Source organism: Necator americanus, chromosome III (genome assembly GCF_031761385.1).
Source record: "Necator americanus strain Aroian chromosome III, whole genome shotgun sequence".
In the NCBI taxonomy this organism is placed as follows: Eukaryota; Metazoa; Nematoda; class Chromadorea; order Rhabditida; family Ancylostomatidae; genus Necator; species Necator americanus.
The window spans coordinates 39,635,343-39,900,049 of NC_087373.1; the positions used below are offsets into that span (position 1 = coordinate 39,635,343).

Genomic DNA, 264,707 nt, shown 5'->3' on the forward strand with positions numbered 1-264,707 from the left:
TGGGACGTGGACAAATATGTACGTTCAATAAAACGCACATCAACAGCAACTGTTTAAATAATCGAATCGTAGGCGCGTTCAGCACTTCTGTTCATTCTACACTTCCAGAAATGATGAATGGATAACGTCTCATTTCTGTGAAATAAAACAAATAGAAATTGTGTACGTGATTAATTGTGCCTAGATTTTCAACCACGAATATCAAGAAAAAAGAATTTTCCAGAAAGAAATTAGATTCCAGAGAATAGCAGTAGGTGACGAGCAACGAATTTTCGCGAAAAATATTGGACCATATCGACACTTTCACAGTACACAAGAAACCTGTAGTGTTGTTCTTTGTAGTCGTCGAGATGTGCGTCTCTGCTTCAGAATTTCAATACTTCAGGATTTTAGGATTTGGAACGCTATACGCTTAGACGGACGTGATGCGCTTAGAACATCCAGGATTATCGAAATAATACAATAATATCGTCATTAGTACGATATAATACAGTATACTGTAGTAATATCTATTAATATCATAATAATGTATGGACAAACTCATAATTATGGAACAGTGTGCATGTACGAGTTTCCAAAAAAGGATCAGTTACGAATCCAACTATGAACAACCGTAAATATTCAGCGAAAGCGTGCTCTAAACAAACAAAACAGGAAAATTAAGGAGTCTACTACAATCAGGATTATTTCCGACGTAGAGACTTATCTAGTAATTCATAATTATCTAATGGCCTCCCACGTCTTTCAGTTCATCGAGAAAAACCGTGACATGAAAAAAGAAATTTCATTAATCTGAAAGACTTCAAAGAATACCTAATAATGTTAGCCATTGAGAGAAATCCACAAATATTTTCTATCCGTTTCACCAAAGAAAAATTCTAACTGAAATTTTAGGGAAAATCTCAGCTATACAAAGCACTAGCACTAGTACAATAGATAACAATTCGTTCGATTTTACTCAGAGCTGTTGATGAACATCGTAAACAGAAAGTGCAACAGATTTACGCATGCGAATCGTTCCCTGGGGAAGATATAAATATGTTATTTTACACTAAAATGTCCTCATAAAAAAACCAGGTGAAAAACGCAAATCATTTTGACCGGTCGGTCGGTCGGTCCCAAGAAGCGCACCACCACCACCATCGTCATCGTCTAAACTGAGCCAGTCGCTCAGTGTAAACAACACGAGCTATACTCGTCTCTTCTAAGCGCACTCACTGAGTCCGCTTCTAGGATTTACTTGCAGCGTATTGTTGAAAAACAATTATCCGTAAAGCGCACCGTGACTCGAAGACAGGATAACCGCGCGAAAAACAGCTCGGTGAACACAGGAGGACAGCAGAGACGAAGTTGTCAACTGGCAGCTCGTCATGAGCAATTGTTGACAGTAATTGAAAAAAAAACAAGACACTCTGCTGGATGCATACCGTAAACGGATACCGGTTAACGAAAAAATGAATCACTCCCACGTCAAAAAACATCAAAGAAAGACTTAGTATAATCGAAAAGAGTGACGTCATCGAAAAGAAACAAACAAAGATCATTGCAAAATTCCTCGTTCCCGAGAGTTCACAGTTAGCTAAAGAGGAAATAAGATAAACAAATTTACAAATTAAAAGATAAAACAAGATGCATAGATAAAAGATTCTATCTGAGCTTCGTTTCCCATGCGACAGACTCCTTGGATACTAAAATTGCTCTGAGCTTCAAAATTAATCGGATGACCGTTCCTTTCCGGACTATGTGATCTCCAATGTGACCATGCCATTAACGAAAGCAGAAAAATGTTCGTCCGACTATACTGAACTAAAAAGCTGATGGGTTACTGTTAGGTGGTCCGCGGTCGGTGGTTTTTGCCGGCCACGAACTCGGGCCACGAAGTTTTGCCTCATCCTTCATATTCACGCGACCGGACCAACTACGACTTCTTCAAACATTTCCAGAACTTTTTACGAGGAACTACAGCTTTTACAATGATTTGAAATTTACAATCCAAATCCAGAACATTATTTTCGCACCAATTTAATAAACTAAAGTGCATTATAACGTGCTTGCAACTCACACGCTGCGAACTTGTTTCGTGTACAGCGACAGCGAAATGGCGAGATAGAATTTGCAGTTAAAAAACACGAACGAGAATTTTAGAATCAGAGAGTACTATAATCTTGGTCAAGTTACTTTAGAAATGGGGACATTGTTCACCAATGAGGGCTCGGGTAAATGGTCCGGTTTACGGTATATCTCAACAATTTGTTGAACATACTTCTCTGACGTACATAGTGCTGCAGAACTGCCCAGAGTGAAGAGAGGACCAATGAGAGGTCACCATAAGCTTGGATACTGAACTTAACCCAATCCAATAACGCAATGTCTTCCATGGATAGCCTCACTACCTCCTAAGAACAGCTGAGGCGACAAAGAAAGTTTTCCGAAAAATTCCCAAAGTTAGGACCTCTCCTTAGGTAAAGTTAGAGACGTAGTTTTCAAAAATGGCAAAGTAAACGTAAAGCGCTCACGAACAATCCAAAAATCAGAGGTCTCAAGAGTATCAGAGAGATCAATCTCATGGATCTATGATTCCTGGATTGTATGGCTAAGGACACAACTACTTGCTCGCTAGGGATTGACGAAATTAAACCGCGTAAAGTGGATTATTGGTAAGATTACTGGATAAAGCAATTTCTTACGCTACGACGCGTAATAAAATCCCTTGACACCGTTTCACTTCTTCAAATCCTATGAGTGTAAGGAGTTGCAGTGCTGTTGGGGTAATGGGAGTCAGCACAGCACTTTCTCAAACCTCTAAATTCTGGATTTTTTCTCCTAGTGAATGTTCACAGTGTGGATATTTGCAAATTTTACATGTATGGGACCCTATCCGTTACTGAAGAGGGCCTCGCATCAAAAATCCCCCCGGAATGCAGTCCTCAACGATCAGGCAAGAATTCGTAAGATCGGATAGATACGATGAAGTTTTTTTTTGTCAGAATGCTGAAAAGCTCTTAAATTCCTACGGTACTGCTTCAATAATCAATGAATTTCTTCTCTGATTCCATAGTAAAACGCTTTTTTAGTCATTGATTATAATTTACGGCAAATTCAGCCGCTCGCGGTGGTAGAAAACGACGAGCCAAGTTTCCACAAAATAATTACACTGCGCTTTTGAAGATGTAGTAAGAAAAAAGTTGCTTAAAGTTAAAATAACGATAAAAATAATAGAGAATAGTAAATAATATAAATAAATATATAATAGAATAATATATAGATAATAATAAAAATAAAATAAATAATGAAAACCAATTCTATGGAAGCAAAAATCCCTTTCAGTAATAAATTTTACAGTGTAAAATAGTATAAAAGAGACTAGGATGTGGAGAGAAGTTAACGAGGAATTTTTGGAAAAAAAAAAGTTTAAAAGAGTTCATTTGCACCGAACAGTAAGCAATGATCACTGAAAAACAGCATAAATCTATCATAACACGGCAATATATTTTCACAAAGTGTTTTTTATTGAAAAAATTAACGACGTTTTCGTGTTCTTATAAAATAACTGCGAAGAAATCTATAACGAACAGGGCAAACAACAAAATATTGAAGAATCAGCGTAGAAAGTACAACATATTATCTTTCGAAAAAGTTCTCGTAATCACGTGTTGCCGTGCGTAGATATAATTAGAACGATCTCATAATAATTGCAGTGTGTACCGCAAAGATCGGCGTCAGCTGATATCAAAAGTTCCAGAGGCGGTGGTGGTCCGAGGAACAACGAAATTAACGAAAAAAAAAACCCAAAAAAAACCTCTAGAGCTTGCCGAAATTTATGTGAACAATGCTAGTCGAGAAGGATCAAAGAAATTTTCCACTCGTCCAAAGTTCTTGACAGGAACGAATAAACGAGTCGTCCAGCATTAAAAATCTACCACGGCTGCAAAGATGTTCCGTAGAGGGACTGAGCAGCGAAAGGGATTCACGTCCACGATCACGACGATCTGACGACGAGCGTTTTCAAATTTTCCGGACTTAAATAGGAAAACTGCTTATTGTGTGATACAATTCGATATGATAGGAATCGATTCACGGATGACGAACAAACTTGGAATGATGAACAAAAACGTGTTGAATTCATTGATGAAAAGAAATGAGTTGCTGAAATGGAGAATGAAACACTTTGTATGAGATTTCCACAAACAAAGAACCAACACCAGTTCTCGAAAGTGTAACTTCGGCTGTGTATCTACGGTTATCTTGGGGGTTTTACTACCACAATATGGGGGCAGCAAATAAGTTTTGATGGTAATTAGCATTGAACCGCATCCAACAATCTAGTAACTAACTATATTCACGTCAAACCGTCATTATTCCCCTCTAAAAATTGATATTTGTGATTTCACTGAGGTGTAAACAACACACCTTTTTTTAGGACAATATTTTTGCCATAAACGAACGACGAGATGAAATTTGTAGTGAAGATATATTTGAGTTCGGTTGAAAAAGTGGAACCCTTCAAAAAAAAAAACTTCTGCATACAATGTTGAGGTAGCTTCCGGTCATATAAAATTAAAATCTTTTATTTCATTATTATTATTATTTACAGTTCTCAGTCCTGTATTTTCTCAAAAGAATAAAATTTCTGCCATATTAATTAGACTCTTCCAAACAAGAAAAATTTTTCACTAATTTTTGTTTGCTTAAAAAGGTGCAGAGTGGGCGGGAGGGATGAACCTATCCCTTAGGTACACAATATACACGAAATTGAGGAGTACATTCGGAAATCCAGGAAGTAAATCGAGGAAATGTTGTCCTCTTTTCGCTTGCAGTTTTGTAGTAAGAAAAGGAGCTGTATAGCGCGAAAATGAAAGAAATAACAACACTAAGGAATCCAACCCAACTCTGAAGGATCTCGAGTGCAACAGTTTTTTTTTTTTTGCGCAGTAGATCCGCTTTCTTGGGTTCGTTTTTTTTTTAAAGAAGTACAACGTACGAGGAAATATTGGCAAAAAACTTGTTTTTTGAGTGCAACACATTCATTTTAAAGTTATTTCCCTTCGCAATTAAAACTCTAAAAACTTTATTGAACGTGCTCTGACCAATGGAGCAACTTCGAGCAATAATCTCGTACACGTTCCAAAAACGATCTAAATAGCTTCTAGGAAGATGGAATTGTTATAGCCTACAGGCCTACTTTAGAGAAATCCCTTTAGAAAAGGTGCGAGCGAGGTTTGGACACCTACTAACAAATCCATGCGATGAAAAAGAGAGAGAGAGAGAGAGAGAGAGAGAGAGAGAGAGAGGTATCGTTACAACAAAGAAAAAAAAAAGAAGTAATAGAAAAATAAAATAAAATTTGAATTGGTGATCATGAATATTACATTTGCTCTAGAGAATTTTTACAAATGCATTCCCCTGCTGGACTAAATGAAACCTCATCAACTGCGGCTCGAGCATGCGCTAATCGTGACCGCAATAATTACTTCGAGTGAAAATATCGATTTTACAAGCGTATAATTCCATAGGTTCCATGGTTAGCATAGCTTGGATAACAAGATAAGAGAGATTTGTTCAATATCTCTAAGAATATCCCAAAATTGTCAAAAGTAGTACAAATTTGATACCAGGAACATAAGAAATAAGAAAAAGAAGAATAGGAAAAAGAAAAACATAAGAATAATAAATAATAAACAAACAAATAATAAAAAAAACTATGGCTACTATACTGGATACTAGGTGTTAGGTATGAATGTTAGAAAACTAAAAATAATCTTCCTAATGAGTGAATTTGAATTTTCTAATTACAAATTGATTTCTTTGCGAGAAATTTTTCTTTTTTGCGCAGAAGGAGAAAAAATAACTTTATTTGAAAGAAGAAAAACAGAAAATTCTAACGGAACACGAGGAATTTTCACGGAAAGTCGTGCAGCATGCAAACTGTTTCATATAGTGGACGTATGTATTATGTTCTTCATCCGCCTCGTATCCATGAAACGTTACCAGGGCAGTAGGCGATTCTCGTGGCAGCGATGATTAAAGCTGTCAATCTTCGATGGACGGGACTTGGAAACAGAGTACTACATTCACTATTATACCCTAACAACCAGCAACTATTGCGAACATATAAATCTACCAAAAATCCTACAAAAATAACCAATCTACATCTATTATCAATTATATTCGAGCATGCTGCAGAAATAACGAATAGTTGAAGGTTCTAAAGCCTCAACAAAGAAATAACGTAAACGTCGTCCGCCTAAATCTATTGTCAATCGATTTAAAAAATTTTTTCGTAACTTTTTTGTAATAATGATCACGTTGATGGCTAAAGTATTCTGGTAGCATAGATCCAAAAATTTTGAATCGGTGCACCTATAGAGAAGTCACAATTCCCTGAAAAATTCATGGATGCGTTAAAAACGTTGCTCGTTATTTCAGAGGCCCAGAAAATTATGCTAAAATTTTAACGTGAACAACATTGAACTGTGAACGCACGAACTAATGTTTCTTATTTAACGCTCACATCAAAGGTGCAAGGTGTACTGGTTGGATCCGAGCAGCCTGATAAAGAAATCATGGAAATATTATGCCCTTATAAATATTAATATTATGCCCTTATAAATCACTGCTTTGTCATTTTTTAGATCATTTGGTTTCAAAATAAGAGCAGTAATTTTTAAAGTTAGAAGAAATGATGCATTAATTATGTCGCAAAACAAGCTTGGAATAAAAAGGATAAGGATAAAGTCTCTGGCGCATCAATCCGCTTGGGATGCGTAAACGGGTTTTTACTGCGATTCGTAATTGTTGAGGTTTTTCAACTCGTGTAGGCCTTAGCGATGAGTTGCGGAGGTCAGCCGACGATAGCCCAACAGCTTGGAGTCACATTTAATATGAAAGATGATAGTTCTTCTCAAATAATTTTGCGAAACCAACGGAAAGAAGAATCTGCATTGTTTTTATTATAATCCAATAAAAGGTTAAAGCAGTAATATTTTCCTTGAGGACAATAAGAAACAATAAAATAGCGAGAGTAAAAAAGAGAAGATTCCGGTTGTATAAAGGCCAGAATCCTAACTTTTTCATTGGAGATTAGTTTTCTGCTTTCAAAGGTGAAAAATAGCGAAAAGATCAGTAGAACGAATATTTCAAAATTAAATTCTAGAAAAAGTAAATCAAAATAAAATCAAAAATAATAAAATCAAGTAAAAAATTATGCAAATATTCAATTAGGGGAATTTTCACAAGAAAAACAAAAAACAAGCAAAGTAGCAACGATGTAAACAGAGAGAAGAACTTTTCATTCAGCCCCGTTAGTGAAATATTACAGCATTGGAAAAAATACCACTTAAATCTCCAATAGAAGGAGTTAGAAGCAATCACATAAGGAACAACAAAAGAGCAGAACTGTTTGCTTCGTTCAGGTCTTTTTAGAACGAATTCCTTATTTTATGAGCAACGTACCTTTACCAAATAAAACAAATGAGTAAAAATAGCAGAAAAGTAATCATTCTTTTTTTCCCATTCAGAATCAGCTGCAAGTATCCCAAAGAATTTTCAAAAAAAAGATGAAAATTGAATTATATTATGCAAATATTTCTGTTGCTAACCTAAACAAACCGCAAACAAAAGGCTTCTCTCTATGAGAAAAGGAATCGTTCGCCTAAGGATCGCATCTGCGCACTGATGTGACAGCAATTAGCAGAAAAAGAAGCGAACGCAGATGGAAAAGCGGATTAAAGACGGAGAATACCAAACCACAACAGCAAGCTCGTAAAAAAAAAACCCCTTTCACCGCTTCAGCAGAGAAATATTCCAGGAAATGCATCGAAAAGAATCGCCACCGGAAACAGAATGTGTGCACTGAGAGGGAGAAAAAGTAGAATGTAAAGTCAAGTCGACGGAATTCTCCATCCAGCTCATCCGCAACGGACGAGACAGTTGAAGTGAGATGCCGGAGTGCAAGCACTCTCCAGGGACCACAGATCCATAGATTTCCATGCCGACAACCATAACGAAAACTAATATCTGACATTAGAAAACAAACCCAAAAAAAAGACCAGGAAAGCACGAAAATCATATGTAGGACGAAAAAAAGAGGTGACGTTACAAAAAACACAAAATTAAAGTAAGACGTGAAGGTGTGAAAAAGTAGAAAATACCAAGATCTGCAAAATAAGAAGTCGTTGAAAGGCAGGGCACCGCAAAACGAGTACTAGTCAGCAGAATTACATTTCTAGTTCCTGGATGATCCATAATATCTCAGGAAAAAAGATTTTAAGAGACAAGTTTGAGTGATTTCAGCTTTATATGATGTCAATTGTTACCAAATCCACCACATATCTAATACTAATCCTCAATTATTTTTGCAAAGTACAAAATATTGATACATATCCGTTGAACGTTGAACATTACTGTAGCGCAATTGATTCCTGAAAACTGACAAAAGGAAAATCAGGTTTCGCAGCTCATTACTATAATAAGAAAAATAAGCGGAACAGAAGAAAAATAAAGAAATCGCCCAAAATTCCCACGCTCACAGCTTCACGGAAAACGTAAACGATCCGGAAATAGCAGATAAAATACAGTATTTTCCGCAAATTCAATTCTAGGGAGGTGTGATGTGTGAACCATAACAAGAACTCCAAGTCGCAGACACAAAAAAAAATGATTTCATTTTTCAACTTCCCGGAATCAGTCCCAGAACTCTAGGACTACAGGAAGGATTCTGCCAGTGTAGTTACCATAGTGACATTAAGAGAAGTGCGGAATATTTTACTACGTAAATTTCGCACAAAGAATATCTCAGTGAAACGCACTGGAACCGAATAAACTCCCTTTTAGGCCGGAAAGGTGTGGTTGACAGTGGAGGATCAACAAAAAATGTATCTGTGAGCGGATCAGCTGCAGCTGGTTGTCCTAAAAAATGAAGTGGTGGCAGCCGTAGCGCAGACAGATCGCCGGGATTAGTCGCGGTCACGGTTCGGGATCCGCCCCGCGACTCGCATCACTGCATCGCCGTCTAGGGCGATTTCACTGCTCTGCACTCTTCGATGGAAAGAGCGAACACAAACACTCACGGTTACCTCAAAACACACACCCGCAAATCGTACGCTTCCTAAGATTCGAGCAATGCGATGCGATGCGGTGCGATGAACGTACGTCTAGAACATTGTCCGGAGAATCTCTGCAGAAACATTTGATTAATGGAACGGAAATTGAACCAGTAGGCTGCAAGGATACAAGAGGTGCGCCACGGGAAATTGCACGAATCTCAAGGACGACGAGAATTCCCGAGAGCAGAATTCAGAAAGGTACAAAAATTCATTTACATTCCAAAAACTACACCAATGAACAATAACACCATCAGAAAAACCTTAGAAAAACAATCAAAATAAATGTCGATAAAATTCCATTATTCTGCTAAGTTTAAAATCTTTCCATGGAACATGTTTGTATTGTATTTAATGTTTGTATTTATTTTGTTTGTATTGTAAAAAATTATTTATATAATTTGTATTTTGAATAATGTAATAATGTAATTTTGTGTAATTATACAAATATAAATATTACAAATAAAATAATAATTAATTGTTGTATGTTTATTGTAAATTATTATATTTGTAGAAAAAAATAATTGTTGTAAAAAAATTGTAAAAAAATAATCGTTGTTGTAAAAATAATAATTTTCAACTATTTTTTTACGTTCTGCTGATCCATTCGATGCCACAATAGATATCTCGGACATAAGGACGATGAAACTGGCGCGATAATAACATTCACACCAAGAAAAACAAATTATTTGAATCCCTATGCAAATGTTCTTGGACTTATTCAAATAAGATAATTAACAAAAGAAAATAAGGAATTAACAAAAGAAAATAAGATATTTATAGGCAAAGTCTCCCTTTCCTATGCAAAGATTTTCCTGGACAAAGAAAAAAAAAAAGGAAAAAGGCAACTCTCTCACAGTCTACCCTGCTAAATCGAAATTTTGCAATTTTTAAGATGATGGACATCTAACGATGCAAAATGGGAATGGTGCAGGTGTCCTTCTTCTAAAATCACTAACGAATGTTCGAAATGTACCTGACCTCTGCAGTTTTCTTAGGTCTGTACAGAATTTTGTGCGAAATGACACTTTCCCCTACCAGACAAATATTTCACAGAAATTGTGAGAAAAGTTTCAGCAACACAATTTCTGCGCTAAATCCAAAAAGTGAACCATAAATAAAACATGGATTTCACATGATTTTTCGATTTGTATATAATTCGACTTTGAGCGAGGTATTTCAACGTCCGTAGGTCAATTTTTCTGGAGAAAAATGAATGAATGAAGTGCATTGAGAAATGACCATATCAGTCTAATCCTCGTACTTTTAGGAAGAGAACAATGAATGGATAAATTTGGTGAAAGAAAACAATTGATGAAGAAAAAAGTTAGAAGAAATGAATGAATTTCTCTGTTAAATTGCAAGTTTTATGTCAAAATCTTCTCTTCAAAGCATTTTGGTCATTAAAGAGTAATTATTACCCTAAATACAGTTGCAGTTAGCTGTATAGATTTATATATAAAATAAATAAGTAGATTATGAGAACATTCATAAACGAAGCTAATTCAGCTGAATGGAGAGGATGAATGGACAACGAAAGGAGTAACATGAAAAGAAGAAAGAAAGAAAATATATATTATGTAGACAAAGAGAGGATTGCACTGAAAGAGGAATGGAGCTACAGAAACTTTAAAATCTCTTTAATTCAGTGTTCCATCGAAGATTCTGGAAACAGGTTAGAACCACAAATTAATTTAACCGGAAGATCTTCACCTTCAAAAACATACTCTACAAAAACTTGCGCCAGATTTTGAGAAGAGCAAAAAAAAAAAAACAACGGAAGAGTGACACTTCGACACGTCTGCACAACAAGGAACTATGCATCCTCACGAGAACATCTTGTTCTTCTTCTTAGTGACCCGGAAAAACGATTGCACTTCCCGACTTCTCTCACTTGTGTGCGTAACACCGATTCATTCACTCATCCACTTCTTAATTCTTTCCATCCGCGCCCACCTTCGTTACCTCATATTCGAGTATTTGACTTCGCTACTTCATATTCTGGGGGAAATGAGCTGAGAAAACTATGGTACCTTACATCTGTGCTGGTAGTCAATTCTATTAGACCTGAAATTAATAGGGACCTAGTCGCATGGACGTTTTTCCTCTATAATCTCTTAGTGATAACTCAGTCGATGGTTCGAATCCGCCCTAGCGCTTACCAAGCCTTTCTTCCCTCCGGAGTCGATAAATTGGCACCAGACTTGTCTGAGAGCATAGAAATACTGAGTTGACACATCGGCTAACCCCTGCAAGTCATTGTATAACCCAGTTACAAGTTCGTAAAACCCCAAAGGATTCTAAATTGAAGTGAACGTGGTGGCGGGTCCCAAGTGGATTGATTAACACCGGTAAATTTACTCTTTTTATCCTTTAATTCAAAACTAACGTACGTAAGACAAAATAAGAGTCAATAAGGTCAACGTAAGAGCTTCACTAGGCCAGAAAATAAACTTAAAATTAAAAGTTTGGTGCATAGAAATAAAAATTAGATGAGGTAAGCACAGCTACGCAGGAAAAAATTTGGAAATTTTGAAAACGTTTGGTAGATGATTCCAGTTTCAAGCGAAAGAGGTTGCGGATAAAATCATAAACGAAGGTATCAGAGAAATTCACATTTCAATTTGCATCGCCGGGAATTTCTTTCAAACACATCACCTCGATAACATTCTTCTTTTCAAAGTACCACATTCAACCAACTTAAATACTTCCTCGACGACAAAAGGACAAGGACGTTGTCACCTCGAACACGCGGAAAAAAAAACATTTTGAGAGCACAACTAATGGTAGAATAGCTAGTACAAACAATAGCGTCGCGGATGAAAACTGTACATAGCTTTGACGGAACCGTCTTTAATCAATTCTCAAAGAGATCTTTTAAAAAAATAACTGGCTGCATATCAAAGTCATAGACCTCTAGACCTACCCACCCCCTCTGAAGCACACTTCAAGTCAGCCTCTATTTACGTATTTATTTTTCAATCCTTTTGTATTTCTCCTAATAATAACATTCAACATCTCAATAAAATGGGACATTGAGTTTTGATAATCAAGCAAGGCAAAAAAAGTAAAACGCAATGATGCAAAGATTTTTTCTTTCTTTTTTTTCTCTACGTTTGCCCGAATACCGGAAATTAAAGCAGTCACAACGATAAGAAGTTGGAATGCAGAACTAATCTAACATACAACCAAGAATGGCTGGAAGCAAAAAAATTGAAGAAATTTTGCAGTGAATTTATCGCTGAAAAATTGAACAATTATAAAATGCTATTAAACAGCGATCGATCGAATTTTCGATTATGGATTCTCTTTAGTTGCAGGTGGTTTTTGTAATGTACTTTGCGAGTTCAAAAATCTCAGACGCTCCCTCTTGATGCGGTTAATAGATTAGAACAAACCACGTACAACAATTCACCAAACGAAACAACTTTTTACACCTCTGAGATTAACGAAATTAGAACGCAGAAAGTGGAGTTAATTACTCGTAAGTATGTAAAGAGTTGCTTCGTCGGATGAACTGATCAGATCGCTGCTACTGATCCTTTTCTTTTCCATATTCGTCGAAAGTTCTCGTATTTACAAGCTACGCCACCGAACTTTATCTACTGAATGGTAGAGGGCAGCACTAAAAATTTCAGCGAACCTTCAAATTCTCCGGACAGATCCGTCAAATACTACCGCTTGCATAGCCTAACAGATATTAAGAGCGCAGAATTCTAACAGAATACTAAACAGGAATTGCCCTTGCCCCTGTCCTTGTCCTAGCGGCTAATCTGAGCCAACTTATGCGAGTGGTCTATTAGATCCCACGGCTCAGTTCAAGTGATATCTATTTGTTCACTGCATTTGGGAATCGATCTAAGGCGGAAATAAATGTGAAACAGAACTTTACAAAGGGAAAAAATAGAGTAGCACGTACGATGAGCAGATTTTGATAAGAATTCTCAACTCTCCGGTGACTTAAGAAAAAACAGGAACCAGATAGGGAAAAACTGTAGGCAGGAAGTATGAGAATGAGAAATTTTCACAGCTTTTCAAATCACTTCCCAAAAATCTTCCGCGTCTACGTTCAACTCGTAACTTTCTTTCATGTTATCAAGTAATCTAAAACTAAGTAGTTAAGGAGAAGAGGATGTTCAAAAAAAAAAAACTCGGCTCAAAATTTGCTCTTTTCCAAGCCTTTTCCAGAAAAAAAAAGTGAATACTTGTATCACGTTTCAAACATGTATCAATGTTTCTAACATCAGCACCATGAACCAAAATTGTATCACGTCGAAGCAGTCCTCGAAAAAAAGAAGAACATTGATTTTAACAGAAACACACAGAAAAAAAAGAATAATCCAACGAGTGCAATTCTATTCGATCCAGGGTGGAAAGAACTAGAAAAATAAGCAAAAATAGGAGTTAGGAATCAATAATGAGAGGCAATGGACGAGGAGCCCGTGAAACCGTTGAAGGAAGCAGCGGATGTTCACATTGCGCATAGATGATGTGCACTCTATTGAAGGCAATTGTTCCGAACAATCATGGACAATTCGCTGCATTCACTACGGAGTACAATCAAAAAAGCACCATAGAAAAAGAATCAATAATGGAAGTACTCCTATATACGCAAGCGGCATTGCGAGACACTTTAATGGCCCTTAGGAGCCCATTTTATTCATGCAAACGGCTGTTTGCCAGGCGCTATTTTTTTCCCAGAAGTAGCCAGCGAAAAAAATGTTAATTAAAAACCACTTAAAGGTCGCTTCGAGCTAAATTCATTACAAGAAAAAAATTATGGACGAACCGGGTGATATATTTAAAGAACCGCCGTGCTAACCATGATCGCAAGGGAAAAATTTGTGTTCTTCTATTTTCTCTTTCATACTCTAAATCTTCAGCGCTTCAGGAATTGTTCGGTCGAGGAATAATTCGCTACAGTACTCGTCCAAAGACTTCCATCAGAAGCAGGATACAAGAAAAATAAATGGTAACGAAAGGTGAACTTCTAAAAAGAAGGAGATAGAAAGAATGAGATTTTATGGTCGATTTTTATTTTCTTAAAGGATTAAACTCTTCATGAAGCTCTAAATACCGTAAAACAACAGATAGCAAAAGATAATATCCTTGGCGTATCAATCCATTTGGGATACGCAAACTTACTAATTTACTAAAATTCGTAAACGTTAAGTGTTTGGAACGCGTGTTGGCGTAAACAATGACCTGTGAGGGTTAGCCGATGAGTCAAGTCAATGTTTTAATCTTCCCAGAGGGGTCTGACACCAATTTATCGATGAATGAAAGGCATGGCTAGCAATTGGACGGTTTCGATCCTTCGACCGTGCGGCCACAGCGAAGCTCTTACCGACTGCGCAACACCAGCCCTTAACCAATAAATATCCATGAACAATTAAAATTCACGTACTTAATCCGAGTTTTTTTTTTTGAAATAGCAATAAATCAAAGAGAAACATCCAGAATAAAAAAATCACAGTAAAGAGGTAATAAAAGGTTAAGAAAGTATTAATGAAAACTAAGAGAAGATTCAAAATGATTCTCAAATAAATCTACAGACCACTAAGAACTTTCTGGTGATAAATCAGAGTTTCAATTTTCCGAGGTTTTCTACAATATTTTTTCCAAATATGTCAGAGAACTGAGGTTTGTGGTCAGTCATCAGATCTTCAGTTTGGTTCGCTACCAAACCTGTACTCTTCAAAATACTTCAGAGATGGAGAATGTTATGGTCGGCGATCATAAACACAGTTTTATACAAAATTTAAAAAAAAAATAAATGCTCCAGGGAAAACCTAAGCCTCAAATTTAAATTGCGGGAAAATGTGGTTAGAGGGAGGGGGAAGAGGCACTCATTTGCTCTCTTATTTCTGGAGGCTCTAACTTCCTTTTTTTTTCTTACCAACCAACTATGGCTTACATGTCATAGATCCTCTAAGACTCTAAGCTTAGGCCTCAGGGCCCAAACTTATTTAGTTTTTAACTTCCAGAAATAAATGCGCCTCTAAGTGCCCCCCCCCCCCCAACTACATTTTAAACTTGAATTATTCCCACTTGTTTCTACTGAAACAGAACCAAAAGTTTAATAAACCATCAAAATCGAATCGAAAAATCCATGAAAAACACGTGGCGAAATTTGTGACGAAACGAGCGTTACGAGAAAAACAAAGCTCAGACCATCACCCTAACATCATGTCCATAAATTCGTATACAAACTAAAAGAATTGTAAGAACCGAATTTTTGGAGAGGCAAGGAGGAACAAGAATGGGCAAAAAAAAAGAAATAAAGGAAGAAAGGCTTGTGTCTTGGAAAAACGAGGAAAATTAAAAAAAGGAATAAACTTTGACATTTCCATTGTAAAATATCCGAAAAACTACACAATTAACAACCAAACATTTTCCGAACCAAACTCGAGGGCGGCTACAAATTCTACCAGCGCTAAGCGATCTGGGAAGCAACAAGAAGGGAAATCAAGGTCGTTACGAGGGAAACTCATAGCGAATGTTCGCGGAAATAATGAAAAACAGGTTTTTATGGAAAACACAACGATGCGTCGCTCGACGCTCAGATCCAACTCTCCCGACGTCTACCACCACCCAAAATTCATAGGTGAACCGACAAACAATTGATTTTTGCAAGTGAAATTACGCGCCATTCATTCATGCTCGTGTCCTCCAGCAGTAGCGAACACGTACACCATCGACGTCGACATGCGATCCTGGTCGGCGGCCGTGCGTAAGTTTATTGTTATGAATGGAAGCATCAAGTGGTCGTAGATTTGTGTATACACAGACACACACACTTGCATAATTGACCACGTGTTCACGTGCGACGTTACGTTAAAACGTTACGCTTACGGTGTACAATAGTTGGACGTGCGGTCCGTCTCCGATCCGATTCGAATTCACGCTGCATTTTCACGATTGAATTCGACACCGCATGATTCAGGATTTAATTTGAATGTGCGTACTTCACACATTTAAACTTAGCATCGATTCGCAAATCCCATCGTAATCCACATAAGTGGTCGTCGTTGGCACGCCTACTTGGTCGTCGCTCCCGATATAATGGAATCCGGTTTCGATGACGATGAATTCCAGCACAAATCGAAACCTCATGTATGTACGTAGTTCGATTACACAACAACTGGCTTTTAGCTGAAGAAAAAAGCCGCTGTTCATAGTCGGAGAAGAAAAAAAGTTATATCAGAAAACCGGCACGGCTGAAACGGGATTTCTTCGGCGGTTTTGTGGTGACAGAGGAGTTTTTGCCGCACAACCTCCTCCTACGACGATCGACTCCGGTCCACGCCGATTCACGATCACGTATTCGATGAACGCATGATCTCATGTAATTGAACTGGTGCCGAAAGAAACACGAATCATCTCATGTTTCAGACGATCGCGAGTAATTGGGAACGAAATGAATCCAGCTAGTTATATTACTAAGCCAAAGAACTAACCCAGCTACATACCCAAATAGTGAAAAAAAACTATAACGATGCAGTAGAGTTGCAAATTCCAGTTTAGGTTGCGATTGTTCGACTGATTAATGATCTTTGGGAAGAATTCATTGATAGAACACCTATTTTGTTGCGAATGTAGCTTGTAGGTCAAAGCAGAAAAAACTTGACGGAAATGTAGGACATCCGTAAGAATTTCGGGCTTCTTTTTAATTCTTCTCCCTGATGGGGACGTTCTCAGAATAATATTACAACCAAAATATGTCACTTTTTTTAAAATTGAAGGTGTTCAATACAAAATGTTAAATTAAACGAAGTTAATTAAGTTAAGAAACCAGTCGTTTAAAAAAGTTGAAAGAATCATTTTTTAAGCGCTAAATAGTACAGAAAAAACAACAATAATCAAGTAAACATCAAATAAGCAAATAATAGATTACCCTAAACACAACCGAATAAACACCAAAGACATAAAATATAATTTAGAACAATTTCATAGATTTTCGATTCCATAAAGCCGTTAAAATGCTTGTTTACCTTACAAAAACTGGGATTCGCAAAAAGTGTTGAGTTTGTCGCCGCTGATTGATTTTTTCTCCAAATCAAAACTTTGCGCTAGATCAAAAAATCTCAAAAAAAAAAATCAGAATCAAATCAGAATGCCAAAAAGTGCAAGGAAAATTTATGTCGATTTTAAATACTAAGAATAAGAGTTTAATTAAATAATAATACAATTTTAAAGTTTAAGAATAAGGGAATTTGTTTATCTGAGAATAAGAGCGAAAGGTTCACGCGGAAGTTCAACGTTAGCGGAGAAACGTTGTGCTGACCGACAAAGAAACGCAAACGGTATCAAATATCGAGCGGCACTCGAACTTTTCACGAAACATTCGTGGTTGCTAAAATTTTGTGTACGTACCGCGCACTTCAAGTAGCTATTTCTGAATTTTAGAACATCTGAACTGAACGCATGTGAAGACAAATTATCCCAACGTAGAACCTCAGAAGAGCAATCAAAAATACGAAAGAAATGGCTAGTAAAATAAAATGTTATATAAAATAAAGGAAATAGAAGACGAAAGATAAAAATGAAACAAAATATGAAATCAGATGGAGCGTGATGTTGGCGGGAATTGAATGGATTGGCGGTTGGATTGCTGGATGGATCGCGTAAATTTCGTCCGCAATCCAAAGAAGCGCCCCGTCCACATTCGGAACAAATCAACTGCGAACGCAACGTTTAACATTGCGCGAAATCGCCCTCGATACACCCTTCATCGAGGCTGTGGTGTAACGGATCTTCCCGGAAAAACATTTTAACGACAACCGACAAGAAATCGCCAATTTTACGCTGAAAATATTGTTTTAAAAGCAAATTCTTTCCACTTCTGTTCTTCTTTAATCTTTTTACATCATTATTATTATTATTATTATTATTATTATTATCATTATTATTATTATTAACTACTTTTTTGTTTTTTCTTTTTTTTCTTTTTTCTTCACCTTTAACAATAGTATAAAGTAGTGGATAAGTATCTCTACGTACTGAAGAACATCAGAGGAGATTGAAGAAAAATTAAAAAAAAAATAAATGAAATGAAATTGAAAAATGTATCGTCCAGACAGAAACGAAATGATCTATTAATACAATTGTAAGTCTCTGAACTCCATCTTTCTTATTTCAATTTTAAATAAAAAAAATTTCATAAATATATAGAAAAAATAGAGAGAAACAAGGTTCCAGAAGTTAATCTCATGACACAATTCCAATCTTAGCAATCGTTTCATATTTCAAAAAAAAAAGACCATACAACAACTTAAAATTATTAATTAAGCTAAAATTATTATTTTTTAAATATTGTATTCCGCTCAAGTCCAGGGATGCGCAAACATCAAAACAACACAAGAGCAGAACGTCGAATAGAATCAGTTCCAGTTGAAAATCCCAGTAAAATCGTAATTTTTCATATTTTCACAGAATTTTTTCTGGACTCCCAAATTTCATAATAGAGTGTTTCATGATTTCTGTCCGCACTGGATGGATATAATCACAAACAGAGCATTTCCATGGGTCTATATGATTAATAACAAGGATGCACTTCAATATTCCATTAAATGGCTATTCAGCACGCAACGCTCACGCATAATAGCACATGAAATACCATAACATAGCGGGACTATTAATAATTTAAGCTGTTTGGAACAAATGGAGAGCAAACGCCCACGCAAATCGCTGCAAATCTAATCCATCTACAGCCTTCCGGGTTTTGACTATGTAGCTTTGGAAAATTTTGATCTGCACCTATAAACCACATCCAATGAATCCAATGAAAAATCCATATCCAATGAATTACTGTCTTGCTCAGACAAATCATAAAAGGATAGAAAGAAGGTTTTCGAATCCAATCTCCTCCTTTACCAATGGTTTCATATTTTTTTAAACCTGTAACGTTAAAAAAAACTGAAAAACAAACGTTAGCCAGAATAAATGTGAATAACAATGTTCTGCATGACTCATTGCTTTTAAAGGAGAATTTCTCAACAAGGATGAAAGGATAAAAAGTACAAAACCTCTAGCATTAATCAAACCGCTTCGGATTCGCCAACGCCAATGCGCTCGATTTCAATTCGGAGTCGCTTGAGGTCTATAAATGCAGCCCACGCAGCTAATTACGAAGGCCAGCCGATCTATCACTTCCGGGTATTTATCCAACAAAACAGGTCCGATACCAATTTATTAACCCTGGAATGATGGAAGGCTTGGTTGGTCTTGTGCGAGTTTGAACCAACCATTGCACAGTCGTCGCAGCATAACCTCTTTTCAGTTGCACTAGGCCTGAACATATTTTAAACCTCTAGAACTCATCTAAAGGAAGAAAGGCGAGAGATAACGAAATAGCAAGAAAATGGGAAAAAAAGAATATGGCAGGGAAAATTCTCACTTTCTATTGAAAAAACTCAACACTATCAAAACGTTTTTTTTCTAATTTTTTAGTTTTTGAGCAGTGAAAAGTGAGATTTTTTCAGTTTTTTCTTCTAAGGAATGCATAGTTCCACTTGAAGTTTGCGGTAAACCTCAGGATCTTCTCAGGTGCTTGCGAGGTAAATGAGGAATTCGCTCACAACGACCAAACACTTATACGTGCATTAAAATGCGCTTTTTTTCAAGGTTTCAGAATTTCAGGATCTTTTCAGGGTTGTACGTAAATTCACCAAAAGAACTGAGTGATGGAACGAATGAACAGGAAGAATCCTTATGCTCAGTTAACCTTGACTTCAAAACAACTAGAATATTCCTATAAATAGTAAAGAGGATTGGAACCGTTGATGCATGTGAGTAACTATAAAATTCTTTGAATAGACGAACAATGACAACATGAGCACATGAATAGATTATCCAGTAAATTTCAGGAAAAAGAGGCATCACTGGGGGTGAATGGTAGCCTGCTCGAACGTTATCGAACAGCAATGTTAGCACAAGGGAATCGTTGAAGAATGAATTGACGACATAACGAACCGAGACATGCTGAACAGCCGAGAATTGACGCGTCTCTTATCAAAATTGCTGTCTGATCGATCGAAGTCGGGAAAGAAAATCGAAGCGAAATTCCTTATCGTTCGTTTGCGCACTTATTGTGCTGCAAAATTCACTACGACAAGACCTCCCAGGATGACAAGCACACGGAGGGAAAATTAAAAGAAGCAGAAATGAAAGAAATTATCCGTAAGGATTGTAACTCGCGTAGTTTTGTAGCCAACCATTTTCCTAACTACTTTTTGCTGCCCTACGTTCTACAGTCAGCCGTACTTCCCCGATTTTTTCCTTTCAAATCACAGTCGGTTTCACAGTCTCGAAAATTCCTTTACCAGAAATACTGAAATTGTTTGCAAGTAAACCTTAATTTATTCGGTTCAAAATCTTTCGAATTCTGATCTGGAGGAGTCTTAACTTCTCTAAATGAAAGACTAATGTCTTTAACAGCCATGAAAAACATATGCGTGACTGACAAAAAATCCGCGAAAAATTAGGCTGAAAATTGACAAGATTTCCGCGATAAAGAGGATTTAATTTTTTAGGAGACCTAATGGAAAACTTACCTCTATTGGTATTTTTAACAAGGAACACCTCATTTTTTTCCAATTTTCAAAGAAATAATGGAGAAAATTAACGTAGAAAAATCTCTGTAGTCGATCGAAGAACAAATACAGTTGATTTCATGCTTTTAGGCTACGGGAAGAAGGTTAAATAGCCGAAACCTTGGCCTAATAAGTATCACGTGAACTTCGTACTAAGGTGTAAACAAGGAAAATACACATTCCACATGCAGAGCTCAAGTCATCATACATAAATTTAGCGATGGCCCGGGATTACGACCACCGATACTCATTCAGTAGCTAATTTTACGATTTATGCTTGGTTACGTTCGTTCGTTTTTGTTTGCGGATGTATCCAGGCATTTTTCAATGGGAATTGGATCTCTGAAGAATTAGAAGTGGATACACGTGTGGTGAGCATTAAATCAGCTCCAAAATCGTTACAAACCAATTTCTGTACGATCCATTTTTCAGCCAATAGTTTTAAGTCAAGTATAGTATTCCATATCCAAATACTATGCGAATTTTAAAACAGGTTTCAGTCCATTTATGAGCAAAAATCAAAAATTAAACCACAAAAACAACTGCGAACGCTACAGAGAATAATATAGTAGAGAAAAATTAATTATGAATAGGAGAAAAAAGTAAAATGCAGAAACTCCCTCGAAAAATTCCATCAATTCGTCAAAATCCCTTATAAAGTGAGACGAAGAACGTAAAAAGTATCCCAGATGTGTAGCAGAATACCGGGAAACCAGCGAAAATTCATATTGCCTAATGTCCGTCCATAAACTTCATTTTCTTCACATTTTACGAGCGATTCTCGCAACGTTTCAAACAGAAAAAAAACCAAATTACTAGATTATTTCATCTTTTTGCAGACACGTGCTACTCAGCTGTGGATACGACGTCCGCGTTTATAGTCCGGCGTTTATACAAGCCGAGGAGTTGCAAATGATGTTTTGACTTGACTTTCTATAATGGAATGCTTATTGAAACACAGAATTACTTCACGACATTAACCCTTTCACGATAGCGCGGCTCACAAGTGAACCGTAAACTTCCCAATGGTAATTTTTTCGCAGTTTTCTAGTTTTTTGAATTCTTTTTTGTTGTTCTCAATGGTTTATTATCTTCGAATAATAATAAATCCAACATGGACCAGGAGAATGAAAACATGGACCACTTCAGAGACGAAAAAAATATTCCAGAATTCCAGAGACGAAAAAAACAGTGCACTGTCGCATGTCGCAGGTGGTCCCTACGATTTTGATAAGGGTTGGTCGATCACCCACTAAGATTTACAGTAACTTCCAATTCGGTCTTCTTTACTAGTCGAATGGGTAGTCTCTGGAATTCTGGAATTTACTCGCAGTGAATTTATTCACTGCTAATCCATACAGTATGTACATGAAGTACAAATATGAGAAAGCATTATGTATATGCTTAAAGGACAAAGGATAAAGTACACGGCGTTGGTCAATCCCTTTGGGATGCGCCTACACGTCTGATATCGATTCAGAAACAATTGCGGTTCTTAAAAGCGACTGAGACCTTATAAAAACTTGCGGGGGTCAGACGGGCTAAGCCATAGATGGCCGTGGGGCAGTTCCGAACCACTGACTGCACAGTCGCTTCCGAACCTCTTACCAACCGCGCTTCAACCGGCCCAATATGCGTTTACTTTATATATTTCACAGTTAAACCGCAAGAAAAGCTCATTAGTTACCAGAAAAGTCAATAAAAGGCCTAGAAATTTTCGGATGTTCTAGAATAAAACTTAGAATCATCTTCAAAAATGACAATGTTCAACGGAACGAGCGCGATGCGTCCGTGCTCGCTCTTTCTTTGCTTGACACACAGTCCCTGTACCCCGCTCCATCCCCAGGCGAACCAAACTCACGAGGTTGAACGCCCTCGCCAGCGACTATGTGCTGTTAAATTTTTTTTTTTTTGTGAATCAGTGCCGTCGTCCGTAGCTTAACTCCTGTACATACGATACGCATGTGACAGGGCATGGGGATCATAAAGTTGTTCATGGAATAATTTTGAACTGGTTAGGACTGCGACTAGTAGGATGGAATTGAAGAAATTGAAATTGTAGGATGAAAAAAGGAAATGGTAAGAGGTCGATAAAGATCAGTTAGACGTATAAGTATTACATGGTGTAGTTGATGCTCATATTCAACGGCAGGAAAACTCGGAAAACGTCCAGCTACCGTAGAATTGAGGGAGTAACACCGAGGAATTGTGAGAACTTCAGTCGCTTCCATCGCAGAGAAAGAGAAAATCAGAGGAATCGGAAGGAATAACACAAGAAAAGGTGTTCAGTGAAACTGATATGCGGCGGAGGGAAATTTTCGACACTACAGTTGTATCCCCAGCGGACAAAAGTGATACGGTTACAGTTGAGTTCCCCCCATATCTGGTGGCACGGATTGAGAATCACAAAAGCCTTGTGGATCACAAGAGGCTGGTGGGACCAGTGCCTGGGAGCTGCGCGTTCCATTCCTTCTTTCGTCTCGCTTCTGTCCACTCATACAACTTAGGGCACGAGATCGTTCACCGGTTGTTTCGTACCGCACGGGGCCTTACTGGTGCCCGGTTGCTTCCGTACACACAGCAATGTCTCTGCGGTCCCCGATCGGTGGCGGTGGTTTAATTACAGAAGCTGGAGGTGTTCGCGCGCGCGCGCGTCGAATGAACGGAGAAATTACTGCTTCGTGTAATAGAATACGTGACGGGCGCACTAAAATGACACCTCATCCCAGTAATAAAAGACCAGATCCGTTAACCAAACTACCAACAGTTCAGTTAGTTCGCAAAATTCTGCACAACGACTTCGTCAATCCAGAGAATACACGCAAAAATAGTTTTCCTGTTTATTATATCCACGGACTATCGAAAAACAAATGCAGCAACGATGGACAACAGTTCCTCTTGCGTGGTGAGCCATGGGTTTCTTCAAAGCAAAGGATAAATTAGTCGGCTAAACCCTGATATGTGGATAAATAGACCTGTGTTAACCGTTCTGGATTGAAGGTGAAGAGGACTTGTCACTTTCTGGAGTAATGAGTACGGCATTTTCGACGTGGTATCTTCTATCATAAACATTGTGCCATCTTCCTCTGACAATAAGGTTGCCTATTTTTCTTTTTTTTAATGTTCTGACTCATACAAATGTGTTTTGCTTTTTTTTTCTTTTCCTTCGGTTCACCATTGGTGTGTGTGAAGAAATAAATAAATAAATAAATAAATAGACAAAGACACAAACCAACTCATTCTACACGAGCATGGACTCCACTCCTAGGTGATAAGAGATTCCACAAAAAAAAAGGAAGAAAACTTTAGGAAAAAGCTTAATTCTTTGACAAAAATGAAGCAGCCGAAACGCCGCATCCAAAGACACATATCCTAATCAAATCCAATCCCAAAGAAATATTTATATAAACGGTCTCACAATGGGTAGAGAAATAAGTCGCGAGCAAGTGATTCAAGAAGACATGAATAAGTCTTTTTTTCATCTAAAATTAGATAGAAAAAGAAAAGAGAAAAGAAAAAAAAAATAGAAAAAAAATATATTGACAAGATGTTGCATATCATTTGATAGAAAATTCCTAAATCTACAAGAATCTTGCATTCAAATTTTTCACGTTTTATTAAATTCCTTTTTCCAAGCCACTACAATCGAGTGACAAGCGGGGAAAAAGAGACTTCAAGAGCGTTTTCGATGCCTCTTGTTGGTTTCTTTTCACCATTTTTTGAGAATATTTTCCAAGTCTTTTTTGCTCTTTTCCAGAATTTTTAGCGCATATCGATGTTCTTTCATAAACAGCACAATTCTCAAATCCTTATTGTCTCGATCAAATCCAAAATACAAATGATGTCGAAAAAACTCTGTTTTGTTCACTTCACATCCACATAAATGATCGGGAATGGAAAAATCAATAAGATAAAGGATCAAAAACATCAATGTTGGGTAGAGCGGAAGATTCGCCATCAAACAACGAGTGACACTTTGTCAGTACTTCTTAAAAAGATTAGAATTACGACTTAAAAAAAAAACGTTAACGACTCATTTCTCGACCCAACAGAAAAGGCAGAAGCGAGAGACAGAAATGGTGCTTTGAAAGAGTCGTTATGAAAAAAAAAAATGCAATAAAAACAGTCTCACATTCATTTTGATAGCTTTAGCGCTGCTGATCGAAAACAGCAGCATAAGGTTTGAGGCGGAATTTTCTGGAGCAGAACTTTCGAATTCAAAATCGGGAAATATGTGAGTCTCAATAAACTGAGATGAGACCTTTTCCAGAATTGCTAAGGAAAAGAAAGATTAATGCATGCAAAAAAATACAGCAAAGCTTTGAAAGTAAACACTGCGAAGAAATTTAGAAAGAATAGTACCAAAACGATACTGGTACAGCTCGAGTAGGTATGCGGTGAGAGCAGGACACCACAGTCTACGCAGTCGTTTAGTGGTCTAACGTTCGACAAATATCGTGTGAAAACCAGATGAAACTACTATTGTGTGAACGAACCGTATGTCCACATCACTATTCGTGGCTATTTGTGGATAGAGCCGCAGATGAAGGAGGCGGTCGGTTCGGTGTCAACGCTGCGATCACGAAAGAGACAGCGCACCGGCGACATTGAACACAATGCAACGACGCGCCACTAGCCAGCCGGCCAGTCGTTCGACCGGGGCCAGTTCACCGTCTACCTGGCCTGGCCAGCACGTACCGATGACGATGACGATACCATCGCCGGTTTCTTACGCGAGGAGGAGTGAAGCACAAATGTTCCTCTGAAGTCCAACGAGATTCCCCTACAACAATAACCGTAACGTAATCGATAGACAGACACTGCACAACCACAACCACCACCACATAGTGTTAAATCGGGTCAAGTGCCGTAGTGAATTCCCCTAAAAACCGACGAAACAAAGAGAAAATGAGGTTGAAGTTCCCTTCCAGAAAAGTGACCAAAATTTTCTACCTATAAACATAGTCTTTTCATGGAAAGAAGGAAGAATAATTTAAAAAAAAATAAAGGTAAACACTTGCTATTACTATAAAAGAACAGTTGAAAGAAAAGATCCAAAATAATCCCGATTAAATCGAAGTCTGATTTATGGAGCTGCATGAAGTCCAAAATTTTGCCCGTAACCTGCCTCATCTAATACAAATGAATGTCAACATCAAACAGAGTCTTTCTGAAAAAAAAAGAAAACAAACAAATAGTGCGATGTAGATGTGCTAAAAGAGGAGAGGACTCAGAATAATGACGGGTTTGACGGCTCAAGAGGACCTACGCGCAGAGAACTCGAGCAGAAATAAGAGGGACGGAAAATCCTCGGTGAGTAAACTTAACGAAACAAAAATATATGGAATGAAATCACAGAAAGGTCATAAATAAAGCAAGTTGACAAAAAACGAAGAAATTAAACGATGAAAATCTCAGTGTGGTTCGGAAAGAAAAAAATTATCCAGTTCCAGGTATCCAGAGAAAAAGACTTCATAATTATTGAGTTTTTCCACAATTTTTCACTTACGGATGGTCATTAAAAGTTCTAAGAAAATTTTATTCACTCAGAAAAACTCTTTAAAGTCATGAATCACAACATATGCGCAATATCGAAGAGAAGAAGGGAGTAGGATAGGTTTCGTAGGTCATCGAAAATAATTGGATTCTGCCAAAACTGATCAATCCATGACGTTCCAGTTTATAAGTTCATGAGAATCGGGAATATTTCGCGAAGGAATCAGCAAATGTTCTACACGTTCAGAAATTTCCTTTCAATATTTTTCGTTATAACCATCATCTTCAGGGCCACTAATTTTAACCAAGAATTACATAAGATAAATCAAAAAAGAAGGGAGTTTTTTTTTTGTTGCAGAGGCGATTTTCCGTGAATTTCCCTCCCAAGAAGGATCCCAACTAGTTATTCGCGACATCGCCGAGCGTGAGGGAGCTGTTCAGTGCGGACCCGGAGGCGACATTGAGCCGAATCCGAGACACAAAGATGCATCCATGAGAGGACTTCCCTTTTCTTTCGCTTTTCACGATTGACCCATAATTTTTCTATACCGTAACGCATGTTCATACGTCTTTGGATATGTGTCTGTGTACATACAGCTTGTGTCCGGCCAGCAGATCCGGGCGAAAGCCTGCAATCATGTGACTGGATCTGCTGGGTGTGGAATCCAAAAAACAAGTTTCACCTCTTGTCCACTTCGGTAGAAAGTTGCGAACCAGCTATGAGCTTACTTTGTCTTCAGAGCACCGGAACTCAACAGTCCACTCATGTGTTTTCCTCTAGTCATACAATAATGAAAAAAAATCCCCTGATTTCAGAGAGTCGCCCATTTCTAAAACGTCAAAGTCTCAGAGCTCATGCAGGGAGCCTCAAAGACCGAGAGAAAGACTATGTCGTTCTGTAAATATCATGCAAGTTTGTAACCGTAACATCTCATCGGAGCTGGGAACGTTTTTTTTTTTCTGCTGGCGAGTTGAAAAACTCTAGAAAAACTCTAGAAAACTCTAGAAAACGAAGACACTCTTGGGCCGATAAGCCGATGAAGTACGTAAGATAAACAACCGCAAAGGCGGTTTACAAAAAAAGTGCGAAACATGGGAAAATGAACTTGTGAGAATAAGCCTTCAGCGTTCAGTCACGGTGGAATTCAAGGAGTAAAGGCGAGGATGGCGAATGCGACCTTTGGAAATCTAGAAAAACCACAGACTGATTTGATGTGCCTTAAAATCAGGATGATCAACGGTTAAGCAGTAGCAATTAGGGAAACACTACACGGAAAAGTCGAAGAAATCGTTCATATGTGACGTGAACAGAGCACGTTCAAAACGAGAACTGATTGCATAACAATGCCGTCAAAGTCGTAAGAGCAATGCAAACATGATAAGATGGCGAGCATTCGGTTTGTATTTCGCGCCGACTCTCATCTCCTTCCCTCTCCCTCTCGGCTAAAACGACCGACGAGTGCCGGGAAGTACGACGGATTAGCGTCAAAACAATGGATCTACGGCACAGTGCATGCGGACGATATGGTGTTGACCATAATTGTTAGCTATGTTTCTGCATTTTCGAACAAATTTCGTGCAATTATGAAAAAAAAAGAAAAAGAAGGATGAAAGAACGGAAATCGATGTGCCCCCGAGGTACGAAGATTCTTATAAAACAGAAATAATTTGTATAAGAAAAAAAAAACAGATGGGATTAATGCTGAACTGAGATGAGGAAGAAGAAAAAGATAAGATGCGACGGGGTTTAGATGGAATGGATGGTTACGCTCATACATGGCTACAGTAACTACTGTAGCGTTGCTTCCCTATTCAACAGCTTGTCATTAGCACAACGCAATGTATTCCTAATGGTACACTTACACATTCAACATTCATTTTCTTATGGAATCACCAATCACAAATCGTTCCTCTCAACATCAACGCCAGAATAATCAACAAAATCAATAGAAAATATCATCAAACTTTTGATAGATGATCAATAATTTCCTTTTTCTAGGGAAAATTAGGAACTGCGTTAAAAACAAAATTCTGTATTCGTGATCATCAAAAGCCGTTAGATTGACTTTTTACTTTTGCAAAATTTCTTCGTCGAAATATTCCCATTAAAAAAAATAGGGAAATCGATCGATTAAGGCTTATTTAGGACTTTCTTTTGAGATATGGAGACCTGGGAATCGCACAAGAAAGTGATCGTTGACGTAGTAACCTTAACGTAACGCACATAATCGCCACATGAACATTTTCAGTCACGTACGTGCGTGCAAAAGAAATATTGCTCCATTTTCTATCGTGGTCTTTTTCTAACACGCATTTCCTTCTTTCCATATTAGCAGCTTAAAAAAAGGAACTTCACGGAATCATTGCACTGGGAAAAAAAAATTGAGGAAAAAGATTCTGGGAAAAATACCTCAGGAAGGAATCTTCTGCTAGTATAGTTTATTGATCAGTTTTCATTTTTACTTCCAGCCTTTGACTGTTTTTAATGCAATTCTGTAGAGAGAAGTTGAACGTGTAAATGTTGCTCTGTCTCGCAGACGTCTGTGATCTATTCCTTAAAAAAAGAAGCGCAGCAATGAGAATTAGCGTGAAAATCATGAATTCTCTCAACGGAACGTAATTTTTGAAGGAAGCCCCAAGGAATGCGTTCTTTAGGGAGTACATCTTTTTCAAAAGATAAACGTTCCCGGCTTTTTTCGCGATAAATTCCGCAATGACTCTTAAATCCAGCGTGTCACCAACGACGTTGAGATTTTTCCACAAATAGATACGGATAGTCCAGGAGTATGAGCGTAGTTACCCCCAATTCCCACTAATCATCCAGAAAAAGGGCGAGTGCCCTTGTGTGACTCTGTCTCCCCAACGGTGCAACTTATTACGCGATGGAACACGGGCAACTGCGTCGTCTTCTAACGTTCGCAATCCAACTCAAACTCCTCTATATGGTTGAAATAAGCAGCTGACGCTGTCCCATCCGCACAATTGTAGACGCGTTGATGATTCCTCTAGCCCTATTAACCGTAATAAGTTGCATCGTTAGAGAGACGAAATCATAGAAGTATGCTTTACGCGTCTTTTTATGGGTTACTAGGGAGAATAGAGCGGTGATCCACTCAACATCGGTGAATTACTGCTCAGGGAATTATCCGTATTTATTCGTTAAGATCTTAGTGCTTATTGCGCTCTAGGTAAGAGCTCTTCTCGATCCATGGAGGGTATATAAAATTCAAAATGGAGATCTCCGCTGTTGCTATAAATATCACACGTACAGATATTAAAGGCATCATCCCACGAATCCGAGGTGGTACGGATTCCAGGTGGAGCATTCGTATACGGCATTTAGATCATGGAGAGGTGGGTGATTCCGTTCATTTCTCCCTAATTGCCGTAAAAAACGGTCCGGAAGATGCGGCGTGTGCACACGGCTGGCGCGCTCCAATCGAACCCGTTGTAGAAAACAGCGCGCCGGAACGCTCGAAGCCATGTCTTCCAGACCGTTTTTTACGGCAATTAGGAAGAAATGGACAGTATCACCCTCCTCTTCTTAATCTACGATTCCGTATACGAATACTCCACCTGAAATCCCTACCACATCAGATTTGCGGGGATTCCTTTAACATGCATGACTAAAAGAATACTAGAGGCGAACGGCGAGTTAAAAATGAAGAGTTTGTTTGTTGATTACGTAGGAAAATGGCAGAGAGGACCAGAAACAAGTGGCAATTATTGAAAACTTTTCCACTGGCATCACTAAAATGTCAGTTCACGTTAAAGGTAAACGTGGCCAAAAAAGAAGTGGTTTCCATGCAGTTATTTAGGAGTGAGTTACGAGAAAATTGTCTAAAATTGCTATTCTATCTTTACGTGAATTCTTCTCGAGTCAGTAACGTTTAAATGACATTTTTTGAGGGAAGGGTAAATTACTACGAGAAGAGTTAAGATCTGATCAGTAAAGTCATAAAACCTCAAATTAATCCGATTCATAGTTGTTTTTTTTTTCAAATAAATCTCTACGAGGACAATACCTCCTCGGTGGACAAGAAAGACTTACACAATAAATTCCTAAACCTTTCAAGAAGAAACAGCTAAGCAGAAATGACAAATACGAGATAAGCATCACTCATCCAACAATAAATAATGCATTCCATGAAGATTTCTCACAAAAAAGTCCAAATCTTTGTAAATAATAAAGTTCAACGAAAGACAAATGTTTGTAGTGGAAGCGACTTGTTCAACGAATGAACAATGAATCATTCCTAATACTTTAAGAATTCGAAGAACCACATAAAATTATTGCAAATTTGATGAATTCACTCGTTCGTGAACTAGAAATTTTCCATTCGTTTCGTTTCTGTGAGAAGAGAAGTATGTACCTTATAATAAGATCCAAATATTTCGCTATTGGCTGCCCATTTCTATGAAGATCAGGAAGATTTGCTCGAGTTGTGTGCGGCGATCCTGGAACAGCTCACATTTCCAACAAGGATGTATTCGATTAATTGAAGCAACAGCGGTTCAGAGGCGGATTTCTGCTACATGGAATGAATGAATGAATGAATGAATGAATGAATGAATGAATGAATGAATGAATGAATGAACAGTGCCAGTTGTGGTCGCATCCAGCAATAAATTACCCGAACTCGCTGATTCTTCCCATTTTTTCTCATTCCTATTTCTCACATGAGTCTTCCTTTTCCGTCCTGTTATTGCTTGTGAAAGAACGTTGCACTTTCTTCGAATTTTCATCAATCTCTTCATTTCGGTGACCGCTACTCTCTCTATTATTACATACTTCATTCCTTTTCTTACGGATGAGGTGTTCAGTTTGGGAGAAGAGGGTCATCTAGCTATGTCTTTAAGTGAAAGGGCCAGATCTTTTACTCTGATAAAAGCACCTATTTTAAAAAATATTTACAGTTATGAAGAATGAAATTTTAAACGCGGTAAATAAATAAATTTAAAAATAAGTAATAAGTATAAGTAATACAAAATATTACGAGAATAGAAAACAAAAAATATTTCACCCAAAAAAGAAAGTGAAAGCAATTGTTGAACCAAAAAGAAAGAATAAATATAAGAAGGTAAAATTAATAAATGTTGTCCGCTTTTACAGAAGAAAGTCAGAATAAGACGATCCTCATTTGCAAAGACATATACCAAACTTGTCAGCATTTATTTGCTAGGACTATGTATTCTTAGAATAAACAGTCGTTTTCTGGAATATTCGTGTAATAAAAGTTCAGAATTGTTAAAATACGCCGAGCGGCACAATGAACAATGACACATTGTATCTTACATCTCAGATCGTTACGTTGCGTCTCCAATAACTTTTTGATTCAGATAGTCCGCTTCATACATGTGATAGCCGGAGCCGGTGCTCCGACCCTCTCCACTTCTGGACGGATGGAGAAGGAACCATCTTCATTTTTCGACGGTTGACCAAGGGATCCTCATCACTTCAACTGGATACCCTGGATCCCCTTCACCTGAGGAGGGTCCGGCTCCTCTCTATCGCGCCAACAACTCTACCCCTCTAAAAATGACAGAAATCAAAATCTCCCTTGAATTTGTTCGGAAAGCACGTATCGTCAATGCTATCGCAGCAGAACCAGATAAAAATTCAATGTTGCTAAATCCTGAAGACTCACTCATATCCAGAAAAAAAGAACAAGGGACGACGAATAAAATATGCATCGAAACAGGACTTAACAGTAAACAACTTTGCGATTCTAACCTTGACGTCAACCACCGATGAAGTGGCCAGCACGAGAAAATGGCGCTTCCCCTCCCTACCTCCAGAATATCCAGCTCTCATTACCATATCGCGTGAAAAAACCACATACTATGATTCCTATTACGGTAGTACATATTTTCTACAAGCTCTCACCAATGAGAATATGACATCACCGGAGAAAAAGAGAAAAAAAACATGATAAAAATTTCAGGACCCGTTTTCCCAGCCGGAACACTTTCGAACCTCAACGATCTCATTTCTCTGAAACTAATGATGAAACTGCCTAGCGACAAGAGATTCAAATCTCATTTGCTGTCCTGGAGCCAGGATTTATGGCTTTCATAAAGAGACACGATATGCTCTATTCTGGAAAAAAAAAAGACCGGTTACGAAAACTTAGCAACCAGGGAAATTTTAACAAGAAGAAGAAAAATAGACGGAAACGGTTATTATTTACAATGCTTTTTCATCACATGATACAGTGGGAGGCCATTTCCACACAAAAAAACACAAACAGCTTCATTACACTGTTAAAAAATCCTATTAAAATCAGGGTTTACGAACGGACACTTTCGCAAAATCTTCTGCTTCTCTTTCGCAACGTAGAAAAAAGAAAAAAGAAAAAAGAGAAGAAGAAAAAGAAAAAGAAACTTGAAAGAAAAGGTATGTTGTAGAAAAAATAAGTTGAAGGGAAGATAAGGAATATTTCATGATAAGCAAAAGACTAAACCTTACTGTCGATTGTTGACTATAACAGATATTGCGGAAGTTACTGAAATATTTACGTCATCACAAGAGTTTTCATTTCGGAAACCGTGAATAGTTCGAGTGCACGGCATATCTTGTTTCTTTCGACCTCTAGATTATTATCAGAGTAATTCATGTTGCAAACATCACCGCTAGACACGATTCGACCGAGTCTAAATTTTTCACACTTGATATTTTCCGCAAAGGAGACACATCTCACCAAACTAATGAAAATAGAGGGTTATTTAGGAGAAACTACATTTTTTTAATCCAATTTTCTTTTGGAAAGGCAGAAAATCCCACATCGCAACCTGGTATGCTACTAGTGACTACTTCCCTATAAAATCAACATTCTACATTGATGATTTCGCAGAAAAGAAACTATTTGAAAAGACGTGTACGCGAAAAATCCATGAATGTTCCCGTAACCGGAAATCCATGAATGAATGCCCTTGAGTCATATTCGTTCGTAGCACGCAACGAGGACGAGCTTCATCGCTCAGTTCCTCATTATCGTGACCAGATGCCCACTCTGATGCATTGTTAAACATTGATAGCCGTAGAAATTCAGTTTTACGAGGATATACCACTTAGAAAGACGTGCACATGGTGCACGAAAAGGAGGATGAGGAGTTCAAACCTTTACCTGTCTACACTTTGTGGTCAAATAAAGCTCTTTCCAGTTATTCGACCTGCAGTTGTTGAACTCAACCCCAAAATGTGATCAAATTATATCGCGTGAAGGACGCGAATGATTTTTCCCTTTAATCGAACCGCAGAAATTGTAATCGAATTCGTTTGAAGTGTCTAGAATACTAAAAACTGTTGATTTCATTAGGGTTCTGCGGTCAGCTAGGATTCATTACACAGTGAAAAAAAAACTAGACTATTCTACGAAAAGTTAAACTTATAGTTATTCGAGCCATTTGGGATAGGGGGTACGTCAAGACACATGCATTTTGGAAGTTATACTAGTCAAATCAGAGCAAGTAATGATTATATGCTATCCTTTCGTTTCCAAGAGTCTGCGGACGACTCTAAAAAGGAGAGCGCTTTTAATCCTGGCACTAAAAAATACACAAAGAAAACATCCCCTTTGTTACTCAGGTCCCTTTGGCACTACTACTTATTTATTTATTCGCATACATAAATAGTGCACCAAAAAGGAAAAAAAACAAATTTGTCTATGTCAGGATAGTTAGGAAAAGTCAGCAAACTCATTGTCAGTGGGGCCTGGCGCAGTCCTTTTCGTGGCGGAAACGCATCAAAATCATGCAATGAATTCAGTGATTCTTCAAATAACAACCAATCTGGCAATACTAAACATATATGCATAGAGAAACGCGTGAATAGCATTGATAATTACATTACCACAATGCGTGCGTGTTAAAGGCAGCAAACCACGAATCTGACGGGGTGAGGGAATCCGCGGGAAGAGATTGTAGATTTCAGGATCCGAGTTGCTTCCGCTCATCTCTACCTAATCGTCGTGAAAAAAGACAATGTAAAAATGTTTTTCGTCGCGTTGCAACTAAAATCGTCGTTTTCACGATCGTTCCACGATGACGTCATCCTTGTGCACGCGCCGCGTCCGAGTGTGAGCGGTCGGAGACCATTGATGTCTTCTCACCGCTTATTCAAATGAAACCAATGAATGGGTTGCTGAGAGGACCCGAACATGCACATAGAGGAGCGTTCTAACGTACCTCGTAGGAAATAAAGCGGTTCCCAGGCCGTCTTTTTACGACGGAAAAGATTGGAGAAAAATGACCGAAACCACCCCTCATCCCACAATCTATAACCCCATCTCCAGCTTTTCCCTCGCATTCCCTCACCACGTCAGATTCGTGGTATGCTGCCTTCAATTACGTGAAGGTTTGCCGCGTTCGGCATTTTCTTTTGCGTTTTAATGATACTCTGCAAGCCATATCTGGAAGCTCACCTACTACTGGGGAGGAAGAGAATCAACCCAGGAAATTTCCAGCCATTAACTGGTCTTGCTGATGCTCAACACTTCAGTAATACATCAATTCTACAAGCTGAAACTGAACAGGTTTTCAATAAAGCTATCTGCTTGCTGCAAACATAATGTTTAAATCAAAGGCATAAAAAGAACACTGAAACTGTACAAGGATGGCGGGTGGAACCGCTCGTTTAAAATTACTCATAAACACGAAAAGAAGTACATAAGAGTGGGCGAAAATGAAATTCTCGACAGTTTCTTCCGTTTAATAAAGAAGAGATTCCACAAAAGTATGCCTTGAGTAATATCGAAGTGTTTCTCTCATTTCTAAGGAGAAATCGGTAATAATTAATTCCTCGGATCAAGGAATAGCGATGAGTAACATGAAATTCAAGATTCGCAGGTCCTGACTAGAACATTAGATCAGTAATTAATGTGTTTTTTTAAAAACAATCATCACAAAAAAAAAACTTTACGACGGTCGACTCTTATCGCAAATTTGAGTACAAAAAGGGAGAACGATTAAACAGAGATGTTAAAACACCAAATAAAGTAACTGGAGTAAAATCACTGGGTAAAAAAAGCTCTAATATTCACATATAATATTTTAATCTCTTTCCACTCAATAAAAGAAATATGAGAAATAAACAGAAACAACCTCATCGCAAGATGACCACATGAGGCCGTTTTCCACAGTTTTAATGACTATAAGCAGATGGCAGTTACAGTCAGAAGTTACTCGAAAATACAAACAAGATGAAGTTTCAAGTGATACTCATACTATTTAATTTCTTATTATGAGCCAATAGTTGAATCCTTGTGGTTGATATAAGAACAAATGAACTGATAGTTGATAGTTCTATTCACAAGCAGTAACTTGGATTGGAGTAGTTTCTTTGAATTCTTTAGGACTTAGGATTATTTAAAAGTGAAAAAAACTAAATGGAATTTGAACCTCCACCTAGTCTTTTTCACTGTTAAAGAAATCTTCAAAACCGAAAGAGGAATGATAAGACCGTCACGTATTCGCGAAAGGAAGTAACATCTACCGAGAACCGATAAAGATTCTTTTAGAAAATAAAGAGTGGACAATCGATCACGATTCTCCTGATAACTCTTAATTTAATTCGTTTTCGAGAAGTGACAGAGTGGAATGCACTAACAACAAAAAAGGATAGTAACAAATTATCATTGCGAGTAAACTTTCCGTTCTTTAATGGGTCGTAACTGGAATTTCGCGATGTAATCAGTAGGAGAAGATGCAAAAGGAAACCGACTGGCACGGGACTAAACAGCGTCACGATAATCCATCGCAGAACGCATCTTAAGTGTAGTGATGGAAGGTGATTAAAGTGTCTTCACACTTACTTTTTGGATTTCCGTCAAGAAAACTACAAAAAAAAAACTCAGTAGTTGTGGGGGTTGAAGACGATGTTACGGTAAAGCCGCGATCCTCCCAACATCATCAGTGATGTATGGATGCAAATTGCTAAGAATTCTCTTTGAGAAATAAGATGTCCATTCGAGAACGACTTTACGAAAACGATGAAAAGGCATTGTAGGAACGGTTGAGTACAGAGAGGTGATCATCTCCTCAAACAAACATTTAAATTTATTTCGCCGATAAAATCAAAAAGCACAAATGAAAGAGTAAAACAACGCTAAGAAATTCCTTGCTCTTTCTCTCTGTTAGTCATCTCAATCTTGCTTGTTCGAGAACTCAAGCAGACAAACTGAATTAAATTACACACCATAACAATGTCAAGGACTCAGCAAATTCGTTAAGATAGATGACATTTCGGGAAAAACAATCGATGTGAAACCAATAAAAAACAAGTAGAAACATAAAAGTAGCAACAGAAACCCACCAGCGACAGCGAAGAAGAGCGACGCGACGGATAAAAGAGCAATTCTTTGAGCAATGGGCCCTTCGAATTTGAAAAGGGAGAATTCCCGTAGAGAGCTGAAGGAATTGAACTCAATCCAAACTCAATACGAAGCCGCTAGATAAGTTGGATATGGGCGTTCAGTTCCACTAAAAAACGGTGTTCAATCTAACCGAAATAAGCATCCTCGGCAGCATCTCAATAAACCTAATAAAGCAAAAAAGACAACAGCACAAAAACACACGATGTTAATCGTTCCTAGAAATAAGATAATTTCTGAAGAAGATACGACAAAGAATGTAATATCCAAAAGTGCAATAAAAGAGAGCTGAACCATCTCAAATTGAACGAAGTCAACTACAGTACGATACATAAGGGGAAGGTGGGGGGGAAAGAATGGTTCTACAGTATTCAAAATTTGTGATGGCACTTGTCTTAGACCCCATCAATAACTTGAACTCCAAACTGAACCTCCAAACCTTCTCGCTCCAGCACAAGAGCTTATCATTGACCTATTTCGGTCATAAAGTTTGCCAGTCGGTCATAAGCCACAATCAATCGTACAAATCTCTTTTACGTCTTACGTAACTTTTCCTACTACTTCCTCTTCATTTGAAACTTTTCCTATTGCCTCTATGAATTTCTTTTCAGATGAATTTTTCTAAAAATGATGTTGTTCCCTCTGTAATGCAATGTTCCAATATTCTGCATCAGATCCTCTTCAAATTCAGTTTCAAATTCTTATCAAACCTCCCATGTATAAATCACTCATTGATTTCCTGCTATTTTTTTTTTCAAGTACCTCCCAGTATCTGGTGATTTTTGCTTCTGATGATTATTCGCTATAAGTTCTAATAGTACAGCGTACTCAACTAAACGAGGGACTCTCTGACGTATCCCTAGTTAAGTTGCTATGAGAAATCATTCGGCTTCACATCCGTTCATTGAATATCGTGTCCGTTGTAATTTTCGATGTTGAATTCTTTCCACTGATGGATAGGGAATGGATTATCCATGTATAAGAGGAGAAATCTGCCTACTTATTCAGGACTTAACGTCACCAAAAACACCTTAGGCGTCAATTAATGACACTTAATGAGGTGACCCCGTGCACCCGCGAAGGACTGATGAAATCGCATAAACCTCCCTTAGTTAAGAAAGGTTTTCGATTCGTTTCACGAAGAAAAGATAATAGAAAGCGTAGACAATCAATGCGTCCTGCTGAATTTATTAAGGTACTTTAAGAGCTAGATGTAAACTTCCCAATCACGTTTTCCTCATTCTATAATAACATAATGATTGACATAAACGTAGGGGTCTGACATGCACGATGCAGTCTACACTCAAATAAAATCTAACGTCATTCTCGAGAACTAAATACGAAAATTGGGTTCGGATAACATGGAAGTGAATATTGATGACCGGAAGTTTTTACATAAGTTACCGTGTGAGTTTCGATGACGGTATTGCTTTTGTAGGGAAGGAGCAATCGTTGGCCGATTTAGACGAAGAGAAACAATCCGACCTCTTCCGCGTCAATCGATATCGGAACGTTTGATCCCATTTCAGCATCACTTTTTTTTTTCTCTTTGTCAAGAAATTGCTCCTTTGAAGTATGTGCAATGAAGTTACTTTACTTACGTCATGAACAAGTAATCCCAACGGGAACGATGTTAGCATGAAAATGCTGCGTTTAATCCTTAGTTGATTTTAGCTGGTGCTTTTAGGAGACGTATTGAGTTGTATCACAGAGACCATTGAACCAGTTTCGAAAAAAATCTAAGAGAAAATAAACAGCAGGCGCCGGAAACATACCAAAGCATAGCCATTTCTGCTGCAGGGCACTGGTAGGAGTGGAACGCCTTTGATGGCCAACGATTTTTTTTGTTAGTTAAGGATTTTCGCTAGCTCTTTCTCATATCACTTTTAATTCTTACCAAGGTATCACATAAAACAATAGCATCAACAATTAAGTGAATTGTTTACAACAATGAATAATAGCAAATAATAGCGATAATAGCTTACAATAATAGCGCAAAGAATGAGCTGCAAGTTTTAGAATACCTGCGGTAGCTCAGTAATGTATTTCAATAAGCACATTCTTGTTCTAATGAAAGAGCGATTTTTTTCGACACAATGACAAAAACCGACTGTGTTACCGTAATTGATGCCTACACATGCTAAAAACTCCATGATTATTCTCACTAATTTCTTTGGTGAGTTGACTTAGGTACGGTCTCTAGCAGGATAGAATCCACCAAACCAATCTGAGATGAAAAATGGTCGTTTTTCGATAAATTCGATTCGAAAAACAATCGAAGTGCCTGCTCATGCATTATTTCTGATTACATCACGGCTGAAGCACTATGAGGTAAACTTTGTCATTACATATGGAGACGGATTTGCGTCTTGCAGGAAAGAATGGATAACGTGAACATTGAGTAAAATTCTGCACTAGATTTACATGTAAATCTGTAAGTACCACCGCATCATTCTTATATAAGCACCGATATCTTACTGTGTCTAATACTGCCGCAATGTGAGCCACGTGAACCTCCCCAAAGCAGCATTTCCGTCAGAACTATGAGTTCTTTTTTCTCTTTTCGAACATTAATTTACATCTTGCCAAGATAAAAAAAAAAACAAGGATTATTTTAACAATGATAAATCGCTGTATAAGATAATATCATCATAGTAGTGGTTGCACTGTTGGTTAAGGGACCTTTGAAGCAAAACGACGTAGTGCTGTACCGTGAAAAAATGACGAACCGCGGAAGTGCACATCATCTTCTAGTCCACAAAAATAAGGAATCCTCGTCAGTTAGTAAGTATTTAACACAGCAAAAACACACTGATAGTAGCAAAGCACACATTGTTAAGAAACAAACAGTGATTGCTAACAAGAAAAGATCTTTATTCAACAGACGAATCCCGAAAACACCACTAAAACAATAAATCAACATGAAATTGAAATCTAAGGAACAGCTGACGGTTCGAAAAGCGAGAAAGTTTATAGGAAAGTACGATAACAACGGGCTTTTAAACACAGGGTGAATTCCAGTATACCTAGAACTGAAGACGATCGATATGTAAAAAACATTGGGAAAACAACGTCAACCAAATCTTAGCTTTCACAAGCTGTCTCCCCTTCTTTGAAAAATATCAGTCCATGTTGGTTTAGTTCCTCATCGCTGCCCAGCAATAAAGGATCCTTCAAATCATACAACCCCCTCGGAAAATACCGTAACTGTCTACCTAGTTAATACAAAGGCTGATTTTGGATAAGTAACAGAACTAATAAGGAAAAAATAAGACAATGAAGCAGAAGGAATCTGAGTCTTACTACCAACAGAAAAAGTAGACACATATACGCCGAAAATATTTCTAAGGGGACTGCAAGGAAGGCACGGGAGAGCAAATCTACTAGCCATCTAACTACTCACTCAAAAAAAGAGTTGTACACGCAAAAAAAATAAGAAGGAAACTTAAGTCGTCAAGTTGCGCGCGCGAACTGCAAGGTATAAACCATTTGGACATGAGCAGCAGATGATAAAGTGTCTCCAAAGAACCACCCACTTCATACGAAACACAGTCGAAAGGAACCGTCAGCAATCTAATTAACAGAAATATAAAAATATAAATAAAGACTCTCCAGAAGCAAAAAAAGAACAATGATACTTGAACAAGAACTAAGAAATCTTAACAGCATATATTATATATAACAGCGTATATTTTGCATATTGCCAACAGCGTACATTTCGATGATTTGACGAATGAACGAATGTAGAATGTAGAATGAACGAAAAATCCTCTTAGCAACCTTTGAGAAGTACCTAAGCCTCGTCGAGGAAGAAAAACTGGCCGCTCTTCTTCTGTTCAATGTCTTTGATTGATTCTTTCTTATTAATTCTTGGTCGGTACGATTCTGTGTCTCGACGGAATGTGATTTCGAGCATTTCAAGGAAACGATTCATACCTTCCTGAAGACTCTGTGGCCTAAAAGAAATAAGAACATATTAGACAACAACTCCAAAAGTCTCGATAAATGATACAAACCAATATCCATTCTCTGCAAAACGCCTCAAACATACCTCCTGGCTGTAGCTTGTACAGAAGGCTCTCCATCGAAGACAATAACACGATCAGCGAGGTATGTAGCCATAATGAAATCGTGCTCCACAACGAATGCTGTTTTCTTCGCATGCATAATAAATCTAAACTATCTTCCTTTCACAAATTAGCATTTGCAAATGCATTGAAAATTTTCAAGCAATCTCTCCGCAGCGAAGTAAGAAGAATTGAGGAAACAACGAAAGATTCTTCTCAGAATTGACTCACATTGTTCATGTTAATAAGTGACAAAACCTCTGAAAACAACTATGAATCCTGCAGCAATAAAACTAAAGAATGGGTGATGTGATGCGTCACGAAGTTTCTAACGTCCTATAGAAAAATCTCATCTTTGGATAAAAAAGCAGCCCATACTTGAGTTTAAAAAAAATCCTTTTAACGCTCGTCATGCTGCCATATAAACCTTTCGTGATGGCTCATAATCTCATCACCAAATACATGAACTTAAGTAATGAAGAGATAAAAACATGTAAAAGTGCACTGTAAAACATGTAAAACTGTAAACATCCATCCAACAAAACGAGAAATAATTTTCAAAAAAGTGGCTAACCAACCTCTTGATGACTTTTGCCGCGTGAAGACGCTGTTCTGAGTCGAGATAAGCGGATGGTTCATCGATGAGATATACACTAGCGGTTTTTCCCAAACACAGCACCAGAGCAACACGTTGAAGTTCACCACCAGAAAGGGTTTGAACCTAGAAACAAGTCTACAATGTCAAAAAGTCACTAGTAATCGTTTTCTTTCGGATTAACCATGTCAGTCTAGAGGGAAAAAAGCTCTCCCTAGTACGTAGTAAATCAAAAGTGATCTTGGAAGTAAAATTCCTGAGTGATCAAATTTGCCAATGCTGAACATGACCATGTGAACATTTTCGTGGAATTCCAGTCTTAGGCGAAAATGGTAGTCAGGTTGCCGAAATAAACGATCAGACGTCACAAAATTACAGAATTCTTAATACTGAACCGTATAGTTAGCACGTTTTTTACCAATGCAGCTGATGCGACCCAACAAACTGAAGAAGAGAGACGTCACAATTCACTACCAAGGAGCCAAAATTTGTGGTTATCTACACATGTCTTTCTTTCCAGAAATAAATAGAATTCATCAGCAAATTTTGCACAGTTGTAAGTTATTCCACTCGAATGACATTGACTGTTCTATCGCTCAACTACTTATCTAGAATGCCACTTTCATTTTTAACAAAAAAAGTCACCGTAAACCAGTTACAAAGAAGGAGAGTGGAAGAAATGGAAATGAATTAATTGGATATAATAATACCTCTCTGTCCATAAGCTGATCCATCATAAGTGGATTCATTACATCAGACTTAAATTGTGGATGCATGTACATGTTGGGAATTTTTTCGTGGAGCATATGCCGAACCTACAAAGGGTTATAGTTTATGTTTTGAAAATTTCTAGCCGTATAAATAGGAGCAATCGCACTAATAATGGTGATGCAGCAAATATGCTAGGAAAACAATTATGTGGAAGTAGAATACAAAAATTAGCAGCACCTGCGAACAAAAAATCTACACACTCACAATATTCTCATACTTAGGACTAATTTTCTGTGGCTTGTAAGAAACAGTCATGTTAGGCATCTCCACTTCTTCATCTGGCTTCAGCGATCCTGCCAACATCCTAAAAACTGCATAGCATTTCTTCATTAGCGAGTAATCTACTTCAGACAGAAGCCAAAAACGCAAAGCAAAATGAAACAACAACAAAAACAAACAACACCCGAAAAACAATTTTGTACCTGATCATAGTTGTTTTTCCAGTTCCATTCTCTCCAAGCATAACAATAATTTCTGAGTCTGAGAAATCACCTGCTTCCACGTTAAGTTTGAATGAACCAAGGTTCTTCGAGAGAGATGGATACTACAAGCGAATTCGTATGAACTCAAAAATCCAAAAACAATTTCACAAAACTTACCAGTCGACCTCAATAAGTCTAAGCGGATTAACTACTAACCTTAAAGTTACCCGTACGCTTTATCACTTCATCTAGTTGCTCAGACACCTTGAAGCACAGTTTATCATCACTGTAATACACAAAGTGGTGTATGTGATTTGATTTCGGAAGTTGTTTTGCCCGGAAACCTCAAATAGAACTGACCGGAACCGCATGTTTTCTGTTCGAATAAAACCATCCAAAAACATGTTGATCCCTTCTCGCACTCCGGAGGGCAAAGTGACTACACCATAAACACCGGGTACACCGTACAAACAGCATATGTAGTCAGAGAGGTAGTCCAAAACAGCAAGGTCGTGTTCCACCACGATTACGTATCTGAGAAAATTAATTTCTAAGGAAAAAAAAACGACTTGACTGTGAAGACCTAAGTTTATGCTATACACGTCTATTCTTCACTGGATTTAGTTTCAGCAGAAAATATGGCTTCAAGAGAGAACAGCAACCGCTTACGGAACTTTCTAGAACATTGATTTCGTTTGTTACCCGGCAATATTTCCTCAAAAGCCTGAAGGAGAGAGGTCCAAATGATTCACTATTGTTAAACCAGCGGCAAATCAAGAGTAGAAAGTGCCTAATTAATACCCTACGAATAAATAGGGATTTTCAGAAATTTAAGAGAGATCAGCCAGAGGTTTTCGCATTTATTTGTGGCTATTTTTAAGAAAATTCAACCATACCCGGAAGCTCTTCACCGCTAGCAGTCAAATTTCAAGAAATTTCTCGCACTGTACACAACGATAGCAAGAAGATTTCCAGGAAGAGTTTCATAAACCTACGTGCTCGCCGCTACCATATCTCTAATCAGTGAAGCAGCTCGTAGACGTTGCTTTACATCTAGATACGAAGACGGTTCATCGAACATATAGACGTCCGCTTTCTGAATGCAGCACATAGCAATCGCGAATCGTTGTAACTCTCCCCCAGAAAGCTGCTCAATTTGACGTTGCAACAGTCCATCAAGTTCTGAAGTCACGAATGAGGAAGTAACATAAAATACAGTCCAAGAATTGAGGCAAAAAATGAGAGCTAACATGATCCCACCCATATCACGCTGAACCTGCTCTCGATTACCCTTGTCAGCTTTTCTGGATAGAAGCGACTCTACAGTACCCTTTGCTGCTCTGAAATTGAAGAAACTAAAAAATCAAATCTACTTCTACTAAAAATACTTCAAATACACAACATTTTCAAAAGATGAATACAAAATTTCCCAAGAGCTGCCACAAGACGGATTTCAAATAAGATTTCTAATATCCGTTTATTTGAGAACATGGACAATTAACACTCAAAAGAAGTTTTTAAAAAAGGCACTTTCGTAGGATCAGAACAGGCACCAATAGATTTAAAGTAGACTACTTCCATACTAACAACCTTCAAAATTCCGCGTAAAAAGTATGAAGCAGACTTTTTTCTGACTTCCTTTCTGTTCTTCCTGCATGTTAATGGTCAAGTCAATGTTGCGAAGCGAAAATATTTCAAAGGTTTCAAGTGGTGTTCCGCACTAGGATATCCGACGGAGAAAATAAACGAGATTATGTTTCCTAGGACTTTTTTTACACAATCATTGATTGGCATGTGCACCTTGGAATTTGGTCGACATATTGCGGTTTCACAACTGCCTTAAGATTGTCTTCGAGGATTTTCGTAAAGTAGTTCTGAAGCTCAGATCCACGGAAATATTGCAGAATACTAGGCCAATCCGGTGGGGCCTGAATATGTGACTTTTAACTAACAAAGATGTTAGAAAGATACAAAAAGCTTACATCGTATTTTCCCAAGTTTGGTTTCAATTTTCCAGCCAACACTTTGAGAGCTGTAGATTTACCAATACCATTAGTTCCTACAAGACCAAGTACCTAAATGAACACGGATCATTACTTAACGTTAACCTCTTCGACGTTGTCATCCGAAGGTTTGGAGAATAAACAAAATGATATCAAGAAAAATAATCCATAAATTCACCTCCCCCGTCCTCGGAGTTGGTAAACGATGAAGCTTAAATGAATTAGCTGAGTAGCGATGTGTAGTCTCGTTAGCTAGATTTGACGGTAAATTGATGATTTTGATAGCGTCGTAGGGGCACTTCTTCACACAAATACCACATCCAATACACAGAACTTCGGAAATCTCGCAAATCGTAGATGTTGCTTCGACAACAATGCACTGCTTTCCTAGAAATTAAGCATAGGATAAAATAAATCAAGAACTCGTCAATCTACAATATTTTCGAGCGTAAAGCTTAAATTGCAGAAGTACTAGTTTGTACTTTAGGAAAATAGCAGAGAGTGAAACGTTTTTACTTCGTAGCTGATCTATGTGAGCACTGCGGATATTCGAAGCCAATAAAGTCAATACTCACCCATTTTGTTGACCGGACATGATCGTTTGCAAAGCAACCCGCAGTTCTTCGGCTTGCAACGATCCTTCTCAACAATAGCTATTCGAAGAGGTTTGTCAGTTTCATCATTCTTTTGCAATGGCCCTTTTCTGCTCATATTTACTCCAAGATAACGCCGTTCGTAGGAGAGCTGTTAGAGTCGAACCGCGTCTGAGAAGACCCTTAAAGAACGAAAAAAAGCAAGTACAAAGAAACTAGAGCCACTAACAAAAACCAAGCTATAGTGCTGATATTAAAGCGAATAACGTAAACAAGGACGCGAATGGCATACAAAAAGAACAGTGTGTAACTAAGAACAGTTGCGATGCATCCTCTATTTAATTTAATATGTACAAAGTCACTGCCACAGAAATATGTCTCAAATATCGGAAGTCTGACACAAGAAAGCTAACAAACAACATTTATCCTGCGGCACAATTGCATCATAACGGAAGTGAGGATGTAAAACTCTGAAAGAGGTGATAATTAAACAGGATCTATTTGGAACTCAACTTTCAGGTGAACCTCTGAAGTCGAAATAACAAATAATACCAACAAATACTCAGCAACATCACATTTTGGAAGTTTTCCTGAAACTTGTGCAATTTGAGGTCGTGGATGTTAAAGGCCGGCAGCGAAGAAGTGGAAGTCGAGCGCGCTAGCTAAGAAAACTAACTATCCAAATATTGCGATCACCTCACTGGACCTCGATTGTAGCTCAATAGGTTTTGCTGAAAAAAAAAGTGCCATCACGTGTTTACCTCCCCGAAACATCGCCTTACTTCTTTGAACGTTGGTAAGGCAGGGTTTTTTGAAGCATTCCTCACAGACTTGACATTTGTTCCATACCGTAACGCAGTTGGAACGCGTTTGATGGTGCTATCTTGTGCGTTTCCAACTTTTCTATGCGATTCTCTGCCTGTGTTCGATAACGAAAACGAAAACGCTCATTACTAACAAAAATATGTTCGAATTCTAGAAGAGATTTATAATGGATTCGATGTGCTCACTCAAAATCGCGGAGAAAATGTAGTTGCTGTTGGAGCACTCAACCTCGTTCTTGGTTCTGGACACTCTGGCTTACTTTGTTCTCTTGGTAACTTTAGCTTACACAACAGAGAGCTTGTAATGAGTGTACTAATGCTTGGGTCTTCGAGCACTGACTGATTTAGTTATTTAAATCAAGAAATAAAGAACTAAACTTTACTTAAAATCGTGTTTCGTTCCAATTTTACATGTGGGATGCATAAGTGATAAATGAATGAGTGGAGTGGATGTGATAACCGAGTCAAGGTCTCCGTGTTGTGTTCCGTTGTTAAGCATCTGCGACTTCTTCGTCTTGGGACGCTCACCTACAGCGCTATTGTTAAGTCATATTCATCAGTGTATTTCATAACTGCTCCGAAGAACATCACTTCTCCCGTTTAGCTTTATAACGCTTAGAAGTGAAGCTAGGTGTAGGAAATAAGTGCTATGGTAATCGGACACTATGATATTTCTCTTCGTAGCCTTAGTCTATATGGCATAGATTCTCCAAGACTAACGTTTAGGCTTTAGGGATCTGAGGATTTTAGGTTCATTCACTTCCGGTTATGAACTGTCGATTCATGAACTATGGGCTCTTCAAATTTCTCCCAGTTAAGAACGGCTTCCATGCTCTTGAACGACTATTTTTTGCCCTCTAAGTGCAATTCGAGAATAGTTCGACTAAAGTATGGTGGGGTCAAAACGACGTGAAGTACGGTGCAGTTGCGGAAGCGGCTGCGCTTGAAGCGGTGCGGCGGAGACAGCGGTTTGGATAGGGATGGGACTATGGCGAACTGCAGAGATGGGTGGTGGTAGCAAGGATCCTTACACGATACCAACCGCTACGCTCCGCCGCGCCGCTTCGAGCGCAGCCGTTTACGCAAGTGTCCGTGCTTCATGTCGTTTTGACCCGACTATAAATAGGAAATACACGAATCTGTACCCTTATTCATGGAGCTAAATTTTCATCCTTTTTCTATTTTTACTACATCGTATGTTTAGAGTACGTTAGAAACGTTTTGATTTACGGTGCTCACTACATACCCAATTATGTGGAATACGATACGGTTCTTGGGCTAAAATATAGTTGGAACGCAGCGGGGGGCACTCAGCGGCGTTCTTATTTGTCGAAGTAAATAATCAAATCAATTGCGGTCCTAAGGCCTAAGCATTAGTCTTAGAGGATCTATGACATGTAAACTAAATTTACTAACAGAAAAAAGTTAGAGCGTCGAGAATCAAGGGCGCTAATGAGTGCCCCCCTCCTTTTCAAATACATTCTTCCCAGGTTCTCTACCGCTTGCAGATAGCTGCGAGTAGAGATCACTGTAGAGTTAGATCCCCTAGAGTTTAGTTTGAGCCCGAAGATTCCAGGACAAGACGAAAATTAGGGAAAAGTCCTATCACGCCTACATGATCCATCGGAAGCACAATGAGCGCAGCACTATGACGTGTTGGCATTTGAGTGAACCGTAAACAAGGACGGAGCATTTGTTCCCGTTTTATTTGGGTGAAGTTTGGAATTCCGTTCTCGTCTCCTCACTGTCCCAGCGTTTTTTGTCGCGTTTCCTGAAGTTAGAATACAGTAGATTCCGTTTGTTCAAGCTATTCCCATAACCTTTTCGGAAATTCTACTTCATTCGGGTTTCTCTGATATTTACTCTTTGTTTGACCTTTTTTCCCCGGCAAGCAAACAACCACACTGCCGTGTTTCCAGTGACGTGAACCTGTTATGGGTCAACCGCTAATAACGATGTCTGCACATGGGTCTCCTCCGGAAATCAATTCTTGCAAGCAATTTCTGATGGGCGCGAGTTTGTGGAGTTCAAAGGTATGCTCCTTTTCACATTGTTGCCATTCCTTTTTTTTGCAACATGGTGAGGCATTGCTGCAGGATACTTCTCTCGGAAATCCTATGGATTCAGGTCCTCCCCCATCCCGGTTGACGACTAACTGCTGCGATCAATAGACGGGCGCGTCCTTCTACTATCGCCTCGTTGTTCGCTGACAGCACAGTCTGTATATCAACACGACTGGGTTTGTTGTCCTTCTGCTTTCGACCGCCGCATTCCTCTTCTTTTTACAATCGACTACTTTTAGAAAATGTTAAAAGCTGCGGCTTTCGTGCTAATTTTGAGCTCAACGCAAACCTTTTTGACATGGAGCCACGACGCTGGCCCAAGAGGGGCATTGCCTTTAATTGATGAAGGTGTCGATTTTCTGTGCTTAATTGTTTCTGGATCGTTTAAGAGTTCGACTGTTTATAGCTCCTGTGTGGATTGGCTCGGACTTCGACTATTTGATGTTGACACGGATTTATCCGACAGCTGTTTGTCGTGCAGATGATGATTCAGGTTATTGCCCTCACAGCGTTTCTATGGTCCCTATGAATCACTCTTTTGTCATAACACGTCCTTATGATATTTTGAGGATCTAGAGAGTCGATAGAGAGAGATCGGCGCGGAGAGTTAAGGAACATAAATTCTGCAGAGTTTCCAAATTTTTCTTTGTTTCCGAAGATTTACCCACTTTAGTACATCCAATGTAATGGATTCCGTAACTACTTATAATTTAAACTTGGCAGTAAATGTTGCAAATCACCACAAATGTTTACAGATACCTTTGGTAACAACGTTCTGTTCGGGACATTTCTGTTTTTGAAAATGACTATCTGAAATCAAAACATTGGAGTAGTCAGTAGGGGCCTTGACATGGTCGAGATCATTACACATTGCACTGAATTTATTTTTTTTTAATACAAAACTTTTCCACATTACTTGTCAAGTGCAGATTGCTTTAAAAAATTTCAAAACAGTTATCCTATTGTTGTTTGGAAAAGTATCGTAATGTAGTGTAACAATCCTATTGCAAGAAGTAGAACTTTGGTCATACACCGCGAGTTCGTCCATACCCGGGAAAAACTTACTCAAACATGACTGTTTGAAACAGTATTGGGAAAATTACTGGAAGCGGGGATATTTTTATCATCAGTTATGGATTGCGCCCGCTTGTCTCTAAAAATATCACGGTGAAAACTCTCAACTCCTTATGAATCCAAGACTTTGGGGAATAAGGAGCATTCGCAATCATGTGACCTTAATTCGCAAAAATTTGTGTGTAAAATCTTTTAACGACTTTCAGTACCTGAATCGTGCGAAATTCCTGCCGAAACCGCTGACTGGTCAATTCACGGTTTATGGCCAAACTACAGCAACGGCAGCTATCCGCAGTTTTGCGACGGTGTTCCAAGGAAATTCGATGCCAAACTAATTGAATCAATCGAACAACGTTTGACGTGAATTCTAATTTTCTATTTAGTTTCTCCTAAAGTCATCCGTAAAGTCATCCGTTGGTGTTGGTTTTCTGTAGGAAAATGTGGCCAAACCTGTATCCAGCCAAGACCACCCATTCATTCTGGAAACACGAATGGGAGAAACATGGAACATGTTCTCAGAACCTCAAAAATCTCTCCTCTGAGTTTTTGTATTTTTTCAAGTGAGTTCTACTTGGTCACATTGTTTATTTGCTCATTTATTTATTTGTTTGCCCGTTCACCCATTTGTTTGACTACTTTTTTTGTTTATTCTGTTACCGATCTTTGTTACATGTGGTTGTTCTCGTGAGGGTGCTTCATGTAATCTTCATACATAGCACATTTTTTCCCCTATCTACCGTGAGTCTCTGGAATCCTAAGAAGAAGATACGCCAAAAAATCAAAATTTTTCCACTAGACACCCCACCCCCATAGATAATCCCTAATACGGAATTGACTTACTTAGGTACTTCGGCAACACTTTCTAGACTAACTTAATATTTTCAACCCAATACGTCATGATATATGTACTATAATTACAAATAAGAAGGCCTTCTTTCATACTTAATCTATAATTCTTCTAACAGTTAGTTTCTGTATTGTTCCTCTTCCGGAAAATCAGTGGGGGTTTTTAGAACTGTGGATCAATCTTTGACTACTTTTCATCGATCCTTTTTCTAGAACGATGGAATTGAATTCCCAGTTCTCCGTAGGAGCAGCTCTGAGGATGGCGAATATAGTCCCCAGAGGTGAGCCATATCCATTGGAAGAGATCAAGGAAGCACTAAGAACTGGACTCTCTTTTGGGAAAAACGTACAGATAAACTGTCTCAGAGACAAAAAGGTGATTTCTTCAATCTTATTGAGAACTGATTTGTTTTTCGTCTCTAGCGATACAATTCTAGACAAAACAGACGCTTTTGGGTGATGTTCGGATGTGCCTTGACAAGCTTTTCCTACCTGTTGATTGTCCGCGCAGCAAAAGCATGCAGCCGTTGACTTATATACTCGGTCATCCACCACCACTTCCGAGCTTTAAGGTATTAAAATCTGTGCTCACCACTTAAATGTAATTTTTATATGAATTCCTTTAGGGGATGATCTGTTAATTTCAGGAATGTCCTTCGACAGTGGTGTACCTCTCCGACTCCTCTTCAAGGGTTCTAAACGTAGCAGGCCTAGAGCACAGAGAATTTGCCTTCTGGATTAATCCGCTTATTCCTATCTATGGTTCATTTTTCAGTAGTCAAGAGCCAAAGCAGGAATTTTTATGGGGGTATGTTCTTTTCGAAAACATCCATTATCGAATAATATTATCGAATAATAGTTTTTTTTTTTCTTGGGAAAATGCGGCATTCTTTCGTGAGGTTCTCGCCTCAATAGTTTCCATTTTATGTGAGAAGTACAATGGAGCAATCGCGTAGAGGTGTCTAAAATGAATACCATTGCATTCAGCAGCTTCGTACCGTCCCGAGTCAGAATTTAGAAAGTAATTTTCAAAGACTACTATTCCCATTTTGGTGTAGTGCCCGAACTCGGGACTTAGCTGACTAGCGTTTTTTTTCACCTAAAAATGGTAGTTTTCAAAATTTTGTCGAATTGCTCTCAAACTGCCGGCAAAGCTTCACCAGCGCCGGCAGGACTCGCTCATGTGTCCTTCAGTTAGCACTAAAATCGTCACGTTACTACTGATTTTAGTGCAAGCTATTAAGCAAGTAAGTTATTGGCATTATTACTATTACTTAGTACCATCTGCGGCTGCGTCGTGTCACTTAGGACGGGTGAGAAAGACATGAAGTGTGCGTTACACCAGCGTCGTCTTAGCCGCTTACACAATTAATTGCAGTGGAGACAGCAGTTGGAGTCGATGTAGGCCCTTGTTGCATACTACGGGTGTCAACCCTCCACAACGATTTACCGCCTCATAGTGGCGTGGAGGTGACACTGGGCGTCGAACTGCGATGCACAGCGGAGGTTCGTCCTCCGGCAGGGTCTCCCAAGCTGAGAAGGAGTTCGACACATCCGACATTCTGACTTCTCGGAATCGGAAGCCTAGCTAAGAGTAAACCACTGCTAAGATTCACCACCGTCTTGGCAAAATGTCGCAAGGTGGTTCCCTGATCCATATAGGTTGGGCGACGACCTGTGGTGAAAGCTAAGCTCGCCGCGACATGGCTGCTTAGTTTGGGGAAAAGTCTCTTTGCCACTCCAGCATATTCACTGCCTCAGTACCCTGCACACTGGGCCCTGCCACCTCAGACGTCGGACGGTATGGCGACCGGTGAGAGGCGGTCAAATCTCAGGTTGCTCAGGACGTCACTGATTCTGGACCAAGGCGACACACGCACGACTCGCTATGGAGACTGTCTCAGACTGTGTACTTACAACGCGGGAACAGTTTCCACAGACGCTGACCTGCATGCCTTTCTCGGAGCTGCAGAGCGTATCAAATTTCACGTGATTACTCTGCAGGAGACCAAGTGCAGAAGGAGCGACGTACGACAGATGAATGACGGTACACTCGTCATTCGTGGAGAGAAGGTCCCGTCGCGAAATGTAGGCGGTGTTGGTTTTGTTGTGCACCCATCTGTCGTCCATCTCGTCGATTCTCACGAGATCCTGTCACCTCGTCTGGCCATTCTTCGCCTCCGCCCTCTGCGCCAAAAATCCATCAGTATCATCAACTGCTACTCACCAACATCAGCAGCTGATGAATCCGAATTGGAAGCGTTTTACGAGGAGCTGGAGGAAGTAGTCCGCAACGAGAAGTCCTTCTACAAATTCGTTGTCGGAGACTTCAACGCAAAACTAGGAAAGGCCACAGAAGAGGAATACAGGATTGGAAGATTTGGACTAAGAGACCGGAATGAAAATGGCAATCGTCTCGCTGGGCTGTTGTCCGCCGCTCGCCTCTTTCATGGGAACTCTCTTTTCATGAAAAAAGATCATCGTCGGTGGACATGGGAATCGCCCAATGGCGCGACTCGTGCGGAGATCGACCACATACTCACCAACCGGAAGTGGTGTCTACTTGACGTCTCAGTAGTACCATCCTTTTGTAGTGGTTCTGATCACCGTCTCCTTCGTGCGAAAATACGTCTTAGCCACACGATGGAAAAGAACATCTGCTATCGGCAATGAAGGAGAAAAGAAGTCGTCTACGACGATTGCGTACTCAAGGACTCCTTGTCCCAAGGTGACTGGCACATTAAAGAGGATCCAAACGTGGACTACGAGATGCTGCTCAGAGGATTACGAGCCTGTGCTGAACGTGCCTCGAAGCCCCGCACGACAAACTTGGATCAAATTTCGAAGACCACTAAGGAATTGTTGGAAAGAAGAAGGGCTTTGAGGCTTGATCCGAATGCGTCGCACATTGAGCGGTTAGTAGCAAACACTAGCTGCAGAAAAGCGTTGCAGGAGGATCTTATGAAGTACAGGCAGAAGAAGATTCTGAAAGCAGCACAAAGAAGAACAAGTCTGAAGAAGTGCCGCAGGGATCTCCGCGAATATAATATTCCGCTAGCAACCTTGCTGAGCGAAGACGGGACTCGCACGTCTTCTTGTCGTGAGATGAAAATCATAACGGAGAGGTTCTACTCGAACCTTTTCCGTCCATCAACTCCTATGTCAAGCCTGATCATCCCCACTGGCGAAGCTCCACCACGGATTCTCTCTTCGGAAGTACGAGTCGCTATCAAGAGCATGAAACCTGGCACAGCCCCCGGACCTGATTTTATATCAGCAGACTTTCTTCGGGCTGGTGGTCATCCGCTTCATGTAATCTTAGCAGCGCACATGACATCCTACCTTCAGAAAGAAAGAATCCCAGACTAGTGGAAGACCTCGCGAACCGTTCTTATCCATAAGAAAGGTGACCGAGAGAACCTTCGGAACTACCGTCCGATATGCTTGCTGAGCGTGTTATACAAAGCATTCACCAAGATCATCCTCACGCGCATATCTAGGACGCTAGATGAATGAGCCTCAAGAACAAGCTGGATTCCGTCAGGAGTTCAGCTGCTTTGACCAGATCCAGACCGTGTCGAGGGTCATAGAGTTTTGCCGGGAATACCGCCTCCCCCTTGTTCCAACCTTCGTCGACTATGAGGAAGCCTTTGACAGCGTAGAAACGAATGCAATACTGTCAGCCCTGGTCGATCAAGGTGTGGACGCGTCGTATGTGAGGACATTAGCCAATTGCTACGAACGATGCACGACTAGGATACAGCTTTTCCACCGCCCTCTCACCATACCCATTGGAAAGGGGGTACGACAAGGCGATACTATATCGCCGAAGCTGTTCACGGCTGCATTGCAATGGATAATGAAATCACTATCCTGGGAAGAAAGGGGCATACATGTTGATGGAAGATTTCTCTCGAACCTTCGTTTCGCGGACGACATCGTTCTCTTTTCGAGCAGTACCAGTGAAGCAGAAACGATGCTCAACGAATTGAACGAAACAGGGAAGAGAATAGGACTACGAATAAACAGAAAGAAGACACAGTTCACGAAGAACGCCCACTGCGAGGACGGAGGAGTACAACTTGAAGGCTCCCAAATCGTGGAAACTCCGTCATACGTATACCTTGGACGTTCTATGAACATGGAAAACTACTTGAAGGAAGAACTGAATAGAAGAATGAGAGCAGCATGGGCAGCATTCGCAGCCGTCAGGGAAGCTACGGACCAACTGACGGACCAAGATCTTCGTGCCCATCTGTTCGACTCGACAGTCCTTCCAGCGCTCTGTTACGCAGCGGAGACATGGGCAGACACCGCGGCCACGTCTAGGAAGCTACTTACTACCCACAGAGCCCTTGAGAGATGTCTCCTGAAGTTTAACCGGCGCACACAACACCTAGCCGGTCTTCGCAGCTTCGACTTAAGAGGAATGTCCCGTCTGCGACCCAGCGGAATATGTACCGAAAGCAAAACATAGATGGGGCCGGTCACATCATGAGAAGAATCGACGATAGATGGACTAAAAGAACGCTAGAGTGGATCCCAAGGGACGCTAAACGCCCCCGAGGGAGACCGCCAACGAGATGGGGTGACGTGTTCGCTACACGGATGGACAAGCTGAGAGCTCAGCTGGATGCAGCTCAAGGACCTCGTCAACGTCACTCACGAAACTTGAAAACATCTTGAATGACAATGGCGAGGAAACGAAAGGAGTGGAAGAGATGCTGGGGCTCGCACGTCCAGTGAAGACGGGCCATCTAAGTAAGTACGGGTGTCAACTAGGATCTCCCCAGATTCTAACCGCTACGCTGTCTTCATGTCGTTTTTACCTTACTATAGCCGTATTCGTAACATCCTGCTCCATGGGCTTCCATCACGGTATCCATGAACAGCTACAAACATTGCTCATACCGCCAAGCCACTGCCCACCGGTTGATATCTACCAACTAGATACAAGCATAAGTATATTTTGCCGGTGCTAGTGGAACTGTGTAAGGAACCTTGAAGATATCTCCAAAACTTTTCTTTTGATCGGTGCTTGTGTTATATATAAAACAAGAAAGTTAGCGGATATAATTATATTTGGTCTATTTTGTACTACTGGAAAAGAATTACATCACTTTTAAGATCTGTTTTCTAATAGTATCAATATAGTGTCAAATTTTATTTATTCAGAGTGGCTGTGCCGTTCGTCGCTATCACACTTTTCGTCTACTACAAGGGCGGACGAGGAATATGAACGTTGAGCGGTGCGACTCAATCTCCACCCGAGTATAAGTTGTAGAGACTGATGCTTGCAGAAATGTGTCTTTGGAAATTAATATACGCACAGCTATTGTCTTTGTCACGGGTATGTTGTCATTGTAACGGTTACTATTCACTTCATTCAACTAATGTTCGTTTGTATGCCATTTTGTGTAGATATTTAGTGGAAACTTGTATTGTGTTCACTAAGATTAGTCTTTTTGTTACGTGTATTGATAAACATTTCTTAATTGCTCTTTTCCTTTGTGTAAATCTTCGATTTCTCTCATAGATTGAAGTCTATTGGCTCATCTTCAACCGGTTTTGAAAACCTTTTTTGTGAAGTCAAAATCCGGTATCAGCGAGCCTAGCAACTACAGGTCCCGTAGTCTTTTTTTGTGGAGAAATTTTATTTCGACGCACAATTCAGATGCACACGTTATAGTGATTCACTGTATTATAAAAGTATGTGACAGTCGTAGACGTTTCCATACACAAATCCCCTTCTATAAGTCTCATCTAGCGTGATTCAAGCACTTTGTGCTTTTTTTCTTTGCAAATTCAGTTTTTCCTTCATTTTTGTGGGCCGGTGTGAAATTCGTGAGAAAGCAAACCAAAGATGTATCATTTCTAAGAGCACCTTAATCACAACCATTAACATATTTTAGGAAAAAAGGTGCTAGACAGTGGAAGTGGAATCGAAAAGTGGGGAATAACGTTTTTTGAAAGAAAAGAAGGAACGTCTGTGCTTTTTCTCTTGTAAATCCCTGCACTTCCTATTGAATGAGACACTGCAGAATTGCCAATTTCATGATACTACCCAATAACGTCTATTTTGTGCTGATTTCACCAAAATAGGTGAACTGTGCATATAATCGCTTGCCGATTGTCAAAGTTTGTGGTTAGGCTGCCCGCGCGGCTGTGAACTCTGCGGGCAGCCTTGGTCGTCATCGGCCTACCACAGCCACCCGAACCAACTACAAAAGGTAGAGTCATTGATGTACTGCGTGAGTATGCAGTTCCTTCCTTACTATTATTTCCTTATTATTTGCTGTATTTATGTACGCCTGCATACTTAAACCAAACCAAGTAAAACAAATGTAATGATGGTAAGTTGCAATAAAAATGTAAACAGGACGTTTCCGGAGTTAATGATAAATGGGGTGACTTAGGCTAAGCGAGAATCAAGTAAGGGCAGAAATTTTACAAATCCCGCTGCACCAGGTTCGTTCAGAGGACGGGACTTCTATCAACCATCCGAAATATCAAGGGTCATTAAAATTTCGCCCAAGAGCTTTCCTTCTCTGAAGGAGGTGTTAGAAATAAGATATAACGATACTTAAAATGAGTAAGAGCAAGTAATATGTAAAAATAATACTAATAATATTGTAAGTAGTTACAAAAGAGACGAATGAACCACTCATTACTTCTGCATGGTCATTACGGCATCTAAAATCCATTAAGAGAATAATATTCACGAAAGTGAAAGTTTTGATGGCATTTCTACCAAAATCACATATTTCTGTAGCTTTCTCTCCAAGCAATATGTGAACAACAAATAGAGTAGAACAAAACCGTTGCACTCTACAGTTTAAAGTACACATATCTTCGTAGGCATACTAGGGTCAAAACGACATGAAGCACGTACGCAATTGCGTACACGACTTCGGTGGAGCATAGCGTCTAGGAGCGTGGTAAAACCCTTGGTGGCACCATCCATCACCGCAGTTTGCGACGGTGGATCCTGCGTCGGTCCTAACTGCTACGCTCCACCGCACCGCTTCGAGCGCAAGTCCTTATGCAACTTCACCGTGCTTCACGTCTTTTTGACCCAACTCGTTGGCGTATTAGATTTATTGCGTCCTTCTGCTATCTTTACCGATTATTCATCTTAGACTATTTCTAAGTAAAGTGTAGTTGGAGGGCCACTCAACTGCGTCCTCTGGAAGTAGATAACTAGATCACTCGCGAACATAAAAACTTAAGCATTAGTCTTAGAGGATCAACGATATGTAAGCTAGAGTTAAGAAGAGAAGAAAGGAAGAGAGAGAGCTTCCAGAAATCAGGGTTCAGTTGGGTTCCCCCACTGCATTTCCCCATACATTTTTATTCTAACGGATATGTGCATCTGATTTCCCTTCTTGCCTTCATTTCATGCATATTCTAGAGATTTGGAACAACGTGAATAAACACAAAATTTTCTCTTCCTTAGGTTAACGCATTTTCCAACTGTATGGTTAACGCATTTTCCAACTGTATGATCTTCTTAACTTCTACTATTAAGCTGTCTACAGTTAACAATCGGCTACAGCCATGTCCTCTCCTCGGCTGTTCTTCCTGTTCGGAGGTGGTTCATATTTTATCCTCAAACTATCAGCAATAAGTACTATTATGATGGTGAGACATGTGGAGGTGAGTGGATCTTCCTTCTTCTTCCTGTTCTCTTTTCTTTTTTCTTTTTCCCTTTTTTTTTGTTTCAAGAGAAATTAGTAACAGACTGAGACAGGCTTGGTCGACGTATGATATTTATTGACTCGGATTTCAATAAATAACACTATGTATTCAGTACGATACTGCTACTATGAGTTTTACGGTGAGTAGGATCATGTTCGCTTACCTCAAATATGTCGCGTTGTTTTCAGACTGTATTACATCATTTGAAGAATAAGGACAGCAACCAAGTTGCTTTCTTCTAAGCATATTTTCGACAACTAGGTGAAAGATAGGTGGCGGCTATCAGAGAGTAGTCAAATGCAATTTCTAGGCAAACCTATCAACGTAAAGAGATTTCCAGATACTCTCACCCCTCTTAGTGTCTATATTCCAGTATATATAATTACCATAAACGAGTATTAGTGTGCATCTTTAGAAGCATTTGCTGTTTGTTTGGAATGTTAGTAAAGTTAAAATACAGTCCACTAAGGGCTTCCACATCCCTTATTGTCGCAGTGTATAGCAGGAGAAGTTCGTTTTCAGCCTAAAAATGAATGATAAAAAGTAATTGTCGAATGCATGAAGCAAAGTGTCTGTCGACGGTTTTTTTTCTTACCAGGCAGTTTGGATCACCGTTCATATGAGGAAAGACGAAAGAGAGGGATTTCGTTTGCTCAGGTCTACTGCAGTTAAGTCCATTAGTGGACCAGTCTCCATCACATGCAATAAGGATGCGATACAGGTGCGTCGGATAGGGCCTAAAAATTTTCATGCTCAACCTTTCTCTTTCTCCAAAGGCAGCATATCACACATCTGACTCAAATCATTAATCGAATCGTGTTTGGGATACTCCGGAAGAGCTAGAGATAGGGTTGTAGATTGCGGGATTTGGAGTGGTTTCGCTCATCTCTCACTGATCTTCTTTTAAAAAAACTGCACTGAAGACGCCGTTTTTCACGATGATTTCGGTTGCAACGCGACACTGTTGTACCCGCATACATTCAAGTGCGAGCGGTGGAAGGTCAATGATGTCTTCTCACCAGTATTTTCTATTGAAACCAACGAAAATTCTGCTGAAGGGACGGCAACACGTAAACCACAACCGCGTTCTAACGTAATTCATAGCAACTAAAGCTGTCCCATGCAGCTTTTTTTACGACGATTAAGGAAGGAGGACGGAACTACCAACGATTTTGCAATCCACAACCACATTTCTAGCTTTTCCCGTGGATTTCCTCACCACTTCAGATTCGTGGTATGCTGCCTTTAATTGCTCCCCAACTCTGATATTTCTACACATTTTAGTGATTGAATCACAATTATTCTTGGAAACCAGTCACTTATCGGAAAAAAAGATGTGCCAGAAAGATATGGACTTATCTTTGTCATGGAATGGAACTATTTACCAAAAATCTATTTTCTGAACATTTCAAGAACGGTACGAACTGCAGGTACGTATTAAGAAGAAACAATTATATGGAAACGCTTCAACTGGCCAACTTTTATGACTACCAGTTAGAATAGTTCAGAAGGAGCTTTAAGGTTTTGAGCGAAATCAGATGTGGTATTAAAAAGTAAGGAATGAATCGAATGTGACTGATAATCTTGAAGAGGATCCTATTATGCTATGATTTAATTTTTGTTTCTTCGTTAAAAAAAAGTCTCTCAGAATTAGTGGTAAGCGTGGTAGTAACCGTACTAAAGTTGATATCATGTCTGAACTCACGAATTATGTGAGGACATTGAATATTTGCCGTCATAATCTTCGTCGTAGGCAGTTCCAGTTATTGATAGCACTCGTCCAAGCTTCTCCACGATCTTCCTAGTATACTTGTTCAGAGGATCGAGAATTCCTGTCAAATGTGAAACGCTCTACTAACAGAATAGTCAATTTCATATTGTCGCAGTACGTTTAATCTTTTTCACATGAAAAAAAAAACACACACAACAACAACAGGAGACGTGGTCAGACTATGTTATATCTACTAGCCGAAGAAAACATTTTTTTTTTCGAAATTCACACTACATTGTCATTTATATCCGCATATATCATTTATATCCGTTTAGAATATTGTAATGGTTCTAGTAAGCACGTACCTTTTACAAATTTGTTTCTCCATGGAACAATAAGGCTGTAGTCATTCGCGAGCACTGAAAATCACGCACCAATTTGTACATCTTCCATCATCTACACTCCATTTTAAATCTTGGGGCGTACTATCCATGCGCATAAATACCAATTCCCGTCAAATTCCACATAGTTGCGGTGACGCAAGGAATTTGCCAAAAATTAACGTTTCCGCGCGCTGATGGTTGTAAATTTGGCCGTGAAGAAGAAAATTTTGTCCACGCATGATTTTTGCACTCAGTTCGCAGAGTCCATATTTGGTTCAAAAATCTTTTTCACATTGGAACGACATTGTGTGTTCCGCTTTAAAAAGAGGTGCATCCGAAAATAAAACTAGTTTCATTTGGAATTACAAAACGCATCGCCAGTTTGCACCACCCATCTTCTCTATATGTTATCTTTGTAAGTATCTTTATTGTGAATTTTTTATTTTTACTTTTGCACATTTGCCAGGAATCTTTGGATAATCATCTTTTGTTCATGTTCGTGTCATTGATTCACTCTGGTAACCCTTACTCTTTATCTTGAGTCATTTTTGATATCACGACAGTAGACAGTTCGCTTACCACATTATAACACAAGATCTGTTGGGTAGTTCAGCATTAGATTTATTCCGAACAATTATACCAACTGATTTTCCCCCATTCGAGTCCAAGAGTTCATTGTACCATACCAGTCGTGTTAACAGTAAACTCAAGGATGAAAAGTGATACTGTGGAATTTTGAATGGAGGAGTTTAGCGTTGTTCCAATTCCCCTATCTCTCGGATCATAATTTTCGGGGTTGTCTCAGGGATTCATTTTTAAAGTAGTAATGTATTGGATCACAGAAAATGTGCTAGAATAGAGATCAAAAGGATCTTCTTTGTTCTTTATCTACTTTTCCATGCTTTAGTTTTGTGGCACACGGCGCGAATTCGACGATAATTTTTATGAAGAGTGAGGGTTACGGCGCATTCGCACAATGATTTTGGACCTTTCTTGCCATTTTCTTGTTGAGTTCTAGTCTTTACTTCGTGGTTTTTTTTATTCAAAACTGTTATAAATTCGACCACTTTGATTATTTTCTTGAGTTTGTGAAAGCAGTATTGAGGAAAAATTAACGGAATGGCTGACAATAATAATTTGTAGGGTCCTTCTACGTAATCGCAGAGCACCCGGCTGCTCAGTTCGCCTATCTACGAAACTTATGTCACTTTTTTTACTCTACGTGAATGGGAAGAGCCAGTTTCTCCACTTTGAATCACTATCTGCACCGCCAAGAAGTAGCCCAAAGGTTAAGGTTAAGGTATATAAACTTGGTTAAGGTCTTAAAATATTACGATTCAATGTTACCTCGTCCGTCAAATGCAGACATTGTTCGATATTCGACTTCTTCGTTGACTGGTGCTCGTTTACATTGATTAGTTCGATTCCACAGATGGAAAGTGCATTCGTTTGAAACCAACTGTTCATCAGATTTTGCATCATACACTTCAATTAGGGTCCCAAGGTAAACTGTAAACTGGGTTATTCATTAGAGCTGTAAGGACGCTGATGTTCGTAATTCTATCCTACCATCTCCTTTTGAAGCACCTATCACCGCCAGATCGTTACAGCCTACCATATAGCAAAAATCTCGTGCATCAGTTGTTATATTCACGATAGCGGATGCTCCACCAATAGGGCATCCAGCCCACCTTGCAAATGCTTCCTACAATGTTGAATTATTAGACCAAAACTTAAACTGATTTGTAAATCGAAAAGGGTACACCTTGTCTTCGATTGTGCATTTTCCACAAATAGTTTCCAAAGATTTTGAGGCAATATCCTTGGTCATACCACATTTCCTTAAACACTATATAAATCAAAGTGAACTTCTGATAAACTGCGAAATAGTGGTGTTCTAACGTTAAACGAGAATGTTGGACTCTTAAAGCTCCACCACCAGCGATCAGCGCCAAGTTCATAAAATCAGGGTCTCCATCGTTCTCATGAGCTGGTAATTGCAGGAGCTCTGTAATGAAACTTTTATATAAAAAGATAAAAAATTTCTCCTATCCTAATTCTAGGAGAGTTGTCAAATGAAAAATGGAAGCGTGGCGAAGAGTCTGTAACGTAGAGCATAAAGCGCTTGGCGAGCGTTCGGCACCAATTCGCCATTTTTTGGGTTTACAAACGGGTATATCGCCTACACAATGGCTTGCATAGTGCAGGCGATGTATAAACCTAGCTTTTTTATCCTTCCAGACAAGTTCAGTACCAATTTATTGATCTCGAAAGAATGGAATCCCTAGTTTACTTCCGGGGGTTTCGAACTATCGGTCGTAGTGGAACCTCTTACCACTACCCTACACCTAAATTATTGTAATGTACCCATGTATTGACATGTGAAAGTTTTTTTTTACACATAGCTAGAACTACTTGCCTAAAATATAGCATAGTCGAAAGGACATGAAGTACGGTGCAGTTGCGTGAGCGGTTGCGCTCAAAGCGGTGCGGTGGAGCGCAGCGGTTGGGATCGAGTGACGACCTTTGCTACCAGCGTTCATTGCTGCGCTTCGCGATGGTCCCACCTCGATCCAACCGCTATCACCACTGCGTCGCTTCGACCGCAACCGCTCACGCAAATGCACCGTACTTCGTCGTTTTGACCCGACTACAGGTGCTAATTTTCGGCGTTATGTTCTAAAAGATAATGAATAGATTATATATAGGATTTATGTTGTAAATTACAAGTGCCAAAGTATTAGGTTGAGTCGAAAATTCTCGGACAAAATGACAATATTTTTATTCAATTTTTAGAATTTACAACTTACAATTTTTAAACGATAACTGTGAATCATCTGAAGTACGCCCCATTAGGATCGATGGTCTCCTGTCAACGTTTAGGCGCATGGTAGATGCATTTGCTGTAGAACTGGTAACTGTTCCTTGAAGAACTGCTCGAGTGCCTTTTTGATGTCGTCGCGGGTTTGGAAGTCTTGACCATCCAGATGACGTTGGAGCTAGGAAAAAAGGTGGTAATCCGAGGGAGCCAGGTCTGGAGAATGCGGTGGATATAGTGAAATTGTCCAGCCGAACTTTATCAGGTCAGCTTCGGTCGTTCTTGCAATGTGTGCCCCAGCATTGTTGTGCTGGAAGTAGACTTCGTGCTCCTGCGGGCGTGCATTTTCGAGATTTGGCTTAAGATTCCTCAGACGCTCAATGTAGACGTCTGCGATCATTGTACATCCCTCGGCGAGCACCTCCCAGTATTCGAGGCCGTGTATGCTCCACCAGATGCAGATCATAACCTTTTTGGCCTGTACGCTTTGTTTAGGGACTTCTTCTACATCCGCACCTTTGTCAACCCTCTGTCAACCTCCTTGTAAACTTCCTCCAGATGTCTATCGATATCCGCGGATTCTTGACCAGATAGATATGGCGTTTGCTTAGGTGGAGTGGCGACGGCTTGAAATTTCGCGGCATGGTGGCAGGAAAAAAACTACTATAGTTCGGTGTGTTTGTTAGTCTGTGCTTCGAAGAGCCTTTTATTATCTCGAATCTTGCATACTCTAAAGCTCGGAAGTCCATTTTCTTTAGCTCTTTGCTGATCCCTAGAAGTCATCAGTGCCACGTCCGGGTAGTTCCGACTCAACCTAGTAAAAAAAAAGAAAGCCAGGACATTCCTTCACAAAGTTAGTAATAGAATAGGTCAGAAATATTAAACAAATCAGTTTATCCAGTAAAGCAACTCGTTACACTCACAGTTCTGTATTGATACATTAATTAGCCTAGCAAGTCATACTTTGAACCAGATACCCGTTCATAAACCTGAAATGAATCTGAATTGATGCAAAACGTATTCGCTCATTCCAAGCGTACTTATCGACGCCAGACGTTTTATTTATATTCGTTAAGAGTGTAAGGGTGCAAACAGTTGCTTTGACGAGTGCTCTTGATTCATCCGTTTTGAGGATGTTTCGCCCTTTGCTGCTCTACCTATTATCGAATATCATTTTATTTGTCTGTCTTTCTAATCTATATATGTCATGCCATATGAGACATATGGCTTTCGTAAGCACTTACTTGTCCATAGGTTCATATATTCCACATTTTGAAACGGGGGAAGCACAAAATTCTCTTTGAAACTAGGCCCTCGAGCGAACATAATTGATGTCATCTCGGGTTGTATGTAATCAAATCCGTGGGCGTTCTTGTTGCTTCTTTCTAGCTCCTCATTCCGACTGAAAAACTTACTTTCATTCCGTACAGGAAAAAAATACAGCTATCAGTAAGAACACGGCGATAGGCGGAAGTTGTGGAAGAAGGAAACGTTTTGCCTCTTAAGATAGGTATAAACATTTTCCAATGGTCTCTATCAACTGGTGAAGGAATTGCGATCATCGAAATAGATAGCTTACTTCTCTCTTTCCATTTTCTTTTTCTAAGACTATCTTCTTCTCTACTGCGAGACCCACTTTTTGGTTGTCCTCTTCGACCTTTCGAGTGTCAGGCCTCTTTGAACTTTTTTCTACGATTGCGTGCTATTATAGTTAGAGTGTAATCAGATAAATACTTGATTCGAAAGTGAACTTAGAGTTTTTAGAAATTCGTTAACTGATCTGAGACTGTAAAAGAGATATCACCATTAAGGTTGTACCCGCTATCGAAGTCATCGTATTATCTTAAGGCAAGGTTGCACAACCTGATTAGGAGTGATAAATTGGTGGAGTGATAAATACTGCGTAATGTTGCTTGTTATGGTCAAAACCTATTATCGCTAACACATACTCGTGTTCGGCAGGGTTTTGTCGCAACACAGGAAATTCCCATGTTTCACACACCATTCCTCAACCGTGCCCCAAGCGAATCCGAATCCGCTCACTCTTAGGGCACAGTCGAGGAAAGGATATAAATATATATGTATATATTATAGGATATATATATAAGGATATATATATATATATATATATATATATATATATATATATACATATATATATATATATATATATATATATATATATATATATATATATATATATATATATATATATATAGGATAGGAATTAGGAATATGAGGTACTCTCCAATTTTCACAAGAATAATTTGTACCTGTAAATCCTCGCGTCCTTATTCCCGACGACTATGAAATCCCCGATCCTTTTTGACTCCGAATAATGCCATCTAAGTGGAAGTGTTGGTTTAGTAAAGACGCGTACATGGTCCTTTCCGTTGCATGTAAGAGCATTCATAATTTCTTGATCAGTTAACGCTGTAAAGTTGGTCTATCTTCTAGAGCGTTAAAGGCATCACCGCCGAATCTGACGTGGTATGGATTTCCAAGGGCCAGAGACTATGCGGGCGTGTAGATTGCAAAAACGGGTGGGATCTTGCTCCTCTCTCTCTTCTGTAAACAGATGGCTTCGGAAGGCGGTTTCTTACGACGTCCTCTTGCGACGCGTCACCCTTGCGACCCACTCCCGCCTGCGATTCGTGAAATGAGTTGCTCATCGGGTGTCCGAATGGATTTTCGACGAATCGCAAAAAGGGACGGGCGCAAGGGTGACGTGTTGCAGTAGAGGACGTCGTAAGGAACCGCACTCACACCGAAGCCATCCGTTTTTGCAATCCCCACTCCCGTGTAGTCCGGGGTCCTCGGAAATCAATACCACGTCAGATTCTTGGGGTGATGCCTTTAAAGTCAGCGTTCGAGGAAAACTTTCAATTTTGATCCTACTCTCCAGTAGGTAGGATGTAGAATGTTATTCGCAATTATCACAGTGAAAACGTCATTCATCCTCTACGAATGGAGAATGGATGAATAAGAAACGGCGGACTGATCAGTTTACTTGAGATATCAGCTATTTAAGCGCATACGAATTATGAGTCCACTTCGTGCGGTTTCATTTGATCACGTGGATGTAAAGTTGATTCGTGGAGGATTCATCTGTGTCTGTAATTGTAGAGAGCGTTTCATGCTTTCGCTGTGATAGCTGGAAACCTCATCCTGGACTGTAAATGCGAGTGTAATGGGTACGGAATACCGAAAATTTTCGCGAACGCTGCATTAGCATGGACAATTGCCTTTTTAATGTTAAACTTGGTAGGGTCCGTTAAGCATTATAGAGTATATGATACCCACATGAATTTTCACGGAAAATAAGTGTATTCACTCCAGAAGAAATCACCATGCCCTCTATGCTGAATAGTTTCTCGAGAACGACAGGATTTTTGATTTCGATCATGCCTGCAAAATACATTTTTGTTGACTTACAGGCTACGAGGAGTGATAACATTTAACATACCGTGATCAGATACAATTACAATATTTACACACTCCAGGATTTCTTCTTCCTTCAACTTAGCAATAAGCTTCGCAATTGCTCTATCCACATTTGCTAACACCTCATTCAACTGAAAGTTTCTGACTATTTATAGTTTTTCTGCGACGCATCGTTGTATTTCTAGATCAAACTGCGATACCTTCTCACCCATGGTTTTGTGACCGGTGGAATCTGGTTCGTTGATGTAAGTCATAATGAGGCCAGGTCGTTCTTCGTCACTCATCTTGAGCCATTGAAGTATCTGTAATATGAAATGTGACATTCTTAAAGGCAGCATACCACGAATCTGAGGTGGTGCGGATTTGAGGTGGAATATCCGTATACGGAGTCGTAGATTATGGAGACGGGGGTAGTTCCGCTCATCTCTCCCTGCATCACTGCAAACAGCCGCCTCCAGAATTCTGTTTTGTACGACGCCATCTATTCCAACGCCCAACCCCTTGCGCCGTCTCTGCCCTGCGAAAATCAATTCGAACTGCCCCCATAGGCAGTGAGGGACGCTACGCGCGGAAGTGTGGCGCGCTGCAATGGTTTCGGCGTCGGATTTAAAATCAGCTCCTTTAGCTTAGTTCTGTTTGTCGAGAAAACGCTACAAAACATGTTAGCCTATGGCGTTTTATGATTTATCAATGCTTTTTTCGATCGTTGTGGTGCCTAAATGTTAATATTTGATTCAAGCTAATGACGATCTAATTCACCATATTCAGTGTAGGAACTAACGTGCTTTCTATATGAGAGCAGTTGAGCAGTTCAACGCGGGTGCATTTTAGGATGCCGTAAATGGTTCTATTTATTTATCAAGCGACATGCAGAATAATGTCGACTTCGTGCTTCGTTAGTATGGATAGTAGTAGTTTATTATAGTTGGAAAACTATGATGCAGGATCATTGACTGAGTGATGCGAGATGTGCGGTCCTGTTTTTTCGATACCAAAGCATTCCAAAGCAAACAACCTTATGCGCGTCATACACGTGTTAAAGGCATCACCCCATGAATCTCGGGCTGCGGGTTTCAGGTGGGTTATGCCTTTAGATTATAGATTATGGTGAGGAGGGTGATTTCGTCCATTTCTTGCTAATTGCCGTAGAAAACGGCCCGGAAGATGCGGCTTCGAGCATTCCGGGACGCTATTTTCTACAATTTTATTTTTCTATTTTCTACAGTTCGATTGGAGCACGTCAGCCTTGTGCACGCACCGCATCTCCCGGGCCGTTTTTTTACGACAATTAGGAAGAAGTGTACGGAATTGCTTTCCTACCCATAATCTACGACTCCGTATAGGCATAACTCACCTGAAACCCGCACCACCCCAAATTCGTGGGTTGATGAATTTAAGTAGCAGCCACCTTAAAGGCAGCGTGACACGAAATTGACGAATTTTAAGTCTCTGTAAAGAAATAAAGAGCTCGTGTTGTGGATGACGAGTATGATTGTGGACGCGCTCAATTCCATCTAATCGTCCTGAAAAACGGCGTGAGAAAGGGTCTCAGTTCTTACCAGGTACGTTATAACGCGCTACCCCAAGCTGCCGTACCCTCAGCAGCCTGTTCATCGGTTTTACTTGAATGAGCTGCTAAGAAGACCCCATTGATTTTCAACCGCTCGCTCGTGGACGTGGCGCCAGTGCAGGGGCGGCGCATTCTGACGTACGTAGCGTTCAAGGCCGTTTCCCACGCCGTTTTTCTACTACAATCAGGACGATAGGAGGGAATTAAAACGATCATAGTCGTAATTTAGAACAAGCACGCTGCATTGTCCCACAGAGACCCTAACGTAGTTAATTTCGTGATATGCTGCCGTTAATTATTCGATTGGATTGTACGTCTAAACGTTCCTGCATTCAAGATAACAAATTGTACTAGGGACAGTAAACACTGTGGAATCTTCTATGGAGTCCAGGATAAGAATCTGACTGGAAGTGGATAGCAATTGAATGTGAAGCGGGCGTATTTTTTCAGGTTTTTGCCGATTATTCTTAGTTTCAAAAGTGCAGTCTGAGCAAAAAAGGATAACTTAGTATTAAGAGGTGACAATGAGATGATTCGTCCAAAACAAATTTGCAACCTGGTCAACTTTTTCTTCTGCTGTAACTTCTCGTCTGTAGGGTAGACTGTAATGTGGCTGTAGATAATCTTAAAAAATTGATTGAGAAAGAAATTGATTGAGATTGATTGGGATTGAAAAAGAGAAGCTATAGCTTATTATATGTCTTTATTACAAAGAAAGATTCACACTCACATGTGCTTTTGTGGGATGATGATATCCACGCGTTGGTAGCCGCCCTTCTTTTCGTTTCACGTTGGTATACCGACCAAATCTTAATGTTCAGACGACTCGATTAATATCGATCAAAACTACCTTGAAAGGACCTGACTCAGGTTGATTTAGCTGAAATTATGCTCGGTTCAGAATTCAAATTAAACCGTTTATATTATCTTCTGTACCTTTGCATCATCTTTATCACTTGTACTTCTGTAAAAAGGGGTACTCAAGCCATCGTCGCAGCATCATGACGATGTTTTCCAACCATCATATTCTCCGCGGATGATGTTCGATAAGTATTTTTTCAAAAGTCGGCTATCGAAGCGAATAGTTCTCAAATGATCATCTAGGGGGCTTCGCTTTCTTAACGCGATGGCATGCCTTCTTAGGGGAGATTTTTTTTTTGAGGGAGCGGGCGTTTGGCAATCGTGCATCACATTTGGAAGAACAGCAACATCTATCATGGAAAACTTTCTATTGACGATGATGTGGTCGATTTCAATGTGGCACTCTTCTCCGGATAACTTCCGCGTCCACCGTTAAGAGGACTTTTAGAAATATGGAACTCTGTGAATTATTTTCGTTGTGATGATGAACTAAGAGTGCGTTCCCTCCTCTTCATTTTATTGCAAGCTGTTGGTTTCCGATGTGAAGTTCTGTAGGTGTTCTTCCAAACCCAATTTCCCTATGAAATTGCCAATATTGACGTTGTAGGATGCATGACCTTCTTCATGGAGCTTGTCAGGAGCGTCATCTTCTTGTCCTCCGTAATACATTCGTTGGAACATTAGCGAAGAAAAATGTCAAAGTTGGGATAACTGCTTTTTCTCAGTCGGAGGCATGTTTTTGATAGAAAATTAGGTTATATGGTAAGCAGAAAGAACAGCCGACCTCGCTTCTTCATTGCTGTCCCAACTTTGAAGTTTTCTGCTTCATTTTTTACCCTAAAAGCTGACATCGTGTGTGGTGCAACCAGTACGTCTAAAAAAGTGCTAGACAGAAGTGATTTATTCAGATCGGCACACTTGTCGTATGCAGTAATCAGTTTCAGGGACTTCCACTCAACCCCCACTTTTGTGAGTGTAGTGCGACAATGTTTCTGACAAAAAGGGTGCTGTTAGAAGGGATACTAGAAGTAACTTGCTTGCTGCAATGGAAAGATATGCGATAGCTTTGCATTCTCATTGTTTGAATATTTAATTTTAGAAGTTCAAAGCCTTTTTTTGAGTTTCTGTAAAGAGAAAGAAATAAGATTGATGATTTACCGGTTCTTTTGTATATAATCCATCGAGAAGTGCGTTGCCTAGATATTCCGGTTTTGAAGAAACATTGACATCATATATTGTGTTGGCCACTGAAACAAAACACAAGAGGATATTCAAGAGTGGAATTTTAAAACAATTCGAGATCAGAAGGAAATGAGAGCAAAGCGCAAACAAATAGCATATATTACCGATTCCGTGATGTCCAGCGTGAAGACCAGTGGCAAGTGTGACATGATTTGGAAAAGTGAATGAAGGAAAGGTCGAGTACACTTCCTAAATATGACTAACGTTCAGAAGACATGTAGTAAATCGAAACTGAAAGAAATACAAAAATTCTTGGCCTAAGGAATGATTTTGAATGACAGTAAAAGGCTGGAAACGTTCTAGAAAATTATTCTAAAGGTGTTTTATTATTTAATCTCTTGTATTTGCTTGTACGTTCTCTATTTCGGTGCTTTAGAATACTTTTACATCACATGAAGTTGAAAGAATCTGTTTCAGAAATTCGCCAACTATTTTCATATGTTACGCATTTTATGCAACTTCAACGTAAATTAAAAGTTAGTCACTTAAAACGTTCAGCTAACATTATCTTGAGTTTAAAGAAGTCTATTGTGCTATAACAACACGTAGCAGTAACATTCAACACGTGCTATAACAATTTGGAGTGAATACGCTTTAACAGTATGCAGATTGTCACTAAAGACAGAAATTTGTCAGCGATTGAAGGAGGATGAGTAATACACTTCTGCAGTTTTCTGCTTGGGTGCAGCCAGCACTAATATTGACCCTTGCAACTATATAGCGCATCTTCGTTAGTTGGATATGCTCATCTAAATGGCGTTATGTTGTGCACATCTATTCCTTGACTTTAATCGGTGTCAAATGAATTCTTCTCCAAATTTGTTCTACTCTATACCAGAACATTTGTTTGCATTTTTGCTTAGAAGTTCTGGTTTTTCGTTCATGGGATGAATACAAGAGTAAAATAAAGATGTACAAATGTTAGATTTGGGGACGGACCGTTATATCTTAATTTTTGTTATGTCGAATGTCACAGGTTTGGGAAAAAGGGGAAAATTTGGAGAATTTAGAGGAATCGGTATTTCTGTGTATCTTCGGTGCACGATGATGAGTGTCAAGAAGTTCATTCACTCCAATTCAGAGGTCAGCTGTTATGGAGAATTACAATTCGATCGGTAGTCTCAAGCACATATGGTCGGATCAAAACGAGCTGACGCTCGGTGTACTTGCGTAATTGGCTGCGGCCAAAATGGTACGGTGAGTGTAGTGCGGATCTGAGAGAGACCCGTGCTGATACCATTCATTGCTAGAGTTGACGTAGAGTCATTGCCGTGAATCCCATTGCCTAGTTCCACCGCGCCGCTTCGTGCGCAGCCGCATGTGTAACCGCACCGAGTTTCATGTCGTTTTAAGCCCTTGTATACGAATTTGCATTTTGTATACGAACATGCAATTTGAATTTCTCCTCCATTAGGAGAATCACAGCGAGTTATTTGCCATGCTAGGTGCGCGTTCCCTGGCGGTGGATAGGCAGACCAAGAACGACCTTGTGTTTGCGCTGAGACGCGGGTGGATTGAGGGGTCCGGCTCTCAGTTTCTGCGGTGCCAGGACTGACTCGTATCATCCTCATAGCTCACACGTTGGTCCCGCCAGAAGGCTCGTTTCGATTGACCTAGAGGAGCAAGGGAGGCGGTTTAGAGTCGCCTCCAACAAATAAGCTCCATGTCCACTTCGAGACGGCGAAACGTTCTCCCAAAACTCACGGGACTAGAGGTCTGGAACCTATTCATGGGTTTCAAAATTATATGCAAAACAAAGGAATAAGAAAGAGTACCAGACTTGTCTGGGAGGATAAAAACACTGATTTGATATATCGGCTAACCCCCGCAAGTCATTGTATAGGCCAGTTACACGTTCGTAAACGATTCTGAATTGGACTGAACGCATCCCAAGCGGAATGATTAACGCCAGAAACTTTATCCTTATCCTTTAACTGATTCCGGAGGAAGGCCTGGTACCGTAGCGCTAGAAAAGGCGCTGTTGCAGAGGTCACCTAGGCTACCGAAACGGAAAAGGACTAGAATGGCGATCTACTCACAACGCGCGTACTTACACGCCTTGCGTCCGAAGCGGCTATTCAAGATCTGATGATGCAAACCAGCAAGATTAAGTACGACGTCATCGTACTAATCGAGACGAGAGACGCTACCTACTAAACCCCGTATATGAAACTGGAGAAGAACTATTCTTAGGAACATGCTACAGCTGAGGAGTTAGTGGAATTGGTGTCCTTTTCAACATGTGGCAAAGAACATCTCTTTTGAACCCGATTCGGACGTCTGCGGGACAGAAGATATGTTCCAGCGCAGCTTCGACTATCTTCCTAAGAGAGAAGAGCAGGAGTATTGTGTAAAGCTGCAGAGGCGGGCCGAGGAGCATCTCCATGCCCGTCGTGATTTCGCCATTTGCAATACGAAGGTGACTGCTATTCAGAACCCGAATGGAACAACGATTGCATCAAGAAGGGGAATAAAAAAATCATCCATGGCTTCTAGTTTCATCTCCTCAGCAACCATGCCCAGTTGCCTCCTCACCATTTGAAGGAAGATGGACATGCCATTCCAGAGGTTCTTCCCTCTGAAGTACGACATGATATCATGACGGTAAGAAAAGGGGAGATCCATAGGAGATCACCAGGTACCGCCGAATCTGCTTATTATCCGTTGTCTACAATCTCCTTCGAAGACTAATCTTCAACAGGACTGAAAAAGTGTTAGATGAAGGACAACCATGCGAGAAAGCAGGTTTTGAAGAGGATTCATCACGAATGACCATTCACAGTTTCGGAACTCTTGGAGGTATCGCGAAAGTACAAGATGCCGTTATGTCTCACTTTTCTCGACTTAAAGGAGCCCTTCGACTTCGTTGAGACACAAGCGGCTATGAAAGACTTCGACAACCAAGGCGTCCCTACTCAGTACATAACGGTACATCGGGAGTTGTACAGTAACCCCTTTAATACCACCGCGCTTTCAACTTTGGCCCATGTTTCAGAAACCTGGGCACTTCGCAAGCACGAAGAAAACGCGGGAAGTATGAAGAGTGAAGGTAGTCAAGATGATATTTGTGTTTAGCATTTTCAATGGAAATCTCGTAAGCGTGGTCATACAAGCAGATTTTGCTAAAATTTTCGAGATTTAGATCACTCCATAAGTAGATAAAAGCTTTGGCGTACTCGAAAATGTTACTTCAAATTCAACAAGAACATTTAAAACCACCAGTCACCATGACAAAAAAAAATCTGCAAGAAAAAATGTTGGAGAAAATGCTCGGAAAATGTGGCAAACCTTTGCAAACAATATTTTAACACTAATGATTTGGAGAAATTACTTCTACTTTTGTTGTCTCTTCTTATATGGTATAAAAAACATCACAGCGTGATCATTCTTAGTTGCGCATTATTTGCTGAAATCCTGCACCTTTTTTTTCTCCAGTGTTTTCTTTTTTAAATGCATTTTGGATGAGTCTTGCACAAGAAATGTAACCTACCTGAATTGTAGACATATTGATTTGTAAAAGGAGGAACATACTTTCGCAGTTACACCACATTCAGCCATTCTGTCAAATGTCGGCTGCAGTTTTCGAGATAAGTACTGAGTTGAGTAACCATCGAGAGATATGATAACGAGAGGAGGATGGGGAATTAAAAGCCTAAAAGTAATATTTCCACATAAAAAGAATACATATCAAACGTATAGTCGGGATAAAACGACATGAAGCACGGACAGTTGCGTAAGCGGTTGCGCTCAAAGCGGCGCGGTGGAGTCAGTAGTTGGGATCGAGGTGGGACCACGGCGAACTGCAGAAATGGATGGCTGCAGTTCGCCGTGGTCCCACCTCGATCCCAACTGCTGTCTCCACCGCGCCGCTTTGAGCGCAGCCGCTTACGCAACTGTCGGTGGCTTCATGTCATTTTGACCCAACTATATGCAGTATGCGCCCCAGTTACTGTCTAGCAGGTGTTGCACCTTCGCAATGACACAGTAAAAACAAACACAACTAAACTTTAAAAGTTTAATTCTTTTAAAGTTTAGTTCTTTCCTTGAATCAGAACCATTTCACAAATGCATCTCTATTCCATTTAAAGTGACCGTTTATAATACAACGTGAGGTATTAGGATCCGGACGGAAAACGCTTCATGTGAAAAGTTGTTTAATCTAGCCAATATACAAGAGAACCAAAAAACCTGCGTTAAAGTGTGTTTTCAAGTACAACTTTTTCCAGATTCTATGGGCACACCTGTACAATTGAATACGATCCACTGGGAGCACAGGTAGTCATTCACTTCATTTCACGCTTTTCTGAGACCCGCTTTCAGTAATTCGACATTTTACGTTAGAAGAACATTCTTGTTATCGAGTCCCTAGACCAGAGATAATGGCCAGCTGGACTGAAGGCACTGACTTCTCATTGTTTTATTTCTTTTCATGTCTTCTTGTGCTCAATGTGCTAGAAATCCTGGTCTACTAGACGATTACGATCTAGGCAACGTTCCTCTCGTTCCATACTAAAATGTGAGGTTTGGGAATTTGGAGTCTCGCAAAGAATTTTTCGCAAAATTAGCAAAGTATTGTAAGCCATGCTACGGAACTGACGATATTGGGATCGAGAATATTGGATATTGACGGTGTTGGGATGAGCATAACCCCGCTCAAGCTCCCCTAATCGTCCTGGAAAAAAGGCGTGGGTCGTTTCCTACAAGATATGTTGGATCGCGCCACCCTTGTTCAAGCGCAGGCTCTCTCAACAGTCTTTTAATCGGTTGCTTGAATATGCTGCTGAGACGACCTCATTGCTTGTCGTCTGTTTACTTGCCGTATCATTTTGCAAAAGGGTGGTGATTTTGACGTATCTCATAGAAGCAAACATCATGTCCCACGTCGTTTTTCGCGACGATTAGGGGAAACTAAGTCAGCTCACACCCATTTCTGTAATTTACATTTCAGAAAATAAGTCTGCCCTTTGTGTCCTCAATATCTTCAGTTTCGTGGTATGCTTTACTGTCTCGCTGATTGCGAATGTCACGTTGCTCCAAATTCCGAAACCTCACTCTTTGGTTTGACATGTAAACGAAAAAAAAACACTGATTAGATCGTAATCGACTAGCCGGCACAGTTCGGATCTACTGCACATTGATAAGAGAATGTGTAAGAGAAGATACGAAGAGAAATAAAACAACGACTGAACGCTTGTGTGCCACCTACAGAATGTTCATGGAGAATGTGAAGTAAGAGCACCTTATGTGGTGTTGTCGGTTGAATCTAGAGTTCTGAATGGCACACTTACGAAGAAATCTAAACAGGTGTTCTTAAGGTTCGGTCATGTCTGTTCTTAGTACCTTGATACCGTTGATATAATTATTTGAGGAGCACACTGAAAAGCACACCTACTTGGGGGTCCGACAGGTTCGGGAACACTTCTTTCCGTCATCCTCTTTGCCAGGGAGTAGAATAAGCCAAATCAACACTAGGATGACTGCCAGTAAGACTAGTATCAGAACCACTGAAAAGCAGCTTTTAAAAAAAAAGAAACTGTTATAAGGTAAGTAGTCAGTGTTGGTCGGTCGAATTGTCAAGGACTACCTTACAGGCCAACGGCGGGTGTATTGTAGCGGTTAGAGGTTCCGTTTCCTGCACGATCGATCGGGGGTTCGAATCCGCCCTAGTGCTCACCAAGTCTTTCATCCCTCCGGGTTCGGAAAATTGATACCAGACTTGTCTGGGAGGATAAAAACACTGACTTGACACATCGGCTAGCCACCGCAAGTCATTGTATAGGCCAGATACACGTTCGTAAACCTCAAACGATTCTGAATTGAAGTGAACGTAGGGTCGCATCCCAAGCGGATTGATTAGTGCCAGAAACTTTATCCTTTATCCTTTTACCTTATAGGCCAGATGTGAAAATATGCATCGATTGGAATTTACCACATTGATCTGCGTGACATTAGTTATTCAGAGAAATTGCATTTCCCCACAAATGAGAGAACCCGTCGTTAACAGTTTTCCCTACTGCGCTGATAATTATTATATAGCAGAGGCCAACTGGGAAGATTTGTCTCGCCATTGTAGGTTCGCCTGCAACATCAGTATCCTTTTATATGAGTGGCTGAGTATACGTTAATGTACATAAACAGCAACAAACATAGTAAACATGCAGCAACCGCAACTGCTCTTAAATGGTTTTGATCCAATCATACGTAATAGCAGGGACTCGTTAGTATATTTTGTGAGTGAAATGGTAGAGCGTGGTGCTAAGGTGCAGTTCTCTAAACCGTTTAATAGTCAAGAAGCAGTCAATAACGTTATCCAATAAATCCTCTATTTTCCCTTTTCCTTTCGTAGGTGACTTCCAACACCTATGCTGCAGATATCAAACAAGGGATTAAATTGGTTCCTTTACTGGAATTTCATTATGGGATTCTCAGCAAGTCAAAAGGATATTGAGAATTTGATTTTGATAATGCATATTTATCGTTCTGATTTGTGACTGGTTTAATGATTAATTTAAATCGGTTCTACCGGAGGTGTGAAGTAAAATTATAACTTACCTCCGAAAAAAATCTTTTTCAGTGGAAAAGGACGGGTAGTGGTCTTGTTCTGTTCTTCTACGTTTTCTTCACTCGGTGACACTCGTGCTGTGCCCATTTCCTCCTTAAGAAGCGTTTAAGTTTGTCTGTCAAATATAATTGAAGGTAATATACGGCGTAGTGAAAAGTTTAGAAAAGTTAATACGGCGTAGTGAAAAGTTTAGAAAAGACTTTATTTGTATTTTGCTTCCAATAAATCGCAATTATTTTCTTATTTCTTTCTTTGTTGCAAATATCTTTTTCGTTTCATTTTTATTCAATTCTGTGTCATTTCTTCAAAGGAAATTTTTGTGGCTTAGCAAATAAACACTAACCAAACTGTTCAGAGAAAGTTTTTTTAATTCATGAAAGTCTCTTAGTTTTTGTCTGTTATTCGATCCCCTCACTGCTTATTTTGATTCTTCATTGCGAGTGCTTCATTACTTCATTAAGTTTATAGATCTTGATATCTAGCAGAAGGTGCAACGAGTGAGTGATCTCCGAAATGTAACATGTTTGGGTAAAATGTACCTTGGGTGGGGCATCCAGTGGCGCCCTTAATTTTGGAATTTAATAAATAAATCAATCCGGACCCCAAGACCTAAGCATTGGTCTTAGAAGATCTATGACATGTAAGCTAAAGTTAAAAAGAGAAAAAAAGTAAGATAGAGTGTCCAGAAATAAGGGCGCCATTGAATGGCACCCCCCTCAACTACATTTTCTCCACATTTTTTAATTGGTGCTGAAGAATAGCGCGATAGGTAAACGTGAAACGTTTCCCAGAGTGTGCCAGTGGATCAGTATCTTAATTTTTCGTTCTCTCTGCATTTATCTTCCTACTGTTGGGTATATATTGTTCTATTGATCTATTTGTATTTTTAGGTACATAAAGCCGTAGTAACATCACTTATGACAAGAAGTTTTGAAAAACCAGTCATAATAATGTGCTACAGGGGCAAGTGTGGCGCACTCGGTTAGAGATCCGTTGTAGCCATACAGTTAGGGGTTCGAAACCGCCCTAGTGCAACCAAGCCTTTCATCCCTCCGGGGTCGATATATTGGTACCAGACTTGTCTGGGAGGATAAAAACACTGACTTGATCATCGGCTGGCCCCCGCAAGTCATTGTATAGGCAACACGCGTTTCAAAACCTCAACGATTACGAATTGCGGTAAAACGCGTTGGTGCATCCCAGGTGAATTGATATGCCAGTGACTTTATCCTTTATCCTCTGATGAGGTGCTACATGGGCATATAACACTCATTTCAAGTTTTTTTTTCGCTCTAGTAGGAGCGAACGAGAATTCTGCCACCCTGGAAAGACATTCTATTCTGTTGGGTTGATAAAGGATGAAGTCTCTGGCGTTAATCAATCCGTTTGAGATGCGCCAGTGCGTTCACTTCAATTCAAAATCATTTGAGGCTTACAAACCCACAATGACTTGTGGAGGCTAGCCGATGAGTCAAGTCAGTGTTTCTATCTTTCCAGACAAGTCTTGGTTGGCACCGCGGCGGGGTCAAACTTTCGATCGATCTTGCAGCAACAGCAGAACCTCTTACCGATTGCGCTAAACCGACTCACATTGTGTTGATAATCGATGCATAAATAGGAAGTGCAGAGAAGAGAATTATTATGAATAGGAAACACTGCGGAATCTGCATTAAAATATAGGGGCATGTAAGTATGTAAGTTTCATAATTGAAGCATATTTTTTCATATTTTTTTGAATGGCAAATAAGTGACGAAAACAGTTGTTAATGCGTTCATAATAAAAAAGTGTTTACAAAAAATTCTTTTGGGTGAACAGCTTGGAAGTTAAGAAATTGTGAAGGCAGACGAATCCTTTGAACAGTGTGGTCCTCAACTTGGCTTAAATTTCCCTCTCTCTCAAAAAAAAAAACCAACCAAATTCACATATCGTAAGCAAAATTCTAGATGAAGAGTGATATGGAAAAATAAAATCTTTGAAATAAAAATAGTAGAAATTTCAATTGTGCTGGGCAGTCTACAAAAGTTGGCATATTACTAAACTGCACAAAATTAACGGTAAAACTGAATCCCTGTTACAGCATTGTTAACATCGATATCTTTACCGTTAGTTTATCGCGATAAAGATGAAGATGTATGTGTACAACTCTCCTAATTCGTTGGAAAAAAGTATTTGGCAAACGATTATTTGTATTTTACAAATGATCAATAGTCAAAAATGAAAGAGAACAATGTTGGGTTGGCGTAGTTGATGCAGTGCTGAGTTCGGTTGTGTGAATATTGCTCTCTCTAAGTTCATGTTGTCGCAAATTCTTTTAATAAGTGCATTTACCGGGAGACAGGAGATTATTCTCTCCGATATTCATCGAGTACTAGTCGCGTCACTTATTTTCCAGTGTTTTGGAAGGATTAGTTACACCAACTGATTGTATCGAGTCCTACTAAAGTTCGATTTTCCTGTCTGCCCTGTATTTATCCTTTTTTTATCGGTGCCGGTTTTGACGTAGAAGTACGATGTTGGCATGTATAAGCGCATTCAGTCACACTAGTCTTGGAATATTGTTCGTCGCTCTTTCAGGGAGCCTTCAAAAAAGCGTGTATTACAATTTTTTCTCTGAAAAAAGGATATATAACAAATTCAAATTGTCTAAAAACGTCTTACAAATAGAATGAATAGACATATCCACATTCCTTTCTGGCAAGTATGATTAACGATAAAAGGAAGATGTTTTTTTTTTCATTCTCTAAACTTTAGCAATTGTTTACGATACGACACATGGAAGTCCCACGCAAACAGAACATTTTATAACAGAGAGTTGGCTTAACTAGGTAATTGGTTTGTGCGCTTTGAATGCTTAGGATCACACCGTCCACCAAAAATGTCTGCTGTTGTAATTGTCTGTTGTTTCAAATAGACTTGTTAAATGGGGAGGTTCTCAAAGAGAAGGGAAGGTAGAAGTATGATAAAGGTAGAGGAAGGTAGGTGGAGAATTAATAAAGATAAGGTGTAAGATAAGTCTGATTGTTACCTGCTTGTGGTGGCCCTGCTTTCACTAAACGCAATTAGGGACTTGATTACTACGTATACGTCTTAGGAACGTACGAACTATATAACCTGTACTGTTGCATAGCAAAAGCTCATATTGCAAAAGGGAGCTCAGCACCATGTTATAGCTTATGCCCTCGTAGGCCGAATCCCTTAGGGAAACATTGGATTTTGGCAACAGACACCCGTCTTGTACACTACTACTGGTCGCTATTAGGTAAATTCCAACAAGATGCTCTGCCCACCCTTCTGCAATGATATATTACACCATCAACTGCAGCGATGCTGAGGAAAGCAGGAGGATGCGCAGTAACTGTGGGGAACTACTAGGAACAGTGACTACAACAACCTGGTGGAGATGTTTGGATCAACGTAGCTCTTTCGTACGATTGCGGGATCGCAGAGGACTCAAACTCTGGGTCGTAAGTTTTCATGCCCCTACGGAAACGGATGAGAATACGGCACGGAAGTATTTATGATGAACTCAATACATTGATATTCAAGATACCAAGCCAGCACTAATAGTCTGATTTGAAGCGAATGGAAAGATGGGACTGAAACAACAATCCGATGTGTTTGGATAATGATTCTATCCCACGGAGCAAACAGACAACGCAAGTCGTCTGATAGACTTTTGCGAGCAGATGAACCTCATCATTGGATCCACATTTGAGAGAAGTGACTGACGCAGTTAGCTTACTTGTCAAGGGACAACCAGCGAAAGTGGAAGCCATTGCCCACTTTTAGGCTTCAGCTCGACTAAGGAACATCTTTTTCTCGGATTTCCGACTAGAGCTGTCTGAGACATTTCATTCGAATACGACCACCGGTCACTTCTTCAGAGCTTTATGGTAGGTTTCAAGAACTTGGGTTGTGGAGTTCAACATCAACCGAAGCTGGATTGATTATTTCTGGATCATGGGCTAAGAAGAAAATGGATGACGCTGATTCTTTCACTAAGTGGGTTCATGACGCTGCAAAGAGAACGTTTCCAGTTTTAGCGCCGAGGAAGAAGCTCATTTTTGCATCGGTGTGGACAAGATTCACGTACAATTATGTATGCATCGTCCGCACTACTGGTGACTTCAGCCAGGAGGAAGAGATTGGGTCGTCAGCTGAATCGTTCGTAAGGTCGAATGGACGTCAGGAGGGGCAGCGTTTGAAAAGACTTAGGAGGACAAGAACCGGCGGAAACGCCAATACTCTGGTAAACCAGATGAAGATGTGCGGACACTTCAACACCTTCCTGAGCCGGCAAGATATTAGACCGTCAGTCGTGAACTCGTGAACAGACAAAGACCGCGTCAGCGAAGAACCACTGACGGAGCCGGAGTTTCTAGTCTGAAAAAAAATGAAGTATGGAATATTTAGCGTGAATGATGGAATTAGCGCAGAAATGCTGAAATTTCTTCCTCCTTCTTGGATTCGCAAGGTGACAATGATCATCCGTTGAATATTGATTGGCGAAAGATACCTGGTTTGTGAAGGGACCCTGTCATGATTTATCTCCAAAAGAAGCTATCCGCCACGGAACCCAAGAATCCGCTTCTTCCGTCTCTGTCGATCTACGACTGATCAGATGTTTATTGTTAGGAGAGTGATTGAAATGTGGCAGCGGTATTAGAAGCCTCTACAGTTAGCCTTTGTAGACTATGAAGCCGCTTTCAATTTTTCTTACCGAGACCGTTCTCTCAACACACTTTGCGCCGATGGAATTCTAAAGAAATTCGTACGCGCAATAAACGACATAAATAGGCGAACAACTACTGTGGTTCGAACACCAGGCGTATTTACTGCACCGTTCAAAGTGCAATGAGACAAAGAACATTAGCCCCTTTTTCTCTTTAGCTTTGTCGTTAATGATATTATGCGAAGAACCATTGACCAGTGTCGTTTCTGCACCATCTGCACGTCCCTTGGAGAATCTCCAGTACGTCGACAGTGTAAGAATATTCGCTTCAAGCAATGCGAAGTTACAACATGTTGTTAATGAAATTATCTGCAGTCTACGGAATGCGGCTTCGTCCTGGATGACTTCGGATGACCCGCGAAAAATGTAAAATTCTTGGCCGGCCTTCTGAAGTAGTCATAGAAAACCGTCTTCGCTTTTTTGGTCACACTATGAGGAGATCGCCTAATCGCCTTGTCCAAGTTGTCTGGAGAGGGTGAAAGAAGATCTGAGGGCAGTTGGCGTTGACAGGCAGCTCGGTCGAGCCGAAAAGTTCGCCGTTTATGAAGTAGTGACAGATAGGTTGATTCTATGCGAGCTCTAGTTTAAGATAGAAAAGGTTGGGCTCGGTTATGTTTGAGGACGACACACACCGGCGAAGATGCAAGTTTACAGACGCGTGTCTAGCCCATACTATGAATTGCCAGTCGATGTATCAAGCCAGTGTTTTTTTTTCCTTCCGGACAGGTCTTGTACCAAGTTATCAACATCTTGGCGATGAAAAGCTTTGCTGGCTCTAGGGCGGTTTCGAACAATATTACGATCGTACTCTTTAAAAAATCTTACCGGCGGCGCCACATGCACCCGCATTGTATTTATATGTATTTCTATTTTTATTTGTATTTTCATATATAGTAGCAAGAGACATGAGCAAGAAGTTTTTTTCTAGCGGAAGTAAATACACTTATGTTAATTAATATTACGTTCTTCTTGTGACATTTTACGATTATTTGACAGATTATTTTCGTTAATTTCACGAAACAGAATTTTGTAATAGTCCGTATACAAAGGAATGTCTGTAGAATTGCAAGGATGACAAGAAGGTGTAAGTAGGAGAATTTATGGCTGACCGAGGTTCGATATTGAAGGAAGCAGAAGTATACCATATATATACTCAGACTATGAGCGAAAACAACGTGTCATTCTCGATGTTCTGTTCGTAAAAGATGATTAATATGGAGAGTTGCGTCATTATTCGAAATTGAAAAGAACTATCAGAGACAGCACTTCTTTTGTTGCGGTCCGAGAATTGATATCTCAGTGATACCATCGGAGTGGTTGTCGAATAGAATAGATGATAACAGATGGCCAGGACGTTTTTCTGAAGGACTGATAAACTGAACACAGCGCTCATTCAATGAACACCATGAAATTTTTCCGTTCGTCTGACTTGAATATATTTACATATGTTGGAGGTACTCCACAATGTTTTGTGACTCGTGTACCTTTAATCCTTGCACAAATGAAAATGTTTATGTGGTGATCAAAAAACGTTCTCGAAATGCTGTATGGTCCTGATGAGTGACAGTATTGCGATGACCTTGATAACACACAATTTTGGAGCTTATGATAAGAGGAGCTATTTTTTGTAAATGTATGGATTACTTCTTGTCATTCTTCCTTCCTATGACATTGAAAACGTATGAGATAAGAATACTGTCCGTTTCCAGTTCGTAAGATCACTTAGACACCACTTCATGTCATTCCTCTTGCACAACAGTAAAAGTCGTGGGGTCTGTTATACTGCATCGGATGCAAGGGTTTTCTTCTTCGATAAAATAGAAGGCGAGGCTCTCTTTTTTTTTTGGACAGAAATCTTTAGTTATGCAAAGGAGAGAACCGGTAAAAGCTGAGAGCAGTACTAGAATACGTAGAACATCTAAAATGTACATTCTAGAAATTCGATAGCTGCGATGAATAACGTCGGGGGAGTTAGCAAACCATAGCCAGCAAACCACTTCTTTCGATGATGATCGCACCGGAGTTTGCTGACACCGTCTTTCACATGTTTTCTGAGACATATTTGATAAGTTCATCTACTGTACTTGAAAGCAAATAACAGACAACTCAATGCAAGAATATCGTATAAGAATTCACGGGAGGGACGTATGGTTCAGAAAGACAAAATGTTGATGAAGTGGGAAGCTTAACAAAACTTGGACGAGTTCCAATTGTGCAGTTCATATGAGAATCTTGGTGGATCCTGTGAATGTGATCCCGGTGGATTTTATAGCTTTGAGCTTTATTTCAGTGAAATATTCCGTTTCTAATAATTACGCAATTCATAAGGCTGGGTCCCTACGGCGGCTAGAAAAGAATAAAATAAGATTATGTGTTTCGATCAATCCGAATAGCTAGCTGGGATCGCCTTAAACTCACTCTGGTAGAGTTGTATTTCAACACAAGCACTTATTTTTTTTAGAATGAAAATGCCTCTCAAAAATATCTCATTCCTAGCATCCCCAGAAAATTTAGGGAATTCCGTTCAAGTGTCATCGCTTTCGTGAAGACTGAATAGGAATCGTAATTTTCTAAGACTGTCAAGAATGTTAGAAATAAAGTTAAATAACCATTCCTAATTCATAAAAATCTAGGAATTTCGGGATAATCCTTTTTTTTGCTTTACTATTAGTACGAGTCGTATCTACGATGTTTCAAGATTATGTTCCACAGCTGACCTGGTGGTGATCTACGATAAATCTTCGTCTACATGAATCTTTTCTTTTCAGTGTTTTCGAATGATTACTCGTTTGCAGAACTAGTTCTATTTGACGCACGAGTAATCGAGAGCTATAGAGCTCTGATCAACAGTTTCTTTGAGACTGTATCAAATAGTCCACGTATTCAACGTGACCGCTTCTTTGGGTGTAGATCATCTCTGATCTGACCTCTGTCGGTTGATCGAGCGGTTCATCGATCGTCAACCTACCGCGTCCTCAGTAGTGGGCGATGGTCGACATTTTTTCGTACCTTTTTTCTTTCCTTGGTATTTTCATTGTTCATAGTTTCCTTCGTATCATTCCTGTATGATCCTATTGAGTGTGACTAACAAAATCCTGCTATGCGTAGTTCGTGATCCGAGTGGCGCTACTCTTCTTCTACGTCCATCTCCTTGGTTGGACGTTCACAAAATTTAACTAGAATTTCTTGTTCATATTCCTGAGTTTCGGATTTGGATGAATTGACGCGAACCCGAATTGGGGAAAACAATAGATAAATTGAATTCTTGCAGAACAGCGGATGGAATTTCCCCACTTCCAAATTTTAACCTCAGTAATGTGAACAAAAAACCAGTAAGACAATAATTTTTCAAAGGAAAAAAAGCAATGCTTTTGTGAATAACGTTGTTGAGGTATAAGATCTGTTTTATGGAGAACCAATTTTTGGGCATAGAAAACATTCCTCCTGTCTACCTTCAACAAAGTTTCAGTTAAAGCGAGAAAAAAAAGAGTAAATTTGTTGGGAGAAGTGAAATCTAATCAAATAAAATTCCTCCTTTCAAACTGACATTACTGAATGGTTTTAATAAAATTGAGAATTTCTCACTATTGTTTGTTTCAATGATTTTCTTCAAATTTTCTGCAATTTAATCAGGTGCAATGAAAGGAAAAAAAAAACATCGTTAAACCATATTATAAGAAGTCAGCTCGCTCCCCTTTGAGTTCGATGAATAGTATTTCACGTCCGCTCTGTCGGTTTTTCGGTAACGCAATGCAAATTATTTACTCTTAAGATGACTGTCTCTTAATAAATTCTCTTGCTTACAGTTCCACTGATGAACATTCTGATCCAATTAGTGTTTTTGGGGCTGATTTGCCGACATCTACTTGGACTACTAATATATCTAGCAGTTTTAGCTGCCGAAGTTTTGAATAGACAAGGTTCAAGCGTTAGTGAACCGGCAGATGCGAGAGTTGTGGCGTAGCTCCCCAACAAATTGTTGATCTAATCAATATAGTTGGAAAAGTCGGCTCGGAGTGCTACATGTACGAGGAGGTTGTCCAAAAAGGCCACTATGGACTACACTTGACTGGAATAGAGTCGAAAATGGGAGTGTTACAGTAAAAAAAAAAATTATTCAGGCGATCAGAGGTAAAAATTGATTTGGTGGGAATATGCGTTGATGTTCGCATGAAGGCAGAAAATTTTTTTTTCTTTTCTCAGTCCCCTAATGTGTTATATTGAAATGATATTTCTTTATCATTGCAGTAAGACTCATTCCACTGTCGCAAAAATTTCCTGGCGATATTCTTCTGAAACATCACAGATAATGGGGAACGCTTCTCTTGATTTCTCTGTTGTGGGAGCTTTCTTGGAGCAAACCATCCAGGATACTTTTCGTAATTGAACTCTGGATCCAACATAGAGTTTTCTCAGTCCCCTAATTCCGCAAGGAAGCTTGGGTATTTCCAACTGGCTCCAGCAAGTTATTTACTTTTTGGCTGATCGTTTAATGGATACTACTTTAAATGATTTTAAAACAAAAACTGATGGAGAATAATGAACCAACGTCTCGTCTCAACTTTAGCTGTGTTCTGTCTTAAAATGCTCTTTTTGATAGAAGGAACTGGGTAGTATTGGCATCAACGTACCGAGCATGCTTTCTTTTCGTCTGGTGGCTGTTCACTTTCATTATGCGGTTTTGAAATTGTATTGTTATCAGTTGCTTTTTTCTCCGCGGATTTCTCCTAAATAATTAATTACACATAAGAATGTTCATTAGTATGCTGTATAAAAGACCTATCAGCAATACGTCTTAAAACAGTTTTTGACAGGAGGAACAGCGCAATATTAGCATTAACGTACCAAGCTGCACGCTTCCTTTTTGTCCGGTGGGCACTCAACTTTATCCTGTAGTTCTGGCTTTGGACTGTCTTGGGTCATCTCTCGTCTCATTTCTTCTTCCTTAATAATCCCTTTTACATAAAAGCGTTTGGTGTGTTTGTTCTGTGCGTCTTTTTTCTTCATAGCTCATTTCACTCTTTACCAATTTCGATCAATCTTCGCCTGCAGACACCTTGAAATAGGGTACTTTATGGGATTCTTCATGTGATTAGGATAAGTCATCTCATACATTGATTATTTTTCGCGTCGTATTCGTGCTACACTTACAGGGGGACGTGAAGGGACGGGACGTGGGGATTTCGGGGAAGCCGCGAGCCCTTAAAAGGGAGAGACTGTGTGTCCGCAAGGGTGCAGAGGTGCTAGAGCGCAATATTGTAACTTACAACAGCGCATGCCCCTCCGGATCCAGGCACTCGTGTCCCACAGATACGCACTGCTCCTCATCGGAGCAGATACGGAGCGCAATAGTTTGTGAATGCCAAATCTTGACACCGTGTCACTAGCCGCTTGCAACGGTCTAAAGTGGGTCGACGGTTTTGGTTGTTTTATATTATAAATTATTAAATTAAAAAATTATTATTAAATTAAAAAACTTACACGAAGGGGCTTGACATTGAGATCAGTTAAAACTAATCGTATGAAAATTTTTGATATACTATAGTATACGTTTGTGAGAAAATGCAGGAAATTTAGAATCAAGAGTTTAAAAGAGTATTTCTGACTTTTGTTTTCGAATTGGAATGAAAAAAAACTCCAAGAGCAGGAAAGATTCTGTTGTTATAGTAGTTTATAAATAAATAACTAGGCAGAGTATAGAAATCCCTAAATGCATAGGTAAAAAGCCAAAAGAAAGCTTTTTAGGCAGTTTATGTTCTAAGCCTCTTTAAATTCTAAGTTTGTAACGGTACTATAATCCGGGCTGCTCCAAAAACCTTTCCGCGACCACATAATTCCATGTTAGAATTGTTCAGAAAAGAAGGATGGAGCTCTGAGAAATGCTCAGAATAGTGTTTCATCCTTTATGTTTTTACTCATTTCTTAAGAAGAGCCTCAAATGTTTTTTTGATTGGAACTGCGAAATATTTGCGTACCTGAGACACCTTTTTTTCATCTGATAGCTGTACACTTTCATCCCGTTGTTCTGAACTTGCCATGTCTTGAATCAATTCTTCACTTATTAGTTCTTCCTTAATAATTGCATGCCGTAATGTTAATTGTCCTCTAATAGCTTTCCTCTGTTTTAAAGATACTGACCTGTTTAAAATAAGTATTAAGAGTTTTTTCTTTTCAAAGAAAAAGTAATAGAGACTAGTGCCACGTATACGAATGTGTTTACTTCCTGCTTGCAGTGGCTCTCTTAGTACTAAATGCCATCAGACATTCGAGTGTTTGTTTTAGATACGACCTGTATAACTTCCGCTTTTTTATGGCGGAAACTACGCCGATATTGCAAGGAGGGTGCTGTTGTTCAGCACACTGCCAAATCCCAACCCAAATCGCTCAGAAACCTAGAGGAAGCGTTGGATCATTGCTTATAACAATCCGTTTCGTTGCTCTGATTTGTCGGAGATTGGCAACGGCGCCCAACCGTGTTAGACGATAATGTTGGGCCGCGGATTAAGTCAAAATAAGAGAAACCGCGTAATATTCGCATTTACGTACCTTGTGCTCTTCCTTTTCATCTGCTGGCTGCACACTTCCAACCTGCGGTTCTGAACTTGCGATCTCTTGGATCAATTCTTCTCTTACCGGTTCCTCCTTAATAATAGGATGTCATAAGATCAGGTGTCGGGTACGCTTTCTTTTCGCCTTGTGCCTGCTCACCTTCACCATGTGGGTTTGAAATTATAGTATTTTGGATCAATTCTTTCTTTACTGGTTTTAACCTAATAAGGAAATATCGTTACACTCGTATGTGTGCTGTTTCATAAGGTATATGGAATAATTTCTACCGGTACCACTACTGTGCAGGTAAGGATAAGCAGAAATTAGGCTCCGAGTTCTTTTTTATGTTGGTTCCTGCTAACTTGGGATGGATGAAGAGAAGAGAAGAAGAATGGAAGTGGACAGTGGCACATTACCTCGGAGAAAAAGAAATTCAGAAGGGAGTAGGCGGAAATTACTGCAAAGAGGAAGAAAATCTAGAACTGTAATCGAAACTATAATAACTCAGTGCTGCAATGTTTTAGCAATTTACATCCTTATTCAATAACATTCAGTTACGAAACGCCCAATTCGAGCGAATGTTATTAGTTTTAAAAGATCGTTAATAACTTTGTGAAAGAGCATTCTGAGAAATAATTCTGGTTTTTTTTGTATAGGAAAGTTTGTTATATAAACTAATTATAACTAACTAATGTTATAATATTATTATAACTAACTAACTAACTAATGTTCTGTGGGAGCTTCCACCCTTTTGCAACACAGATGGGAAAAATTGAGAAATTTAGGTTTTTTTTTCTCTTTTTTCAAATTTTTCTTATCTAGATTTCACGAGACTCAGACCACTAGGAGAAGTGAGACTTTGCATTTAATGGTTTCTTTATACCTTCTATCCAAGTATGTGAGTGAGTTTATCAAACACGGTCCCGTTTATCTGCAATGGGAAACTTGACAACGTTCTGATTTCTGCTCTACGAGATGTGTATGATTTTAAATAATGTCTAGTATCTCGGATTGTACTTGCTGTAGAACAATTCGCTTTCAGAATGTAGTACGTGAGAATATCGCATACCAGAATACAGATATTACGCTTCCCAATCCTTTTTGTTCAAAGTGAAAAATCTTCAAAGTATTTCTTAGAGCGCTCTTCTCATAAAGTTTTAGTCTGAGGACTTTTCGCTGGTAAACGCTACTATATGCTCTTATCCACTGTTGGAAAAATGTATTATTGATTCGTTCATCTTTAAAGAGCAATTTTTTTTAATGAGGCTATTCCTATTTTGCAAAAATTTGTTGCAGTAGGTAGTGAAATCTTCGCGGTCCTATTTACTGTGATTACTTACTATCATTTATTTTTTAGGTACTGTGCAATAGTAACATTAACATACCTTGGACGTTCCTATCTCATCTGATGGCTTCCTTCCTCCTTTGAATTTGGGCTGTTTTGCATCAGTTCTTCCTTTATAATTACATATCATAACGTTCATCAGTGTAGAAAATCAATAACCTACATAAATTTTCTTTCTATCGCATCGCATATGGTCTGCATGTAAAGGTAAGTAAAAATGATTTGCCTAGTGGTTGTTTTAATGTTCGTACTTGCGAAGCATATCGCTTTTATTGTTAGTTCAACGAGATAACTCTTGTAGTACATCTAATCTTCGGAAGACAATCGCGAGCGTAATCGGGGTCTATGATGCAGTCAATCCAATTCTTTCGTACCAAATGAGCAGCGGAAAATTGGACTTCAAGCAATAGATAATTTCTTATTACTTTTCCAGTCATAAATTCGACAGCAAATAGGATAATTGGTGAAAGTACATCTAGAATTTGTGGTAACGGTAGACTAATATTAGTCGATTTGGGACAAAAGATTGAGTGCAATTGGCTATTCGATTGTTTGAGGAGTTGGAACGAATAATTAATTTGAGCTCTACTAAACGTGCTCAGTTTTTTTTCCCTTATGTAGTTAGTGGATCCACTTAGATGACCAACGTTTTTTCTTTCTACATCTTGTTCTATTTATACATTTATTCATTCTGTTTGTCACACCCCTATGAGGAGACAACTAATATAACATTGCTTTAGAAAAATACCCAGTGATCGGTGGAGTGAAAGAATCGTTAAGGGTTTAAAACCAGCGTTTAGGGAACTTTTCGATAATCGGTCCTTAACAAAATAAATAAAGGGCGGCCCTTAACACTCAGAAACTTCGTTAGTGAAACGAACCCTTTCCTTATTGTCTTCACCATCTTTTTCCACGCTAAGGTTGATTCATAACATAGTCACTACTATGTCCTGTATGTAATTCTTACTATAACAGATTTCCGCTTCAGCTGCACTCACCTAAAATTCTTCACCTAAATTCAAATGGAATCGGATTGGTGCGTAGGCGCCGGATAGCTATGAAAGAGGGTGCGACGGCTCCCACGGAGTCGCATTGAAAGAGAGCGAAGCCACGGAGCCAGAGAGCTATAAAAGGAGGTGCGACGGGTCCAGTGGTGTGGAATTAGTGTGGGGCAGTAGTACTACGCAGTAACTTCATGTGGATGTTGCAAAAGATTCAAAAAGTGCAAAGGTAGATGTGACGTTGCAACCGTTTCATAGCCGTGGCCACTGGCCGTGTTGCCTTTCACTTCTACGACATCTCCGCTCGTCTACTTCTTTGCACGTTTCTCTCAGGATGGTAACATCACTTTCTCAGAAATTGGAAACACGCATGCAAACGGCTGTTTAAATAGTAAATAGATAAATGCTGCTGCTGCTCAAATAGTAAATATTGATGTCTAACACCATGTTCTCTGTTACTAACAACTTTCAGATGTCTGGTGCTATTTGCTCAGTATATGAACCGCTCATAGATTCCCACCTATAATAGTTCTTAGTTGTTTTCTACATCCCTCTTTTTCTCCCCTCATAACTTTTTTTCAGCTTTTTTTCAGCTGGCCTAATTCGCTCACTGAAGCTCACTCACTAACAAGGATACTAATATCTTGTGATTATGCCTCTCTTTTATTTGTTCCGTCATGTTACCTACTCTCTGCCTCTGAATAACTTTATCTTATTGGCTGGTTTGGTTTTGTCTAGATTGTGGTGTTAGTCGTTTGAGGATTACGAAAGTTGGTGAACCCTCTTTATTAAAGATCCCTCTCCAGATTCGCCTTGGATTCCAACATGTTCCTTCTTGAGCCGATCCTCCTTCCTTCCTTCCTTCTTGATCGTCCAAATCCCTTTATGTAGATAAATAGACCGATTTTAAGCGTTCTGGATGGGGAAGTAGATGTCGTGAGAGGATTCTTCACTTTCTGGAGTAGGAGGACGACATGTATGATGCGTATCTGCCACGAAAAGGACTGCGCCAGGCCCCACTGATAATGAGTTTGCCGATTCTTTCTTATAGACAAATGTGCTTCCTTTTTCTATGTCTTTTTTTGGTGCACCATTCGTGTATGTGAATAAATAAATAAATAAATAAATAAATAAATAAATGAACATCACCTTTTCAGAAAGTAGACACACGCATGCAAACGGCTGCTTAAATAGAACAAGCTTTTTACATTATCTGACGTTGAACGATATCTTTATCAGCACAATGATGTCATTCACGTCATTTTATGTTAAAACATCGTTCTGTCATACCTGTTGGGGGAAATCAGGAGAAACTCCCATAATTCGCGTAATGCTTTCAAATTGTATCTATATTATATTGCTATCGAAAGAGTGTTTGAAGCTGAAGTTTGAATATTCTTCAAATATAGAACTGACGCGATTAGCAAGAAAATTGTGCAATTTTTCGCCTTTGTTTACAATAGAAAAGATGAAGAAGGCATTGTTAGAAAAACACAAGAAAAGAAAATGCCACTACTATTAATTTTCACTGATCAGTGAAGAGGAGCGAAGCGAATAGCAGAGGAAGTCTGAAGTACGGCTTTAGCCAGACGTTCAGGCTGGTTACGTAATAAATATTAATCGATAGTGCTGTAATGAATTTTAGCATATAGTGTAATGAGTAAAATAAAAATTTACAGTCCATTACAGTTGCATCAGATAGCTAACTGCAAGAATTAGAAATGTGTTAATGCAGTATATTAATTTCTGTAATTTCTTGCTACCTCTTGGTGCCAATACCACTTTTTTATCAGGCTTTCAAAGAACTAGTGTAGAATTCTGTTCAGCTTACTGAGCACTATCCTTCAATTCAGAGTTGGTGTAACCTGTCAGAGTGACTGGTTCATGCAGAAAAAAAAAATCTGATTACACAACGGTTTGAAATAGAACAATACGAATTTCGTAGTCCTTCCCTTTTCTTCTTTCCTAGTCAAATCTCTTATATCCCACCCTTGAGAGATTCTGTTGCTCTCTTTCCTTCGCAAAAAATATAAATGCGCACTATTCTCGATATATATAAGAGTTGTTGTGTGTACTTATTACTAGCTCTTTTCGTGTCTTCTTGTCTCTAAAGTATATACATATGTAAAATATGCTTGAACCAAGGAACGCTAGAGATTTTTGCAGAGTTAGGTACTGCCCAAGGAACTCAAGAAGAAGCTCCAGTCTACCATAGAATGCAGTAAAAGTTCTCGTTCTTTGTCAGAATGTTAGCGTGAGCAAAGTGAGCGTGCAATTCCTTCCACTCAGAGAAGATCCTACATCTTGGAGTAAATCTAACTGTCGTATTAATGAATCCTTAAAGAAAACGTTTCTGGGTTCTAACTTGCTACTCTTACTTTACCGCTCCTCAACATTCTGGCAGCACCGAATCCATAGTACAGACGGTTTGAAATGTTCAATAGGATCAGTTGTCGCTTCTAATGAAATTTGCGCAAAAGTTGTTAATGTGAAAACTGTATGTGAAAACTACCTTGTCATCTGCAATTAAGAACTAGCTGAAATGTAATAGACAGTTGCCATTTACAACTTTCAATGAACCTCGACATGGTGATGTTTCAGTATTTTCTTTCGTTAATTGGGGCGGTCACGAGGTTGTTATAATCATTTACCCGAAACTAACGTTTTGACGAAATCGTCTTCTTCAGACCCTGGAAAGATGAAATCGAACGTGATTTGTTTCATCAAATTCCCTACCCACCCAACAAAGAAAGTCCCAAGTTTACACTTCTGGTATGGAAAAAGTAGCCTTTCATATACCGTTTAATTTCGATGAAGTTGATGCTGCCATACGGCGTCGTTTGAGGTGAGTTAATCTCGAAGGAACTGTAGGTATTGTAGAACTCCTAGCAATCTTGAGCAAAGGTTACGCAGTCGCCTATATGATCGTATTTGCTCTACACCGGGACGGAAAATGTGATAACAGGAAGGATGATTGCATGAGTTCCTGTTTTGTTTTTCTGATCTCCTGTTTGCAGTGTGGAGACGAACACATAAAGAACCAGCTAGACCACTATGTATTCGAGTCAAAGAGCACTTGGAGGGCAAACGAAAATCACGTGACTCCATTGCATTAGTTTGTCTCAGGGTGCCGAGACCATAGTCGAATATTCAAGAGGACTGCCTCTGTATTACGTGGAAATTGACCTCCTATTTAAGGCTGCTATTTGATTGCGCTAGTCGTCTCCCCGCAGGTGTCTACCAGTGGCAGAATAGTCGTCCGATTATGAGGTGCAATATTCACTTTTACTTCTATCTATAATACCCAAAAATAAACCCAGGACCTTCTTTGTTGGGCGGATAGTGCGTTTGATAGCATAAATCACGTTCGATTTCATGTTTTTAGGGTTTGAAGAAGGCGATCTCGCCAAAACAATAAACACAAATATACGATTATATCAATCTCGTAAATTAAGAGGCCAATTAAAGAAAGCAAATACTAAAGAATCTCTCTTTCCAAATGAGATCACTGGATCTTTTTGAGCCGTATTCGCGCGGTGTTATTACCTACCGTTTTTGATCTCTGCTCTTGCTTTTTAGCCAATTTGAACCGTTTTCGTAATAAGGAGTGGTGGATTCTTGCTTCGTTTCATTCGCGAATGACAGAACATATATCATTCCTTCAATGAATGTCCTGATATCACTTTATTGCTATTTAAAGGCATCACCCCACGAATCGGGGTTGGTGCAGGTCTTTAAGTGGGTTATGGCTATAGGAGCCGTAAATTGGGGGAGGATGATTTCGTTCATTTCTTCCTAACTGCCGTAAAAAAATGTCCCGCAAGATACGGCTTTGAGCGTTCCGGGGTGCTATTTTCTACAACGAGTTTCACTGGAGCGCGCCAGCCTTGTGCGCGCCCCGCATCTACCGGGCTGCTTTTTTGCGGCAAGTAGGAAGAAATCGACGGAATCACCCTCTTCGCCATAATCTGCGACCCCGTATAGGAATAACCCACCTGAAAATCGCACCAACCCAGATTCGCTTGGTGATGCCTTTAATAATGTGGCGATGCAACAGTGAGGACAGGTGTTGGTTCCTGTTTTAGCTGCAACCTCCTGTTGCTAAAAAATGGTCCTTTTTTTCTTTCCACCTGCATTGTTTTCCTCATTTTTTTCATTGGAGAGATATTCCTATTCTTATCATGTAGCATATTTCGCAACCATATCTTCCGCTATTTGCAACAATTGCTCTCTTTCTTTTTAATTAATTTCTTTTTATTTCATGTGAGTTACAATGCAATATGGTCATTCGTTTACAGAAACGAGAGAACCAAAAATCCAACTCATTGCTACAATGCAAAATCTAAAACCAGTATTCGGAAGTAAGATACGTATATTCTATTATCAAATCCATGACAGATTATCTACCATAATGTGGTGCTGATGTGCATTTTCAACAGCAATTGGTCAGTTTCAGGTATTTTTGTGAAATTAAAAAATAGTCCTGATACGGTTTCAACTTCTTTAACAGTAGCGGTGTATTGTAGGAGTAGTTCATATTCGCTCTAAAGTAGTTTAGGATGGTTCAATGACACAAACAAAGTGATCGCTCGTACATACCATACAATTGATGTCACCATCCATGTGCGGGAGCACGAAGGAAAGAACTTTAGTGTCGCTTGCTTGTTTACAGTAGGTACCATCATCAGACCATTCACGTCTGCATGTGAGAAGTATCCGGAATAAGTGAGTGGGATGATTGCTAAAATCATGTTATCCGTTAAAAGGTTCTGTCGAATGTATCCGATGCTGAGGAGCGCAAAAGTAGGTACATGGCTCTTGTTCTGAAAAAAAGAGATCTAGTTGCAGTAGGAATAGAATACAAATTAAACCAAGCGCAATTTTTGAAGTGTCGGGCTTCAGCATTCACGTACTTTTACAGTGTGGTGGTACCTTCAAGGATACATACTTTGGTACTGCCGTCTTCATCGACACATATTCATTTCCATGATTTTGTTGTGAATTGAATCATGTCAAAAATGGACAATAAAACTCAAACTATAAAAAATATTGTTTTTTCAGGGATATGTAAAGTAATAAATGATATGACATAGCTCTTTCACAATATATCTACTTTTGTAGCTCCAATTTATTCCAATATAGATTGACGTATATGTGTTTTTTTCTTGGTCAGGGATTTAATTCACTTATGCATTGGTTCTTTTCGTGACTAATTCAGAAAACCACTCATCTTCCCATTAAATCTTTAAATGAATTATTTTTATGAACAGTACTGTCTGCCCTACCAGAAGGAAGAGGTTTTTTCTAGACTCTCATGTTGCAACTCGTTTTTCACCTTTCGTTGAAGTTTGTGCCGCACTTCGGCTTTTTATTAATGATCTTTTCTTTACTGATGCCGTAGGTGCGATAGGGAGGAGCCGGACGCTCCTCAGGTGGAGCGGGTCTAGCTCATGAGGTGTGGCTCAGGTGATGAGGTTCCCTTCACCAACCGTCCAAAATTGAGGGGGTCGGAGAAGCTGCTCCGACATTCGCATGTATGCTGTCGCCAACGGTAAAAAGTGGAGGAGGTCCTTTCGTTTCCCTTCGCCAACAGTCCAAATGTGAAGGGGGTTGGGCCAGCTGCTCCGACTATCGTACGTATGACAGATACTGCGGGCATGTCGAGTTAAAAGATGTCAATTCTAATGATTAAAAAAATAAAAAAATAAAAATATGGAGTTTTAGGTGAATTTATAGCAAAAATCTTTGCTTGTTATAGTGTATATATCTAAGAAGAAGTTGAAGATTGGCGAGATATACTGTGTGTATAAAGTTACATTAATGCACACAATTGCATGAAATAGTAGGAGTAGGCGTCGACTGAAAGCGAGTACGACTTACATACTATTTGATTTCTGATTCCTAAACTCTACGTAAAGAATTTTGTCACAGTTTCATGTACAATATATACAATACGTATGTACATATATGAAGTCTTTTCGCATGCCCGCATGTATTTTTCAAAGTCAAGCGATACCGCTTCACTGAATCAATACAGGCTCGGCTTCCGGTACTATCCAAGAAAGTTTGTATAATATTGTCAGAATCTCACGTTTTTGAAGAATCCACAGAATGTTTCCCGTCGTAGTCATGGTCGTAAACAGTTCCAGTAATACTGATCACTCTCCCAAGCTTAGTCACAATTCTCCTCGTGTATTCGTTAAGTGGCTTCAGGATTTCTGATAGTGAACGAAGCTCAGATTACGCTCTTATGTGTTGGAAGCACACAATTACTTTGGAGTTATACCTTTCGAAAATCTTTGCTTCCAAGGAACGAAAAGCCCTCGCTCATTGGCCAGAACTAAAAATACGAGGCGCATCATTCGTTGTAACTTCCGATGTACGGGTTTTACTGGAATTATCGGTAAACTGGAGTCATACCTCTACCAGGAAACGCGGAAAGTGTTTCCAAACGCATATTTTCGGTTGTGGAAAATTCCTCACAGGTACTAGATTTCTTTATCATATGATAAGTGCAATCATTACTGAGAAGTTGCTCGTCGCCGTCTTTATTGTAGATTTCGAACAGGGTGGTACTAAATGCTGGAACATGTGCTTTGATAACGCTACAAACAGGGAAGAAAAGTTTCCAGTGCACCTTCTTTTGTTGAACTTCCGATTATTACCATATCTTTGCAGAAGTTTGAAAGTTTGCATAAATGTTCCGTTTCCGACTGTGGTATTATTGTTTCAGAAAGTCCTCTAGCAGCGCAGCCATTCCAATTTTTAAGCACTTCCTGCATTTTGTTTATTATATTTATTTAATGTTGCAGGCCTGTTTTTTTCACCGTTTAAAATACTCACTTCATCTTGTGAAGAGCATTTCCCACAGACTAATCTCCCACCAGGTGTTAGTACGGAGGGCAGTTCAAGGCGAGCACATTCTCTGCAAGACCTTTCTTTACATGTCGCATGTTGTTGAGTAATAATGCTGAGCACATGCCGTATCTCAGGGTGTACTACTCGTATGCGTTCTTGATGTGTGTTTAGAGCCTGATCCATGAGAGCGTCCTCGCCGTCATTTTCCATAGATGGAAGATTGAGCAATTCTGTGAAGAAACATCCTGACGTCTGGCGCAGCTTAATGGTTCTTCTTCGAGACGTAGTGTACAAAAAAACTCACTTTTCCATAGATTCATGTATTCTACCATATGGTAAGGAGGAAGGCTGACATTCTTCCTGAGGCTTGGTCCTTGGGCGAACATAATTGTGTGCATATCTGGTTCGATGTAATCGAAACCGTGTTGATTAGGATTTGTTGGCGTGATAAAGTCCTTTTCAGTGCTAAAAACTCTCCACTAAATAAATAGGAATCGTCTTTGTGACAATGTATATAAATGCTTCGAGAAAACTTTCCATGCATTTAATTTGATAATTTGCGCGTCAGAAATTATTTCGTGTTCACATCTAAGCTTTTTGAGGGTGAAATTCGTGTTCGCTAGTGCTAATCGAGGTTTTCATTTAGTAGAATGGATAACATCTGTTTTTTTTTTGCTGTAGTCAACGTTTCAGTTGGAAAGACGTGAGGGTTTCCGCTTACGTACTTAGCTGCAAGACTGGGAACTTGCCTCTAAGGATTCTAAGGTTTCAATCAAATAGAAAGAGTCACTGGGAGAAATTTATGCAGCAATTTCACTCGTAATACATTTTTCATTCTATTTTTTCCAAAGACATTCTCAATGACTCTGAAAACTTTAAAATTTGAGAAATAATGTTTTAAATCGCTACTCTAAGATTTTTGCATTGATTTCAAAAGTGATTCCCTTATGTTTTTGTGTTCTGTGAGCGCAATGCACTGTATCACCATGTCGAATTTCAATGAAATCCGCATGTTCCGTTTTATTTACTTCTGGTTACGTTTTCTTTCTCAGAATTCTGGAACCTTTGAGAGAACTCTCGAAAAAGAAATTCGGTTGTAATTCAAGTGCAATTTGTCACTAATGGCTAATAGCTTACCTCACTATTCTTGTGTCCGTTTTAGAAAGTAGGACAAAATCTCCGATTCTTTTAGAACTGGAGTAATGGACACGTAAGGGCATTGTCGACTTCGTAAACACGCGGACGTGGTCGGTTCCTTTGCACGTCAAAGGTTCAGTGATTTCTTTATCGCTTAGTGCTGTAATAATAGGCTCATACAGTAAATTCTAGAGTTTCTGTGAGCGTGGGTGTGACAACCATATTTTCGTGACGTAAACTTGGTATCAATTCTATCCGAGGTGATCATTTTTTGCATGATAAAAATTATGTGAAAAATACTATTTCAACATTTGAGTACAGAAATATGGATAATTATTCTCAAAGTTAGTTACGTACTTGAGTTTCTCTTGAAAATATGTGTTAATACACCAGTTGTTATAGTCATCCCTTTAAGGTTGAAATGGCGTTCAAGAACAACGATATTTTTTATAGCAGCCATTCCTGACAGAAAAAGTTGTTAAGATAAATAAAGTAAAACAGTGTAAGTGATGTTACTACCGTGATCAGAAATTATGACCAAATTTACACAACACAATATCCCATCTGCTTTCAAAGTTTGAATCAGTAGGTCGAGTTGTTGGTCGAGGTGGCTCAGCATTTTACTAAGCTGAACGATTATGGTACGAAAAAATCTAATCTTATTTATGCATTTCACTTGCGAGCTCCCTATGACAAACGAACCGTTAGACCCATAGTTCTGTGCCCAGTGAAATCAGGTTCCATGATATACACCATAATCAAACCTGGACGGTCAGGTTCATCCATCCTAAGCCATTTCACTATCTAAAAGAGAAGAGTTCTATGTGCAAGTTTATAGAATGCAAGATAAAAGTGTCTTAGGTTATCCATAAAATAAACAATTCATGGATTCTCGAACTACTTAGAAGTGATTAATTTTACACATTTCACCTGCTTTAGCTGTTCACTTGGGACCATGTCGGAGCTAAATGGTATCATGTAATCTGGTTGTAGATAGTCTGTAATTTCTTCTTCTGTAGCCTCGTATAAAAATCTCCGTCAACAAAGACGCAAAGACTCCAAAAAATTTGAATAAAGATGTTTTGTCTTGCCAGGGGAAAGTGGTCTGTCAGAAAATATACTACAGAAAAATTTCACCTTCACTTTTTTACTACTTTTTTTCTTGACAAATAATTGCAATTTGTTGGTCCGACGAGAACCTCTTTTTGGGGTGAACGTTTTTATTAGAGAATTATTTTCTTCGATTCTGCTGAACACCGACATTTTTCCTTCTGCATGAGTGCTTTCTTTACCTTTCATCATTGAACTTTCAGTGCGATATGTAAAGCAACGATCTATTGAGCTATGCTGAGCCGTTTTCGCTCTTAATCATGTAGATGGGGTCTATGGTTCTATGCACTCTGATACCTATAAATACCGAGACATATGCGAAGAAACCCAAGAAACAATTTTGGATATTTCCAAGAGAATTGAGCATGAGGACAGATTGCTGTCCGAGATCCTTGATAATCTCCTAGTACTGATTGATTTTAACGCTGCTCGGTAACGGTTCTTCCTTCCATCGTTGAACTCATTCTTGAGCATTTTTTGGTTTTTGAAGTGTTTATGCCATTTGATGCCAACATTGCGAAAATTGGCCGTCTACTGTATCTCTTCTAAACAAGCGATTAGTTCCACAATGGGGTACTACTGCTAAGCGTTTGTGCCAGAAGGGACGGTGGATTCTTTCATTCCTACTGCATTAATCCTAACAAGGAAAAATGCACTGTGTGGTGTCTGCGCACGATTTCCTCAGTCGCCGCTACGTTGGAAAAATCGCCACCGCCAAAATCGTCCCATGGCCGAGTCGCAGTGCTCTAGGTACCGGTCATTTCCTATGCGACTTTTTTCCCGCGTTTTTTCAAAAGTATTATTTCGTATACGAATTTCGTGTGCGCCCCTAATTTGAATTGTTGGTTTTAAATTTATCCAGAAACATGTCAATTTGAATCCGGCTAGCCGCACTCCGCAGGGCGCACAAAGCAATGCAATGGCGAGAGCCACCTAACGGCTTAACCACTTAACCTGTCCCGCTGTATGTATTTTTCAATTTTATACATATATATTACGTTATTGCCATACACCACCTTGTATTGATGCTATTAAAATGAACCACATGTGTGATTGATTGTGTTTCGCACTATATATGGAAACCATTTGGAAGCGGGATGGGATGTCGGGATTGGCGAGCAGCCCCGAAGACCTCGAAGAGGGAATTGAAGCAGGGAAATGGGACCCTGGTCACGTGCCCACATGAGTGCAGAGCTGCAAGGCCGCTATGTGGTGTATTAGTCCAGCACAAGCCTCTCCGAATTGTTTTAACTATTATATTAGTATCCGATTATTCTGAAGAATAGTACTTTTCAGTGTAATTTCACATATAACCCAATGAATAGCTCACTTTGAGATGTCTTGTGATTGAAGAGATGGATCCAAAACACTCGAGAGATCACATTCGGAGCAGACTCGAGACACGACAATGGTGCATAGAGCAAGCTGAACCCGTTGCCGAATTTCAGAATCTAGGTTCGTTACACCTCTTCTGCTTACTGGGGCTTGTTGGAGAGAAAATAAAGTGGGTCCCCGGTAGGAACGTTGGATTCGAAAGACGCACACGACTACCCAATGACTCTCAACAACCACATACTCGCATGCGCACAGGCGAGGATCTGCCTATGGCCCTTTGTGTCCTTAAACAAAGAAAGCAAACCTTTACGCTCATCCTCTGGTTTTTTGTCCCTGATCCCCTGTTGCTTTGTCACTTTCACGGGTGTCTTGGGTGCTGCCCGAATTCCCACTTTTTAACCATGCCACTGTTGTGCAACATGTTGTTCGTGCGACACGTATCGTAGAGCACGTCAATTTAATATGACAGCAGCGCACTGTGTGCGATGGTTTCAGATGTTATCACTATACGATATAGCAGTCGATATGTCAAGTCTTCGTAGTTGCAAGGCTCGGCTGACCTGATTGATTGTGATTAACAGTCTCACGGGTCAGGTCGATTTGGCAAACTCCAACTATCCATCTGTTTTCCGTTCGGATGCCCTTCTTGAAGTGCAGCTAAAGCCACTCCATTGTCGCACAGAGCTTGTTGTACAGGAGTACGACATTACCGACCCATGTAACTACTATCTTCCGATTGAAGCCCTACGCCTATGGTACGACTGACCGTGATGCTGCAGCTCAATCGGATCAAGGACACGCCAACATCACTATCGGTCAAAAAGTAATGCCAAGTAAATTACCACGGACAGTTACTTGGGGATAAACAGAGTGGAACATTGATCAGGTACGATTTGGAAAATGCATGATTTTCTTGCTGATCTTGACCGTCTTTTCTACAATCGACTGAAGGCCGACGCGTCCACATGATTCGTCGTATTCGGACAGCATTCGCTCCACTTGGTTGATGCTAGATATCATCAGAACTGTGTTATCAGTCAAGCGTAAATGTTGTAGCTGCCGATCATTAACCTTCACTCCCACGTCACCTTGTTCCATTATTTGCTGATGTTCTGTGAATCTCCCTTCTTATAACAACACAATCTTGCTGGCCTTCCACTGTTCGGAATCTCGTGATTCGACAGGAAACGTATGAAGAGCCTCGCCAGAGTGTTCGTGAGAACTGGTGGAAGGTTCATCAGATGTTCAGATCTTATCCTTTCAGGACCGTATCGTACAGTTTCTTACCAACATGAGAGCATGTCAGCGGACATGTGTGTCGAAGAGGTCAGAAAAGAAACCGTGAATGTTTTCGTCTATTCAACGTCTCGGTGCAATTGCTGTTCCATTCAAGTTTCGAAGAGCATCCTCATCTTGCTATTAGCGGAGTCCTGGCGGGCAAAAAGAATGTTCTTTTGCACCTCTGCAGCTTTAGCCAACAATTCTGTTCCTCCCTCTTTGTGGTCTTTTTTATTACCTCTCTGCAAAGCTTTGTGAGCTCGGACGTGAGTTTCTGGTTGCCTATGGCTCATGCAGGTCTGTCTATATATACCACTTTGTATTGATGCTACAGCTTCGAGGCCCTCGAAGATACGGTCAGAACAGAAGGATGGGACCCTCACCACGTCCTCGCACGGGTTCAGGGGGACTAGGCTTCCATATGGTATGTTAGTCCAGTGCAAGCCTCATGATCCGGGCCATCTGTGACTAGGTCTTACGCACAGATGTCCACCACTCCCATTCGAAGCAGATTCGGGGAACGACACACTGGATGACGAAGTTACATCTGCTGCACTTTTCTTAATTTTTGAGAGAGAGAACAGCGTGCACTGGGTTGCAATTGATTAATTTTGTGACTGTATTGCTTCGTTTCACAGCGCGGACATCAAAATTTTGGTACTCACGTGTACTGTTGTGCTGCGAGCCGATCCATGAGTATGTAGCAGTCTTTCGCTTCCAATATCGCTTGTAATAGGACCAAATCTTGAAATAATTCGTGTGTAAGCAACATGTACATGAGCAAATGAAATTATCACTACGCTTTTTGCAGAGCTATGCAAATCTGTTGTATTCTAGAACAATAACAAAGTACTACACCGTTATTCATACGAAACAAGTGTGTTGAGCTTTTCCGAGAATCCAAAATTTCTGCGGCTTCTTTGATCAAAATCGCAATATATGGGGGATGTTTTTGTTTACTAATCTAAAGTCTGCCTTAAAGAAAGAAGTAGCAAACACATGAGTTTTGCGTTTTTAATTTTTTGCGCTAATCTTGGTAATAAACTGTCTCATATATTCACTTCAATGAGAATGACTGGATTCGGGTTTCGTGAGTAATCGGGAATTCAGTATTCGTATTTCGTAAGGAATCGGAAAGTGTTCCTAATTTGAGACGAACGCAAGCTCATTACAGTCCTTCATTGTTTGCTAACGTTTCGACGAAATTGCCTTCGTTAGAGCCCTATCCGCTCAACAAAGAAAATCCTAAGCCTACCATTTGGTCTCATAGTACAAGTGGAGGTGCAATTCCTATCTTAGTGTTGGAAGATTTCTTGCCTCAGCTAGATATCCCTCTGGGACCTTGGAATAGATCCGAAACGCTTCCAGAATATTAGGTTTGCGTGCCAATATCGTGATCTTGACTTCAAAATCTCCTCTGTCTGGGGCCGTACCCTATAACCATCTAATGCCGTGGAGCTTTCGTTTGCTGTTCAGTTGTTTTTTTAACTCCGACTCATGGGGGTGTAGCCGTTTCTTCCATGTATTCATCACCGCACTACAAGGAATGAGATAAACAACATTTAGCTCATACAATTACCTTTATTGTTCTCCGGACATTTTGCAATCCGGTATAGTGCAAACGGGTCATATAGGCGATTACGGTTACGCCGATTAAGGTATGAGCCTTTGCTCAAGATTGATAGGAGAAATTCTACAATAGCTACCGATTTTTCAAGACTTTCTTCCTTCAAACATTAGGCAGCGCTAACCTTATCGCATCTGCTTGGAACAATTTTGGTACTAATCGGCACTCATATTATTAGTTGATTTTTTCGTTGAATGTATGAAGGTCCGTAATGATGGTGTGCTATTTTAAAGGCAGCATACCACGAATCTAGGGAGTATTCGTACAAGGGGTCGTAGATTATGGAGACCGGAGTGGTTTCGCTCATCTCTCGCTGAATTACCGCAAGCAGCCGGCCCCTGAATGCTGTTTTGTACGATGCCTTCTGTTGCAGTGCGCCACCTTTGCACGCGTAGCGTCCCTTACTGCCTGTAGAGGCAGTCCGAAGTGATTTTTGACGAATCGCGGGCGGAGGCGGCGCAAGCAGTGGAGCAATAGATGGTGCCGTACAAAACAGCAATCTGGAGGCGGCTGTTTGCAGTAATGCAGAGAGAAATGAGCGGAACTACTCCGTTTCCATAATCTACGACTCCGTATATGGATACTCCAAATGAAATCCTCACCACCTCAGATTCGTGGTATGCTGCCTTTAACCTTTTCATAAGTTCATAAATGACATCGTAAAATTCATGTTTTCTTTATAAAATAAAGTCAACAAACCGCTTCCTTTTTGTAGTGATCATCCTGCGAATGTTTCCCTAGGTATCTAGCTTCTGGATGCACTGTTGGATCATATATAGTGTTATGAACTAAATCAAAAAGGTAATTTTACAAAATGCAAGAATTTGCTCACTTTTCCAAATATAAACTGTCCTTTCTGAATTTAATGTTGGTGCTGGAATCTGCACTTTTTCACCCACCAAGTTCATGGTTACCCGGGTGGAATCCTGTTGCCATCGTGTAATGATTTGGAAATGTTATCGATGGGAAGCCAGAATAAACCGCCTTAAAATCTCCGTATAGAAATTTTGTTAAAATCTTTGATTAAAGGCAGTACGCACTTGAGCTGATACTCCACATCTTGCCATTTTCTCGAAGGTTGGTTGTAACTTCCTCGACAAGTACTTCTTCGCATAACCATCAAGCGATATGACAATTAGTGGAGGGTGTGGTTTCATTAACCTTAAGTCGATTTTTAGTGTAATTGTTTCAGGTTGCTTCGTATAGCAAGTTACTGTGTCGCGACTCGCATCGCTCCTTTCGATCAAAGCCTGGCCGGGAGCATTGCTTACCGCGCTCGGTAGCCAAAAGCGCGCGTTCTCACCAGCGAGCTGGCGCATTGGCTGCCTTCTCCCGCAAAGCTCCGCTCCACTCGAGCCCAGGCTATATAAAGGAGCCGATTTACCAGCCACAGTTCTGTTTCCGTTTGTTCTTTTATTTCTTTTTTTTTACTTCGATTTCGTAACAGTTGACTTGCTATTTCGCTATCGTCATCGCCCTTTGTATTCGCCTCGCGTACGTGTAGTGGTGCTTTGTGTATCGCATTTGAAGAACATAACGCGCACGTGCAGGGAAGGCATAACATCTTGCGATTGAAAAAGGTGGATCACAGCAAAGCAGGGAGTGCTACGCCGTCGTGTAATGCTTTGGTGGCACCCGGTCGGCGCTAGTCGGCATGGTCCAGATTATATTTCTCTCCCTTTAGTAGAGTCCATATGGATTCCCATTTCTTCTCAAGATAACGTAGTCTGTCATAATAGAGAAGAGAATAAACATGTAATGTAGCAGTACTGGGAAAGGAAAAGACTTAAGAAAGACAGGCGACCCGAGGCCGAAGACAGGAAACATCTAGGTCGCATAGAGGGGAAGTAGGAGTCCGTTCGCTGATCACCAGAGTAAGCCCCCATTAACGCGAGACAGAAGCCCGACTCGCAACATACTGGCAATTGGACTCTGCATATCTATTCATTTATTTATTTCATGCCTCAGGAGGTGTTTTTTACTGCTAACAAAAGACAAAAGTTAACAATACGTTTGGTTAGTCTTGTCCGTTCTAACAAAAGAATGATCTGCTACATGAGAGAAAATGTAGTTCCAAATCAAAAATAACGTAAATTGCCTTGCTTTAGTCAATCTGTTTGGGATGCTCTAATGTGTTCAATTATATTCAAAATTGTTTGAGGTTCACGAAGGGACGCCGAGTCTACGCAATAACTTGGGGCTAGGCGATGCATCAATCTGTATTATTTTCTCCAAGACACGTTTTGTACCAATTTATCGGCTCCAGAGGTATGAAAGACTAGGCTTTAGAGTCGTTTGGAACCATCAAGTAACCACGCAGTCGCGGTGAATCCTTTTACTGACTGGCTACACCTGTCTCAGTTTCAAATTAGGTTTGGCTTATTAAAGGCATCACCCCACGAATCTGAGGTGGTGCAGATTTCAGGGGAGTATTCTTATAAAGGATAGTAGATTATAGAGAGGATGGTGATTCCGTCCATTTGTTCCTAATTGTCATAAAAAACGGCCCGGAAGGTGCGGCCCGTGCAGAAGAGTAGCGATAGCGGAGGATGCCGACTCACAAGCTTCAGGCCGACTGCATTCTGAAAGGAACATCCCTTTATCGGGCACCCGAAAATTTAGAGCCTTCTGGGACGTTGTATTCGATTCCGACTACCGCCCATTTCTTCACAGCTTTATAGTACATCAAAGGAAAGTAGTAGTGGAACTTTAATGAGTGTCTATCGATACTAGGTGACGGAACAAGAAGAGAGTGATGCCGCAGACTCTTTCACTAAATGTATTCAGAAGGCTGCAAAAAAAAAACGGTTACACTTTTAACAATAACAGGACGCAGCAATTACCGAGGATTATCTTTGCTGCATGTAATGTACAAGGCCTTGGAGCTGATTACCTTGGACCCCCTCATCAAACATCGCGAAAAAAAACCATCCACAACGAACAAACCGGGTTTGGTCTTGGTAGATCGGCGTTTAACCGCGTGTTTATTTGTTAGGAGAGTGATCGAAGTGTGGTAGCAGTTTTTGGAACATTTCTAGACTTCGAAGTCGCTTTCGACTCTAGTCATCAAGACGAAAGCCGGCTTGTTCGTCACGGGTGGCTTCCTCGCAATTCGTACCTATAATAAACGACGTGGATAGGAGAACTACAGCTGTAGTTTGAACACCAACCGCATTTATTTCACCGTTCAAAGTGGAACTAGCAGGTCCCTTTCAACTTTGCCGTCGAAGACATCATTTGAAGAAAAGTTGAGCGCTTTCTCGCCGATGCCGCTCTAGCACCGTATGCACGTCCCATGGAGGACTTCGAGTACGTACGGTTATGTAGTAATGTTCGCTTCGAGCAGCACAAAGTTACGACAGGTTGTTAATCTTGTAGTGACATTAGCTGCAACCAACAGACTGCAACTTCGCATTGACAACTCCAAGCAGATTTGGCTCTATTCGAGAGGCTCTATTTCTCTACAAGGGGAGTCAGAGGGAACGGGTAGCCGATCGAACACGTATATGAGTTTTGCTACCTAGACTGTATGCTGGAGGAGAACGACAGCTATGAGAGTGATATACAGCATTTATGGCCTAAGGTCTGTTCTCCAGTCAACTTCTTGACCAAATGTTGTTGTGGTTGACTTCCATTGCTCACAAAGTCAAGCTGCGAGTCTATCTATCCGCATTTGGCCCTAGCATGACGTACTGATCAGAGAATTTGGGGGGAAATTTTTGACGGTGATGGAGAAGCTCGACTGCATGGAGAGAAAAATGCTCAAACGACTGTTAGGCTACTTTTAGCAGACGATGTGCCATATCGAAAAACTTGACTTACAAGTGGATATGGTGTGCTGCTGGATGACACAGGAAAACAGCTTCCAAAATGGACGGGTGTGGAAAAAAAAGACCTTAGGGTACTTGGCGTTGGCAGGAGTTCAGTGGTGACGTAGTCTACACCGAACTACCTGCCAACGCCAATTATGCTCAGGTCTCGGACATAGTCCTACAGGTTAATAACTACGGATGGATAGATTCTGAGGGAGCTTTAGTTGGAGATCGGCAAGATGTACTTGGATATGTTTAAAGGCATCACCCCATGAATTTGAGGTGGTACGGATTTCAGGTGGAGTGTTCGTATATGGGATCGTAGATTATGGAGAGAAGGATGGTTCCGTCCAATTCTTCCTAATTGCCGTAAAAAACGACACGGCATCGAGCGTACCGGCGCGCTACTTCCTACAACAAGTCCAACTGGAGGGCGCCAGCAGCGGGCACACGCCGATCTTCCGGGCCATTTTTTACGGCAATTAGGAAGAAATGGACGGAATCACACTCCTCTCCATAATCTTCTATGCCGTATACGAATACTCCACCTGAAATCCGTACCACCTCAGAATCGTGGGGTGATGCCTTTAAGGACGACACCCGGAAGAGATGCGTAAGCGCCATGGAGCGCAACTTTTGCGATAGAAATGAAACTCTTGTTAGCTCCACTCAGTCTACAGAGATGAGTGGGGCTACCGAAGCCGTCACCTCGCGGACACTACACAGCTTCATTTCGAGCGCAGTCGCTTACATAACTCCTATAGCAAGTCGTCTCGAAGTGAATACACATTTACTGACTTGTTCGCATGCCAAAGTATATTCAGCATGTTTTTGACATGGGTAGGAGCGACTTCCAGTATTGTAGTAATAATCCTTGAAAAGATTTCTGATTAGTGTGCAGCTTGATGGAAAAATTACTCTGGTCTTCAATCTGCACACTGCATGTGCAATCTGAATTGAAGTGAACGTGTGGGCGTCCCAAGCGGATTGACTAACGCCAGACACTTTATCCACTTTTACTGCACAGTTCCGAATAACCGCTTCGAGCGCAGCCGAATTAAGAGCACCAGGCTTCAAGTCGTTTTGACCTTTACTACGCAGTTTGCATGGGAAATAAAATACTTTAGTATGTCTTCTACATAAATGAGAACATTGCTTTCCAACTATGAAAAACATTTCTTTATTCATAGAGCTTAGAAAGGTTTCAGATTAGTATGAATGTACCTTGAGGCCAAACTTACTCTGGTCTATCACATATGCAGTCGCATTCAGTGCTCCCAGTAATGGTAGGTTTCTTATGTTCTCGATAAAGATAATAGCACAGAGCGATGAGTCCAGCGACGACAGCTATAGTGATGATAATCACTAGGAGGCAAAAAACTGAAAAAGAAACTCGGTGACTACTAGAAGAAGAAGGAACTGTAGAAATATCATTTCGCATCTGCGGCTTTGCGCAATGGGATTTCCACATAACGAATGCTCGAATCCTTCATCAGTATCATAGGTCGGAAAATGGCTTGTTAGAGGAAGAAGGGAACATGGAGCAGAAAGTGAGCAAAAGGCAAGAATTTCCATTTGATGCTTGTTTGTTTTCTGAATTTTTTTTTCAGGCGCTCTGGCTTAACCATAACACGTTTAGACAGCAGTGGGAAATTTGTCAAGAAGTGTAAAGAATAGAGTAATGAAAGCAATGATTCTACCGTCCCCGTGTACTGAAATATGATGAATTGAAAAATTGGCCTCCGTGCTTTTTAATTTCCGTGGGATCACAGCGTCATTCTTGACCTCTAGCAAGCGACCAACCGTGGGTGTAGTCTCTAATGATAAAATGTTTCTGTTGGTTCTTTGTTTTTTTAGTGGTTCTTAACTCTTTTTTCTGTAATAGTGCGTGATTTCGTAAGCAATTACGCATTGCCTTATTCGTCTAACTGGACCCGTCTCATTCATGCAGTGCTGTCAGTGAGATACTGAAATCTCATCTACAGAAGCTGCCAATTGATAATTCAAGCATAGAATTGTTGTGTTGCAGTATTTTTCTTTTGAGAATTGCTTAGTACTGTCATCCACATACGTATTAAGTTGCACCTTTTGGTAGAATATTTCTTCCCAACTTCGAACTTTCTTTCGATTTGTCTCCGCTTTTTGTTGTTGTTGTTGTTGTTGTTGTTGCTGCTGTTGTTGCTGTTGTTTTTGATGTTGTTGCTTTTTTTGATGTTGTTGCTGTTATTGTTGTTGATGATGCTGTTGTTGATGTCTGCTTTGAATCCACCTGTAGTGTTTTCTTAATCTTTTCTCTAGTGATACTTTTCGTATGTAGCTGGAAATGTAGGAAACTTGGAGCAGTCTGAACAAGAAAAAATTAGTGCAGATGTTTAAGCATCATGTTCGGTATGATTTTCTGCAACTTTTTGCACAAAATAAAAAGAAGTGTTCTCTGTCTTGCACATTTGATGATTTCCTTCTCAAAATACGAACCCGGCTTTTCTGCTTTCTTGCTTTCCTCGGTACTCGCTCTTTTCCTCTAGTTTCCGCGGTTTTGTCCTTGTTCTTCTTCTTACTGCGTTCAATTCTTTCCTTAATCTATAATGCTAGAGTGATTCCACTGAATATATGGTTCTTTAGGGGTGAGACGTAGCACCTGCATCATTTTACTTCATCTCTGGCGCAGCGAAACAGAAATGAACGTTACCATCGCAAGGGAGTTTTTGTGGCCGCGTTTCTATCAGACTGATACAATCGTGTAAACAGCTACGATTCCTTCAATCAGATTAGTGGTGGGTTGGTTATAGAGTGAGCGCTAGAATAGTAGGACTATGTGGAGATTGTTGAATCTACTTGATATGCAATAAATTATGTGAAACTTTGAAAAGACGCGCGGTGTGGCAACACGTGAGCTTCGTCCCTCTCCATTTATTGATAAAGACACCCCAAACTGAGAAGTCTCCCCTAATGCTACCTTTAAACGGGAGTGGTTCTGGCAAGAAAGTTGTACTACAAGATAGGAGAACAAACTTTGAAAAAGAAATTTGATCAACTGCCGATCGTAACTCTTCAGATGGATCCGTATATTTGACCACTTGTGTGAATGCGTCGAATACATAAGATGCAAATTTATGATGATTTGTTCTTTCGTAAATTTTATTACATGTCTTTTAGATGGTCGATTTATAGGCTGTTCATCTTTTCATTGCGTCGTTAACCAGTTTATGGTTACTGTAACGAACAGAGCGATCTTCATGCCACACACTCCCCTCAGGTGATATTTGCTCTGCTTTCCTTAGCTTGTGTTGAGAAAATCTCTGACTTTGGAATAATTTGATATTCATATCGCTAGTGTAAACGATGTGAAATTTCATTGTTTGAGGATGTTATATGACGATGGAAATATCAGAATATGTATATAAACAATCTGTGACTTCTAAATAGGTGCTTGGAAACGAAGTGCACTTTTGACAATGGCGCACTTTGAGATCGTCATATTTTCTCTAGCAGGTAACACTATCTCATAGCTGTTTTTACCATTCATCGAATGTTTGCTTTCTTCTCGTCTTTCCTCTTATGTCTAGTTTTCGTTATCAGATTTAAATGTGCGGACCTGAAACAAATTCTAAGTACATTTGTTAAAAGTGGTCTAATCCTAGCCTACGCACCCACATTCTGTTTTATTGAGTACCTGATTTTGAATTTGTCCTTGATTGAATTTTTTTTAGCTTTTTGTTTTTTTGTTGCTGAGACTGAAACGAGTCCAACAGTGGAATCTACCACAAAGCCTGAACCGCTAGCTGCTTCGTCAGAGGAAACAGGACAAATTCTCAAGGAAAAGGTGAAACCCAAGTCATTTGTGATTGATTAAAGTTTGTTTCAGTTTTTTGCTAGAACTCAATATTACGATAGATAAAAGTAGTGTGCAAGATGCTATTTTTTAGGAAGATGAATTACTTGACCACTTAAGTAGTGAGTGTCCATGCACACCAAATAACATTTGGCTTGATCTATTCTTCCTTCTCGATTCTTCTTCTGCAATGACGCGAAGTAGTTTTCAGTTCGTGAGTGTTTACTATGGCTCCTCTTAGTGTATTTTTTTAAAGTTCAAACACTCTAGTTGCCTTTGAGGAGATGGCGGACATATCGTAGCATTGTGAACCCCACTGCCACGATGCTGGAGGGTTCTGTAAACGCTGAATACTACTCTATTATTGTCCTTCTCATTCATACAGTGCCGCAATGTGATGCGAAATGCGACGACACTACAAGCTGTTATACATAGGGGTCAAAACGCAAAAGCACGGACAGTTGCGTAAACGGTTGGTTGGTCGAAGCGCTGCGTTGGAGACAGCGGTTGGAATCGAAGTGAGACCATGGAGAACTGCAGAGATGGATGGCCCTGGCGAGGAGCGCAGCCACATACGCAACTGTCCGTGCTTCATGTCGTTTTGGCCAACTATATAAACGTGACAAGGGAGAAAAAAATTATGTGAAAAGACTTCTGGGTCGTAAGTTCCAACAAGTTATTTAATATTATCAATTTTTGAATATCAATTTTGAGACAGCTCTTTAGATAATTTTAGCACGTATAACATTTTCTTCTAATAGTTTTTACTGATTGGCTTTCAGAGGAGTTTGAGCAATTTTCTTCTGTATTCTATGAGGCTATGATCTGCAATCCTTGTCTCCTACAATTCTTTTCACATGATTTTTTCTTCACTCACAGATATTAGGTGTAGAGGAAGCAAAACGGCATGAAGCACGGAGCAGCTGCGTAAGCGGTTGCGTTTGAAGCGGTGCGGTGGAGCGTAGCGGTTAGGATCGACGCGGGACCCTTACTACTACCGTTTATTGCTGCAGGTCACGTTGGTCCCAAATCGATTCCGACCGCTTTCCTTACCGCGCCTCTTCGAGCGCAGTTGCTTGCGGAACTGCATAATGCTTCATGTCGTTTTGACTCGACTACATCTCTGCTTGTCTTGTCGCCGCACATCGCGCCGCGAAGCGGCAGGTTAATAAGAGTGCGGCAATACAGCAAGGTGGCTAGCGACTACAGAATCGTTGGACTTTATGTCGTTGGCGGTAGCTCAGGACTTTATGTCCTGGGGTAGTCGTACATTACGGTGACTGTCGGCTTGACTACGCACGTTCTTCACATATCCTTCATATTATTACGGATCTCCAGATCTATAATAATCTAAAACTATGATCTCTAGGTTACCGCATATGTGGAATCTGTACTTTACCAGATGTCAGTTGGGTTAAGTGATGGACAAGAAACACGAGTTGGGTTGGTGTACAAGAATTATAACACAGTGATTTACGTAGCACTGCGCTGCTTTACTTTCTTTTTTGTCAATTCTGACTTTTCAGATTTATTACTTACGGCAAAAATGCGAAACTGCTCTATAATCTTTCCTTCTGGGACTCCACCAACAAACTAGTGAATTATATGAATTTATCCTTGGAGAGTAGCTTGGGAACAGATATTGAGGGGTAAGTGCTGCCTGTCAACTTTTCTTTTAAAACATAATAGCAAAAATTGGACTGGATACACGTTTGCCTTTCCAGTAATTTTTTGTCAATGTTAAAGCTAGTTTAAAAAAAACCCGTTTCTTTCAGTGCTATACGACTAGCTGAAGCCAATTTTATCCCGCCTCATCATCGTCTCAACGCCAGGAAGGTTATAGTCATCATCGCCTCCGCATTTCAGTACGTTAACAGTTCTTTCAGAATTTCGAATAATGCTTGCTCTGGGCTCATAGCGATTCCTCCTGTTATTTGGTTGCTACGATTCGCCGTCAGTTCAGTTACGGTGTAGGGTGCGACTCCTCGTGCCAATCATTGTAGCAACAACTCTTTGCGGCCGGTAATTCCTTCTGAGACATCAGATGACAGACGCCCAAAACGTCACTTTATAATTGGTTCATATATAACTCAACTTATTGTTACTCCTAAAATGTGAAGGTTGACATTAAGGAAATTTCGCTCCACTTCGAAGAGAGAATGTGATACGAGGAGAGCAAAACAAGTTGCTATGGAAAAAGTTGCTATGCCATTTTAGTTCCTGCGTACCCTCACAGTCCTCCTTCGCCAAATTTTGCCTTGATGCTTACAAATTGCGGTGGTCGAGTTGATCCACTGCGCTGAGTCCGACGAAATCATTTCTTTTGCACTACTATGCAACCTTAACTGTGCTGCCCCAATCAAATTTAGGCCAAACTTAGGCGATAGCGTTATACATATCAATCCGCTATGTTGAAATGGCTTCGGTTTTTGCTACGGGCCCAGATTTCTGTCCTGCGCACAGCTCAGTTGCATTTTTTCTTCGTCTTTAATGCCTTTCCTCATTCTACTACATTTAAGTTTTTATTCTTCAGGAGTGGAACTTACCATGATCCTATGGTGGCTGCTAACACGTTTAAAGAAGATGGCGGCATCATTATTACTGTTGGTGAGAAAGTGCCAGATATATATTAGGAACGTAAGGATGTACATTTGTCATCTGAGAGAATGCGATATATTTTGATTGAATGTACGGAATGATCAAAATAAGTCAGTGCAGAAAAATGGTAATAATTATATTGATAGAATGGTTAGTACGAATATGGGAAGCTCTTTTTTTATCCTTTAGAAATCTGAGGTGTGCGAATAATCACAGAACGGTAATGTATAATATCCGCTAGGTTTTTGTTCCGTGCAGCACCAGTGATCTTTGTGAGTGGATGAGGTTTCAATTTGTCAATATTGTGCGCGAAAATTGCTCACTGCTGCATAACGATCAGTTTTTCCTTCAAAGGCGCTCGCAAACTCTACTCAAGCTGAGATAAAGGATACAAGGATGAAGTTTCCGGCGTTAATCAATCCGCTTGGAATGCGCCCCCTCGTTCACTTCAATTCAAAATCGTTTGAGGTTTAGGAACGTGTAACTGGCCTGTACAATGACTTGCGGTGGCCAGCCGATGATCAAATCAGTGTTTTTATCCTCCCAGACAAGTCTGGTACCAATTTATCGGCCCTGGAGGGATGAAAGGCTTGGTTGGTACTAGGACGGATTCAAGTCGCCGCTCGAGTGTGCAGCCAGCGGAACCTCCTTCCGACTGCGCTGCACCCACCCCAGACTGAGATTTATCAGGAAAACCAAGGAGTCCTCGGTTTTCCAGGCAAATCTCAACTACGGTTCTTTTCAATGGTTATCTTTAGGTTCCGCTGTAGGTCCACTCAATTTTACTTTTCTCGTACGGCAGAGAGTTATTGGTTATATATCGCAGTGGTGCGTTTTTGTCTACATTTTGTTCCAGCCTACGAAGCATTCAGTGTCTTGAAGAGAAGGATTGGCGTTACCCTTTTGTGGTCGATACTACTACACCCTCGATCCTCTTGAATGTCTCCTAAGCCGCCTGTTTCGCTTATCTCAGTGAGGTCGTTCATTATCATTAGATCTCGACCCTGAAACTGGCAGAAAATATACATTTTAGAGAGACCGGCTCAGCTTACACAAAATAAGCGTAAGCTTAAGTTTAATAAGCCTAAGGTGGCTGGTAGTCCATCCGAATGGTTGTGGAGGTGGGGTTTGAGGGTTTTCTGAAGAAAAGTAGCAGGACATTAACAACTTTACCCATGCCTGTCAGAAAATACGCATTCTAGAGAGGCCGGCACTGCTTAGGCTGAATATGCCTATGCTTAGGCATAAAAGCATCACTCCACCAATCTGAGGTGGTGCAGATTTCGGAGTATAGTAGTATGAGTAGTAGTAGATACGGGATAGTAAATTATGGAGAGAAGAGTGATTCCGTCGATTTCTTCCTATTTGCTGTAGAAAACGGCCTGGAAGAAACGGCTTCAAGCGTCTCAACGCGCTATTTTCTACAACGAGCTCGATTGGAGCGCGCCAGCCTTGTGCGGCGCCGCATTTTTCGGGCCATTTTTTACGGCAATTAGTAAGAAATGGATTTAATCCATAATCTCTCCATAATCTGCTATCCCTTATAAGAATACTCCGCCTGATGTCTGCACCACCTCAGTTTCGTGGAGTGATGCCTTTAATAAGCCAAACCGAGGAGAAAATACGCAATCTGTAGAGGGCCCAGCTTAGACAAAATAAGCCTAAGCAAGCGTAAGGTGGCTGCTGGTGCGTCCGGATGGTTCTGGAGGTGGGGTTTGAGGGTTTTCTGAAGGAAAGTAGCAGGACATTAACAACTTTACCCAAACCTGGCAGAAAATAGGCATTCTAGAGAGACCGGTACTGTTTGGGCTGAATAAGTCTAACCTCAGGCTTAATAAGCCAAACCGAGCAGAAAATACGCAATCTGTACAGGGCTCAGCTTAGGCAAAATAAGCCTAAGGAAGCCTAAGGTGGCTGGTGGTTTACGGATACGCTCGCTGAGCGTGAATGGGTCATCAATATGCTATCAAGGGATTTCGTTGCGTCGAAATCATACAACATCACTTTTGTGCTGTTTGGCATTCAATCTTGAGATGATTTTATCAGCAAAAGAACTAAAGACTAGACTAAAATTCGAGTCACCGCCATCCATATGTTTTCGTTTTATTCCACTTCTCATCCCAGTCTTTCACAATTGACCGCGTAGACATTTGACCATCGCTCCATTTCATTGCCGAGTGTTATTATGTGAATATTTATGTGGCACTCGAAATAAGGAAATTTTTGGGGGGATTGTACTGTGCTTACCTGTAAACACCTTATTTTCTTGATTAAATAACAAAAAAGATCCTATGACGAAAATTAACAAAAAAGTAGCAAAATAATAATAACATAGCAAATAATGGAAATAAAATAAAAATAAGTAATAATTGAATAGCAGTACAACGGAGAATTTACAGAATATGTGCAAGTTCATGGAGATCCGGTTCCTTTGCTTGACACTTTGGCCAGTCCTGGATATACTCTCACTAACCGCTATAGCAAACTTGATTCTTTGGACCTTATTCGTTTATTCTGCAAAGGTACATATCAAGTATATGTCGAAATGCTAAATTATGAAGAGAAGTACCAGATAAAATTTCCAGCTAATTGCTTCTGTCCTACCAACTACAAACCATACAAAATGAAAGACAATATACCATATGGAGGATGTTACAAAATTTCAACACTTCCTGCTATTCAGGTACTTCACCTCAATTTGGGAAGTGTACTGAGATCGCAGAGAATCGGAACATCTGCTCCTTATTGGCTAGCAGTTCATCGCCTTCCTTTTTCAGTATTCGATTCTTGCGTTAGAATTGAAATTCCATTTTCAGAACTATGTTCCAACTGCAGAGAATGTAAGTGGGAAAATATAGCGACTGCGAGGGAGACTGTGGTAGAAATAATTCCCAGAGGCTTGTAGTTCCTGCTCTATTCTCACAGCATAACTGCGACAGTGTGTTGAGAAATAGGGGTAGTAAATTAGAGGAGGCGTGGAACGGGTGTGATGCGTTACGTGACGATCTCCACGACGAACACTTCGGAATCCCTTCTTCATGTTTTTTTTAGATATTTTCCATACACTGTTCGTTTAATAGTGAATAGAAGAGACTACGTAGCCCCAGGAAAATCCATCACCATTATTTTCTTAGATGTTCATTAGCCTAGCTTGTTGCTAGGGATTCTGTGAAATTTTACTGTGTAGTGATTGAACTTGTACTTGTTTTCTTTTCGTAACTGTGATGACTAGCTTTTTAATTCGTAGTATTAGCAAAATTCTAAATTCCTGCCCAAAAAGAACACCAAAAATATACAGCGCTACGAAAAAAAAATATGGCGAAATTTTAATTCTTACAAACTGATGTCTCGGAGGAGACACCCGGGTGACAGAAGAAACTGGTAAGCCAGTAGGTGTCGCCTTGGACTACTTCAACGAAGGATGCTAATCTTGTGCAAGAACGTAAAAAAATTTGACAGAAGCCCAAACCTTAATCTTAGGCACCCTTTAGCAGGGCTAACGACTAAACTAGTGGAATAGGAATATTGTAAAATTACGTAATACTATTTAGGCGCTATTATTTGGAAATAGAAAGAAAGTCTATCAAAAAACGAGGTGTAGGGGTTACCACGAACATGTCTTGCACTGTGGAGACGTGCTAAATAATTTATAGTTTGAATGGCAATATTAATTTTTGAAGTAATTTTACACGACAGAATGAAATTAATAAAAATTTGCTTGATATCGCATTCGGAAGCTAATGCTTAGAGACCCATCGGACAGATATTGATTCAGATGCTGGCTCAAAGAAGTTGCAATCGACATTTCAACGGGTCACTTGCGGTTGTACAAAGCCAGGATAAAGCTGATTTCCTTCTCAACAGTGATGCGATTTTTTTAAATAAGGCACAAAGGAGAAGAAATGTGAGAAAGATGATATTTTAGTGAGGCGCTCGAATTCATCATTTTGGATTGGTCTGAACTACAAGGATCGAGGTTATCATTGGATTAACGGAGACGAAGTGGGTTTTCTTGATAATTCTATACAAAATCGTCTTACTTCTGAGATCGGACGCTGCTCAAAATTAGGTGTATAGTTCGTGTGTTACGGGCAGTACAAATCGAAATATCGAATTCTTACTGGGTGTTCCTGATCGCATCTTGAAGAAAGATATGTATCGTCGTGTTTCCGCGACTTCTCGGTCTTGAGAACACATGTCTCCTCCAGCAGTCTCAGTTGTCCGAAATTCCGGTACAATTATATCCGAATGAGTTTCGGATGTGTGCTGGATAAAGTGTTCAGGCTGTCAAATTTTTTCCGAACGTTTCTTTAAGTGCTGACTATCTTTCCAAAGCATAATACTACAGTTGAATAACGGTGACTTCAAAGCGTGGGCTTTCGGTTATCCGGATTCCGAGCAGGGAGATTGTGTGAAGATGCAGAGATGCGACACTTGTCAGGGGTACGTTGCCCCCCAAATTGAACACTATGCTTTATAAATATTTTATGATAGCGTGAAGTGTTTGCAGAAAAGTTGCATGGTTCAACGAGCGCTGCGGAAGGGACCTCGTGTATGCGTGCCAAACCACAGCTTGCAGTACAGATCATTACTGTCCTCACCTGAGATAAATGGGAATAAAGGATGGGTATTCTCTATTTTCTGATCGTTCTGATATTAACTGTTATTGTACTGCCGGAAAAACGAAGAGGAAGAGAGCACATGAGAATCCAAGAGCTACTGTGAATGATAATTTAAAAAAAATTGCATCAAATACTTATTTCCTTTCAATGCAGCTGGACACGAAAAACTCGAATCATCTTTGATCGTAATGAAGGGAACTAAAAAGAAGAGAGTTAACTCATTCAAAGCGATCCGTTCTACCACTCGATGGTCTCTAAACGTAGAAGCCGATTACAGGTCCAGACAAATTTTTTGAATCGGTCTGTAACACCAGATTTAAACCTTTCTTGTGGGCGGGTCACTTTCCTTTTAAATGAATGGAGAAGCTCAAAGTGGCTCGACCAACCTACACTCCTTCCTCATTTTATGTTTGACTGTGGATTTCTTTATGTTGAATTCATAAGATTAAAAAAAAACAATTACAGTTTAGGGATATATGACAAATACGCCGGGCAATGTATTCCTAAGGTTTTTTCTTTGAGGTTATAATCCACAAGGAGTTTCTGGCGCTGTAAAGCCACTTTGCACTGTACATTCTTTTTTTTTATATCTTCCTGTAATTTAGCTAATAGTCCCATTATTTCGCATCTATGTCGTCGTTAATCTGAAGAAGTTGACTACAGCGTCAGTTTCGAACCAGATCTGCATTTTCTTCTTCCCATAAATTGGAGAAAATGAACGACGAATCGACTGAACATTGAGAATATGAGGTAGACAACGGTATTCGGTTTTATAATATAGGGCTCAAAGTCAGTGATGTGTAAGGAAAAGTCTTATTTTTTCTCAGAAAACTGTGACAGGAAATGCACTTAAATTTTCTGGCCAACTGATTTTTAAAACAAAATCGCTATTATTTGAAAAAATTGTCCTCAAATTACTCTTCATTTCATATCAGCTACAACACAATGTGGTCAGTTGTTTATAAAGCGATAGAAATGAAAATTCGGCTCATTGCTACAATGCAAAATCAAGTATCAGTATTTGGAAGTAAGAGACGTATATTCTATTATCAAAATCACATCTATCTATCTACCATAATGTGGCACTTATGTGCATTTTCAATAGCATTTGGTCAAGTTCAGGTATTTTCGTGAAATTAAAAAATAGTCCTGATACGGTTTCAACTTCTTTAACAGTAGCGGTGTATTGTAGGAGTAGTTCATATTCGCTCTAAAGTAGTTTAGGATGGTTCAATGACACAAACAAACTGATCGCTCGTACATACCATACAATTGATGTCACCATCCATGTGTGGGAGCACGAAGGAAAGAACTTTAGTGTCACTTGCTTGTTTACAGTAGGTACCATCATCAGACCATTCACGTCTGCATGTGAGAAGCATCCGGAATAAGTGGGTGGGATAATGGCTAGAAATACATCTAACTTTAAACGGTTATGTCAAGTGTAACCAATGCTGAGGAATTTCAAAGTGGGCAGTGTCTTGTGAAAACATCCTCAAGCTAGGTGCTCTTGTGTATGGGGCAGCGCTCGAAGTAGTGCGGAAGAACGTAGCGGTTACAATAGAAGTGATCCTGCTGGCACCCCTTATCGCTGCAGTTTGCGGTGGTCCCACGTCAATCTCATCCGCTACCTCCTCTCTCAGAGCGCTGTCTTACGCAACTGCACTGAGCTTCATCTCATTTTGACTTGAATAAATTAGTTTTCGTTCTGAGAAAAAGGCTTCGCTTAGAGGCAGCATACCGCGAATCTGGTGGTGGGGTGGTACGGATTTCAGGTGGAGTATCCGTATACGGGGTCGGAGATTATGGACACCGGGGTGGTTCCGCTCATCTCTCCCTGAATCACTGCAAGCAGCCGGCCCCTGAATGCTGTTTTGTACGATGCCTTCTAATGCGGCGCGCCACCCTTGCACGCGTAGTGTCCCTTACTGTCTGTCGGGGCAGTACGAATTGATTTTCGACGAGTGCGCCAGGGGTGGAGCGTCTCATACGGATACCTCACCTGAAATCCGCACCACCTCAGATCCGTGGTATGCCGCCTTTAAGATGTAGCAACAATAGAAAACGAATTAAGAGCAACGAATCATATGTCATATGAAATATTACGTATACGCTACTTAAACAGCGAGATGTTATAGCCTAACGCGGTCCATCCACATCGTTGCCGTTGAACATATTTGAGCCTATTCTACCCTAGAGCTCTCCCAGAATTTGTTCCATATATCGCAAAACGTCACGAATCTTCTCTCACCATTTCAGACCCAAACTTTCTTCTACGTTCAAGCGGCCACCTCCAATTTCGGTCTCGAAACATCCTTAAGGGAACTTGGACAAAGCAATCCTGTGGCCTCCTTATAATGTTGCCAAGAAAGCGGAAGCGGTTTTTAGCGATTACTTAGAGGGCTATTTTGAAGTATGTCCACATGTTCTTCGCGTCATTCGCTGGTGCACAATATCTACTTCTAAATGAAGTCCTTTTTTATGGCACACCATTGGCCAAATGTAGCCAATCATCCGTTTGAGCATCCTTTTTGTGGAATCATGCTTGTCCATCACCATTGATGGCGCTTCCCAACTCTCCGATACATCATGATAGGGCGAATTGCGGATAGGTAGACTTGCAGCTTGACTTCGTTGGCGATGGCACTTTGTTAAGGAGTTGAAAGCAAAACTGCCTTTAGCGCATCTTTGTTGAATATCTCTCTCGTAGCTGCCGTTCTTTCGCAGCAAAAATGACAAGGCTCGTTCTCAAGCTTGGTTAATTGGCCGTTGACTCCGATACGTGCAGACACAAGCAGGTGTGAATCACTGCGAGACCCACCCCCACATTGCTACTTTAAACCAACCTGACTCGCCTTTCTGTAGCTATCCAAGAAAATTTGTATGATATTGTCAGAATCTCACGTTTTTGAAGAATCCACAGAATGTTTCCCGTTGTAGTCATGGTCGTAAGCAGTTCCAGTAATACTGATCACCCTCCCAAGCTTAGTCACAATTCTCCTCGTGTATTCGTTAAGTGGCTTCAGGATTTCTGATAGTAAAGGAAGCTCAGATTACGCTCTTATGTGGTGGAAGCACACAATTACTTTGGAGTTATACCTTTCGAAAACCTTCGCTTCCAAGGAACAAAAAGCCCCCGTTCATTGGCCAGAACTAAAAATACGAGGCACTTATTCGTTGTAACTTCCGATGAACGGGTTTTACTGGAATTATCGGTAAACTGGAGTCATACCTCTACCAGGAAACGCGGAAAGTGTTTCCAAACGCATGTTTTTGGTTGTGGAAAATTGACCACAGGTACCAGATTTCTTTATCATATGATAAGTGCAATCATTACTGAGAAGTTGCTCGTCGCCGTCTTTATTGTAGATTTCGAACAGTGTGGTACTAAATACTGAAACATGTGTTTTGATAACGCTACAAACAGAGAAGGAAAGTTTTCAGTGCACCTTCTTTTGTTGAGCTTTCGATTATTACCATATCTTTGCAGAATGAAAGTTTGCATAAATGTTCTGTTTCCGAATGCAGTATTATTGTTCCAGAAAGTCCTCTAGCAGTGCAGCTATTCCAATTTTTGAGCACTTCCTGCATTTTATTAATTAAATTTATTTGTTTCACTAATCTCTTTCAACCCTTAAAATGCACACTTCATCTTGTGATAAACATTTTCCACACATTCTCCGGTTCGGTGTTTTTGTGGAAGACAATTCAGGGAGAGCACATGCTCTAAAAGACCCTTCTTTACATGTCAAATGTCCTCGTATAACAATGTGGAGCACATACCGTATCTCTGGGTAATCTACTCGTTTATGTTTTTGTTGACGTTGACGTGTGTTTAGAGCCAGATCCATAAAAGCGTTCACACCGTCATTTTTCATAGAGGGAAGCTTGAGCAATTCTGTGAAGAAACATCCTGACGTCTGGCGCAGCTTAATGGTTCTTCTTCAAGACGTAGTGTACAAAGAACTCACTTTTCCATAGATTCATGTATTCTACCATATGAAAAGGAGGAAGGCTGACATTCTTCCTGAAGCTTGGTCCTTGGGCGAACATAATTGTCTGCATATCTGTATCTATGTAGTCGACGCCGTGTTGATTAGGTTTTGTGCGCCTCTTTAATCCCTTTTGAGTGCTAAAAACCGTCCATGCAATAAAAATTAAACATTTTCGTGACAACACAAATAAGTTCTTCCAGAAAACTTTTCATGCATGTCATTTGATAATTTATGCATAGGAAAAGATTTTGTGCACCCTTTTAATCTTTTCAAGGGTAAGATGCTTGTTTTGCAACATCTGTTCAGAAAAAAAAATTGCACAATTTTCAATGAGCTACATTTTGTCGTCTTTACCGATAAAAGGGGAAATATGATATATTAAAGGCATCACCCCACGAATCTGAGGTGGTACGGATTTCGCGTGGAGTATTCGTATACGGGATGGGAGACTATGGAGAGGGGGGTGATTCCGTCCATTTCTTGCTAATTTGCGTTAAAAAAACGGCCCGGAAGATGCAGCGTGTGCACACGGCTGGCGCTCCAATCGAACTCGTTGTAGAAAATAGCGCGCCGGAGCGCTCGAAGCCGTATCTTCCGGGCCGTTTTTTTACGGCAATTAGGAAGAAATGGATGGAATCACCCTTCTCTCCTTAATCTACGATCCCTTATACGAATACTCCACCTGAAATCCGTAGCACCTCAGATTCATGGGGTGATGCCTTTAAATGAAAGATGAGAATCTGAAGAATGCAAAGATGTATTCAGTACTTTTAATCACGCCGTTCCATCGAATTTTTCGCAGTACCTCACCCTGTTGATCTGCTTTTGGGTTATTGCGGGTCGTCACCCTTTCGCGTTCACCATACGCTTTAGAACTGCCCAGAAATCTTACACCAGGCGTGCCTCGGAGTCTTGGTCGGGAGCTTTCTGTGCCTTCGCTCGGGTCGGTGGCTTCTTTTTCTTCTTCTTGAAGCTGATTCCGCACTTTGTCTGTAAGGCCCGTTGATTGTAGAAATGGCGCATCCATACTTTGAGCCGCTGAGAAATTCCGCATCGATTGTTAAATCCTTGGTCCTTGCTGAGCCAGTCTAACATTTTCTTCGTGGTAATTTTTGCAATTTTACCCGACCCGGGCTGCTTAGTTAGTGGTTTTCCATCATCAGCGCCCTTCAGAATCAGAATTGCTTCACGTTGAGGAATTTGCCAAGATGTCGAAGTTTCTCATAGCTTTTCTCGCATGTTTCTCTCGTATGATTCTGCCGTTTCAACCTTTACCTTTTTCAACTTTTTTAAAGCTTGCGAATTTATGCTTTAGGTTGCTACGCTAAGATCCTTAGATTGGCTTCAAAAGTGATTCCTTTATGTTTCTGAGTTTTGTGGGCACTACCAACTATGTCGAATTTCAATGAAATCCGAACAAACAGACTTTTGTGTTTGTTCGGATTTCATTGAAATTCGACATAGTTGTGTTTGATGATTTTTCTCATCCATTATTCTGGAACCTTCAGTGAAATTTTGAAAAAGAAATTTGCCTGTAATTCAAGTCCAATTTGACAAGAACAGCTTACCTCACTATTCTCGTGTCCTTTTTAGAAACCAGGACTAAATCTCCGATTCTTTTAGAGTTGGAGTAATGGAGACGTAGAGGCATTGTCAACTTCGTAAAAACACGAACACGGTCGGTTCCTTTGCACGTCAAACGTTTGGTGATTTCTTTATCGCTTAGTGCTGTAATAATAGGCTCATACAGTAAATGGTAGAGTTTCTGTGCACATTTATAGCTGTCTTGACACCTTGACGTACGATCAGTCATATCTTTGAAAATTAATATTGGTGAGCGGAGCGCGGCTATGAAAACCATTTTTTTTTTAGTGACGTAAACTTGTATTTACTCTATCCAAGGTAGTAATTTTTTGCATAACAAAAGATTATTTGAAAAATACTATTTTAACATTTAAATACATGCATAGGCATAATTATTCACTTCCAAACTATCTTACGTACTTGAGTTTCCTTTGAAAATATGTGCTAGTGCACCACTTATTATAGTCATCCCTTTAAGGTTGAAATAGCGTTCAAGAACAACGGCATTTTTTATGGCAGCCATTCCTGACAGAAAAAGTGTTATGATAAACAAAGTAAAACAGTGAAAGTGATATTACTACCGTGATCAGAAATTACGACCAAATTTACACAGCACAATATCCCATCTTCTTTTAAAGTTTGCATTAGTAGGTCGAGATGTTGGTCGAGGTGGCTCAGCACTTTACTAAGCTGAACGATTTTGGTACAAAAAAAATCTTATTTATGCACTTCAGTTGCGAGCTCCTTATGACAAACGAACCATTGGGCCCATAGTTCTGTGCCCAGTGAAATCAGGTTCCATAATATACACCATGATCAATCCTGGGCGGTCAGGTTCATCCATCCTAAGCCATTTCACTATCTAAAAGAGAAGAGTTCTATGTAAAAGTTTATAGAATGCAAGATAAAAGTGCCCTAGGTTATCCATAAAATAAACATTTCTCTTTTTCTCGAACTACTTAGAAATGAATAATTTTTACTCGTCTCACCTGCATAAGCTGTTCACCTGGGGTCATGTCTGGATTGAATTGTATCAGGTAATCCGGTTGCAGGTAGACTATAACTTTCTTCTGTAGCATCGTATAAAAGTCTCGGTCAATGAAAGCACAAAAACTTCACAAATTTTGAATGAAGATGTTTTATTTTGCTAGTGGAAAGAAATATACTACAAAAAAAGCGTTAGTATTTTTTTCTGAACAAGTCATTGCTATTTGTTGGTTCGACGAAAATCTCCTTTTTTATTGGCTAAATGTTTCTGTAGAACATCCCAAAACTCATGCAAGATTTCAATTAAATAGGTAACAGTTTTTTTTCTACTTCTACTTTTTTTTTATTGAAACATAAAGTACATAGGACAGGGTTGTGTATGGATTGCCAGATCCAGGAAATGACCTTCATGGCTTTGCTGTCACATACGCACTCCTTCAGCGATCAACCAGAACGAGAGAGTAAGCAACCAGGAAGTCTCTCATGCAGTGATTGGATTGTTTAACGGGCTTTATGACATATCGGACCATCTTGTCGAAACCACCTGCCCCCACATCAATTTCATCCATTTTAGGCACTAGGAACTCGGTTATCATGTCACGATATCGAGCACTAGTGGAAGCAACTGCTTGACCAGTCTATCTTTCGAAAACGCACGGTCCAATGACGCCTGCAGCCGAAAATCCGTACGAAACAGTGTCACGTTGTGGATGTTATTCAATGCATAACCCTATCCTATCTATTTAACATCGGTGACTTCATTCTTGCGCAGTTTTTTGGTCCTCGAAGTCTCATGCTGTCTGAGACCGATAGTGCTAAACGTGAGCATTAGTTTCTCCTGTATCTCTCTCTAACGAGCGGTTAATTTCACAACGAAGTACAACTGCTCCACGTTTGCGCCAGAAGGGGCGGTGGATGCCTTATTGTTAATGCATTCACCTGATTTCGTAGTTGCTGAACATCTCTCCTGCCTCCTGTACTCTCATCCTTCTCATCGTTCAGCCCAAATAACAGAACTCGTCCACCAATTCAATAGGTTGTCAGTTCACATTGATTCTCGTTGAGTGCCTCGGGGAGACCCATACCTACTTGTATTTATCAGGGCGGAGTCGAAGTTTGTAGGCTGCAGCTAATTTCGATTGATGGTGCTAAAATGACTCCGGCGAGACACTTGCGCAATTCTTCTTCTTGATATCATCGACGGCAAATTTGAAGAGAAATGGGACTGCACCCTTTTATCTTCTTCTAGTTTCCAATTTGACCAGTGTAGTACAAACCAACCTTGAATGAAAAACAAACAACTGCTGTCCGAACCAATGCAGTTGTTTTTTTCATTTATATCGTTAATAAACCGTACAAAATTTCTTGGAACTCCATGGGCTTGAAGTGAGTCCAGAAGGCAGCCTCAGTGAGGAGGGTGAAGCCGGCTTTAAAGTCTAGAAAAATTTAGTGCAGAGGATCGATTACAGCTGCCAGACTTGACTTCACTCAGTCGCTCTCCTTACCATAAACAACCTCCGACTCCGTCGGTGGTTTTTCGTTATCGCGATGTAAGCCGCTCCTTGGACGTCCACGAGCTCAGCAAAAAACGGTGCATGACGGTTCAACAACGTGCTGAAATGCTCTCTTCAGATGGGCATGGTTGCCTCTCAGACCACGACTCCAGCCCCGACAGCAAGAGAACACCTCTCCATCTCGCCGCTATGGTGCTTTAGCAGATTATAGGCCTTTGCGCAGGTTCTTGTCTTCCCACGCCTTTCCAAACTCCTCCGCTCTTAACGTCCATGCGTTCTCACCATCACGCTCCAGCTGATGATACAGCTTCCTTCACCTAGCTGAAATCACCAGTAGTGCGGGCGGCACAAACAGAATTGTTAGTAGATCTTGTCTCTCTGCAAAGGCGATCTTCTGCCAAGTCGTACTTTCGATTGGTGCTCTACTTCATGATTTCTCTTCTCCAACCGCACAATGAAGCTGGAACTGGGCAGTGATTGGAATTGCATGCGACGTCCCATGCAGGTCTAGATTTTCGGATATGTGACAGGAGGATGTTCTTTGTCAGAATGTAATCAAGCTGAACTTTCAGAGCCGATGTGTTTCGCTTTCGCTTCTCTTCTGATGTTGAAGATGTTGTCCCTTGCCACCTGAGGTGATGGTATAGATGATTCCTCTTAAGAATGGATGGACTGATGAGGTTCGTCTGCTCGCAAAGGAGTATAGGACCATTTTTGTTGTCCGATTTTCGCTACATGGGTTAGAACCATTTTCCAAGCACATCGGAATGTTGTCAAAGTTTACCTTTGCATTCGCATAAATCCCGACAATTACAACGTGCTGGCTTGGTATTTTGGATATCAACTATTGTGTTCATTATAAAATGCATCCTCATTGTAGTCTTCTGCGGCCTCTATGGTGTGCAAACACTTGCAATCCAGAGTTTGAGTCCTCTGCGGTTCCGCAATCATACAATGGCGCATTTTGATGGCGTGTATCTGAGTTCGTCTACGAGGTTGTTGTAGTCATTCCTCACAGCTATTGCGTAGCCTCATGGTTTCCTTTCATCAACATCGCTGCAGTAGATGGTGTAAATGTCAGTCATAATGAGAGGGGGATCCCTTCTGCTTGTTCTCCGCAATGCAGTATGCAGTGAATGCAGTTATCGCAGTACTTTGGGCAGAGCCGCCTGTTGAAATTCACTCAACAGTGTTTGGCAGTTCAGTGAGACAAAACGAATGGTTGAATTGACAAGCATTGGCGATGTGCTGGGCGACAGCACTTTCTCACAACAATCTTGCCTTGTCCCATGTAGCTGTGCAGACAACATAGCTTCCCGATGCATACAGTCGAATGCCTGAATTGCTTTTAGTGAAAGCAAGGTCACATGCGAGCAGGTAGCAATCAGGCTTGTGTACGCGGTCCTCAAACCAGTAAAATTGTGTACAGGTTTAAAACTGATTAATCCTATGATTGTATTGCTTCATTTCATTGCGCATACATCAAAGTGTTGACACTCACGTGTGCTGTTGTGTTGCGCGCCCATCCATGAATATGCAGCAGCCTTGCGCTTCCAAAATCGTTTGTAATAGGACCAAATCTTAAAATAATTCGTGTGTAGGCGACATGTACGTGCGCAATTGAAATCAGCAACATGCCTTTTGAACAGCTACGCGAACTTTTTGTATTCTACAACAATAACAAAGTACTACTGTTTCATTTATACAAAGTATGTTTGGCTTTTCTAAAACCCCAAAATTTTTCCTCAGAATTTGCTGGGTAGTAAATTCAAAAATTGGGTCAAGGATAAATGAAAGGCAGTCTGTTCCTTCGATCCATTGATGCTGAGGAAAACAAAGACAAAATAACAAATCAAAATAACTAAAACTAAACTTAAACATCTGCCTTTAGAAAGGGGTTTCCAGTATTTCGCCTAAGACAAAGAGAAAATTGAAAATATGCATTAGGAACAGGTGAGATTGAGCTCTTTATGTGGTCGATTCACTCATGATGTGTAGATGAAAGTAAGTGCTCTCAAGGGTTTGATTCTGCTAACACAACACCTGTTCTTAGTTACGGATTTGCATTCTGATTTTGTACGTTTTTTTGTATACCAATGGGCCATACTCAACATCAATTTTGCCACCTACACATCCGTTTTTCTCTCACCTCTAAAATGGAGAGAGAAATGTAGAAAGAAGTGAACAACTTCTGACTACGACCGGGTGCATAAATGGGTTGCGACTATCAACAAAAGCACTGATTTTGGCAAAAAAAAAGTCTCCCATATTTTTCACTTTGAAGGCGTCAACCCACGAATCTGAGGTGATACGGATTTCAGGTGGAGTATTCGTATAAAGGATCGCAGAATATGGAAAGGGGGTGATTCCGCCCTTTTTCCCCTCTATCAGTGGAAACGAACAACCCCGGAACTCTGTTTCTTACGACGTCCTCAGTTGCAGCGCGCCACTCTTGCGAGGTCCCCCGCTTGCGATTCGTCCGAATTGGTTTTCGACGAATCGCATGTGGGGCGGGGTTGGGCGGAGCGCAAAAGTTGCGCATTGCAACATAACCCGTTATAAGAAACAGCATTCCGGGGTCGTCCGTTTCCACTGATACAGGGGGAAATGTACGGAATCACCTCCCGCTCCATAATCTACGTAATCCCGGACACTGGTACGATTAGCTGGTATTCGTAATATTACTTGATTTGCTTCCCATGCATTTATTCATGGTGATCATAAGGTTCCTTGTAAGAGTTGAGTGTAGGTATGCCCGCAGTCGTAGTTTACTATCTTGATCTAGTTATATGTTCATGAATCACACCGCGTTGTTTATGTTTTTCATTATAAAATGTAGTCAACATACCGGTTCCTTTTTGAAGTAACCATCAAGTGGCTTTTTCCCTAGGTAATTAGTTTTTGGATGCACACTTGGATCATATATAGTGTTATGAACTGAAACATATGGGCATTTAAAAAAATGCAAGATTTGCTCACTTTTCCAAATATAAACTGTCCTTTCTGAATTTAGTGTTGCTGCTGGAATCTACATTTTCTCACCCACCAATTTCATGGTTACCCGGGTGGAATCCCGTTGCCATCGTGTAATGATTTGGAAATGTCATGGATGGAAAGCCGGAATAAACCGCCTTAAAATCTCCGTATAGAAATTTTGTTAAAATCTTTGATTAAAGGCAGTACGCACTTGAGCTGATACTCCACATCGTGCCATTTTCTCAAAGGTTGGTTGTAACTTCCTCGACAAATACTTCTTCGCATAACCATCAAGCGATATGACAATTAGTGGAGGGTGTGGTGTCATTAGGCTTAAGTCGACTTTTAGTGGAATTGTTTCAGGATGCTTCGTATAGCAAGTTACTGCCAATTGCACTCAGCATATTTAATTATTTATTTATTTCATGCATCATGAGATGTGTCCTTTACTAATTACAAAAGTTGAAATTTTACGTAGTCAGTTTTGCGCTCATTCCTAAGAAAAGAACAAGCTACTACTTGAAACGTAGTTCCAAAACTAAGATAAAGTAGATCACATGGCGTTAATCAATCCGCTCGAGATGCACCAACGCGTTCAAAGCACTTCAGGACCATTTGAGGTTTTTACGCGAGTGTCTAGCTTACACAATGACTTGCGAGGGCTAGCCGATGTATCAAGTTAGTGTTTTCCAGTCCCAGACAAGTCTGGTACCCATTTGTCGGCCCCAAAGCGATGTAACGTTGGTTAGGTAGTACGGCAGTCTCGTACAGACACAGTGGGATCTCGTACCAACTGTGCTACACGTGCCTCAACTCCAGATAACAAACTTGAATAACTACTTCGAAAGCTGCCCCCAATAATGAAAGGGCACCATGAAATGCTCAGTATTTCCAACACATTGTTGATATGAAAATTAAAGTGCTACGATTTACCTCGTTTTCTTTCCATTGACACAGATTTAGATTTTTTAGTTAACTCGAAATGACCTGAAAGCTTGTGCAAATGCGTAAGCAGCGCGGTGGAGCCTAACGGTTACGACAGAGATGGGACGCTCGCCATTTCAGCCTCACTAGCTCCGCTCAACCTGCAGAGATAAGTGAAGTTAGCCAAGCTAGAACTTTGATCACAGCTATTGGACATCTCCACGTGATCGCGAGCGCAGCCGCTCACCTAAAGGCATCACCCCACGAGTCTGGAGTTTTGCGGGTTTAAGGTGGGTTAAGCCTATGCGGGGTCGTAGATTATGGGAAGCAGGGTGATTCCGTCCATTTCTTCCTAATTGCCGTAAAAAACGGCCCGGAAAATGCGGCTTCGAGCTATTTTCTACAACGAGTTGGATTGGAGCACGCCAGCCTTTTGCACGCGCCGCATTTTTCGGGCCATTTTTTACGGCCATTACGAAGAAATGGACGGAATCACCCTCCTCACCATAATCTACGACTCCGTAAACCATAACCCACCTGAAACCCGCACCACCTCAGATTCGTGGGATGATGCCTTTAAGTGCACCAGGCTTCAATTCGTTTCGATCCTTACTACGCAGTTAGTATGGGAAATAAAATAGTTCAGTATGTCTTCTACATAAATAAGAACAGTGCTTTCTAACGATGAAAAACATTTTTTTATTTATAGAGCTTAGAAAGGTTTCAGATTAGTATGTACCTTGAAGCCAAACTTACTCTGGTCTATCACATATGCAGTCGCATTCAGTGCTCCCAGTATTGGTAGGTTCCTTATATTTTCGATAAAGGTAATAGCACAGTGTGATGAGTGCAGCGATAACAATTAAAGCGATGACGACTATTAGAAGCCAAGAAACTGAAAAAAAAACTCGGTGACTACGAGAAGAAGAAACTGTAGAACTATCATTTTTCCGCAATGGGATTTCCACATAACGAATGCTCGAATCCTTCATCAGTATCATAGGTCGGAAGAGTGGCTTGTTAGAGGAAAGATCGTGGGGCACTGAGAAATTTGTCAGGATCTGTTAGTCAAAAACTAATGAAACCAGTGCTTCTACGGCCCTCATCTGCTAAAGTATGAAATGAAGTAGGGTTAAAACGACATGAATCACGAGTGTTGCGGTGCATTCGCGTACGCGCTTGAAGCAGCGCGGTGGAGGCAGCAAAACTTAGATGGGACCGTCGCAAATTGCACCGATGGGTGGTGCCAACAAGGATTTCACTACGGTCCTAGCCCCCTACGCTCCACCGAAGTGCCTTGAGAGAAGCCGCGTACGCAATTGCGTGCGTGCTTCATGTCGTTTTGAACCTACCATATGGATGTGCCTACAATATCAATGGGATAGTGAGATTTCATCTGCGGATAGTGTCAATGCATAACTTAAAGGCAGCATACCACGAATCTGAGGTGGTGCGGATTTCAGGTGGAGTATCCGTATACGGGGTCGTATATTAAGGAGACGGGGGTTGTTCCGCTCATCTCTCCCTGCATCACTTCTAACAGCCTCCTCCAGAATGCTCTCTTGTACGACGCCATCTATTGCAGCGCTCCACTCCTTGCGCCGCCTCCGGCCTGCGATTTGTCGAAAATCAATTCGGAGTGCTCCGATAGGCAGTGAGGGGCGCTACGCGTGCAAGCGTGGCACGCTGCAATAGATGGCATCATACAAAACAGCATTCTGGCGGCTGCTTGCAGTGATCCGGGGAGAGATGAGCGGAACCACCCCGATCTCCTTAATCTACGACCTCGTTACGGATACTCCACCTGAAATCCGTACCACCCCAGATTCGTGGTATGCTGCCTTTAAGCATAGAATTGCTATGTTGTAGCAAAAATTCTTTAGAATTGCCTAGTACTACTATACACATACGTATTAGGGTGAACCTTTTTGGATAGTACAGCCAAGCAACTTCTTCGAACTTGCTGTTGACCTCCTTTTGCTTTTTGATGTTGTTTTTGGTGATGTTGGTGTTGTTTTTGTTCTTGGTGATGTTGGTGTTGTTTTTGTTCTTGGTGTTGTTGGTGTTGTTTTTGCTGTTGGTGTTGTTGGTGTTGTTTTTGTTGTTGGTGTTGCTGCTCTTTCGCTTGAACGCACCTGTAATTATTTTATAATCTTTCCTCCTATGAAAGCTTTTAAATAAAACAAAATGGAAATGTATAGAACTCAAGAGAGTTTGAACAAAGGAAAAATTAGCGCAATTGTTTTTGTGTTATGTTCAAGTTCATGTTATGACTTCTTTCCTTTTCTCTATCAACTTTTATTATGAAAACGAGAAGAAAATGTTTTCAGCCTATTACAAATTTCATGGTTTACTTCTGCCACATATGTACGAACCCCGCCTTCCTCCTCTGTTGTCTTCTTCGGCACTTGCTCTTTTGCTGGAGTTTTAGCGGTTTCAGTCTTGCTCTTCTTCTTACTGCTTCTCATTCCTTCCTTGATCTGCACTGAAACAGAAATTTCACTAAATATCTTGTTTTCTGGACGTGAAGCGTAGTAACTCTACCATTTCAGTTCATTTCTGGATCAGAGAAAATGAAATGAACGTTGCCATCGCAAGAAAGTTTTTTGTAGCCGCTTTTTTTTTATCAGAATGATACAATCGCATCAACAGCTTCCGATTCCTTCAGTCTGAAATCAGATTGATGGTGGTTGGTTATAGAGTGAGCGGTAGAGTATCAAGACTGTAGGAATTGTTACATCTACTTTATATGCTGTAAACTGTGTAAAACTTTGAAAAGAAGTGTAGTAGTTCAACATGTGAGCTATATCCAGCTCATTATTTATTGGTCAAGAGATCCCTAAGGGTTATACTTATACGAGGTCGTAGATTATTAGAAAGAGGGTGATTCCGTCCATTTCTTCCTAATTGTCCTAAAAATCGGCCCAACTTGAGCGTTCCGGGGCGCCATTTTCTACAACGAGTTCGATTGGAATGCGCCGGCCTTGTGCACGCGCCGCATCTTCTGGGCCATTTTTAATGGCAATTAAGAAGAAATGGACGGAGTCACCCTCCTCCCTATAATCTACGATCCCGTATAGGCATAACCCACCTGAAACCACCGCACCATCCCTGATTCCTGGGGCGATGCCTTTAAAGCGAACGGTGCGAATGTTGGTTTCATACTTCTACTCAGTTTTTCCTTCAAGTAATCCTTGATGTTCATAGAACTCCAGAGTACATGTTTGACGAAGTTTCCACGATCTGGGAGAATTCAAGTTGTACTCCTCCGTCCTCTCAGTGAATGTTCTTTATGAACTGTGTCTTCTTTCTGTTTATTCACAGTCCTGTTCTCTTTCCTGAATAATTCAATTCCTTAAGCATCATCTTTGCTTCATTGGCCTCTTCTCGAAAAGAGAACGACGTCATTCACATGAAGATTTGAGAGCACAACACGTATGTTTCTTTCCTTCCATGCGAGTGATTTCATTATCCATTGCAGTGCAACCGCGAACCGCCTCGACTACAGAATCGTGTTTCTAATTTGAAGGAGTTTTGAGCTTGAAGATTATTGTCACAAAGATACGCTTTAATCTTATACGTTATACCAACTATACAGTACTTAAGTTCTGTTACTTGCTCATTTTCAATAATACAATTTCTTCAGTATTTCAACCTTTAATTCTCTTCCACTCCTAACAGACACAGTGCCAATAAAATTTGGGAAACAACAGTGTTCTTTTTTTAACTTCTTATTTTTTCATTGTCCACTTTTCATCTTCGAAAACTAGAGCTATCATATAGATTTGCAAACGCATTATTAAAGGATCACGTGTGATCACGTTGTTTTTCTCTTCTGGGGGAACTCGTGAAAAAATTGACTATCACGATAAGCACTAGAACTCATCGGATGAAGAAGTGAAAACTGGGGTCAGATTTCAGAATGTGTCACGATGCGTGGTTTTTTCACTCAGTTGAGGTGGTAACTTGAAAATCAGTACTTATGATCATGATAAGCGATTTGGGATAATGGTGATTTCACTTGGCACACTTGAACAGAAAGGATAAGCCTTAGGAGACCTCCTGACTTCTTATGGAACGTATATCTCTGTTCCTTTAACATACAGGAAAAAAATACTGTTAATATATTTGGTCAGGCATGCAATGCCCATATGTTTGCTAGTTTGGATGTAAAAATGAGTAGAATTAATTGAACTGGATAAAAAGTAAAGTGTCTTTGTTAAAGGCATCACCCAACGGATCTGAGGTGGTACGGATTTCAGTTGGAGTATTCGTACACGGCATAGTAGATTATGGAGAGGGGTGTGATTCCATCCATTTCTTCCTAATTGCCGTGAAAAACGGCCGTGAAGATGCGGCGCGTGCACAAGTCTGGCGCGCTCCAGTCGAACTCGTTGTAGAAAGTAGCGCGCCGGAACACTCGAAGCCGTATCTTTGGGGCCATTTTTTACGGCAATTAGGAAAAAATGGACGGAACCACCTTCTTCTCTGTAATCTAGGACCCCGCATAGGAATACTCCACCTAAAATTTGTACCACCTCAGATTCGTGGGGTGATGCCTTTAATCAATCCGCTTGGGATGCGTCCTCACGTTCACTTCAATTCAGAATCGTTTGAGGTTTACGAAGTTGTAACTGGCCTATACAATAACAATAGTATAATCCTCCAATCTGAGGTGAGTACTCTGTTTAACAGCAAGGTTACTGCTCGAAGAAAAAAGTTTTGTTTGTTTAGTTGTGTGGAGAAATTTGATCGACTAAATTTTGAATCGTATCGCTCCTCACAAACTTTAAAGGACTGAAATGTTGGAAAAGATAGTCAGTTAACAACCTCGTGTGCAGCTCATTAAAAACCTTTGATTAATTTGTTTTGAAAAAGCGAGGTTGAAGTTAATAAGAAACGCATAATTAATTAGAAACATTTCCTGGCCACTGACATCACCGAAAAGGGTACTTTTCCATCACGGGGTCCTGCGAAACCCAGAGGAAGATGGTTATGATTACTAATAAAGGATAAAGGATAAAGTTTCTGGCGTTAGTCAATTCGCTTGGGATGCACCCCTACGTTCACTTCAATTCACAATCATTTGAGGTTCACCAACGTGTAATTGGCCTGTACAATGCCTTGCGATGGCTAGCGGATGGGTCAAGTCAGTGTTTTATCCTTCCAGACAAGTCTGGTACTAATTTATCGACCCCAGAGGGACGGAAGGCTTGGTGAGCACTAGGGCGGATTCGAACCTCGAATCGATCGTGCAGGAAGCAGAACGTCTAGCCGCTACACCACATCTTCCCCAGAATCAATTATCGTCCAAAAAAAAGTCGCAGGACGTTTAAGCAAAGCTCGTTTTTTATAAGCAGGATCCTGGGTCCTTGGAAAATCTCCAGTTTTGTTAGTAAATCATATTTATAAGGAAAGTCTTAGTCGCTCTCACTACGACTGTGCACGTATGGTCATGTTTACATAAACAACTTTATATTTGTAGTATAATTGCAGTGTTATCCACTTTATCAAGCGATATAGAAACGTATCCTGGGAAACTTGGCCTATTTCATGGTTTTGAGGTGAGTGTGTTTCACTTATTCCTATGGATGACATACTTTAAGGTGAGGGCCAAAGCATCCTCTTCGATTTCACCACACTAGGGTTAGCTAAGGTGTTCAGATTGCCTTCCAGTTGCTTATCTATCTTCTTATAGCCGCTTCTATATATTGTAGTAAGAAATCCAGAAAGAAGGTAATGGAATCATTAATTAATTAAATTGCACAAAAATAACCTATAACCACATTGTAGGATACGAAGTATGCACCCTCAGGGACGCTTAGTTCTTGTGAGTTTTTTTTACTCAAATATTCATTTTTTTCCATAGAAGATCAAGATATTTTTTTGCAGCGAAATCAAGCGGTTCAATAAATTGTGAGTGTTATCACGTTTCGTATGTAATTTGAAGAAAATAGCAACATGATGAAGTTTTCTTTGAAGGCTTTTCCTTTCAGCAAAAACACCTAGAAAAAGAAAGGGACGTGAGTATTCTTTTCGAACGGCACTTTCCTTGATTTAAGCGGTTTTTTTTTCTTTTCTCTACACCGCACATCTCGAAATTCACAGTAGCAACAAATCCGAAAAAGAACTGTTCGTGGTTGCTCTGGTGCAGGATATGTATGGTGGTTTAGTTCCTCAAACATTTTCATAAGCACACAGATTTCATTTTTTTTATTCTCAACTAATCTCCAGAAAAAATCCCAGAATTCTTCTAAACAAGGTTGTTCAATTATTTTTAAGTGCATACTTTACTCTATAAAAGGCTCACTTAGTGTATTTAATTTTTAATTGCTGCATGAGTGACTACTACTAGAGGGGATGAGAGGAGGAAAGGAAGGGTGAGGAGTGTTTGAAGTAAACGCTTCACCCTGGGTATAATTAAAAGCCGGTCCGGTTTGGTGCGCGTAATTCTTCATTCCACAGTTTTGCTATAGCATCGGATCTATTTGAAACCGTTCCTGAATGTTCTAGAAACTTCTTCATATGGCGCACTTCCTGCACAACTTCGAGAAATCGCGGAAGCTGAACGAATGGGTAATGAAATTTAGAAAACGTTGTAAAATAAGTGATCAAATTGATTTGTATTCTATTTTCAGCAAAACAAAACAAGGCTTACGACAACTTTGAATTGGATCTTGATGATGACGTGAAATGATACGAGTTCCAAATTGAAGAGACGAGCGCTATCATATCCAAATCAACAACGCAATTAATTTGTTGAACTGCAACTGTATAAGATTTTTCGATTTTAATGACTACAAGCATTCAAAATTGTTCATGCCGTAAATTTTACCATTGCTGGAAGTCTAGAAACGGGTAATAACTCTGTTCACATATTTTGAATAGCTGAAGTTCATTTGCGGAAAAGTTTTAAGATGCTAACGGGATTTAATAGGGGTGAATTTAACGCAGTGGTAGGAGGTTCCAGTGCGTTGCAGTTTTGCGTTGTTCGACATCGCCTTAGGCTAATCAAGCCTTTCGGCTTTTCTTTTCCTTTCCAGATCGGAATTTTCACCAGAAATCCCTGGAAAGATTAGAACACTGACTGATAACTCGTCTGGCCTGGCATTTTTGTACCCTGCATATCCATTCATTAACCTCAATGATTCTTAATTGAGGTTGAAATCGTCCCAAATGGATTGATCAACGCCAGTACCTTTATTTCTTTATTGTACTGTACAAAAAGCTCCAAGCCTTCGACGTCGTCGATCACAAGATTTGCGTTTGGGGCGTACAGTGACCGCCGGACGGATTGAGTCAATGTTAGGCATTATTACCGGAGTGGAGGATCTGGTTCTCTGGTTTGCTGTGCCTACTGATCATGAAGTTTTTTTGTTAATCAACATCAGATCTATCGCTCCATCAGTCTTTCCGTCGATCCACTGGTCCAAAGGGATAAAGCGGCGAATCCGCTAATTAACTCGGATAACTTGTCAGGCCGAAAAAGTAAGTTCGGCGGGAGTAGTTCCCTGGTTATATTTGATAGGAAAGCAAAATTGAGCCTGAAAAAATATGTTGTCCGGTGAAACCCTACTTGTGGGGTATTGCCCGAATCGTTCTCAACCGATTCAGTGTTGTGCAACCTTCTTAAGGGTATCCCAAAATAATGAAGACGGGTACGATTGGGTACATGCTGTCTTATGAGCGGTACACCTAATAATATTAAAGAATTATAATTTGTACACATGATTTGTATTATAATTTATATTACTGTTTGTTTATAATTAAACACAATATAATATAAAGCGGAAAAACGTCTGTCAGACGCAAATCACCGCGGATGGTCAAAGATGTCGAGCACCCCAAACTTGGGTGATTCAGGTCGGAGGATTTCCCCGAATAGTGATTGAGGTAGAGATACCTCGGTACTTTGCGCTCAGTTTCGTACCTTGTTTTAGGTGATCGTCGGGATGGAAAACAATATGTCTCTTGGTCGTACTGAATGAAAACTCTGGATTTTCAAATCGCGAATAGGATAACAATTGCACGCTTCTAGGCAGATCTAATGCTTGGAACATCAGATCGTAAACAATAAACACCATGGAGAGCAGGATATCCTTGATGTATTTTAGAAGATACCCAGAAACAAAGATTTTTTGTCCTTTTCACTGTTAGGGCTGTAGATCACATATGTGAACAATAATGAATTCATGACAATCAATATCGTGACAACCCACTGAACCCCAACCCACTGCTGACGCCATTACTTTTTTTTGATGGAATTAATTTTTTAAAATTTCTGATGAACGATATAGGTTCTAATTTAGTTCTTAGACTTTCTTTTGAGGAGGATGCGTAGGAAAGGGTGGGAGGTTCTATCAGTTGTTGCCTCATTCGCTTTGTGTACCCACAAACACTACATTTACTACTTCTATACTTCCTTCCGTCTTTTTCCCAACTACTTCTATTGGCAGGATTCCGTGATATAATAGGGCTTTCTCTGTATTTCTTGAAATTTTTTTTTGTCGCTCAGAAAAGGATTTTCTCTATGAGCAACTTTCTGTTTTACTGCACTTACCTCTTTTTGACTTTATTCAGTGCAGGAATCATAAGTGATTTATGGATTCTCCAATAGATATTAATGAAAATTCGCTTGAAACAAAGTGAAAAGTTTATCATTCATGTTATAACAATCCCACAGAAATTTTCATTTTAAAACGGAAAAGACATGGATGTTACATGTACCCGTGGGGAAACGCTACTCGTATCAATTTTAAATCTATCTATGAACGTCCATACGATCATCATATGAGGACGGAAAATACTAGAAGAGTTCAGCTGGAACAATCTTGGACAGTTAGTGCAAGTACAATATTAAATTCTGAAGAAAATGGAAGCGTAAGAGATGTCGTTAAGGTATAATGACAGAAAAAAAAAACAGCAAAAAAGTAACAGGGGGATGAAAACGCAGAATCCTTAGTCGGTTCTTCCGGAGAACTTAGTTGGGTGACGTAGGTAAGTATGGAAAACAACTTTTACCGTATATAAGTTGGTGATGAACTGCACGCAATCAATCAAATATTTAATTTTGGTATGATTCAGCGAAGTCGTCTGTGCACAAAAAGAGTTCACCGTAGCCTAAGAAAAATAATTAGTACACACTCCACGAAGCTAATTAGCCTAATTATTGCTTCCTATGGCGCCCGAATTGCCATTTTTAGCAATTCGGGCGCCATAGGAAGCCCCATTTCTGTGGTGGTTTAGGTCTTAGGGTGCTTCTTTTGTTGGTCTTTTTGATTAAATTCTTCCACGAAATTAAATTTTCTGCTCTTGATGAGATCCGATCTGGCGACCTTGAATCGAATGCTGCTGCTATAGGTCAAGAAATCAGGCGTGGACGAGCTCGGAGGGAATCTAACCTCATATTCCTCGTTTTTCTTACCTCGTCTGGTGAGGTTATGGAGGTACTTTTTAGTGTCCACATGAATTTAGTGAATTTTTAGGGCCACTATAGGCTGAAGCAGGGTCAAACGTCGATCTGAACCTTGCCGCATCGTGCGCAGCGGTTGCGTAAACTCCGGATCTTTCTGATCCCAGAATATAGCACGCCAGAAAGCAAGAAGGCTATCAGTTCGTAGGGTCACCAAAAAAAGGAACGCAAATCGTGGAGGGAGCCTTAAAAGAGCAGTAATATTCCTCCTTAAGTTCTTACACATTCCTTAAGGAATATATTTTTCACAAACTCTAATCACACCAACTAAATCTTCCACAAGCACATTACACTTATAAAGAATTAAAGCAATTGAACATAAAATAACATTTTAGAACCGAGTAGGTGTTCCGCATGGATTTGGATAGAAGCAAACACTAGAAGCTACAGAAGACGCTTGACTTGATGATAGATTCGATGGTTTCGAGGTGTACTGTACCAAAGACACTTGACTATGATCACTAAGGATTGTCGCTATGCTCTTATCATCACGATGGACGTCGACGACACTTCCGTCAGCATGTCGACGAGCTGAGAAGATGGTGTCGAAATGATATTTGTTCTTTGATTCGAGAATCCACAAGAGGCCACCAACAAGGATGCACAGCACAGCTGTATTATGAATAAATGCATAAATATAGGTATTCATAGAAAAAGATGGAAATTATCTTTTTTCTCGAAAAGTCTACTAAGAAAATATTCCTCACCAGCAACACATGTTGCATGAAAACATATTGAAAGTCGGAATTTCAGGAGATTATCACCATATTGGGTTGGAAATCGAATATACATATGACGAGGTATATTCAACACGAAAATTAAGTCACCTAAATTAGAATACTTAGGAACTAAACCGAAAAGAAATTGTGTATTGAAGGGATACACGAACCTATACCAATAAAAGTTCCTGTATAGAAAATACATCGTGCGAAATAGTGTGGCAGAAATGCGAGGCAAACAAATGAGATGATCCAAGTGTAGAAGGATAACCTAAAGAGTATGGAAGGTTTAGTTAAAGGCATTACCCCACGAATCTGAGGCGGTACGGATTTCAGGTGGAAGCACAAGGCTGGCGCGCTCCAGTCGAACTAGCTGTAGAAAATAGTGCGCCGGAACGCTCGAAGCCGTATCTTCCGGGCGGTTTTTTTACGGCAATTAGGAAGAAATGGGCGGAATCACCCCCTCTCCATAGTCTCCCATCCCGTATAAGAATACTCCACCTGAAATCCGTACCACATCAGATTCATGGAGTGGTGCCTTAAAGGAAATAAGTTGGTGAATTTTATTTTCACAGGGATGTCCGGCTATGTTTGCTGTGTTTATCCGTTTTCCGACGAAAATATTTTGTGTTTTGAGCTTATCCCGCGCTCAAATTTCGTATTTCTCAAGACTTGCAGTACATAGTCAAAATTTTTGTAGTCTTTGTTGTAACCCATTTCTTTCTTTATCCATATTATTTATTGTTTATTCATGTTTATTCATAATTCAGAGATAATGTTCGTATTAATTTTTTTCAAAGAAAAATTCTCATTTTTTATGTTGCTTTTACTTGCAGCTCCTTCTTTCTTCTTTCTATCCATTTATGTCAAAAAAAAGAAGCTATCTTTCTTTAAACCTCCCTCTTTCAAAATTCCTCTTGATTTAATTTCTAGTAATTTTGTGAAGTTAAAATAATTAGGGGAAGTTTTTTTCAGATCTACGCCCATGAAAAATGGAAAACGCCTCTTCCTGCTTGCACATTTATACATCTAAAATTTAAATAATACATGCAATACGCTCTCTTTTGCACACATTTCTCCATTTCTTCATTTCTTTTTCATTTTTTTTTTATTTCTCTACATTTCTTCTTTGAGGATTTTTTTCTGGATCACCACTAGAAATTGACCTTCTTAAACCTACATTTCATGTAAAAAAATACTTGAAACGAGGAAAATCTTCAACGCGTACTCTCTTCTTGAAATTTTAGTCATTTTCTTTTTCTTTTTTTTCTTTCTTTTTATTTTTTCTTTTCTTATGAATTTTCTCGACGCCAGGGTAAGAATCATACTCACCACAACATACACGCAGTATAATATCCAGCAACGCGATACTGTCGACCCCATCCGAATCCATCACCGGATAAATATTCAATAATCTGAAATGGTTTTCCTTAATGTTAGAAGAACAGGCGGATGATTTAGTGGATATACCTTAAGGATGGGGAAGGGCAGACCTTTGGTGAGTGCATTCGATAACTCCTTTTCCATTTTGTTCACTGTTAAAAACAAAGAACTCACGTAAAACCTCAGTCAAACCTTTAAAATTTGAGATCTACGCAAACCTTCGGCAAAACTGAATCTTTCATTGTACAGGATTCCCTCTTGAACCACAACATTATCTCCTTCGTGAGTAGCGCTCGCTGAAATGTTCCACGGCGGTTAGTTCCATAAGTTGTTTGGTACGTTATTTAGTGAAAAATTGGTGGATTTTTTTTGCTAACTACAGTTCTCAAGGAGTTCTCAGAGTCTTCGAAACTCTACTGTTCTCTGCATTCCCAAGGGATAAAAAAGTAACGTTTGAAAAGACCTTGACGAGTGGATGCTACAACATTCATGCGCTTTTTGTTACCAGCTCAGCCAATTCCTCTTCGAAACGGTGACGGCGGCATTCTAACACAATTAACAATTAGATCAATCAGAATTAGACATAGAACGTAATTTTGAGGATTTGTAGAGATCTGAATGCTATTTACTAAGGTGCGGGGACAACCCTTCCATTTTTTTGACTTTTTCCTTTCACCTGCCGCTAGTAGCGACCATTGCTCAGCAGAAAATGTCCCTAGAGGGCTGTAAACTCGTTCGAAAATAATTTAAGGGCTAGCGTAAAAGAAAAACCCTTGGTTTCCGTACGGTAATCAAGAGTGCAGCTTAATCCATGAAAATCCTGGTGTCATTCAAAGGAAGTTCAGCCGTGGAAAAGTTCATGCAGAATTTTCCCATCATTTTTTTTCTGGAGAAAAAACCTTCTGAGAATTTCTTATGGGGAATTCACACGTCCCATCGAAGAACATGTACTTTTCGTTTTCTTTAACTGAAGGGAACGTTCACAGTAGGGTCGTAGTGAACAAATACAACAAATAGAACACTCACTACTTAGTGAAATATTGAGGTACTGTAGACCAACGCGGACGAGGATATGTGCATCCATTTTAGCATTAGAAAATGCCTTGTAAGTCGTGGATATCGGTGTTTCAGCGCGATGCCAGCATGGATGATACATGGATACTGTAACGAGTACGATATTTATACAGAATTTATTCGCCCCTAGATAAGAACTCAAAAAATATACTAATTGTGGACTAGGATTAAGGAAAAGGATGGACCAATCAATAATTGATTCACCTAGTAACGTTGCTCCAATGTACATATTGAAGAGGAAAGATAAAGTGGACGAGAGACGATGTTTTCGAACTCCAGGAAGAATTATTAGAAACGTTACTGCTGGCACCAAAAAGATGGAAAAAAGTCCCACAATATGAGTATCTAAATGAACATTGAATCGAATCGAATCGAATAAATTGGAAAAATCCAGAAATTGCTACCCAATAGGGGGAAAAAACCACTAACCAATTGTAACCGGTGTTCGATTCTCCCCGTAAAAAGTCGGTGCTCCATGCTCACGAAATGACGTGAACCAACCGAGCATATCGCGTGGAATAAAGCTAGAGATCTAATAAGAATTTAATTGCGAATTATACAGAAAATTTCCCGCAAATCCAGAAACGACGAGTGGAGAACGACTGAGAAAGAAAAAAAAAAAGAATTTACGAGGAACAAAGATAGGCGTCAGAGAGTAACAGGCTAATCGACATTTAGTTTCCAGAAAATGAATGTGAAAATATTTGAGACTTCCTTGGTATTAGGAAATATTTTGGGCAACCTGTTGCTGTATACCCACTTAGAGAACTTGTCTTCTTTTTTCAGAAGTTTTTTTTTTCACGATCGAAAAAAAACCCATTTGCGCCTCTTAGGAGCTGATGAATCTGAGCCTTTTAAAGGAAAAAATTGTGGAATTTAGCTAAATACCGAGCCAGAACCATCATCAAAAGAGGTGAAGACATATGAATCCGGTCGTGGATACGTCTGCCATTTTTCGATGACGGAAGAGAAAAAAATGGAGTTTTTTACGAGAAAAACGGTATTTGTTTGCTTAATAAAGAATCTTTTACGGGTCCCCAGACCAGCTCAGCTGAGGTTCAGATCCAATGGAACGAGAAGGTTAACCAAAACAGGATTAGCTGAGCGAAGCGTAGTTCTTTCGAACCGAGACCTCATAACCGTCGACAACATGTCATTTTTTTGCAATAAAAACAAGTCCTCTGAACGTATCCTTGGGAAGAACGGTGGTTTGATGAGGAGGAATCTTCTACAACCAAAATTATACAGTGTACCAATGCCCCAACCTCTTATTTTCTGAGTTCTCAGAGATTTTTGCCTTTTTTTTCAAATTAGATAATGTGAAGTCGTAGAAAAGCACACTAAAGGATAGAGGTCGCTGCAGCTTTTTGATTGGCTCAGGATCTTAAAGCTGACTATTTTGAAACTTCGAGAATTTTAATTAAAAAATACCGTACTCTACGAGCTTGGCTAGGGCTACACTCCACAAATTTAGTCTAAACCCAACGTCGCGCGAGCGCATCGACGTCGCGTACGTATCGATGCAACCGAAAATAAGCACCGAAGGGAAAAAGATGAGTTCATGCCGCTTTTTTTTAACGTAAGGTTATTTCACTAAGAACAAAATTGTCCTTAGAGGTTGCTCGTTATTTCTCCTTTAAAAAATAATCCTCGTTAAATGAGAAGGACACGAGGAATGGTGATGGATCTATGCGTTCCACTTCAATTTCAAATCCTTTGAGGTTTACGAGGGGATGACTGACCCTACGATGACCTACGGGGTGAGCCGATATGTGAAGTCAAAATTTTTATCCTCACAGACAAATCTGGTACCAATTTATCAACGCCGGAGGGATGAAGGGCTTGAATGGAACTGGCGCGGTTTTGAACCATAGATTATACAGTCTGCAGAAACCTAAACCCAAAACAGCTACCGCTTTATAGTAAACTGTACAGTTCCCGCTCTGTGGTAAATATATGATCACGAAAACATTAGAGGAGTTTAAATATAATAAAATCGTTGAAATGATAGGAAAAAATAAAGCACGAATTTCACGATGTCGGATGTTTGAGCACAGATAAATCGCACAACTACGCACGTGAGAGAGTTTTTGTACAGTGAGACAACGCTGGAGGTGCAATCTCTGAGGGAAACGTTATTAAAATTTTTCGATGTTAAATTTTTACGCACAAATACGTTTCATTTAGGATTATAGAGAGCAATAAAAATATATAGTTGGAATCGTTGTGGCGGTTGCATTCCTCAATGAAACAAAGTGAAACAAAGTGAAACAACGCTGGAAGTAGAACTCTAGAGTTATTAGGATTTTTTGATTTTGAATTTTTTCCCATCAATAGGTAAGAGTAGATAGAGGACGTTGTTTGTAAATATCACAGCCGAAGCTCGAAGCACCCTCTACAAAGGACCTCAAGGTTCAGAATTCAGAAGCCTCAGGAGCGCCAGAGGCTTCAATCTTCATGACAAAGCAGTTTTTTTTTACATTCTCGCGGCCGATGAGATGAAATCGCGTTATGAGGATTTCTGGTGGAATCATCGGAAAATAAGCACTTACACCTCATCATCTTTCCGAGCAATGAAATCCTCTTTATCCAGTTCTTGTTCGTCAATCCTACAAGTGTAAAGGGTTGCCTCGTTGGATAAATTGAGGTCTTTGGTGCTTCTGATTCGTGGATTTGTGTAGAGTGTTTCGTGTGTTTTGCTGTGATCGCTAGAAACTTCATTCTATTCGTCACTGGAAGACCTCCACATCGAAAATTCCCCAAGCGGTAACTTTGATGTTGTCCTTGAATTCTAGTTTTTCATAGGTATCTGTAGTTAAATTGAAGGTTAAATGTCGTAAGCGTTAAAACAGTAGCGGAACAGATTTTTCTGGCGCCGTTACCTCCACACACATAACTTACCTGCTGTCAGGTATTCCATGGAGCAAATACGTCGAAGTAACGACCACCGCATGCATGCAATGGGGAATTTTATACGCTGCAACGAACGGTTGTTGTGGAGCGTGCAGTTGCAGACCGGGAGGGAACACTTTTCACCGTCCATCGATGAAAGATAGTAATTAAGAAGTAGGAGTTACACTGTGTGAATACGAAGAACGAACAAGTCACACCGGCTCGATTCAGTTCGAAATCAGTCGAGACGAGCAGAACAACTTCGAAAGAAGCAGAAGAAGAAAAGTTGATTCTAAAACATATGGACATCTTTCTGTGCCGTCCATGAACAATCCCCCCCCCCACGTCGTCGTGCTCTCTTATAGATGTTTTCTCATTCATCATCAGAAGAATCTGGTTCGAGCGGAGAGAATGTCTCCCATGTGTGTCCATTTTGAGCAAACCATTAAGACAAGATGAGGGGGAAGATAACAAAGAAAGAAAAGTGCAGTGGAATTTATGCTGCATTCTCATTTTTCTTACTTTCTCTTACAATAAATCTTTGTAATTGTTGTTGCATGATGATGCAAACACTGAAACCATCTTGATCGTTTTGCAGTCGATTCTCTGGAATCGTTCGTTCGTTCGTTTCTTCCTTCCTTCAGACCCCAACCATTGACGGCAAAGTGAAATAATTAAACCAGTCTTTTTCTCATATATATATAATAATAAAAATGTGTGAGAATAATGTGAATTGAACAATTAAAACAGTAATATATCATAAATGAAGTCGGCAAAGTGCATTTTAAGAAATTCTCTCGAAAAACCAGCAATGATTGTTAAATAGAATCCTAACATTTTGTAGGAGATGTAGAGATACTGGAAATTTCAAAGAACTTTTATAAGGTGCTCGTTTTTCCGTAGAATCTAAAGAACCTTCTATTTTCCTCGGAAAAAAATAACAAAATGTCAATTTCAATATTTCTATTTAGGAAGGCGAGGCTGTGATTCTACGAGAAGCCGGATTCGAATAGGCGCAGAGAATTTTTGTGACTTTTAAAAGTTTTCCAGACATTTTCCATAGATTTCTGGAATATGGAAGCTTTCCTAATGAAATATATGTAGAAAAAGATAATTAAATTGTTGAAGCGAGGCTATAAAATTTTTTTTTTGGTTATAGCTAAAATAACTTCATCCGAATAGAAATTTCCTTAATTTTCTCGAATGATTGACTGTCATAAGTTTTTCCATAGTCGAAGATCAGTTTTTTTTTTACTTTTTTCGAATAATCACCTTGCCATTTGAAAAATTTCGTAATTAACCATATGTACGTTGCAAAAAAGCAAAACAAACAACATATAATTTCATAGACAGGTGGAATAATATTGGAGAAATGAAAAAAAAGAAGATAATATAGATATAGATACAAAAAAGATAATATGAAGTGACAATAGTAATAAGAAAATAAAATGTGTGATGTGATTTTTTCTTTAACCATCTCTGTTTTTTATCTTCAGCTCCCTTTTCGTTCATGAAATTTAAGTTGGATTGGAAATTTAAGTTGGATTAAGTTGGGTAAAGCGGCTGAGTGTGTTCAAGGATTTTATCCATCGAGACGAAATCATGCCGGCGGATGGATATGTGCGGGTTTTTGAACTCGAAAAAAAGGAATCGAGTGAAAAAGTGTTGAGTTGGGTCGATTAAATTTTTGTTGGATAAATGTTTGACGTTTTATGAATTGGAGAAAAAAAGAAACGGAGCTGAGCTGTCGGCTTGGATGTATTGTTTCAAACTATTTACGTTGACTTGTACTGCTTCTCTCTGCTAGTTGGTTTAATTCACCGAGGTAAGTTTAGATCAACTTTTAAAAATTTTTTAAATAAATTTTAAAGTTTAATTTTTTTAATTAAAAAGTTTCTTTCGATTAGTTCTCATGCAAATTCACTACTTCCATTATCTTTATTTTTATTCTTTTTAACGGGTATTTTTCTTGCGGATAAGGTATTGTAGCGTTAGGGTTTAATGCTTCACCTAAGAAGCCTAGCAAATTTTAGATATTATAGCAATTGGCAGCACGGAGGCGAGCAATTAATTCCAGCAGTTAATTAATTATGTGCAAATGAGCACAGTAGGATATAGATGAGTTGTTTACCTGTTTACCAAATAATGTTCAAAACCTCATTGCTACTCCAATCAGAGGAAATTTCATTAATAAGGTTAACTAAAGCGTAGAAAATCATCTACAGTTACAAATGTTATCACGAAGCACATTTCCAGAACGCATGAAAAGAAACATCCCGAAAAAATAAGGAAAAGCCCGGGGTAAGAAGGAGCGAATATTCTCTCGGTGGCACGGCGGGGGAAATGCTAAGCAGCGGCACGTATGTGTGGAAAATCCAGTTGCTCGATGACAAAGGATAATAACTGTCAGAATGTGGACACATTACGGTAGTTACCTGGTTCACTATAGCATCTTTCAGGGATAATTGGATTGAAAAAAACCAACCGTGGAACCAATGGGTCATACTTATTCATTAGAAAAAAAAGCAGAGGAATGTACGAAAAGAAAACGCTTAAAATGTTGAATGGATAATTAAACATTAATAGAGAAGATGATTTCTTCTTTCTTCTGCCTTTTTTCTTTGTTTCTGGAAAAAAACAAGAAAGGATGATTTGCGTTTCACGAGCAAATCAGATGAATGACATTCGAATGAACTTGACATAAGCAATTTTCGTGTACACATTCTGTACCCAAGGCGACTTCGACATTTTTCATGATGAGAAATAGGCGCACGTACAAGGATTCGTCCAGAAATCTCGGATGAATAAATCAGATACGTAACGGAGTTTCTACTGGAACTTGCTGGAGTGGAGCAAAATCATCAAATAAATAAATTAAGTTCGAAAAAAAAATTAATTTTCCATAATTTCTTTGCGTGCGGCACGTTCAGGCAGCGTTTTGACCCTTGACAAAGTCAGTGCTGCTTCGCTCAGAAAATTCCATGTGGAAAATATCCAAAATATTGTTCTTCTCCAAATATTTCTTGCAATCCGCAAAATAGATGCTTTTTTTAAAATATGTTTCTAGCATTTTAAAGATATTCCTGTAGTTCTCCAAAAAAAACATGCTGTAGCCAAAAAAGGGGTCTCAGTTTATCCAAAGTAGGATTTGGACCGATCCAGGATCGGGGTGCAGTTCCATGTTTTGTTTGGCTCGTATATGCAAACCTTATGTTTAGCTTTACGATAACTTTGAAAAAGATAAACACTGACTTTCTAGGACATAAACATTGTTTCTTTTCTGCTTGTTCTGATTCGTACTCTTCTAATTTATTGCTATTTTTTCTTCCCTTAGTCTGGATTTAAAAATAGCCTTCGTATTTTTCAAGGAAAACTTTTTTCAGTTCTCAGCAGTTATCACATAAAAGAAAATTCTAGCTCTCGAAAAGCGCAGTAGTACACAAAAGTCTAAACTACTGGATAAATATTAGGAATGCCTAGATGTAAAAGAATTTTCTCTGCCGAGTCCCAAACAGCGGATCTGGTTTCCAAAAAAAATTACTGTAAAAAAAAACGAAAAGTCTGACTAACTAAAAACCATGGTATGGAAGGTAACCATAATATGAGTTCCAGGAATAGCTAGCAAAGAAACGAGTTCATATAGTCAGTAATATTCAAGGACATTCCGACCTTTTGTTCGTTTTTCGTGTTGAATCGTTTGAATCGCTTAGGTGCAAATTTGAACCGGTAAGAAGGATTGGTGGCTGTCCTTGAACATGGACTGAAATGAAGCAACCAAAATAGATTAAACCCCAATAAACTATTTATTAGTTTATTAGTATTAGTCTAAAAAAAACATCGGTCATGCCTTCAGGACAAATATTAGGGAACGGTGGCGGCAAACTGTGTATACGATGGTGTAAAAATAGTTTAAAATATACAAAAGGTACAATACAACGTACGTCGTAAAGGTCAAAAGGGATTCAAAATGCGTTTGACGATTGGAAATTATAGAATTTTATGGTACTCATATAATTTCCTAGGGGGTGTAGCGCAGTCGGTAAGAGGTCCCTTTTTGGCCCCTAAGTCGATGGTTCGAAACCGCCCTCGTGCCAACTAAACCTTACATCTCTACGGAGGTCGGAAAATTTGCATCAGACGTGTCCGTGAGGATAAAAACACTGAATTGAGACAATGAGTAACCCCCGCAAGTCATTTTACAGAGCTAACACTCGTTCCAAAACCTCAAACGATTCTGAATTGAAGTGAACGTGATGGCGCATCCCAAGCGGATTGATACGTCCAGAAATTTTATCCTTTAATAGCAAGATGGATTAGACGAATTTTTAAATCTTTCCTACTTAGCTCTAGGATGTATCCTTAAACAATTTTAGGACCATTAAGTCGCATAAAACCAATTCAGTAGAACCTTTTTTCCGAATTTCCATTAAACAAATCTACGACAAACTATCAGCGAAAAATAACAATAGAACAATGAGCAAGTGTTGCTCTGCAGAGGAAAATAATTTTTAAAAGAAGGAGAAACGGATAAATGTTTTATATTTCACGCTTTCAATTCTCACAAAAGTAATAATTCTTCGGGAATACCACGCCTTAACCAATGCGTGAAATTCTTACGATTTCAGCGATTATCGCGTAGCGAAACTTTTAGATCTGCGTGCGGAGTTTTTCAAAAGATGACTGGACGTATCCACTTTGCAAATTCGAAAGCGAGACAATCGTGAAAAAACCGAAACTGATGTGCGCTGATCGATTCGTTGTTCTTCAACTGCGAGAACAGCATTCTTACGGAAGCACGAAGGACGGATCAGCTGCTATCGGGATTGGACGAAATTGACCGACGATCGAAAAGCTCGGGAAGGCGTTCAGGGTTCCAAAGAGGAAATCCACGAAAATAAAACCGATGAAAACAAGGCGGCAGCAGTGTTATTCTTTATTTTCAATAATTAATGTTTCATTTTTATACTATTTTCTTGGTTAAGCCGCTTCTAGAGAAAAAAGTGGAAATATCGGAGAGAATAAAAGACGCTGGACGGAAAAATCTTCTTGCTGTCGTTAGTTCCAAATTTGCAAAGTGTAAAAGTCCTAATGGGCCAAAGACGCTTTTTTTCCGAGTTCTATCCATTTTTTCATCTTTAGATTCCATGGAAAAAGTTTAGTCTCTATTTATTAAATTATGCTTAGGTATAAAATTTATTTCTAATATCAAGTCTATTTGATATCAAATATCATGTCAAATATATTTTATTTTATTTATTATTACTCTCTTTTTCTTTCTACAGATTGGAACTATGACTTTGAAGGCATTCTACAAGAAATGAATATTTGAACTTTTTAAGGTGGTAAGCAAAATCCTTTAGATTCCATGGATCAATTACCTTTATATTTCATGGAAGAACTTTAGTCTTTATTTTTTAAATAATGCTTAGGTATAAAATTTATTTTTCTAAATGTAATGTCAAACCTTATTTTAAATATATTTTATTTTTATTTTTAATTACTCTCTATTTCTTTATTACAGATTGAAACTATGACTTTGGAGGTACATATTCTGGAAGAAATGAGTATTCGAAATAACTCAGGAATTAAGCAGAGACCCAATAGCAATCTGAGGATTCTTTTTTAAAAATTTCAAAAAAAAAACTCAAAATTTCAGTGACGACGATCGCCTATGAGTCGCTCGCTCACCGATGACGGATGACGTGTTTTATACTCGATTGCGCCGAAGGGGTCTCGACGCGGGAAAGATGACGACACAACAGGTTCGGGTATTGTTGATGTTTCTTTAGTACCATTCAGCTCTCATCGATAGTGCGAGTTATTATGTTAGAACCTATTCCAAAGAAAAAAAAAAACTGTTGAGGTATGTCTTTTGAGGGAAAATTCAACAAAGACAACACTGACGAGGGGTGATTTGATGGGGAACGGCTGGTTTTGAACGTGTATGGTGGGATTTAACGATAGTTGGGTGAAGTTGCGAGGTTAATGGAATCTGCTTAGGAATAGAACGAAGTGAAAGCTGCAAAGAACAACCTGGTAAAAAGTAGAATAAAAGATAAAAAGAATGTTAGAAAGAGAAAGAAGCAAAACGAAAGGAATAGAGAGTTTTGGAGAACAATAATAACCGTAATGAGGTAATAAGGTAACAAGGTAATAAGCGATGAGGTGATAATCTCGCTAAAATGAAAATCAGGAAAACTAAAAATTTAAAAATTTCTGAACGATGTGGTATTAGCTCAAAAGGAGTAGCGAGGCGAGAGGAAAGCGGAAAGCAGACCCAGAAAATCTCATGAAAAATCGATAGGTCATTTCTACGGATACAAAATTCCAAAGAACTAATATCCTTAGATAAAAATTGGTAGAGAAAGCACAAATTGTGAAATTGAAATGAAAGAAAAAATTGGAATAATGAAAAAAACACACAATATAACAATGACAAAAGCAAATAATTTAGGAACGTTTGGGTCACGGTTTAAACTGTACTTAACAGCGAATAACTCCTTGATTTTTTAACCTTCAAATACAGGAGAAGGTAAATGGATTTTTTGCCCGTCATCCAGATTATTGGATATGGTTTGTTTATCTTTTTTTTCATTTTTCCTTTGCCATGATTTTAGGGTAGAGGAAGTCTGGGAATGGTCAATCTTTCAGGAATGGCCGAGCGGAATTGAGCCTGGATTTTTCAAGGTTTACTAACACATCTGTGAGGAATGTACAGAGTGAGTTTGTTGTGTGAACGCCTTTTTCTCCCAGAAAATTCTGGCACCAATTTACCGACCTCGTAGACTTCAACCATGAGAGGTTTCTTTGACCCAAAGGCGGTTTCGTGCCGTGCCGTCGCAGCTGAACCCTCCAAACTTTACTACACGTTCATCATTTTACAAGCAAGAACAGAAGAATCCAGAAGAATAAAAATCTTGGTATTTTCAAAATCCCATGAAGGATAGCTGCTGTTTCAGCGATGTGTCGCGAAATATTGTGCGAGGATCGATCGATCCACCATACACATTTAGTCTACATCTGTGATCTGTTTAGGAGAAAGTAAAGATGAAAAAAACAGAGAAGGAAGAAGACACCGGAGCTCAGGCGCTTTTAAATAACAGGAATTAAAAAAATAATAGAAGAATACGGAGGAAGTTACCTACTTCAGAGGTAAGATAAGAACGCCCCAGGTGAAGAAAAATATAAAAATGAACCGAAGCAAACCATAAAACTCTTATAATAAGAGAATAAACTAGGGGAATTCATTAAAAGCTTCGACTAGGGCATGGATATAGTTTACGGATCCTTAGTGGAAGAAGCAAATCACAGCACTTAGATCCTGATTTTCGGCCCAACTCGCTCATTATTGATCATCATGGCGCCATAGTCGCCGCGATAGTGATCTTTTCCGTGAAGTCTTCTGGTTACGGCGCATGGAATCCGAGAAAATACGAGAATTGCTGTGCGCTAATTACGAAGCGACAGTTTTAGTGCAGAATTTCAGCTGATCCTAGGAATTGATTGAGAATAAATCCGTTGTGGTGTAGATCAAGGTCCGATCAATGATTGATCTACGCCACAACGGATTTATTCCGAAAGGGATTTATCCAACAAAAAAAATAAACTACGCTGTAATGGGATTACTATGACCACCTCACGACATTTTAACTTCTCTTTTCCTTTCTCCCTTCCTGGAAAAATCCTGGAAAAACAGAAAAGTGAAGTCGGTTAACGATGAAGACAATGAAATAAGTGAAGATCAATAGGAAAACGCGATGCTCTGGGCGGAAATCACACAGCATCGAAGGAAGGCGAGGGAAAAGAGGGAAAGAGGAGGCACTACATTAGAATTGCAATGAAAGAAACATTAATAAAAGACATTAAGATGTGTGAAAGGTGTGAAACAAGTTTTAGGAAGTAGAATTCAAGCCCCTACAAGCCCTTGACAAGAGAACGTTGCCGAACGCGTAGCACCTAGTGTTGTAACATGGGAGAAAAGAGAGAGAGAGAAAAAACGAGGGAGAGAGAGAGAAAAAAAACGCATAAAAAGACGTTTAAGTAAGTGTATATTGATGTTGAGTTGAGGTTGATGAGGACGAACACACGAAAAAAAAAGAGGTGAAGTGACGACGTAACCTCCTGTTTTTCGATCATGTATTTTTTTTCTTCATAGAAGGAAAGAAACACAGTATGTGATTCTGTTCTTAGTTTATACTTTCACTCATCGGATTTGTGCTGCGTGAAGGAATTTTCAAAAGGGGATTTTTGACTGAGGTAGGAGGGTTTTTCAAGCGATTAATGTTATTTGTGGGTTCAGTTCTCGTCTGAGCGAACGAATTTTAATAATAATATCAAACAATTAATAATAATAATAATAACAAAAATAATAATAATAAAAGAAAAATAAAAACAACCAATAATAGTAATTAATAAATAGTAATAATAAGACAAATAAATAAAAATAACTATTAATAATAATTAATATTTAAGCTATGCTCAAATATTTGACACATCGATTTTAGCTCTTGAGGATATTAAATTGAATAAAAATAAATAATATAATAACATAATATATAATAGAATAATAAAAATTTTAACTGAGATTATTAAAGAAAAAAGAAAAATAAACAAATTGATGAGTTACGTACACGAGAAAGAGATGAAAAAGAAAAAATAAAAAAATAATAAAATCAAATAATATAACAATATAGTATATAATGGAATAATAAAAATACAAACTGAGATCATTAAGGAAAAAAACAAAAATTAACAAATTGATAAATTTCGTACACGAGAAAGAGATGAAAGAAATAATAAAAATAATAAAATTAAATAATATAGTAATATAATATATAATGGAAGAATAAAAATTTAAACTGGGATTAATAAGGAAAAAAAGAAAAATAAATAAATTGAAGAGTTACGTATATGAGAAAGAGAAAAATTTGAAATACTTTAGCAGCGTTTAAAACGAAAGGCATCCAGGAATAGCAGGTGCGCGCTGCGCCATTCGTTTTTCAGCTCGTACTCCTAATGCGCGACTGTTTCACGTCGGGCATGCAAGTGAAATTTTATTGGTTGTTATTTTACAAAAAACTGTATGGAATGATGATTGGATAGCTACTCAGTGCTTTTTCCTCGTTTCAATTGCTAATATGCGTTCGTTCAGCAAAAAAATACAAAACGGCTAGAAGACCGGGCAGAGGCGTAGACGAAAATTTCTGGAAAAGCAGTTAAGACAAAGATAACCAGGGATGTAAAAAACAGAAGAAGTAATTTCCAATTTTGTGTTTTATTTTCTGGTCTCTGTATACAGCTGTTATTGCTAAACAAGAAAAAATGCTAAAACGTTTCGTTTGGAGATGAAAATGGATGATCAAAATTGGGCCCTACAAAGGATAGTGTTAATAAGAAACGTATAAACGTTACCATTAGTAGGGCTCTATTTCTTGGATATTTTTTAGCTCACAAGCCCCTCTGAAATCCCAGGCTAGCCGGATTTCGATATGTTCTTTGTACAGCCAGGTCAAAATGCCGTGAAGTCTTCAGAAGCGTTTGTGTAAGCGGCTTCGCTCGAAGCGACGCGGTGGAGCTAGCGGTTACAATCGAAGTGGCTCTAGTCGAACTACGCAGGTGACTGGAGCTAGAGAGGGTCCCAGTTCGATATTCTGACCGCGCTGACCACAATGGAACCCTCCTTCGAGCTTTGACGGCCCCCTTACACAGCGGCTCCATTTTTCAGGCCATTTTAATCTGACTGTAGCTGTTTATTTAAGGATGAGTTCTACCAAGGTAACAAGGATTCTTTCTCTCCTTTTTTCCTCCATGAACTTGGGTTTGAAGAATAACCACGTAAAATATAGCAGAGACCACCAATCTAGCCAAAAAATATTCTTTGGCTTAGATTTCATTCACGGGGAGGCGCTAGAAGGGTAAGCGCTGTTTCAGAAAATACTTTCTACGTAGAAATTCAGAATATTCAAAATAATTTATTTTCTTTAAAAATTAAGTTATCTGTTTTTAGTTACTGATGACTCGTTTACATTGAAAAAAAATTTTTCAAACGAGGACCGTAGAATTTTATCAGCTAAGAGATACGAAACGATCGGGACCACTACCATTTCCTAGGATGGAATTGGGCCAATATTTAACGGGAATCATAGTTTTTAATTGATTTTCTTGAGCTGTAACCAAGATTGGTATTGATTGTCTTTTTTAAACAGCTAACGGGAATCAGTTCTGGCCTCAGCTTCTATGAACGAGGAATGCGCGGCGTTTTGCTGCAGGTCTCGTCGCGAATTCCAATTATGCTTGTTCGGGAACTCTAAACTGAAACTAATTGTGGGTTACCGGACGTTTGAGGGGATTCGACAGCACGAAAGCGTTAAATAGCACACACTAAGGGAAATTTTCGCCTGAAAAAAAGATATCCTTGAAACAGAATTGGAATTTTCGAGAAAGTCACTGTTGAGGAGAAAATCTTCAGTTGTTTTAGAATCGTAAAATCTCCGGAAAATGTGAGAAATTTGATGCCAATGGACAAAACTTTAAGGTAAATTACGCAATTCCTCAACTATTGTGTTACCATCCTCTTTTTCTTTCGTTTAAACCCGAACTACAATGAAATTTTGAAAAGAGGGTTCCAGGAATTGAATTGAAGGATGCAGATCAGAACTGAACTTTGCTTCCATGAATAGAATTAATGGGAAATGGATGGAATTATGAAATTTTAAAAATTAAGTGAAGAAAAAAAGAAATTAAATTAAGAATTCAAATTTTAAGGATTTAAAAGAGTTGCTTAAAACGGTAGCGCAACACATTTATTCGAGAAATAGTGCTTGTGCATCAAAAAAAAATTGCTGCTGCTCTATAAATTCACATAATACCGTATCAAATCCACCGTATATGTACGCAGACGTTGAGAACACATTCAGAAGGACACACGTGCACCGCAGGTGTTCCATTGAAAGCTCGCATGCAACAAAAAGATAAACTAACGATGCATTTCGGAATGTGGGTCATTCATTCATTCATTCGTTTGTTCGTTCTTCGAACATAAAACAAAATCGAATAACGAACGAACGAAATGTGCACATGTTGTCACACAAACGCATGAAAATCAAAACATCTTAAAAAAAATCCTAAACAATGACTGGTATGTCATTTAAAAAAAACAAAGAATGTTCTAGAAAGAACGTAATCGCCGCGCGATCATTAGCAGACAGCAGAGGAGACATTAGGACATTAGGAGACAGAGAGGAATTCAGCTGAGAGACAGGGCGGAAAAAAAAACTTAGGAAGAAACCAGAAAGTGTTGTGGAGGTGAATACATAAGAACATAAGGACATAGGTAAGGAAACAGGTATAAGGGAGGAGAAGGATTCTTGGAGGAGTTTGGGAAAGGGAAGGTAGGGAAACCATGAGACCACGAAAGAGATGATAGGAAAGAAAATGATGAGATAAAAGAGAAAACAAAGGAATACATGTTTTGCCAACGTGGAGATGAGTAACTCTTGAATAAACGATGGAAATTGTATGTACAAGTTTAGGAAACAAGTGAATTAACTACTTCAAAGCAGACACTTAAAGGTGCGATTAGAAAGAAAAAATATGACGGGTGTCGAGAGGTCGAGAGGTCGAGAGAAACCTCCAAAATTTTGAGAACATATTTTTCTCACTTTTTCGATCTTTAAAGGTATTACTAATAAAACGAGGTCGACGATATTTGGCCTACAAACTGAACCCAAATTGAATATAATGAATTGGATAATTAATTAAATAATTAATTGAATTTAAATGTTCAGCCACACGAACAGAAACTTCCAAAATTTTGAGAACACATTTTTCTTCACAATTCGACCTTTTTTTAAGGTATTACTAATAAAACGAGGTCGACGATATTTGGCCCAAGGGTCTTAGAAACTGAACCCAAATTGAATATAATGAATTGAATAATTAATTAAATAATTAATTGAATTTAAATGTTCAGCTACACAAATAGAGACTTCCAATATTTGGAGAACAAATTTTTCTTCACAATTAGACCTTTTTTTAGGTATTACAAGTAAAAAAAGAGAAAAAGTTCTTTTGATGAATTGTATGGAAACGCAGCGAGGAGACCAGAGTATTAAATTAACCATAAAAGCAAGTGTGGGGTTGCAGTAAGCAGTAAGTAAGTAATTGTAAGGCTGAAGAAAGGACGAAATTGGCGGTGGCGACAAGTTTTGGGAGCTTCTAAATGGTGGTAATTGTCAACACCAATCTATTGCAAAAGAATAAATGGGAAAAGGTGGGAAAATAGCGTACGAGCATTTTTTTCCCCGAAAATATGAAATGGTGGTAAATCGGGTTTACGGTAGACTAAAAAAGAACAGCGAATTTTCTTAGCAACTAAAAAAAAATCAAATAATTAAAAGCAATTGATATCGAATATAGATAGGTAGATCTGCTATAAGGAGAAGATTACGTTGTGAAGTGTAATGGGGCAAAATTTAAAATTTCCCCAGAAAAGAAAGAAAGAAAAGAGGAGAGAAGAAAAGAAAAGAGGAGAGAAGAAAAGAAAGGAGGAGAGAAGAAAAGAAAAGCGAAAAAATGAAATCAATCCGAAGAAAAAGAATAAAATATTGTTCAGAAACCGGAAATAAATCACAGAGATCACCACGGTTCAGTGTTTTCAACGCATCGCAGAAGTCTGGATCAGGTGACGATAGTCAAGTGCGATGCGAGGAACCACGTCAAGCACCAAGAAATGGAGGTTGAGAGGCACCTGGGAGGTGAAAGCAAGTTTGAAACACTTGCGACCCTCAATTTGTCTACATTTTGAGAGGTTTTGGGATTTGTTGTTAACTCCAAGAAAAGTTCCCATAACTGCTTGAAAATCTAGCCGTGAATTCTCTCTACGGAGTATTTTTGAATATTTTTATCTTGAATTATAAATAATTCGTTAAGGAGCTATCTTAGGGATTGTCAAAGTGAGAAGAAAAAAATTCAGAAATTTCGTTTTTTCTTTAAAATTCGAGTTTGTTAAACTTGGTAGAGCAGTAAAATCACCAAAAGGAAAGATCTAAGCTCATCCACCGTATTTTCCGGGTTTTACAGAGATTCTTACAGATTCTTATCTCTTACAAATCTTCCTATCCGATCACTTCCAAGAAATCCGCACGAAATTCTCCTCGAAGAAAGCATATATCTCCAGAATTGGTTAGGAGGATTTTTTTGGTTCAAAAACCAATCTGTTTTTTCTCAAGCACCGACGCTACCGTAGAAAAAAGCAAAGCGATATCTATTTGATTTTTTATTCGTTGAAAAATTTAAGGATTAAAGGGAGGAAACCATTTACGAAGTTAATATTTTCTTTCCAGTGACCACGAGCTTCTTAAAACTGTAAGAGATCACCTACTGTAGTCATATTCTCAGTAAGTCATGTGTACTAATGGATTTATATGGATACTGTATCCATATGTATGGATGTGGATTGCACACGACTAATGCAACCGCTATCGTTCACATGCGCACTCTATCACTGCGAAACGAGAAAACCGCGCAGCGCTGGCTGCTGCAGTTACTGTAGTGAGGTGGGACGGAGTGGGACGCGGTGAGACCTGTTCTTGAACCTCTAATCGAGCGTCAAAGTAGCGTGAGAAAAAAAGCTGACCGCGACAGCGGTGAACTGCTTCAGTTTCTGGATGAAAGAAGTGTGACTGGTCATGGATGCGTTCGGAAGGGAACGGGAGCAGTTTGGCGGAGAATAAACGCTAACGCTAGCACCACACCCTCGTCTGTTATTCAACTGTCGATACTGTCGATCGAACCATGCATTGTGGATAGATAGCACATCCATCAATTTCGATCGATCGGTGCAACTCGTACAGCCGACATTCATCAACATCTCGTCCCCATCCCTATAGACAACAAACAGGTTTCAGCAGTATGGGGAAATGTAACGCACAGCTAGCAGCATTAAAATTGCGTGCTTGGATGAATCCAGAAAATGGGCCATTTATCTAAGATTCGAAAAACGCAGCCTCTAACCGGTTTTATCCGAGAAAAACTAGTTCCCGCAATCGTTTAATGGTTCCCATAAAAAGTTAGGTGAGTGAACTTTGTAAAATACGAAAAAAAAAGAAGTAAACAAAGAAGTAAACTGATTTCCTGGAATGTTACGCTGAGGCTGAATCTGATGAAGAAAATGAAGACGATCATGCGCAGTGTCGTCGAACTGACCGATGCGAGATGAAATCGCCGTTGAACGTCATCTACGACACGGTGGAGAAGTGTTTCTCGGAACACACGACCGTTTAAAGATCGGTGGACTTGGTTTCCTCATCAATCCGGGTGTGGCTGTGGACGTCGACCACCTGCTGACCCTGGTAAGGGATCCGCTGCTAATGAAGGATGTGGATCGAAGCCCGTATTCAAATCCTTCGCCGCTTTCATCCCGACATCAGGCTACGAAGAAGAAAACGCACATTTCTCATATGTAGATTTGATCTACAAGGTGATTTTGGTGACTTCAACGCTGAAAATTATTTCTAGGAGAAGGTTAAGGGAGTTCCTTTTGAAAATCCTCGGTCTACAGTTCAGCAAACACAGCAGTGGTGCCGTGGATTTATTTTTTGGAGAAGGCGATTCATTAAAATTTGCACTTACAGAAGTCTTCCAGTTCGCGTTGAATGTGGGAGTCAGGCTGTGGAGTGCACATGGAACGATACGCGACCACCCAGAACTTCACAACAGCAAGGACATCGGATGGGGAAAACTTTCTACCTTGCCTATCCGATGTCCTTGTTGTTCCCTTAAGTTCTAAGTACATGACCACTGTGCCGTCGTGTCCCCCATCGAAAAAGATTTTCTTTTGCGGACAGGAAGAAACCAGCGTGGGTGGCGAACGAACGAAATTCGAGACGCTGGAATCAGCTGGAAATGGATTTCGCTTCGTTACTCCGGCTCTGGATTCGAATCCCAATTGGAACAAGACCACATTGATTTCTAAATTTGGCTGGTAGGATTTTTCTTTGGTTCAAAAACGAATCTATTTTTTTAAGCAGCGATGCTGTTGTAGAAAAAAAGCAAAGCGATGTCTATTCGATTTTTTTTTAATTCGTGAAAAATTCAAGGATTGAAGGCAGGAAACCATTTACCAATTTAATATTTTCTTAATAATATTATTAATTATTGATTATTTAATATTTTCTCAATAATAATATGTCGAACACGGAGCAGTATGAGGAGAATTTTCATTTCATTTCCACGTTCTCCTCTTCACAAGGTCCCATACCGTATTTCTAGATGTGAAGAGCAGCAAGAAGATGTGGATGTGGCCACAACTTCGTTCTGGAACAATTTTAACAAAATATTCCATTTCTTTTCTTCCAGTAGATCGTAAGCTGGGTTAAAATAGGGGTAGGGTTCATGCGAGAAACAAAAAAAACAGTTTAAAAAATCCCAAAAAAAAGAAAAAATTATATTTTATCGAGAAAAATATACAGTAGTAAGAGTATTAGCAAATATTAGAGGATGAGAACTCTTTTTGAACTCTTTTGACTCTTCCTGGCCTGAGCTACGGTTAGATCGTTTTCCCACATAACGATCTAACCGTAGCTCAGGCCAAAAAAAAGAAAATGAAAGTATACTGTAGGATGAAGGGTTTCCTAGGAAATATGTTCCTTAAATAAAGTAATTAGCGCAAAATAAAGTAATCTTATGTTTTCCTGAACAAAGTATAATTCTACCATCCCAAGGAATGTACGAGTCACAGAAGTAAACTCGTCCACTGCTATTAAGCTCCAGAAAGAAAAAAAAACTTGACAGGGAATGAGTGCAGAGAGAGAGAGAACAGGTTCCAGAAAGAATCACAGAACATTCCCAGAACATTCCTTTAGGGTAAAACTTGAACTTGAAGATTGTGGACAAAGATAATCGAATAATTGAACTAAAATCATGTTCATAGTGATCAGGATCAGAGTGAAGTTCACCCCCCCCCCCACGAAACTTTGCAAATTTTCAAAATTCCCAACTTTCCCAGAGTTCCTCGGAGGCTTAAAACGTTTCTTCGTTCCATTAGCGGATAATTTCATCCGGAACCATCTATTAAGGATCGATTTTCTAGGCAATTGATTGACTTTTCCAACAACTTTAAACTTAGGAAAGGACTTTATTACTTTCATGTTATAAAAAAATGAATTATTGAATTACAGCTGAAAAGGGTTACATCATTCATGGTAAAAAGGTTGTGGTTTACTGAAACATTCAGGTTGGTTTTTTTCCAGAAGGAAGGAAAGGATTTCCAGATAATTCGAGGTAAAAAATTTACAAACATTAATTGCGGCCAAAATTTCAATCACAATGTCAAAAATACTGAAAATCCAATGAAAAGAGTGAATAAAACCCTGCGTTCTTTTTATTTTTAGAAATTTTCCCAATGGTTTCTGTATTATTTATGCTACAAAAATCCAAATCAACACAGATGCATCGGAAGAGTCGCATTGGGACCCACATTGTCCCAAAGGTCTTAGATTGATAGACAAAGAATTCGGAGTTATTTCCGTTTCTATAGCCCCACACAACAAATAGAACACCCTTTCAGTAATTAGATAAGTACTGTAATCGCAGAAATATCCAGAAAAACTTCCCTGTATCAATACGAACAATAAAGACGCTGGTCACAGCGTAACGAGAAAAAGTACGCAGAGAATGCGAACGTGGTTTCGCCTATCTTTGCGGTGGTCACACTTCGTCAACCAACGAACGCTTACTTTTTCCATTCCGTGTGGCATGGGACCTGCACTTTGGGGCAACGAGAGCTAATCAGGGGATTTTCCGGGGAATTCCTGAAAATTTCCCCTGGTTCTGGAACTCTTTCGCTCGGCTTTTTTTTTTGAGAGAAATGAGAAGTCTCATAGTTCTTTTTCAGCAAAAAAAAGAAAAGCATTCAAGAACCATACAAGAATATTTGAGAGAAATAAGTTTCACATAATTCTTTTCCAGCAAAAAAAAGCGAAGAATCCAAGAACTATGTACAAGAAAGTAGCAATGAGAAAAACATCGGAGAAGGAGGATCGTGGAATGTTAGCCGAAATGGGAAGTTACGAGCTTGCGACAGAGAAATTCCCCCCATAGAACTCGTTTTTTCGGTTGTTTGTGTTGTGAACCTGCTGAATCCTCCTCCTCGCCCTCCTCCTTCTTTAGGAAAGCGTTTCAATATGGAAAAATTCAATACCGATTTATTTTATTCTCTTTAAAAAGGGAAAAAACATAGACAATTTTTTTATCAGAGTTTTATTTGTTGAACACGCTTTGTACACCGTCCTGTTCCACAATATATTGTAAAAATTTGTTCCAAAATTTTTTACGGCACATACATATGTATTTTGTAACATTTCCAAGAAAAAAAACAAGGAATTACAGCGGTTACACCGACGACGGGGGAAAAAATGGCGCGAAGTCGTTCCACCGTTCAATTTACGTTGTAATTGATGTTATTGTCAACTCGTGGAGCGGAGCTTAAGGACATTGTCCTAGAAAAGTGATTTTCGCCGTTGTCAATTAAATTTGGAAAGATAACTGAGCATAAATCACGGTTACCAGGTAGAAATAATAGAAATTGAAGGGAAATTCGAGTTTCAGGAGCGAATCCACGGAGGATACACAGATAGAATTTATAAGATTGTGTTTAGTAACAGAAAGGGACGAGGATCAACGAAAGAGGAACAGAAACAAACCCTCCTCGTCTCCCCCTCCCTCGTAGAAGTTCGTGGAAAACGACTGAATGAGGAAGAAAATTTCCTTGGAACGGTTTTTTTTTCTCGAATGGGACTGAACTATGATTTTCTATTCCCATAAAAGAGACGTGTTTTTTTTTTCGTTTTGGAATGAACTCGTTGAGAAACTCTTGAAAAGTTAAAGAAAGGGAGTTTTTTTGAGGAGAAAAAAAATTCCTGAGGAGAAAATTGATTGCGGCTTATTCCTCCTCGTCTTACTTTTTAATTTTGTATATTTCAATATAATATTTAAAGCTTTTGGTTTTTTTCGTAATTCAAATCATTTTTTTTCATTTCGGTAGTTTATCGTGCAATTTTTTTCATGTTTTTTCTTCTGAAATAATTAGTAATATATGAGATATATAATATAATAATATAATAAATGAAATAATTCTGATTAATTTTCTGATATTATGTGCTCATAAAACGCACATGTAACCCGCTGAGAAACTGTGTCCGAACGCTAGAATCAACAGAAAAAATGGATGCAGACTTTCTGGAACGATGCTACTTACTCAGGACAGAAAAGCTTTCTGTTCTTACTCTGAAAATTACCTAAATCTAACCATTACTTCTTCTAATTGGCGCAGATTATAGCCGTAGGTCACACTATCAGTCTGCCTTCAGATGAGGCTCTGAATCCTGAAAGGCATCACCCTACGAATATGAGGTGGTACTGATTTCAGGTGGACTTTTCGTATACGGGATCGTAGATTATGGAGAGGGGGTGATCCCGTCCATTTCTTTCTAATTCCCGTAAAAAACGGCCCGAACGATACGGCTTCGAGCAATCCACAACGAGTTCGATTGGAGCGCGCCAGCCTTGTGCGCGCGAAACATCTTCCCGGCCGTTTTTTTTACGGCAGTTAGGAAGAAATAGACGGAATCACCTCCCTCTCCATAATCTACGATCCCGTATACGAATAATCCACCAGAAATCCGTACCACCTCAGGGTAACGTGGGGTGATGCCCTTAAGGGGATTTGACAGCACGAAAGCGTTAAATAGCACATACTAAAGCAAATTTTCGCTTGAAAAAAAATATCTGTGAAACAAAATTAAAATTTCCGAAAAAGTCACTGCTTAGGAGCAAATCTTCAGGAGCTTTTTTTTAGAAAGCGTAAAATCTGGGGTGATGCTTTTAAGTTAGAGAATAACGCCACTGTATTTTCCTTGTAATGGGACCCATGCTAGGAGTGTGGAGGCACTGTCATTTTAGATTTATTTGAAGACTAGTTTCCTTGCTGTTTTTTCTGGGCAGTCGTTCCTATCTTTCCACGACAACATTTCCAGGCTGTTTTCTTCCTGGTTTTTCATATTCTTGGAATAATCTACGTACATAGGGGGAAGCTAAACATGGATCGCTACACCGCAACCGCCCGATATTGTCTCATATCGTCGTCGGCTGACCAATCTATGTACATAAATATTTATATGTACACTGGCTGCGCACATCGTGGAAGCATTTATGTGTTATTCGGCATAGCTAATGCAGCCAGTTCTTAGTTGATGGATGCTTTAGCATATGGATGAACGATAATCGTACGGAATTTTTATCACGCGTGCAGTAGGTGCAGGTTTTTTTCACGAAAAGTAGTTCGGCTTATTGTTGCTAGTTGTAGTTGTCGTACATCGTAATTTTTGCGCAAAAAAAAAAACCAATTAGTTAGGGGAAAATATATGTACACAAAAGAAAATAGGAGAAAATTTATGTTTAGAGGCACAATCTTAGAAAAACGAGTTAACGGATTAAAAATATTAAAGAATTGACAGCAAAGAATCCACGGGACAATGCGAAAAGAGGAAAAATAAAACAAATTTGAGTAAGTAAGAGGTAAAAGGAGCAAAAGGAAAACGAATCGTGAAATGGATTGACAAAGGAATGATGGGAAGAAAAAAATGATAGCTCGTCTCTACGTAACCATTTGGACAGAAGCTCCACACAAAAATATCAGTTTAAAAATGGTAGATCAAAAATGGGAATAGAGAGAAGAGGAATAATTCAGTGAAAGTGAAAGTGAAGAGGAATATTTCAGTGAAAAATTACATGTAGCAGTGAATAGTGGAACTTTCTAATGATCCATGTTCGGAAAAAAAATAAGAGGATTTATTAGAATATTTTATTTATTTATCATAATTATTCTACCTACTATTTATTATTATTATTATTGTTATTATTACTATTATTATCATTGTTATTATTATTATTATTATTACTATTATTATTATTCCTAAGCATACTGGCTTCACTCAAACGTCTTTCTCTTCCAATTTTCTTGTGGAAATACATAATTTCTGAGAATTATTATTCCTAAACCTATTATTATTATTATTCCTATTATTATTATTAATTTCGAAAAATAAAGGAAAATATCCGTAAGAAGATGAGAATGACAGCGAGAAGGATTTAAATCGAGCGTAGAGTGCGACACACGCCCACGCCCCAAACGATAGTGTAAAGGATTTGAGGTGTAATAGATGGGGAACAGCTAGCAGTTATCCCGTATCTCGGAGTTTTTGCTTATTCCGGAGGCGGCGACGGCTGCGGCGACGGCAGCTACTCTGCACCTGGATTATGACTTCCTATAGAGACGTACAGAAATTAATGGTGGTCAATACTTCATCATTGAAGCTCGACGAAGCCGCTCCAGTTTAATGGGGCGAATCCTGTTGACGTCGACGCTCGTCGCGTCCTTGAACATCGTCGCTCACCGCACGCTCGCAAGATAAGCCAATCCTTAAGCGCCGAACATCTTATTCACGCTGAATGGGACAGCATCTCAAGGACGCTTCTTGTGGAGGAAGAAAGTGCCAGCTTTTCAGGTCAAACCAGCTGCACAAAGCGGAGAAAGTGAGGCTAATCCTTGGTTGATTTCTTTTCCTCGGCTTGAAACTCCTCATCAGACATAAGTAACATCAACGCAGTGCGTTAGAATCGGGGGCATAAGGAGTTCATGAGGTTCTTTTTTTGCTGGATTTCTATCGATCATCTGAAGAGGGAACTCTCAATGCACTTCTTTTTTTCAGAAATGTGCACTTCCACGTTTTTCTGCCTATAATTCTTCAGGAGTTTCTCGATTCCGCTGAGCGATCAAATCTAACGCTACGGAACATACGAGTAGAGGAAGAAAAAGCTGGAATTAGTCTTTTTTTTAAGTAAGAGAGGAATTTTAGATGAAGAAAGTTCAAGCATGAAATTTAAATTCTGGATATTCCTAGACATAATATGATCCTCTTTTAATTTCTCTGTGTTCTATCTGCTTCACTTTTTTTCGCTGTATTTTGTTTTCTGTGTTTTTTTCTATCATTCTGACGCATTTATCATTTGTGAGTGAGAAGAAATTTTAGAAAATTACAATGATTGATTCGCTGGTATATGTATTTTTCACGAAAATACAATTGTATTAAAAGTTAATGATGGAACGATTGCTTCAACCCTTAATTGAAAGTGACAAGAATTGGTGAAAAGTTTTTAATTTTTTTTTTTTTTATTTTCCTGAGTTTTAACAATTCCACACATCACAAGTATGTAGTTCTAGCTTTCAGTGAGAGCGCTTTCTTTGCTGGATACATATCTACCGAACACCACAAAACGTATCGTGAAATGATTAAATTTGTTAGGAAAGCTGTGGAGAACTTCCTAGTTGCCATAACCATTTATTTTCTTTTTTTTCCTTTCCACAGATTGAAGATGTCGGGTAACTGGGTAGCTCTCAATAATTGAAACATTTTCTTGTTGTCGATAGAAAAGAGCTTTTTTTCAAATTTGAAGAATAATCTTTCTGAAGGAAAGAAGGAAGGAAAGAAGGAAGGCAGGAAGGAAGAAAGCAAAGAAGGAAAGAAGGAAGGCAGGAAGGAAGAAAGAAAGGAAGGAAGGAAGAAAGGAAGGAAAGAAGGAGGGAACTTGAGAGATTTCTTTCTAGAATGTGAATGAAAAATAGGATATAAATAGGGATAAATACATAGAATATCGCCTGGTGACAGAGAAAACCAGTAAATTTTTCGTTTTATCAGTAAACCTACACAATCGAGTGACATGCGTCCGGATTTAAAACTGTAAAGTGTCTTCCGGTCCTAGGGTATGTCAATAAACAATGTATAAGGCGATACGAACAGTGGAATTGCCGTAAATATCATGTATGATAGTCATGGCCACTATAATTTTTTTTTCTTAAAAAAAGAGAGCAAGCATATTTTTTATTGATATCTCACTATGACACAAAATAGAGGAAGAAAAGAGAGTAAAGAGGTATAAGATAAGACATGAAAGTCTGACATGAAAATCTCCTCTTAAGCTTCTCAGCAAGAGGAAGGGAAAAATCCTTATCCTGAAAAAAGTAAATGCAACCAAAGTACGTAAGAAAAGCTAGCAATCTAGGTACAAAAACAGAGCAAATGAGATAAAAATCTATGAGAAAAGGACCTATAAGGTAAAATCGGGCGGGTGTGGTGCAGTTGGTTAGTTAATCCGTTGTAGCCACACCGTCGACGGTTCGAATCCGCCCTAGAGCTCACCAAGCCTTTCATCCGTCCGGGATCGATAAATTGGTACTAGACCTGTCTGGGAGGATAAAGACACTAAACTGATCATCGTCTGGCCACCGCAAGTCATTGTATAGGCCAACACGCGTTCCAAAAACCTCAAACGATTACGAATTCCAGTAAAACGCGTTGTCCCGAGTGGATTGAGACGCCAGTGACTTTATCCTTTATCCTTTTATAAGTTAAAATCATGGAATCTACAAGTTACAGAATTCGAGAGGACAGTACATTCAACAAGTAACTAGGTCGGAGAACCACGAAGCTGCTGATATTTACCTTAACAGTAATATGGTCCTGATGCTCACGGTCTACTGTAGAATTGCAGTAAATGGTATCGTTACCAGTAAAAATAGGATGTTCCACACATCTGGTCTTCTGGATCAAAGCCAGTAGGGATGTGATACGGTCTGTTCGCTGGTCACAACCATGCATCCTCCATCTACTGCAATCTTTTAGGTTTTTGACCCCCCTGGTCACATGATATGATCGAGACAGGATTGGGAAATGGATTCCCATGAATTTGGACGAAATTAGCTCCAAATGTAGTCGATAATTTGAAGTCGACCTGAATTTTTTCCGTTTTTTATATACTTAGATGCTCTTTGACTCGGGAATCCAGATTCTCCGAGGTATAGTCCCTCACATACCTGAAAAATGATGTTGTGAACCACATACAATAAACAAACAGGTCACACAGTCACCGCTTATACTGAATGCTCATACTGAGACCTAAAAGTGTTTTGCCGTGAGAAATTCATTACAAAAAAAAAGAATTCCAGAGTAATTCTTACTACTTTTTTATCGAAAAAAAAACGAAAAAAAAACAAAAAAAAAACAGAAAAGCAGCAAACAAGCAATTTCAAATTCGAGGTTCGAGTTCCAAATTCGAGGAAAACGAGTATAAATGTCCACGAATGGGGAATTGAATTTTCCCAGAATATTTCGATTACTACCACAGCTTTGATGTGAAAAACATTCAACTCTAGCAACTTTCACGTAATCCGCGAGCGCTAGAGCGTAAACGCACAAATTGATCTACACATACGTTGTCCTGTAATAAAATTAGAACCGAAATTGATCTCAGTAGAGTTTTTCGACTTGTTCTGAATATCACGTCAAGTAGAACAATTTTGCTCAAATTTGGCACTTGTGCTGTTGTTGAAAGTGCAAAAAACCGTTTAGATTAATTTTTTAAACAATTTTATTTTTTAAATTAATTTTTTATTCAATAGCTTTAATTTTGAACATAAGAAAGGCTTCTTTCAACAGTAACGGGGTATCAATTTAATTCTAAAAATAAAAAAACACAATTTTTGGTCTTCTCCTAAGATGTGTTTTAAGTTTTATATCACCGAAACTAACTAGACACACAAGTCTGTCTCTGCAAATTTATAGGTGTTCACCAGAAAATGAGGGAAAAGGTAGTCTGTAATTTCTGACTTTGTCTCCACTTTTCCTGTGTTGAAAAATTCTCCGGATTTGGTGAGAGAGTCATTTTCAATCTCACAAGGATATATTTGCTTTCCTGCAACCGAGTGAAATGAAAGCGTGAATAGTTTTTTTTTTCTGGGACTACCTCAAACTGTACCTCAAATTTTTCATAGACCAAAATTAGACAAGAGAGAGAAAAAAGAAAGAAAAGGAAGAAAGGAAAGAAGGAAAGAGGAAGAAAAGACTAGAAGTACACCGGAAAAACTCCGTGATTTTCTTACCTACATACGTGTATGTATTGTACCGCATCCAGAAATCGAAATTGATGTGAAGAAGTCATTTACGGAAATATCGTGGTGCCCAAGAAATTGTGTAAACATTTACTTTCTCTAATCGGGTACGCATTTTTTTTTGGTACTAATTACCCTCCAAATTTTAAACCCGACATATTTTTATCGAAAGGAAAAGCAGTTAAAACTGCTGTGAAATTTTTTCACAACATATTTTTTCGCCTTACCTACAAGCATTGATTAAAAACCATTTTTCTATTTAAGTGGTAAGATTTACTGCTGCATTTATTACAGCTCAGGCCAATATATCCACCTAAAGGATTTTTATAGAAAAAAACCTGAATATTGTCGACATTTCCATGATTCTTCTGAAGGATTTCAGTGTATACCCCCGAAGTTCAGCAACTAGGAACAACTGCCCCTGGCCAGATTCCTTTTTCAGCCAATTCTGATCGAATTCTCTTTCTACAAAGAGAAATCGCAAATAAGCAGTATGCTTTTGGCGTTTGAATAGAGCGAAATTTCGCCATTGAATACGCGATTTCGCTTCAAATTTGATCAACGACAAAGGTCGCCCGGCTATTGTACGAACCGATGATGTAGTTTTCAGTTTTGCAGAGAAAATGTTTTTTTTTCTCTCTTGTTGTTGCAAGATTTTGAATGGTTTGAAAAAAAGAGAGAAAGAGGTACTGCTTAGAGATAGCAAAAGATAAAAAAAAAAGAATCTTGTATGTAACAACCACTACTTGAGAATAAGAGTATTCTCAAAAGGATATTTTCTGCATTTCGTTCCATCGCGATCATTTCTGGAGTTTTGTGGATTTTTCTCAAGAATAAATTTCAAGTTTGGTAGCCTAAACTTGGCAGCAAATTCATAAATGCATATGAAAATAAGGGTGGAAGGAAATAGAGAAGAAACGAAGAGAAATAGAAATTAGGATAATAAAAAGAAAATAAAAAAATATAAACTCAAAAAAAATATAACCATACGTAGGAATATAATTGAAAATTATAAATTTATTCATACGAAAAATATACAGGAATAAATAAAATAAAGAAGCAAAAGGAGGGAAAATAGGAAACAGAATAATAAATAGAATATAGCCTACTCGCTCCAGAGTTAAATTAAGTCCAGAGTCAAAATGAGATATTTCAGATAACTTTCTATAATTATTAAATTAAAATAATGTTATTTTGTTGAAATTGAATCCACTTTAAAATGCTAAGACTTTGGAGAAAAATATAACCTTTAAAAAATATGAAAAAATTTCGAAATATAAAAAAAAAGAAATTTGGAGGTCAGAAATTCTTTATCATCTTTGTGGCGTTGGTTACACATGAAGTACAGGAGGGGAGAGAACGTATTTATTTTTTTACGTCATCTGTTGTGTTTCAACCGCAAGCGGACGTGTGTTACCAGTTTCTCGACGAATGAATTAATACGTAAATTGATAGCGGTTGATATGTAGATCGCATCACTACATATATACACATTGGGCGATTCTTTCGTACCAACACGGATGAATGATCCAGAATGAAAAACGGAATGGGTGAAAACCATTCGCCGGTTGCCTTTAAAGGTACGGATTACTACTTAAAGGAGTTTTTGTACAGTTTTATTTATTATATATTTAACAGTTTTATTTTTGAATGGAATGAAATTGTAGAAGGGGAAAATTGCAATGAAATTGTTGCTACCTCAATGATTTCCTCGGTATGTTTTGTTCATTTTCATCTACAAACTTTGACCTCCTGCCCCGCAGGTCAAAAATAAACATGGTTATTGGATTGTCGTGGAACTGAACTCTACGGGGTCATCTAGTTGTTTTTGTTTGTGTTCCTTTCCAACCGTAAACAACAATTTTTTCTCCTTTCGACACATTTTTTCGGTTCCCTGTACGGTTGCATTTTTTTTAGTGGTTCATATATCCTCGATAGCAGTGGTATTTGTATAAAATCCCTACTATCCTAAAAAAAATCAACTTTTTTCTAATGTTGCCCTAATGAAAATGTTGGAAAAACCCGCAGTTTATAGTAGTTTTAGAGGAAATTTCCCCAAGTTTCTGTGGAAAATGTGAAATATGGGACTTTGATGCTGCAACTTTAACTCTTCCTGATCTGACCGTCGCTGATTCAAATCCATTGATCGATAGCCGATGATCTCGTTTCAACTACAATTGAAAACAAACAAAAAAAAAACAGGACGGCGACTTTGACTGTGGCTTTTGGCGCTACATAAGAGGAAATATTTCTTTTAGAATGAACGCTGGACTAATTATCCAAATGATATAAAACTTTGTTTCTTTTTTGTTGTTTTGTTTTTTTTTTGTTTTTTTAAACAAATATGTGGCTAAAATTGCGCAGGAATGGCTTTCTTCGCTACAATTTTTGAATGTCAATTGATTTTTTAATTTTCTTGAAATACTATAGTTGTGTTTCGTGGTCTACGAAAGGTCCGTTAATGAAAAATCTGAAAAATTGAGTTATTTGAACTGAGAAATTTTAGAAATCGCTGGAAAACGGTAGTAACTTCTTAAAGCTTATATGTATACCTCGAATTTATCATGATTTGCTATGGATTTGTTCTGGATATGTCGTGATTTGTTATGTTTTCAAGTGTTTTTTTTTTTGTTGTGGAATCCTTTTCGAAACATAAAGAATGTTTCAGGCATATTTTTTCCAGTATTACTTTTTTAAAATTTTTTTATAACCATAACTTGTAAAAGACAGCCAAAACCGCCGCTTGCACAGAAATTCGGGAACTTTCTTCTTCTTTTCTTTCAAATCGCTATTTTTTGTTTGTAAAACTGCTCGTCGGCTGCATTTCGTGATCTACGAAGATTCCGGAACCCCAACAAGAGCGGGAATCCTCTTCTCAAGAAAAATGTTCGGGCAATATTTTTTCCATTATTTATTATTATTTTTTTTAATATTCGTCCGTTGACCACTGATTTATGAGTCCATTTTATTAATGTTGTTTTTTTCAAAAAAAAAATACATTGTGAAAATTTACAGCAAGATGTCGTTCAGTGGAAAGATAATATTTTTCGTATTTCTTCTCTATTTTTCTTTTCAGCATGGCTACTGTAGCTTCTTTTCTCTTTCTTTTTTTTTGTCTAAGTAGTACTATATTATTGTAGTAGTTCATCTGTACTGTTGTGACGGACATCTTCTTCTTCCTTGAAGAAATCCTGCTCCACCGCTTGTGTCTCACTCGTTTGCTCCTTTTTTTTTTGGTGTTTATTTCGTTACGTAAACAATTCACTACGTTCCACACTGCTAAGTAGGAATATCTATGGGCCTGAATACCTATTGAATTTTTGCCTTGTGTGGAAAAAATCGATATTGGTCCCTTTTCCCCGTGTTCAGTCGTCTCTTTGTACACGTTGACGTGGAGTTGTTTTTTCTTCGTGGAAAGTACATTCTCATCCTCGTACAATCATCGTTATTTACGACATCGTATGAGTGTGAGTGTGTGTGTGTGTATTACTCTGCAATGAGCAATGGATGGCCACATATGTCTCGTATCGATCGATTCACATCGCCTATCAATATCCGGGATCTCCTCGAGTACCAGCAGAAATGAATGAAATGGACGATGTTCGACTAGGACCCTATCCCGGAAAATAGTCGATTGATCGACCTCAAAAAAATATAGGCAAAAAATTCCCTGGTAAGAAAATTGGTTGGACTGTTTTCGCTTCTATGGATCTAATCGTTTTCCCGATTATTCCGAACACGTGTTGATCTACGAATGTGATCGAAAGCGTGCAGACCTCCGCTTTTATTTTGTTCTAAACTTCTTTTCCTTGTTCGAAGTTCTTTTTGTTCGAAATAATTTAAAAAAAATTTTTTATTGCGATTTTTTTCTAGGTTTCTATCGAAATAAATCTGAGAAACTCGTTTTTATTGCGGTTTTCAGGTAATTTTTCCCTACATTTAATTTCGTTCCAGTTTTTTTGTTTTGTTTTTTTTTGCTGTTCCTCATTATTTTTTTTTCGCATAGATACCCTCTTTTTTTGTAGTTCTATTGTTCTAGGATAGGTTTTTTTTTGGAGTTTCCTTTTATATAAACACAAATAATCACACAAATATCAATATTTTCGGAATAATCCATAATAATTTCCTTCTCAGAAGGCGTTTGTTTTTCTTTGTCGTTTTTTTTTCTTTTTTCTCCAGGAACAACAATACAGGACAAGACGCAAAAAAAAACCTTACACATCGGAAAATTCCGTACATTTTCGATTTAAACTCAAATTTAATGTTTTATTCATGGATTCCATTGCCAGAGTTTTTCCTACATAACACATCCAATGCTAAAGCTCTCATCACATGTGATTTGACATGACAATGAGGCCACAATCTTCGCATTCCATCTAGCATTTTCCATACGTTCCAGAAAAACGTCCGTTTTTTCTACTTTCTGCTTTCTCTTTCTTTTCTCTTTTTTCTCTTCCTTCTTACTTTCCCTTCTTTCGTCTTATTCTTCATATTTTGTGGATTTTCTATTGTTTATTTGTATTCATTCCTTGCCTCTTACCCTTGGCACGGCTTTGAGCGTAATAAATAATTAAATGAATATTTATTTATTTGTTTTATTAATATAATATCTCTATTTTCTCTCATTTTTGTCTTCTCATCACGTTTTACGATCTCATCTAAAAATTTTACAAATTCACCACCTCAGATCAGACTAACAAACATCAATTTTCTTCACGATTAAAAAAGTCTTTTTCCAAATAAAAAATGGATTTTTTTCAATTCAATTCTATTTTTCTCGCGATTAAAAAAAGAATCTTTGTCCGAAAAAATAAAAAATGCATTCGATTTGGTCCCTATTAATTTTTTTAAAATGAATCCATGTTCATAAGTTTATTAATGTAAAAATCAGAGCTAACGAACATCAATTTTGCTAAATTCGATTAAAAACCCATGAATCTTTGTTTAGAAAATAAAAAAATGCAATTTATTTGGTCCTTATTAGCTTAAAAAAATGAACCTTTGTCCGTTATTTTATTAATTACTAATTACTTTATTAATTACTACTTTTTTAATGTAAAAAGAGATGCGAGAAAAGAGGTCCCACTTATTCTATGTTCCTGTCACATATCTGTCTAGTGGCATCTTGTTTTTTTTTTTTTGGCGAACGATAGAAAGATTTTCCTGGAATTTTTCTTAACAGCATATTAGTTTTCTATCCAGGAAGTGAGTGAAAATTGAGACATTTGTACACACAAACAGAAGCGTTCGTTGTTGGAGAAACCGTCTTTGTCGTCGTCCTGGCCCTCCTGGCTTGGTCCTGGTTCGGTCACATATGTATGCAACATCTGTTTCCAATACCGTGTCCATTGTGTGACCTTCCGGATGTGGTGAAGCAAAAAAAAAAAACGACGACGAAGACTACGTCGATTTACCATCTTTGACATTCGTAGACGTAGACGTTTCTGAATGATTTCAGGGGATTTTTCCCTGCACCGCTCAGGATCCCCCCTCCTCCTCGAGGAGGGTTTGGGGATCCTGGGGGTTGTCTCCGGATCGGATAGCGCGATTCAGTCAAGTAGTGGTGCGTATATGAGTGTGTGTGAGCGGTCTGTGTGCGTGTGTGTGTTTGCAGTTATAAAGGAGTCTATTTGTCGAGGTACTGAGGTGAATCTCAGCCTCCGTCTCCGCGTCTCTGTCCCCACCTCTCTCCTCGTCCCTTCCACCTCATTTCTCCACCTTATTCCCTTCTCAAACTCAATGAGTACATACTCATTGCACCGGTACGAGCTGGTATGCCCGGACTGCTACCCTTCTTCCTTACTTCCTTCCTCCACTCCTTTCTTCCTTCCCTACTTCCTTACTTCCTCCTTACCGTCCCTCATCACTCCATCACTTAAAGTCGAATTTTCGAATTTTCACAATATCAAGAAGAATCCTAGCGTTCTTTTAGAAATAAGCAGGATGAGTCATAAAAGCTCTGAAAAGTGTAAAAATCCAGAAAAATCATTTCGTTCACAGAAAATCGAGTAGATCAAGCTGATTTTTATTACCGTAAAATGCTGAAAATTGCCTAATTCCCAATGAAAAGTAGATCCGTCTTCTTCACATCACAACATCCGACATCTGGACATCTGTTTTTCCAAAGAAAAATTTCCGGTCACCGCATTTCTTTGTGTTTTCTCGCCAATGGAATTTCTTTTCCAGAAACGATCTTCGATGTTATCTATCGTTTATTCGCTTCATTGATTAGAAAACACGAGAATCTCATCGTTCACATTTCGGTAAAATGAGAATTCTTCGGTGACAGAAAAAAAAACTAGGAATAGTTCAGGAAAATTCATGGAATGTTGTTGAGGAGAAAAAAAAAAGAGAAAATTCAAGTAGTGAGACCTATAAAAATTGTACTCCGTGAGGAGGCTTTTACATGAGCTTTTACATGACATCTAAAAATTTAACCCGGTGAAAATGTTTTTACATCCATTTAGAGACATCATTTTGCTGGTCCCAAACCAATCAAAATTTTGTTAATTGTTTAGGTAATTTTAGGAAATAAATGGGACTTTACATAAGGTCCCACTCAGGGTCACTTTCCGTTTTTTTTTTTAGAAAATCTGTTCATCGCAAAGGACTAAGAGGATCTTTTGGGACAATCGAACCTTTTTCCAACAGATCGGGCTCCATTTCACTTTGACCTGGTTTGATGACCTGATAGAAGATCTGACCTAATCTATTGACCCAGACCCAGACTTTCACATAAGAACGCTAACATCACCGCCTCAGACCTAAATTTTTAATAGGTCACAATTAAATAACTATGCATCTCATTTATTTATTTGTTTATTTATTTCAATTTGCCGTAACCTTTACAGTTGCTCACTTGGGAAATGAGAAATTACTGGAAGAATTTTTCTTAGTGTGCAGAAATGGAAAAACCGAGGGACTTCAAAAGATCAAAAAGAGAAAATCCTACAGAAATCATGTCTTATTTATGGAAAAATATAATCTAATTCTTTCTACACTATTCTTATGATCTACATCATCTGGTGACCATCGCTGACCCATTTGCTCCGATCCAGAGGTCAGGTCGGAACGATCACGAGACTTCGCGGGAAACATTTGAATTATTCATATCATATGTAATTTTATTTTATTTATATTATGTTTTTTATATTTTGTTTTTTATTTATATTATATATCATTTTATTTTTATTTATTTATTATATTCAGATTTTAATTTCCTGTTACCATGTGCGGAACCCTTAGGTGTTGTTTTCTGTGAGTTTTGTTTCTAAGGAATCCTTAGTTCGATCCTAGAACCATCTCTTTTCTATTCCTTTCAATTTTTCTTCTCCTAGTCCATTTCTATGGATCAGTTGCGATGTGTTATCCATCATTACTTCATTTTCTCTCTTTCATTCATTTATTCATTCCTGTAGTACATTGCTATAAAAGTTTTTGTTGTTTGCTAAAATGAAATGTTTGTGGAAACTGAGAGGTTTTCCGGATATTTAGATAGATATTCTTTCATTATTTATTTATTTATTTATTTATTTATTCTACTTTTTTATTTTTTGTACAGTCGTATTTATATCTCTTTTCAATGCTTTTATTGATATATCCATTCATTTAAACAGATATTTTTGTGATATTTACCTTTACAAGGTGATTTCTTCACCTATTCCATTAGTCCATTGAGTTTCCCTCCCGTTGATTCATCTCTCCGCGCAATCAATCGATAATTCCGCTCCCGAGAAACCCTAGGAAGTCCTAGATCTCCCTAAGTATCTCAGTAAATTTCTTTCTTGATCAGTGATCTTTCCAGAACTCCTTTTTTTCCAACTCACAAACTTCTGCTCGGGAAAAAGTGTAATTGAAGGATCCAATTTCTCGTTGTGGAAAAACCTCAAAAAGATTAGAGATCGATGTGTGAAATTTCGCGCATCCACATGTTTTCAGTGAGAATCGTTTAGTGTTTTGTGGACGCTCCCATCATTCCCGGATTTACATTGTGATGCTCCGAAAAAATAGCGTAAACGGTAGATCAGAACAATCGTCTCGTTTCTTCTCTAAACCGGACAACTAGGACTTTTTCGACGATCGTTGCTGTTCAACCGTGGGTTTATGCTTGAATGGTTAACGTACCGGCACCTTCCATGGAAATATTTAATGGTTAACGTACCGGCACCTTCCATGGAAATATTTGTGTTAGATTGCATGAGTTGTTAGAATGTTGAAATTAAAAAATTTGAACTCTATAGTTTTTTTTTAGTTTTTTTTTCTTCATGGGAAAGGAAAACAGGGTTTATCCCGAGCGTTGCCTGATTTTTGGTAATCCTGTGAATTTTTCTGTAGACAGTTTGTCCAGTGCGATAATTTAAGGTAACTAAAAAGTAAAAACACTAAAAAGTAATTTTAAAAAGGAATACTACAAAATTGACGTATAGGGATTTGTTTCGTCAATGCTTTATTTACTGTTTACTTACTTAACGCTCACTTCTATGCAGATCACAACACATTTAAAAAAAAACAAAAAAAAAACAAACAAACACGAATAGAAGAAAGGAATGTGATATTGCGATGTCCACAAACCAGCAGATTAGTAGCGGTGTTGTATATCTGGAAATTTCTGTGAAATTTTTTAAATGAGAAATACAGAAAAGATCAGAAATTTTCCGGATACTATATCCAGGAATGGATGTATACTAATATAATTATTCTTACCAGTATAATTTATAACATGACATCTGGATATTCTGAATTTATCGTGGAATCTTTAGTTCTTTACTTATTTGTTTATCTATCTATTTATTTATTGCTAACATTTAAACGCTTGATTTTTAATAGCTTGTAATTTGAATTGGAAGAAATGAATTTTGCATTTTTTTTTAACAAAATTGATTAGTTTTATTTAAAATTTTGGTACTCAAAATAAGTTTTGCATTTTTCATCAAATTTGATTAGTTTTATTTAAAAATTTGGTACTCAGAATAAGTTCTTCCCCAATTGATTTGGATTTTTAAAAATTCGGTATCATGAAAGAAATTAATGAACCGTTCGCATTCATTTTTCGATCAACCTCATGGATTTTTTTTCCGTTTTTTTTTCCGTCTTTCACATACAAGCACTTCGTTAGCTTACATTTCTTTACATCCGTCTGTGCATGAAATCTGGCGATTTCTCAATATTTACCTCTCATTGAGTGTATTCAATAAACTTTAAACAGTAAAAATAAATCTTCTTCTATCTCCCGAATGAGTCTAATTTTATTTGCTTTGTGGTTCTTCTTTTCGCTACACGACCATGCTACTCGTAATCTTTCGGTCCTTTTCATGTACTATGTTAAGGGCCTGTCAATCTTCGGGTCCTCTGCCCCTCTTCCTAACTCACTTCATGACTCCCTCTACTGCTATTCTGCTCAACTCCCTGCTCCTCCTCCTCCTCCTGTGCTCCTACCAACCACGCCCCCTGGTCCTAAACTCCTCAATACGCTCGGTGCATTTGAATTTAGGATCTGCCGTCGGATTTAAGATCTACCGTAGTATCTGAGTGTTCTTGTCAGAAAAATTTCCACAAAATTTTATGAAAAATTCTATGAAAGAGATTAACTGTAGTTTTCAAAACTCATAGAACCGAAAGAAGAATTCTATAAATTTTGAAAACTGCAACAAATTTCTCAAAGAAGCCCTGATCATTTTTTTTACTATAACTCTTGCTAGTTTTGTGGATCCTTTTTATTTTTTTCCGAAAAAAATAGGAGGATTTTCTGAAAGCATCGTCACCTCGATCTAATCGCTAGAACCCCTCTCGAACCCTTTGTTATAGGACAATCCTGGTCCGCGCTAAAAAAATTTCGAAAAATTCCGCGGTAAAATTTCGAAAACACTTCCTCTTTGGAAACAATCGGTGCAGTGCTAATTAGACGTACTTGAGAATTTTCTTCTCTTTTTTATTTCCTATCTTTTTTTTTCAAACAAAATTCACGCTATTTTTGCTCTCTCAATCCGCACGTTCCTATTTTTGAATTCTAGATATTCTTAAAATTTAGGATCTTTAAAATATATAGAATGGAAAGGATATTAAGATGTGGTGGAGTCAGTGGAGCGGGTAAAAGTTTATCGATTTTATTTCCCTCATTCAAATTTGAAGTATGTACGCAAATATAAGTGACATAGTGCTTGGTTCGTCATGTAGTACGACTGTAATGCTGTGTACTGTATTCGTGTGGATATGGTTTGGATTAAATCCCGAGTGACACACTTTAGCTGTGTTAATGACCAGATTTTTTTTCGGACTACTGTAGGTTCAACAGTATCACAGTAGTTGGCCCAGTATCCTCATTATGAACAGAACTTCGTTCCTTTTCATCCAGGGATTAGCGTAGTGTGGCAAAAATGAGCAGAAAATTCTAGATGAGAATAAATAAAATAATAAATATAAAATATAAAATGAAATAATAAACATAAAATAGTAATGCTTATTTTAGTTTTATTACTAGTTATATAAAGTAGTATTATTTTTTAAACCATTATTTCAGTAATTCTATTCCTTATTTTCAATATCATATTGGTAATAATATAATATTATGAGTATTATCGTTATAGGACCGGGTATAGCGCAGTTGGTAAGAGGTCCGCTTGATGGCCGTTTGATCGATCGGCGATTCGATTCCGTCCCAGAACAAACCAAGCCCTTCATCCTCAATAGGAGTCAATAAATTGGTACCGGACTTCTCTGGAAGAATAGAAACACTGACTTGAGACATCGACTAACCCCTGCGACTTACCATGTAGGCTAGTTCGTAGGCCTGAGTTAGAAGGGAGGTTTGGATTGAGGTGAACGCGAGGGTGCATCCCAATCGAATTGATTAACATCAGATCTATTATTTCTTCATCAATCATTTCATTTTCTTCGATCTTCGTCCTTTTTTCCTTATTATTATTTTATTTTCTTTTTCTTTTTTTTGGAAACGATGAGGACTATAAGAAAATACAGGAATTTTTTTTAAAGAGAAAAGTGTAAGAAACGTCAAAACTATTTTTTTAATCCAGCTCCAATGAGAGGGACTCACCATTTCGATGCTGATGATCGTTGTGGTGCTCAATGAAATGGAATTTTTCTTTTTTCTCTTCTTATGGATGAATTCTGATTTCTAATCGAAAAAAATAACCTTAACCTCACTATGGTGTTCAGAAAGTACGCCCTTTGATCTTTGCGTTGATAAGAAAATTTGGTTGGTGGAACATGGTCTAACTGATAGCCGGGTTTTCCTTAACATAATCGTATCGATCGGGCCTAGAAGGGCTTCTTTTTTTTTTAGCAATTTTTCTTTTCTACGGTACTTGCTACTGTTCCTCTATGTTTGCTCTCGTTGCTTGAAATTGCATCGAATGACACACGGATCAAAAAGTACAGTGATTTAATTTAAATTTGATTAATTTAATTTAATTTAATTTTAGTAACTCAATAAGTTCAGTAACAGTGGGGGAAAAATATGAAAATGTTGAGGTTAATTATTCCTTTTTGGATGTGTCAACGTCTTCGAATTAAGTTCAGAATTATCAGAGGTTTATGGATGCAAATGCAGCCTATACAGTGTCCGGCGGGCTCCACCCAATGTTAGATCTAATCGGTGTGTATTTATCCTTTCGAACAAATCTGCCACCAATTTATCGACCGATTAAAGGCTTAGTTGGACTGAGATGATTTCGAACTATCGATCGTGTAGTCGCAACCGAACCTCTTACCACTGCGCTATACCCGACCGGACTATTCTTGAAGTCGAAGTCGAACGTACTTGAATAGCACTAAGGGACTGATTAAAGGCGTCATCCCATGAGTCTGAGGTGGTGCGAACTTCAGGTGGAGTATTCCTGAAGAGATCGTAGATTATGGAGAGAAGGGTGATCTGAAATCTAAAATCCCTACCACCATAAATTCGTGGGGTGATGCCTTTGCTTCCAAACCCTTTATCTTCAAGAGACAATTTTAATTTTGCACAATTAAAATCAATTAGTTAATCTGAAATCATTTAGTAACTGGTCACTTATTTTAAGTAATTTATAGTAACTTTGGTACTTATTTACGTACTTTAAAGGCGCATTGAAAAGGATCTAGACCCTAAGGTTACTCTTACTCCAATGTTTTCTGGTAAGAAGTTATTTTTTGAGGCAATAAAGTCCAGTAGTTTAAAATTCAAAAATTCCTGACTATAAGATCGGCGATTAAAAATGAGTCAATCAGAGAGGGGAGAGGATGAAATCACGTCTTTGCACGGGTTAGAATTGAATAATAAACGCCATCGAGCGAAAAAAGAGAATCCTCCCATAAGGTTATTAAAAGAGTTATAAAAAGAAATAGTGTTATTCTCTCCATAATCACCAATCAATAGTGGTAAAAATTCAAGCGGATTAACAAAATCGACGGTACTATCGACGGCAGATTAAAAGCGATTAGTGTGAGGAACAACCACGTTTTTTTTTCACCACATTTGACCACGGTATTAGTGGATCCGCCGCTTTTTTCCGCCCGGCTTAGTAAAAATCCAGTAGGATCTTTGTTATCGCACAGTGATTTCTGCTCATAATACTTTTCATCCGAAAGATCCGAAAAAGGCGCATGCCTCCGCCTGGCCGATAAGATAAGCGAACTCGGCGTTATCGGGCTCTTTTGTCTGGTGCTTTATCGTGCTGAGACCAGGTGGAAAAGCCTGGGTTGATATTCGAAGAGTTTCCCATCACTCTTCTCCACTTTGTATTTTATTTATTTGTTTACTTTTTAACACATCTTATGTTTTAGAATCAAAATAAGAGCAGGATTCAGCCGCGGTCCTGAATTTTCACTTATACTCTAAGCGTAACGTCATTTTTACACCCATATGTGGTAAGTTTTTAGGCGATTTCTTTTTTGTTACAGTAGCAGAGAATGCGATTTTTTCTCCGATTGAGTACAGTGCCTGTCCTGTATCCGGTACTGTATAACCAAATTAATGACCGATCTGTGGCGCGGATAAAAGCGCCCGGACTGAATGAATATACTGCCGTCCAATGAAATTTATTCTATTTATTCATTCTATGAAATTATTTCTTAGGATTCTTTATTCTTCTTTTCTTGTTCCTGAATTCTTAAAATTTTTAAAATTATAATTCATTCTCTATATAAATGATACTGTCATTCTTGCTATTATTGTTTGTTATTATTGTTGTTATTATTGTTAAAACTGCTATGATTCTTTTATTCTGTTATTCTGATTATTATTTTTTTTTCAATTTTTATTTTGTTTTTGATTATAACAAGAATTTTGTCCTCGAATAGATGCATCATGCGGCTGAAAATCGTGTTCACACTTCTTAGCACTGTAAATTCTCGTCTGACAAACAGCTGGGTCTCGCAACGAAGTCCCATTGAAGCGAGTGTCGATGATTTTGTTTCTATTTCGTTTTTTTCCGTGTTTCTTCTAACCCTAGACCGAGGAGAAGAAATTCATGGAAGACTTTAGGATCGCCTGGGAATGAAGAAAGAGCAACTTAGAATTATTTTAGCTGAAACTCTTCGAAATTTGAATTTGCTCAAAACTCCAAAAATTTATGAAATTCCGGGAATTTCGGTTGGTTTTTTTAATCTTCGAATTTTGATATCTTTTCCTCTGCCAAAAATTAAACAATTAAAAATTTAACTAGCTAATTAATTAAGTGATCTAACAAACTAATTGATTAAACAAGGTAAAATTTAATTAAAGTCAACATACAAATTAAAATCAAGCAAATTGAAAAAAGTCATTTCTATGGAGTATGCTTCATTGAGGTAAAGAAATTCCGTTTAAAAAATAAAGATCTTGGATCGAATTCTTCACAACCTCTTCCTCGATTTGTCGATATTATCGATTGATTTCTAAGCCAGAAGTTCACGAACTCATAAATATCGACTGTTGTGCGGAAATTCGTTGGAAGCGTTTTTGGCCACACGATATGCGTGTGTGTGTAGTGTGAGAACTGGTTTTGATCGAGTAAGGCTCGACATTTCGCCCGCGACCTCAAGCCAGGCATAGCCGAGGCTGTGGAGTCCACGGACGACTCATCACTGCCTCCTCTGCCGGCTTCCTCATTCCCATGGATTAATTCCTGGGGAACAGCGGACACTTAAAAGTGCATAAGATGCACTTTAAACCCGTGCTGTTCTGCTGTTTTCTTTCTTGGATTTCCATATTTTCCTTCAACGGTCGTATAGTGGCGGGTTTCCTGCGATTCAGCTTTCGTGATGCCATTGAGATCTCGAGGAGGAGGCGAGTACGCTTCCTCTCAGGGGAACCCGCGTACCCATAGCCGCAAATTTTGCATTTTTGATTTGTTGCTGTCATTCACGAAAGAGGCGGCGAATTCCATGGGTCCTCTGTGGTTTTCTGGATGGGAATTCTCGGACCTTTGGAATTAGCAGCGCATCTGTATGTATGTGGTCTTTTAGTAAGTACTTAGTTTTATTTCCAGTGCGACATTCCTCATATTTTAAGGACATTCCCATCGTTAATAACGAAAATTAATTGAAAGCCCAAAAAACGTCAATAATGTCATTCCAAATTTCTTGGAAGATTCCTAGAAATTGACTGAAATGTGTCGTTTAGGCGTCAAATCGCTTACTCTTTGGTGTTCATAGCATTTTCCATTCCTAAAGTTATTTTTTGTCTCGAATATTGAATAAATAATAATAATAATAATAATAATAATAATAATAATAATAATAATAATAATAATAATAATAATAATAATAATAATAAACAAGGAATGATAGAAATTATAAAGAAAAACTCGACTGTATTTGATAATAAGCTGAGGGCTTATTGCAAAAAAGCGATCTTATCGAAATTCTTGTATACTTTCCTGGGAAATTAATGTAAATTGAGGAGAATTTTTCGCAACTTCAAAAAAATATTCCGCTCATAAAAGCGTTTGGTGCATAGGCTCACGCTCATTAACGAATATGAACAAAACTTAATACTAATTTCAAAAAAAAAAAAAAGAAAAAAAAACTAAGCTCTAACGTGTTCCACTAAGTTAACTGTGCTTAAAAGGTTCTCGTTTACCTTTCAAAATAAGTTATAAATAAATATTAAATATATAAAATAAGAGCTACCGTAAGAAGTGATCTACTATTATCGTTTTTTCTGTTATTTAATTCACTTACATTTCATTTTCTTCCTATACTATTATTATTATTATTATTCTTCTTCTTCTTCTTCTTCTTCTTCTTCTTCTTATTATTATTATTATTATTATTATTATTATTATTATTATTATTATTAGCATTAGTATTAGTATAAGTTTTTTATCTTTTATTAGTATTAGTATTAAGATTAAAATTATTTTTATTACTATCGTTAATATATTTTGTTATTTGCTTAGAAAAATCTTTTAAAAAATCTTTTCGAAAGTAAGTCATCCAACTTTTCTACTTCCATACCTAACAGGTTGCCATACAGTTGTAAATAAACCTCTTTTTGGCTGCGTACCGAATATTTGCATAGTCCCTCATTTGTCCTCTCACTCCTGCTCACTTATTCACTCAATCGGTACCATTTACCGCCACCGCCCGAGTTTTGTCATCATCGAGCACTTACTTGTCCTTCGTGTGTGTGCGCGTTACGGGTATCGATCGATAATTGATTAGCACGACGGAGTGATCACTACTTCTCCGTGTAGGGTAGCACTGTACTATTAAGTTGTACTTTACTACTGTTTTACTGTGCTAATTTTAAATCTAGTGACAGAATCGTCTAGTGAATAAATTTAATTCTTTCTTCAATGAAATGCAATTCTATTCAATAATTACTGTAGAGCTACGGTATTTTTGCACGATGATCTCCTCGAGTTCCAGAAAAAAATTGGTTTCTACGTGGATGTTGAGTTCTGGTTGAATTCACCGTTAAAATTATCCACCGTAGAAGCCAATAATTAAGAGGATTTTCTAAATGATTATTTTGAGGATTTTTCTACTTTTCAGAAAGATGTTGGGACTAATTTTCTAAAAATTACACATCACACATCCATGGAGCGACTCATATTGATAAACAGTAAATAAACCGAAATTATTGTAAACCTCGGATAAAAACTAAGGAGTTCGGTGAGATCAAATCTCAAATTCGTAAAAATCACAGTGAATTTGATTAACGTAGTTGATTTCACTTATCCGGAATAGCCTCCTTCAAGCCATTTATTAAAAATATCGGCAAAAATACCATGCTCGGGACTATTTTTAACCGATCAATAATTTTTCGGGTGGACTAATGGAGTGTCAGGATGAAATAATTAATGTTCAGTTCACTGGTCGTTCATCTTCGTCTAACGATGGTCAAAATGGCACGAAGAGTAGCCATCGGGTGAAAGGCGAGCACTCTGGAAGAAATTTATTTCCATTCCTTTCTTATTCGCTTGTCACATAAATTTCTTTCTCCACGATCGTAATTTTTCCCCCATTAAAGTTCACAGCCGTCTGAGCTCTGCGGATCAGCAATCGATCCGATCAATGGACAGAACATAGTCGATATTTTGACGATGATCACAGTGTTAATTAGTACATTTGTTTATTGTTGTTGAAGAAAAGTGACTAAAAAAAACAAGGAGGAAATGGGAACTGGGAAGAAAATAATAGTATTATAATAGAATAATAGTATAATTTATTAATATAATAGAAAATTAATATATTTATTAATTTATTTATTATTATTATTTAAAAAAGTGGAAAGTAATAATAAAATAATAGTGCCAATTTTTCTTTTTTTTTCTGGATAAAGTTCTTTGTTACTCAGTAATGAGCATAAAAGTAAATTTTCTGGCTATTGATTGATTTCTAGCTAATTCTTCGATTCTTTAAGCCACATATGGATGGCGATAATTTTCTTCTTCTATTTCTTTTTCGTGCTACCCACTTTTTTTCTAGTTTCTCTATCCTCACACATTCATTAAATGGATATCGATTAGTCGAATTCGAATTGATTTAAATAATTAGATTAAAATGATAAATTTCTCGGTCATCGATCGATTCTTAGGGAGAGCCCAGATGTTTTGGACCGAGAACAGCAATAATTCTGTTGTACAATTTTTTTCATGGTACCTAGTGGTCTGTAGCTTTTTTTACTTTCACACATTTATTGGATGAATATCGATCGATGGAGGACAAATGCAATTTTCTGCTTTCAGCTTCGCTTTAACAATGTGCTACCAGTATTCGAACACATTTTACTGACATAAATGCAAATTATTTCCCAGCCACATTCCACAGCGGCAGTGAACCAGTTGGAACTCGCCCTATGTCCCCGCCGTGTTTCAATGGAACCGAAACCGCTTATCAACGCCTGCAACTCCGCATCGTCTGGATTTTTCAAAAATCCAGTCCTATACGATTGGAGAAGCGCTGGGGGCCCGGCAGCCCGCGATGAGCGATAAAACATAAGTGACTTTTTTTCACGGACTTGTTACTGTACACCAACTGTTCAACTGGTTTAATGTCTGTTCAGTCAACAGCGTGACCGTAGAACCGTCTCTAATCCGTTTGCGCATACGTTTCAGATTTAAATTTAAATTTCCCGCCGAATGGGTTCGGATTTTTCAAGTTTTTTTTTGAAGTTCCTTTTAATTCGCCTAGTATTTTCAAGTACTCCGCGTTTTCCTCCACTTATAAGCCTCGAATCAATCAGATTGGACTAGCTTATTCCCAAACTGAGCTGATCACCGACTGTCAATCGATTATTGATCGATTCATGAATCCTCCCGCGAGAGCGGCTAACTTGTGAACGGATGCTCGGCGATCCAGTTCTCATTGTTGCTTTTTGTTGGAAAAATTTTTACAGATTTTTTTTTGGAGAAAAAATTGAAGACCGTAAGTATACATAGTTGTACTCTGCTTTTAGCGCAGAGATATTGATGTGTTTATTGATCACTTCGATTGATCGATACGTATTCATTTCACTACTTCACGCCTTCTAGTCACTCGTTCATAACAGATACGCTCGGTCCGCTTCGGAATCTAGTCCATTATGTGTGAAATCCTACACGTACATGCGTACACCGTGAACGTGGTAATTTGCATTATCGATTGATCGACCCCCATCATTGTTCATTCATTCGGATTCGCCAGATGTACGCGTAGAGTTGAGTGTTCGGCGTTTCTCAACAATTGTACACTTGTTCTTAATCATCATCATCGTTCACGTCCCAATCCTATATTATTATTGTCCTGAATTCTCTTCAGCTCGTCCTATTCATTTATTGATTCGCTTCAGATTCCGGAACTTGTTCCACTGAGACTGATCGTTATTCTAGGAAACATCTCTTTTTTTAGATTTACACGGAATATTTCCGTTCGTTTTCCTTTCGAATGAAATTCGAATTTATTCGATAAATTTTCAGAAAAATGAAATATTCTGCGTATTTGTGATCTAAATACAAATAAATGGATTTTTGCATTTTTTTCTAAAAGAGCCTGACTCATTTTCTTTTGAGGTTCGATATTTGTTCGTTTATTCACACAGTCTCTTCGGTCTTCAGATCTACTAGTACAGCTTTAAGTGCACTAAATAAATAAAAAATAAATAAATAAAATTCTCCCATTCTAATCCATTGCCTTTATCGATTGATCAGGTAACATATTTTTCCACGTCTCAACCGATTGATTGCTAACTATTCTGCAAAGACCAAGTAATATTTTTAAAATTTTAATTTTTTTTGAAATGATAGATTGAAGTGCGGTAATGGGAGCAGATAATCGGAAAAATCGATAAAATCAATGTAAACTTGATGAAGTATCTATCTATCTATCTATGTAAAACCATTTAATATCTTACACTCGAACAATAGTCCAGGATCGATTGATTGGAGAAACACATTTGTAGGGAATGACTATGTTTATATGTATGTATATGACTAGCAGCTGCTTCAAATTATACGTATCGAGGGAAGCCTGAGAATCTCCCTGAGATCAAGCTACGGATCAACATCGATCGATTTCTATCACACTATCACTACAGGGATTTTTGTAGAATGAACTTTGGTCGTGGTCTGGAACGCAAATAAATTTCTTCAAAATTCTCAGAAACGTTGTGATCGAAATTTTTTGACCGTTTTCTCCGACTGCCTGGATTTAGCGGTTAATCGAGTAGAAAACTAAAAGAAATTCAAAATTTCTGGAAACGTTCTTGAAATTCCCCACAATTTGCTATTGTTCTAAAAAAAATCGAATTTTATTCAAAAGAGAATATTTGGTTCGAAAATATGATCAAATGTTCTATTATCCAAGAAATTTCTCCTGTCAATTATACCGCGTTCATTCTAAAATAAAATATTCATTAAAATACTAACCTCAATACTTATAAAATACAAAATATAAAATTCTCAAATAAAAGTTCTACGCTTCCGAAGACTTTTCCATCACATTTTTTCTTAGGCCTTTACTCAATCGATTAGATTAGATCTAATGAAACCTATTGAGAAGTAGCCAAACTTTTTCGACTTCAGTTTTTTCCGTGGCTGTAAAAAGCATTTTTCTTCCTTGCACCCACCATTTCCATGAATTTCAAAAATTTTCGTGTTCGAGCAAAAACTCTCGAACAAGACATCTGGCTGAGTCAGTGTTTAATGTTGCTTGTGTTTACATTCGTGCACTTAATCCTAAAACGAGGTTAGGATAATATGTGGAGTCGAGATGATCAATGGGAAATGTTTCATTTCATGTGAAGTTCACCATTTTTTGTGGTTTCTAGGAATTTCTTAGAAAAAATCCGTTTTTCACTCAAAAACAACTTGAAAGAACCAGTCTACCCATCTGAAGTGGCTCCAAAGTTCTCTTTTCAAAAATTTGAAATTATAGGATTAATTTTATTCATTTACTGTCCGGTCATTCATTTATTCCTTTTTTCCTTCGTTTTTTTTTCAGAAATATGAGTATATGAAATAATGATATGAATATATATATGAATATGTATATATGAATATATATGAATATATATATATATGATATATATGAATATGAAATAATATTTAGGCATTCTCTTAAGAATTTCCCCGTAGATGAAGAGTGATGGATAGAAGAAAAATTTTATTATTATGCTTTTATTTAGTATTCTGTCTCAATAATTAAGTTTTCGGATTAAAATTCAGTCACGAAGTTTTAAAAAAGTATTAGTGGTTGCAAAAGCTTATCCTACAAGTTGATTTCCGCCCATTTTTAGCATTTTTTCAAAATTCAGTAGCAGAAGAAGTTCAATTAGTCAGTGATCTTCGGCTATTAATCAATATATCAATCAACGAATCAGTAATTGATTGATCAGTTGGTTGATGATTTGTTTGCTGTAGAAACTAGGACGACTGTGAATTTGAGCCTTAGTATGAGGAAAAAAAAGAAAGTGAAAAAACGAGAAGAGATAAAGTTGAGAAAAAAAAAACAAGAACTTCACATGGAAAGAATTGTGGGAGAACCTGTGAATCTGCAAATGTGAATCTTTCTTTCGTTCTCAGAATGTGAAAGGTCTTTCAAACAAAAAGGTCACCTTCCAGTAATTGTCCTCGGATAGCAAACGGATAATTTTTTCTAGCGAGTTTCTATGCTTAACTGGTTGATTTTACGGTAGAAATGAACCAGGATTTGTTTTCGGATTGGCGCGTACGTTGTGCGCTGAACCAGATGTAGGTTTTTTTTCCAGCGCACACTTGTTTCGGCAGTTTTGCACCTTTGCAAAGAATGAGGAATTGCAGAAACGAGTAGACTGCACTGTGCGTGAATTTAAACATAAATTCTCCAGAAACAGTGAGTATTGAGAGAGTTCATTGAACTTTTTTTTTCCGGAGTGTAGGTGGACCCGACGGTGTCCCTCACATTTCCGAAGCCACTTTAGCATTTTTTTTTTCGGGATTCAGTAACGCTTAAATATGTTTTACTATTCCACTATGAATCTTACAATTCTTTCTATAAGAGCGACAGACGGAAAAACGCCTAATGTTGATCAAATCCTTTCGGAAACGTCACGGATTCGACCTCAAATCTGAAAATGATTAAGGTTTATGAACGCATGAGCGGGTTGATAATGATTTACGCTAATTTTAATTCCTCTGAAAGATTTAATAATAATAATTTTCAATAATTTTTTTAAAATAATTTTCTAAAAGCATTTCATTCAATCCAGAAATATTTTAGAAAAAAAAAGAAACTAGGTTTGCCCCAGCGCGATTTCGACCTCTCAATCACATGGACGAAATGGTGACCTTCTACCAACACGCCACATCCACCAGCACCCGTTTCTGAATTTTTCATAGAGCATTAGATTATAAATGCAAATAAATAAATAAGTTTTTGAAAATTTTGGCGGTTCTGAAAAGGGGCGGTGACGACTGTTTATTTTATAATATTTTTTATGGTCACATTTTACTGAGGGGATTTTCATTTCTATTGTATATTATCTTACCATTCCTTTAATTTTTCTATCAATATTATATATTGGTACCCTTAATTAAGTTCTATAATTAAATTAATTTCTATAATTTTGAAAATTTTCTCCTAATTAATTTCTATAATTTTAAAAATGTCCATAAATAGTTTGTATAATTATTTTTTACTAGGAGGTGGACGATTACGTTTGTTGAAGCTCAAGAATTTCTGATTTAACTGGCAAGAAATACTTTTAAAAAAGAAACTACGCGATTATTTACAAAAATTAGCGACTAAATATATCACTTTCAGGAAACTTACAGGAAAAAATAAAAGTAAATAGAATTATGACGTTTACACGTCTGATATTTTTGCAAATGCACGATAGTTTCTATTTTTTTCTGCCCTGAGGGGGGACGAACAACGTATACGCGCTGTAGAGCGTCGTTGGCGGATCATATTTCCGTGTGGCACAGTTGCCAACGAGCATTCATAGATTTGCCGATGGATTTTATTTTGATGGAATCGCTCGCTCACTCAATCTCTACAATCGGGAAAATCCCCTATTTTTACAAACAAATTTCTTTTAATCTGTTTTTTCGCTTTTTTTCCATGTAATTCCATACCTATTTATGAGGAAGTGAGGAAGTTCATCTAGGCGCATTTTTACGTATGTACATGTTGGTTTTATTAGGTTTTTCATAATTTCACCTTTTGGGCTATTTATTTAGTTTTTAGTTCACTTATTTACTCTTGTTTTCTCCTTTTTTTTTTTAAAAATCATATCCACTTATTTTGTTTTCGCTTACTTCCTTTGTCTAAGATTAAAGTGTCCTTTTCTCATTGAGGATCCTCCAAGGAGACAGGATGATCATATATGAAACGTAGGGAAAAGCGGAACGTTCCATTATTTCACTCATTTTCGTCCTCACCACCCTTTTTTCTTCCAATTTATTTATGGTTGTAGATTTTCCACTCGAAAATAGCACCTATACGTCTATACAAGGAACATCACTGAATCATGGATCATATTGGAGATTATCCAGAATTTAGGAATACCTCAACCAAGGTTTCCTATTATTTTCACTTCGTCCTACCTAAGTCAGGTTCTGGAGCGTGTAAAACTTTTATATCCCTCTTTGAATTTTTTATTTGATTATCTTTTTTGATTGTATTGATTTGAGCTGTTGGGTTTATCCATGTATATTGATTGTATTGATTTGAGCTATTGGTTAAGTTCTCATAATCTTTGCTAACATTCCGGGCGTGTTCGCCTTCTTCAGGATCTGGTAAGGTGAAGTTGGAAGTGTTTCTTATCCGGACAATATGTAGGTCTTATCGGACCCACAGAAAAGGGTCTAAGCCTATTTTTGCATCTCATAGCTGGAAGTGGGAGTACCTCAGGATCACGAGGAACTTTCCTGCAACTACCTACGGTAAGGTGACTAGCACAGTCATATAACAACCTTAAATTAAGGGAGAGTTCCAGCGGGATCAAGATCAGGGATTCCTTTTCCCTTTTCCTTTTTGCGACTATTTATTTCTATTTCGTTCGGGTTTCTACAGTGAGTTAGCGTTTGATACAGCTCCAGGATTATGGATGGAGAAAAATGATGCGGCTCAATAATACGCTGAACACCTGCTTATTACGATCTAATGGGTTCTTCGTGTTTTTTTTTTCCCTGCTTTTCTTGTCGTATACACACTAGGTGCACCACCGATACCTCCTACTATGCCTCATCCCTCATAATTCTACGTTTCTTTCATCGGAACCTACCTTCTCTTCTTCAGTTTTCAATTTAGAGATTTCTTCGGCTCTCAGAGACTGTAGATTACGATAAGAAGGACCCATTTCGAGTGAATTTTCGAGAGTTCAAAGTTCTCGAATACACGAATGCTCGAATGCCTCTGAATTATTGATCGATCCAACAATTCGAGGGCACCAGCATTTTGAAGAAGAATCAGAATCTGAAGAGAATCAAAGTGAAAACTTTAAGAATAATGGAATTGTCTCAGGAACTGTTCCAGCATGGAATAAAATCGCTAATTAATACGGATCAAGTTTATAGCCAGAGGCGAATTCCCTAATGGTAAGAGGTTCTTCTGCCCCTGAATGGACTGGGGCTTCGAAACCGCCGCACAGGAACCAAAAGTTTCGTTCCCCTGAATTTCTGGATAAATCCGTACCAGAATTATTCGAAGCAAAATAATCACTGACTTCCTACATCAGTTGGTCACCGTAAATCATTTTGTGGACCACACACACACACGTGTTCGAAACTAAACTTCGAACGATTCTGGATTGATGTCGATCGGATTGGAGGATCCCGAAGGGATTAATCAACGCTAATCGTTTTTTTTTAAATTAGGCAGGATTCATCCGGTACATTCTGGAAAAGCGTTTCTTTCAAGCGTTTCGTAAGAGGACGTTTTACCTCCTGCAGGTAAAAGAAGACTTTTTTACTTCCGATCAAGGAGGCTGCGTCAGCCTTTTTTTGCGAAAAAAAAATTAAGTTTAACTCAGAAATACTATGATTTTCTTATGGTTCACCGCTTGTATTGGTTGTAGGTGTAGGTAAATAAATAAATATCGCTGCTATTCGCTCGAAGCTAAGCTCAATTTTTGTGTTCAACTCGATTCCAAGCGATTTTCTCCTTGGGACAGCTTCAGCTCGAAACTGATCCGAGGAGCAGTCCAGCATCTTTCAATTTTATGTATATGTTCGCCGGCCGAGCCGTGACCTTCACATATCGTCCTCAATGTTGTCCCAGTTGTCCTTTCTCCATCATACATACATCCGTAGCCGGACAATTTGAACCATATCGACTTCGCATACGAGCGGCGATTACTCATGGCGTACGGCAGGCATTCAAACGTCTCCCTAAACAATAGCAACGTCGCCGTCGCCGTATCGTTACTTACGTACGTACCGGCAAGTAACTACGCTGCAGGTATACAGTACTATTTCTGCATCCTTCAATATTTTTACTTTTTGTGGTTATTTTTAGAGTTTAGCCAGACCCGGGTGTCAAAGCAATTAACTCTGGGACAACAGACATGATCATTCCTGATTATTTATTTACTTATTTATCTATTTATCTAGTCATATGCGCTAGAGTATCATTGAAAAAGGTATTATTTGTATATCGTATATATAATTTTTTATATTTTTATTTATTTATTTATTTACTTTATTATTATTTTTTTATATTTTCATATTATACAAGAAATATCTACTTGAGCTGTAGTCATTATTGGTATTAATTTATTTCACAGCTAATATTTCGCGCGTTACTGCATTCAATCCGAAATAAATCTATGAATCCGGATCAATATCAGGTACAGGGATGGGTGTAGCGCAGTCGGTAAGTGGTCCACTGTAGCCGAACGCACGGCCGATGGTTTGAAACCGCTCTAGTGCCAACCAAGCCTTTCATCTCTCTGGGATTGATAAATTGGTACCGGACTTGTCTGAGAGGGTAAAAACACTGGCTTGACTCATCGGCTAACCCTCACAATAGTAAATAAATAATAATAAATAAAAAATAATAAAATTTTATAGGGGAACACCAGTTCCAAAACTTCAGCGATGACGAGTTGTAGTAAAAATGCGTTCGGGAATCCTAAGCGGATTGATACGTCGGTGACTTTATCCTTTTTTGAATTAAACCTATTCATTACTTAACTAATCATTTTAAAAAAGTAAAAATACTTAAAAACTATTTCAGATGCTAACATTCAAGAGCATTCAAAAAAAATAATAAAAATAATATAAAAATAAACATAATATACAAAGTAAAAGAATAATAATAATGTATATATATAACATATATAAATATAAATATATATAGTATATATAAAAAATTTAAGAAATACTATTTTTGGTGAGATTTTCGATGACTATAATTTGCTTCTACTCCAGAAATCCCAAGTGGATTGATTCGTCAGAGATTTTATCCTTTTTTGAATAAAAACTATTTATTATTTAACTATTTATTAAAAAAGTTAAAATATTTAAAAAATTGTATAAGATGCCAACTTTCAAGGACAATCAAAGAAGTAATAAAAAAATAATATAAAAATAAATATAATATACAAAATAAAAGAATAATATATATGATATATATATATAAAAGTATAGATATGTATATAATATATAAAGTAAAAGGCTAAATAACTATTTAAGATGATGACATTCAAGGACAATCAAGAGAATAATAAAAAATAATATAAAAATAAATACAATATACAGAATAAAAGAATAATATATGTATGATATATAAAAATATAAATATATATGATATATATAAAATAAAAGAAATATTGTTTTTGCTGAGATTTTCGATGATTATAATTTTCTTCGCGTTCCTAGGTGCAGACGAACAACTGGTGCGACCAGTATGTACAGTATGCATAGACGTTTGCTCCTGACTTTTGATCCACAGGTGTCAGCCGAGCCGATCGGTCGATTGTTGTTCTTTACACAAAACTCGCGCGTCGACTTACGGCATAATTCCGTTTCTTTATCGTTTTCGCCTTCGCGGCTACACGTCGTTCCAATGTCGTCCCGGCTCTCAACTAGTACTACACATTTATTGCTCTTTTTTTAAAAATTTTACTAATTATTTTTCACAATATTTTCTTTCCAGAACAATTTTACTTTTTTCAGCGAATTCCTTACAATATTGCTGTTCCTCCATCGAATAAGGAGAAAGTAACAAAGCAAATTGTTGTTTTATAAAAAAAAGTAGAAAAAATAGGTCAAATAAGTTTCCGATGGGTGGTCAAACCATTTTGAGGTCGTCAATCCTGGTTTTTGAACGACACATGGGCGCCACATAGACCTTCAGAGAAAAAGGCTTTTTTTTGAAGTTTCTGTTCGATAATTTCTCATTTGTTTTCTAAAATAATGTTTATTGTTTATCTTCCATGGTCCGCCTCCTCCCTTTTTCTTCACTTATCACTTTCTTGCAACCTTCCTTTCATCGTCATCGCATCATCACTTTAAAATTTCTCTCACATCGTCCTCCGATAGCATCAGGTGCAGCAACACATGACAATGACAAATGATAAATGAAATTTGGGAAAAAAAACGGATGTGTATTTTCAAATTAAAAGCTTTCTTTTTTTTAGAAAAAAATAATTTTGTAAATAGTGGGGAGGAATGGAGTATGGATGTTGGGGTAAAACCAAGGAATTATTTGGCTTAGCGAAAAAATATTTAAAGATGATATACAGAGCATCAAATTCACTTTCTTTGTTTATTCATTTGAAAACTCAGAACACCCATAGGTGTGCCATAAAAAAGGAGCAGAAATTATCTTCGGAAATGGTAATTTATATAAATATACTGCTTTTTTTATTTGTCAGGTTCTATTTTTTCTTTTCTTTTTTTCTCTTCTTTGTGTCCTACAGTTTTTTCCTTATTTCCCACAAAAATTCAGGTGTTAGATCCTGGATTTGTTTCGCAGACTCAATGCAGCGCTCATCTGCTCGAGACTAGGAAATTCTCTATCGTTTTGGATTGTCGTATGCATAACTTTGTTTACCCGGAAAGAAAATTCAGCCGCCGGTGTGGTGCACAAAAAAAAGTCAGTGATCTCCATCGATCGAGTAGATTGTGAATCGATAGGTCCACAGAACCGAGTCGATCTGGAATTTGAGAAGTTGAAGAGAAACGTGAAAGAAACATATGGAACAACCTCCATTAAGTGGTTCACTGCCTTTTGGTGGATTTCTAATTTATGTTTCGACGTCAGCGCTGCAGAATGTTGGAGCGGTACGGGGAATTCGATCAGGTGGACCTGTAAATAAACATAAATAAACATAAATCTGCTAACTAGATTAATTTGACGGTGAAAAAAATATAATAAATGCGAAAAAAAATCGAAATTGGAATTGAGAGGACTCGGCGAGGATCGCTGGAGAAGGATGATTATTATTATTATTTTTATTATTATTTTTATTATTATTATTACTATTATTATTACTATTATTATTATCATTGCTATTATTATTACTGTTTCTACTATTATTGTTATTAATAATAGTAATAATAATAATGATAATAATAACAATAATAATAATAATAACTCACTGCTCTGTATATTTCATTTCTATCCAAATTGGTTTTTGCATTGATTATTCATAGTAAACAAAATATTAACCATTTTTCTTTTATTGATTCCATCCAAGAAAAATATCCAAAGCAAATTAGTTTTTTTTGACATTTATATTTTTTTATTCATCCTTTTCATTCCTTTCTTGGCTATTTTGAGGCATACTTACTTACTTTCTTATTTTATTTTATTTTTTTGAATTTTATTATTATTTTTTCGTTCCACTAATCTCCTTAGTTTTGCATTCTTCGAAGGGAACGATTCGTATCCGGAGGCAAACTTTCGCAAACCCGTGGACAAATGATATTTGTTAGGGAATTCTAGCAAAATCTTCCCGAATAGCTGTATAATTTATGGATGGTTGTCCGTTTCCTCGGTCTCTTTCTCTTTACATACCTCATCAAGAACTTAAAATCTGCCTATAAGCTCAAAATTTATGGGATTCCGTTCGGCGGCGGTGTGTGCACGACGGATGTTTCACGATCATAAATATTGAAGAGCGATGGTGGGAATCGAGTGAGTTTCCGCTGAAGTAGGTGGACTTTATGAGCGATTGAGGTTGCAGTCGCTGGTTCGCTGAATCCACACCGTATAGCCAGGCGAAACCGTATTCAAAGCACGTTGGGTAGGTGCCAAATGTGGTTCTCGTCCAGGTTTCCCCGGGACTTTAGTTGTCCTGAGGATTTCAGCTGCGCCAACGGTAAGTGGTTCGATTGCGGCAGCACCATCGATGGTTCGAAGCCGTCCGAGAGCCAGCCGATCTCCTCAGACCTCGCACGATTCTGAAGTGAATTTTGAAGTAATTGGTGTGGGCGCATCCTAGAAGGATTGATCAACGCCGTGCAAATTATCCAAAAGCGTCTAGTTGTCCAGAAGGCAGCTCCTTCACTGAGAGTAGCCATTGTAACAGGGGCGATGGGGTTAACCACATAATTCTCCCTCATACAATCTACAAAACAGTTAAAACCCTTTTTGACAAATGAAAAAAAATAAAAAATGTCAAAAAAAAAAGATGGAGAAAGAAGGTGCCGCTTAATCCGACATTTTTCACCGCTTAATTTAATTTCAGTCCTCTTTCATTGTGACCTCATCGCATCGAAAAATTAGAGAATATTGCGGATTTCGGAGGGACCCGGGATCATGTCCCCTCGATTGTAACGAGGGGGAGGTTAACCCTCCAATTCTTCTTCTCAGAATCTACAAAACAGCGTAACGCCGGGCAGTTACCTGTGATTGTCTGCGGCGACGTCCGACGTGCCGCATGCGCATGCGCGACATGCGACACGCGGCACGCGTTTTGTTGCACGGATCTCGTTTCCCATGCAAATTTTCATGAAAGATTGTTCATATTAATCTGGTCGTCGCATGCTGTCACATTCAAAATGAGTGATGAGGGGATTATGGGCGGGTAGAGAGCGCCACCATGCGCTCGCCGAGCACCGCCGTCGCCAACATCTGCAGCCGCTCAGCCATTAGCGGAATTTACTGTCAGTTCAGTCCTTCTATCCACGAATCCCTTATTATGTCGAAAATGGTAGAAACGTAGAGGAAACTGCAATTCTGAGCAATTCTAAAAATCCTTTTTTTTTCTAAATTTCTGCGCGATCCTAACGAGCGAGCACTGATTTGGAGACTTTTTCCTAAATCTTTTCTCCAGAATGTGGGGAAATTGCTACATTGTAAATTAATTTGAAAATTTTCGAGGATCATAAAAAACAAATCTCAGTGGCTCTTAATTCTCGATAAGAATTATGACGAAATTTTACCTAATTAAAGTTTTGAGGAGATTTTTTTTCTCGAAAATTTAGGCTTAGGGTTGTTACATTTTCCAAGGGTAGTGTTAGACATTGCTGTGTGTGTGTTTTTTTTTAAATTGAAGATTTTTCAATTCTGATTTTAATAGTCGCCATAGTAAATGCGAAAGGACACTTATAGTTTCGGCTGAAATCGGCTCAACTTCCTTATTTTCCAGAAAAGAATGAAAATGCTTAATGGAATAGTCGTATTGCCTTATTTACGTATCATTTTATGATTACTGTACTTCCGAAAAGTGATAGTTCTACAGCTTCGCGGATTCATGATGAGTTTAAGGATAATAATAATCGTATCGTCATTAAAATACCTAATAATATCATGGATACTGAGATAAAAGGATTCAAGAGATAATAATGTGACTCAGAATGTGATCTGTCAGTAGAACTGTTCTCTCCTTCTTTCTTTGTTTTTTCTTCTTTCCTTTGTTTCTTTCTTTCTTCCCTCTGCTCTTCTTCTTCTCATTCCAGGTCACAATGGTACAATTAAATTAAACAATTACAATTAAGTACACAATGAGTTCTAGCGGAGGTATAACCCTCAGCTCTGAGGTTAATTTCTTTGTCTGCTTCTTTCCTACGTACAGACACTTTTTTACTGGAATTTTCGACCATGAGAACTGTTCTCGGATAAATTCGGCAGGAAATCCAGCTTATCCGAGAAAATTTCAATGCATTATCGCTTGGATCTTACTGTAGAACTTCCTGAATAGTGTTTGTCTACAGTAATTGTGGCTAGTGGATGCTATGGATGTTGCTTGATGAGAACTTGGCTTGCGTACGGGTTTTTTCCCACTGTAACATCCTGTATCTGACCTGTGACAGATCCTGTGACAAGTTTTCCGAGACAATGCACCCAGTTGCACACCACCGACCTCGTTCGCCACATCCACGATCGTCGTACGTCGTGTAGTACCGACTTTTTCCGAGCGTAGCTATGAATTCCGGCATTCTGGGATGTGATTTTTTGAGGGAACTCTCAAATCCTCGTGAAGATATCAAATGCGGATGTGTAGGAACGTCCCAAAGGCTTTTTTCCGGTTTTTTTTAAGTTCCTCTATTTTCTTTCGTCTGGATATTATCCTTTATATACCGATAACATAGGAGATTCGAGTTTTTTTTTTAAATACTGTACTAAATAAATACTTTATAATACTGAATAAATAAATATAATATAAATATATAGGTACTCAATAAATTCAGAAATACTGAGGTACTTTTTTCCACATCGATTTAGCCACTCTCTAGGTCATAGTATTTGAGGATTCCAGAATCTTCCATGTTATGAGCAAATAAAGGATAATAATTAAGGGACAGGAAAAAAGGTGTAAAGGAGCCCAGCCACTGGTTACCGGGTGGAAAGGAGCCTAACCCAGGATTTTCCACGAAAAGCCCAGTAGTTTCTTCTGTGACCAGGAAAAAATTAGAAGAAATGAACTGGAAGACTCTACCACATCCGAGCCCCGATAAAACACTACACCTTACTTGTGTCGCAAAATCGGTTCACCACAAATTAATCGAACGGAATCCGTCAAAATCCTCGGAAATGGACAAGTAGGTTCCCGAAAACGCCATCTGAAGGAAAATTAGCCATTGATGTTTGACGTTTTGCCCTAATCAAATTTGATCCTGAAAGTAGTCCTCAATTGCACCATCATTCGTTGGCTTTACGCATTTTTTTCCAGAAGGGAAGAACCTTTAAAAGACCTAGGAAACCCTAAAATGATACTTTTTGATTAATAATAATAATAATAATAAATAATTTGTATTTAACGATATTTTCTTAAATTTATTATAATGACCTGATTCTCTGGCTAAACGGATCAACCGTCAACGTGATCAATAGATGAAAGCCATTGAGAATTTTGATGACTATGTTTGTTTTTTTTTTAAATATCTTTGTTGTTCAATAGAAAAAAAAATAAAATGTCACTAAAAAGTGCCGAGAAACGCCTAGAACAATCCTAGGATCTGCTCCATAAAAAATATCGCACCACACGAAACACACACACACAGTAAATTTCAATGCGATTCATGCGACGTTGCGAATGAATGAGTAGCGCAGTTGGCCCACCACCACCACCAACGTTTCTGGGTTAATTGAGATTGAGATTCTGGATCATTAAGTCAGCTAAATAGAGTCGCGTTTTTTTTTCTCTTCACAGCTAATTCAAATCATCTGACGATGAGAAAAATTTTGTATTTGTAGGTCAAGGCGTCCGCTGAATTTTACGCTGAACACTTTTAACTACATCCTCTTTAGTACTTCTTCACTATTTTCTTATGTCTCGTACAGAAATTCATTATGAAAAATCTACAGATTACTTTACTCTAAACTTAGTTTTTTTTTTCAAATTTTAACCAATTCACCCAGGAAAAAAATCCATTAGGAATTTAGTGATTCGAGCCGACAATAAAAAAAATGTTTAGCTATGATTAAGAAAATGAGTCGCTAAGAAGGAAAGTTCCAATTTTAAAGTAAGATTCGAATTTTTTAGACAATTCTGGCAGTTTCTCCACATTTTTTAAAGTTTTTTTTTTTGCTTTTGCTCTCACGTTTACGAAGAAAAATTAGGTCCGTTGGTTTTTTTTAGCTTCTGTGCCTTGTGCATCCTCTGATATTTTGTTAGAGAATTACTCTTCTGCTATCCTCATTCCTTATTACATGTTTTTTATCCGGTGGTTGTAGTAGCATGTTTATTATTTTTAAAAAAATTTTAAAAAATAAATAAAATGGAGTCTTCAGCTGTATCTTTTTTCTTGACGATTATGATCTCTGAGTTGTTTTTTTTTCGAAAACCTTTTCACTCTGAAACTTTTACACATTTGAGAAAATGTCGTCTTTTTTCAGAACCTTTTCACTTTTTAAAAAAAAACTCTACCTCCCTTAAGACGTAACAAATTTTTGAAAAAAGTCTAACAATTCTTTAGTAATTATTAGGAAGACCTCCTTAAATCCATAGATTGAAAGAAAATATGGCTGAAAATTGCCTTTAGGAATAAAATTCGGAATAGCGTGGTTATAAATTTTATCCAAGGATTATAAGAAGGATATGGGAAAAATATTTCCATTACGGTGACTTACGTGTATCTCAGGCTTTTATATTATTGATTCCAGCATACTACATTAGTCCACTATATTACCTTAAACGACATTAAATATACGAAAACCTTCTACAGAATTTTTTTCGCTTAATTTTGTAGTTGAATTTAATTTGCCACTAATGCACAAAACATAATTATCTCGGAAAAGAGTTAATTATTGGATTGTCCTATAAACTAACTATTTTTCCACGGTCGACACGGTTTTTTTCTTCAAATTCGTAGTCTCCTCAGATCTGTACCTAAAAACAGTTGAAGTACTTCGACCCCTATCGATTGGCTAATGTCAAAGAGTATTTTGATGGCTACGATATTGATTGAAATATATTTGTTAATAATAAAAAAATTGTAAAAATAAAAAAAGTAAAAAATAGTAGAAAATAGTTAAAAATGTCGAAAAAAATGTGGGGAAAGAAAGTGTTGGGGAATCTGAGTTTTTTTTTGATATTTGATTTAATTTCAGTCTTTCCTACCGGGACCACATCGCTGAAAAATTGAATAAAAATGAAGTAAAAAAAAAAGAGCAAATAAAATAAGTAAAATAAAGAATAAGGAATATTGCACTTTCGGGGTGGGGGGACCCAGTATCATGAGAAATAATATGAGCGCACGAATCGTACATCAGCATACTAATGATACATAAACAGCTGTTTTCCATTATCCTCGAACATTACGGTTATTTAATAATTAGGAGCTGGCCAGCGAAAGCCATCCATGGCCTACTTCTAAGTAATATCTCCTGACATCAATAAAATCCTAAGATCCAAGCGTTTTCGGCCTTTCGATTTTGAATTTTCGTCGATTTTATATCCGGGTCCCATATGTTCGAATTGTTGGGACAGATCCCCTCGGCCGCTGGACCAAAGGTGACCGAGGTTATTTCATATGCAATTTTCAATGTGTGTGTGTGTCGGGTGGTGGTGGTGGTGGTGGTAATCAGAGGTGGTGGCGGTGGTGGGGGCCCGCTCCCTTCACACACGCAGCCACCCCCGAATTTCCACTTGTCGATTATTCAAATCACACGCTCTCTCTCTCTCTTTCGCTCTTTTTAGCTCTGGATGTACGTACGGGGAAGGCATATGTACTGCCCGACGACCGGACCCGATTTCCCTATTTTACTTCCTGGACTTAGTTTTTTTTTCCGTTCCTCCTTTAAGATGAGGAAATAGCTGAGAACTGGAGATCACAGGATTTGGAGGAGCAGCACAGATCGACGAATAAACTTTGCTCAGTAAAATTGGTATCCATTGACAATCCATTATTTTACTATAATCCTAATATAAATTTAATTTTTTCAGTACTATAATTTTTCCACACAGGACCCCCGTAGCTTCTTGTAAAACGTGGTTTTGAAAAGATGAAAAAGCCGAAATGATTTTGACAATATCAGTAGCGGAATTATCTGGACCCATTCGGTTTTTCCCCCTATTACAGTGAATTTTGCAAAATGCTAAATCAATTCTTTTTTTAAATTTAATCCTCTCGCCATCTTTTTGTTGTTTTTTTTCTTTCCTACAATTTTCTTCTTGGTATATTTTGTTGTTACCGACGTTAGTTATCTTGTTATCGACGTTATTTGTCTTGGACAACACCGAAATTCCCGAAATTTTTGGGCGATTTTTCCCTCCAAGTATGTACGGACGACTTGTGACCTATCTATTTAATTTATTTTATTTAATTATTGCAATAAGAAAAAAATGTGAAAGTGTATTCCGAGAGTTCTTTTGACGAAATTTGAGCCGGGAACAATTCAATTTTTTCTCTTGGGTTTTCTTTCCCTGCGATTGTTCCTTTATTTTCACTTTGCTTCTGATCTCGTTCTGATGCATTACTTTTGAATTTTTGATTTTTTTAAAGCAGTTATTTGAGTTTGTGTTTAATTTCCAAGAAATCTTCAGTGTTTCCTTTTATTTCTGGATTTCTACCCTTCTAACTCTTGTCACCGTTAGCTTCTGGACTTTATTTTCCCTCAGACGGGTAGGCGAAGGCAAAAGAAAATAAGATCTATAAAATTTTCAGCGGACACTGCAAAGTACAGAGAAGTATGCGACTGGTTCTGGTTTATTTTTTCAGCCATTTTTTCCGCTGGTTTTCTTTTTTTTTCCTTCAAAACTGCATTATAAATTAGGATTTTCTTCATTTGCCGCTGGGATTTTCTTGCAAGCCTTTAGTACCTAACGTATCTTCATATGTTTCCTTTCCTTAGTTTTCTAAGCCGAGCTGAGCCCAAATGCTACATCTTCCAGGAACAGGTGTTTCGGAAAGCACTTACATACACTGAACATATGATTTGTTGAGAACGATTGGAGAAGATTGGCCTTCCTCACTGGAAAAATGATGATCCTCCACATACCTCTGTCTGTTTCTTCTCATTTGTACTTTTATTCCTTTCTTTCCTCAGATCCTTCTCCTACAAAATCCTTAATTTCTACAAATAAAAACTGCCCATCTCTAAGGAAAAGTTTAGAGTATTTTTTTGACTTTTTTATTGATTTTTTTTCTCAAAAATTCAAAAACAAACAAAACAACAACAACAAAAAACACAAAAAAATTTCTCAATAAAATGCCAGCTTTTTCTCAATTATTCGATCTTGTTCCTGTTTTGATTTCGTTTTACATTTATTTACTAAATTTTTTCATTCGATGTTCTTTGTTTCTTAACTTTTTTTTGCTAAATGGATATCTGGTGCTTTTCGAGGTTACAAGATTTTATTTTTTCCAAACTTTGTAGCTTAATCTTGAATGAGTTTATTTCAGATGTGGTTTAATATTGAGTTATCCGATAATTTTTTTTCTACGGTCTTATTTTTTCGAATTTCTATCCGAATGAGTTTTGTCCTTTAAGAATTAGCGATCGATTTTGCACCCAATCGATGGATACAACACACTCGCATCGACTATTTCCATGACTGCGACAACGAAAATTTCTTTAGTGAATAAAAAAACCCCGAAAATTTCCAATCAAAAAAATGGATAGAAAATCATGGAACCATCTATTTATCTACGGCTATGACTCTACCTTAAATTCTTACCAAATCCAAGAAAAAAAAACCCTTAACTACCTTAGGTTTTTTAAGTGTTCGTGGAATTCTTCTCTCAAATTTGAAGTTTCCTTCTTTGAGGTATTAATATTTAATTCGTAAGCGTGTATGTATGCTGGCAGAATCGCCTTCAATATCTTCTGATCCTCTGTTTCAGTCCGATCGTTGATCACAAATCCATCCTCGAACGATCGAAGAGAAGAGCGCTAGGGGAGAATGTGGGCATTTTGTGACTATCGGCTCACATCCGGACAATAACTACATGTAATTTTCGGTGAGAAAGTGTTTTTTTTCTTTTTTTCTTCGATTATCTCTTTCTCTTCCTTCAAAGATTATTCACTGAATTTTTAATCATGCTTTCTGTACAATCTTTCCCATCATTTAAAATCAGCGTTCCGGGAAATTTCAGGAAGAAAACAATATTCACAACTCTACTTCCATTCTGAAATTCTTTTCAAAAGTTTTTATTAGCTAAGCTTGTATAAAGGTGAATTTATTCTAAAAAAAAGGCTTAGAAGCCTTAATAGATGAACCTTTCGATAGACATAATATCGGAATTATTGATTTTGATCTACGTGGATCATTTCATAGCACTTCCTTTCAAAACTTCAACCCATGCCTACTTCATATATTTTCATATGTTTATTCATGTATTTTTATATTTATATTATATATTATATTTTTTATTTTTATTATATTTGTTCTTCATATATATATATATATTTATTTATTATATTCATATATTTATAAACACTTTATTTTAATATGTCTTGTAGCGGTCACAGATAAAAGTTAAAAGTACAGTGTTTAAATTTTAGATCTAAATTTCCCAAATAAAGAAAAAATTTGCATCAATTTATCGCGTAAGAAGACAAAGATATGAAGAAAATGCGATAAAGATAAGATATAAAATATGAGAAATTTTAAAATGTGGAAAAATAAATAAAACGAACGTGTAAAAATAAAAAAGATAAGACAATCCGGCCAAACAAATCCACATTACTCCCAAAGAATTAAATATTTCATGCCCTTACTTTTCCTTAACGTCAGCTATTTCGGTCATAAAATCAATCTTTTATGGAAACCTCGTCCCTTGAAGGATCCCAGAAGTATTTTATGATATTTTTCCTGTTTTTGTTGCATTCAAAATATCATCCAGGAAACTCCAATAATGAAAATTTAAATTTGAACGAAATTTGCGGGAAAACGATGAATGCTACGAGCGAAAATACGACTATGCGGCCCTGCGCCTCTGCTGAACGCACACTGTTCCTCGGTTACCGCTGGTTGTGGCTGCGTCGTCGTCAGTTCGCATGGATGTTCGTTCGTACGGTGTTGATGAGCTGTGTGGAGTGTGTGTTCGTGGAGGGTACTGTTCGTTTACCGTACGGAAATCGTACGTGAACGTACGTGCAGCGGGAATTCGCTTCGGGATTCCCTTTGCTGTCGTTTTGAAGCATGCGATATTTACACTTATCCGATGGTAAGTTGATTTTATTTCCAGACTACGATTAGAGCTGTAGAGGGATCAGGAATGTTTTAGAAAAGAAAAAATTACTTTTTATATTTGTACCTGATTAAAATTTCTATGTGCTTTAAATGAACCATGCATGCAAGAGAAAATTTCAAGAGAGTTCTTGGTTTTAGCGGTATTTTTATTTTATTTTATTTTATTTTATTTTATTTTAGGGTTTACGACATCAAAATGTCAAATATCTGTACGAAACTGTTCGTGGAAATAATTATAGATGAAAAATTTGCATTTATCAAACAATTAAGCAAATACTTTCTAAGTTTGCTTCAAATAAATTAAATTAAAATAAACACAAATAGATTTTTAATTTAAATAAATCTGCTCCATGCGGAAACTTGATGCATCAAATCATTTAATTTAAAGAAGATCTAGAAATTAAGCGAAATTGTTTGTTTATTGTTACTTTTTTGTTGTCTACTAAGTATGGACCGGAATGTTCCTCTACTTGTTATTGTAGCTCAGATGTCACTCCCTCGACAAGTGTACAATGCACTATTTTCCCAAGGGTTTCTAGAAACTCCTTTAAATCTCCAGAAAATGAAGAGAGGACTCGAGTAGGTGAGCGGTAGAGGAGTCTGGAGGATCGAGCGAGGATACCGCTCACGCACCCACAAAAACACCGCGGCCAAAATCGAATCTTCGATCAGAAATGCTTAACGCCTGATTGCGCATCACATTCACTTGGTAGGAGTGGAGATTACATGACCAGGATGTGGTTTACCTCTTCACTCGTCGGGCATATGAGTAGCAATATGCTAAATAAGCTGGGCGTCCAACTTATATTTGAGCTAAAAGCAGCATATCCTGAGATTAATCACCTTCGAGTCAATTGTGGGAAAATATAGAATTTCAGTCTTAGATTAAGAATTTGAACGTGGCCACGCTCAATTCCACTTAATCCTGTTGAAAAACGGCGTGGGAACCGCCTTTATTCCTACGAGATACGTTAGAACGCGCCATCTTTGCATGTACATGTGCCTCGTCCATGAGCGAACCTTTCGAAATCAATGAGGTCCCTGAGGTCTCCTCAGGAGCCTCCTCAAGTCAATGAATAGACTGGTGAGGGAACCGTGACGCGTACAACGGTGGCGCGTTCTAACGCAGCATCGTAGGAACTTTGGCACTTTTCCACGCTGTTTTTCAGGGCGATTAGAGGGATTTTAGCGCTCATACTCTAAGTCTACAACCCAAAGGCTATTTGGTCACACAGAGAGCCCGACACCCTCATTTTCCTGATGTTCTGCATTTTAAAAAAGCATTTTAAATGCAGCATATCAGGAAATTTACATTTTTATGGCAAAGACGAGGGGGCCGGATCCACTTGGAGCACAAGTTTGTTACGACCCTCTACCTTTCTGCGCAACAATTTCCGTCTCGTCATAGGCGGCCGAAATCGTAGCCCACGGGACGTTGAAAGCGTTTTGAGCAGCGCCCAGGACTTCCGCAAATGAATGGGGGAAGAAGATTACGTCTTCCTGACTATCCTGGCTAGTTTTGACCCACGTAGTTAGATTCAGATGGTGCCCTACGTTCGACTACCGGAATAGTCCTACTGGACGGTGCTGCGCTTCCTAGTCCACTCTCTTCCTGAATAGTTGAACCTGCGTTGTCATGAGGTTGTAGGGAGGATACGTTACATATTCTCTCGGGTTCTCAGGGTGTGAAGAAGACTACGACGTGAAACTTTGGCCAAAATAATTTATCGTTTTTAATTCTGGTTTACTACTCCACATAACACTGAAAAATCAGTTTTTTTTAAATTTATTTTAAATATTTTTTATTTATTTTATCTAAAATTTATTTATTATATTTATTATTTTTATTTATGTTTTATTTTCTTTATTTAAAATTTTTTCATAAGCTGTTGTATTCGAAGTATTGTATATGTATTAGTTAAATTATAGGCTCAGCGTAATTCCTTTTCCTCTTTTTTTCCATTCTGCTCTATTCATTCTTTAAAACTCATGTTTTATGCGATTCTTTTTTTTATTTTTTTTACTACTATTTTAAAAGTTTTTTTCCTACTTTAAAACCCTTTAACTACACACTAATCCAACTTAAACTACAACTAATTCTGAAGTTAAATGGCAGATCCTCGCCTGGTACGTGCTGGATTCTGAGATGTGGTTCGCCACAGATCCACAGAGCCAATGTGTCTCGGATATCAGCTAAGATAGATGAGACAACTATGGCTATACCAGACAAATTTTCAATCCAAGACTTTTCGATTACCCGAGGATTTGCGGTATTTCGCTATCACATTGCTATCAGACAAAGTTTCAATACAAGAACTTTTCTCCAAGAAGGAATCCAAGAAGGTTTGAGGATTTGCGGTGTTTCGCTTTCATTTTTGCTTTCCAATGCCTTCTGGATAGTGGAGTTGGATCAAAACGACATAAGCATCGTTGCAGTTGCGGTTGCGATTGAGCGGCGGAGCCGACCGAGATCTGTGAGCTGTGAGATCGTGTTGGGACCATCTCAAGGCGCTGCAGCACTAAATGCCAGGGCAAATTCATCGGAGTAGAATTAAAATCGTTCAATTTTTCCCCGATGAACCATATGTGCTATTATTTTCTACTCAAAGAGTGGATCAACATTTTATCCAGCTTTGAACGGGACCTACATCGATACAGTTGTCTGTATAGTCGCAGTATAATTGAGTTTTGGGTCCCATTGAGGTTTCTCCTCTTCAAATATGAAAGCACCAACTAATGATTGGAACCGATCCTTATCCAAGATCCAAATCCATAACCTACATCTAGTACTGGCTAAATTCACAAAAGTTCTGGAAAGTTCTAGATATTTCCTTAATAACGTCAATACCTGTTTGGTCACGGAACACTATGCACATATTTGGAGAATTGTTTAATAATTATCCTATAAAATTATAATTAATTGTACCTGTTAGAGTGCCAAAACTTGCAAAAATTGAATTAAAGAAAGACTGCAAAGTGAAAACAATTATAGCTGTAGGAGAATGTTTTCAAAAATTTCTCTGAAAATCTTTTTAAAGAATTAAAATCTGTCATATTTTGTGAGATATAGGATTTTTGAGAGAAGAGAACCATCACCCATGGATCACGGTATTTCTGTTCATTTCTTTGAATGACAGTGAGGTTAAAAATATTCTATCCGGGTCCGGGGGAACTCTTTTCACTTGTCCGTAGATTATTTTGTTTGAACATTCATATTTTTCCGTTTGAATCGAGAAAGGAATCTCGGTTTTTACGGTTCGTTAAGCGCTGTGCAGCCGGCCGGACAATTTCGACGTGTGTTTCATTTTATGACTAACACATCAAGGTCGTCGTCTACCACCATCTCCACACCACGACCTCTAAACCCCTCCACCACCACCACCACCTCTCAAAAACAAATCTGCAGCTGCTGACCGGTCTTTCGGTTTGCAAACTTTTTCCTTTGAAAGGAGCGTGTGCAAGTAGGTAACGATAAAAATGCGTATCGATCGGGAGGAGGAGGAGCACGGAATACACGGAGTCGAGAATGATGATCGCTCGATTCCCGATAGGATGTACTCCTTAAAAATGGTGACCAGGTAAGATTTCAGCCAGATCCTGTTCTCTAGGATTTCACTGGAAGTCCACTCCATTTAAGGAAACTCCTATTTCAAAGATTTTTCCCAGTGATTCCCCGTGGATTTCTGGATACTTCTAGATCAAAATCCATTCACATGGTGATCGCTTGATCTCCTTAATCATTCATTACACGCATAGCGACGCCCTTCTATTGCAGAAATTTCTGGAATTTTCTAGTGTGATCTACGATATTTCACTCCTTTTCTCTAAATCCACATTTATAGCCCCCTAATCTACATCGATAGAGGCTTGTTTACACTTTTTCTCAATCGCAAGAATTATTTTTAAGGTCTTAGGGTTGTAAGCTTCTAATCTAATCGTATATTCTACTAATTAGCCACTAATGCCAATGGGATCCCCTTGATAAACGTAAGTGCTTACGTACTACTAGGCCAAATTGTGTGCGTGTAAAAATAGCTCCGAGAAAATCCCGGAAATCCGGGATGTTCGCGCATCGTTTCTTCATGTAATCAATCAATTAGATCAGTTCTCCTCTAAAGTCTTCCTCTTTTTTTTTCGTCTTTCATCCTTATTCTACATGAATGGATTTTTTTGCTCTTCTTTTCCACTGTGCTCTCCTATCTGATCACTTTTATTAGCTTCAAATAACTTTTTTTCTTTTTCATAAAGTTTCAGAAACCTGAACAAAATTTTCTTTTCTCTCGATTTTCTCCTACGATTTCGATGTTTCCCTTTTTCTTTTCCACCTTCTATTTTCTTCTACAACTGTGAAAATCTTTCCTATTTTTTCTACTGTTTATTCTCTTCTAAAGTTTCGGAATTTTCTTCGGAATACAGTGAAATTATTTCTTTTGCTAAGATTTCTTATCATTTATTTATTGTTGTTATTTTTAAAGAAATAATTTTACGTAAAAATATATCTGATGAGACTCAATAGTAGATTTTTGCAAAGCGTCTAGCAAGGAGCATCTTCCAGAAAAATTCGGTTTCGAGCTCCTTCTGAATGTTTTCTGAGGGCACATCTGGTTTTCAATACCTTTTATTTATTTCATATTATTTATTTTTATTTATTTTTATTTTTCCAATATTTTCAATACCTAACAAGTTTAGAATATAGTAGAGAAATAATCAGAGCAGAAAATCAGCAGAAATTAAGGCAGAAATAATCAGCTCTATTTCAACTTTTTCTCTTGAAATTGTTAAAATTATTATCAAATTATTAATTATTAGATTTAAAATTATTATGTTCATCCGAGATTTTGATTTTTATGTAATATCCGAGATTTTCACGGAATTACTAGAAAATCAAATAATTTTCTGACCTGATCATAATGATCCTCATTTCATGAACCGGTGGTGCCTGTGTGATATTGATCTTGATCGGTGGGGGGTGACCGTGTGGGGGGAATTTCCGTGATTTTCAGGATTTCCGTGAATTTTTAACGATCACTAAGAGGTCCTCTCGGAATGCTCATGGAAAATTACTTAAATTCTTGATCAGATTATTTTTCTTTATTTCTCTTTTCTTTCAAGGAATTCATACAGGTTTTGCAAATCTCTACCTAAATCTCCTGGAAATTGATAGAATTTTCTATTTCAAAGAAAAATCCGATGTTCTTACGTGATTGGGATGATCGTTGTTTTTTTTTGCATTGACATAATTTTGATGGATATTCTAAGGTATTCAGTCATCCGGTCCTATTTTTTTTTCCATAAATATGACTTTAATGATGACGTTTTTCGATTTCTTGTCACTTGACCCACTTTATGTTTCCTTCATCTTCACTAAATGACCTAGAACAATTTCGTTTCAGATGGATTATGGAGCTTTTTCTGCCGAAATGGATACTCGTTCGTCCTACTTACGTCGCCTCATCCGATACGATAGTTACATTCGTTCGTTTCCTCCTCACATCGATCATCTCATTTGGTGGCACACAGGTTTCGACTCACTCGCTTGTAGGTTAAATATAGCGATTTTTTTTTCTGATCTTCTTGAAAATTTTCAATTCTATCTACTGTATTATAGATGCAGTAGTGCAGCGCTTTTCCTTCTCCACTTTAGGATCAGCCACCAGATCTTTTGGAAGCGTAAAATCATGGATGTCGGGAAATTTTACCCCCAGCAACGGAATAATATTCCCTGAGTCATTTCCAGAGGTAGTTCGCTGTCCTTGACCTGAATTCGATAACCGACCACATATGTGCATGGTCGTCGTTGTTTTGATAATTGATAGGTTGTCCCAGAAATTTTCCCACATTTTTAGACAATTTGACTCTTGAAATCCGCGAAGAAAAATGTTTCCATCGGTGACGTCATCGAAGTGATCATTGATCTTCACCCGTCGATCGAATCGATAGATCCTTCAATCATTTCGAATTAGGGATCAGGTGAACTTCAGAGTGAAAAGCAATTGACTATCGTGGAAAGGGACGTATCGCACCACCCAATGGTAACGGTACTACCGCAGAACATCGGCTCCTCAACCGCTACAGATCCCCGATGGTTTCATTCCGCGCTATGGAGACAGCTCGGAACTCCAGTCTTCATCAAAATCTCTAAATTTTAAGGATCTACAGTAATCAGAAACTAGTGTTTCTCTATTTAATCCTTACTTATGTGCGTTTTGTGTGTTTCAAAGAAAGTGGAGGAGGCCTGAATGAGGTCATTCATTGAGGCCAGGCCATAGACTATTAACCTTACCCGCATACAGTTCCCTCGCCCTCTATTCATTCTATATGTCGTTGGAGGGGGAAAAAAGCCGATGAACTATAGGAGTGGATTGACCTCAGAAATCACCTCCGGAGCCTCTTCATACATCCACACACACATTATAACCCGATTTCCCCCCTGATTCAGGGCAACCTACAGGTGTATGTGGGTCAGGCCGAAGATTGTCGTGTCGTGATTGTCGTCGTTTGATTGTGGGCAACTAACCAGTTATTTGCATCACGGGTTTATCATCGCTTATATTTTAACTTCTGATCCATCATATCCTGGGACCTGGACACGTTTCTTACTCTGGCGAGAGGCCTTATTTTTTGGAATCAGCTATTTCATGGATTTTTCCATGCTGTGGAAAAGTTTTCATATTTTTTCTGAAAAGAAGATGTTTCAAAAAAGTCGAACAACTAATTTTGCATGGATACTTCTTAAGATATGAAAGAGCTCCTTTTTTTCTCTTTTTTCTTCTTTTATAAATTATCAAGTGATGAGCGAATGAAAAATGCATTAACTGACTACTGTATGATATAAGAAGTAATTGAAATATTGCAAAATATATATAATATAGTATATATTAAATGGGGCGGGTGTGGTGTAACGGTTGGAGGTTCCGCTTCCTGCACGATCGATCGGAGGTTCGAATCCGCCCTAGTGCTCACCGAGCCCTTCATCCCTCCGGGGTCGATAAATTGGTACCAGACTTGTCTGGGAGGATAAAAACACTGACTTTAGACGTCGGCTAGCCACCGCAAGTCATCATAGCAAGTATAGGCCAGATACACGTTCGTGAACCTCAAACGATTCTGAATTGAAGTGAACGTGGAGGCGCATCCCAAGCGGACTGATTAACGCCAGAAACTTTATCCTTTATCCTTTATATATTAAATATAATAACGGAAATTTCCAGTGAATGAGCCAGCGAATTAAAAAATAACGAGGTTTTCGAGGTTTCGAGGTCTCGTCTGTGTATGAATGAGTAAATGAATGCGTAAACGGCCGCGTAGAAATGGCGGTCGTTGAGAGAATTAATAAATGACTAGGTGAGAGAAAGTGAGCCAGAAAGAATAAACAACAATTCCATTAATTACTGAAGGGTCGTTGAATCACTGATTACTGTAATCAAACGCGGTTTAGTGTATTTACACTAAATTAAATTCGGCATGTAAAAATCATAATGATTTTAATGATTTAGAAACGAAGATTTGATAGTTTAATGATTTAATAAGTGATTAATAATAAATGAGAAGTTAGGAGACTAAATGAATGAATGAATGAATGAATGAGTGAATGAATGAGTGAATGAATGAGTGAATGAATGAATGAATGAATGTATGAATGAATGAATGAATGAATGAATGATAGCAGAAAGAATGTATGAAGAAAAAAGAGAAAAGAGAGAAAAATATGACTGAGTAAATAAATGAGTGAATGAATGGAATGTATGAATGAATGAATGAATGAATGAAGAGAAACGAATAATTACGATAAAAGAGGGAAAAAAGCTAATTAATGAATGGATTAACTGCTTGAAAGAGAGGTTTAGGCCCTTGCATCGTCCAATTAATGGACGAAAAAGGAAAGACCGAGGAAAGAAAATTAGTGGTTAGTAATTAATTTGAAGAAAATCAGCGACGATACGATAATCATTTTAAGTTTTGTAATTCAGTTGAATTCCAGTAATCCTTAGGAGAATTATCTTTTTTTCGTATAAAAACTAGGAAGTGATTCCTTGGAAAAAGCGCATAGTGTACACGAATAAAGTTCTCTTCCGTTCCTGCAAAATTTTTTTTTTTTAAAACTTATTAACTAACATTATTCATTTATTAAATTATTAATTTTTTCAATATTGATTATTATTGGAATTTGTGATATTAATAATTTGCTTTATTATTATTATTTTCTAATATTAATATTTATTTACTTAAAAACCCTGAAACATATAAAAATATTAAAAATTAAAAAAAATTAAAAATTTAAAAAATTGATTAAAAATCAAAAGTAAATTAAAAATGTAAAAATACTGAATATTATTTATTAAAATACTTATTTATTATACATTTTAGTTACTATTGTTTACATATTGTTTATTAATTATAAAAAGTGTATATATAATTATTATTATATAATTATTAATTATTTTTCAAAAAATAAATGAGGCATAGAATTAAGTACACCTTGAAGATAGCATTCTATCTGACCACCTCCCTCCGCTTCCTCCCCCTACCTCTCCCCCCTCAATATCTTCTGCTATGTGGCCGTCCAATCGTATCCACTTCAGATCATTTTAATTCGCTATGTTTATCCGAAATATGTTTTCTCTAACGTCCTCTCCCCTCCACCACCACCGCCACGTCTCCTCGCCGATCTCTCTTCTTTTCTACTTCGTCCTCGAATATGAATTGCTCGCGTTGAACTGGTAATCAATCTTTTCCTCACGACGCGAACCCATCAGTCTCCTTCCTCGATTTTTTCTCCTTACGCTTTTGCTCGTCCATTCTACTACTACTACTACAACTGCTGCGCAAAAGGGCTCCGAACATTTTTCGTTAGGGAAACTTTTAGACGGATTCTACAGTAGCGAAAGTTGTTCTTCCAATGAATCTAAATCAACAAAAATCACATCCGTTTACTTTACTTTTATTTTTGTTTTTTTTTTGAGGGGGGGGGGATTTTTTCCCCGTTCATGGAAGGTATTTACTTGTTTGTTCCAGTAAATTATTGGAAACGCTTACCTGCATCAAATACGGGCTCAGAAAGTCAACAGACAAATATAGCTGGAACTGGAAAACTCTAAAGTAGAAATCTTAGAAATTCTAGAAATTGAGCAGTTTATTTTAAATAGGAGTGGAATTCAAATTCGTTCTTTTTTTTGGGAAGAGGTGATTTTTTTCCACCGTTTATGAAAGAAGCTGGTTTGTTCTGATAAATTATTGGAAACGCTTAGCTGAATCGGATACGGATTCAGAAAGTGAACTAACAAATATCGCTGGAACTAGAAAACTTAAAAAATTAAGTTCTTGAAACTCTTAAAACTGCGCATTTTAATTTAATTTAAATGGGGAAGAGTTGGTTTTTTTTTCAAATTTCCGGATCGTCGTCGAGAAAGAGTTATAACTTCTCTGCTTATTTATTACTTTTTTTTTACTAATTTGTTTTTTTTTTATTTTCCAAAATCTTTTTATTCACATCGTATTAGTAGTGAATCATTCAAAAGAAACTATAATATACGTGGGTCGAGCAGAAATAATTCGCAAGAAAATTTTTTCGCCTATTTTTCTCCTCCCCTGCTATAATTCACGGATGCTCTCTACGCTAGAATTAGCTACATATTTTGCACTGTCGCTGATATAATATCCTCTTTTTTTGTCGCGTGTACGTGTTGTAGTGAAGTCGTCAGTTGTCTCCTGGGCATACATACACACCCGCTTCCAGACAAATACATACACATACAGAGAATCGACAACGACATTATTATATTGAGTTTTGAGAAAAAAAAACCGCTAATATGTAGTATAGATTTGCGAAACTACATACTTGCAACGTTTAAGGAACGTTGTAAAATTCCATAAAATCGGTGAATTTTCTAGGAAATCATCCATGGATTTCGTTCGCAGTATAGGGTCACTTTTTCCGCATTTTTACTTTTACTGCCTATTCATGGATTTTTTTTGGCAATATTTCTTGTGAAATTCATTATGAAAAAACATGTAATCGTCTATTTTTGCGCTATATCTTCTGTTTTTAGAAAAATTTCAAAAAAAAAGAAAAATTCGAAAAAAAATTAATTTTTTTTTTCAGGAGAAAAGTGTATTTTCTGTGCTTGTATGCCATGGATTCGATTCGCAACAGCAGCTGATTTGATTCGCTCTCTTCCCTATGTATATGAGAATATTTTTATGGGATTAATCAAGGATTTATTTATTTTTTCTTGGATTTAGTCACTTTTTCAACAAAAACAAAGGTCCCAAAAAGAAAGTGTTTTGCTAATCTAGCACACATCGATGACGTCTTAACCTCATCGGAAGAGTTTTTCCTGTCCCTCTTCTATATTAGGTGAAGCGGCGTCATCTACTGGCCAGCCAGGTTGCAGTGTTGTTCGGAATTTGTTTCCGGAATTTTCTCGACTCGGCTCGGCTCGGCTTATCATGCAGTTTTGTTAGAGTACATACGTACGTAAGTACGTACACACACACACACATACATGTGTGCCAATGCCCTCATATGGTGCACATTTATTGATCTTCATGTGCTGCGTCTTATCCGAGTTCTCGTATTATATTGAAGCACTTGAGCCATTCTATTCGCATCATCATTCAAAGCCAGCCCGTCCGGCCGGCCGGCCGTCCGTCCAGTCCCATATGCAGCCTCCCGCGGCCGATGGAGGGATGGAGGGAGAGAGAGAGTGGAGAGGAGAAGACCTCTTCCTCAACGACGAGGACAACGAGGACGCGAGAAGGAAGGAGGAGAAGAAGGACGAGTGCCACGCCCACGTCCTTCTGTTACTCGCCCCCGAGGCCTTTGTCCACCCTCGACCTGGGCCGCCCCGAATTTATTTATTTCGATGATGATCAGCCGACGCTTTTTTTTTCTCGCCTGGTTCTTTTCCGTTTGAGATCCTTCCGAATAGCATTGTGTTGCAATTAGTAGCGGATAGCATTTGCAAAATCGATTTTTTTCTGGCGCAACTTGATTGCATCCACCCACATTTAATAAGAAATGGAACATAATGTCGTGCCTTCGCCGTAAATTTGTTTATTTCAATAAGTTCCCAGCAAAATTTTCGTTTTACCACTTCCCCATTCCTTCACTCGCTCATTCATTCATTCATTCATTCATTCACTCATTCATCCACTTTTTGCAAGAACATAAACTTCTTTTTTTGTGATAGCCGTTTTTGCGTTGATACGCAGCATAATTTTTATTTAATGTGAAGTGGATTTTTTCAAGTCTCTTCTAGAAGTAGAGATCCTAATTTTTGTTTAATTTAGAGTTCTGGATTCTGTGCTAATTTTGGAGAGGTCTCTATCCTTAACAGCTTTTTCCCCCCCTAAACATTCATTATTTTTGCTCAAAGATTTTCAGGCGCATTTCCACTTTCTTTTTTGTTTCTGGAGAATTGATTAACTCCAGAAATTGACTCTTAGAGATCTTTAGCGACCCTTTGAGTTTAAAAGTGACCATTCTTCTAACCGTTGACTCGCTAATTAATTGTTAATATTTACAAGCCGTGGATATGCGTAAAAGAATTCAGGAAAAAACAGAAAACGCCCCACTTGAGCTTCAACGATATAAAACATGCGGTTGAAACGGGGGGGGGAACCTTCGAGAACTCTCTCTCTCTCCTCTTCTGTCGAAAACCCAATTAAGTCTAGTTAGAATTAGAGCTTTTGCGGATTTATGGCCGTTTTTTTCTCGCCATGGATTCTAATCGAATTTCAATGTTTGCTCAAGCATAGATGCTAGAAAAAGTGGTTTGCTTAGGCGAAACGTTCGCGGGGAAAAAACGTTCGCATTTACAAGTTCATGGACTCTTCGGCGACCATCGTTCCGGATATTTCCGTCCACTCACTCATTCACATCGATCCATTCGTTATCTTTTAATTATGTTGGGTCATTAGAAAGTTTTTAATCGTCTGGGGGAACACTGCTACTAGCTATATTAATTTGAAATCCTTATTTCTATCTTTTCTGGAAGATTTTTTAAAAAATAAAATTATTTCAAAAATTAAAAAAGTAGCCACTCAGTAAACTAGTTTTTAATAGAAAGCTATAACAACATTTTCAACTCTAACTCCTCTAGGTGGATTCGAAACGATCCACCTTTTTAATTTTAGTCTCTATCTTGTTTTTATTACATGTTTTTGGATTATTTGATTTCCGAATAAGAATTCAATATTTCCTCTGAAATTCTGAAGAAAATCGTGTATCAAGGGCTACGATTTTATTGATTACCTCTCAAAATTTGTAGAATTTCAAGGTCTCAATTTTCAAATTTTCACTGAACTTTGGTGTTTTCTTTCCAAAACAAATAATAAAAACACAAATAAACAAATAAATAAAACAAAAAAAAGAGTTCTTTTTTGGAACAGTAATCTATGTGTGACAATTATCTTCAATCAGAGAACCGGAACAACTTCGACACGTCTTCTGTTTCTTCCCTTTTCTCTTCTTTTTCGATTTTCACCAATCTTAATCCACGATCCATGAAAGAGAAAAAAACAAATGAATAAATAAAACAAACAAACAAATTTTTTTAGAGCAGTAATCTATGTAATTATAGAGAACCCATCCCGAATCATTATTAATTACTCATTTTTCTGTTCTATCCGGAACAACTTTTTCAAATTCCGTGGTTTTTTCAACCCTTTCCGATCCTATTTTTTGCTGATTGGTACTTGCTTTTTCAATTTTAGCCAGGTTTCAAAGCATCAATGTATATAAGAAAAATTGAAAAATTATCCTATATCAAAAATAATTAAATAATACTAGGAGCAATAAAAAAGAAGAAAATTTTTGTGTTGACAGGGTGGAAGAAAAATTTCAAGAAAAATTATATATCTGATACAACTGTGTATTCGTGGAACGAAATCCAAATTAGTTAGTAACTCTTCAAATCTCCTGTTTTTTTCTGTTTCCATTTATTAAATCCGTTTATTAAATATAACTTAAATCATATTTTACCCGTATTTTGATGGAAATTTTGAATAGCAAGAAAAAAAAAACCAGTTTATCCAAAAAAAGCTTTCTTTGTGCAAAAAAAAATTGTTGACATGCCCGTAAGGCGGCACGGATGTGGAATTTAAGGAAATGAGATCGAGGAATATTGACGCTTTGGATTTTCCATCTCAGGATCTTATGAAGTAGAAAAATTTGAAGAATTACAGATATTTATTAATATTCATTCAGAAAAAAAAACTCCCGCTTAGTCTATAGCCTGACGGAGCTTTTCTGGATCTTTCACAGAATCTTCCAGTCTCTGACAAAAGTGTGAAGGAAGTGATGATCGTTAAAGTTAGGAAAACATTTTGGTCAAGGTTAGCCCTTTCCTAACCTTTTATGATATGAATTTCAATGATTACTATGTTTTTTTTGTTTTGTATGATATGACTTAGAGTTAATTCTGGATGGATCCTGGATGTCACAACCACACCGCTGAACCCTCGCGTGACTCATTCTCACCTACTAACCCCAATTTCCCCAATGCACTCTCTTATAATGAAACGAAAATCCCCAACGGATGTCTAATAGACGGACAAAAGAGATCATTCTTCGATAAATTGTAGGTCCCATGGATCCGAAGTGAAAAAAAAAAACTGGAATGCACTTCGAAACGGAGAGGAGAGTTTACTTTCAAGGAAAGAATGATTGGAGCACATTTGAATACTGACAGCGTTTATGAATGAGGCATTTTCTCATGCTTAATGGTCTATTCGAATGGCTCGAGCCGCATAGAAGTAGTTCTCGTTTGTTTGTTTCCTCCAATCTCAATTCTAGCCCGATACGAAATTCCCCCCCCCCGCTTCCTCCCCGTTAAATAAAATCCTAAAAAAATTCCAGCATCTCTAAATATCGCTACATCATTTTATTTCAAAAAGTCCCCGAATTATCCTAGAAAGTTCCTGGGTTTTCTTAAGAGAAATTTCTATATTTTCTTTTTTTTGTACTTTTTCTTACTATTTATTTTTTTACTATTTATATTATTTACTTTTTTTTACTATTTATATTTATTTATTTTTTTAAAAGAGGCTATGTATTTAAGTGTTATTTCTTTAAAACTCGTTCATTACTGCTGAGAAAACAGGCAAAAAAAAAGAAAACAAGGACACTACTAGAAAACTTAGGCTCGGAAAATATTTTCTTTCTTTCTTTCGTGGAAAAGCGAAGAAATGTGAGCTGTTTTCCGGATTTGTCCCCTCACTTACCTCTGAATCAGCTTGGTGCTGGAGTTCACTCGCCAATTCCAACTATGAAACCATGGGTAAACCAAGTTATGTGGCAATTATCAAGAAAAATAAGAAATTCCGATTTTCAACGCGAAACTTTACTGTCGTTCCGCTGTTTTCTTCCTGTGTTGATCTCCTGATTTATTTATAAATCCTGACTCAGGTATTCAACACTCTTTTACGGTAATAGAGCCTTTCTTTTTGGCTCATTAGTAAAAAAATGCAATAATAACCCACAATAATGACCATAAGTAAATAAAATAATAAATAATAATAATAAACTAGTAAGAAATCCAAGTAACAACTATATAAATTGAATAAAAAGCAGTAAACAAAATAAATAATGAATAAGTTGGCGATTAACTGAACATTTATCGCTAAATAAAATAAATGAGTAAGTTGTAACTAATGAATATTTTCAAAATGAAAGTAGTTGACTAAATAGTAAATAATAAATCTCTTCTAAAATAAATAAAAATAAAAAACAACTTTTTTTCTTGCTTTCAGCATAGCGTTCCTTCTCCTATTCACCTGCCATTGTAACTCCATTCATCAAATATTTATGAGGGATTTTTCTCATCTGCTTCCCTCTTCAAAAATCCTCCATAATGACATTCGAAACTGACATGTACATAAAATACTCGACGTTCTCATTCGTACTCGTTTCTTAGTTGCCCACCGGTTGTCAGTTTTTTTCCATTTCACTAGACCTATATGAATTATTACTGGACATTTCTAAGCACTACACATACCATTTAGAATTGCTCACAATCCCTACGATACGACAATGAACAAACGTCCAGCGGGTCATCAAAGCTCCGCTAAACAACCGTTGTGCCGTGTAGGTCATTGTCCGGAAGAAAAAAAGACGTATACTTAATTGGCTGTAAGGTTAGGTGGATCGTTGCAATCCGTGCTGAAAGAAAAAACTATCCAGAGTTTTTTTTTGAAACCATCAAGAGCTCAAATTTTCCCTGTGCTTTTTTATTTTGTTCATTTATTTAACTCCTTATTTGAAAATATATTCGCGTGAAATTCTTAAGAAACTTTTTTAATGTAATAATTAATATAATCTTCAATGTAATTTTTTTAATGTAATTTTTAGTGTAATTTTAATTTAATATAAAAATACTGTATTTGTGCTATAGAGTTTATCGAAAATTACTAGTTTGACCCTTCCTTTTATTTTTGCTTCTATTTACGACGCATCCACGGGTATATTCGGAAAATTAAATTCTTATTTCGATATTTCCCTCTCTACAAAATTTCAAATTTAAAATGTTCGTTACAGTATTTTGATACATATGGTAACATTTAGTACGTATACCCCTCCCCCCTCCTCCTCTTCCTTCCCTCACGCGGAAAAAAAAACTGGATTAAGCTTAACTCTCTGGCAAAAAAGTACACATTTCTTGAGAATCCGTTCCTTTCACAATTGAATCTTTTCAGGACCGACACGCTTTCGACTACTAAAGATTTCAAGGAATTTGAGACTGCAAGGATGTGTTTTTTTTTTTCAAAAAAAAGTGTTCTTTCCTGTTTCTGGGATCATATCAAGGGGAACTATTATAGAAAAGGAAGGTTAGCAGAAAAAAACTTCGATTTTTTAATTCGTATAAAAAAAATAAAAGGTAAAGTATTAAAACAAATTATAACTAGAAAAAGAAAATATAAACTAGAAAGGAAATAAATTAGTTTTAAAGCATGACCTAACGTGAATCACAAAGTTGTATTTTTATTGAGAAAAAAAACATATTGTTATTTCGGACAATTACTTATCAATAACTAATGTTTTAAATCACAATTTTGAAAACTTTGAAAATTAAATGACCACCCGGAGAAAACATTTTTTTCTCCGGGTGGTCATTTAATATGAACAAATAATAGTAAAAGCAAATAACAAATAAATAATAACAAATAAATAAACAAATAATAGGAGTAAAAGCCCATTAATGAGCTTATTCATCACATTTTTTTCCGGAAAAAAAATCGTTTTAAATTGTTCATTTGGGATTCGTCGCAGTGCTCTCCAGCCAGCTGCTACGTCTACGCCAAGGATCATATTACTTCCAACTATTGAATATGTGTGAAATTTCTTTCAGCAGCGTCAGTGCAATTAAATAATTCAATAGGTCGTCGGAAGATGTCCAATACGTTCCACGAAGAAAATTATATCGCGGTCTAGTTGGTCTTTTCATTTTTGGACCACTGCAAAATTCTCGAGTGGTGCAGTAAAACATTGATTTATTCGCTGGGAATTGTTCATTCTCTAGTTCATGCATTTATTTCTATCAAATTCATCCATTCATTCACTCATTCATTCATTCATTCATTCATTCATTCATTCATTCATTCATTCATTTACTCACCTAATCAACTATTAATATTAATTTTTCATGCATTTAAACGATAGGTTATCTGTTCGCAGTCTAAATTTTTCTAAATGTATTTAATTACTCGTCTATTTATTTGTTTACTTGCTTATTTATTTGTTTCTGCACGCAATTACCCACTTATTTATTTATTCACATAATTGTTTTCTAGTTTATTTCTTCAATGCCTTTTTTCATTTTCTAGTTTATTGGTCATTTATTCGGTCTTGAGAAAGTTATTTACTCATTTTTTCAACCATTCATTCATTCATTCATTCATTCATTCATTCACAATCCGTTCATTTATTCACTCATTCATTAAGTCATTCGTTTATCTATTTATGTAATGAGCTGTTAAGCTATTCACAAAATTATCCTAATTCAACCAAAAAACTTTTTTAACCTATTCAAAACTTTAATTTTTCGAATTTTTTAAAATCTTATTTCCCTGACCCCCCCCCCTCTCTCTGTTCACATTATTTCTTGGGCGGTCTTTCTATCCTTCTCTTTCTTTCTAGTCCTCCATTTTTCCTCCACTTGTTTTTTTTTCTTTTCATGCTTTCTTTTATGTTTCCGCTTAATTCACTGTGCTTTTGCTACCTACTCTTTCTTCTCTCTTTTTCTTTCAGTTCCCATTTTTCAAACCAAATTCCATCCATCATTGTTTAGTCGGAAGTTTCGTCATTTCCATTCCTCCTGAACGTCTCAAGTCTTCTACAGATTCAGTTATATTTATGGAAATTAGAACATTTTTTAAATTCCAATCCAGCCCCACTAATTCCAGAAATTCCAAGAATTTCAGAGCTCCCAACATTTTCACTTTTTGTAACCTATTTTGACCGAGGAAGGAACTCCCATGAAGCGAGATAAGTAATAACTTTTTTTTTCGTCTTAAATCAAGATAACAGTGCAGTAACCTCTCTAAAATAATCCTATGCTAGTAGAGTTGGAGAAGAAAAATTTATGACTAGGATTCTCCAGGGTAATCCTGGAACTTTCGATTGTTTGCACACATCCACTACGCTTTGTTACCCGAGACATTTGAAGCGAATGTGGTGTCCTCGTTGGACACGTTTTTCCTCCTATTTATATTTTCCCTCCTCCTCCTCCTTAAGCGTATTAGTGTGAGGGAAAGCTAGAGGATGAGATGACATCTTCCGCTCTCATCATAGAGGAGGTTCTCATCTGATCAGGCCACACAAGCAGGAGGTGGTCGTCGTCCAGAGAGAGAAAAAAACAGACATCCAGAAACAATCATTTCGGCTCCTGTTTCTCCCTCTCTCTCTCCCTTTCCTTAATGACGTTATAAATCTAATCCGCTTTAATCTCACTGCCTCATTTCGGGAGCAGCCGGCGGGCTACGGCTTGAATGTTCACCGCCATCTCTCGTTCATATCTGACTCGTTCTCATTCGTTGAAATCCTTGATAGGTGGATAAGTTTGGGGAGTTTGGATTTTTTTTGGAAAAAATTTACATTTATGGCATCTACGTCGTCCGCTATCCCTTTCTTTCAAAGAATTTTTTTTTTTCGAAAAAAAAGTAAAGTAAATAATTGTAAATAGTAAACATCACTCCGTGTTTTGAGGCTGACGGAAGGACAAACCTCATTTTCAACTCACCATCTGCAAAATCTTAGCGCTTAGATTTTCCTGTAGGACTTTTTTTAGGAAGAAAAAAAAGTCCTACAGGAAAAAAGTTGGAAAAATCCCTGGAAAATCGACGAACTACTTCAAATGATTTTTTTATTTACTATACATGGTCACGTACGTCCTAAAAAAATATTTCAGAATGTTCTTTTTGTGGATTAAGCATTTCCTCCCCCTGATTTCCTTAAAAATTCTTCTTTAAAAATTCTTCCGTCCCTTTTCTTTTTCCCACTGTTTTCGTTTTTCCTACGCTCCACCACTTTATTTCTCGCTTTTTCAAAGAAACTAGTTTCGAGAATTACACTTACTTGGATTTCTTTAGAAGTAAATTTATTTGTCCACTTATTTCACTTCCATCGGTTCCTCACGTGTTTTTTTTTACCTTTTTCGCCGTTACACTCAACTTTTTCCCTTCTCAATTTGCTTTCTTTTCTCTAACTTCGTAACTTTTTCTTGCCATTAGAGAGGAGAATTTATTGGATTTTATTCTGGGATTTTTTTTCTTGCTGCGCTCATTTTTTTCTGATTTTGCTCACTTTTTGTTTCTCCTTTCTTTTCGTTCTTTTCCTCTATCGCATATACAATTCTTTTTCTATCATCTGTTTGTTTTCTATTTCTATTTTCAAAATCGCTGATCATATGCGAAAGGGAATTGGATGAAAGGAAAGAAAAATGATAGAAAAAAGAAATGATTCCGGGAACGCGGGGAAGAGAGAACTTTTCTCCTTCCTCTTCACCTCATTCTCTCAGATCATTCTCATCTTTTTGTTCCTCCAGTTCCATAAGAAGAAAACGTTTTCGTTTATACATTCATTTATACATATACATATAATGTATTTTTTTTCACAATTTTTCTCCTTTTTTTCAAAAACGCTCTACAATCATCCGTTATTCATCAGAATGAACCAGTGATAGAGAAATCGTCCTTCGATCTTCTATCACCGCTATTTGGAAAAAAAAATTCGATTATTTCTTCGTCAATCTTTTCCTTCGGGTTTTCTCTGTTTTTTTTTTTGTTTTTTTTAAAGAAATTTTCGGTTCATTTTGACTGGATAAAATGGATAAAATGTTGATAGCGGAATCAGTAATCTCAAACTCAACTGGTCTCAACTGGAAGTCCTGATTGTGTTGTTACGGTCGGTCACAAGTTCTCCGATTTTCCACAATCAGGTCTTATGTCAGATGATTTTTAACCTCCGAAATGGTTGTAATTCCCCTTACTCTTTGCTTTGTTGTGGCGTGGTTTTTTTTTTCATTCGTGTCAGTTGTCCGCGTTCTCGCGTTTATCTCGTGAATCGCCGAAGAGTATATGTACTACATACATCTATTTGCATTTCATGCATAGCTATATCCGAAATATTCATTTCATTCCAGAATGTGCAGCATTTCGGGTTAATGGAGTTTACTCGTCATCGACGGCTCAACTCACACACACACGCACACACACACGGTGGGTGTGCGTCAATCCAAATAGCTTATCCTCAACACCTCAGCTAACATTTCTTCAAAGGAGAACGTGAATTTCAGGATTTTACCGAGGTTAGGTTAAGATTTTTTATTTGAGCTTCTCTTTATTTACTTGTGGTTACAGCGATTTTTTTCCAGAAGATTTCCTTTTTCAGGAAAAAATGTTGCTTTTTCTGCCGACAGGAAGGCGCTGTGTGTTTGCCTTCGCAAAGAAAAAAAAAACGGAATTCTATCGTCCAGTCGTTTTTGCACTGTTAAAATTTACATTTAAATAATTAATTAAACAATTATTTAATAAGTAAAGTGCAGCGTAAATTATAGCATCAAATTAATTGCTCTCCGAATAAAAATAGACACACATAGTGCCGGATCATTTTTACTGTGATTTTCAGGAAAGAAATTCCTATTCACTATCTATTTTTTATTCCTATTCACTGTTTCAGGATTCCCGAAAATTGAAAGGAAAAAAGAGAAGAGAAATTCACTTAAAAATGTCTCGTGGAAGTTATCCCAAGCCGTAAGTATCCCGGCCTGCTTTTCTCTGGACCAAAAACTCCTCTTCATAGGGGATTTCCCACCAATTATGATCCAATTCAAATACAAAAAAATGGTTGGATTCGAATTTTTTGCTGCCCGTTTCGCTCCCATCTGAGTTGAGTACATAGCTTAATCTCTTTTATGTATTTACATAATATTAGCCTTCATAAGCACGTAAAATAAATAGCCTCTCATCAGAAATTAAGAAATTCGAATGAGTATTCGAATAATTCTGGAAATCTTCCAGATCTTGTGGATTTTCGATATAATCTTCGAAAAAATGACAATATTTTGATGATCTACTGCCTCAGTAAAACTTCGTCGGAATCTCTTTTTTTTGGAAGGTAATAAGAATACGATCTCAGATAAAACTCCCTGGATTTTCTCCCTTTGAAAATTTTTCTACGTTTCAAAGGTCATTGGATGGATCAATAGAATGTTTACTATGCCTTCGGCCAAGTAGTTCCGTGAGTTGGATCCTCTCCAGGGGTCTGGATCCGCTCGCATTTTTCCCCTCGTATTTTTCATGTATCAATTTATTTCGTCATTTTTTCGCCATGTCTCGGATAATCCGCCGAGCAGATTAGCTGACATACGTCGTCGTCGCCGTTTCTTTCGAGCTTCAGTCGATCTTTGGGCCCTATGAGCCCCAGTGAAAGAAACGCGTGAGGCGGGAGGAAGCGAAGACTCTCCACCCTCCTCCTACCTACCCACTCTCTTTGCTCATCTGCCTTTTTTCATGTAGATTTCATTCGGTTTCATCTGACCAACGTTGAACACCATTCATATACGACGTTTGGTAGGAAAAAACCTGCGATTGGGACTCGGTCCCACACATTACAATCCGCTACAATACGTGCTCATTGTCGTGTTAGGACCATCATAGGGGGAATTGCCTCGTGGATGCGTGTGCGCTGGGAATGGTCAAAGATCCTTGAATCGACTTCGCCGCTTCGCTGCTGCTGCGGCTGCTGTTTCTGCAGCGAAGCGGCAGAAAAGCAAAGCAGAACATTCGTTTAAAGTGCAACAGCGACGACACGGAAAGAAAAAGCGAACGATGAGGAAAACACGGAAAAAGTGCAGTCGTCGCGCGACGAGAATTGTTTGTGATTCCGGGCGGTTGTGAACTTTTATTTGCTAACCGTGTGCCCTTTTTGCTGATTATTTTCTTTTTTTTTTTCTTTATTTCATCATTCCTTATGCACATAAAGCATTAAAGGATGAACTGCTGAGGAACTATTGATAATTATCCATGAGGATGTGTGGACGCTTTCGACTTCGATTCTGCATCGTTTAAGGTTTATTAACATTTTTGAGCTCTACAATGACCTGAAGAGGCCCATCGGATGTACTAGGTAGGTATTTTTATCCTTCCCGACAAGTCTGTGTTTCGATCTACGTGTTTCGCGATCCCGAAAGAATTAAAGGTTTAGTTGGCTCTCGGGTGGTTTCGAACCATCGATCACGTTGGACGCAACGAAATCTCTTACCAACTGCGCTACACCCCACTACACCCGAAACCACTTATACCGCTTAGTTTCCTAATTTCCTCCATCTTTGAGATGCTGAAAGCGATGGAACGGAAATTAAAAATGCGGTCAATCCGTGGGTATTAAATGATCCCAGGGATTTGGAGAAATCCACATAATCAGGAGTGGATTTGGTTAGCGGGATCAAGAAAAATCTAAAAAAAAGAAGAAAATCTAGACCTGGATCGGTGTTATGCGAGGTTTTTAAGAGCACACGGAATGCACAAAGTCTTAATCCTGACCACTTCATATCTATTTTTAATGAGTGACTAAAGAAATAAAAATAGAGCTAGAAAAATAAAACTAAGAACTAAAAAAACTAACTAAAATAACTCAATCGCCTATTAAAAAAATTCTACATTTTTAAGAAATATTTCTCAGATTTTTTTCGGAGCAGATTTTTTTCAAACATTTTTACATTTTAGACAATTCTAGAACATGTCTGGAGAGAGGAAGAGTGAGAAAGAAAAATTTATTTTCACAGAAAAAAAACGAATATTTCTGATGGTCACTGCTAAAGAAAAAGTGTCAGAATTTTTTTATTTTTGATCTTTGATTTTTGGACGCTAAACCTCTGCGCTGCTCTGGAATTTTTCTATATGACGCTGTTGTTAAATATGTATGTCATATATTATGTCCGTTATACATGCGTGGGTTTAATTATATTGTCCGCAGCGTCTCATCTACGGTCTCTATTGTTCTTGGATTTCTTGCTTGTTTTGGAAGTTCCTGGATTTTTGGAGATTTTTTTGCTCCAGATATCGGAAGGTGGAACAGAAAAAATGAAAATGAAAGAAATGAAAGATTAGGATGACGTGAAAAGTGCTTTGATCAGCTTTTTCACTATCGTTCCAGCATTTTCCGCTGCACTGCACGATCCGCGAGGATTCCACTCTGCATTGTGCAAATACTGGACCCTCCAATTTCCGCCATGCCATCATATCACGTGTTCTTTGTTTCTAGTTGTTTTTGAATTTTGCCGGAGACGATGCGGAGAGAAAAGGGAGAAAATGCAGTGGAAAACTCTTAACTTGACAATTTTTTCAACTTCGCAATTTTTCCTCTTTCCTTCGAAAAGTTACACAATATCGTAGATACCGTACCCATTAAGGGTTAGTGTATTACGGAATCGGTGATGTTCGGAAGTCTCCATAGACGATTTTATGGATCTAATTTTGTTCTTATTAGTTGGAAATATACCACTTTTAATTTTACTATTATTTTTTATTTTTTTATATGTTTATTATATATTTATTTATTACATATTTATTATTTATTACATATTTATTATTTATTTTATTATATTTTTCATTATTTTTCTAGGTGTCGCTAAGCTCAATTCGCTTTACTGATTCTAAGAAATCACACTTGAAGCAACCCTGCATGTTCCGTTCTCTCCAACGATGCAACAGAGTACGCGATAGATCGCGGACAATCTGCAATGCGTCTGCTCTCGCATATTGAGGTGAAGTTTGTCTATTTACCTGAGTTGTCGTAGCAGCTGGATTGCAGACGTTGGAGAAGGCGTAGCTGCCTGCGTCCCCGCAATAAGGTGCATCGTAGGGGAGACAGGATGACAGAAAGCTTTTTGTGTGATTATCGGGCAGAGTCCATCTCAAAAAAAAAAAAAATTTCGTGATACGATGCGTTTAAGGAATTTCTTATATGCGGTGGATTTTTTTCCTCCGGGTAAACGGTGAGGTGTCGATCGGTCAGTTAGTGCCTATTTGTGTGTGTGTGTGTGTGTGTGTGTATGTATGTATGTATGTATGTATGTATGTATGTGTGTGTGTGTTTTTCAAAGAGTTCATTAGGCGCGTATTTGTTGATGTTTGTGTGGTGCACTCTTTGTGTGCAACTCGTCCGTCGAGGGTGCTCCCTCATCGTCGTTGCTTTTCGCCTGCCTAGTAGCCCCGACGTTCTGTTCAATAAGGTTGTGAATTAGTGATGGATTGAGGCGGCATACGAAACACGAGGAGCGCATAGAGGGCGTAACGTGCATTTATTTGCACTAATTTGTCATTTTTATTTGTAATAATTATTTGTAATAATAATAGGACGGAGTATAAAAGGTGTTTTCGATACAGTAAGCGTTCAGAGGTTTTTCCCGTTCTTCCTGGCCTCGTGCTCCATCAAATACCACCACTTTTCCTGCATAACTGCATGCGCGTCTCTACTTGTTTATTTGTTTACGTGTTTAGACATTTATTTATCGATTTTTAGGTGAGATTAAGAGAGGACATTAAGACATTAGGAAATTGAGGACATTAATATAGATGGATATGATGGAATTTAATGTGTATTTAATTTTCTTTGTTCTTTTAATTTTCTATTTACTCATTCGTCTTTTTGTTTATAGTTTACAAAAATCAAGATGAAAGCCAAAAATAAAAGAAAATAAATTGTAGAAATCAAAGTAGGAATCATTCCTTGTTTTTTTTCAAAATTTGAGGAAGCAGCAGTTGTGATATAACCTCTTGATGAAAAATCAAGTCGTTTTTCTTCTACAGAAAAGTTATTTTTTCATTTTTTTTAAAATCACTTCCATCAAGTCGTTTTTCTCTCCGTCCTCTTCCTACGGAAGCCGAATGATCGACTTATTAGATCTTTACACTTTTTCCTATTTATTTTCTAAGAAGAATGATTTTTTTCAAAGTTAGCGCTTGGTCTAACGATAGAACCATGCCGCACTTTGCAGTACACTTCATCCTGACCACAACAACAACAGTGCGGAGCACGCACACACATACACATCGTTAAGACAATTGTTCCCTTATGCAAAGCCCTAGGATTTGCTGCCCTCTTCTCGCTCAGCTCAGCTGACAGCGGCGGCGGCGGCGGCAGCAGCGACGCAGCCGAAGCCGAAGCAGCTGTACTCACTCGACTTTCAACCAATCCCTTTCTCCTCTCTCTCTCCCGCTCCAAAAACAAATTTTTCGTCATGTTTCACATAGTTTCATTTTTTATTTTTCACGTAGTTTCTAATTAATTCGCTATCTAAATGACTATATAAAGATTTTAACGATTTGGCAGCTGAATCCGCACGAAATCCTCCCTCATCTCGCCGATCCCTGCTTTTTCCGAATTTCTCAGCGATTCCCTTTATGTAGATTCTAAGATTCTACGATTTCTACGTTCAAAAACTAATATTGACCTCGAATATGGGAAATAATTATTCTGAACATTTTTTCTGCCCCTAAATCTTTGGAAAATGGGGTATGGGTTTCTGGATCAGGTGCGCTTTTAATCGCCAGCGTCCACCTGCTGCTCAGGATTAGGGCGACTATAGAACAGTGTGTCAAGCTCGGTTTTGTGGCTCTTTCGTTTTCTCACCCTTTGCTGCTTTTGTTTTTAATTATGTTTTTTATTGTTTATCTTTCGTGTTGTTTACTTTTTTGACTACGATTTTATATTGGCGCAATCGTAGGAAATTTGTGAAAAAAAACAGGCATAAAAGCGATGCTCCAACCGTGCACATATACGGATTGCAAATTTATTAATAATTTTCTATTTAATTATTTATTTATTTATTTATTTATTTATTTACTTGTTATTTCTACTAATTTTTTCCCAATTTTTTCCTCTACGAGCAAAACATTGAGGGATTTTTTTTTCAGGAATGGTGTTTGCCGACTTTTTCCTCTGCTATCCACACCTCTTTCTATTTTAAAAATGGAGTTTCTAGTCAGAAAATTTCCTCGTAAAATCGAATTTTTGAAAATTCTGCTTTCTTTTCTATTTGGATTGTGGTGTAGGATGATTAAAAGGATCAGACTAATAGTGCCACACATAATTAATTTTCTCAGATAATTTTTTGGTTTTCAACATAAAATTCAAACGGCAATTTCTTGTTTTGCTTCAACTCTTCACTTCTCAATATTTAGATAAACCTGGTCTTTTTCATTGCAGTATATATTCAATGAATATGATGGTACCTTAATAAATAAATAAAAACAAAAGTGGGTTATTTACGCTTTTCATTTTTACGTTCACTAAAGAAAATTGCTTGTTATAAGATTTCGAAAAAAATTTATGGCAGGGAAAAGCGAAATGTGGAGTTAGCTGGATAGAACAGGGAACTGAAGGAAATAAAAAAGAAAATAAAAAATAAAAAATAACAAAAACAAAAATAAAAACCCAAAAAAATCTCACTCAGAATTATTTCTAAAAAGAACTGTTGTGAAAAAAATAAATAAAAAATAAATAAATAAACAAATAAACAAATTAAAGCTGAATAACTGTAAGAAACTGGAATTTTGGATGCCAAAAACAAAAGTAAATTTCGTTCTTTTTTTTTCGCTCAGAATTCCACTAGCTCTGCTCTGCTAGCACTTACGAAACCTGGTGAGGAATGTAATCCTTGAGAATAGCTGAATTCAAAACATATCATCTTCTTAATGCACTTTAAAATAAGCAAATACATAAGAAATTGGACAAATGTTGCTCGTATAAACGGATAAGGTACTTCTGAAGGTTCTTTTTTTTTTTGGGGGGGGGAGGAGGGGGGAAATAATTTATGAGGATGAAAAGATTCTTTTTCGATTCCCTTTCTTCATATAGTTGTTCTTTATGTTCAACAATAAAAATCGTTAAATGGACGTTTATTAATGTGCACACATTTGTATTGTGTGCACGGGAAGAGGGTGGTGGGCGAAATAACCTTGAAGTGCGTAGCCCCTTCAGAGATTTATAGACCATTATTGGAGGGCTGGGGATGTTCATTACATAATGGCGGGCAAGGCCACACACACACACACACCACCACCACCACCACAATACGACAGCCTGCACACCATCACACCTACACCAGGACCAGGAGCACCAGGACCAGGAGCACCAGGACATAGCACATCCCGCCGTAGCGAACGTCATTGCCGATTTTTACGTCTTTTTACGTCCACGATACATCCTCGTACAGACGCACCGCACACACGTGAGCTCCTTTCTTTTCTCTCAACGAACGTAGTGGATTGATTCCGATTTATCGATTACCTGTAGCCTTGGACCACCAGGTCACCTTTTGGGACCACCCACATCTAGAAAGATCATGGCTTGATCTCGGTGATCTGCGATAATCACCACATGACCTCGTTGATTACCGAAGATCACGCGCTGATTGCCAGCGATCGATCAACGAAGGTCAAACAGAATGCGGAGAGAAGTGTATTCGAGGGCTTCGTGGAAATTTTCTCTTTCTCTTCTTTTGTTCTTTTTTTTTGTTGCACGTGATGATGTTTCAGGCAGCATCCATAAAATAGGGTTTTTATCCCAAAATTTTTCTTAGATCTTCCGAAGATCGCTTGTGAAAATCTTTCAGCTTTCGATCTACTTGATCTATTGAAAATTGAACTATTCAGTGCTATAGATCTTACGTATCGAAAAAGATCAAATATTGATCGATTTTCCTTGGGTAGCAATGTTAGGATTACTGCAAATCGTTCATACTACCGTAATGAAAATTGCTTATCAGTTTTTTTCTTAGAAATCTGCGATCAATCAATTTTTTTTGCACGAAACTGTATTCAGATCAGATAACCGAGATAGTCATGTATATTTATACTTATTTGTTGAAAAAAGGAAGATTGATCCACTGTGCTTCATTTTTAACTCGATCGATATATCGACTTACACTTCAAGAAGATCCCGCCATAACCTGTTTAGCACTGTTAAATAACCTTTCGCAATTTCTATCGAAAAATCCCAAGGACATGTGAATGTGCGGTTTTTTGACGCTTTTAGCAAACTTTCATAAACTGCAGACTTGACCATTACCGTATACTGTACCTGTAACATGTTCTGTAGCTATTTGAACGATTGAATAACGTATTACTGTCTTTTCTTTGGGCTGTATACAATATTTTGTGTCCTTCCGTAATCCTACTGCATCGGATTCTCAAATTAAAGGCAGCGTATCACAAAAGTCAACGTTGTTGGAATCTTTTGAAAAAATTGGAATTCGAAAATCTTGGAAATTTGAAACTTTTCTCGGGAGCGTAGATGTGAGTGCAGTTCACAAGTATGTGCGTTATCACGCCCAGTCTCCCTAGTATTCCGGCAAAAATGCATGCAGAGAGCTTTGTGTGATCCTGTCTCCACTACGATGCAACTTATTACGCAATAGAAAGCTGACACCACCGTCGTCATCCATAGTCTGGAATGCAACTGATATTGCTCAAAAAAGCAATGGGAACTTTCAGACCCGAACAATCGTGGACGCGTTGCGACTTGCTTTCGCTTTATTGCCCGTTCCAAGTTGCATCGTTGGGGAGGCGGGATCGCGCGTGGATGCTTTACACGTCTTTTCAGGTTTATTAAAGGAGATTGGGAGCGCTTACGCTTATATTCGTAATATGCACCCTTATTTATTTCCTGGAAAAATCCCAACAAAGCGTCAGTTGCTTGATAGACTACCTTCATGTCGTCATTTCCCTTCATGTCGTCATTTCTCATCGTTCTTTTTTGGGATTTCCCGTCTTCACAGCACCTAAAGTCGTGGAAACGACTTGAACTGCACATGGGACTTGAAGTGAACGTTCGTTTAACATTTCGGCAGTAAAAAATGCAAAAATGAACATCACCAACAGCTGTGATCGTAAAAGTTCGCCTAAATTTTCCGGCTAAACGTGACTTACTGCCTCGTTTCTTTCTTTTCACTTCTATCACAAGTCCGGCTGCGGCTGACTGCACACGAAGCACTTAAATTGTTACGTTTTAGTGTAATCAACACGATGTGCTCTTAGTTGGCGTCGTAACCAACGGTTTATTTGCATTTTTAATTAATAATAAAACGACCGGCAGTGCTTTATGAGCCACATGTTTGCGGAGCCGATTCGACGGTACCTGCCTACCGCTTGCGCACGTATCAAGGCGTTTGCGATCTCTTACAGTGCCCAGATCCGCCCAGATTAAAGGAAATCCATAATTCTGAGCTGTGGAGTCCTAGCAAAGTTTTCTGGTTTCCCATTCAGCCATGTTTCCACAGCTGAAATAATATTTTCAACAAAAACATTTGATTTTATTATTTTGTTGTTGGAAATATTATTTCCATATGTATTCTATTTTCTTATTCTTCTTCTGTATTCTATTTCTATATTTTCTAATTTTATTTGTTAGAGTATTTGGATACAATTATAATGCCATTTTCGCAAGGAATTCTCCTCGGGACCGTAAATCTGAGAGGAAAAAAGATAACAAACTTCCGTTTTTCATTCTGTTCGCTTTGCCCCGTTTTTCATGATTCACATCGTGCATCACGGAATAGTTTCGAATAACGAATATTTGAATATTCGACATTTGCGCCGTTCATCCATTCGAATCGCTCTCGCTCTTTCTAGGATATTCGGGCATTGTTAACAATTCGGAAGATTTTCAAAATGATCAAATATTGGGATGTATTCATGGATGAATTCGATTCGATTCGATTAATTCGAAGAGTCGATTTATGAGTAGTTCACCCAATTTTTTCGACTTCAGCACACAGATATGTACTTATATTTGGATTATTTGTTGTTGTTTTTTTGTTATTATTTGGGCATTATTCATGTGGTATGCGAGCGACATGACGCACGTTAAACTTGACGCACTTATGATTGGGTACCTCATTCGATTTAAATTTCAATTTTTTTTGTTTCTCTCTTCGGAGAGTTCCGAGTTTGTGTGGACAACAACGTTCTCCTTATTCCTCCCTGCCTCACCGTCCTTCGTCGATCCGTCCTCCCTCCCTTTCATCCAGTAAGCGTGTCAAATTTTACTCTTCTCTGGACTTCTGCTGGATTACCAATTACTACGCTGTGTGGCCGGAAGTATGCAGCATCTTTCTCATAGCATCTTTTACTCGCTCTCTAGTGGACTCACCACCATGGATAATTACCACCACCACCACCACCGCTGGCTGCTGCCTGGGTTGTCAGCCAGCCAGGATCCCATTGAACCACACACACACACACATACACAATATGGCAGCTGGAGGGGATAGATTTCAAACCCTACGGTTAATTATGGAGGCTATTTGTACACTTCTTGGGTCTGCGAAGAAAAATTACCACCTCTGACCGGTGATTTCCGGTCTTCTCACAACTACAATATTTATTTATTATTATATTATTAATATTTATTTTATTTATTATTATATTATTATTTTATTTACTTATTTATTTATTTATTTATTTATTGAAAGCACCTACAAGTTCTTACAATCTTCATATTCTTATAAGTAATTATAATATAATAGTTCTTACAATATTCATATACAATATTCATTACAATATTCTTACAATATTCATTTTATTTGTTATTATTATATTACTGCTATTTAATCTATTTATTTATTTATTTATTTATTTATTTATTTATTGAAAGCACCTATAAGTGTGCCATAAAACAAAAACAGATGGAACAGAGCTCACTAGAATCTCGCCTAAGTTCTGCACAACAAGGCTGACCCTTCAAAGCATAAGGGGTGGTGGTTTGGCAGACCAATCTCCTCTGCTCCAGAAGGTAAGAAATCCTCACGCGATTGCCTTTTCCCAGACCCAGAACGCTGCAGTAGATAAACGGATGAGAGGGCTTGGGTTCCACCAACTTAATCCCGAACGGGGGAATTTGTCAGGGACCCTGGGCGAACGTGTGGAGGGACCTCAAGAGCTCACCAACTCAACAATAACAATCTACAACAACTGCAGGAATGAATTTAAACCCCTATATGGTGAGTTATAGAGGTTCCATGAGGAGGGAGTGACTTCTTCTACAATTTCTATCGCTGTCAAGGTGTTTTTTCCTCGAATTTCTTTTTTTTCCTACCTTTTTTTCTTCCGTATAGTTGTTGTACTATGAAAGGCGAATGTTGTTTTACACAGTTTGCGATTCGCCTTCACCGATTCCGCTCTGCATCTCTGACATTTGGCCGCGTAACGCTTTTAAATATATTGGCATCGGTCGCCATTTCGACTTCGATTCCAACTACGGAACCGAATGATGAAGTTCTGACTCATTTCCACCACCACCACCGCCACCGCCGCCACCAGCACACACTCACGCACGCACGCAAACACAAACGCCACCTCCACCCCATTTTCTGCGTTTCTTCCCCAATTTCAGGCGATTACGACACGTTCGAGCACCATTCCGAGTTCATTTCCATGTTTCCAATTTTAGAATGGTGGATTTCCGAAAATTATCTGGTGCTTGAGGTAATTCTATAGCAATCTTATTTTTTGGAGCGCAAATATCTCTATTTTCTGCCTCTTTTTAGTTGACATTTAAAGGAAATTTCATATTAAAAATAATATACGATGAGAAAATATAATAAATCCGATATAAATATAATAATATGGTCCAAAATATTTGTAGGAAATAATTTGGAGCGGTGTGGTTGCGCTAAAAAAACCATTTTGACTGGTGTACAGATTTCCCCACGACCCAGAAATAAGACAGTACAGCTCGAATGGAGATAGAATAGGATAATTCCTAGTAAGAAGAAGTTCACAGATTATTCTTATTCTCAATTTTAATTATTATTATTTAATTTTAATTTTTCTTAATCAACTTAGGATCGTATGGCTCAGTTAAGAATTAATTCCTTTTGTGAGGTATTCGTAGTGGTAAAAATATTAGAAGAAAAAGGAAACTCAAAGTAAACTGGGATGTGTTGCTGCCCAGTAAATAATAGTCTTCATTTTTATTATAAATATTTTGTTAGATACTTATACGCAATTTAATTGCATATAATAATAATAATAATAATAATAATAATAATAATAATAATAATAATAATAATAATAATAATAATAATGTTAGTATTGAATGAAGGGAGAACCTTTCTGCATAAATTATAAATTCTTGGCGAAGTCCTAGTGAGCTCTCCTGTTTCTTGTTTCTATTTTATGGCACAGCTAAGGGTGTTCTCAAATAAATAAATAAATAAATAAACAAATAGAAAAATAAATAATTATTGGTAATAATTATAACTATAACAATGATATAGTGCTGCGAATGGAAAAATCACGTTCAGATAGATCTGGATAGCTGCCTTTGCTCGGATAGAGGCGACCTTAACACCAGTTCGGAACTCGTTAGTGAGATTACCCTATGTAGAACCGGTAACTTTCATTTTGTGTCTTTCCGTGTCGGACCCTAAAATAAACAAATAAATTCTGTTATTCGGCTCAAAATTGAATTGAATGACGTGACCTACTTTTTTCCCTTCCTCCCTCTCTCTCCCTAGTTCACATAGTACGAGAACGCGGAAAACGGCCGGAAAAAAAAACTTCCCCGACATGGATTCGGATAAACATCGGCTTTCTCCTGCTTTTCATGTGAATATTGTAAATATTATTAGATATTTGAATGTAGAGAAAGTAGCAGCAATAATTATGGAATAATTATAATAAAAATCCATTATTAAAAATTAATAATTATGGAATGATAATGCAAATACAAGGATATAATTGACGTAAAACGTAATGAATGCCTTAGAAGTGAAAAAATTTGAAATTTCACGCTAATTCATCTTAGTTTTTTGAGCCTTACCCATTTATTTACTAGTTCTAGTTGCCAGTAACTTCTGTTGATCAAACGAAAATTACTAGTTTGAAATGTGTGTGTGAGTAGAAGTCGATTTATTAGCTCTTATTTTAAATGTTAGCAGTAACTATATAAATTAGTACTACGGTAGAAAAAAACTAGTATAGTAAAGGTTAGTAGAGTATACTATTAGGATATAAAATACTAGTATTTTAGATAATTCATTTTTTTTGCATGGAGTAGCATTGTATTGTAATTAATGCTAACTAGTACATGGTTTTCTGAATTCCTCGACTTTTTCTTCCAAAACTCTGTGAGATACAAAAAATATCATAATAAATAATATAAAATAATATATCCATATGAAATATAAAAGAAAATAAATATTAATATAAAAGAAAATTAAAATATTAATATAAAAGAAAATATACATCATTCCTAGCACGACAACGCCTCTAATTACTACATTTGTGTGCAAACCCAAACTTTTTTTTCAAATAATTTCTCAAATCTTTAGATTTTTTAAAAAATCTTTAGATTATTTCTTTAGATTTTCAGATTATTTAGTCGTCGTCTTCCAACCTAAGTTCATCATGAATCCTTAGATTTTATGTTTTTAGCTACGATCCACCTCCTCTTTCCCTCCCATCGCCTCCCTCTCCCCATACCCCTTCTCGACTTATCTCTCCTTCTGCAAGAGCACGGCTTTTTTTCTTCGAAACTATTTTTCTTTCCAAACGGTGCATATTCTGGAAAATATACATGCATCATTCTTGGAACGATAACGTCTCTAATCACTACCGTTAAAATGCGTGTGTAAATCAAAATCTTTTCCTGGAATAATTTCTAAAAAGTTTAGATTTTTTTTTTGATTTCACCCGATTATTCCACCGAAATTTCATTCTTGTCGTTTCCACTTAGGTTCGTAATTAATCCGCGTACAGTTTGATCTTTTCTCACAACCCCTCCCATCGCCTCCCCTTCCCACATCCCTTCTCGGCTTATCTCGCCTTCTGCAAGAGCACGGGGAGGAGGAGGTTCCTTCTGCCTTGTATCTATCGCTGCCGCAGATCTTTCTGAACTTTCCCATTCCCCGTCTGTTTCTCGTCTTACGCTGCCTTCGTCCTCCGCATACACATTGTACACTCATCGATGTTTTGAATACATACATTTGAATATCTCGCACCATTCCGACGCCTTCGCTGTAGTTTATCGATCTATCGATTTCTACTTTTTCCTCTCTCGACTACATTCCGAATTGTTTATGGAAGAAGCACATATTTTGTGCTTATAAACACCGCCACTATTAATTTCTGATGAGATTAGCATCGATTAGTGATTATCTAGAATATTTTCCGAAATTTCTTCACTTCCTGGGTATGTATCCAGGAATTTTTCGCTCTTCGTAAAAGAGCATTCACATCAGGAAGTTCGATAGGTGATTTAAACCAGCAGCAGCATGAGGAAATGAGCCATACCTCAGTAAAGAATGTAGAGTTTTTTTTTTGAGGGGGGGGGAAGGGGGTCCCTCTATTCTGAGGTAATAGAAATTATGATTTTTTTTTTGCTCTACATGATCAAGAGCAATGGTCAAGTCGATGGTTTTTGCAAAGAACTAACGAAATCTCGAAAATAAATAAGAGATCCAGCTCTAAATTTTCCTGGAAATCCTATGTAAACGAGAATAAATAACGATACAAGAATTTTTCAGGATCTATCGATATCCTAATCTGGGAAAAAGCCACCGTTTGAATAGCAAAAATAGCTCAGAAAATGACCTCTGCTGCCTCCGTGTGTACGTAACCTTCGGACCTTTGATTGATTGATTTTTGGCAATCGGATCCTGATGTTAATCTGGACTTAGGCTTAGTTACGGTTGGAAAGTAGCGGTTGATAGAGGTTACCTATTGGGGATTTCTTTCTCCTCAACTTATTTATTTATTCGTTTGTTTACTCATTTATTCATTTATTTATTTACCGAGATACTCGAAGTGCTTCATAATATTAAGTGAAACATGTCGATAGTCTTGAAAAAGACCAAAATAGCAAGAAATTACATATCCAGTTTCGAGCAGTAATTCAAAAAAAAAAAAAGATTAACAGGTGCTAATCCTTGTTTTCATTGATGTCCAGGTTTTTTTTCTGCAAGGTTTCAATCCACAATTCTGTTTAAAGCATAAATTGAATAGTCAAAATCAAACTGAAGCGAGGGGGTCTTCTAGGAGAGGAAAGTGCTTGACTTTCACATTCTGGCTGACCGTTCTCTAAACATCTCGTCCAGAAATGTCTCGAATCAGATTAAAAAAAAATTTTTTTCAAAAGTGTACTCATCCTCAGATACCAATCAGTGTCTCTTTTTTATGAAAATTGGTGTGGTTGTAATTGTACGTCAGATAGATTGAAGCTGCAAACCCGACAAGAATTTTGTTTTTGTTTACTTTTTTCCTCTCTAACCTATTTTTTTTCTTTCTCCGGCGCTATTTATAGTCTTTCATGTTCTATGAACTTTTTCTTTTCCTATTCCTCCTTGTCATTCGTTTCATACTACTTCCTAAGAAATATTCTGGAGCTATTTCTGTTGCGATCCCGAATAACTGGAGGGGTTTTTGATCTACACACGTCACGCCATCCACGGCATAACGTCATCGTTACTATAAAAATCCTGAAATAGATGGTGGTGTTTCCTCTCCACCTATACATAGCCATTCTTTTTGTTGTATTCGAATAAATAAACAGATGAATAAATAAATAAATGATGATTCGTGGATGCGGCGGACGGATTCCGCGCACATACGACTACTGTTCATTTATATAATGCAATACGCTGCTGCGTCACACACACACACACATACGCACATTTTTACACATGCCTTGAAAATCGATTGTTCTTCAATCCTAGTGCGAGAAGAGACAAAGAGTTACTCTGCTCTCTGCTGCATTCTCCTCCTCCTCCTCCTCCTCGTCCTCCTCCTCCTCCTCCTCCTTCTCGTACGCTTCATAGAATAAGCAAACACTCCACATCACATCAGCACAATGAAATCCCACATCAGTCACATATTGCACATTTCATACATAGGAATATATTTCGCGTTGATCTTTGATCTTTATTCACTGTGTTGTTGTTGTTTACCGGGAAAAGAAAGGTGGAGTATAGAGTGAAAAATTTACTTTTGAAAATTCGGAGAATTTTTGTTTTCGAATCAAAATTTGCAGATTTTTAGATTTTTTACGTTTTTTTTCACAAAAAACTTCTTTGATTCGGACTCTTTTTTCGTTCCAGAGTTGTAATACAATATTGTGGACCTCTGATCCGGATCTGACGTCCTGGTCTGACAAGTGAACTGATGCGAAAATGTATTAGCTTTTTTTACGTGCTTACATTTATTTTGAGTGATTTTAACTCGAGTTATTCTGCCTTTGAAAGTTTTAGTTAACTAGAAAACAATGAACTAAATTGATTAATTAGTTAATTAATTAAAAAGAAACCGGATTCTGTGAAATTGCTCCAAAATGTCGTGGTTTGACTTATCCGAAAATACTGTGACCTAGTGAATGATCTGATATTGATCCACTTTATTTTCTGTGCATCTTGTACCAAAAAAATTTGAATTTTCTGGTTCAGAAAACGTTTCCCGGTTCTTTGGCGTATTTTTTCTTCCAAAAATGAAAATATATGAATATATCCTCGTCTCGTTTGTTGTGCACTTAACTGCATTCAATTAATTTATTTTATTAATTTCTGCAATCACCTGTAGCTATGATTCTAAATATAACTACAATAATTAAATGTAACCATGATTTCGAATTACTTAACTATTTTTATAAATATTATATCATAAATTCAATAAGTTATTAATCTTTAATTTGCATTAATTTCCTTTTTTTTTCTTTCACAGAAATAGGGCATTTTTCGACCTCATCTTTTACCTCTTTAGCTCTTTTTTTTTCGCAAAAGGAAAAAAATTATACGCACACATCACTGTTGATCGCTGTCAACCTGGACAGCGCAAACATCAAGCGTGTGCAAGAAAAACAAATTGCACGCGCTAGTTGCAATTCTTCTTATGCACATTCTGAGTCACGCTTTGCACTTTTGCGTTCGAAAAAAAACCCCCCTATGAAATTGAGATGAAAATAGAGTTGCTAGAAACATTTACGAATATGTGGTGTTTTGGATGCGAAAAGTTATTTACGAATTTTTACGGTAGAAAAATTCAAAAAAGGTGAGAGATTTTTCTCGAAAAAAAAAGAATAAAGTGGAAATAAATAGATGTTGTTGAAATTTTACCGTTTCATACAGTTTATATCAAGGGAATCGTGGCATGTGAGTGTTCACGTTTTAGTGTTGGATGATTGAACTCTTTGCTCGATTCGACGCTCGTTTTGTTCTTCTTTTGATTATTCGAAGTTTTCGAGTATTCGAATGAATTCGGAGTCATCGGAATTGAAATTTCTCGAATTGTAAACCCATTTTAAAAGATTTGTTTGCTCGAAATGAGCTGTTGAGGGCTATGTACATCGCTGATTTTCTCTCTTTCCCCCCTTCCTACTCATCCCTTTCTCTCTCTCTCTTTTTTTTTGATTTCCTTCTCCGCACAGTTGAGTCACAGCTCCGTGTTCACTTCCAAATGCTAATCAAACTGAAGTTTTATCTACATTTGATGTGTGTAATGTCGCCATCATCATCTAGGTATTTCTTTTCAGGATCGATTTGTGCTCCCCTTCTCCTTCATCATTGAATTGCAACTAATTTCATGCGAATCAGTGTTGTTTGGGACGTATATACATCAAATACACTGTTAATATCTTGTCCGAGTGTTGAGTCATTCTCGCTCGCTCTACGCTTCACTGTTTATACCTGACTCACTGGGATTACTGTATTTTCTTACGAAATCCTTCCTCTGTTTCTCTGTGTGTCTCTCGTGTCTACACACGTGTCCATGTAAATATCTAAGAAATTACTTATTTTTTTTTCTTTACAGATTTGAAATCGCAACTAAATGGGGACATTTCGCCCACTGCCAGAATGGATTTTTCACATCTGCATGAGTTTTTGTCTTCTTTTTTTTAAAATTATTTTCCACTCTCCTAGTTATTTTTCATACTACTCATTTGTTTATCTGTCTTTAACAGTGTTTATAGGCAAGAAGCACCGCCATATTTTTCCTGCAATTTTTTTTTGCTGTTCTATTTTCATGAATTTTCCCCCAAACCCCTTCACAATCGAATTTATAGTCCCAAATTAGTGAAAGAAAAAAATAAAATTAAAAAAATGTGAAATATGTGAACAAAGGAAATATTGGGGAAATAGATAAGCTGAAGGTAAAAATAAACGTACGTAAATGGAGAATCTTACGATTTTGAAAGTTCAAACTTTTTTTCAACGCATAGATATACGAAGGATCCTGGGATTTTTTGAAAGTTCAATTTTTTTTTACTCATGGAATATATTCGGGATGCAAAACTGAAGAATTAAACGAATTGGTTTGTTTCATAGTTTCTCTCCACCTTTTCTAACATTTCATTTTTCATCCAACAACAAAGACCAACATACAATAATCCGATCACCGAACAGTCCATTAATTCTCCGGAAAAGAATGTTGGAAGCCGTAAAAGAAATTTGTCGGTTTTCCGATGAATCAGAACCATTTCTTCTTAACTTCATTTGGAATTTAAATTTTAGATTAATTTCCAAATTTTTAAAAATTGAATCATGAGCTGGTTTCATTCGAAATTAGTGGGCCCTTAGATGTATAGCCACTTTGTCACCAGATAGCATGGCTCAGAATCAACCAAGTATGTACAGTAGGTCAACAGTACTGCAATATTTCGATCAATACTCAATACATAGTTCGATCAATCGAAGTAACATTACCGTCTTTGACATTTCTTTTGAATTAAATTATGGACCAAAAATCATTTATGTATTGACATCAATAGAAGAATACTTGAAAAATGTTAAAATCATGTAAAGTTGTGAATTTGAATCATTTTTCAATTTTTCAAAAAAAAAAAATTCAATGGTTTCTGTTTAGACAAAATTTATGACATCTGCTATAATTTTTGCAGAATTAAGACGTTTTAACCTGAAGCCGATAGTTAAATACTTACCATCTGCAGGTATTATTTCAAATTTATTTATTTTAAAGTTTAAATTTATTTATTTTAAGTTCGACTATTCGAATATTCGACTGTTTGGATACCGATAAAAATTAGCTAGATCTTTTCAAACATTCAACTGTCGAATGACTCAGAATCGTTCAATTTATTCGGCTGGCCGAATTTTTGTTCAGTTCTCCGGGTGCAGAAAAAACTACTTGCGAGAAAAACGTGGTTGAAAACAAACACAAATAAAATAATTGGTTAAAAAATCAATAATTGGTGGGTGAATGACTGAACGAATGGAGTCGTGAGTAAATAATGACGTCGTGGAGAATGAATGAAAAGCTAATTAACCAGCTAATTAGTTGACTAATTAATTGATTAATTAATTAAAGGAGCTCGTAATTCTATGACTCCAAACGAATGCTATAATACTATGCGAAAGTAGATAGAAATTGTGTGGAAAAAAACAAGAAAAAGTTATTTCTTTTGTTCGCAACTGCTGCGAAATTTTATGGATCCGGATATCTGGAGGGAAAAAACTCGTAAAAATGTCAACTTCAATCATAACGTCAATGTCCTAGAGTGTCAAAGTTGATCGTATGGCCGTGTCAAGGCTTTTTTTTCCCCTCTCGAAAACGGCAACCGACCGGTTCTGTGGTGGCGTCGTGGACGTGGGCAGCAGCAGCAGCAGCTATGTACTTCCTTTCATACTTCTATCTATCCAGAACTGAACATACATGCCTTTATGTATATGTTTATTTATTATTTTATTTATTTTTTCATTATACCATATGTTTGTATAATTAAAGACAATTTTTTTTTGATTTAATCGATTTTTTATTTGTTTACTGGACTCAAACTACATGTTTATTTTTGTTGGATAGCTTCATGTACTCCTCTATAATTAGATTATTTTGCCACAAAGTTTTTTCTTTGCAGGGAAATCTCCAGAACTCCTCCATACTCCGCCATTTTTTTGTACTTGGTCTGAACTTTTTTTTTTTCAAAGAAATTTACTTCGCGCTTTAAATTTACTCGCGTATAATTCAAATATTTTTGCTACAACCTTTTTATTGCTGGAAAATTCTCGAACTCTTCCGCTTTTCTGCTCTCTTTCTATACTTCTGTATCCGGATCATGCACATATTGAAATGTTTTCGTCCGAAATTTATTAGTGGGACATTAATTTATTTTAGTTATTTTATGCTGTACTTATTTTATACTTTTTTTTTCACTATATTTATTTTATTTATTCACTTCGCTTTCTCTTTCTGTTTGATTTATTTTTATTTCACCTGTGAACGGAAGTGCTCATCTCTTCAATAACAATAGTTTAAAACGTGGGCATGTGAGTGTGTGTGTTGCGATGTGTGACCGCCGAACGAACAGACGGATGGACGGACGCTGCAAACTCGTCCGCCGGAAAAAAAACGACGTCGTGCAACAGTGGTGTGTGTGAAACGGCACTCTTTTCCCCCTCTCAATAAAATATGACGAGAGTTTTCAAACGAATTGACATTTACTTCAACTTACGAGTCTTTGCGGAATTGAAACAGGCGAAAATGTCAGACAATTCACAATGTTCCACTACAGAAACTTTAACAACAACTATTTCTAGGGATCCACAATCTTGCGGATACGTAACGTTCGTAACGAAAATGATTTTTACGTGTGATTTTTTCCTCATAGAACTATTCAATACTATATTAAAGTAAGTATATTTAAGTAGTTGTATTTATTTAGTAGCATTTATTTAATGAGTTAAATATATTTAAGTTTTAGATTAAAATGCTAGTCTCATTCAAATGAGATCAGAGATTATTATAGAGCTAATAATTTTATATATATTATATTAATATTATAGAACTATTATAAGTAGTTGGGAATATTTTAAAAAATAAATTGAAGAATAGATTTCTAAAACGAGTGATATGGATTTTTTTCTTTTTATTATTTAAGATTTCTAAAGTTATGCAGATCTGTATCCATTATTCAAGAGGGTTCTTCTATGGTTTATTCCCTTGCTTTCTTCCTGACTTATTTCTTATCCGGTTCTGCTTAGCACTTGATTGCTGCTATTAAAATTTTCACCATTTTTTTAAAAAATGATTTCTTTACCCTAAAAAATTTACTCCCCTTTAAATTGACGGAGAAGAACTGAGGGAATTTCTGTTTTGGAAGAACTTGGTCTTTTTGAAATTTCTCATGGCTTTTTTTTTGAACATGGAATTTAGGCGTTTTCTTTTAAGTGCTTCTAAACCTAAAAATATGTACATACATATATCTATGCAAGGTCGAAGCAGCAGCAAAGATGTTCGTCTTTTTTTTTAGCTAGACTTTTTCTTTTTAAAAAAGGGAATTTCTTTGATCACTACAAGAAAGGGAAATTTAATGAAATTTTGAAAAATATCATGCTGTGGGTAAAAGGTCTTCCTGTCTATCCGTAACTACTTTTATTTTTCTTCGATCACATCGATTTTTTTAAATTTCATTATTTTTCAATACGGCAGTGGTCCAATATAGTCGTTAATCTCTTTAATAGATCTAATTTATACTTTATTCTTTTTGTTGACATTATAAGTCAGCTAAAATTAGATTTAAGTTTTAGGGTAGTATTTTTACTCATCTGAAGTTTGATTGTAGTGAATAATTAATGACACAATATTTTATTTCTTTTGTCTTTAAATCTCCTTATGTTTTTTCTCCTTAGGAGTTCTTGAGTCAAACTTTTAAAAAATTCACCGTAATAAAATAAATAATAATAAAACTGAAATATCTGAACTTTTTTGCCACTATTTCCTTCAACGTGTAATCAATCTTCTGAAAATCGTTTCTGAAAATGATTTTTTTCTTCTTATTTCCCATCGATTACCTTTGGTACAATGGAAAATTTTGCGTAATACTCCTCTAATAGTAAATTCGTGTGGTTATTAAGTGGGTTGGGCGCATTTATCTGGGTCATCCCAATAAACACTTTTGACATATGAGGTAGTGCTGAAATAGTGGAAGTCTGGTTGGAAATAAGGTCAGAGTCACGGAGCGTCGGCTATAAAATACCTGGAGGAATTGAAACTAGTGAAATTTTTGAGGTGACGATAAATAAAATATAAAATAAATAAAGACGATAAATAAAATAACAAATATCTATAACAAGGATGAAAATTATAACAACAAGGATTAGCAGAACGCTAGGGAATGCAGTAATGGTAACCTAAGTTGTTTTGTTCAAGATACACTAAACTAGCCCTTTAGCTTCTCTTTTATGGTATCCGGAAGTATTCATTTAAATAGGGGATGATCTACTTAGTTTTAAGTGGGAAAAATACTGTGACAGCTCTACCGCAGCTCTATGCTGCAGATCTGTGGAAAATTACCTGCAAAGTACCGTACACAATCCGTGATCAACGCCAATTGATCTATTTCTCTAATGGGGTGCTCTCTTTTTGTGGAGTTTTTGACTGGTTATTGGAAAAGCTGGAAAATGTGTTTCTTTTCTCGATGTGTGGAAGTGAGCTCGACTTGGAGAGAATCTGGAAGAAGGAACTCAGCTGACAGCGGACGCCACCACACGGCTGCACCTCATTCGAGGTCACCTACGCACTCTATGATCTTCATCCATCTAATTAATGGTTTGTGCGAGTACGGTATTGACGATTAGTGGAATGACGGAGAGAATTGTATGGAAGTTGAAGGCGGATCAGCAGCGCGATTTTACTATGCGAATGGCCTTGATGGCCTTTGTAGTCCCCAAATATCGATTGACCTATTTTGTGTCCACCTACCCCTTCCACACTCACCACACATCGCTACCATCCATCCATCCCTGCATCCATCCATCGCCACACATTCCAGAATATTTTCGCTCTCCTTCTCTTAATTATTGAAAGCACCTAGAACTTTGTGCTGATTAGCTATTTGTTATTGATCGCTTTTTTGCCTGCTACCCCCGGTTCAATCGATAACGATCGGAGGTGAACTTATGAACTCCGCAACCGTACAGGTCAAGTCGTCTTCGCACCACGTTTACACGATAATTGCTCCCTTTTCTTGGTCTCTAGGTGTGTGTGTGTACAGAAAAGGGTTACGGTATATCTTTACTGGACCGACTTAACCGTTTGAACGATGATAAGGATTAAAAATTCGGCGGTTTTTCTGCTTAATGCTATTAGTTCTGTTGATTAGCCAAAAACAACACATAAACAACAAAAGAAGTCGTTAATTTCTATGTGTAAGATTTATATGAACATTTGTAATTTTTTTAAATAAAAGACTACAGTTTTTCTACAGTATGCTCCTATAAGTGTCCTTGAATCTTTTATAATATACGCGAGCGATTGTTGCAGAATTTTAGTGAACTCAAGTTGAAATTCTACAAATTCTCGTTCAATATCAAGAAAATTTCAATCTTCAACTGAATAAATTTACAGTAATCTCGATTTTTTCCCTCGAAGATATGGTTTTAGATAACGGTACAAAAAGGGAAGGAAAGATTGAGGATCCAGAAAAGCGAATATTGATCAAAAACCATGATCTCTCCCTCTAAAACCTCATGAAACTTAACCATGTTGTTCTCTAAACAAGAAGGGACCAAATTTTATGGTCAACATAGATTTAGAAACAATTTTTTGCTTTTTTTTTTCTCGTTGACTTGCTCTTTATTAGAGTTCTTCTATTGATTTAGTGACATACATATTTTGCTGCGGTTCCGCTTCTGAATTTTTGCTGGGGAAGTTTTCTTTTCAGAATTTTCAGCAGTTCATCTGTTTTATTCAGTTCAGATCCGGAACAACAGCAACCACGTGACATTTCCGTGCTATCGTTTGTTTGTACAGCACCCATCGCTAGGTTCTTGTGATATTGAGACATTCCAGAATGCTACTTACTGATATAACTCCAGGATTAAAGGACAACCTCACAAATGAAGCCGAAGTGAACTGAAAAAAAGATGTTTTTGGCTCTATCGCAATTTTTTTACAATGTTGTTTTATCGTTAAAACATGCGAAAAAAAATCAATTAGATTTGAGGGTTAAATTAAAATAAGTAAATAACACTAACTAGGACAACAACGTCGTTAAAAACACTATAAAAAGACGATCGTTATCTCTTATTACGGTAAAGTAGATCGTACCGGGAACACAGAACATATTTAGACCAGACCTCTACCGAACGATTTTCTCTGTTAAAACATGTGTCGTGCAACCACGAATAATTTCCGAAAAAAGACACTTTTTTCCTGAAAAAACCTTTTCTTTGGAGTATCTGATGGATTTCAGTACCAGATATTTATTTTGTAACTAAACTAAGAAAAGCGATTTTTTTATGAGAAGCTATTTCATTCAGTGATGAATAAGTCAGTACTTCGGGATCGGATAATTGCAGGAAAGCTTTGGATCTGATTTTGCAGTTGTTAAAATCCTGAAGAAGAAAAAGATCATTCGGGAAGATAAGAACAAATGATGCGCAGAATGTTTATTTTAACATTAACTGAAAAATCAGAACCTAAACTAAGAGATAAATTCTAGTTATGCAAATAATTTTTATTTTACTGCTTAACTTAATTAACTTATTTCTACTTTTTTTCTAGAAGTTGTTCTATTTTTGTTTGGTTATTGCATTAGAGAACGTTCTCAAACGTTCTTCTCTGTAACTTCCAATGCCGTCTAATAATAACTCGACCTTCGAGCCCGTACCTATTAACTATATACGTACAACCTCGACGACGACCTTATTGTTTATTTTCGTGGTACAGTAGATAGGTGGGGTGACTGTAAATAGGCTCGCGGTGTGCTCGCCGTTGACCACTTCTATCCATTTTCGTCCGTCGTCGTCCTTGTGATCGTCGCTCCCAGGACCACTTCGTCGTGCCACCGGGATACCGGGGGATAGGGAGCGGCGGGTGGTGGCAGTGGTGGCGGTGGCGGTACTGGTAGTTGCGGATGGACCGGAGGGTGGTGGGGGGGACACGGTGGTGGCGGTGGCTAAGGGGGGGGGGACGATGCTATGCTGGCTGCCGAGTAATAGTGGAGAGAGAGGGAGAGAGTGGGAGCGATGATGGAGAGAGCAGTGTCGGACATACAATTATACATGACCTTACCCAAAAGGGTCAAGAGCACTCTACATCGTCCCCCTTCACCCCACCACCACCACCGACCCCCATCCTTCCTTCCTTCCTTCACTCACTCAGTCACATTCCAGACGAATTCTTCCAATTTTTTTAGCGTAGAGAATAGGGAATTTGAGTCTAATTTTGGCTGGAATAATTATCATATCAGTCAGACCACTCCACCGCATTGGAAATCTCAATTGACAGTTTCCTTCGAAACCGTTCTTATCCGAACCGTTTCTCATGTTATTCTCGGGATTTTCCCGATTTTTCCGCAGCATTTTCCCATGTGTCTGCGTCTCCACCGTTTTACATACGTGGACAATACGGTCGTGTGGCGATCTCTCGTCGTCTTTTGTCAATTTCCTGTCCACTCGTGTCTCTTCATGTCAGTTCGTGTCAGCCGAAATAATCGTCAGAAAAGCGCCACAAGTCATCAACGACGAGGAGAATACGTCGTCGTCGTCGTCCACTTAAAGGTCAAGGTACTGTACTGTAGGTAACAGTGGACGGTGTTTACAGTGGCGTAACTATACGCAAAAATCATACCACTTATTATTTATTATTTACTTATTTATTTATTTATTCGCATACACAGATAGTGCACCAAAAAGAAGAAAAAAAAACACATTTGTCTATGTCAGGATAGTTAAGAAAAAAAAAAGTTATTATTTACTATTTGTTTTTTTTTTCAGAAAAAAATCATCCGCTCGATATGCTCAACTAACAGATTACAAGTATATTATCTGTTTTATTCCCTTAATTCCTTCAATTATTATTTACTATTCCTTTAATTATTTTTTTTATTATTTTTCCACTATTTATTTGAATACATTGAAAGGTGGATCACAAAAAAAAAAGAAAAGGACCCAAATTCCAGTCGCTACTCAATGTTTGTGGATGAGATTTGACTGCAACAGGTAATTTAGAGGAAAAAAATGTTTTTAAACGAACTATTGGAGCGAAAATAGGGAATTACTAAAAAATTTCGGAATTAGATCACGTACAATACGAAACGAGCGATGCTTTGGCTAATTGGTTCCGGCACGAAAATGAAGATATGAACAACGATTTTGAGACAGTAGATGACATCAGCGAAACGCTATCAAGCGGAAACAATAAATAATAGCATAAGATATAAGAATACACGTAAAATGTTGGTTAAAAAAAATATTATTTTCAAATTTTTGATCGAATTAACTGATCTTCTGGGAATTTTGTCAAGTTTTACTTGTGAAGTCATGCCTTATGAAATTGCTTATATGGTGAATGAAAAAATAAATAAAAAAAGCAAAGATGATTCCTCCCTTTAAATTTAACTCCACGGAAGAGACCACTTACTCTTATTTATAGCTTTTTTTTGAAATGTTTCCAATGAATTTGTACGTCGGATTTTTGAGAGCAAGCTTAATTTTTTGTTCAATTCTACGAAAATTCTGCATCTAACTAGTTACCACAGTTACAAACTATGTTAAATCAAATCCGTTTTCATTTTCTTCCGTTTTAGCTTCCTAAAACGAGAATAGGAAGGAAATTTCCTGAATTTTTGCGAAAAAAAGGAGTACTGTCGAGCAACACTCTAAAGTTGAGCACTCAATCATCCATTTCCGTTTTGTTGCTCATTGATTTATTTTCAGTTTGAATGTATGAATGGATCGAAATTTGATCCGAATCAGATGTCTTGGCACGAATAAGCAAATTTTTCTCATGCAGGAAAATCATTAATAGAAGAAAACTAATGAAAAGAATTTTCAAATTACCTAAAAACCCAAAAAATTTCGCATAGCTCAGAAATTTGTAGGTGCTGAAGTAGGTAGCCCATTATCTCGTTGTCTTCTCCAACACTGTAATTTCCAGCCACCAATGGTCGATCGATTATCGATCGTCTGCTTATTTACTTTAGAAGGATGTCACCTAAATCGCTCAGGCCGGCTCACCCATTTTCACTCACTTTTCAACATCGCGTTCGCGCGCGCCTCTTCAGCCACCGCCTGCGCGGCGGCGGCGGCGGTGGTGGTGGTGGCGGTGCGCGCACCGGGCGGTGTCAAGCGGCGACACTACCACCACTCTATCGTCATGATTTATTATCCTCACTGAATCTGGGTTTATTCCGTAATAGCCTGGGATGACGGTGATGGCTGTGGTGGCGGTGGTAGTGATGGTTGTGAACGTTTCTATGCACGTTTTGTTGCAGTTTGATATTCCGGGTTTTCATCGAGAAAAATATTTTTCTATCGTTTTTTTTTTCTCTCTTCGTTATTCATCTCGTCTATTTTCTCAAAATCTACGGTTTTTCTTAGTAAACTCTAAAACTGGAAAGTTAGGACCTAGAAAAAAGAGAAAAATTCTTTTGAAAATATGTAACCATTCTTTTTAACGAATGTCCTCTTTCAAGCTAGGATTTATTCCCAACAATATTATATTTTTAATGAGATATTGTAGATTGACCGATTTAGTACCAGTTTCTTTTGAATACCATTTCGCACATTACAGTAATTATGTTTCTTCCTCATGTTATTTTGTTAAATTGTTTTTTTTTTTTAATTTTTCAGAACATTAAACAGAAAAACAACAGAAATGACTAGAAAAAACCAATGAAATGCTGAAAAATTATTACTACTTTTTAAAATTATTGTTTCCGTGAAAATTTTGATTGGTTATTACTGGGGATACTTTTGTGATCCATTAGTCATCCAGGTTTATTCCATTTTTCCGTGGTAGTTATCTTCGGGAAGTTTTTCTTTTTTTTCGATTTTTTAATCTGAGATGAGGCTCGAACGTCTTAGAAGCAGTAAATTTACCTTTTTCAAACGAACTAGTGAATAATTCATGCTTTTCTTCTCAATTTCTCATCAAACTTGGCCAAACACCGACCGACTTACCCGACTAGTAACTTCCAGAATTTAATCCAAAAAATACATTTAGATATGGTTCTTTTTTTTTCTCAAATTTTCCATGTTCACTGTATTAGAACTTAATGTGAAATTGTGAAATTTTAAATCTAAAAGAGTGGGGAAGCGGTCCAGATAAATCGTATGACGCTTCGAGAACTTCCAGCACATTATCCTGCAAAATCGAGTTTTTAACCAAAGCCGTGCAAGTTCATCTCCGAGCCGTATGACCTCAAAGAAATGCCATTTTGTAGGAATCAGTCGCCCGGCCGCCCCATCCATTCCCTAATGTGACCAGAACCACCATCTCGATGCAGCTGGGTGGTCGTCCTCTCCTTGCACGTTCACATTCACTCAGCTCAACTTAACGTTTTGAGTCCCGAAGAGATTGGAAAGATTTATTATCGCCAGTAAATCTAGGTTTATTTGCGTTCATTAATTGGTCGTTGATTATAATGCAATCGGGGGGTGTTTGCTTCGTACTTACGTGAACGTTATCGACTGCGGATTCGTTGGGAGATGCCGTAAAAAATTTTTCTTTTCATTTTTTTTTTTGTGAATCTTCAACGTGATTTCCTCACCTCTCTCTCTCTCTGTCTTTTTGTACGAATTTTACGAAATTAATGGAGTGATCCAGAGGAGTTCTCTGATGGTCTCCCTCGTATATCATTCACTTACAAAAAATTTATTCACTTCATCCTCGTTTCTAGAGACATATCAAATTCAAAAAATACACTGCACTTCAAGCGTTTTTACTGAATTTCTCTCCGTGTCTGCGTCTCAGGAATTTCTATCTCATCCCTCTACGATGAATTCAAAACTCACCACTATATGGAAAAGGGCCGCACGCGACCTCGTTAAAGGATTAGCCTGACTAGACTTATTCAACACTTCGAGCGCGGCGACTCCGGCTCCCTCAGCCGTCGAAATGAGTGCGACACCGGGGCCGAGCCCCTTTTTGATTTTTTGATCTACTTTATTTTGCCCACGACCGGCGGCAAAGCGACATGTACTGCTATCACGTATGGATTTTTTCTCTTATCTTTCCCGCTTGAAAATTCTGATAGTTGAACCCAATTTTTTTTTGCATTTGTGATTTTTCTGATTCTTCTGTAGTCTTCTTTTCCACTTTATCTTCTTTTTCTCTTTATAGCTTTTTTTCCCAATTACAACAAACATACTTTTTCACTTGTGTTATCCTTCTTTTTCCTTACTTTTTTACTTCTCTGGACATTTTAAACTTTTATTTATCTCTGCATAGACATAGAGTCGGTGAGTTTTTCGCAAAAAGCCGAAGAAAATTTCCTGAGTTAGATTATGAACGGGATTCGTGGATTATTTGATAGGTGAACAGCCGCCAAAATCCTTTCTTACTTTCCTACTTTTCCGATTATCGTTGAAATCTAATTGAACTATTAATATTCTATATATTATTGATATTTCTAATCTAATGAAAACATCGCAACCTCCTCCTCATTGTTTTCATTTCTTTTTGAAGAATTGCAAAGGAAAAAATTTTCGATTTTGATGATTTCTGATTTCCACAACGTTGGAATGCGCCGCATATTTTGAGGAATAAAAAAAAAGGGGTTCAAGATGGTTTATTAATTTATTCATTGTCATCTCTCTTTTATTCATATAGATGGGAAAAAATTAAGGCGAAATTTATGAAATTTCTACACTTTTTCTCCGTTATTGAATGTTTTTTTTTTTATAATTCCACGGGGCTACAAGAGTTTTCTTGCAAACCATGATGAAATTGCAAGGGTTTTTTCATGCGCTATTTTTTTCTAGTCGTATAATCCATGCCTAAAAGAGAACGAATTCTTAAATATGTAAAGATTTATTTTGGGTTAATTTGAAATTCTGATGAGGGAGAGAGCATTGAAGTTTAACTGCTGGAATATTTTTCCAACGTTACTTTTTCATATTTCAATAGCCATTCATTGATCAATCGGTTCTGATCTCTTTGATCTCTTATCTCTGTTATCATTTTCGTCTAATATCACAATTTTTTTTGGAAAAAAATACATTTTTTTTTTGGATTTGCTACATTTTTCAGTCATTTTGCACTTTGCTTGCATTTGCAACACCCCCTACTTTGCTCTATTTTTATTTTGTGAGAACGATAGAATTTCAGCTCAGATCAATAATGTCCTGATAATCGATCTGGCAACAATTTTGTGACATTTGTTTCGATCAATATTTTGGTAAGTCCATTCTTGGCCGGGCACTTTCTTTCTTGACAATTCCTCTTATCCGTCAAACAAACATCGACCGGATACCCCCTCGCCCATTCTCTCTCTCTCCCTCTCTCCCTCCTCTGTAGTTCTTCTCTGCTGCTGACTGCTTCGGCTTGTTGCTGCTGTGCCGCTCTATGTCTCTAAATCCTATGTTGTTGACCTTCCCTCTTGGACTCGTTCATCGGATCAATAGGCATATTTTGTGCTGATGATGAAGACCTGAAGGCCGTTGTTGCCCTTTGAATAGTGCTGGTTGCTGGTTGTGTGTTTGCAATGATCGTCTCGTGATGTGATATTAGAGAAACGATAGTGCACTGCTCCTTCTTTTTTCTCTCTCACTTTTTTTCCCTCATTTCTGGCGCAATTTCCGGATAAATGCGTGTAGTGTAATTTGCCGGCTTTTTGCGCGTACGTTTTAAAAGGTCTTCCCCTTTTTCCCGCTTCCATATTTTGCTTATTTGATAAGATTCAGATGAGAAGGAACAAAGATCACGCTGATCACAAATATCAAATTCGACGACGTTGTTTTTCCGGCACTTTCCGTGCACTTTTCCGTGCAGTATGAAGATGCAGATCTTTTTTCGATCGATGTTTTCCCTGTTTTCCCCCCGGAAAAGTACACAAATCCCTTTCTCGAACTTTCTTAAACGTGTGGATTCTTAATGTGGTTGTGCTGCTGCTGATTGTGCCCATCCAGCCGACCGACCGACCGACCGGCGAGGGGGTTACGCATCCTCAGTGCAATTGGCTCATTAGTGGCGCTTTACGAATCACACGACCCACACATTCCCCTAATTTTCTCGTCATCATCGTCACTTCCACACCACATCTGACGGCATTATTAGTATTAGTTCATGTTTCACTTTTACGGATTTTTAGTTGTGTACTCCATCACTGGATCTACCAGTACCATCGCTTTACACTTTTTCTCAGCGAACTCGAAGTTTTTCCCCCGAGTTCTCTACTTTTTCATTTGAGGATTTTGAACTTTTCTTTCCGAAATAAAAATCTTCAGTGATCACACAACGTGAAAAATCCAACACCAGTCCCATGAATTCTTGATTGTTGCTGTGTCACAATAGGGCCGCGATAAGGTCCCACAATAGATCGGATTATTTTATCCGAAATCTCCCTCAATCTTTCCAGAAACGCTTCAATAATAGGATATTTTAGTAGAGATTATAAAACGCATTGAATGCATTTACAAAGAAAAATTTCTTCACTGAGGAGTTAGATATTCGAATATTTGAATTGTTCGAAATTGTTGGGCACTTCTACGATTCGAATATTTGAGGAATCATTTAGAAGATATATATTTTTGAATCTATCGTCGAATGCATGAGTTCTGCGATGAGTCAGTGTTCGAATTCTCCCTATCAAATATTCGAATAGTCGAACATTTCAACGAGTTCGAATGCTTCGAATATTCATATTATAATTGGAAAATTCAAAGATATTCTCCGTATTCATATCTGTAAACTTTTCGATCAACTCTCTGCTATTAGTCGAAATTTTTAAGAATGTTCATGTATTAATGGAATGCATAATCTTATCACCACCACCGCCGACGGGTAGCAGTCAGCAACGGTCTCTGGCCCCTCTGCCTCTGGATCACTGTTCAAATAATCGGCGACTTATGATATGTTTCCCCCGGCTTTCATAACGGTTATGCAAGAAGAGCACAAAAATCTAATCACAGCAAGCGAATTCCGAATCCATATAAGTTATTAAATCCTATTATTTCCACAGATTCAGCTAAACACATATTTTTACTTCTAAAACGTACGCAATTGCAGAAACTAGATTGAAATTTAACGCGTTTCTTTTTTCCAAGCAGTCAATACCTATCAAAAATACACAGGAAATATGCAGTGATTAGGATTTGAACTGCAAACGGGGAGGTGCGGGAACTTTATCTCTATTTAATGTGTTAATTAACAACAAATTTTTTTTTAAATTTTTTAATTGAATTTTTTTAATTGTTGTTTTCCTGCCACCATCACTTAACCACACGTGCTAAACAACGACTGGAAAAAAATTTTCTTTAATCGTAAATAACGATTTGCACTTCCACACTTCTAACTATGGGATCCAAAACTAGACCCAGGATTTTCTTTGTTGAGCGGTGAAGATGTTTGTCCGGGTGGATTGCGTTCGATTTCAGCCCCTTCAAACTCGGAAGAAGATGAACTCGCCGAGATCTTATCTCCAGGAAAGGAGAAAGAATCCAAGAAATGGCGGTCTTAACACGAAATGACGTAGGAAAACTAAATAAGGAGGCACAAGATTGAAATAATGGATTGTTTCGCCCTCACATATGGTTTCGCTTCGGGACCACCTACAATAGAAGCATACCTACACGGTCCCATTGTGATCAGTAACTCTGACACTTCTGAGGGTTCATAGCTGGAAGGGGCTGATCTTTAAGAAAAGAAATAAATATATTTAAAATATGTAAAAATGTAGACGACATGTGTACAGAAGAAATAAATAAGCTAAAAAATAAGTAAAATAATGCGCCCTCGAAAAAAATAAAAAGTAGGAACAACATACATTTTTGAAATATGCGCCTCAATGAACTCGAATCCTCATGGAATTCGCCCTCCAAGCCCAACTATAAGCATCTCACTAGGACACCAACAAGTTCTCTGTTGTGCTCTTTGAACTATACATACATACGAAACTGTACATTTGTGGTTGTTTCGTTTCGGGACCGCCCCTCCACTAAAACAGAACTATGTGTCGGTGTGTGTGTGCGTGCGGACTCGATCATTGACCTCATTTGAAGCGCACACACACTCACACATACATTCAGCCTGGATTCGTTTTGTTGTTGTTAATAAATGAGACATTTGGGTACTGTATACAAGATCCAAGGACATATCCGATAGAGGACACAGTAAATTGCGATTATTTTTCTTTACATCTCTACGCTCTCCGTGGCGGCGAATGATATTCGCAGGTCTCTCGACTGCTCGCTCACCGCCGCTGCTTGTGGTCTCTCTCTCTTTCTCTCCTAGAAACGGTCTTCGTGAGCTTATGTGTTTGCCGATCGCTTTGCCGCTTCGATCGATCGATCGTTTAAATGTTGCGATCGTCGACGACATTCATTAACTATCATATTGGTTCATTATTTGATGAATAGGGTCGTTTGCGAGTTGGCAGCTGGCCAAGTAACTACTCTCCTAATTTGTTGCTTTTCTGCTTCTTTCGTTGCTTTTTCATTCTCGTACTCGTACTCGATAGACTATGACGTCATTCGAATGGTGTTTTACAACGGAATCACCTTGAGTTTTCAGAATGATCAGTGATGACCTTGTGGCGGATTCTTCTGCGTCTCTACCTACCTCCATACATTCGATCCGAACTCTGTGATGTCTGCTTACTTACGCTGGTGATCGTAGTGTGATGGTGGTGGTGGTGGTGGCGGTGGCGGTGCTGGTGGTGGATGGGTACTGTACTGAACACAGAGGAGGACAGAGCGCAAAGGTCATTGAGAACAGCCGTGTGGTGCTCGTGCGTCAATCACACCGATTGCAACACCTAAAAATCCCCTGATATTCAGGATTTAGTATAGCATAATGGACGAGTTATCCTATGTACAGGTATCGCTCTTCCATGTATAAATCCCGTAGTTCATCCGATTGAATAATAAATCAGATGAGTACTGTAAATGACGCAAGTATGTGATATTGAGGTTTTTCCTTGAGTAAAGATGTGTTTTGAAAACCTACGCCTTTCAAAAATTTCTTATTTTCCATTTTCCGATGAAAAATTCCCAGTAAACCTTTAATGTCAGAAAAGGAGCACAGTGGAGAGAAACATCAATGTTCTTTATAGTTATTTTGTTTGTTTATTTGTTTATCAGTTTGTTTAGTCATGAGCTCTCAAACGGTTGTGACGTCATCAGAATAACGGTGCCTATAACCTTAATTGCTTCTTTTTTTGGTTATTTTCTCGTAGCAAATCAAAATGCCAGATGTTTTCTTGCCATTAGTCCTATGCATTAATAATTAATTAGCTAATTAATTAAATATTCATCGTATAAATCAATAAGTTATTAACAAGTGAATTATAATCAGCGAAACCCCGCCAAATGGTATTTTTTGTCGATTTTTTGCTAGTCAGAAATTTCAAAGGATGATAGCTATTTTTTTTTATAAAACATAGACTTTGAGCAATATTAGAGGATTGAGATCTAATTGGTCTTCGGATAGATAATCCTCATTTTTCCGTCTGTCCAGGAAAAAACTGATCAAAATTCAGGAAGAGTAACAAAAAAGAAGTGAGGTGAAATGAAATTTATTGTGGTTCAAATGTATAAAAATTGGAATCTAGATGACGCTTACGGTCAAATTTCCCTTAAAGACCAACGGAAATCCTTTTTCAGTTGTTTTCGATGGTGTAGTGAAGTTTGCGTTTCACATAATTTTATGTGATAAAGTGCGGCTTTCTCCATTCCCCATCCAGACATCTTTTTCACCGTTAATTAGATCGAACTCACTAATTAGTGGTTCCTGAGTCGGACGCACGCGTTTTTCGCCTCATTTCCCAGGTTTTTTTGAGGTTGTCGCGCGCTCGCTCACACACACACACGTTGGCCGATCGAGAGATGTTTCACCGCGACACTGTCACTCTAGACCGCTTTTGTTCCTCGCCGGCACTCCATAGTTGTGCGTGTATTTACATTTCGCCGCCTGGCTCTTGTCCATTGATGATGTTCTTTTCATACTTCATCGTAACCGGCCTCACATCCCCCCCTCCCCGGTTCTTCTCACACCTTCTTCGTCGTTCATCTCCCACCACACACATCTCTGTTTCACATCATCGCTGTCTCTCTTCTATCTTTTCTTCTCATCGTCTCATCGGATCAATCAATGCAGCGTCCTTCAATATGCATTCTTCTCTCTCACTGTGTCTTTTCTGCCACGGCCACGATCTATTCCGGCACCATCCGTACGATTCACCCACACTTCGTTCCTCTATATGTGCTTAGAGCTCCATCAACAGCTCTTTTCCCAAGCAGCGAACACCATCGAATCAGCCGTCACCACACCCACGCACCCACACACGCACATGTGGACACATACCCCGTAGTGAGTGAAAAAAAACCTCGGCGCCGCTCGTGCGACATTGAACTGACCTGAACAGAACCTCGTCTGTTTTTTGCAGGTCCCCGCCCGCCCTTCCGCGGCCGCTCGCCCGTTCTCCCGCCTATCGGACTGATCCCGCTAGCACTTCCGCTTCCCGTTTTGCTACGGCTATTTATAGATTGGGAACGAAATGAACGTGCTCATGGATTCACTATTGATGTAGTTTACAAACTGATTACTGAGTTCCTTAATGCGATTAGCTGGTACAACGGGAGGAGGAGGAGGGATGATATCCTACAGACGCTGAATGTCTGGCTACCAGTCGAGGAGTGCTGAGGTTTACGCGCACTTTTCACGTGAATGCGAAGTTTACAGTACCGACTCACGTAATGTTAAGTTTTTCTTTCGAATAATCCGGAATCTTTGAGCACGTACGCAACAAGTAGAAATTGCAGGTTTTTTTTTCTCCTTTTAGTGAATGAGTGGTCATCGCAACATTATTTCTTTGTTTTTTTTTTCTTGCTTACTTTCTAGGATCAAAAGAAAAGAAAACTCTAAGCGATGTTGGTTTTTGATCGCTAGATTCATGAAATTAAGGGAGCTAGGTTGGAAATGGAAGATGATTAGGAACTATTGTCCTCAGATTTCACTGCAGGTCTGTTTTTTTCAGGTTAGTGCTGAAAAAAATCCTTCGTGAAAGTTTTCTCAAACTGTCTGGAATTTTCATTTTTTTTTTGATCAGTCAAGTGATTTGTGCTATAAATTGGTTACTAGTGCTTATTTTATCTTAAACTTTTATATCCCATTTTACGATTATTTATTTTTTACTTGTAATAAACTTATTACTACTTATAACTTACATATTACAAAACCTTAGTTTTTTAAATAATTTTTTACTATTTTTTATGGAACCATAAAAATCGATGGTATAATTTATATAATTATTTCGGTTTTTTATTCAATAGTACTTAAGTATTTCGGTCAAAATTATCACATAACCGAAGAGGCGGAGGGTGATTTTACCTCTTCCAAGAAAAAAAAAACTGAAGTAATCCGAGGTTAATTTTCCTTGAGATTTACCAAACATCAGTTCTCCTCCATGATCTATTTTAAAGTACACTTTTTTGTATCTAACTTATTGATTATGTATTTCTTTCACTATTTAGAGTTACTTAATTATCTAAGTTAATTAAAAGTAGTTTTTTTTTCGTAGAAAAAAAACTTGGGTTTCTCTTTCGCCTTCAATTTTTCATGTTCAGTTATAGTTGGACTTTTGTTGGGATTCTACTGATTCATATGTTTTAGTACTCGATAGGCCTCTTGATATATTTACTGTAGAGATACTGTAGTGTGAGATGTGTACTTTACTCTTTAGTTTTTACTTGCAGTTTAGTCTAAAGTTATTTTACTAGTAGTGATAAAGGAGTAGGAGTACGCGTGACCCTCCGTGTAGAGCTAGCGGTTGAGTTTCTTGTCGAAACATTTTTAAAATGTTTCAAATGTTTGTCGCGACAGCAGCAGCAGCAGAAGAAGTAGCAGCAGCAGGGAAAAAAAAATCGATAAATACCGTCACACAAAAAGCCAACGAACCAGCCGTCAGCAGGCGCGTTTTATGTATGTATTTCTCCAGCCAGCAGCCAGTCAGGACCCGTCGAAGAGAGTGCGCGTACCCGGTTTCGTTCGTGGGGGGGGGGGGGGGGGGGGGTGCGCATCAGGACGACGGTCGTCGGGGCTGGTGTGTATGTGTGTGCGAGCGAGCGAGCGACCGAGCGGCTCTAGAGAAATTCGAGTTTTTCTGGCCTGCTTTCCACTCTATCTATACCTAAACGCGGCGCCACCTATGCGTTGGTTGATTCGACAGCATTACCGACACGATTCACCAACGCCTTACACGCTTTTTTTCCCCTCTACATACGTACCAGCACAAATGAATTTTTCCCTGTCTGAATTTCTCCTCTTCTGTAAACTATCAGGAGTTTTGTATATGAAGAAGGAAATGGAAGTACAAGAGCGAATTTTTTAAATTTTTCTTTGCTAATTAATATTAATTGTTAATAATAAATTCGTTAATTCTTTTCTTCAGTTTTTTTTTTAAAGAAATGATACTGTACATAAAAAATAGTTATATTTATACATAGAAATATAAAATGCTTTTTTCTGATTTTTTGTAATCGGTAAAACAGGTTGCCTCCCATCATGAAATTTCCCAAAATAAAGATTTGTTTGCTGGATATTTTCTGCAATTTCTTTCTGCAATTTTTCATTTTCTTCTACAATTTCGCGGGCCCTTAAATAGCGGAACCTCCTAAGAAAAAACTAGGAAAAAAAGCGGCCGTGTGGATCGACCTGCTCAGATCAACTCGTTCATCTAGCTGAGCTTTTCTTTGTGACTGCAACTACCGCGACATTTTTCTAATATTATTTTTTTGTCTATATGAAAACACCCATAGGTTTTGCCGTAGAGAAGAACTAGAAGAGACGTGGCCTGTAAAAAAAACCACCACTTAAACTATGTAGAGCAGACATGGGGCTTTTTTTTGTGCACATTTCTATGCATTTTTTTGCGCTGGATTGACAAGTGGTTAGATGAGTACATGAGTTTTTTTTTCTTGGTTTTTGCAAAGGTGGAAAAATTCGGAGAAAACAACCCTTTCCTCTTCTAAAAATGTTCTAGAATGTTCTTTCTCGAAATAGATTCGTATGGTAGGATGAGATGTTCATCTTTATTCATAAACGTTTTTTTTTACAAGAGAGATGACTGAGAAATAAAATCGACCAAGAAAATCACCTTAATTGATCTACGGTTCAGGATTCCGGTATAGATTCGAGAATAAGCTAGTCCTCTTCGAGTTCTTCTCAGAAATTAAGTAGATCAAATAATAATTCCGAAAAATAAAGGGTTAAATTGTAAATTTCGTGAAGCTATTTTTAAAAGCAAAGTTGTTATTTTGTTGTTGTTAGTGACTTGTTATTTACAAGTCACTTTGTTTGACACCACTACTATCACTTAATAATTATAGGGTTTAGGACTTATTTGTTTACTTATCTACGTACATACTATTCAACTATACATTTATTATTTTATAATAATATTAATTATTATACTAGTACTATTATCGTAGTATTATCACGTATTATTGTCATATATCTCGTTTTTTTTGCTCAAAGTAAGAAAATTGAAAATCCAGAAAAGTTATGCGTAAACCCCGATATTACCACGAAGTTCGCAATATTTGACTGGCCTTTTTATCCTGAATTGAGCTCATTGGATTGCTCAGCTGTCGTGATTTCAACCATACGATCCATGTTCATCCTCTACTCGCTACACCAGCCAACAATTTCATATACATTCGCTGTTATGGACATTTCCGTCGTTGTATTTCGAGGATTTTCCTGAGAAGTGCCGATCATTCTACTTTTCTCCACTTTATTTACTTTTTTCGCTCTTCTTTAATTTACAGCGAAGGTCATCCGGCTTCCCAGAACTCAGCTCATCTTATAAAGAGAATCTT

General features: G+C 38.2%; 17 protein-coding genes across 24 annotated transcripts; 10 read left to right on the forward strand and 7 right to left on the reverse strand.

Annotated features, from left to right (window-relative positions):
- Positions 1–26,594: 26,594 nt before the first annotated feature.
- RB195_012389 (uncharacterized protein) lies at positions 26,595–37,029 on the reverse strand (the record flags this gene model as incomplete). The annotated part of the gene is made up of 4 exons (XM_064194215.1): positions 26,595–26,820; positions 30,565–30,649; positions 36,504–36,598; positions 37,001–37,029. 4 exons carry the CDS (start codon positions 37,027–37,029, stop codon positions 26,595–26,597), a joined length of 435 nt encoding a protein of 144 aa, XP_064051798.1.
- Positions 37,030–37,606: 577 nt separating this feature from the next.
- RB195_012390 (uncharacterized protein) lies at positions 37,607–37,898 on the forward strand (the record flags this gene model as incomplete). The annotated part of the gene is made up of 2 exons (XM_064194216.1): positions 37,607–37,756; positions 37,836–37,898. The coding sequence occupies 2 exons, from the start codon at positions 37,607–37,609 to the stop codon at positions 37,896–37,898; spliced, it is 213 nt and encodes a 70-aa protein (XP_064051799.1).
- A 2,456-nt stretch (positions 37,899–40,354) lies between these two features.
- On the reverse strand, positions 40,355–45,786 carry RB195_012391 (uncharacterized protein; the record flags this gene model as incomplete). 3 transcript variants are annotated; one of them, XM_064194218.1, is made up of 18 exons in its annotated part: positions 40,355–40,517; positions 40,613–40,735; positions 41,207–41,349; positions 41,934–42,038; positions 42,199–42,298; positions 42,417–42,538; positions 42,633–42,702; positions 42,777–42,950; positions 43,412–43,598; positions 43,677–43,756; positions 44,217–44,344; positions 44,399–44,491; positions 44,598–44,806; positions 44,995–45,122; positions 45,179–45,194; positions 45,430–45,482; positions 45,569–45,602; positions 45,774–45,786. In XM_064194218.1, the coding sequence occupies 18 exons, from the start codon at positions 45,784–45,786 to the stop codon at positions 40,355–40,357; spliced, it is 1,941 nt and encodes a 646-aa protein (XP_064051800.1). The 3 variants fall into 3 exon arrangements, with proteins under 3 accessions (XP_064051800.1, XP_064051801.1, XP_013300507.2); XM_064194217.1 differs by lacking the exon at positions 45,774–45,786 and having other exon boundaries at positions 45,538–45,584; XM_013445053.2 differs by lacking the exons at positions 45,179–45,194; positions 45,430–45,482; positions 45,569–45,602; positions 45,774–45,786 and having other exon boundaries at positions 44,995–45,130.
- A 1,984-nt stretch (positions 45,787–47,770) lies between these two features.
- On the forward strand, positions 47,771–53,188 carry RB195_012392 (uncharacterized protein; the record flags this gene model as incomplete). Of its 2 annotated transcripts, XM_064194220.1 has the most annotated exons (13): positions 47,771–47,869; positions 47,964–47,979; positions 48,050–48,075; positions 48,139–48,247; positions 48,306–48,392; positions 49,180–49,333; positions 49,408–49,533; positions 50,033–50,195; positions 50,257–50,391; positions 50,467–50,581; positions 51,198–51,325; positions 51,482–52,374; positions 52,495–53,188. In XM_064194220.1, 13 exons carry the CDS (start codon positions 47,771–47,773, stop codon positions 53,186–53,188), a joined length of 2,745 nt encoding a protein of 914 aa, XP_064051802.1. The 2 variants fall into 2 exon arrangements, with proteins under 2 accessions (XP_064051802.1, XP_064051803.1); XM_064194219.1 differs by lacking the exons at positions 47,771–47,869; positions 47,964–47,979; positions 48,050–48,075; positions 51,198–51,325; positions 52,495–53,188 and having other exon boundaries at positions 48,142–48,247; positions 50,467–50,627; positions 51,535–52,492.
- Positions 52,589–53,188, forward strand: RB195_012393 (uncharacterized protein; the record flags this gene model as incomplete). Its single annotated transcript, XM_064194221.1, has 1 exon — positions 52,589–53,188. The coding sequence occupies one exon, from the start codon at positions 52,589–52,591 to the stop codon at positions 53,186–53,188; it is 600 nt and encodes a 199-aa protein (XP_064051804.1).
- Positions 53,189–53,327: 139 nt separating this feature from the next.
- On the forward strand, positions 53,328–54,296 carry RB195_012394 (uncharacterized protein; the record flags this gene model as incomplete). Its single annotated transcript, XM_064194222.1, has 1 exon — positions 53,328–54,296. The coding sequence occupies one exon, from the start codon at positions 53,328–53,330 to the stop codon at positions 54,294–54,296; it is 969 nt and encodes a 322-aa protein (XP_064051805.1).
- A 3,603-nt stretch (positions 54,297–57,899) lies between these two features.
- RB195_012395 (uncharacterized protein) lies at positions 57,900–88,874 on the reverse strand (the record flags this gene model as incomplete). The annotated part of the gene is made up of 25 exons (XM_064194223.1): positions 57,900–58,040; positions 58,113–58,254; positions 59,223–59,349; positions 59,594–59,647; positions 60,959–61,120; positions 61,181–61,316; positions 61,377–61,452; positions 61,514–61,619; positions 63,674–63,831; positions 64,703–64,862; positions 65,733–65,837; positions 65,896–66,004; positions 66,074–66,175; positions 68,000–68,067; positions 68,174–68,252; positions 69,463–69,551; positions 69,651–69,735; positions 73,078–73,198; positions 74,939–75,050; positions 76,099–76,201; positions 85,473–85,568; positions 85,687–85,785; positions 86,817–86,912; positions 87,388–87,483; positions 88,776–88,874. The coding sequence occupies 25 exons, from the start codon at positions 88,872–88,874 to the stop codon at positions 57,900–57,902; spliced, it is 2,721 nt and encodes a 906-aa protein (XP_064051806.1).
- A 5,265-nt stretch (positions 88,875–94,139) lies between these two features.
- RB195_012396 (uncharacterized protein) lies at positions 94,140–109,540 on the reverse strand (the record flags this gene model as incomplete). Its single annotated transcript, XM_064194224.1, has 22 exons — positions 94,140–94,280; positions 94,336–94,477; positions 95,828–95,954; positions 96,023–96,076; positions 96,157–96,318; positions 96,374–96,512; positions 96,580–96,661; positions 96,719–96,824; positions 96,899–97,059; positions 97,732–97,891; positions 98,089–98,193; positions 98,251–98,359; positions 98,434–98,535; positions 98,662–98,729; positions 102,120–102,198; positions 103,781–103,869; positions 103,981–104,065; positions 104,122–104,242; positions 108,135–108,273; positions 108,979–109,162; positions 109,369–109,473; positions 109,532–109,540. 22 exons carry the CDS (start codon positions 109,538–109,540, stop codon positions 94,140–94,142), a joined length of 2,469 nt encoding a protein of 822 aa, XP_064051807.1.
- An 808-nt stretch (positions 109,541–110,348) lies between these two features.
- RB195_012397 (uncharacterized protein) lies at positions 110,349–117,933 on the forward strand (the record flags this gene model as incomplete). The annotated part of the gene is made up of 13 exons (XM_064194225.1): positions 110,349–110,385; positions 110,604–110,716; positions 110,820–110,939; positions 112,095–112,168; positions 112,252–112,374; positions 112,501–112,590; positions 113,259–113,332; positions 115,723–115,845; positions 115,909–116,006; positions 117,099–117,186; positions 117,249–117,325; positions 117,672–117,766; positions 117,834–117,933. The coding sequence occupies 13 exons, from the start codon at positions 110,349–110,351 to the stop codon at positions 117,931–117,933; spliced, it is 1,212 nt and encodes a 403-aa protein (XP_064051808.1).
- A 1,081-nt stretch (positions 117,934–119,014) lies between these two features.
- Positions 119,015–132,393, reverse strand: RB195_012398 (uncharacterized protein; the record flags this gene model as incomplete). 2 transcript variants are annotated; one of them, XM_064194227.1, is made up of 21 exons in its annotated part: positions 119,015–119,155; positions 119,211–119,352; positions 120,850–120,976; positions 121,045–121,098; positions 121,178–121,339; positions 121,395–121,530; positions 121,593–121,671; positions 121,729–121,874; positions 121,942–122,077; positions 123,509–123,668; positions 123,945–124,049; positions 124,106–124,214; positions 124,285–124,386; positions 124,514–124,581; positions 127,527–127,605; positions 128,874–128,962; positions 129,072–129,156; positions 129,213–129,333; positions 130,682–130,820; positions 131,850–132,060; positions 132,301–132,393. In XM_064194227.1, the coding sequence occupies 21 exons, from the start codon at positions 132,391–132,393 to the stop codon at positions 119,015–119,017; spliced, it is 2,484 nt and encodes an 827-aa protein (XP_064051809.1). The 2 variants fall into 2 exon arrangements, with proteins under 2 accessions (XP_064051809.1, XP_064051810.1); XM_064194226.1 differs by having other exon boundaries at positions 121,729–121,843; positions 121,917–122,077.
- A 2,087-nt stretch (positions 132,394–134,480) lies between these two features.
- RB195_012399 (uncharacterized protein) lies at positions 134,481–136,622 on the forward strand (the record flags this gene model as incomplete). Of its 3 annotated transcripts, XM_064194228.1 has the most annotated exons (9): positions 134,481–134,600; positions 135,017–135,074; positions 135,422–135,489; positions 135,590–135,661; positions 135,719–135,755; positions 135,818–135,841; positions 135,922–135,948; positions 136,439–136,501; positions 136,564–136,622. In XM_064194228.1, the coding sequence occupies 9 exons, from the start codon at positions 134,481–134,483 to the stop codon at positions 136,620–136,622; spliced, it is 528 nt and encodes a 175-aa protein (XP_064051811.1). The 3 variants fall into 3 exon arrangements, with proteins under 3 accessions (XP_064051811.1, XP_064051812.1, XP_064051813.1); XM_064194229.1 differs by lacking the exon at positions 134,481–134,600 and having other exon boundaries at positions 134,978–135,141; positions 135,411–135,489; XM_064194230.1 differs by lacking the exons at positions 134,481–134,600; positions 135,017–135,074; positions 135,422–135,489 and adding an exon at positions 135,517–135,531.
- Positions 136,623–139,728: 3,106 nt separating this feature from the next.
- RB195_012400 (uncharacterized protein) lies at positions 139,729–143,081 on the reverse strand (the record flags this gene model as incomplete). The annotated part of the gene is made up of 9 exons (XM_064194231.1): positions 139,729–140,009; positions 140,105–140,224; positions 140,287–140,387; positions 141,449–141,531; positions 141,587–141,651; positions 141,718–141,795; positions 142,526–142,660; positions 142,778–142,918; positions 143,003–143,081. The coding sequence occupies 9 exons, from the start codon at positions 143,079–143,081 to the stop codon at positions 139,729–139,731; spliced, it is 1,083 nt and encodes a 360-aa protein (XP_064051814.1).
- Positions 143,082–159,672: 16,591 nt separating this feature from the next.
- On the forward strand, positions 159,673–162,565 carry RB195_012401 (uncharacterized protein; the record flags this gene model as incomplete). 2 transcript variants are annotated; one of them, XM_064194233.1, is made up of 2 exons in its annotated part: positions 159,673–159,816; positions 162,434–162,565. In XM_064194233.1, the coding sequence occupies 2 exons, from the start codon at positions 159,673–159,675 to the stop codon at positions 162,563–162,565; spliced, it is 276 nt and encodes a 91-aa protein (XP_064051815.1). The 2 variants fall into 2 exon arrangements, with proteins under 2 accessions (XP_064051815.1, XP_064051816.1); XM_064194232.1 differs by lacking the exon at positions 162,434–162,565 and having other exon boundaries at positions 159,673–159,930.
- RB195_012402 (uncharacterized protein) lies at positions 160,120–160,452 on the forward strand (the record flags this gene model as incomplete). The annotated part of the gene is made up of 1 exon (XM_064194234.1): positions 160,120–160,452. One exon carries the CDS (start codon positions 160,120–160,122, stop codon positions 160,450–160,452), a length of 333 nt encoding a protein of 110 aa, XP_064051817.1.
- Positions 162,566–209,916: 47,351 nt separating the features above from the next.
- RB195_012403 (uncharacterized protein) lies at positions 209,917–216,604 on the forward strand (the record flags this gene model as incomplete). The annotated part of the gene is made up of 3 exons (XM_064194235.1): positions 209,917–210,017; positions 211,833–211,977; positions 216,542–216,604. 3 exons carry the CDS (start codon positions 209,917–209,919, stop codon positions 216,602–216,604), a joined length of 309 nt encoding a protein of 102 aa, XP_064051818.1.
- Positions 216,605–216,954: 350 nt separating this feature from the next.
- Positions 216,955–217,308, forward strand: RB195_012404 (uncharacterized protein; the record flags this gene model as incomplete). The annotated part of the gene is made up of 1 exon (XM_064194236.1): positions 216,955–217,308. One exon carries the CDS (start codon positions 216,955–216,957, stop codon positions 217,306–217,308), a length of 354 nt encoding a protein of 117 aa, XP_064051819.1.
- A 22,333-nt stretch (positions 217,309–239,641) lies between these two features.
- On the reverse strand, positions 239,642–241,780 carry RB195_012405 (uncharacterized protein; the record flags this gene model as incomplete). The annotated part of the gene is made up of 2 exons (XM_064194237.1): positions 239,642–239,884; positions 241,682–241,780. The coding sequence occupies 2 exons, from the start codon at positions 241,778–241,780 to the stop codon at positions 239,642–239,644; spliced, it is 342 nt and encodes a 113-aa protein (XP_064051820.1).
- Between the last annotated feature and the right edge of the window lie 22,927 nt (positions 241,781–264,707).